The 288,358-nt window shown below is 40.7% G+C and overlaps 7 protein-coding genes and 1 pseudogene across 11 annotated transcripts in view; 5 read left to right on the top strand and 3 right to left on the bottom strand.

Moving 5' to 3' along the window:
• Positions 1 to 28,939: 28,939 nt before the first annotated feature.
• MROH2B (maestro heat like repeat family member 2B) lies at positions 28,940 to 95,095 on the top strand (the record flags this gene model as incomplete). Its single annotated transcript, XM_080933634.1, has 42 exons — positions 28,940 to 28,955; positions 30,205 to 30,266; positions 32,690 to 32,800; positions 33,811 to 33,970; positions 34,631 to 34,729; positions 35,152 to 35,306; positions 41,359 to 41,499; positions 41,813 to 41,905; positions 41,998 to 42,067; positions 49,626 to 49,739; positions 50,553 to 50,626; positions 51,878 to 52,000; positions 53,531 to 53,644; positions 54,746 to 54,902; positions 55,057 to 55,097; positions 55,960 to 56,101; positions 56,983 to 57,026; positions 59,039 to 59,146; positions 61,202 to 61,318; positions 63,742 to 63,849; positions 64,319 to 64,471; positions 70,645 to 70,671; positions 71,520 to 71,639; positions 71,750 to 71,829; positions 74,669 to 74,804; positions 74,893 to 74,988; positions 75,255 to 75,344; positions 75,613 to 75,733; positions 78,504 to 78,601; positions 80,344 to 80,496; positions 82,146 to 82,303; positions 82,818 to 82,944; positions 83,503 to 83,690; positions 85,219 to 85,359; positions 86,148 to 86,262; positions 86,885 to 87,031; positions 87,233 to 87,415; positions 90,584 to 90,739; positions 91,109 to 91,240; positions 91,712 to 91,814; positions 94,331 to 94,396; positions 94,989 to 95,095. 42 exons carry the CDS (start codon positions 28,940 to 28,942, stop codon positions 95,093 to 95,095), a joined length of 4,746 nt encoding a protein of 1,581 aa, XP_080789760.1.
• Positions 95,096 to 107,642: 12,547 nt separating this feature from the next.
• LOC308433549 (short coiled-coil protein-like) lies at positions 107,643 to 107,891 on the bottom strand (the record flags this gene model as incomplete). Its single annotated transcript, XM_080933643.1, has 1 exon — positions 107,643 to 107,891. The coding sequence occupies one exon, from the start codon at positions 107,889 to 107,891 to the stop codon at positions 107,643 to 107,645; it is 249 nt and encodes an 82-aa protein (XP_080789769.1).
• A 1,523-nt stretch (positions 107,892 to 109,414) lies between these two features.
• C7 (complement C7) lies at positions 109,415 to 173,318 on the bottom strand. The gene is made up of 18 exons (XM_080933916.1): positions 173,221 to 173,318; positions 169,834 to 169,889; positions 167,490 to 167,565; positions 162,436 to 162,577; positions 160,008 to 160,155; positions 158,651 to 158,789; positions 149,844 to 150,014; positions 147,545 to 147,788; positions 145,043 to 145,156; positions 138,673 to 138,839; positions 135,537 to 135,765; positions 134,470 to 134,641; positions 130,382 to 130,469; positions 128,099 to 128,231; positions 124,942 to 125,133; positions 116,232 to 116,325; positions 113,020 to 113,204; positions 109,415 to 111,682 (listed from the first exon to the last, which is right to left on the bottom strand). The coding sequence occupies exons 1-18, from the start codon at positions 173,236 to 173,238 to the stop codon at positions 111,501 to 111,503; spliced, it is 2,550 nt and encodes an 849-aa protein (XP_080790042.1). The 5' UTR covers positions 173,239 to 173,318; the 3' UTR covers positions 109,415 to 111,500.
• LOC308433828 (small ribosomal subunit protein eS7-like) lies at positions 119,231 to 119,799 on the top strand (annotated as a pseudogene). Its single transcript has one exon. The product of its transcript is annotated as a small ribosomal subunit protein eS7-like (transcript).
• A 26,885-nt stretch (positions 173,319 to 200,203) lies between the features above and the next one.
• On the bottom strand, positions 200,204 to 209,085 carry CARD6 (caspase recruitment domain family member 6; the record flags this gene model as incomplete). The annotated part of the gene is made up of 3 exons (XM_080933743.1): positions 200,204 to 202,506; positions 205,137 to 205,655; positions 208,803 to 209,085. The coding sequence occupies 3 exons, from the start codon at positions 209,083 to 209,085 to the stop codon at positions 200,204 to 200,206; spliced, it is 3,105 nt and encodes a 1,034-aa protein (XP_080789869.1).
• A 10,275-nt stretch (positions 209,086 to 219,360) lies between these two features.
• RPL37 (ribosomal protein L37) lies at positions 219,361 to 221,286 on the top strand. Its single transcript, XM_080933547.1, has 4 exons — positions 219,361 to 219,386; positions 219,955 to 220,090; positions 220,282 to 220,366; positions 221,176 to 221,286. The coding sequence occupies exons 1-4, from the start codon at positions 219,384 to 219,386 to the stop codon at positions 221,243 to 221,245; spliced, it is 294 nt and encodes a 97-aa protein (XP_080789673.1). The 5' UTR covers positions 219,361 to 219,383; the 3' UTR covers positions 221,246 to 221,286.
• Positions 221,287 to 245,618: 24,332 nt separating this feature from the next.
• PRKAA1 (protein kinase AMP-activated catalytic subunit alpha 1) lies at positions 245,619 to 280,928 on the top strand (the record flags this gene model as incomplete). Of its 2 annotated transcripts, XM_080933650.1 has the most annotated exons (9): positions 245,619 to 245,745; positions 261,976 to 262,117; positions 263,777 to 263,870; positions 267,239 to 267,383; positions 268,314 to 268,401; positions 272,897 to 273,121; positions 275,612 to 276,098; positions 276,201 to 276,327; positions 277,753 to 280,928. In XM_080933650.1, the coding sequence occupies 9 exons, from the start codon at positions 245,619 to 245,621 to the stop codon at positions 277,995 to 277,997; spliced, it is 1,680 nt and encodes a 559-aa protein (XP_080789776.1). In that variant the 3' UTR covers positions 277,998 to 280,928. The 2 variants fall into 2 exon arrangements, with proteins under 2 accessions (XP_080789776.1, XP_080789777.1); XM_080933651.1 differs by lacking the exons at positions 245,619 to 245,745; positions 263,777 to 263,870 and having other exon boundaries at positions 261,980 to 262,117.
• Positions 280,929 to 283,794: 2,866 nt separating this feature from the next.
• TTC33 (tetratricopeptide repeat domain 33) overlaps positions 283,795 to 288,358 on the top strand; it is a 35,093-nt gene continuing 30,529 nt past the window's right edge. The window contains exon 1 of one of the 3 annotated variants that reach the window (XM_080933607.1): positions 283,795 to 283,822. The gene's annotated coding sequence lies outside the window, so the exon portion shown is untranslated. Of the gene's footprint in view, positions 283,823 to 283,888; positions 284,028 to 284,623; positions 284,735 to 288,358 lie in introns of those variants that run through there. The other 2 variants (XM_080933606.1, XM_080933608.1) reach the window with 2 other exon arrangements.

Here is a 288,358-nt window from a genome sequence, read left to right on the forward strand (position 1 = left end):
CCAGTTGTGCCTCCCAGTACTCCCTCCCTTAATTCCTCCCCTTCCTCCATTCCTCCTGCTTCAATCCCCTACTCACCCCAGTACACCAGCAAAATCTATTCTAGTCCCCTTCCCGGGGAGATCCATACATCTCTCTTTGAGCCCTCCTTGTTACTTAGCCTCTCTGGGTCCGTGGATTTTAGGATAATTATCCTTTACTTAACGACTAATGTCAACTTATAAGTGACGACACCACCAAACCTTTCACCTACAATCTGTCTGCCTGCAAGATGTGCTGGGATAATGGCTTAGAGAACTAAAATAGAACCAAACATAACTGGGGGGAAAGTCAACAAAATGATTCTTAATGATGCTGTACTATTATACTCTCAGATCGATGCCTAACCCAATTGTCATCAGAGGGACCTCATCCAGCAACTGATAGGAGCAGATGCAGAAATCCACAGCCAAACAGTAGGTGGAGGCAGGAGAATCTTGTGAAGAGGGGGAACAAAGACTGTAGAACCCAGACGGCTCAAGCATAACACAAGAACACGACACACATAATCGACTAAGCAGAGCTCACGGATCCTGCATGGGTCTGAGCTAGGCCCCTTTCGTGCATATACATTATGCTCCTGTAGTTTAGTGTTCTTGTATAGTGGGAATGGAATTGTCTCTGACCATTTTGCCTGACTTTCAAACGCTTTTTCTCTTACTGAGTTGCCTTACTCATCCTTCATATTATGATTTGTTCCTAGTCTTATTGTAACTTGTTAGGCCATGTTTGGTTGATATCCCTGGGAGAACTGCTTATTTCTTTAAGGGAAATGGAGAAGTGGATCTGGGGAAGAGGGAAGGTGTAGGAGGAACTTGGAGAAATGACAGGAGGGGAAACTATGGTCAGGATGGAATCTATAAAAGAAGAATAAAAAAAGAAAAAGAGATCACCTTTTCCTTCAGTAGATGAATGGATACCAAAATTGTGGTATATTTACACAATGGAGTACTACTCAGCTATCAGAAACAACGACTTTATGAAATTCTTAAGAAAATGGCTGCATCTAGAGAATATCATCCTGAGTGAGATAACCCAGTCACAAAAGAACAGACATAATATGCAGTCACTGATAATTGGATACTAACCCCAGAAAGCTCTGAACACCCCAGAAACAACTCACAGAGTATATAAAGTTCAAGTAAAAAAAAAACCATTATGCTTAATCTTTACACACCAAGAAAACTTTGACTAATTCCAGGTTACATCTTGTTTTACATGTACTTTATGCTCATTGTAACTAGTAAGATCTTAATGCACACTATCAAACCTTTAAAAAACCAAGTACTGACAAAAATGTATTTGTATACTTTTATGCAAAAATGCTTAAAATCTGTACATTTATCTTTGTTTTTTAAAATAAAGTTGTTCAATTTTAAAAAAAGAGAGATCACCCTTTTTACCCAATTTAAACACCGAGAGAAATATATTACAATGGTAATGCGTTGTCTAGCCATATATATACTGCTGGTAGAAATCTAAAAATGGTCAAAAAACATTCTGACAGCTTCTGAAAAGTTAAAAGAATGCTTATTATATACCATCCATAACTCAGGGGAGAAGTATATGTTCACCATATGTTTACAGACACAGTTGTACATGAATGTTTATAGCAGAAAAATTAGAAATACCTAAAATACTCACTAATAGAAAAATAGACAATCGTAGAAATATTTACTCAGCAGGAAATTATATAAGAAATTATTTTTATAATCTATGATCTGCTAATATACATGACTAAATCTAAACATAATTTTGCTGAAATTGAGATGTAAACAAACATATTTCATTCCTCATCAATAAATTTGCATAAGATTCTATAAATCATAGTTTTCTTGTGACAAGGTTCCAAGCGAACAGAAACAAGACATTGGCTTACAAATTAGAATAGCAATCCCCTCCCCTGAGCTCTATGTCCTGGCCCACAACTTGGCAAAAGGTTCCCACTTTACTGGAAGCCAAGCCAATATGAGGAAACCCGGGTAAGACACTACCCTAAACCTCCTAATACCCCTTAATCTCTTCCCATTAGTACCCCCCTCTCCTGGACTCCATATTGCAGGCCACAGTCCCAGAAGAGGACTGCTTCTCTACCAGAGACCAAACCAGTAAGAAGATCCATAGACGCCACACTGAGTGGAGGATCCTCCTTCTGCTGTGCACAACAAGCAGACCTCCAGGTCAAAAACGGACATTACCTCAAAGTCAAAACCCGGCAAAAGATGTTCTAAGAAAAGGGACACAAGAAGCAAGCTGGAGTAGTGATTCTAATAACTAACAAAATAGACTACCAACCAAAATTAATCAAAAGAGAGAGGAAAAGACACTTACTACTCATTAAAAGAAAAAAAAAAAAAAAGAACCAGGAAGATGTATTAATTCTGGATATTTATGCCCCAAATACAAAAGCACCCACACTTTTTATAAGAAGCATTACTAAAGCTTTAAAAATGGGAGACTTCAACACCCCAATGGACAGGTCATCCAGAGAAAAACTTATTGCAATAATTATTTTTGATGGGAGGTTGCTATACCCCCTTTTGCTTCTTAGTTCTATTGGGATTTTCTTTCCCACTTGTGCCTGTTTTCCTTTCAAGAAAATGACACAGAAACACTGTAAATTATTAATAAGTTAACATTATTCTGGGCAGGTTCTAAGCTATATTAATCCTTCCACACTGTTAAAACCCACATGAATGCCTCATTACTTGCCAAATTGGTGTCTCTTGGGCAACTTCTGATATAGTTGTCTGTCCTCAGCGAAACTTCTCTGAGCCATATATGTGCTCCTCGTCCATTCCACCTAATGGTGACTTTTGTCTCTTCTCATTTCCTCCCCCTCCTTGTTGTGCCTATCTGAGACCCCCTACTCAATCTCAAGTCTTAACTTCTTCTTTTGTCTGCCCAGTCAAAGGCTCAAACCTTTTATTAACAAAACAGAGATTACTGCAGAGCATTCTTTACAGCATGCTCAATACAATGCAGATGTCTACACTGCAACCTGATCTTGGGGCAGAGAACTCAGCATCTGAATTACACATGCACAATACCAACCCCAACAAAAAACTAAACAGATGATAGAACTAACAGATGCTATGACCCAAATAGACCTAATAGACATATGTATACATAGATACCTACACATACGCATACATATGTGATTTTCTCAGCACTTCATGGAATTGTCTCCAAAATTGACCTTAAACTTGGTCACAAAGAAAATTGAAATAATCCCCTGTCTTCTAAAAACACCACTGATTAAAGATGAATTTTTAACATCAATTGAAAAAAACAGAAAGTCTACAAACTCATGAAAACTGAATACCTCTTTACTGAATGGCCACTGAGTCAAGGAAGTAATTTTTAAAACAATCCTGAACAAAAAAAGAACTTCCAGATGTATCACCATCCCTGATTTCAAATTGTCCTAGAGAACAATAATAATAAAATGCACATGATATTGGCATAAAAAAGACAGGTAGATCAAGAGAATCAAATTGAAGACACAAACCTAAATTCACACTCCTATAAACACCTGATTTGTTGTTGTTGTTGTTGCTGCTGCTGCTGCTGCTGCTGTCATCAGAGAATTTATTCTGCATTTATGATAACATTAATGGAGAAAAAATTCAATAAAGTCAGCATAGGGTCACCATAATTGTTCCTGTCTGAAAGAACTGCAGGGTCAAAAATGGAGATGAGCCTGAGGAAAATATAGAGTCAGGCCCAAAGTAGGATCCAGCTCAAGATAATGTCCCAAGGCTTGACACCATTAATGAGGCTATGGAGTACTCACCAAGAAAGGGACCTATCATGACTGCCCATTGAAAAACCCACCAAGCAGCTGAAAAAGTCAGATGCAGACATTTACACCTAACTAATGGACAGAAGCTGCTGACCCCTGTGGTTGAATTAGGGAAAAGCTGGAAGAAGCTGAGGAGGAGGGCAACCCTGTAGGAGGACCAGCAGTCTCAATAAGATCTCTGACACTGAACCATCAACCAAGCAGCATATACCAGCTGATATGAGGCTCCCAACACATATAGAGCAGAGAACAACGGGTTCTAGGTTCAGTCAGAGAAGACGCACCTAACCCTCAACAGACTGGAGGCCCCAGGGAGGGGGAAAATCTGCTGGGGTGTGGGTGTGGGGACCTCCTCTGTGGAGACAGGAGGGGGGCCAAGGGGGGAGAGAAGTACTGGATGTGGACCAGTCAGAGTAGACCTGGAAGGGGATAAAATCTGGAGTGGAAAAAAAATAATAATGATGAATTTTTTTTAAAATAAAGGAAAAATTTTAATTGTAGAAATTTCTTTTTTAATTTTTTATTGGTTATTTTGTTTATTTACATTTCAAATGTTCTTCCCCTTCCTGTTTTCCCCCTTCAAAAACCCCCAGTCCCATCCCCCTCTGAGAGGATGCTCCCCACCCACTCACCTACTTCTACCTCACCACCCTAGCATTCCCCTACACTGGAGCATCAAGCCCTCAGGATACCAAGGGCCTCCCCTCCCATTGATGCCTGATAAGGCCATCCTCTGCTACATATGCAGCTGGAGCCACGGGTCTTTCCATGTGTATTATTACGTTTAGTCCCTGGGATCTCTGATGAGTCTGCTTGGTTGATATTGTTGTTCTTTCTATGTATGGGGTTGAAAACCCCTTCGGCTCCTTCAGTCCTTCCCCTAACTCCTCCACTGAGGTCCCAGTGCTCAGTCCGAAGGTTGGCTGCAAGCATCCACATCTGTATTTGTCAGGCTCTGGCAGAGTCTCTCAAGAGATATCCCCATCAGGCTCCTGTCATCAAGCACTTCTTGGCATCAGCAATAGTGTCTGGGTTTGGTTGCTGCATATAGGATGGATCCCTAGGTGGGGCAGTCTCTGGATGATCTTTCCTTCAGTCTCTGCTCTACTCATTGTTCCTGTATTTCTTTTAGACAGGAGCAATTTTGGGTTAAAATTTTGAGAAAGGTGGGTGGCCCCATCCCTTAACCAGGGGCCTTTCCTAATATCTGGACATGGTCTCTACAGGTTCATCCTCCCCGTTCTTGGGTATTTAAGCTAATGTCACCGCATTGGGTCCTGGAAGCCTCTTACTTTCCTGAAATCTGGGACATTGTTAACTACCCCAAGTTCATTCTCCCCCACTGCTACACACTTTTGTTCAATTTCCTGACCCTTTATAGGTCTCCACTGTCTCCTCCCATACGTGATTCTGCCCCCACTTTTTTCCCTCCCCCTACTCTCTTCCTCCCAAGTCCCTTCTACCCTCTAAAAATGCAAAAATTATACAATGAAAAAAGAAAGCATCTTTAACAAATTGTGCTGGTCGAACTGGATGTCAGCATGAAGAAGAATGCAAATAGATACATATCTATCACCTTATATAAAACTCAAGTCCAAATGACCCCAACATAAATCCAGATATACTGAAATTGATGAAAAAGAAAATGGGTATAGCCTTGAATGCACTGAAACAGGAGACAACTTCCTGAACATAACACGATAAGATAACAGGCATTAACATAAACAATTAATAAATGGGACTTCATGAAACTGAAAAGCTCCTGTAAGTCAAAGGACACCATCAAAGGTCAAAATATCAGTCTATAGAATAAAAAAATATCTTCACCGACCCCACAACTAAACACAGGAAAACATAAATGATCTAATTTTTAAAATGGGGTACAGATCTAAACAGAAATCTCAACAGAGGATTCTCAAATAGACAAGAAACACTTAATGTTCCAATGATGTCCTTAGACATCAGGGAAATGCACATCAAGATGACTCTGAGATATCTTTTTTCTGTCTGAATGGCTAGGATCAAAAACACAAGAGACACATCATGCTGGTGAGAATGTAGAGCAAAAAAAAATACTTCTCCATTGCTGGTAAAACTGGAAACTTGTGCAACCACTATGGATTAATATCAATATTTTAATTTTTTAGAAAATTGGGAATCAATTTATGTCAAGACCCAGATATAGTACCCCTGGGTATATACCAAAGGACACTCCATCAAACCACAATGACATTTTCATAGCAGTTTTATTTGTAATAGCCAGAAACTGAAAACAACCTAGATATCCATCAACCAAAAAATTTTAATAAAGAAATTCAGTATTTTAATATTACAGTATTACTCAGCCATTAAAAACATAACATCGTGAAGTCTGTAGGCAAATGGGTGAAAATACAAAAAAAGAAAAATCATCCTCAATAAAGTAACCAGAGACAAAAAGGCAAACATGGTATGTATTCACTTATTAGCTATTAAGCTATTAGCTATAATGTACAGGATAATTGTTGTACAACCCAAAGACCCAGAGAAGCTAAATAACAGGAAAGGATCAGAGAGGAGGGAAAGGCACATAAATCTTACTGTGAAGGGGAAATTAAATATGAGTCTCCCTGGTATAGGAAAATAGAATAGATTCCATGGATGGGTAGGTGAGGGGCTTGAATGGAGGGAGAGAATACTAGGAGAGACAAAGAAACTGGGAGACATCTCTATGATGAGCTAGAAACAGTAAAACAGAAATTCCTAGGAATCAATGATGGTGGCCCTAAGACTCTTAGCAATGGGGGATACTGAACCTGAACCTGCTATCTCCTGCAACCAGGCAAGACTTCCAATGGGGGAATTGGGACACCAATCCAGCCACAAAACTTTTGACCCACAATTTGTCCTGCCTATAAATGTGCTATGGTAAAGGTGGCACAGAAATTGTGAGAGTGGATACCCAATGACTGCTCTAGCCTAAGACCCATGCCACTCTCTGGAGGGCCAGGACCCAGAAGGGGGATAGCCCAGAAACATAACATAGAACAAAACAGCACTGGCTTAAAAAGTCAATAAAATGATGCCTAGTGATGTTCTGCAATACTCATAGATTGGTGCCTAATCCAATTGTCACTGGAGAGGTTTCATCCACATGTAAACATATAGACTTTGGGGAGAAAGAATTCTTCTCAGAGTACTTACAGTTTAAGCAGATTCGTCCCAAGGGAATGCACTTAACCTCTCTACACATATCCTGTTGCTTCACAGATTTGGATCACTCACCTCTTGAGGCCTCCCTGTTGTGAGCCTTTTGACCAATATCACCTAACTACAGATGCCTTTGATAACAGAGAACACTTGAAGGGTTATTTGCCCTGAAGTTTAAGATCTTCAATAAACCAGATGTTTAGGGGAATCTGTGGTCTCTTTAGTCAGGTTTTGCATTGTTTCTGGATTATTTTGTTTTGTTTTTGGTTGTTAGAAGGACAACAGAAACAATGGCAAACAACAATAATTAACCACTAAGTATAACCAACACAATGTCTTTGTGTTGCTGCTGATGCTTCATTGATTTCTGCTTTACCAGTTTTGTGATGGTCTAGATGTTCTGAGTAACTTCTCTGGAGACCCGTCTAATTCCTACTAGTTGGCATGTCTGCCCTCCTTCAGCATAAACATAATACAGACTTCAGCCCTGCTTTTTTCAATGTCTGCACATCTGTACAAATATTTAAAAAGAGCCAGCCGTGGAAATTGGTTGTTTTTCAATCCTTAATCCATCCTAGGGTTTTTCTCCAACAAAATCCTTATAGATATTTGAATTTCATTAGTAGCCACACTTAAGGCTGAGTGTTCCGGACCTTCATTCTCTGCCTAGATGATGCCTGGCTGTGGTCTCTGTATATGTCTTCATCTGCAGCAGAAGGAAACTTCTCTGGTGATAACTGAACAGGACGCTGATCTATGAGTATAGCAGAATAGCATTGGGAGTCATTTATTGCCATGTTGGCTTTGTGTTTTTGGGTTTGTTTGATTGTGTTGTTTTGTTTTGTCTGGTGCTTTAGAACAGTAGAACTTGGTTTATACCCTAGGTATCTGGGATGTATAGTCTCAGATTTTCGGTCACCAAAGCAGCATGAAAACTTGTGCAGCCACTACGGAAACCAGTGTAGTGATTCTGCAAAAAGATGAGAGTTCATCTACCTCACGGACCAGACAGATTCCCATCTTCCTAAGGAACCACTAGCCATGGAAGAGTGGTCCCGTTATTTCACATTCTCACCAGCATGAGCTGTTATTTGTTTTATTGATCTTAGCCATTCTGGCAAGTTTGAAAAATCTTAAAGTAATATTGATCAACAGATTATATGAAGGGATCCATTTAGTTGGCTTCAAGACTGTCTTATTCAGTGGTCTTATTGTTCTAGCTAAGACCTCAAATAGTATATTGACTAAGTATGGACAGAGTATGCAACCTTGTCTTGTTCCTGATTGTAATGGAATTGCTTTGACTTTCTATTTAAGTTGACGTTGACTATGGAATCACCATAAACTGCCTTTACCATACACACGGTCTACAAGGGTCTGCACCAGAGGCCATCCTAGAGCTGAAAGGAGAAGTAGATATGTTCCTCTATCCCTAAGCCAGAAATTATTTCCAATTCACATCCATTTGCAAATGAAAATTTAGAAAGTGTCGCCAGGAAAAAAACTATTTTAAAGGTAGCCTGAACACCAAGCATTAATGGCCAAGGAAAAATTTCAATCTCAAAATTTCATGCTCAAAATTCTGGTTAAGGTCCAGCCAGTGAACCCCAGAAAACAGTAGCCTGCTTCCAAACACACTAGGATAATAGATGAAAATCTAATGATGTAAAAAAAAACTAAGACCAAGACCTTCTGTTATCTCAATTTGCTAGAGAAGACTGAGTTCCTCTCTCCAAACCTGTCATTGACAAAGATATACCTACTATATGAGACTCTAAGTAGCAATTATTCCAGTAAGCTGCTTCTGAGCAGCAGGGGTTTAAATGTTCTGTGGCTTAGGATTTCTGTTGCTGCAACAAAGCTCAAAAAGCAAGTTAAGAACAGACAAAAAAATCTGCATACAAAAGATCATTTACATACATTTTATACCAGCTTGTATTCTTATTGGTCAAGAACAACTTTTGAAGGGAAATGTTTAATTGAAAAAATAAATTCATCAAGTTTTTATTTCATGGATCATGCTTTTGATGTTATACCTGAAAACTCATTATTAGACCAAATTTTATTCTAAGTGCTTTAGAAGTTTGAATCCTTTTCCTTTAGATCTATGATCTATTTTAAATTGAGGTGATAGGGCTATGTTGAGGATCTGTTTCAAATACTTTGGTATCTTATAAAAGTATTAATGAGATAACAAAAAAAAAAGCAAGTTAAGGAGAAAAGGGTTTATTCACCTTCATTGGTGAATCCTACGTTGTTATTCATCACCAATGGAAGTCAGGAAAGGAACTCAGACAGGACAGGAAAGTAAAGCCAGGAGTTGATGTAGAGGCCTTGGAGGGGAGCTGTTTACTGGCTTACATTCCATAGCTTGTTCAGCCTGCTTTCTTAGAGAACCCAGAACCACAAGTGCATGGATAATACCAACCACAATGTGATGGACTCTTCCACATCAATAAAAAAGCTTAAAAATGTCCTATAGCCAGATCATATAGAGACATTTTTTTCAGTTAAGGCTCATTCCTCTCTAATGACTCTACCTTGTGTCAAGGTGACATAAAACCAGCAAGTAAATCTACAAACAAAAAAATGAAGCCATTGTATAAAAAGAACTGAAGAGATTTGGTACTGACACTTTCCAAATCCCTAAACTGATGCCTTTAAAACCATGCTTTTTGTGTACTCAATGGTTCCCATGCTTAGTAGAAGGATCTTTTTAGAAGCAAGAGAAAGGGGAGGGAGAAAGGGGATAACAATTGAAAAGTAAATACACAAAATATCCAATAAAAAAAAGTAAAAAATAAAACTATGCTTTTTATTTCAAAATGTAATTATTTCAATGATAATGAAAAATATAACTGCTTTTAAGAAGCTAAAAGTTTTTTAACTTTATTTTTTAAAAAAACTAAGATAAAAGAACAAATTTTAAGCATTTTTGCATAAATGTATACGAATACATTTTGTCAGTGCTTGGCTTTTTTTTTTTTTTAAAGGTTTGATATTCTGCATTAAGGTCTTACTAGTTACAATGAGCGAAAAGTACATGTAAAACAGGATGTAACCCAGAATTAGTCAAAGTGTTCTTGGTGTGTAAAAATTGATTATAATGTTTTTTTTTTTTGTTTGTTTGTTTCTATTTCTTGAACTTAACACAATCTGTGACTTGTTTCTGGGGTAGGCCGAGCTTTCTGGGGTTAGTATCCCATTATCAGTGACTGCATATTATGTCTCTTCTTTTGTGACTGGGTTATCTCACTCAGGATGATATTCTCTAGATGCAGCCATTTTATTAAGAATTTGGTTGTCATTGTTTCTGATAGCTGAGTAGTACTCCATTGTGTAAATGTACCACAATTTTTGTATTCATTCATCTACTGAAGGACATCTGGGTTCTTCCCAGCTTCTGGCTATTATAAATAGAGCTGCTATGAACATTGTGGTGCATGCATCTTTGTTGTATATTGGAGTGTCTTTGGGGTATATGCCCAGAAGTGGAATAGCTGGGTCTTCATGTAGTACTATGTCCAATTTTCTGAGGAATTGCCAAACTGATTTCCAGAGTGGTTGTACCTGTTTACAACCCCACCAACAGTGGAGAAGTGTTCCTCTTTCTCCACAGCCTTGCCAGCATCTGCTGTCATCTGAGATTTGGATCTTGGCCAATCTGACTGGTGTGAGGTGGAATCTCAGGGTTGTTTTGATTTGTATTTCCCTGATGGCTAAGGATGTAGAGCACTTCCTTAGATGTTTCTCAGCCATTTGATATTCCTCAATTGAGAACGTTTTGTTTAGCTCTGTACACCATTTTTTAATAGGGTTGTTTGATTCTCTGGTGTCTAGCTTTTTGAGTTCTTTGTATACCTTGGATATTAGACCTCTATCTGATGTGGAGTTGGTAAAGATCTTTTCCCATTCTGTTGGCTGCTGTTTTGTTTCTTGACAGTGTCCTTAGCCTTACAGCTAAATGTTTTTTAATTGAACAAATTTATTTTAAAAATCAGAGATAAATGTACATATTTTGAAAGCATTTTTGCATAAAAGTTTATGAATACATTTTTGTCAATATTTGATTTTATTTTAAAGTTTTGAAGTATAGATTGAAATCTTATTACTTACACTGAGCATAAAGTACACGTAAAACAAGATGTAATCTGGAAATAGTCAAAGGTTTTCTTAGTGTGTAAAGATAATGATTTTTCTTTTTGGGGGGGGCTTGGTTTTTCTTGAATTTTATACAGTCTAAGTTGTTTCTGGGGTGTTCAGAGCTTTCTGGGGTTAGTATCCAATTATTAGTGACTGAATATTATGTCTGTTCTTTGTGACTGGGTTACCTAACTCAGGATGATATTCTCTAGATGCATCCGTTTACTTAAGAATTTCATAAAGTCATTGTTTCTGTTTGCTGAGTAGTACTCCATTGTATAAATATACAACAATTTTTGTATCCATTCATCTACTGAAGGACATCTGGGTTCTTTCCAGCTTCTGGCTATTATAAATAGAGCTGCTATGAACATTGTGGTGCATGCGTCTTTGTTGTATATTGGAGTGTCTCTGGGGTATATGCCCAGAAGTGGAATAGCTGGGTCTTCAGGTAGTACTATGTCCAATTTTCTAAGGAATCACCAGACTGATTTCCAGAGTGGTTGTATCAGTTTACAACCTCACCAACAGTGGATTTCTCTGCATCTTCACCAGCATCTGCTGTCATCTGAATTTTTTATCTTAGGCATTCTGACTGGTGTGAGGTAGAATCTCAGGGTTGCTTTGATTTGCATTTCCCTGATGACTAAGGATGTAGAGCACTTCCTTAGATGTTTCTCAGCCATTCGATATCCCTCAATTGAGAACTTTATGTTTAGCTCTGTACCCTATTTTTTAATAGGATTGTTTGATTCTCTGGTGTCTTTTTGAGTTCTTGTGTACTTTGGATATTAGTCCTCTATCAGATGGGGGGTTGGTAAACATGTTTTCCTAATCTGTTGGTTTCCGTTTTGTTTTCTTGACAGTGTCCTTAGCCTTACAGAAACTTTGCAATCTCATTAAGTCCCATGTGTCAATATTTGACCTTAGAGCACTAGCCATTGATGTTCTGTTTAGGAAATTTTCTCCTGGGCCTATGTGTTCTAAAGTTTTCCTCACTTTCTCTTCTAATAGTTTCAGTGTATCTGGTTTAATGTGGAGATCTTTGATCCACTTGCACTTGAGCTTTGTACAAGGAGATAAGAAAGGGTCTATTTTCATTCTTCTGCATGCTGAGTGCCAGTTGGACCAACACCATTTGTTGAATAGGCTGTCCTTTTCCCATTGAACGTTTACAACTCCTTTGAGAAAAATCAAGTGACCATATATGTGAAGACTCATTTCTGGAACTTTTATTCTATTCCATTGATCCATGTGCCTATTTCGGTACCAGTACCATGCAGTTTTCAGCACAATTGCCTTGTAATATAGCTTGAAGTCAGGGATGGTGATTCCCATAGATGTTTTCTTGTTGTTGAGGATGGATTTCACTATTCTAGGTCTTTTGTTATTCCAGATGAAATTGCACATTGATCTTTCCAACTCAATGAAGAACTGGGTTGTAATTTTGATGGGGATTGCATTGAATCTGTAGATTGCTTTTGGAAGGATGGCCATTTTTAAAATGTCGATCCTTCCAATCCATGAGCATGGGAGATCTTTCCATTTTCTGAGATCTTCCTCGATTTCCTTCTTTAGAGGTTTGAAGTTCTTGTCATGCAGGTCCTTCATTTGCTTACTTAGATTCACACCAACGTATTTCATAGTTCTGTGACTATTGTGAAGGGTACCTTTTCCCTAATTTCTTTCTCCACATGTTTGTCCTTTGAGTAAAGAAAGGCTACTGATTTGTTTGAGTTAATTTTATATCCAGCCACTTTGCTGAACTTGTTTATCAGCTGTAGGAGTTCTCTGGTGGAATTTTTGGGGTCATTTACATACACTATCATGTCATCTGCCAACAGTGATGGTTTTAGTTCCTTTTTTCTGATTTTTATCCCTTTGATCTCCTTTTGCTGTCTAGTTGCCCTGGCCAGGACTTCCAGTGCTATGTTGAGTATGTAGGGGGAGAGTGGGCAGCCTTGGCCAGTGCCTGATTTTAGTGGGATAGCTTCAAGTTTTTCACAGTTAAGTTTGATGTTGGCTGTTGGTTTGCTGTGTATTGCTTTTATTATGTTTAGGTATGGGCCTTGGATTCCTGTTCTTTCCAAGATGTTTAACATGTAGGGGTGCTGAATTTTATCAAATATTTTCTCAGCATCTAGTGAGATAACCGTGTGGTGTTTTCTTTGAGTTTGTTTATATTGTTGATTCCATTGATGGATTTCTGTATATTAAACCATCCCTGCATCCCAAGGATGAAGCCTACTTGATTATGGTGAATAATCATTTTAATGTGTCTTGGAGTCGGTTTGCAAGGATTTTGTTGAGTATTTTTGTATCAATGTTCATAAGTGAGATTGGTCTAAGTTCTCTTTCCTTGTAGAGTCTTTTTTCTATAGTTTAAGTTGTTATGTCCCTACTTTTCTTTCTGATTCTGTTAATTGGGATACTCTTTCTTTGCCTCCTAGTTAGTCTGTCTAAGGGTTTATCAATCATGTTAATTTTCTTAAAGAACCAGCTCTTGGTTCTGTTGATTCTTTGAATGGTTCTTTTTGTTTCTGTTTGGTCAATTTCTGCTCTGAGTTTCATTATTTGTTGCCATCTACTCCTCTTGGGTGTATCTGCTTCCTTTTGTTCTAGAGCTTTCAACTGTGCTGCCAAGTTGCTAGTGTATGCTCTGTCCAGTTTCCTTTTGGATGCACTCAGAGCTATAAGTTTTCCTCTCAGTACTGCTTTCATTGCGTCCCATAGGTTTGGATATGTTGTGTTTTCATTTTCATTAAATTCTAGAAAATTCTTACTTTCTTTCTTTATTTTTTTTTTGACCATACTATTGTTTAATAGAGCATTGTTTAGTTTCCATGTGTATATGGGCTTTTTATTGTCTTTGTTGTTATTAAAGACCAGCCTTAGACCATGGTGATTTGATGGGATGCATGGGAGTATTTCAATTGTATGGTCAATTTTGAGAAGGTGCCGTCAGGTGCTGAGAAAAAGGTGTGTTCTTTTGTTTTGGGATGAAATGTTCTGTAGATGTCTCTTAATTCCAATCAGTTCATAACCTCTTCTAGTTTCACTGTGTCCTTCTTCAGTTTCTGTTTCCATGACCTGTCCATTGATGAGAGTGGGGTATTGAGGTCTCCCAATATCATTGTGTGGGGTGCAATGTATTTTTGAGCTTTTATAAGGTTTCTTTTATGAATATGGGTGCTCTTGTATTTGGAGCATATATGTTAAGGATTAAGAGTTCCTCTTGACAAATTTTCCCTGTAATGAGTAAAAAGTGTCCTTTCTTATCTTTTTTGATAACGTTTGGTTGAAAATCAACTTATTCTATATTAGAATGGATACTCTTCCTTTTTTCTTGGGACAGTTTGCTCGAAAGATTTTTTTTCCCAACCTTTTACTCTGAGATAGAGTCTGTCTTTATCTCTGAGATGAGTTTCCTGTATGCAGCTAAATGCTGTGTTCTGTTTATGTATCCAGTGATAGCCTATGTCTTTTTATTGGGAAATTGAGTCCATTTATGTTAACAGATATCAAGAAATAGATGTCACATAATCCTATTTTTTAACTCTAAGTGTTACTTATTGAGCTGTGGAGGCCTTTTCAGAGCATCCCTACCTTTCTCTATTGAACAGTTCCCTGTATGCTTTCTCTGACCACTCTCAGAGTTGCAGGCCTTCCTTATCTTAAGGTCTTTGTTATTTTTTGAACAGGTCTTGCTAACCATCCATATAGTAGATGCATTAGTCTCAATTTTCCAAGTCAGCATCACATTTCTGAACATGTCATCCACAGCAACTTGTTCCAAGATGCATCTGGTGCTCTTATTTAAAATGTAAGTTCCAGAGCCTACTTTGGACCTGGTAAACTTAAAATGAGGTAGCAAGAATCTATGTTAGAGTGAGTACTGATAAGAATCACTAATGTCTAAGAACCATTTGGCAGGATTCTTCCCTCAATAACCCAGTAGTAAATATGCAAAGATTTCACTGTATTTTTTAGGACACTCATTGTGATTGGAAAGGATAATAGCTGTTTTTCTCCAGCATTCTGGTTCCTTCACACCATTAACAGAACAGGGAGTCTGAGTGTTACTGTTGTCATTAGTTGTATCCTGAAAGTCAACCCTGTTCTAAAAGCATATACATGTAAGTAATATTATTTGAACCGAACAGGTTGTGTGTGTGTGTGCATGTATACATATGCATATATTTCTAAATCTATATATCTATTCTTATATGTGCATATAATATATGTATATTTAGAAATATGTGCACACACATACACACATACACATACCAGCAATTAAAGAAAAAGAGGCCATGACTTTTAGTGAGAGTGGGGGGAATGATATATTAGATAAGTTGGAGGCAGAAAAGGGAAGAAGTAAATGATATAATTTTATTATAAGCCTCCCAAATTAAAAAATTATACAAATAAAAAAGAGATAAGAAATAACATGCTTTTGGAAAGATAAAGAACAATGTGCAATAATGTTAATAAAATCTAGCTATTTAGGAATTGTCATAATTTTTTCTGTGAAAGGCAACAATTGATTTTTATGCATTTCCATGAATAAAGATTTTGTTGATTCCATAGAAAATTCGGGAGGCTAGGAGATTATTGATTTATATTAACTTTGTCATTTATTCATCAGGGTAATCAAAATAAATTTTCTTGACTGATGTCTTTTTAGACAAATCACATTTAAACAGATTAGGAATCCTCGTATTCTCAGAACAGCTAATTTTCTCTAATTTTTCCCTTTGGGGAGGAGAGCCTTCTTCTTGCCTATTTTCATCAATGCCTCTTCTTTGCAAACTAGACAAACACAATGTAGGTTTGATTTATCTGAGGCTAAAGAGGCATGTTAAACAGCAATTCCCAACGCTGGTAAGATTGTGTGTACTGAGGAATTCAGTACTATTTCTCAGTGTGTGTTTATGAAGGAGTCTGAACCCAGTTTTCTTATGAACTAGGTGCCTCTTTGTGTATGTAGTGACTCTCTGCTTTCAATGTAATTTGTCTGCTTCACGCTTCTTGTATTACTGTGGGAAAACAAACCAAGGCCCCAGACCAAATCTAATTACTCAACTATAAAAACATGAAGGTATCCTTTTAGTTGGCTTCATGACCATCTCCTATTGCAAGTCACCCTCCCCCATTTTCATAGTAATTCCCAAACTATTTATAGGAGCCTTATTTCCAAAGCAATAAAACTATAAATCCATCTTTGTGTAAAACCATTGATGTATAGGGAGTTTCTTATTCTTTTATTTATGGACACAACAGGAAACCTCCCATCTTAAGGAGAAGCTCCCCTCTTGGATTGACAGAAGTCTGTGATACAGGGACTGGGGAATCTAGCAGAGATTGATCCCAAGGCAGTCTCCTTGTGGATTTTGAACTAACAAAAATGAATTTTTGTCAGAACCTATTTCACTGACATAACTTCAGTTAATGTTCCTTGATTAAAAATCCTCAAGAGATATCACTTGTGAATTACTACTGTAAAAGATATCTTAAAAGCAGTTATTGGAGACCTAGGGACGCAGGCCTAGTGAGACTGCACTGCAAGAAGCCAGGGGGAGGGGGAGGGCAGAGAGGTCTGGGCCGAGTGGGCAAAAAGTGTGCCCCCCATTGGTTCAGAGGAGTAGGAAATGGACTGTAAGGACTTGGTTTCCACCTGGAAACCCTTTGCGTGCGGACCAAACACTCAGGCCTTTGCCACCGAGAACAGCGAAGATCCAGGGACACAGGCAAAATACACAGGAGAGACAGGAAACAATCATTGACAACAAGACCACATAATCACAGACAACAAGATGGCAAGAGGAAAGCAAAAGAACTTACCCAATGGAAACCAAGACAACCTGGCTACACCAGAACCCAGCTCTCCCATCACAGCAAACAGCAGAATGCTAAACTCTCTAGAAAAAGAAGACTCAGACCTGAATTCATACCTTAAGATGATGATGGAGATCTTTAAACAAAAACGGGAGGAAAAGCATAAAGAAATAGAAGCTTTTAAAGAGGAAACACAAAAAAAAAAAAAAAAACAAAGAAATAGAGGAAAACAGAACCAAAGAGATGAAGGAATTGAAGAAGGAATTGAAACTGGAAATGGAAACAATAAAGAAACACTGAAAGGGACAACACTGAAGGTAGAAAACCTAAAAAAGAAATCAGTAGTCACAGATGCAAGCATCTCGAACAGACCACAAGAGATGGAAGAGAGAATCTCGGGGACCAAAGACAACATTAAAAACATAGACAAAACAGTCATAGAAGATGCAAAAGATAAAAATCTCCTAACCCAAAATGTCCAGGAGATCCAGGACACAATGCAAAGACCAAACCTAAGGATAATAGGAATAGAATTGGGAGAAGAATATCAACTAAGAGACACAGTAAATATCTTCAACAAAATCGTAGAAGAAAACTTCCCTACCCTTAAGAATGAGATGACCATGAGCATAAAAGAAGCCTACAGAACTCCAAATAGAGTGGACCAGAAAAGAAATTCCTCCCAACGCATAATAGTCAAAATGCCAAGTGCACAAAGCAAAGAAAGAATACTAAAAGCAGTAAGGGAAAAAGGAATAAAGGCACCCCAATCAGAATCACACCCGACTTCTCAACAGTGACTATGAAAGCTAGAAGATCCTGGACAGACATCATGCAGACCCTAAGACAACACAAGGATCAGGTCAAGCTGCTATACCCAACAAAACTCAATCACCATAGATGGAGAGACCAAGATATTCCAGGGCAAAACTAAATTTACACAATATCTGGAAACAAACCTGGTACTACAACGAATTATAGGTGGAAAACCCAATATATAGAGGGAAATTACATCCTAGTAAAAACAAGAAAATACCTAAGCAAGAAAACCAAAAGAAGGAAGACACACAGGCACAATTCTACCTCTAAAAGCAAAAACAGCAGGAAACAGCCACCATTATTCCTTAATATCTGTTAACATAAATGGACTCAATTCCCCAATAAAAAGACATAGGCTATCAGACTGGATGCATAAACAGAATCCAGCATTTTGCTGCATACAGGAAACTTATCTCAGAGACAAAGACAGACACTATCTCATAGTAAAAGGTTGGGAAAAAAACTTCCAAGCAAACGGCCCAAAGAAGCAAGCTGGAGTGGCCATTCTAAAATCGGATAAAGTAGATTTTCAACCAAAAGTTATCAAAAAAAGATAAGGAAGAACACTTTTTACTCATTACAGGGAAATTTTGTCAGGAGGAACTCTCAGGCCTTAACATATATGCTCCAAACACAGGAGCACCCATATTCATAAATGAAGCCCTACTAAAGCTGAAAAAATACATCGTACCCCACACAATGATAGTGGGAGACCTCAATACTCCACTCTCATCAATGGACAGATCATGGAAACAGAAACTGAACAAGGACACAGTGAAATTAGCAGAGGTTATAAACCAATTGGAGTTAATAGACATCTACAGAACATATCGTCCTAAAACAAACCAACATACCTTCTCAGCACCACATGACACCTTCTCCAAAATTGACCCTACAATAAGTCACAAAACAAGCCTCAATAGATATAAGAAGATTAAAATACTCCCATGAATCCTATCAGATTACCATGGTCTATGCCTGGTCTTTAATAACGACAAAGACAAGAAAAATCCCATATGCACATGGAAGCTAAACAATTTAAACGATAGTAGGGTCAAAGACGAAATAAAGAAAGAAATTAAGAATTTTCTAGAATTTAATGAAAATTAAAACACAACATACCCAAACCTATGGGATGCAATGAAAGCAGCACTGAGAGGAAAACTCATAGCTCTGAGTGCTTCCATTAAGAAACTGGAGAGAGCATACTCTAGCAACCTGACAGCACAGTTGAAAGCTCTAGAACAAAAGGAAGCAGATACACACAAGAGGAGTAGATGGCAACAAATAATCAAACTCCGAGCAGAAATAGACCAAATAGAAACAAAAAGAACCATTCAAAGAATCAACAGAACCAAGATCTGGTTCTTTGAGAAAATTAACAAAATTGATAAACCCTTAGCCAGACTAACTAGAGGGCAAAAAGAGAGTATCACAGACTATAGAAAGTCAAGAAAAACAAAAGTTAAAAAAACGAAAAATCATTATTCTTAATGTTTACAGACCTAGAAAACTTGAACTATTTCAAGGTTACATCTTATTTTACATGTACTTTATGCTCATTGTAACTAGTAAGATTTTAATGCATACTATCAAACCTTTACAAAAATCAGGTACTGACAAAACTGTATTCATATACTTTTATGCCAAATGCTTTAAAATCTGTACATTTATCTCTGTTTTTTTTTAAATAAAGTTGTTCAATTAAAGAAACAAAAAAAAAGGATTACATGACATTAGGACGTTTGCGCACATCAAAGGAAATAACCATGTGAAATGACAGGCTATATAGAATGGAAGAAAATGACCCACCTGACATGGATTGATCTAGAACAAATTATAAACTAAAGTCTAATTAAACACTTGAAGGCAAGACCACCCCGTCAATTGGTATCATAATACAGAGGGTAAAAAATGCTGGTAAGGCTAAAATTTTCATACACTGCTGCTAGGAGTGTGATTACTGAAGGCACTATAGGGTGGAGAGTGGACATTTCTCACAAAACTAAGGCTAGAACTACCATAGGAGGCAGCTCTGGCCCTCCTGTGTGAATATCCATACACATGTCCGACCACAGAGATGCTAGCACATCTGACTTCGATGCCACCCTGTCCTCATTAGTGAAGCAGTGGAACCAGCTGTCTGCCAAGAGGAGTGTGAGTAAAAGAAATATGGTGTGTGTGTGTGTGTGTGTGTGTGTGTGTGTGTGTGTGTGTGTGTGTCTGTGTGTGTGCAATCTAGTTTTATTCAGCTACAAATCAACATGAATTATTTTTTGCTAGAAAATGGGTGGCACTGGATACTGCAATATTAAGAAAAATAACCCTGGCTCAGAAGACAAATATCTGTTTCTTCTCATTTGTGAAGCCTAGACTTTTTTTCACTTATTGATTTATTTACATCCCAATTAGTGCCCTCTTCCCAGTCGTCCTTTCCCAGAGCACGTCCCCCATCCCGTTCTCCTCTGAGATGGTGCCCCATCCCCTAGGTGTCCCCCAGACCTTGGTGCATCAAGTCTCTGCAGGATTAGGTGCATCCTCTCCCACCGAGGCCAGACAAGGCAGCCCTGTTGGGGAATAGAAACCACAGTCAGGCTACAGCTTTAGGGAGAGCCTCTACTCAAGTTGATGGGCGACACCCATGAAAACCAAGCTGCACACCTGCTAAATGTGCCAGGGGCCACATTCCAGCCTGTGTATGTTCTCTGATTTGGGGCTTAGTCTCTGGGGGCTCCCAAGGGTCTAAGTTATGTGACTCTGTTGGTCTTCTTGTGGAGTTTCTAGACTCTTCTGGGCCTTCAATCATTCCCACAACTCTTTCCTTAAGAGTTCCCATCCTCGGGCTCGTACAGGCTGAGCAACTGTACCGGGAACAGATCTTAGGAACTTCTGTTCTCACCCGGAGACGACTTCAGGACACAGAGCAGAGCCTGGCCCAACTGCCAGGCGGAAAGGTGGCTCGTACAGGCTGAGCAACTGGTGAGTGGGAGACCTAGGCTGCTGGGGAGCAGAGGGATCTCTGCGGAGTGCACACGGAAAGGGCACCCCCTGCCCTGACCTGCCCTGTCCTCCCCGATCCAGTGACCGGGAACAGATCTTAGGAACTTCTGTTCCCACCCGGAGACGACTTCAGGACGCAGAACAGAGCCTGGCCCACCTGCCAGCCGGAAAGGTGGCTCTGAGAGGCTGAGCATCTGTGACCAGGAACAGATCTTAGGAACGTCTGTTCCCACCCGGAAGCGACTTCAGGACAGAGAGCGGAGCCTGGCCCAGCTGCCACCCGGAACCTGGGCTGCCGGGGAGTAGAGAGATCTCTGCGGAGTGCACACAGAAAGTGTACCAGGGACACAGACCAGATACAAGGAAAAGGCAAGAACACATCACTGACAACAAAATGGCAAGAGGAAAGAGAAAGAGTATATCCCAAGGAAACCAAGACAATCTAGCAACACCAGAACCCAGCTCTCCGATAGTAGCAAACATCGGAATTCCAAACACTCCAGAGAAAGAAGACACAGACCTGAAATCATGCCTCAAGACACTGATAGAGTTACTTAAACAAGAAAGGGAGGAAAAGCAAAAAGATTCAGAAGCTTTTAAGGAAGAAACAAGAAAAGCACTCAAAGAACTCAAAGAACGAGACGAAAACAGAACCAAAGAAATAAAAGAATGGAAGAGGGAAATTAAAACAGAAATTGACACAATAAAGAAAGCGCTACAAGAGATAACCCTAGAGTCAGAACACCAAAAAAAGAAATCAGGAGTCACAGAAGCAAGCATTTCCAACAGATTACAAGAGAACGAAGAGAGAATCTCGGGAGCAGAAGACAACATTGCAAACATAGACAAAACGGCCAGAGAAGATGCAAAAAACAAAAAGCCCTAACCCAAAATGTCCAGGAAATACAAGACACAATGAGAAGACCGAACCTAAGCATAATAGGAATAGAAGAGGGAGAAGAGTATCAACTAAGAGGCACAGTAAATATCTTCAACAAAATCATAGAAGAAAACTTTCCTACCCTCAAGAATGAGATGATCACGAGCATAAAAGAAGCCTTCAGAACTCCAAATAGGTTGGACAAGAAAAGAAATACCTCCCGACACATAATAGTAAAAACATCAAGTGCCCAAAGTAAAGAAAGAATACTAAAAGCAGTAAGGGAAAAAGGTCAGGTAACATATAAAGGCAGACCAATCAGACTCACACCCGATTTCTCAACAGAGACTATGAAAGCTAGAAGAGCCTGGACAGACATCATGCACTCCTTAAGAGAGCACAAGTGCCAGCCCAAGCTGCTATACCCAGCAAAACTATCAATCACCATCGATGGAGAGACAAAGATATTTCAAGACAAATCAAAATTCACACAATATCTGACCACAAACCCAGCACTACAACGAATTATAGGTGGAAAACCCAATACAAGGAGGGAAAATACAGCCTAGTAAAAACAAGAAAACTCCTAAACAAGAAAACTAAAAGAAGAAAAAAACACAGACACAACTCAACCCAAAAAAGCAAAAATGGCAGGAAACAGAAACAATTATTCCTTGATATCTATTAACATAAATAATCTCAACTCCCCAATAAAGAGACATAGACTATCAGACTGGATACATAAACAAAATCCAGCCTTTTGCTGCATACAGGAAACTCATCTCAGAGACAGAGACAGACACTATCTCAGAGTAAAAGGGTGGGAAGAAAACTTCCAAGCAAACAGCTCCAAGAAGCAAGCTGGAGTGGCTATTCTAATATCGAATAAAGTAAATTTCCAACCAAAAGTTATCAAAAAAGATAAAGAAGGACACTTTTTACTCATTACCGGGAAAATCTGTCAGGAGGAACTCTCAATCCTTAACATATAGGCTCCAAATAAAAAATCACTCACATTCATAAAAGAAATTCTACTAAAGCTCAAAAAATACATTTCACCCCACACAATAATAGTGGGAGACTTTAATACCCCACTCTCACCAATGGACAGATCAGGGAAACAGAAACTGAACAAGGACACTGCAAAACTAGCAGAGACTTTGAACCAACTAGAATTAATAGATATATACAGAACATACTATCCTAAAGTAAAAGAATACACCTTCTTCTCACCACCCCATGGCACCTTCTCGAAAATTGACCACATAATTGGACACAGAACGAGCCTTCATCGATATAAGAAGATTGAAATACTCCCATGCATCCTCTCAGATCACCATGGTCTACGGCTGGTCTTTAACAACAACAAAGACAACAAAATGCCCACATACACATGGAAACTAAACAACGCTCTGTTAAAGGATAGCAGGGTCAAAGAAGAAATAAAGAAAGAAATTAAGGACTTTCTAGAATTCAACGAAAATGATAACACAACATACCCAAACCTATGGGATGCAATGAAAGCAGTATTGAGAGGAAAACTCATAGCCCTAAGTGCTTCCAAGAAGAAACTAGAGAGAGCTCACATCAGCAACCTGACAGCACAGCTAAAAGCCCTAGTACAAAAGGAAGCAGATTTACCCAAAAAGAGTAGACGGCAAGAAATAATCAAAATTAGGGCAGAAATAGACCAAATAGAAACAAAAAAAACCATTGAAAAAATCAACAAAACAAAGAGTTGGTTCTTTGAGAAAATCAACAAGATTGATAAACCCCTAGCCAGACTAACTAAAGGGCAAAGAGAGAGTATCCAAATTAACAAAATCAGAAAGGAAAGTGGTGACATAACAACTGAAACTAAGGAAATTCAAGAAATCATCAGATCCTACTACAAAAACTTATACTCCACAAAGTTGGAAAATCTGGAGAAAATGGACGAATTCCTAGACAGATACAAGGTCCCAAAGTTTAACCAGGACCAAGTAAACCATCTAAATAACCCTATAACACCTAAAGAAATAGAAGAAGTCATCAAAAGCCTCCAACCAAAAAAAGCCCAGATCCAGACGGGTTCAGTGCAGAATTTTATCATACATTTATTGGGAATATAACACCAATATTCGCCAAACTATTTCAAAAGATAGAATCAGATGGAATATTACCCAACTCATTTTTTGAGGCTACAATAACCCTCGTACCTAAGCCACACAAAGACCCTACAAGGAAAGAGAACTTCAGACCAATCTCACTTATGAACATTGATGCAAAAATACTCAACAAAATCCTTGCAAACCAAATCCAAGAACACATCAAAACCATCATTCATCATGACCAAGTAGGCTTCATCCCTGGGATGCAGGGATGGTTTAACATAAGGAAATCCATCAATGTAATCCACCATATAAACAAACATAAAGACCAAAATCACATGGTCATCTCACTAGACGCTGAGAAAGCATTCGACAAAATCCAACACCCCTTCATGTTAAAAGTTCTGGAAAGAACAGGAATCCAAGGCCCATATTTAAACATAATAAAAGCAATATACAGCAAACCAACAGCCAACATCAAACTTAATGGCGAGAAACTTGAAGCAATCCCACCAAAATCAGGGACTCGACAAGGCTGCCCACTCTCTCCCTACCTATTCAACATAGTACTGGAAGTCCTGGCTGGAGCAATTAGACAGCAAAAGGAGATCAAGGGGATACAAATCGGAAAGGAAGAGATAAAAACATCACTCTTTGCCGATGACATGATAGTGTACTTGAGTGACCCCAAAAATTCCACCAGAGAACTCCTACAGCTGATAAACAAGTTCAGCAAAGTGGCCGGATACAAAATTAACTAAAACAAATCAGTAGCCTTCCTATACTCAAAGGACAAACATGTGGAGAAAGAAATTAGGGAAAAGGTACCCTTCACAATCGTTACAAAAACTATGAAATACCTTGGTGTGACTCTAACTAAGAAAGTGAAGGACCTGTATGACAGGAACTTCAAACCTCTAAAGAAAGAAATTGAGGAGGATCTCAGAAAATGGAAAGATCTCCCATGCTCATGGATTGGAAAGATCAACATCTTAAAAATGGCCATCCTACCAAAAGCAATCTACAGATTCAATGCAATCCCCATCAAAATTACAACCCAGTTCTTCATGGAATTGGAAAGATCAATGTGCAATTTCATATGGAATAACAAAAGACCTAGAATATCGAAATCCATCCTCAACAACAAAAAAACATCTGCGGAAATCACTATCCCTGACCTTAAGCTATATTACAAGGCAATTGTGCTGAAAACTGCATGGTACTGGTACAGAAATAGGCAAGTGGATCAATGGAATAGAATAGAAGATCCAGAAATGAGCCCTCATGTATATGGTCACCTGATTTTTGACAAAGGAGCAGTAAACATTCAATGGAAAAAGGACAGCCTATTCAACAAATGGTGCTGGTCCAACTGGCACTCAACATGCAAAAGAATGAAAATAGACCCGTTCTTATCTCCTTGTACAAAGCTCAAGTGTAAGTGGATTAAAGATCTCCACATTAAACCAGATACACTGGAACTATTAGATGAGAAAGTAGGGAAAACCTTAGAACACATAGGCACAGGAGAAAATTTCCTGAACAAAACACCAATGGCTCAAGCTCTAAGGTCAAAGATTAACAAATGGGACTTAATGAGATTGCAACGTTTCTGTAAGGCTAAGGACATCGTCAAGAAAACAAAACGGCAACCAACAGAATGGGAAAAGATCTTTACCAACACCACATCAGATAGAGGCCTAATATCCAAGGTGTACAAGGAACTCAAAAAGCTAGACACCAGAGAATCAAATAACCCTATTAAAAAATGGGGTACAGAGCTAAACAAATCATTTTCAGTTGAGGAACACCGAATGGCCGAGAAACATCTGAGGAAGTGCTCAACATCCTTAGCCATCAGGGAAATGCAAACCAAAACAACCCTAAGATTCCACCTCACACCAGTCAGATTGGCCAAGATCCAAAACTCAGATGACAGCAGATGCTGGCGAGGCTGCGGAGAAAGAGGAACACTTCTCCACTGTTGGTGGGGTCGCAAGCTAATACAACCACTCTGGAAATCTGTCTGGCGATACCTCAGAAAATTGGATATAGTACTACCTGAAGACCCAGCTATTCCACTTCTGGGCATATACCCCAGAGACACTTTAATACACAACAAAGATATGTGCACCACAATGTTCATAGCGGCTCTATTTATAATAGCCAGAAGCTAGAAGGAACCCAGATGTTTTTCAGAAGACGAATGGATACAAAAATTGTGGTACATATACACAATGGAATACTACTCAGCCACCAGAAACAATGACTTAACCAAATTCTTAAGAAAATGGCTGCATCTAGAGAAGATCATCCTGAGTGAGATAACCCAGTCACAAAAGAACAGACATAATATGCAGTCACTTATAGTGGGATGCTAACCCCAGAGGCTTGTACTCCCCCAGAAACAACTCACAGACTGTATGAAGTCCAAGAAATAAAGAAAACAAAAAATATACATATATTCACAAAACAAGAAGACTTTGACGATTTCCATGTTGCGTTTTGTTTTGCATGTACTTTACGCTTATTGCAACTAGTAGGTTTTCAATGCATACTGTCAAGCCCTTGAAAAAAATCAAGTACTGACTAAAAAACATATTCACATGGTTTTATGTAAAATTTATTTTAATGTCTGAAAAAACAGTACTGACAAAAATGTATAATTTTAAGCAAAAAAAGTTTAAAATCTTTACATTTATCTTTGTTTTGCAAAATAAAGTCGTTTAAAAAAAAACAAACAAATCATATAATGCTGGTATAAAACAAAAAAAAGAATAAAACTCAAAAAAAAAGAAAACTAAAAGGAGAATTTTGAAGAGACAATTTTCTTTTTGAAATTCTAATTTTATAAGAAAGACAAGCATACTCTAGAGCAATGGTCCTCAACCTTCCTAACGCTGCACCTTTTAGTACACTTCCTTATGTTGTGATGACCTCCAACTATAAAGTTATTCTTGTTGCTACTTCTTTGTTATTTTTATTATCTTTATTTATTAAAGGCAGGTTAATTGGGAAAAAAAAAGAGTTCCCATCCTCTGCCTCAGTCTTTCTTAGGAGGAAGAGCAAAACATGGGAGGAAATAAAGAGACAACTGGAGGAGCACGGATTGGAGAAAAGATCATCCAGAGACTGCCTCACCTGTGGATATACCCCATATGTGCCCAGTAAACCCACGCACTATCGCTGATGCCAAGTAGTACTTACTGGAAAGAACATGATATAGATGCCTCCTCAGAGGCTCTACCAGAGCCATACTGATACAGAGGAGGATGCTTGCAGCTAACCATCAGACTGAACACAAGGACCCCAATGAAGAAGCTAGAGAAGGGACTGGAGGAGCTGAAAGGGTTTGAAACCCCATGGGAAGAACAAAATTATCAACTAACCAAACCCACCACAGCTCCCAGGGACTAAAACACCAACCAATGAGCTTGCATGGAAAGACCTATGGCCTGAGGTACATGTGCAGCAGAAGATAGCATTTTCTGGCATCAATGGGAGGAGAGACCTTTGGACCAGCTCGCTTTCCCAGTGTAGGGGAATGCCAAGGTGCCAAGCTGGGAAAGGGTGATTGGAAGAGGGAGCACCTTCATAGAGGCAATGGGAGGGAGAGGGAGGATGGAATTGTAGGAAATTGATAACATCTGAAATGTAAATGCAGAAAATTTCCAATAAAAAATTGGGGGGACAATAACCTTACAATAGTATAACTAATAAAATAAAAGAATCCTCATCCTCCATCCAATGTTTGGTTGCATCAGTTTCAGTCAGCGGTTGGGTAGAGTCTCTCAGAGGACAATTATGCTAGATTTTATAGATAGATAGATAGATAGATAGATAGATAGATAGATAGATAGATAGATAGATAGATAGATATAGATAGGTAGATATAGATATATAGATAGATATGTTTGTGTGTGTGTGTGTGTGTGTGTATGTGTGTGTGTGTGTGTGTGTGTAACACGATATCTCATAACAGCACATGACAGGAGAAGGGGGACTAGGAGAAGAAAATAGATAGGAAAAGGAAGATGAAAAAAAGAACATGGGGTGGTATGGTAAAATACGTGATATACTTGATATACTTGATAACATCATTATGAAATCTATCACCATTTACAAAGAACATGTGCCAATAAAAGTTCTCCACTGAAGAATTAACCAATAGCTTAGTTTCAATCCCTTGATCTTTGAATCAAACAAATGTCTTTAATAATAATAATAATAGCCTGAGAAGCAACCATCCGACTTGCAACAAGCATCTTCCCTCTACACCCAGCCCTATATATTGTCCCAGAGGTCATCATCCTTCCTGTATGAGACCTCAGTCACACAGACATAGGTTAGGAAACATTTAGACAAGATTCAGGGCCACCCTATGAAAAGATCATAGCCAAAATATCCATGCAACAAATAATTTGAAACCAAAGAGACAGGAAATAAATGAAATAAATAGGAAAGTTCTGAGCCTGTGAGAAGCTTAGGGTTCTGATAAGTTGGTGAGGAATGGTGAGAAGGGGAGTGATGGGGAAGGGTGTGGTGGGCAGTGGAGCAGTGGGAGGGGTCCAGAGTGGCTTGGCTGCTGTGTCAGTTGGTCATTCCTTGCAACTGCCCCTGACAGGCATTCCGGTCCACTGAGCATGCCCTGTTGTGTGACTGGCCTTACCAAATAGAACTATCAAAACCACCTAAAAGCTTGACCAGCATCAGGCCAAGCAGAGTGGGCCACCAATACACACCATTCTTTAAGCTTATGGTCAATAGACACAAGAATGGAGAAAGTGGCTCCTTTTGTCTGTAACAGTAGTTTGAGCCCCACCTTCTAATCTCTTCCTCCTCAGACATACTGATCTCCTGCGAAGAGACAATATTCGGTGAGATGCAGCCATCTTGGTTAGCAGGACCTCAGAGGCAGAAAAAATGTGATGGTGGTAGAATCCAGCATCATCCATTTCAACAGCAAACCCATCACAAGAAGCTCCTAGGTCACCCTGCCAATCAAGTACAGAAGAATTTTCGTTTAAGGAACCTTATGTGAGAAAATTGCCAACTTGCTTCACTGACTTTTTAGCTGAACTGCTTCTGATACTTAGGTGCTGCCTCTTATAAAGCCTTTAACAGCCAAGACGACTCCCAGAATGGAAGAATACTCAGGTGAGCATGTCTGGGTCATGAGGAGGAAGAACTCTAAAACATGCTGACATGTGGGGGTTTCACATGATTATACACATCAAAGTTTGTCTGAAATGGTTTTAATGAGGTCAGATTGTTTCCCTCTATTCATCTTTATGAAAAAACAAATAAAAGTAAAATGTTGATTTTGAAGGGCCAGTGACAGACTGGAAGCCTGAGATAATTGTTCTTTTATCTACTTTAAAGAAATGGTAGCCATATACCAGACTGGTTGGTTCTTACTTACTTTTGAATATTTTTAAATCTTTTGACAATGTTCTCTCCCAATTTTAAATGGCTCTATCATTTTCTTTGCCAAAAGTTTTACACTAACAGGGTTTGTCTTTGGCTCAGAGCCTCACGGGAAGTCTTTACCTGGTCCTTCTGCCAACCTACTATCAGCTTTAATTGCAGTCTTTTGATATCAACTTTGTTGTTGTTGTTTCTGTTGTTGTCATTGATGGTGGTGGTGGTGGTGGTGGTGGTGGTGGTGGTGGTGATGGTGTGGTGATGCTGGTGTGATGGTAGTGATATGGTGAGGATGGTTATGGTGGTGGTAGTGGTGTGGTGGTAATTATGGTGGTAGTAATGGTGTGGTGCGATGTAATATAGTGGGGATGGTAATGGCAGTAGCAGTAGTGGTGGGGACAGTTGTAGCATTTAATTACATTCCAGAGTATTTTATCCAAAAAAAAAAAGACATATTTATACAAAAATACAAAACCAATACTTGGGTCTTTGTCGGGAATAAAACAAGGTATCATCAACCTGGAACCAAAAGAAGGTCCTTGAAAGTGCAGAAAAGCAGATAAAGAAGAAGAAAATGTGAGGTGGAAACACAGAGGCTCATTAAGGGAGGTGAAATGAAAAATTGAGGACTTCCACTGTTTCTTCTAGTGCTCAATAAGATATGAAGGGTTAATCTCATTGAATCTGGGAGTCAGATCTTGCTAGAGGAGATGTAGAGGGTGGTGCACACTTGTTCAAAGCCATCCAAGGAAATCCAGCATACTCTCTCTGCACATTTACACTGAATAATCACTATGTACCTGTTAGTTTCTAATACCTTAGGGATAGAAAGTATAAGTACAGTACATCCCTATCATCAAGGACTAGCTACAAAATAGAGATTTTTTTTTTAAAGGAGTGTAGAATCATACAAGATTCTGTGACTACTGCTGCTGGGGTGGGTTGCAGTTTGAAACCTATTTTTACTCTTTGTGTAATTTAGAGATGTTTGGAGATATTAACCTCACTATTGGGATGCTGAGTAAGGAGGACAACATTAGCAAGGTATGCAAAGTTCTCTTTCTTATTTGCCTATTATAATCCAGCTGTTGAAACATTTTATACATGGTCCCCTTTGCTTTAACTTCCTCCCCTTCGTCCTCCTCCTTCCTTCCCCTCCTCCTCCTCCTTCTTTTTTCCTGGCTTCTCTTATGTCACTAAATCTTTTAGAAAATGCATTTACAAGTGCTGAAATAAAGAATGTCAAGACTCATAGAGGTTACTCAAGAATACTCTCTTTCATAACTATATGTAGATAGATGCAGAAAGCGAATAATACCAGATTTCTAACCCTGTGAGTTAGATCCTCCTCCCTGTAATGTGAGGATTGCTTTGAAAATGTGCAAAGACTTCCCATGCTCATCTTTCATCCTTTCCCACAACCTGAAAATTACTCTGAAAATTGAAGGCTTTCCAGGCATCAACAGCCAAATAAGTTACTGCCTTTCGCTGAACACTTGTCTGTGAAGTACAGTGCTTCATGCTCTCCACATAGCATGTGTTATATAACATTCATTTTTCACAACTGAATGCTTTGTATTTCTACTTTCATTTACCAACTGAGAAAAATGAAACACTAATACATTGTGTAACTTACCGGGAAAAAAAAAAAAAAAAAAAAAAGACAGCTGCAGCATATCCATGCAGAAGCCCAACAAATGCCAAAAAGTCACCCTAATAATTGTTCAACATTGGATCGTTGCCTCTTGTGAAAGGCAGTGTCTTTGCTGATCTCATAACTGAGTGATATTCAAACCTGATTGCCTGTCATTAGCTTGAAGAAAATGCCAAATGCCTCATTAACAGGGATTCGAATTATGACAAGTTGAGGCACAGGAAGTTCATAGAGATGAGCCTAACATTGGGTATCATTAACAACCATTTCATGAATCTCACAGTAGATGTTAGCATTCCCATGGAGCACTTCTTTAAAACAATTTTAGACACCTTGGAAATAATTTCTGAACTGTTTAAGTACCATGATTGAGTTTCTAGAAAAGAAACTAAAAATTGAAATTTTGGTAACTACTTCTAAGTTGCTTTCATGCTGGAAAAACTGATCAATAAAAATGATTTAAGGGTCTAGACTGACAGCTCAGCCATTAAGAACACATGCTGCTCTTGCAAAGGACTTGGATTGGTTCTCACCATCTATACATAATAGCTGATAAGTGCCTATAGTCCCAGTTCCTCTAGATCCTAGTTCCAGTTGGTCCGAGTTCCTCTTCTGGCCTCTGTAATCATTATACTCACGTGTACATAGATACACATAGAAACAAGCTATAGACAGAAACAAATACCATTTTTAAAAGAAATAGAAATGGGGTCATGCATGGTTGATCATACCTTTAATCCCAACACACAAGAGGTGGAAGCAGGCAGACCCATATGAGTTTGAGATAGCATGGTCTACATAGCAAGTTCCAAGCAGGCCATGTCTACCTGGGAGATGTCTTTATTTTTAATTGAAAATGGACCCAGGCATGGTATCAAAATGAACTTATCTAGTACTGCAGTTGGTGCAAGGAGCTAAGATTGAAGCACTCACAGCATCCACAGTCAACAAATGAAGTTCTTTATGACTCTTTCCTGAGTCATGAGTCTATTCGTGCTACCAAACATAAAGAATTCTGAACATTAGTGAAATGTTCTAAGTAAACAGCATGTCCCAGCTCCAAAACATGATAATGTCTCTATAAGATGACTCTTGCAAAGAGAACATGGCCTTCAGAAATCAGAAAATACTTGTGGAGCAAGGCAAGACCTTACAGGTGCTTCAATAGGCCCAGAAAACACAAGGAAGAAAGATAAACTGTACCTTTTCTAGCATTTCCAAGGGCAAGTCTTATAGACTAATATAAGCTCAATAAACACTGATACCATTTTTGGAAGTATGTGTTTGATTGAGGCAATTGGAGATCTGAGAACTCCAGTCTTCCTTTCATCCTTCACAGTACATCTTCAGCATCTACAAGATGTGTAAAAGCCACAACAGGAGCATTGATTCAAATCACATGTCTCCTAGAGATGCACTGCCATCCAAAAAAGTCCCCCATATTGTCTCAGAAAAGGCATGGATGAAACAAAAAACTAATACTCCTTGGTACACAGCTTTACAGTACAGCAATGTCCTTGATGATACAGGGTACCATAACAATAGGCTCAGCCTACAACAAGGATGGTCAGACACTTTAAAATACTGAATACTCTGCCTCTGGTTCAATTAGATATTGTCTTAGAAATGTAGCAAAATAAAATACGTTTCAGAATTAATGTTGTTCCATATGTTTTTGACTCCTAAATATGCACATTATGCTGACAAAGTCTACATGACTGTACACCAAACATATCTTGCTTAGTTTCATGGTGTTCTTATTTAGGCTTTATTTTTGCAACTCAAATACTTTTGTCCCCTTTTGTGTTCACAGGAAGAAATTTATGGTCATCTTGCTTCTTTTATTCAGAATACTGAAATCTTGGATGATGCAATAGTCCAAAGGTTGATTTACTATACTTCTAAGGACATGAAGGATGAGGAAGTAAGTTTGAGTCTTCGTGATGAATGTGCACCAGGGCTGGTATAGGTAGATGCACAAAAGCCTGTCTGTCATGGCTGCCACATTTGTTCTTTGTGGTAGCTTACATAGAACTGTAGAGTATCTTGGTCATCACTACACACATTAGGAAAATGAGATCAATGTAAGGAAGACTTAAGAGGTAGTATCATCCATCCATCTTTTTAGATGAGGAAGTTTGTACTTCTGAGAGTCAACCTGCCGACAGAAAGAGTACCTAGACCCCTGTTCTGTTGGCTCCTATATCACTTCCCATTTCTGTATCTGGATCCATTATCTTGAAAATTTGATTGATTCAGATCTCAATACAGGAGCTGCTTATACTCTCTGCTTTAAGCTCTCTTGTACTTTCATGAGTACATGTTTGTTGTTCTTGTTGTTCTTGTTGTTGTTATGGCTTCATTTTTCTTGGTGGTAGGGTTGATTAAATTTACCTAGCTCACCATCATCAAGAATAGAAGTATCTATCTCCCAATATGTCTAAATTGGAAACTAAGTTCATCAGAATGACACCAAAATTAAAGCCCTGGACACCTAGTTCAATTCCTTTCACCTTTACTTCCTCAACCACAATGATTCATGTTTCTTAAACAGAAAACATAAAATCTGCATCAAAGTACTTTAATTAAATAGCAAGAAAATAATGAGCTAAGATTTGGTAGTTGGTGCCTGTAACACTAGTTCTCAGGAAGCAGGGGAAAGGGTGTCATGAGTTCAATGTCTGCCTGAACTACATAAGTAAAACTGTCTGAAGAAAAGAAAGGTCCATTGGCACCCATTCTATAAGAACTGTTTCAAAATTGTCTCAGCTTTGTTGGTTACTGACACCTACCTGAGAGATATGCACTATGACATGGTGACAGTCCATTCTCCCTTTCTTTCAAATTGAAATGCACTTAGAATACTACATAGACTATCCTATTGTACCCCTTTAGACTCACTCTTCTACTTATTCTTTCCACCTCCCTTCTCAGATTCCCAGAGAAATCAGAATGCTGGCTGGAGAGGTGCTGGTGTCTCTTGCTGCTCATGATTTCAACTCTGTGATGTATGAAGTGCAAAGTAACTTTAGGATACTAGAGCTGCCGAATGAATTTGTTGTGCTTGCCCTGGCTGAACTTGCAACCAGCTATGGTATGAAAGGAGCATTCTACATCTTCTCTAGGAAATAGCTAACCCTGACTAATTGGCTAAAGTCCCAGAAAGTTAAGCAAAAGCAAGATGGCCTCTCTATGTTCTACTGCAGTAAAATCCATTGGTAGAAAGACATGGGAGGTGTTATGAGCATAGATGAGCCCAATGACCAGCCATTGATTCAAGGTACACTACTAAATATAACAGGCCCTCTTCCACACTCATCTTTCCTTCCTGTCATCACATTTACAGTAGCACATTCTCCATGAAGGTGCCAATGACATGACACTTATATGAAAAAGGATTTCCACCATTTGTTTCTATAGTATTTTATTGAACAGATACTATTTAGCACCTGTTTATTTGCTATACCTTGAGGACATGGGCAAATGGAAGATATGCATATTAATGAAGTAATAGTCCAAAATTACTTACTAATATTCAGCAGGCATAGGTGGCTACCTAGCTAGTGGCTTCCTTCAGACCACAACATCTTGATTAAAGATATTCAGGCTTTCAGCTGGGGGAAGAAGAGCAAGAACACAATCTTCGTACTGCCCTTCACTTGTCCTGGCATACTTTTTAAGGATGAAAGAAAGAGTCAGGACTCCAGAATTGAAAGATAAATGATACCTGTTCCTCTTGTGTCCTTCACTGCAGTGTCCCAGAGCATTCCCTTCATGATGATGACCCTGCTCACCATGCAGACCATGCTCAGGCTGGTAGAGGATGAAAGTATGAGGCAAACCTTCTGTATAGGTGAGTGATTCACTATTTTGCTCAGGGATAGCCATGCTTCCAGGACATGTCTTACATGGTGCAGGTAGACCACAAAGAGTTTTCCAAAGAGTTTATTTATATCAACTTTTCTCTGCCATTAATGTATAAGAATATAACCTATAACTTAATCTAGCTGACATGTGGCATTGACTATGTTAAATATTTTTCATTCAGAACAGACTATCTCCTAGTAATAGTATATAATAACAATCTTAATTTATGCTCCATTAAATAGTAATTAAAATTGGCTAAACAGTTTTTTTGTTTTCATGTTTGTATGATGAAACTTTAATATGATTTAGAAATCTTTGCTAATTGTCTATGCTCTCTTTTAGAAAATTTTGATGTTTCAGTTTTCATGTTTGTTTCAGTTTGTGGTTGTATTTTTTTTTATAATGCAGCCCTTGAAAAATTCAGCAAGTCCATTTACAAGTATGTCAACCACTGGAAGGATTTCCCATATCCCAAATTAGATGCTAATCGGCTCTCTGACAAGATCTTCATGCTGTTCCGGCACATAATGGAGAAGTGGGCCCCCCAGGCCTCACCTATGCATGTGAGTAGGGCTTTAGATAGGGTCAAGCTGCAAACCCCCATGCTGCTCATACATATTTAGAGTTTGGTTGTATCTTATATATGTGTATCATATTTATATGTGTGTGTGCATGCATATATATTCTAAAAAATATATATGTATATATACATATATATGTGGCTTAAAATTTAGTGAACTTCTTTGGTTTTTTTAATCTATTAAAATAGTTTTTAAAAGAATATTTCATGGTTAAATCATCAAATGTGGAACTTCTTGTGGGTATCAATAGTTATGTTTAGAAGGTACATTAAATCTACTAGTTTTCAATCTACTTCAAGTCATGGTATATCTATTGTCCCATTTAAAGTTTTTTTTTTTAAATAACAATATGTCTGATCCTGTTTCAGATAACGGAGATATATCAAAGATTGAACAGACCAGAATCTTACTCTGGTATTTCAACATGTTGGGTGAATAAATGAATAAATGACTGTCAATTCTTTTATGTTTTGTATGTCATAAACAACATCTGAACTGAATTGTTAACTTGACAAAAAAACAACAAGTTCAAAAAAAGAAAATAATTCTGGTGTCTACTAGTAACACAAATAAATAATATCAAAATAATCCACTCAGCTCTGAAAAAATATTGCAATTTTATGGTAGCTTAAATGCCTATGATATATTTATTAGTAGACTTGGATACTTTGGCTCATAATTAAGATGAAAATCAAAAGCTAGTTACATGAGTTTGAAACAACTGAATGATTTTGGATAGTGTCATCCAAGAACAGCATGAAAAGCTGATTGTGGTAAAGACTGAGTTCTTGGAAAATGCCAAGGAATAACTCATGACATGATAAAGAATAAAGAATTTTCTAAAGAAAGAGGGAGAGGAGAATGAAACTCTAGAAACTCAAAAAGGAGTTTTAAAATATCAAGTAACGATGTACCGAACATTACTACAGAGGTCAAGAGAAACATTGAAAAGTATGCAGTGCACAGTGAGGTACAGTAGAAGACCCATCACAGCTGACAGGCTCAAATAGAATAAACAGTGGTATAAATGAGCCACTGAGTTTTAATATGGCTTGATGTAAATTAAAACTTTGCAGACCACCACATATATTAGCTTCAGAGCGTAAGCTATCAAATTATACACAGAGGGTTTGTTTTCAAAAATTGCTTTTTTGACAAAAGGATAGTGAGACTCTAGATTTTTATTATCAATAGTTATAGCGGACTTTGGGGGGCTGTGGTTTGGTTGTAAGAAGTGAAAGTAGGAAATTCAGAACAAGGCATCTTAACAAATTTACCCTGAGACAAGAAGGAAAGTAAGGAGACTAATGTAGGGGAGCTAGCATGAGGGGAAAGCAACAGTAGCACACAATGTTGTGTGACACTCTTTTTAGGAAGACATGATTGAACATCTACTCATCTCAGACAGGGAACAATAAACTCAGATACCACCGAAATCCAACTTGGTGAACCAATAGGTTTTACTGGATTTACTTACAGGCATTTTGGTGAGGGATTGTGTACAGGAACAGAAATTACTCCAAGACAGCCACATCACCAGAGTCCATCCAAACCTGGGTAACAGCCCAAGGAAGCTGGAAACTTATAGTGTTTCCTATACTGAAGGCTACACAACCTTCAGATGGTTCTACCAAGTTGAAGTGTGTTCTTTCCAGGTATCTCAGTTGTCCTGAGCCTTTTCTAGGCAGCTCAGATGGTTTCTGCTTCTTTCAGGCAGTTTGGCTTGTCTGAGTGAGTCTCCCAGCCATTCTTACTCCTCATGTATGCCTGGGCAAAAACGACCTAGTGAACCTTGTCTGTTTCAGGAACTTCCTGAAGACATTACATTTTTGAAATTTCCTGAGCTTATTAATAAACTTCCAAGAAAGAAGCACTGTTTTACTTCCTCATACAGCAACCTACTCTTTCATCTTTATATAAACAACTTGTCTGTCAGTTGCCTTCCCTGTGAAGTGAAAGGTTTCCATCTTAGATGGTGAGGTGTTTCATCACTAAAAACAGACTTCCCTTCTGGGAAAAAATGTTTCATCTTTCTCTGAAAATGCCCTATTGTTTTAATTCCCATGGTGTGTTATTACAAGCTTCCCTCCAAATGGAAGCTTTTAATCAGGAAGAAATACAAAGTCACAAAATATTTTATATTCAGTAACATGCTAAAAGAAAGTGACTATGAGAGATACTGGTAAAGCACTTGTTGCACAAGTCTGATAACCTTTCATTTGGATCTCCAGAACTCAAACAGAAGCCAGGTGTGGCAAGGCAAGCATGGAAATTCTCAGCACACTCCTACCAGGAGCTGAGAGACAAAGCCATGAGATGTAGGCTGCCGAGCCTCACTAACACAGAAACAAACAAAAACAACCTGTCTCCCGAGATGGAAGATTAAGACTGACTGACACCTGAACACCTGAGGTTGTCCTCTGCCTACTGTATGCAAGTCTCAGTCATGCACATATCTGCACATGTGCACAAACACAGACAGAGGGATGCAGGGTCATACACTGAAGCAATGAACAAATAGTGAAATGAACATCCTCATAGACATAACTGTGGATGAAAATACATGTTGTTGCTCCCACAGATCTCTTTACCTCTGCATTTTCTTTTTTTTTTTTTTCTTTTTTCTCATTCTTTTATTGGGTCTTCTCTGCATTTGCATTTCAGATGTTATCCCTTTCCCCCATTCCAATCCTCCCCCTCCCACTGCCTCCATGAAGGAGCTCCTTCTCCCAACCACACTCACCCACCTCAGTAATGTGGCATTCCTGTACACTGGGAAAATGAGCCTTTGCTGGACCAAAAGCCTTTCCTACCATTGATGCTAGAGAATTCTATCCTCTGCTACATATGTACCTGAGGCCATGGGTCTCTTCATGTGAACCCATTAGTTGGTGTTTTAATCTATGGGAGCTGTGGTGAGTTTGGTTAGTTAATAATTTGTTTCTTCCCATAGGGTTGCAGAACCTTTCAGCTCCTTCAGTCCTTTCTCTAGCTCCTTCATTGGGGTCCCAGTGTTTAATCTGATAGTTCCCTGCAAGCATCCTCCTCTGTATCAGTATAGTTCTAGCAGATACTAGATGTACAGTATCTAGTATCTGAGGAGGCATCCATATCATGTTCCTGCCAATAGGCACTACTTGGCATCAGCAATAGTACTTAAGTATAGTGGCTGCATATGGGGTGGATCCTCCGGTGAGGCAGTCTCTGGATGATCTTTTCTCCAATCCCTACTTCTCTATTTGTCCCTTAATTTCTTCCCTCGAGCATTTTATTCTCCCTTCTAAGAAGGGCTGGGACATCCACCTTCTGGCATTCCTTCTCTTTGAGCTTCACAAGTAGTGTGAGTTGTTTCATGGGTATTCACAGTTTTGGGTTAGTATCCACTTATAAGTGAGTACATACCATGTGTGTTCTTTGTGATTGGGCTGTGTCACTCAGGATGATAGCTTCAAGTTCCATCCATTTGCCTAGGAATTTCATGAACTCATTGTTTTTAATAGTTAAGTAGTACTTCATTGCGTATATATACCACAATTTCTGTGTCCATTCCTCTGTTGAAGAACATCTGGGTTCTTTGCAGCTTCTGGCTATTATAAATAAGACTGCTATGAACATGATAGAATATGTGTTCTTATTATTTGTTGGAGCTTCTTTTGGATATATTCCCAGAAGTGGTATAGCTGGGTCCTCAGGTAGTACTATGTTCAATTTTCTGAGGAATGGCCAGACTGATTTCCAGAGTGGTTGTGCCAGTTTATAATCCCGCCAACAGTGGAGAAGTGTTTCTCTTTCTCCTCATCTTTGCCAGCATCTGCAGTCACCTGAGTTTTTTTATCTTAGCCATTCTGACTGGTGTGAGGTAGAATCTTAGGGTGGTTTTGATTTGCATTTCCCTAATGACTAGAGATGTTGAGCATTTTAGGTGTTTCTCAACCATTTGATATTCCTCAGTTGACAATTTTTTGTTTAGATCTATACCCCATTTTTAATAGGATTATTTGATTCTCTAGAGTTTAACTTCTTGAGTTCTTTGTATATATTAAATACTAGCTCTCTGTCAGATATAGGATTGGTAAAGATCCTTAACCAATCTGTCGGTTGCCAGTTTGTCCTTTAGACAGTATCCTTTGCCTTACAGAAGCTTCACAATTTCATGAGGTCCCATTTATTGATTCATGATCTTAGAGCATAAACCACTGGTGTTTTGTTCAGGAAAATTTCCTGTGTGCCTTTGTGCTCTAAGCTCTGCCCCACTTTCTTTTTTTGTTTTTTTTGGGTTTTTTTTTTTTTTTTTTGAGGCAGGGTCTCAAGTAGTCCAGGCTAGCCTCAAACTTTTTATCCTTTTGTCCCTACCTCCTAAGTGCTAGAATTAGAGGCATAGGATCCCACAACTGCCTGTGAAGGTTGTTTTTAAAACAGAAACAGTATAGTTCCTGGGAAAGGCTAAAGCAGGAAGACAGAAAGTCAAGTTGTCTTCAGGTGTAATGCCAACATGGGTGACATTGTGAGCTTCAGGTCAGCCTGGACTGCATTGTGAGACATTTCCAAGAAAGGAGGAATGAAGGAGAAAGGAAGAAAAGAAAGAGTGAAGAATGGAAGGAAAATAAATCCGCAAACAAGGACAATAGAACAGGTATAAGATGATAATTTTAGATCTGAGAGTATAGTTCAGTGATAGAATCCTTGCCCAGCTGATGTTAGTCTGGCCCACTTTCTGTTCTATTAGTTTCTGTTCTATTAGTTTATGTGAAGATCTTTGATTCTCTTAGACTTGAGCTTTGTACAAGGAGATAAGAAAGGATTGATTTGCATGTTTCTGAATGCTGACTGCCAGTTGAACCAGGACCATTTGTTGAAGAGGCTGTCCTTCTTCCATTGAATGTTTTTAGCTCCTTTGTCAAAGAACAAGTGACCATAGGTGTGTGGGTTCATTTTTGGGTCTTCGATTCTATTCCATTGATCTTCCTGCCTGTCTCGGTTCTTATCCCAATTGGTCTATAATCCACTATATAATCAAACTCAAAAAAAAATAATAATCATCTCTTTAGATGATGAGAAACTATTTGTCGAAATTCAACATCCCTTTGTGTTAAAAGTCTTGGAAAGATCAGGAATTCAAGGCTCATACTTAAAACATAGTAAAAGCAATAAACAGCAAACCAGTAGCCAACATCAAACTAAATGGTCAGAAACTTGAAGCAATCCCACTAAAATCAGGGACTAGACAAGGCTGCCCACTCTCCCCCTACCTATTCAATATAATAATGGAAGTACTAGCCAGAGCAATCTGACAGCAAAAAGAAGTCAAATTGGAAAAGGAGTCAAAATGTCACTATTTGCAGATGATAAGATAGTATACTTAAGTGTCCCCAAATATTGCACCAGAGAACTTTTACAGCTGATAAATAACTTCAGGAAAGTGGCTGGATATAAAATTAACTTAAATCAGTAACCTTTCTATACTCAAAGGATAAACAGGTTAAGAAAAAAATTAGAGAATTGACACCCTTCACAATAGTCACAAAGATTATAAAATACCTTGTGGTGACCCTAACCAAGCAAGTAAAAAATCTGTGTGACAAGAACTTCAAGTCTCTGAAGAAGGAAACTGAAGAAGACCTCAGAAAGTAGAAAGATCGGAAGGATCAACATAGTAAAAATTGCCATCTTGCCTAAGGCACACTACAGATTAAATGCAATCCCCATTAAAATTCCAACTTCATAGAGTTAGAAAGAGCAATTTGCAAGTTCATTTGGAATAATAAGAAACCCAGGATAGCAAAAACTATTCTCAACAATAAAATACTTCCAGGGGAATCACCATCCCCTACCTCAAACAGTATTACAGATTAAATGTGTATTATGTATTTTGAAACAAACAAACAAAACAAACTATAACAGCTTTGTTTCTAGAGGTGTTTTTTTCGAAAGGAGATTTTTGTGTATATTGAGTCCCCAAAGCACCCATCCACTGAAAACTATTCACAAAGCAAAACACAGTGTCATTAATGAGCTTTGTTTATTACCTCTATAGACTTTGGCCATAATCAAGGCCCATGGTCCCACCGTGAGCCTGCTGCTGCATCAGGAAGCTTTTTGTGAATTTGCACTGAGCCAAGTATCCTGGCTCCTCACCCAGTACCGAGACAAGGAGAGTGATTTCTACATCACGCAGGTGAGAAGAGGGACTCCATTTGAAACCTTCCTGAGGACACCAAGTCTCATAAAGCTTAGGGAACTCAGCTGTACAGTAGCTCCCTATAACCACGTGCCTGGGCATAGCAGACAGAAAGAGCTCACCACAACCGTTGACAGAAACTGCAAAGAGGAGCAAAGAACTGTCATTCCAAGCTGGTGACATCAGAGTCACTGTGAAAACTCTTGTAAATGAAGCTCGGTTGGGTTCATAAGATGTACTCATTGGCCGTTGTCCTCTGTGTGGCTGCATCTTGGGCAGCGTCCACTAACCCACGCGTGCTTTCTTCTAGAGTCTAAAGCAGATACTCACTGCCACAGTCCTCTACGACACTGTCGTTCCCAAGAACCTGAGAAGATCAGTCCTCACCTGTTTGCTACACCAGGTAGGAAGCCCACGCTCTGTATTAATCCCACACTATTTCTCCAATTTTGACTTCCGCTTACACCCCGATTACTGTCCTTCCTCCCTATTCAGATCTGCAAAGTTCCAGAGCCGCCAATAAAGGAAAACAAACTTGAAGCTTCAAGCTGTTTCCTCATTCTAGGTAGGACCCGGCATCCAGAGTGCTGCTAGGGATAGCTCAAAGTGACAGAGATGGGAGCGTGTGCTGTCGCTGGAACTGCTTCCACACATACAGAATGTTCCTTAAACTCACAGCAGCCTCTGCCTGCCCTGCTCCCCCAGAGGATCCGAGGAGGAATGGCGTGGGTAAGGTGGTAAGGCATGCCAGGCTACCCAGGGCAAAGCAATTCCAGGTAGAGAGTTTTACCCGCTACCAACGAGATTTTCCTGGAAAACCAGCATGAATTTCTCACCCTAAAGATAGAAGATTGCTTTTCCTCTGGGTATAGCAGATGCTGTGATACTGTCACGTCCAAAATCAGGGCTTGGTTCTTTGGTTCATTCTTGGTCATTCCTTTGACCCCAAGGACTTTAATTAAAAAGACAAAAACAAAAACAAAAAAAACTCTCCTCCTTATTATATCTCTCCCTTGCCCTGTTCCCCTCTCCCCTCTCTCTCCCTCTCCCTTTACCCCCTCCACCTCTCCTCCCTCTCCCTCATTCTCTCCTCTTCCATTACCACACTTTGTTTTTTCTATCGTCTTTTAAACACCTAAAACAGATTACAAAGGAGATGCCTAAATCCCTGCATCAGCATATTTGAAAACAGTCCTTGGATTCCTCTGAGAGATCACCTCCTCCAGATCTTTCTTACTTCATTGCATATTTGTTATGGGGTTATACACACACACACACACACACACACACACACACACACACACACACACACATATATATATATATTGGTTATTTTAACTATTTATATATCAAATGTTATCCCCTTCCCAATTTTCACTCCTTAAGTCCACTATCCTTTCTTCCCTCCCCCTGCCCATGAGAGTGCTCCTCCCCTCCCCACATCTCCCACCTCTCCCACCCCACCCCATTCCCACTCCTGTCTCAGTGACCTAGCATTCCCCTACTCTGGGTCATCAAGCCTCCACAGAACCAAGGTGCTTCCCTTCCAATGGTACCACATAAGACAATCCTCTACTACATATGCAGCTAAAGTCATGGATACCTCCTGTGTATTCTTTGGCTAGTGGTTTAGTCCTTGGGAGCACTGGGGGCTCTGGTTAGTTGATATTGCTGCTCTTCCTATGAGATTGCAAACCCCTTCAGCTCCTACAATCCTTTCCCTAACTTCAGTCCAATGTTTGGCAATGTATACGTATATCCACATCTGTAGTGATCTGACTCTGGCAGAGTCTGTCAGGATACAGCTATACTGGGTTCCTGTCAGTAAGTACTTCTTGGCATCACCAATGGTATCTGGGTTTGGTGGTTGCATACAAGATGAATTGCTGGGTGGGGCAGTCTCTAGACAGTCTTCTTTCAGGTTCTGCTAGACTCTTTGTCCCTATGTTTTCTTTTAACAGGAGAAATTTTGGATTGATGTTTTTGAGGTGGGTGGGTGGCCCCATCCCTCAACTGGGGGCTGTGCCTAACCACTAGATACGGTCTCTACAGGATCTGTCTCCCCTTTGCTGGGTATTTTGGCTAATGTCTTCCCTGTTGGGTACTGGAAACTCTTGAGTAACTGGCATCTGGGATATTCTAGTGATTAACCTCAGAACCTAACACCACCCCCAACTAAACACCTACTTTCAAATTCCTAACCCTTGTACTTCTCCCCCATCTCCTCTCATATCTGAACTGCTCCTCACCCCCCTTTTTTTTACTTCTAGCTGCCAGATTGCTATCTCCCTCTACTTTCCAAAAATTATCCTCTTCTCCCTAATGAGAAGAACTGTAGCATCCTCACTTTGGCATGATCTTTTTTCTTCTTGGGTTTCATGTGATCTGTGAGTTATGTCATGAGTATTCTGAGCTACTTTTTGGCTAATATCCACTTACCGGTGAGTGCATGCCCTGAGTGTTCCTTTGTGTCTTGGTTATTTTCCTGTGAATTTTATGAAGTCATTGTTTCTAATACCTGAGTAGTACTCCATTGTGTAAATGTACCACAATTTTTGTATCAATTGCTCTACTGAAGGACATCTGGGCTCTTTCCAGCTTCTGGCTATTATAAATAAGGCTGCTATGAACATAGTGGAGCATGTGTCCTTGTTATATGTTGGAGCATCTTTTGGGTATATGCCTAGGAGTAAATTAGCTGGGTCCTCAGGTAGTACTATGTCCAATTTTCTGAAGAACCACCAGACTGGTTTCCAAAGCTGTTGTACCAACTTGCAATCCCACCCACAATGGAGGAGTGTTCCTCATTCTCTTCATCCCCACAAGTATCTGCTGTCGCCTGAGTTTTTGATTTTAGCCATTCTGACTGGTGTGAGGTATAATCTTAGGATTGTTTTGATTTGCATTTCCCTGATGACTATGGATATTGAACTTTCATTAAGTGCTTCCCAGACATTTAAGATTCCTTAGTTGAGAATTCTCTGTTTAGCTCTGTAGTATCCATTTTTTAAATAGGGTTACTTGGTTCTTTGGAATCTGACTTCTTGAGTGCTTTATATATTTTGGATATTAACCCTCTATCACAGGTAGAATTGGTAAAGATATTTTCCCCATCTGTGGATTGCCCTTTTGTCCTATTAACAGTGCCCTTCACCTTACAGAGCTTTTCAATTGTATAAGGTCTCATTTGTCAATTTTTGATCTTAGAGCATAAGCTATTGGTGTCCTATTCGGGAAATTGTCCCCTGTGCCAATGTGTTCAAGAGATAGTGAGTCCCCGGACTTTTTTTTCGTTTGTTTGTTTGTTTGTTTTTTAATTCTTGAGAAAGATTTTTGATATCCTGTGTATTTTTTTATTCCAGATAAATTTGAGAATTGTTCTTTTCTATCTGTGTGAAGAATTAAATTGAAATTCTAATAAGGATTTTATTGAATTTGTAGGTTGCTTTAGGTAAGATGGCCATTTTTACTGTTAATCCTACTAATTTCTCAGCATGGGAGAATTTTTCCATCTTCTGAGGTCTTCAATTTCTTTCTTCAGAAACTTGAAGTTTTAGTCATACAGATCTTTCACTTGCTTGGTTGGCATCATACCAAGATGTTTCATACTATTTATGACTATTGTAAAGGATGTCATTTCTTTCTCAGCCAGTTAATTCTATGAGTAGAGAAAAAGCTACTGATGTATTTGAGTTAATTTTGTATTCAGCCACTTTGCTGAAGTTGTTAATCAGTTATAGGGGTTTTCTCATGGATTTTTGGAAGGTCACTTATGTAAACTATCATATCATCTGCAAGTAGTGATGTCTTGACTTTCTCCTTTCCAGTTTGTCTCCCTTTGATCTCCTTTGTTGCCTAATTGATCTGGTTAGAACTTTGGGTACTATATTAAGTAGGTAGGGAGAGAGTGGGCAGCTTTGTCTTTTCCTTGATTGTAGTGGTTATGTTTCAGGTTTATTCCCTCGATATAGTTTAATGCTGGCTATAAGCTTGCTGAATATTGCTTTTATTGTATTTAGGCATGGACCTTGAATTCTTATTCTTTTTAATACTTTTAGTATGCAGGGTTGTTGTATTTTACCAGCTGTTTTCTCAGCATCTAAGGAGATTATTATGTGGTTTTATTTGTTTGTTTGAGTTTGTTTATATAGTGGATTACATTGATGGATTTCTGTATATTGAAGTATCCTTGCATTCCTTAGATGAAGCCTACTTGATCATGGTGAATGATCATTTTGGTGTGTTTTGTATTGGGTTAGCAAAATTTTCATTGAGTATTTTTTGCATCCATATTCACAATAAAAATTGGTCTGAAGCTCTCTTTCTTTGTTGAGTCTTTCTGTGGTTTAGGTATCAACTTAACTGTGGCTTCATAGAAAGAATTAGGTAATGTCCTTCAGTTTGTATTTTATTAAATTCTTTGAGAAGTATTGGTATTAGGTCTTCTTTAAAGGTCTGATAGAATTCCGCACTAAAATAATCTGGGTTCTGGGCTATTTTTGGTTAGGAGACTTGATGACTGATTCTATTTCCTTGGGGATTATGGAACTGTTTATCTGGTTTATTTGATCTTGATTTAACTTTGGTATTGGTATCAGTCTAGAAAACCAACCGTTTCATCTAGATTTTCCAATTTTGTTGAATATAGACTTTTGTAGTAGGATCTGATAATATTTTTTAATTTCTTCAGTTTCTGTTGTTATGTCTTTATTTTCATTTCTGATTTAGTTAATTTGGATATTGTCTCTGTACCCTCTGGTTAGCTGGGCTAAGGATCTATCTATCATGTTTATTTTCTCAAAGAACCAGCTCCTGTTTTTTTTTTTTTTTTTTTTTTTTTTTTTTGATTCTTTGTATAGTTTTCTACATTTCTACTTGGTTGATTTCAGCCCTGAGTTTGATTATTGCCTACAGTCTACTCCTTTGGGGTGTATTTGTTTCTTTTTGTTCTAGAGCTTTCAAATGTACTGTTAAGCTGCTAGTGTATGCTTTCTCCAATTTCTTTATGGAAGCACTTAGAGGTATTTTTTTTTTCTTTATAGCAGTTCTTTCATTGTGTTCTATAAGTTTGGGTATGTTGTGCCTTCATTTTCACTAAATTCTAAAAAGTCATTAATTTCTTTCTTTATTTCTTCTTTGACCAAGTTATCATTGAGTAGAGTAGGTTTCAGCTTCCATGTATATGTGGGCTTTCTGATGTTTTGGTTGTTGTTGAAGACCAGCCCTACTCCATGGTTATCCAATAGGATACAAAGGATTATTTCAATCTTCTTGTATCTGTTGATGCTTGTTTTGTGTCGAATTATATGATCAGTTTAGTAGAAGGTACCATGAGGTGCTTAGAAGGTATATTCTTTTGTTTTAGGATGAAATGTTCTGTTAAGTCCATTTGGTTCATAACTTCTGTGAGTTTCATGTGCCTCTGTTTAGTTTCTTTCCATGATCTATCCATTGGTGAGAATGAGGTGATGAAATTTTCTACTATTATTGGAATGTGTGCTTTGAGACTCATTAATGTTTCTTTTACATATATGGGTGCCCTTGTATTTGGGGCATAGATGATCAGAATTGAGGTTTTTTTTTTCCCCCTTGGGGATATTTTCTTTGATGAATATGTAGTGTCCTTCCCTGTCTTTTTTGGTAACTCTTGTTTCAAAGTCTATTTTATTCCATATTACAATTGCTACTCCAGCTTATTGCTTGGAATCATTTGCCTGAAAAATTTATTTCCAGCCTTTTGTTTGAGGTAATGTCTGTCTTTGTCAGTGAGATCTGTTTCCTGTATGCAGCAAAATGCTGGGTCCTGTTTTCATATCCAGGCTGCTTGTCTATATTTTGTTTTGGGTTTTTTTTTTGTTGTTGTTGTTGTTTGTTTTTTGTTTGTTTGTTTGTTTTTGGGGTGGGAGATTAAGTCTATTGATGGTCAGAGATATTAAAGACCAATGATTAATTGCTTCCAGTTATTTTTGTTATTAGAGATGGAATTATGCTTGTGTGGTTCTCTTCTTTTGGGTTTGTTGTGAATTAGCTTGTTGCTTTTTCTTGGGTGTAGTTTTCTTCCTTGTATTGGAGTTTTCCTTCTGTTATCTTCTCTAGGCCTGGATTGGTTGAAAGATATTGTTTAAATTCTGTTTTGTCATGAAATATCTTGGTTTCTTTTCCTGTGGTAATTGAGAGTTTTGTTAGAAATAATAACCTGAGCTGGCATTTTTGTTCTCTCAGAGTCTCTGTGACAACTTCCCAAGATCTTCTGGCTTTTAGAGTCTCTTTTGGGAAGTCTGGTATAATTCTGATGGGTCTCCCTTAATATGTTACTTGACCTTTTCACTTACTGCTTAAATATTCTTTTTTTGTTCTGTACATTTAGGGTTTTAATTTTTATGTGACTGGAGGAATTTCTTTTCTGGTTCCATTTATTTGGTGTTCTGTAGGCTTCTTGTATGCTTATGGGCATATATTTCTATAGGTTAGAAAAGTTTTCTTCTATAATTTTGCTGCTGATGTTAGCTTGTTCTTTGATTTTGGGGATCTTCACTCTCTTTTATACCTATTATTCTCAGGTTCAGTCTTTTCATTGTGTCCTGTATTTCTTGAATGTTTTGGGTTAGAAGCTTTTTGCTTTTTGTATTTTACTTGACTGTTATGTCTATGTCTTCTAGAGTATCTGTTATGCCTGAGATTTTCTCTTCTATTTCTTGTATTCTGTTAATGATGCTTGCATTTAACTCCTAGTCTCTTTGCTAGGTTTTTTATCTCCAGAGCCATTACCCTTTGTATTTTCTTTACTGTTTCTTTTTTCATTTTTAGATCCTGGATAAATTTGTTCAATTCCTTTACCTGTTTGGTTGTGATTTCCTGTGTTTCTTTAAGAGATTTATTTGTTTCCTCTTTAAGGGCTTCTACTTGTTTATCTTGTTCTCCTGTATTTCTTTAAGTGAGATATTTATGTTCTTAAATTTCTCTGTCATATTCATGAGATGGGATTTTAGGCCTAAGTCTTGCTTTTCAGGTGTTTTACGGTATCCACGGCTTGTTGGGGTGAGGGAACTGGGTTCTGATGTTGTCAAGTAGCATTGGTTTCTGTTGCTTGTGTTCTTACACTTGCCTCTTGCTATCTGGTTATCTCTAGTGCTAACTGCCCTTGCTGTCTCTGACTGTAACCTGTCCTTCCTCTGATTGTGGTTGTGCCAGAACTCCTCAGAGTCCAGCTGTTTCTGTGATCCTGTGACTGTGATCCTATGATTCTGTGATCCTGTGATCCTGAGATCTATGATTTTTTTAAGTATGTTTAACGTGTTTTTACACTTGCAGGTGTTTTGCTTGTGTGTATGCCTGTGCACACTATTCATGCAATGCCTTTGGAAATCAGAATAGGGTGTGGTTACCTATAACTGGAGTAAAAGATTATTATGAAGCAATGTGTGGGTGCTAAGAATCAAGCCATGGCCCTTTAGATGGGCAATCAGTGCTGCTGACTGCCAGGCAATCTCTCCCACCCTCCCTGTTCTCTCCCAACTCCTCTGACGATACACATTATTCTTCCCTGTATCTCTAACTCACTGGTTCACTTTACTATGATCACTTCCAAATCCAAGTATCCTCCCTCGATCCGGGCAGTTTATTGTTCTGCCCAGTAGCCCTCTAGCTCTCTTGGTCCAGTCTCTACCCCTATCTTCATTGATCTTGCCACGCCCCTTCATGTACCTCTTCTCTTCTTATAGGGACACTAATTCCTTTGAATTAGTGTCACTTCTACTAGCCTTCTCTAGATTGTCTTTGCAACATCCCTAACTTTCACGTGAGGCTAAGAACGCAGGTTGGAGGAAAGTAACCAAAATCCTGCAAGCATCTTAGAAAGCAAACTGCTCAACTACTTCTTTATTACTACTTCCAGAAGAACTATGGATGCCTGGAAGTCAAACACGCAACCACAAAGTGGTCTTGACAGTCCTCAAGAGGAAATTTCTGTCCTCTCATTCACAAGTACCTTACCTAAGAAAAAAAAAAATGAGTCCATCCGTACGTTGCATGCACATATTAAAATAATGTAATGTGTAATTAGCATGAACTAATACAAATCTTTTGAAGGTGTTGTCATGAGCTTGATATTTCTAAACCTGCAGCTCATGCCAACCCTGCAGACCTGCTGGATTTTTTTGACGAACAAATAAGAAGTACCAATGAGGTTGTTCGAACAGGAATCTTAACTCTGTTGAGATCAACTATCAACGCTGAGGGTAAGCATTTAAGACGAAGCCAGGATAGTTCATCACTGGCAGTGGCCTATGGTTCCCAAATCCTCTGCTCCATCTTCTGTGTGACATCACATGCAGAAAACTGTCCACCTGGTCTTCTGTAACCTCCCCTGTATAAGCAGGCATTTTCAGTTATTTTCCTTCTTTTGTGAAGTGTACAAATACATTTCACTGAGAAAGATAAAGAAATTTGAAGAGTTAAATTTTTTAAATTAAAAGATTCAGCAGTTTGGAGGAAGGGTATAAAATTCTCTTCATTTAGAATAGACTAGAATGTAATGAATCACTGTATCACATTACTTCCCAAAAACATCACATTTTCATAATAGTGAACATGTTTTTCATTAATATCTTTAGTACTAATTGTCCACTGTATTTTTTAGTGCAGTAAAAAATAATAATGTACTATAAAATGATTGGTATCCTGAATTCAGTAAAATGTGAGAATCAATTTTTTCCTAATAACATGGTAGGTTTAAAAATCTAGTTGTTGAAGAATCTGCTGGCAGCAATACAAAATAGTCTTGAATTTTGCTATCAGTCTGGCCAAGGTATATTCAATGAATGCTGTAGTTTAACCTGTGGTGGAAGAAGCAGATGTAGCAGAAAACTAAAAGGGTAGTTGGCATGGTTAATGATTAGAAGATAAAGGAGACAGGAGAGGAAGGAGCATCGTATAATGTTAACAAGCAGAGCCTTCAAATTGTGGGCTTTAATTCTATGGGTCCTCACCAATTCTAGATCATACACTATTTCTGTTGTGTCTGACCCCTGTTTCTCCTTTTGATTTTTCAGAACCCAAGTTTAGGAATCATACGACTTCAATCGAAAGGACAGTCAAACTTGTCATGAGTGACCTCAGTGTAAAAGTAAGAAAATTAGCTGGCACTTCTATTTGGTTAGTGATGACTTTAGCAATAGCTCAAACTATTCTGGTTCTTTGAGGATCTACTGTAAAACTTCTTTAAAAAGTGCTCAGTGGTCATTGTCATTTTTTAAAAGAACTCAACCCCAAAAGATAAATTACATTCTAATTTACATACAGTTCTAAGACTTCCTAATGAAATAAAAGACTTTTCTCACCCCAACTCTGTGCTGTTCTTCAAATAGATTTTTTTAATCATAATATGTGACAAAAAGATTGCTCTGTGAGAAAATGCACCTGCTGCTAAGCATGGTAATCTGGGGATTAATCCTGAATATCCACATCCTGGAAGAAAGGACTCATTCCAGGATTGTCTTTTTATCTCCACACGTGTACTGAATATGCATGCACATGCACACACAAAATAAATAGAAATTTTCTTTTAAAAGATGACTACCAAAATGTGAGCTGAGCACACAACAAGAAACATGCTGACCATGAGCAGAGAAAAAAAGACTGTAGCAACTAAGGAACACTGAGAGTGGAAGAAAGAATCTTCCCAAGGAAGAGCGCTGATTATCCAATTTACCAAATGGTCAGACTTAAAAACATACACATACAAGAAGCACTATGCAGACTGTTGTGCATATATATTTACTAAATCTATTATATATACATGCGTGTATATGTGAGTGTGTGAGTGTGTGTGAGTGTGTGTCTGTGTATCTGTGTGTGTCTGTGTGTGGTAACAATGAAAAGGGAGCCCATACGTATGAAGCAAAGCATGGAGAGATGTATGAGAGGGTTCGAGGGAATAGGGGAATGATGTGATTGTACTATAATTTCAAAAATAAATATTTATTTAAAAATAACGCATATTTTTCCAAAACTAAGCCATGGGTCTTTTTCTCGGCATACATATCTTATTTTTCAACCTGAGGCCATCAAGAATAAGTGTTATAATTAGGAGATTGCCTGACATTTCCTGCATCCTGTTATTCAAGTTTTTCATTTTATAAAAGTTATAATAAAAAAAATAAATGATTATTTTAATTTTCATTTAGAACAATAGTTTGGAACTCATGAAAAGAACAAATTTCTCCCTACGAGATTCTGGAATAAATTACAATTGAGTAAAAATGTATAGTTTTTAAGTTCCCACCTTTGAATGGTTATGAAGTTGACAGGTATGTGGAAGGGTCACCCTCTCCTCTGTGAAGCATAAGTCATTTTAAATAAATTACTCTTCCTTCAGGTGAGGAAGTCCACCCTTCTCCTCATCCAAACCATGTGTGAAAAGGGATACGTAGAAGCTCGGGAAGGATGGCCCTTGATTGATTATATCTTCTCCCAGTATGCCATATCCAACAAGAACCTGGTATGAGCAAGCTACAGTTTTGATTGTAATAGTCTTTCAAGTTGCAGTTGACTCAATGGGCCTCAAAAAAAAAAAAATGATTGCATACCACAAATCAAGTGACAATTCTAGGTTTTCATTAGGTGATATTGTTCTATGTTTTATTAAAGAACCTTCCATTAATACTATTACTATATATTCAGCTAATGAATTTCAGATTTTAAAATATTTCTCTGATTATATCCAAAACCATATACCATAACAATACTGGAAAAAAGAATGACAAAGGATTCCTTAAGGTGAGGAAAATATATTATTTACTTCTGTATTCTCAATGCCTGATAAGTATTTAAGAAATTTATGCTCAATAAACAATTATGCAAATTAATGTTAATGTCAATCAGCCAGCTAATTTGGAAGGAGCAATCTTGTAGACCCCACCTCTGGATGAAGAGCTACACACAATAAATGCTAGATGGGAAGAGAATTAGTCTTCCCCAGTGCTAATCATCCTAATTGGTTATCCAATACAAAAGTCAGCTCTTAAGTTATATAAATTCAGCAAAAATGTGCAATATTATATTTATATTCAGTATGTATATATGTATGTAATGTATGTATGTAACAAGAATAATTTTTTTAAAAAACACAATTTGAGGGAAAGTTTTTTTTTTCTACAAAAAAAAAAAAAAAATGATTGCACCCAAGTACCACCTCTGTCTTACAATTTTATTATTTCTCTAACCCCCTGGTTCTCTCCGGTCCCTTTCCTTATTGTTAATGTCATTTTTCACTTCAAACAAATGCACACCAGGATAAGTCAGTTTTCTCTGAGGAAGCAACATAGCCTCCAAGGCTTCAGATAAGGGAAGCTAGAAAATTTTCAATGGCTTTAGACATAAATTCAGACTACAGTGGTGACTTAGTTTATTTGAGTCACAGATGCAAAAATACCTTGAGCTGGGCATCTCCTAAACAATATTTAAGATTCTGTGTCTAATGAGATGTACTTCCTCCCACACAGTGCCTTCATTTCCAGTCTTGGTACAGGGACTGGCTGAAGGAAGGGACTTCCACAAAACTCCCATTCAAGCACTTGCCTACAACCTAACCACCATCAGAGTACCACCATTATTGACATTGTCACTTTGAGGTTTAAGATTTCAACATTTAAATCTGTAAGAAAAAAAGCATTCAAGCTGTAGCCACTAAGACTAGCTTTTCATCAAGGAGTGTGTGCGAGATCTCAGGCATTTTAGAAAGACAGTCACAACTGAAATTGTAATCCATTCCACTGGCAAACAGTGATTTGCATTTTCTTCCCTAGAGAAAATGGCAAAAGACTAGAGGACAGAGAAATGGACAGCATCCAAGAGATCCTCAGAACCCTTCTTTTGGTGTTTTATCCAATCATGTATCTTCTAGTCCATTTCTCCAATGATTGCTATTAGAAATTCACATGAGCCCTTAGGTTAATATTAATGTCTTCTGTCCAGAGTCTGAAAACACACCAAAGTAAGGTTAAAGGAAACTGTTTAACATTTCTTAAAGGAGAAACCAACTAAATCTAACTCCCAAGAAAATGAAAATGGGGAAAAGTCTGTTCAAGAGACAAGCCTTGAGGTCTTAAAATCCTTGGACCCACTGGTGATTGGGATGCCCCAGGTAAGGGACTTTCTTTTCTTGTTGTTTATTTTTTTTCCAATAATTTACTTTTTTAAAATTTCACTTTACATCCTGATTGCAGCCCCACCTCCTTCCTTTCTTTCCAGTCTCACCCTTAAAACTTTCTTCCCCTATGACTCTCCCTCTTCACCTCAGAGAAGGGGGAGCCACCTGTGGGAACCACCACACCCTGAGACATCTAATCCCAGTAGGACTAAGAACATCCTCTACCACTTCAGGTAGGGGAAGGGGATCCAATGGCTGGGAACCGAGCCTGAGAAAGCCCCTACTCAGTAAGGGACTTTCATTGCCACTTAAGTTTACTGTGATCACCTGTCTGGGGACCACTTGGGGTTAAAGGCATGAGTTCCCATAGGTATAGCCTTAGCTTTTTTGATACTCTGTAAGAATTTCAGTTTGATGCTCAGTACACAGCTGAGAGAGGTTTCTCAAAGCCAGATAAACTCTATATTTAAGGCAATGGGTATGGCTTATGTGTAGAGAGTACATTTCAGTTCATAGGGATTCTAACATATAACTTCTGTTCTTATCTTAACCTACCTAGAAATATTGCAAAACAGAAAAGAGCAGTGTTAGTGTGCCCAGGCTCAGGGATCATTAAAGACAAAGTTAATCTAAACTTCGAGGCAAGGATTCTAAAAAACTATTTTTCTTGAGCAAAATAGCCTGAAAGCAAATTTTGATGACTCAAAGGCATTGTTATAACCAGGATACAATCAGTAGAACCTCCCCCTCCAATTGCAGTGAATCTGGGGCTTCATCTAGGCTGGTGTATAGTTCTTGAGTTATTTAGAATATTTGTTTCAAAAGTATATTTCAAAGCTGTAAACTTAATAAATCAGCATATCAGAGTTTGCAACTGAAAAAATTGCCAGTATTTCATGTGCACACTAACGTTTGAAACCTTCTGATTTCAAACTCTCCAACACGAGTGCATAGACATGTTTACTTCTCTTTGACATGACCAGAAAACTGAAATAATGACACACAATGGGGAAGACTCTAAAACAAAGGAGGCAACAAAAGAGGATGCCAGGAAGTATGGAAAATGAGAAGTGACACTTTCCATGTTTTCCACAGGTGCTGTGGCCTCGAATCCTGACGTTCGTGGTACCAGAGGAATACACAGGGACACTGGACTACCTGTTTAACATCATCCGAATTCTGATCATGGCCGAAGAGAAAAAGAAACGTGATATACAGGAGTCGACAGCGCTTGTCATCTCTACAGGAGCTGGTTCGTACATCCACAAACAAAGCAAAGCTTTTCTGTCCTGAGAGAGTCATTCCAGAATGGCTACCAACCACACTCTGAGCTCACACCCAAGCCCAATATAAATTTCTCTGCCCCACCCCCCGCAGGGATGATGAGAATTGCTTTCTCTTTCCAGTGAAACTTCCTTCACCTCAGCAGCTGCTGGCACGACTTCTGGTGAGTGACAAAGAACCAAGACAGGATCAATTTAAGCTGATAACATGGACAGTTCAGGTGCAAATAAAATTCCGAGGAAAAGATGCCTAAAGACACACTGAGAGGAAATATGATTCTCTACTACTGCTGATGGCATTATGAAAACCTAATTCTAATCTTCTGAAACTCTTACCAAACGTAGTTGAAAATAAACATGGGATGCAGGTTCAGATCCAAGATGAAGCCCCCAAAATTAAAATTAAAATAATCATGTACTGATATGCATGAGAATCTCATGCCTAAGTACCGTCAATCAAATCCCATCAAACAATGTGGACTTCTTCATATCTGCCCATGTACATATCTCTCATTCAAACAACAGTTTACATGTCCTTGTTTAATTTACAAGCATATCCAAATGTTGATTCTTTCCATTAATTTTCCTGTTCCTGTTTCATATATTTTTTCACCTTTATTCTCAGGCACAAAAGAGAGAAAGAGAAAGAGGGAGGGAGGGAGGGAAGGAGGGAAGGAGGGATAGGAGAGGGAGAGAGAAAAGGGGGAGGGAGGGAGGGACAGAGGGAAGAAGGGAGAGAGAGGGAGGGAGGGAGGAAGGGAGAGGAAGAGAGGGAGAGAGGGAGGAAGGGAGGAAGGGAGAGGGAGAGAGGGAGAGAGGGAGGAAGGGAGAGGGAGAAAGAGAGAGAGAGAGGGAGGGGGAGAGATGAAAGAATTGTCTATATATTAACTTTGTCCTTGAATAAGAAGAGACTTAGGATATTTGCTAAAAGACCATCTAATTTAATGAGAGAAGACCATAATAACAAAGCAAAGGTGGGCCTGTCACACACATTCTCACTTGATTATTCCCTGCTCTGCCTTGTAGGTAATATCTATGCTGGCCAGTTTAGGGCAGTTGTGTGGGGCCGGCGCAATAGGTCTTCTGAAAATAATGCCTGAGATAATCCATCCTAAACTGGTAGAGATGTGGAAAACACGCTTGCCTGCTCTCCTGCAGCCTCTGGAAGGTATGAGAGAGTGCAACTGTATCTTTATGCTAGGAGGCAAGACCACAGAGAAATGATGCCCCATTTGTCCATAACCCCACAAGGCAAGACTGCTCATTTTAGGCAGTTAAGGCAATGAACCTGACAGGTGAGGTTCCCTACCATCTGGCTCTCAACAGCTTATGGTCATGGGTCAGGGTGGCAGCTTCACGGGAACTTTTCCTTTTGCTCTGATTTTTTCCCCTCATATAGAAGCATTTTTCTTAGCTGTTATCTAAGAGCTTGCTGCTGCATGCGTCTAATCCTAATCATTGAGATGGGGAAACAATCTTATTCAACGTCATTCTCAGATACATAATGAAGGTTGAGGCCAGGTTGGACCATTGATTTTAAAGGGGCAGGGGAGGGGAGAGACTGGGTGATGTCTTGGTAGGTAAACGCATTTGTCACCAAACCTGACAGCCTGTGTTGGGTCTCCAGGGCCTTGTATGGTATAAGATAAACAGTCCCTGAAAGTTGTCCTCTGACCTCCATATGTGTGTGGTAGTATGTGTGCATTAGGGGCTTGTGGAGGGTGTGCACATACTAGTGCACACATACGTTAAAGCTTTCCAAAGCAAACTGAAAAAAAAAAAAAACATTATTCATGTGAAAATATGCATTACAAAATGTGTTCATTTCAGTCATTAATTCTAAAAATAGCAAAACAATAACAGATGTTATTATAGATAAAGACTGTTTGACAAGAAATTTAAAGTTGCCAAAACAGTAAATTTCATCTCAAACCACTCATCCTGAACTAAGAAAAAGCTTGAGTTAAAATGCCCTTATCCTCTGGATGTTGAGTCAGAGAGAACTGAAGCTGGCTGATTTGCAGTTACTACATCCATTTCCTTCTCTAGGAAAGAATGCCAGCGTTGTGCTATGGGAAACCATGTTGTTACAGGTAAGAGTGGGAAATATTCTACTGTTGAGTAGCAAGCAGGTAAGGGGGAATCCTCAAGAACTACTGATGATGGAGGGTAAATGAGTTCATTATCCCTCTCCTTATTAACAGCAAAAGAATGCATCGCAAAGAGAGTGAAGTGTGTTGTCTGGGAAAATGACTAGCGAGTTAAAATCATCTTTTAAATCTTCCTTAAGACGCGTAATGGGAACAGTCGTTGTTCTTCAGTATGACTGTGTTAACGAAAGTTGTGATGGCTGTACTTAGTATCTTTCTCTTTTATAAATCTTGACTTTTCAAGGATTTTTATCCCCTTCATTCCTTTGTAATTCACAAAACACAGATTAATGTGCATCCCATGTCTGTGCTCCAAAATGAAACACTTTCTGCCTGTTTCTAGTTTTCCTCGCCCACCCCTGGTTTCTAAAACCCAAAGGGCCCCTGCTGAATTCTTTCTCCAGAAAACAGTCTCTTCTGTAGCCACGAAGCTCCTCAGACTTTGATTACAGGCAGCAGTGAACAAGTGTCTGCCATTTCAGGAAGCCACGGGCAGGGGAGAAGCTCAGAGGTGGGAGGGGTTTGTTTGTTTGTTTGTTTGTCTGTTTGTCTGTTTGTTTGTCTGTTTGTGTTTTTTTTATTCTGTGTGGCAGTTTTCCCACCATAATCTGCCTACATAAGAATTTCCTGTGGCTTCTTGAGATTGCCACTTCCCGGGCTAGCAGAATAGCTCAGCCAATCAGAGAGCTTGTTCCCAGGGCTGGAGTTCCATCCCCGTTTCTCTATGGGGGAAGAAGACAAGCAACTCCCACAAACTGCCCGTACACCTCCACACATGCACCAATAAGTAAATAAATAAATGTTTGGATTATTTTTTTGTTGCAAACGTGTTTGTTTTCAGAGGGTCCCCCGCTTTACTTCCTCTGCCTCTTTTCAACGCATCTTCCAAAATCAGCATTTGTTTCTTTTAGATAAAAAGTTTGCACTAGAAGATCTGAAAGTGATAGCCCTGCTCAGCTGGTCCTCGGTTCTTATATTCCTGCTTTGCTTAGATCATCCTTCCTGTCTCAAAATCCCCACCGTGCATTTACCAGCTACTGTTTTTAAAATAGCTTTTTTTATTAAAAAGAAAATGGGAAAATTCTTTTTTTTTCTAGAAGGAAGCATTCAGAGCAGTTCCTTTCCTTCTTCCAGTCTTGAGTATGCAGCTAATCTTTTTTCAAAGTGGAGTAACATATGTTCTCTCCTCAAAGTTTCAAGAGTATTTTGTTTCTTTTCTTTAAGAGGCCCACTAGCTGAGCTCTGGTTTGAAAAGTGCGTACCATCTTTTCATGGGCCTTTGACATTAAGTGTTCTTTTCTAAGCTTAAAGAAGAGGGAATGTAAGAGAAATAATACATTTTAGAAATTCTAAAAGTGTTTTGTCCCCCAATGAGACAAAAAATTCCTTTTAAGACACCATCCCAGGAAGCAATACAAAGATTCAGGAGTCTCCCCTATGATTCTCTTTGGGAACATCTGGTAAGATCAGAAGATCTACTTAGAAAAGGAAAGTTTGCAGAAATGCACCTGTGCCTCTGTTTGGTTCTTAAAGACATTTTTATTCCCTCTTTGAAAGCTCTTTCTCTCTCTCTATCTCTTGCTCTCATATTTCATAAGCAATAAGGTACACAAACATTGACTAATGGAGTTTCCAACTCTATCAAAACTTGGAAAATGTTAACCAAAATTTGTTCCTGGTTGTATTCTATTTTAATCTTTGTGTAAGTTTTGTTTAAGAGAAGAAAGGAAGGTACTTATGTAATCTGTACATCTGTATATTTTAGTCTTAATAGGAACTTAGAACACATCGGTAGTTTAAAAATTAACAAAGGGGAAGGTTTCAAAATAACAAGTTATTTAATGAGAAAACAATAATCCCAGTTATATATACATTTATACTTTAGAAAGTGAGGAAAATGCAGGAAAGTCCCCAAAATAGTCAAATGCACATCTACTTTCTACTTCCTGCAACAGTTGCTTAAGGAATCTTTATGGAAAATCAGTGATGTGGCCTGGACCAGCCAATTGAGTCGGGATTTCAGCCTACAAATGGACAGTTACTCCAACAGCTCGATGGAAAAGGTTGGTTTTCCAACAAAGGGAATTTGGCATTCACCTTATGATTTAAAATGGCTGCTCAACCTCTTTCTTGTCTTCAGTACATCCCAAACAAGAAAAGAATGATTAGAGAACTCTCAGGTCCCTTGCTGAGTGTTGAGTACTTCCTTCTCTTCATCAAAAATGTAGACAAACATGCCTACAGGTGCTCATCCATCTTTAAAGACAATTGGCATACAATAGGTATGCCATGGTCAAAATCCGGAAATCTCCTCTAAAAAAGAAAGAATAGACACAGAAAGGCAAATCTCAGCACCGGTTAAATGCCAGTGTGTGCTTTGATTTTCATTATGTTGTTAGGAGCTGGGCAGGGAGACACAACAGTAAAATTCAGCAAGGTTAGAGGCAAGAGGTTTTTCAAAATCTAATTCTTGAGTTCAGTTGTGTCCTGTCCATAGCCCTCAGCCATGTAAGGGTTTCATTCTAAGTGGAATTTTAATCCAGGGTCTGCAGTGTACTCCTAATGTATCCTGGAAAAAAACTATTTAAATCTCTGACTCTCAGAGTATTCATGGTTTAATATATGTCAGGGGTTTCAACAGATGCAGAAGCAGGGCCTTAAGCAAAGCAACCAGTGCAACATGTGTGCTGGGTATAAAAGCAGCTTTGATCATGGTCATCACTGGCTTAAAATCTTTTATAAATTCTAGTTTTCTGTAAAAGTATTTCTTAAGTTTTGCAATTTCTAATACCATATTCAATAATTAATTATTATTCATTATTAAACATCAATTCTTCTATAAAATTGCCCAAATTCTTTGCCCTGATTCACTCTGATTTGGTTCTGGGACAGCCAGGGCTGATACACAGAGTAGCCATGTCTTGGGGGGGGGAAGATGGGGGGCTTTGTGAGCAGTGCCCTGTGCTCTCGATGTCATATCACTGATCCAGGACTTTCCAAACCTACAATACTGCTCCAAGAGAATAACCTTCTGAAGAGGCAGACAAGTTTTGAAGGGTTGTTAAAAAATATCTATGGCTTTACTCTGTAGCTCAAGCTAACTCAGAACTTCATATCTCAGGTTCTCAGGGTCTCAGTTAGGAGGCATGAGCTGCCATGTCTGGAGAGACAACAATTTAAGCGGTGAAATCTCACAGTTGTTTAATCCTTACACTGAAAACAAGTAAAGTTAAAGTGTACCAGTTCATTTTTACTCTATAACAAGCAACCATGTGGTCTTAAATAATAGCCACTCAACTCCTTCTACAGTCCTGTACTTTCACAGTTGTCTCAGAACTGAGCTAGGCTTGGCTTTCAGTTTTTGCAATCAGGCTTGTAGCATGGAGTTTGATCCACACATCATAATCTTAGTTAGGACAGCTTATGTCTACTCCATGTGGCCTCAGACTCATTTCTAATTGGTTAGCTTATGCTTGACCTTATATGGTAATAACATTCAAGGTCTTCCTTGGCCATGGCAGGGAAAGATAGTTAAAAATTTCAGGATGGAGGAGGGAGGTATCCAGAAGCTCCACCCCTAGCTGGAAGCTACTATCAGATATCTACTGAGGAAGGGAGATAGACTTTTCTTTGGTTGGGGTTGGAGGAAGCCATTGATAGATTACTCACACCCCAGTGAAGGACCCCCATACACAAGCTCATATGGTCACTTATTTAAAGGAATTTAAAGCACTAGATTTAAAGGAATGGGAAGTAAGTAGATGGGAGAGATGTTAGAGGAACTAAGGAGAGTTGGAAAGGGGGAGTGGGGAATGGATACGACCAAGATGCCTTGTGTACATGTATAAGTTTTCTAAAAGAAGATATAGAGAATGAAGTTATTAGGAAAGTACTCAGAAGGTGTGCAGGGAGCTCCAGTGAAGAGAGAGCATGAAGGAAATGCTCTCGAGGAGAAAGTGTTTGGGGTATACAGATATTAGGCAATTATAAGTTAAGGCCTCTGGGAGTTTTGTTTGGTTTTTTTTTTTTTCATTTTTTATGACTACTTCAACTCCTCCCCTTTTCATTAATCTTTCTTTCCTAACTTTTGAATCCTCCTGCTCATCTTTGTCTTCCAGAAATTTCTTTGGAAAGCCTTGGGAACTACCTTAGCGTCCTGCCAAGACAGAGACTTTGTGAGCTCACAAATCAATGAGTTCCTGGTTACTCCCAGCCAGCTGGGGGACCAAAGACAGGTGGGATCCCTTGCAAGTTCTCTCTTCTGGTGCTAGCTTTCAATCCTATCCACAAAACCTTGGAACAGTCCTGGTATGTCTTACTAACCAAAATTATTCACTAGTAGAAAAGTCCAAAAATTTTCTTACCAGAAAAAAAAAATTTCCCTGTTCAAATGTCAGTGCCTCACTTCTTTTTGCCAAGTGTGTAAAAATACTGAAGAATTCATTTCAAATATTGTTGCTCTGTGATGGATCTTGCCAGTGGTTTCTTGGAATCCAAGGATGACCACCAAGATCATTAAATTTTCAAACTGAGAGTGACCTCAATGGTCATCTATTGTGAATATGAGCATGAACCTAAGAGATTCGGGGGAGTATTTTTATTCACTCCCTACTTAGCCTAGGATGTGCCACTATGGCAGAAGGGAGAGGGTTATATTTAAAAATGGAGTTGGGGAAGCTTCCTGTTAGGAACTGCTAATAGAAAAACCTTGTAGTATCTTGGTAACATCTTTCCCCAGAAGTTCTGGGATGCTTAACGCTTCTTTCTCTCACAGTAAATAGGAGAAACCACTAAACTTCATTGAGTGTATGAGACTGCTTCTGGGCCACAGTTCTCCCTTGTCAGCTTGTGTGCTCAGCAATCTCTCTGGGGGATGTTTCTAATACCACTTCCCCATCATACTGTCCCTTTCCATTCAGCTACAGACTAGGTAGCAACATAACTCTGTATCCAGTTTAAGCATCCACTAAGGCTCTCATTCAAGCTCTTGGGGTTTCACAAACTATGAGAAAGCATGGCATGCCTCTGAGCTTTTCAGGGACCTTGTTTACTTTTCCTGAAGTTAGTGAGTGTTCCGTTCATTCCAGCCAGTTAGGGACACCGTGTAGGTGAATCATGCGCAAACACATGACATGGTGAGACCAAGTCCTTCCATCTTTGCACTTCCCAAGCATGATTAGTGACCAAGCAATGCTAGACTGCCAACCTCGGTGCTATGTAGTTTAGGTTCCTCCAAAGTCAAACTGAGGAGAAAGGAACACACAACACGCAGAGTCCACAGTTGATCATAGACTTTACTGAGCCTTTCTAGATGGGAGGAACTTGAGAGAAATGGAGAAAGAATACTAAACAAAAGCTTTGAGACATCTCTTTCGATTTGAGGGAGCCCCACCAAGGCCAAACCATAGGTGTGCCCTTCTCCTGGTTTCCTCCCTTGTTCTGGAGTGTTTCAGCACTGAATAAACTGAGAGTCCATTTGTCCAGGAACCAGCTTTTGGCGGGCTGAAATGGAGGGTGAATTGGATGAGAAAAGGCACAGTGTCACGGGGCAAGTGTCACAAATAGTCTATAAGAGCCAAAGAAATGTGTATCGTGGGGTGGTGACTGAAACCACAAGCTGTCAAAGGAGTATGCCAACTGCCTACCACTCTATTAACCCGTGTCTCCAAACTAAAAACAGTTCCCTAGTTAGAAATGAAATGTGACAGCAACCATGAAACAAACTGCCATCAATGAGCTGTGACAAGATTCTTGTAAGAATCATAAGGAAAGTCCTATGGCGACATCTACAGTGGGCAAGCAAGTTAGGAGGACCTGTGTCATTAGAATAAGATACCATCATCTCTCAAGAACCAGCCCTCAAGAATTAAACCACCTCGGATATCAGATATGAGGCCATTTCAATAGAGTATTGGCTACTCAATTTTTTTCAATAAACATGTGAGTTTTAGGTGTTTTACACACACACACACACACACACACACACACACACACACACACACATACAGAGGAATGCAACTGTAGGTATTTAGGACAACAAAACTTCAGTAATGGTTGCAACATCCCACAGTGTAGAATATGGATCAGAGCTTCACGCCGTACCGTTTAAATACATGTGTTTCTTATCTGTCGATTAGGAATAAAAGTAAAAGAAAAATTGGTGGTGCTTCCAAATTCTTGAGGATCACCTATAGACTTTGAGGTGCGCTGACATTTTTGCTCACTCCCTCGGCTCTCCTTGGAGGATATAGGCCTTTGCAGTTACTTTGTGTTTGAAGCTCTCTTTTATAGGAATCCCAGAAACTCACATTTTCACTGTTCAGGGCTCTGCTTCTGCTTAACTTTACTGTGTTTTCACAAGAATGTCTACATACCCTACTCATATTAGATTTTTCCAAGTATTCACCAGCCACTGCCTCCTCCTTCTCCTGATCTCTGTAGCATTAGCCATGCCCTGGTACACAGTAGTGTTCCCCTGTTGCCTCAGAGCACTCTAACTGCCTGTGAACGCCATAGGAATAGGGATATCAGGGTGCCCCGTTCAACCCTGTATCCCCAGTAACCAGGAAAGTGTCTGGCACACAGTGGTAAGTATTCAGAAAGTATTTACTGAAAACATGATTACACTCAAAAAAAAATCTGTTCCTTCTGATTTTAGGGAACAACATCTATTTTAGGATTCTGTGCCGAGAACCACTTGGATGTTGTTTTAAATGTTCTTAAGACATTCCAAGATAAGGAGAAATTTTTTGTCAATCGATGTAAGGTAAAGGAATAATTTTCTCTGAAGTCCATAATTTCCTCAGAGGCAAACAATACTTATTTCTTCGATGAATATCTGTCCTCTACTCTATTCTTACCCCTTGTCCTCAAGCCTTCGCCTTAACCTTGCAGGACTGCCAGCTGTGTAGCTGAGGAGTCTACTCCATTTTCCTTGGCACTAGTACTAACCAAGAAAGCCGAAGCATGCCTGTATTTGTCCTACCACAGCTTCAGTGATGTATACACCACTTCCCTGAGGGAGGGGTGGGATATATACTCATTTTAAAAAGCTTCATGTCCCCTAACACAGTCTTTCCTGGTGGCATTTGTACAAGCAAGAGCATTTGTTTTAGAATCACTGTAATCTTGGAAATCCAGTTATCTAACCCTTGTGGTGGTCTACCGGGATTAAGACAAAATATGAGGAAAAAGACTCCTTCGCATGATTCATATCTCTCTTCTATTGTCTTCAGGGTATTTTTTCTGGGAAAAAGAGCCTGACCAAGACTGACCTCATCTTGATCTACGGAGCTGTGGCCCTCCATGCCCCCAAGCAGCAACTTCTAGCCAGGCTTGATCAAGACATCGTGGGTCAAATCCTGCTTCTCTATGGGCAATGTTGCCAGGTAACCCCCGTCACAGGACTGCCTCTATTTGCAGATTGGGGCTGTCATATCTCACAAAGGCTCAACTCTTAGGACCACCATCCAGGCCAGAGGAATACAAACCAAATAAATAAGATGTAGCATGTTAGAGGACACATATGAACAGAGACATCATTTTGCGGAATAAGGCTAAATGTTTTATTTTATTTTCTGAGTCTTTGAGCACAACATGTCCTTTGTCTCTCCAAATGCCTTCCCATGCCAGATGTACCCATGGTTAAATCAACCTTCTTTGCATATAAACAACTGCCCCACACCACTATATGTCCACTGGCTTATCACTTCCCTGGTGTATTAATCTTCCAAGTATAACTCAGTGTCAACTATTTAACCTCTCGTTGGTCACCCATGACATTAAATAATGAGCACTATACATCTACTTTTAAGGTGACCAAAATATGCCATTTGTCAAGCTACTCAACCTGCCTCATCTTGTACCATTGCTTCCTCCGCACTCAGTCCAGGCATCATGACCTCCTTGACCCTTTTCCATGCCATGACAGCCATCAGACTGAGTCCCAATACATCTGATCCTTCCCCCACAGCACTTTCTTTGTTTCAACTATGAACTGCTTTGTACCTGTTACCACTTCAAAGCCTCTTTGCAAGCCGTGGTCAAGCTGCCCCAGCCCCGAAGAGTCAGTCTCCAAGGGGTTGAACTCAAAGTTGAGCTTTGCAATGTGGGTCTCTAGAAAGGTTGGTTAAGTAGGTCACAAAAGGAGTCTGCAAACCTGCAGACTTACAAGGTTTGTGAGTGACCCTTATCTGAAAGCAGGTGCGAGGGCATCTCCCTGATTGTTCTCACATTTGCTTCTGCCTTCCACTGCAGGTCCTCTTGCTCTTAGGATCTGACAGAATTTTGCATTGCTGTGAACAAAATACTTCACAGTAAAGTAACATAAGGGAGTGAAATTTTAAGCTGGCTCGTGGATTCAGAAAGCTCTCTCCGTGGTTGCTTGGCCCCCATATGCTTGGGTTGACTATTATGGTAGCAGAAGGTTCCCCATGGCACACAAAAAGGATGGGGAAGGATAAGAAAAAGCTGAAAACAAGATATACCCTGTCTCTTGAGCTCAGCCTCACCTTTTGATGTTTCCAGAACTTCTCGAAATGGTATCATTATCTGAGACCAACCTCAAAACTTGAGCCTGTGGGTGACACTCTATATAGACCACAACAGTGCCCTGGGCTCATATTTCTATATACATGTGATAAGAATAGGTTCACAGTGAATTCATAAAATTTTAGATATCAGCACATGCCAGGAGAAGGGTGCAGGGCAGTGGTCCCACACCTTAGGACCCAGAGAATTGTCTGACAATCAGTTATTTCAATAAGTCAATTTTTAGGAATAGATGACAAAATCTGGATTTTAACAAGTCCCTCATAATTCTAGAGAAGTGTGTCCACGTTAGAAAGGACAGAGAGAGTGGCACTCTCTGATCTCAGACCTGTCTTCCAGGAGCTCACAGAAAGTGAGATGTTACCAGGCAGGGAATCAAAGAAAATGGTCAGGGCATGACAGAGCAGATAATCTAGGTTACATAAGTGGTCTGATTGATCATTGTCTCAGCTCTGGTTCTGCAAAAGGTCCTGAGAAAATTGTTAGCACTGCCATCACTTAAGGGGAGCAATCTCACTCCTGTGAGGACAGACCAGGAGGTGCAGCCGCACTTTCCTTGATAATCACACTCATTGCGTGGACAATCTCTCTGGCAAGCTCACTGTCACTCAGAGATGACGTCAGTCTCCTACTATAAAATGTTGGCCAATCGGTCATGTGATTTCTAATAGCTAATGTAGCTTAAAAAGAGAATGAATCAGGAAGTGGAAGCAAGTCCCAAAATAGAGCCAGAGAGAGTCAACCTCCAATCAGCTGTGCCAGGGACTGGGGCTGTCATTCATCAGGCCCTCGAGTCTAATAAGGAACAGTAGGGATATCTCTTTAATCATAAAATTTCTTGTGATACATTCATTTTTAGTCATTTATTGAGGCAACACTACAAAAATAAAAGAAAATTAGAGATAATTGAAATGGATATGAATGTATTTTCAGAGTAAGAAATTTTGATAAAATAAGTATATGTGAAAATGAAACAAAGAAAAGACAAGAAGACCTGTAGGGAAATGTGGCTAGGATATTATCTTAAAAATAACTATTGTAGATACTTTTAAAAGCAAAGCTAGAAACCTAATCTTTTATAGAAAAATAAAGCCTGGTATGTTACTGTTTGCTTATAATCATACTGCTTGAAAAGACAAGGGATGGGAGAGATAAAGAGTTTGAACATGTAAGAAAAATCAATAAAATATCAGCAAAGAGAATTTAAGGCTACATTAAAAATACCACATACCATAACAAAGTTTACTTCATTCCTGAAAGGGGATGGTTCAGCATTCATAAATAACTGCAGTACAGCATAGTGTTAGACTCAAGGACAGAAATCACACTGGTGCCTCAATAGATAAAACTTTGAAAAAATTCAATCTCATTTTATGATAAAATCTTAAAGAAATCAGGAATTGAAATAATACATCTCAACATAATAAAGGCTATACCTGATAAAGTCATAGCCAACACTATACTAAATGAGAAAAACCTAAAAGCATCCCCTCTAAAATCAAGAATAAGAAAAGGATGTTCGCTTTGCTCCTAATATAGTACACTCAGTCTTAGCTATAGCAGTAAGACAGGAGAGAGAAATAAAAAAGATGAAGAGAGGAAAAGAAAAAAACCAAACTATTCACAGACAACATGATCTAATACGTTAAAGGCCCTGAAGTTCCACCAGAAAATTCTTAGGTCTGATAAACAATTTCAACGAAGTAGCAGAACACAAAATCAGCATACTATAATCATTAGCTTTTCTATATATCAATAACAAACTTGTCAAGAAAAAATCCCCAGTGCTATCTCTTCAGAAGGAAAAAATAATCAAAAATAGTCGTAATTAAGGGTGTAAATAACTTCTAAAGTGAAAGTTTTAAGAAACCGCAGGATGAGAGCAGATGCTGGCGAGGAACACTTCTCCACTCCTGGTGAGGTTGTAAACTGGCACAACCACTCTGGAAATCAGTCTAGCGGTTCCTCAGAAAATTGGACATAGTACTACCTGAAGACCCAGTTATTCCATTTCTGGGCATATATTCCAGAGACGCTCCAACATACAACAAAGACACATGCACCACAATGTTCATAGCAACCCTATTTATAATAGCCAGAAGCTGGAAAGAACTCAGATGTCCTTCAGTAGATGAATGGATACAAAAATTGTGGTATATTTACACAATGGAGTACTACTCAGCCATCATAAACAATGACTTTATGAAATTCCTAGGAAAATGGATGCATCTAGAGAATATCATCCTGAGTGAAGTAACTCAGTCACAAAAGAACAGACATAATATGCAGTCACTGATAATTGGATACTAACCCTAGAAAGCTCTGAACACCCCCAGAAACAACTCACAGACTATATGAAGTTCAAGAAAAACAAAGGCCAAAAAAATGAAAAATCATCATGTTTAATCTTTACACACCAAGAAAACTTTGACTATTTCCATGTTACATCTTGTTTTACATGAACTTTATGCTCATTGTAACTAGTAAGATTTTAACGTATACTATCAAACCTTTAAAAAAAATCAAGTACTGACAAAAATGTATTCATATACTTTTATGCAAAAATGCTTTTAAAATCTGTACATTTATCTCTGTTGTTTAAAATAAAGTTGTTCAATTAAAAAAGACACTGCAGGATTTTCAGAAGACATAGAAAATAGAAACATAAAGCGTGCTCATGGATTGGCAGAATTCATATTGTGAAAATGTCTATGTTATGGGAATTTACCCATAGATTTGAAAAGCATCTCCGCTCAAAATTCGATCTTATTTTTGATAACAATAGAAAATCCACCTGTGATGGATTGAATGAAAATGGCCCCCATATTAGGCTCATAGGAATTGTTGGTATTAGGACCCGTGGCCTTGTTGAAGGAGATGTTTCACTGGGTGGTGGGATTTGAGATCTCAAATGTTCATGTCAGCCCAGTGTCGCTCTCTTTTCCTGCTGCCTGAGGGTCCGGATACAGAACTCTCAGCTACGCTGCAGCACCATGTCTCCCTTCCTGCTTTCATGTTCCCCTCCATGGTGGCATTGTACTAAACCTCTGATCTGTAAGTTAGCCTGAGTTCAATGTTTCTCTTTATAAGAGTTGCCTTGGTCATGCTGTCTCTTCACAGCACTAGAACCTTGACTAAGACACCATCCTAAAATTAATAGACAACCAAGAGAAGCCCAAATACCCAGAAGTCTCCAAAGTGCCACAGTAGGTGGTCTTAAATTATACTAAAGATCCATGGTGACACAAACTGTATGGTGCTGGCTGAAATAGACCAATGGGAAGAAAAGAGAACTGGGGGAAAGTTCTCATAGTAACAGCCACCTAGTCCTTGACAAATGGGTCAAAAGCAGTAACTGGGGAGGGAGAAGTCTCTTCCATAAACAGTGTTTATACTGTTATAGTATAAACTGTTTGCCAACTATACATCTGATAGGGACTTAGTACATAGACTTTACAGAGCACCCAAAAGCCAAATCCTAATGCTACAAGTCATCAAAATCAATGCATTGGCTAATGATTTGAACAGGCAGTTCTCACACAGATGGCTAATAAATATGTTTCAGCTTCTTAGTCACAGGGAAAACATTCATGTTAAAACCACTTTATGATTTGATTTCACACATACATCCCCAATTGCTCTTGTCAAGAAAACCAATAAGAGCAAATGATGGTGAGGATGTGGAGAAAGAGAAAGACCTAGAAACTTCTGGTGGACATGTCTCCTGGTGTAGCCACTGTGGAAAAACAATACAGAGGCACACTTGGGGATACTATAGGACCCAGCTCCAGAACCCCTGATTATATACTAAAGGGGCTTTTAAGTGTAGCACAGAGATCTGTGCATCCGTGTTTATTGCAGCACTAGTCATAATAAACAAAATGTGGAATCAGTACGCATGTCCATCACCAGACTAAAGGGAAATGTGATGTATGTATGCAATGGAATTTTGTTCAACCAAAACCAAACCAAAAAAAAAAAAAAAAAAAAATGCTACATTTAACAGGAAAAGGAATGAAACTAGAAATTGCTAAGCAAAATAAGCCAGAAAAACAAATGTTGAATTTTCTAGCATAATATATGTATACACACACACACACACACACACACACACACACACACACACACACACACACATATATATGAGTTTGTGTGTATACATATAGTCATAAACGTAATAAAAAGAAACATGTTTAAAGGCAGAGTGAAGAGTGTTCAGCAACACGTAATGAAATATATGCATCATGAGAGCAAGAAGGAGAACCAGTTAGAGGCAAGGAGAAAAGGTGGGGAGGCCCTGGGGAAAGACGATAAAAGAAAGTATAATGATTTATGTACATGGAAATAAAATATCACAATCAAACCCATTTCTTCTGTGCTAGAGAAAAAAACCCAGAAGAAAGGAGAAATTGAGATCACCCTGGACTACATAACAAGACCATTTTTCAAATAAATAAATAATAAAATTTAAAACACAAAAATATTAGTTAATTAAAATTAGAGAATACATTTTAATGACATTTTACCTTGAAATATCTGAAATTAGTAGTAATGCTAGTTATGAGATGACATAGGGGTGGTTGTTTGATGGCCCATCGGCAGTTGCACCACAAGATTCAGACGGTGGCTCAAAGCACACTGTGAATGAACTCACAGGCAGCTGTGTACATGTTTGCACCCTCCATATTCTGATAGGGCCTGGATCCGCTGCACACCTTTCCAAACGCTCACATAAAGCTGCAGACAATGGCACATGCTCAGAGTATCCCTAATGCACACTTTTTACTCCAGGAACATTATTAGCTTTCTTCCAGTCAAATTTGGAGCCCTTTTTCTCCAGAAAAACCCATCTTTACCCATCTTGCTGTTGCTGTTCTTACTGTGCCTGCCAGTGAGACAAGACTCCTCTTTGGGCTGTGCTTCAGCATAAGGGCTGTGTCTTTGGGGGTTGGAAGTGCCTGTGATTGTTGCTAACTCTATATATGCTAACTCTATATCTTTAATTTTTCAGGTTCTGGGCGTGTCTGTCATAAATAAGGTAGGAGATGACAGATAGATAGATAGATAGATAGATAGATAGATAGATAGATAGATAGATAGATAGATAGATAACACACATAGATGAGACAGAAAGAAAGAAAAAAGAGAAAGAGGGAGGGAGGGAGGGAGGGAAGGAGGGAGAGACAAAGAGAGAGAGACAGACAGAGAGACAGACAGAGGAATGCACTGAGCACACTTCTCCCTTCTCCCTGGGAAGCAATTAAGCAAGCATATCAAGTGTAGATGACCTCTTGATGTGATTCTTCAGCGATCTGAACATGCAACTCACTAACCCAATTTGAAGCCACATCTCCTAATCCTAACTTAAGAACAAAAGGCTGTATTAAGGCTCCAGATGGTTTAGAAGTAGAAACCACTGCAGCACTTTCAAACTGCAGGTCCAGAATACCTTCCTACAAGGGATCATGATATCAAGTTTACTGTCATAAACAGCAAGGGATCATGATATCAAGTTTACTGTCATAAACAGCAAAATGCCTAATGAAACGAAGTAAGAGGATAAAACAATAGAGTGCACATAACAATAGTATTATTAAGTAATGAATTTCATTGTCTTCTAGACTTTGTTTGTGAAAGTACGTCTTAATTATTTTATTTCCTTCTACGGTTTATGGTTAGAAAAAAGTTTGGACAGCACCCCTCTGGAGAAACTCCAATGTATGTGGGAAGAGACTAACCTTTGTATCCTAACTTTCTTGCGATTCAGACCCTAGATGAAGAGTGGAGATGGAAAAGGGAGCAAACATGTCACCCGTGGGTCACATGTTTGTAGACCCAGGCCTGGTGCCTAAGACCTTGACTTTTACTGGGGCTCATTTACTTCAGGACATGGATCTGCAAATGAGTTTCACCAGAAGCATCACCGAGGTTGGCATAGCCGTCCAAGACACTGAGGACCAGAAGTTCCAGTTCACCTACAAGGAGATGTTGATCGGTTTCATGCTGGTGCGTGCACAAGAAGGAAGTAGGGGTCCCCAAGTGTTCCATCCAAGGCAAAGGCTCAAGCCTTTTTTAAATGTTTTGCCTCATTTTGTGTGTGTGTGTATGTGTTACAGGACTTGATAAAGGATGAACCCCTGAACACCTTAGCCAGTCCTGTTCGGTGGAAAGTCTTAATTGCCATCAGATACCTAAGGTAGAATAAATCTTTGGTGTTCTTAGTGTGAATATGCATGTGTCTTATGTGCACACATGCCTATGTATGTGCCTGTGCCAGAGGTGGACATGGAGGGGCTTCTTCAGTTACACCCCATCCCCTTTTTAAACCACATCTCTCGATGAACCTGGACTTGGCAGATTCTGCTAGACCAGCTGTTCAGGGACACCCTTTCTCTGCTCACTAGAACTCTAGTCTATCTCTGCCTACCCCAGCACTTGTGCGTGTTTTTAGAGTCATATTCCCCACTGTAGTTAAAGATCTACACTATTTACTGTTCAAATGTGAAGAGCAGAGAAAAGTTAAAATAACAGCAATCACCCATAATGCCCTTGCTGATGTATTTGACAGCATCACTTGGACCCTTATCTCTGGTCCTCACTTTGTTCAGAGACCTGAGATCCTGCCCGCATAAGACCTTTTATGCTGGTTTTCCCACTTCCTGTTACAAATTCTCGTGTTATTATTGATCCACCAAAGATGACATTTTAATTCATTCGTATTTATTTATTTGTCTAGCAGTTGTATATAAAAATATTTAATATCTGTAATCACCAGGGAAATGAAAATCAAAACCTGTTAGATCATTGTTTCCTCGGAAGAAACCAGTGTTGGTGGGGAGGGGAGAAGAGAGAATCCTGAACAATGTCTTTGGGCATGGGTGTTTAACAACACCCATTGTGTTGAAATTGTTCCATTGTGGGAGACAGAATGGAGGTTTTTATAGAAATGAAAAACAGAATTACCATGCAACCCCCTCAGTCCCTATTGTATGTGGATATACAAGGAACATGAAACATCTGTAAAACATCTAAGGCCAGTGTTCATTGTGGGGACTCTCATAAAAGCCATAGTAAGAAAGTATAGAAACCTACGTATCCATAAATAGACAAGGATCTAAAAGATTGTAGGGAACACATACATGACAGAATAATATTTGGCCTGAAAAGTTAGAATACCTTGTCCTTTATCACAACAATGGTTCACCTAGAGACATTATGCCAAATAATCTAATCCAGACCCGGAAAGAAAAAAAAATTGCTATTGGTTCTCCCTTATATGGAAAATCTAAATTAAAAAGTCCAATACAAAAGAAATGGACAATTAAGCAATGGGTACTAACTGTAGGGCCATGGAGAATAAGAAAATGACAATCAAAGAATAGAGAGTAGCATTCTGTCATATGAATAAGTCTGAAGACATTGTGCAGCATAGCAGCCGTGCTCCCAAACGGCGTACTAATTCAAGATTTCAGCCACAAGAGTAAGTTACATCAGATCTTCCCGCAGTGGGATGGGAGGATGCTATATGACCTACTACATAAGTTAATTTGTTTCTCTATGGTAGACATATATAATAAAATTAATACAATTATAATGTTATGTAACCATAAATGAACAACATAATTAACATATCACATTATGCTTCTAAAAATGCACACCGTAAATATATCGGAAGAAAATAAAAGATTATCCTTTTTCCTCCATGCTGAATGGTCTTGGCATCCTCATCAAAAGTCAAGCACTGTATCATTTGAGGGTATATTTCTAGACTCTCTATTCTGTCCCAAGCTTTCCTGAGTGGGTCCACTGCACTACTTTGATTACTGCAACACTGCAACAAGATTTCAAATTGGTAGGTACATTGTCTACATTGACAGAGTGCTTACTGAGTGTGGACAAAGCCTTTGCTTAGGTTACCCAGCACTTTAAAAAAATATATCTTAATAGCATGTGTGCATGTTTTGTTTTAATCTATCCAATATATGCAATACATTATCATTTCATCTTGCATTCAGTATTTTTTTAATCTATATTATCTCTCATCCAAAATTCTTAAAATTCAGTATGTGCCACACTTACCTGACATCTCAATCCACATGGACAACTGCACCAGCCAATGGCCACCCTCTGTCTGTATAAAATTATACTATGCTCTGAGCACACAGAAAAAAAAGGGGGGTATTGGTTGTATGGGGCAGAAGCTGAGGAAAAAAATAGCCTTAAACGTGGGAGAAAGAAAATAGGGGATGCTAGAAATTTTATGTGTCTGCCATGGCCTCGATTCTGCTTGTGCGTGCACACGAGGAAGTCCGTCATACACGCGCTTTAAACTGGCGTGCTTATTTTAAGAAAACAGACAATGGCAATACGACGGTAGTCGTTCCAGCGCAGCGTGGTACACGACTCTCTCCGAGCACCTTGCTCCCATTGTTATGACAGAGTCTTCATTTTTAATTTATGCCCCTAGTTTAGACGCTCTAAAGTGTACCTTATTGTGCTGATTTACATTTTTCAAAATATTAACCAATGGGCTTTTTGTGTTCAGCTAACACTTGCATTCTCCCAAATCATGTTAAGTTTTGTTCTGATAGCTAGGTGGTAAGTGTCTGGATGGGAGGGGGGAGGGAATTTGGGAGGAAGGAAGGGAAGCTTTGCTTTTGTTTTTTGGGGTTTTTTTTGTTTGTTTGTTTGTTTGTTTGTTTGTTTTTAACCAGAAATGATCTTTGCTTTTTTCTGGCAATGCCAACTATAAGAATTTATCAATCGTGATTTTAACAGATACTCATAGTGTTTTAATGGCGCTTAATATCTTCCCAATATCCCAAAGATCAATGGATCCCCTTTATCTGCCCTACTATCGCCACCTCCTTCCATATTTTAAACATGTTTCAGAAAGTGTGAATCTTTTTTTTTTTTTTTTTTTTTTTTTTTTTTTTTTTTGGTTATCTGCTCGGTTGCTATAGGCAAATCTTTGGCACTCTCCTGGCTGGTTTGTTTGTAATTTTATCCTTTGCTCCACGTGGTTCTCATTTCAGCAAACTGAAACCTCGGCTCTCACTAAACGACCACCTGAATATTCTTGAAGAGAATATTCGGAAGCTGTTGCCGCTTCCACCTCTGGAAAAACTCAAAAGTGAGGGCGAAACAGACAAGGACAAGGAACGCATCAACGTACGTGACTGGGGCCAGAGAAGAAAAAAAGGGCTCCCGTGGGAATTTTCCACTGCAGCCTGAGACTAACAGTCACACTTGATTTCAGTTCCTCTACGAACGATCTATGGATGCTCTAGGGAAGCTTCTGAGATCCATGATATGGGACGACACTGACGCTCAGAACTGTGAAGAAATGTTTAACGTGAGTGGGGGCACCACTCACACTGGCTGCCCAACTCCCCGACCTGTCTGCAGGTTAGACACAGTAACAAGCCGCACCCATCCAGCAGATCCATTTACCCCACCACGTAGAGCCAAAAAAAAAAAAAAAAAAAAATTAAGTTTACATGCAGGTGTACACCCAGTTATAGAAGAAGCAGAGAAAGGGTGGGAATTGAGGGAGAAGGGAAGAAAAATCTAATGCAAATGAAGGATACTAAGCAAAGACATTTCTTCTTTGCCCAACAGCTTCTCCGTATGTGGCTTGTTTCCCAGAAAGAGTGGGAGAGAGAAAGAGCGTTCCAAGTCACCTCGAAAGTCCTAACGAAAGATGTTGAGGCAAGTACGCCTTTAAGCAGAGAGGGCATTATCCGTGGGGATATCTGAGACTGTTTGCTGGGTCTCAGGTTCCAAACGAAGGGGTACAGCTTGGCAAAGCCGTGGGTCTCACAGCTCCAGAGCTGATCACGCATTGTGGCTACGTTGTGCAAATGCACACTCAGTCTTCCACGGTCCATAAGAAATCAGGCCTGCAGAGGGAAAAGAATGGGCTTAAACCTGTTGTACCACCAAACCACCCCCTTACATGGATACCTCTATTCTCCAGGCACCACATAACTTCAGAATCGGGTCACTCCTTGGGCTCCTGGCTCCACATTCCTGCGATACCCTGGCCACCATCCGTCAGGCGGCTACTAGTTCCATCATTGGTCTGCTCTGTGCAAAAGGTGAGGGAAAGGGAGAGAACACGGGAGTAAAGAAAACACATTGTTTTCCTTTCTTGAACGAATCTTCTTTTCAACAGTCATCTCCAGCTCTCAGTATTAATGCCTTAACATTGCCTTACTTACATCATGGAATTCGTTGTCTTTTGGATTTGCAACAAGTCAAAGCAGAGATCCACCTGCCTCTGCCTCCCAAGTGCTGGGTCTAAAGGTGTGCACCACCACGCTAGGCTTTTTTTTAAGTCTCCCTATGCTGCCCCGGCTGGCCTGGAACTATGTAAACCAGGTTGACCTGGAACTCACAGAGATCAACCTGCCTGCCTCTACCTCCTGAGTGCTGGAACTAAAGATGTGTGTCGCAACACTCAACCTTCTTTAAAAATGTGAAAATAAATTTTAAAAAACATCACAATGTAATTTTTAAATACAGATAAACAGCTTCCATGGCAGTTTTATTTTCTCCCATACATTACATCTTTGCTCCAATTTCCACTTCCTCCATCCCTCCCACCCATGCCCACCCCAATGTGGGACCCCTGTCCTCCTCCTGGGCTACTCATCCAGTCTTGATGTGAGTAGGTCAAAACGTTTTGAATGTCTCTGGTTTAAATCACGGAGAAGTTGAAAATATTAGCAGTGTCTCTACATCACATATTTTTCTCCAAGAGAAAATTACCCATTTGTTATGATGCTGAATAATGTTTTCAGAGTTCCCCCAAGAAAGCATTCTGTGGATGTTTCGTTTTGTTTCCAGACTAGAGAGAGTTCCCCACACTCAGCGTTTCAGTTTTGTGTGAATAAACTGTACTTTAAAAGAAGAATTTGGAGCTCCGTTGTGAAGAGCATTTGCTGCTCTTCCAGATGACCTGAGTTCAATTCCCAGAATTCATGTGATAGTTCAAAACCATCTGTAATTCCAGTTCCAGGGGATCCCGTGTCGTCTTATGTCCATGGGACCAGGCACACATGTGGGGCATTGGCATCATACAGGAAAAACAACCATATACATAAAAATAACAAGAATTATTTTTAAAGGAATGTTATGGCTTTGTTCTCAACTGTGACCTCTAGTTAAGGTTAACTGAGTGAAGGCATCACCAACTCTGTATTGTAGGCTATCACTCCACAGAGGTCCAGCGTAGCCTCGGGCACTGTGTGGAAGGCCTGGGAACTGGCTCAGGGGGTAAAATCACTTACTGAACAAATATAGTTCAAATCCCCAATGCTCACAGAAAAAGCTGAGCAGGGTCACATACATACACCTGAAACCCAGCAGTGTGTAGGGGAAGACAGGAGGGTCTCTGGAGCTTGTGGGCTGTCATGTCCAGCTCGAAGTTCAGAGGGAGAAAGAAAGCAATAAGTGTGAGAGGAGAACACCTGGCATTGTGTTATGTATACACTCACAGACACACACAGACACACATTCACAGACACACACTCACAGACACACATTCACAGACACTCATAGACATACAGACATACACATATAGATAGACACTCATACACACATAGATAAACACACACTCATACACATAAAGAAACATACACACACACACTCATAAACACACAGATACAGACACCTCATACACACACACACACACACACACACACACAGATACACACCAATACACATGCACAAAAGGAAAGAAAAATAGGAAGGAAGGAAGGAAGAGAGTAAGACAGTCATGTCAGACAGGCCCGGGTTCAAATTCATACAACCCTAGTATTTGTTATCACCATTTTGCTTTATCTAGCAACACAGAGGCAGGAAAAAGCATGTGTACTATTAAACATCAGCCAGGTACAAGTAACTAGTGTGACACTTAACTAAGTACCCATGAATAGCCAAATACATTTTAAGACAGAGAATTAGATACTAAGAAATGGATCAATACTCCTACCAATAAAATTAATGAAGTAGGATTTTGTAGCTAGGTATATCTGATTCTCTGTGTTGTTTTTTTTTTTAATTAAAAAAAGAAAGAAAAAAAAAAACAAAATAAAAAATGAATGGCATCTCACCACAGTGTAGCCTTGCCTGGTTTGTAACTTATCCACTTTGTCAATCAGAGTGGCCTAGAACACACAGTGTTTCATGTGCCTATGCCTCGTGGGTGATAGGATTAAGGGTGTGTGCCAACATGGCTGTGATACACCTGATTCTAAATCCTTGTCTGCACCATTGGGCTAGGCTGCCTCCCATAAAACTGCCCAACGTTCAGTTTCTATAGTTAATATGCATTCTCATGACAAGAAAGAAGTCATTACTGTTCAAGTCTATTAATAAAATCTTACCAATAATGAATTATACAGCTGCTGATGAATTTCATATTAAAATTGTTTCTCTTTAATTTTCTTCAAGGTAGTTCGCCACAGAAAGGAACTTCAAAGGGCACAGTACTGAGAGCCCTGGTACACTAAGGTTCAAATTCAGACAGCCCTATCTTTAGTAACTGTCTGACCTCGGGCAAATGACTTCATTCCTCTCTGACAGAGCCGTGAAACAACACAAAACCTGCAAAAACAGAAACAGGAGACAAAAACATACAGATAACCTCTATGGATAGCGATTGGAATCATGGAGTGCAGAGTATTTAGCACAGAGCTACCCGTGGAGACGGTTTTTTATGGTCACAGGCTCATGGGGCAGCCTTTTCCATGTGTAGTAAAAAAGCATCCAAGAGTTAAATTACTGTCATCCCAAAAGATAGCCAGACGTTTCAACCCCATTTGGATTTTTGAAACTCTATCTTTCTCCCATTGCTAACTATAGGCATTTGCCAGGAGGCAGACAGACTACAAGGCTTGCAGGAAGGGCTGGACTCTGAGGATGAACAGGTCCAGATCAAGATATCCTCCAAAATAGCTAAGGTAAAGATTGGGAAAGGCTGGCCCCATAAACAGCAGAAAGAAGCTATTTCTGGCTTAATTTCCAAGTGAGTAAGCTGATGCCTCCCCATTATGAAGACGGCAAGGCAATGGTCTAGATGCTCAAACAAGCCTTTCAGAGAGACCTTCTGTTCCGTCCGTTGCTAAGTTTACTAACATTGAGGACATGTTCCCAGTCCTTGGCTGTGATTAACGAGGCCGTATGGGAAACATTCTGAAGCAAGTGACCCTCAAAGGGGGAAGCCTTAGAGTAGAATGAAAAGAGAAAGTGTTTTCCAGCCAATCAGATGCACCCTCTGTACATTGCCTGAAGCACTTCTGTCTTCTTCAGGCAATGAAAGATTACAACTTATCTCTTAGTTACTGTGAGGATTGATGGATCAACTCTGTCTTTTATTTGCCCTTGTCTCAGTTCACTTGGTATCCCCTGAACACACAGCATATGTCAAGATCAACTCTAGGCTCTAGTAAAAGAGAAATCAAAGTCACGTTGCATCTTAGTCCTAGTGAAGGAAGTCTGAAAAATAAATAAGACATCAACTAATAATAACTGAACCGAAGAAAACCAAGTAAGGGACTAAGAAATAGATCAGAGATTATTGTCTAGAGGGAAAGAGACTCCAGTAAAGTCAACAGGGCACGAGAGGATGTTCACAGAGCAGATTGAAGTATCCTGACAGCACGCATTTATTGTGGTGACTTTAAAAGATCTGAAAGGTCAGTGGGTGCTATCCAGAGAGTGGGCTATGGGGTAAGAGCAAAATTGCCAAAGTCACTCTGAAGCAAACTGCAAGAATTTAGCTGTTAGGGGAGATAACTTGAATCAAAGTGGTGGCGGCGGCGGTGGCAGAGAGGAGAAATTCTTGAAGATCGGGAAGAGGTGTTAGCTAGTGGCATATCACAGAAGCCTGAGCAGTTTCTTTTAGAACTGTACAACTCACAAACTGGCCTTTTTGAACAACTATTTATGAAAAATAAATAGTTCATTATCTCCTCAACAAAACATCATTAGACCACTTAACACCAAGGGGAGATGGTCCCACGTAGGGATGTTGTCATGTCAATGAAGTACAGCCAACTCAAGGTAGTTAAAAGCCCAAGATGATGTCTCTGGGAACTCATTTAACCTGCCAACTTCTAACTGACTGCCCACCCTCAGTCATTAGCTTTATATTCAGACATAGGCAATCACATCCACACACTGCTATCAATCAAACATTCTGGACTTCTCATACCTACAGTCCAAAATTGCCGTTTTTATTTCCTTGACCTTATTGACTGATCTTAATATAATAAATAATAGATCACTGCCAGCCTCTTGGTTAGTCATCATGGTTCACAGTATATGTGACAACTTCTCCTGTACTTGAAACCTATTTTTATAGTATATAACATGTGTGTGAAGATGTGTGTGTGTGTGTGTTCCACTGTTTTTCATTCTGCAATATGCTACAACTTTGGATTTGGAGAATAAATTGCCACAGCAGGTTTGAGAGTCAATAAATATAAGATGATAAGAGAGGCCACCCCAGGTAGAGTTGGCTTAGAGATAAAAAGTCAGATGAAGTCTTATTTCTCTGGTCTCTGTGGTTTCAGACATTTGCTAACCATTTGGAAAGCACAGTGGTTTTCGGTTCTCCTAAAATATACCCCAGATACAGGAGGTTTAGGTATCTAGACCTGAGGTAGGGCACATGATAATGCATTTGTGGCTGTATCCTCAGATTGTCTGCAAATTCATCCCCAATGACGAAATTCAGGTGTTCTTGGAGGAAACCTTGGATGGCCTGGAAACTCTCAACCCCATGTGCACCAAGGCTTGTGGCATATGGATGATAGCTGCCCTGAAGGAGCATGGGGCATTGCTGGAAGACCAGGTGAGCTGACAACCAGTCATGCAACAGAGCAGAGTTGCAGCACCTCTGAAATGCCAAGTTGGATTTCCATTCTGTTGCTCCTCGAATCATTAGAGTCTAATGGGAAGCAGGCAGGAGCTTCGGGGGCCTCAGCAGAGCTCCAACCTATGTGTTAACAAGGTTGGATGGTCTAGCTAACTCTTTGATCACAACAACTTGCAAAACACAATGGTACTTGGGGGATGAAGGAAGAAGATTCAGAAGTTCAAGGCCATCATTAGCTGCATATGAACTATGCACACACACACACACACACACACACACACACACACACACACTCAAAATGGCCCCTATGCTGTCTGGAAAAATGAAACAGCTCTAGCCTTTGGAAATTAGATTAGTGGATTCACAGGGTTGAGAATGGGTAGGTGGATGTTTCTAAGATGGCTGCCAAGCCCTGAGAGGGTCTCCATTTACTGCTGTTCTTCATATTGCTCTTTCAGAGCCCATAAAAGTGTGTTATCTGGTAAGGAGGTGACAGAGAGTTGGGGAAAGTGCTCAGTCCCATCTGACAGCTGGGAACTTTAAACAGAAAGAACAGAATGTAAATTCAGGAATCACTGTTAAGTGCTCCAAATGGAAACACTCTATCCTGACTCCTCAAGTCGAAGACAGAACACACATTACTCCAAGATTAACAAGCAAGCAAAAAAGAGCTGAATGGAAAAATCTCAGAAGGAAAAGGGTTCTTATTCCCATGTCCTTTTGTCAAAATTCTCAACCACACAGCTCTGCATAAGGTTATTAGAAATTATTCTTGTCCTACTTACCTTCTAGTACGTTCCTTTTAAAAACATGGCAAACTATGTGTTAGACATAAGGCTAAATGTGGAAAAATTGTGGTTGATAATTATAAGATAGTTGTGTGTTTGTGTGTGATCTGCATAAGGTGATTGGTTCACAGAATGTGGTTAATATTTTTAAAAGAATATTAAACCTGGGCTGGAGAGATGGCTTATAGGTTAAGAACACTGACTGCTCTTCCAGAGGTCCTGAGTTCAAATCCCAGCAACCACATAATGGCTCACAACCATTTATAGTGAGATCTGATGCCCCCTTCTTGTGTGTGTGAAAACAACTACAGTGTAGTCTTATATAATAACTACATTTAAAAAATTTAAAAAAAAACATTAAACCCTCCTCAATTACCATTGAACTAGAACTTTGAAATAATCATTGTAAGAGATACTTGTAATACTTTATGAATAATTGAAAAAAACATCATGGTTATGATAAAAAATGCTTATAATAAAATTTAAATATCTGTACAAAGCAAGAAAAGGAAATGTCTAGGAGGGACAAAACATCTTTGCATAGTTACAAGCCCTTTCACAAGAAAAGGGCTGCATCTTTTTCTTTGTCAATATATTCCAACAGGATATTACCATGCCCAACATAGTGGACCCTTTCTCTGGTGTTCACAAGGATGCCAGTTCACCAGCAATACTGAGTGAGAAATGAGTTGTGTGAATGAACAATCACCGCCTTGAAAGTTACTGGTTATTCATCTACTACACACCACAGTGTGAATGGTGCCTTCCTTGTGCCATTCACGTGGAGAGAGAAAGTGACAGCTTGATGTTTTTTGGGTTTTTTTTTTTTTTTCTTAGCTTCTGGAGATCTTGAGCACCATTTACCATCACATGCCTGTTCTCAGACAGAAGGAGGAAAGTTTTCAGTTTATGCTAGAAGCTGTCTCTCAGATCGCCAGCTTCCACATGGATGCGGTTGTTAACAACCTACTACAGAAACCTCTGCCCTTTGACAGGTAGAATCTGAACGCACCTGGTCCCTTCTCCCAGAAAAGACCATCAAACAAGGCACCAAGAAGGATGCATTATTTGAAAGATGACAAAGGTTAAGAACAACCTTTTTTAAATAGTCTCACCTGAACAACAATTTTAAAATTAATATTTGAGACACAAGTGATATTTTCCCAAGCATTTTTATTGAATACAAACGGGCTCTCATCTTAAAATAGAAACAGATGTGTCATGTTTACAATAAGAACGAGTAAATGTTGAAAGTGAATATCCCTACTTGTTCTGGTCGTGTAGAATGTACCAGTGTGAGAGGTTGTCATCAGTTTGGACACATACATGCCTGTCCGAGGCCAAGATGCTGGGCTGTTAACCAAACCATCATTACTACCTCATGACCTATCTACCCGCCTTTGCAGACATGATTATCATCATAACGTAGTCTTAAAGTAAGTCGGATAGAACAGCTCACCATCCAGAGACTTGTGCCTTACCTGTCGACCTCCTGGCCTGTCACCCTAGGGACACAAAGATATTGTGGAAGGCATTGGCTGAAAACCCAGCCTCCAGCGGCAAACTCATGAGAGCCCTGATCAAGAAACTGGAAGCCCGGCTAGAGGATGACATTGCCGGCACAGATGCCATCTCAGTAAGTTGGACATCTGATCACTTGCCTCTGCCTCTGTGACCTGCTCCCACCTGCTCCCAGTTAATGGAGCATTAACCCCACTTCTACAGCGCCCTAATTTTAACTATGGTCTAGTTCATACTGAACACGCATGGCGGCAGTGTTTGTCTGTGGTTGATCATTTTGGGAAGCAAATTTCTCACCAGCCACAAAGAAACTGTATTTTCCAAATTAGTCCACAGGACCATTGTTGCTAATTTTGTTTGTTTGCTTGTTTGTTTGTTTGTTGAAAATCCCCTAAGCTGGAAAACATGTCATACTCTATGGTGTGTCTACCCTAAGTCATCACACTCATGTGATAGTTCTAAGAAACTCGGCCTGTTGAGTAGTCAGTTTATGCTCTCTTGTGTGTGTGTGTGTGTGTGTGTGTGTGTGTGTGTGTGTTTTACTGTGGGCATGCTTAAATTAGAAAATTGTCCCTTAGAGAAAGTCTGTATCATTCTGTACAAGCTTCTGAAGCAATCTAGTAAAGAAAAAAAACTGGCCTTGAAGGAAATTAAAGGTCCTTTGTTCCTTCAGGTGGCCTGTGCTATGTACGAAGTGATCGTAACAGGAGCTCATATCACTCACTTGTATCCAGAGCTATTCACCCTCCTCCTGAAGCTGGTCAGCTGCTCCCTGGGCCAGAAAATGCCATCTTCTACCCTTAGCCAAAGGCGACGCGTGATGCAGCTTGGAGAACGGCAGCAGTTCCCAGACCCCTGCAGGTAAATGGTCCATCAGGAAAAGAGCACAGTTCTGGTCCCATCCTCCCAAAGAGGGGCTGTGGAACTCAGACTTCATGCCATCTGCCCTGGTATCAAACCCGAACCGAACAAACAAAACAAACAAACAAGGCTTTGGCGTCCTTTAACCATGATTCCAGGCCAGCAGCTCATTTTTCTGAGCCAATCAATATCCAAGGTATCTGCCCAGCGTGGTCACATTAGAAGCCAGAGCTGTGCTTTCTTTCTTAAAAGGCTAACACTGTTACCCTTGTGGGATCTTTCTAGGAAAGCTGCGATTCTGTGGTATTGAAGGCTACAAAGAAAGAAAATAATATTCCGTCTAAGACTTTAGCAACTGAAAAAGCAAAATCCATTCGTATAAAGTAAAACTTTCCATTAGACCATAAATTTGTGCTTTCTTTTCTTTCATTTAACAATCATTTTATTTAAAATTTTTTAATACATTTTTACTATGATTTTCTTCCTCCAACTCCTCCCAGACTCTCTCTCTCTCTCTCTCTCTCTCTCTCTCTCTCTCTCTCTCTCTCTCTCTCACACACACACACACACACACACACACACACACACACACACAAACTGACCAAAAATGAAAGTGAAAATAAAAATTTTAAAAATCCTCAACAACAGTGGAGTTCATTATTTTAGGGTTTTGAGCCAGGGTTTTTCTGTGTAGCTCTGGCCGTCCTGAAACTTACTCTCTAGACCAGGCTGGCCTCGAACTCACAAATCCACATGCGTCTGCCTCCTGAATGATGGGATTAAAGCCATGCATGGGCCACTACTGCCCAACTTATAATTGCTGTATTTTTAAATGTCTGTTTTATGATCATCAAGAGTATAAATTGTATTGAATTCAAATATAAATAATTTGAATATAAATAATTTAACTTGAATGTGAATAAATTGAACTGAATGACGATTGTAGGGTACAGATTCTTACTTTCTATCAAGTCATTATGTTTCCCTGACCTTCTGCACAGCTTTTCTTTCCACTGTCTAATCATAATACAACCTTTTAATAGACATTTAAAACAGCACTTAGACTCCACACATGCTGTGATACATGTAACTTCACCAGAATGGCAGCAGTCTAGTGGATTTAAATGCAGATGTAAATGCTGTACCTGAATGCAAGCATGTGTGTGTGGATGTGAATGCACGGACAACAGCAGCCACAGCATGGCAACTGACGGGTTCAGAGTTCAAATCCAGTAAACTAGACAATTTTTCACTTTGCACTTATATGGCTTATTTTATAATTAGTTTGATTTTCCTTATGGAGTGTTGACTGGGTTTTATGTCATTATCTACTGGCTCACATGCCCTGTTGTCTCTTCAACTCCAAGACTGAAGTGTCAGAATAGGGCTGTCTCATTCTTGTCTTTAACGACATCCACTAATCTACAGCTGGGGCGAGGCTCACAAGAGGTAGGAAGAGTCAACTTGAGAATTCACAACTTCTCCTGTAGGTTTGATTTAGTTCTGTGGCTTCCTCTGTCTCTTCTAGACTCTCGACTGCAACTCTGAAATGCCTGCAAGCCCAAGCCATGAAAGAAGGCCTGGCGAAGGAATCGGATGAGGGAGACAATTTATGGACCCTCCTTAGCAATCCTGACACCCATCACATAGGCGTGTGTGCACTGGCCAGGTAATGTGCGGGTCACCTAGAACGGATGCAAGACAGAACATGTCCCAGCCCACGGGGAATCAGTGTGGACCTGAGGTGGCCTGAGGCGGGGACAGAGGAATGGAGGGACAAGAGATCCAAAGAAGGAGAGCAAGTCTAAAGTGCTGATCAAGCTCTCGTTTATTATGTGCCAAAACCATTTCTTTTCAAGACAAACAGGGAGAATTACATGGGGTTGGGGACTTCCCAGGTGCAACAGAATGTCTTGCCAAGAAGGGTATGTTGCCTGGGCGACCGTTCTATTCCGCTTACTACCTGACCTCAGAGAGCTCACGTGATTTCTGGGAAAGGGCCTCTTTGGTGGGAAACAGAAACCTAGGCCCAGATCTTATACAAAATGGTGTTACTCAGGCTAAGGGAGATTTCTATTTCCGTCGGCTCCCGGCATGTCCTCCCTTTTGATTTGTCTATGACCTGTGTGGATGTAGGCGAGTGGACATCTATTTGTCTGGGAATGGTGGCCTTTAACCAGAGAGGGGAAGCATTGATCTGATCCTCAAAGTGCAGAATGAAGACACAGCACACCAACGGCAATCAAGCATTGCGGCCACTCTTTAATACGGTGCCTCATGTCATGGTGACCCCTGACCATAAAGTTATCTTTGTCGCTTCTTCATAACTGTAATTCTGACAGTGTTATGAATCCAAATGTAAATATTTTCTGAGATAAAGGTTTGTCAAAGGAATTGCAATTCACAGGTTAAGATATAGTGGACAATTAAGTCCCTCTTAACATTTGCCTTTTTCAGAAGCATGGCAGTCTGGCGACATGGTGTCATACTGAATATCATGGACCACCTACTCTCGTCCCTCACCTCCTCCTCTGAGAACTACCGGATAACAGGCATGGCATTCTTCTCTGAGGCAAGAGAAAATACTCAACAGAGCGTGTTCACTAGTCCCTTTCTACATTTCCCAAGAAGGGCATGTAGCTTAGTGATATGTGGAGCCACGGAAGGGGCCCTTTAAAGGGAGTTTTAGTAGTGAAGGGACCCATTTCAAAGGTGCACAAGCAGGCAGTGAAAGAGAAAGGAAATCTCTCTCATGATCTGTCTCTGGCCTCTTCTGTGGAAAACCACCTTCCAGGTCAGAGGAGGGACGATGAGAAATCTGAGGGGGACAAAATAAAAAGTCAGCGTGTTATTAATCTTTTCCCTGGCATAAGGGCTAGCCGACCTAGGGAAGGAACGGGATTGGCGACTTCTGTCTTTGCTACTTCTTGAGGAAATCCTCCTATTTAGATAGTCTTTGCCTTCATCACCTTGTCCTCCTGTGGGTAGCTCACATCCGGAGCTCAGCCACTACAAGATTTGCTGGTTCAGTCAAGGACTCTCTTCCTCCGCTCCACGGCACTAAGAAGCCAGCTTTAACTGTACCTAAGATGCCTTTAGCCAGCCCCACCCCCTTGAAAGGGAAGGGACTCCCTTAAATAAAGGGGAGGGTTTTTTTTTGTTTTTTTTTTTTTTTTTTTTTTTTTTGGTTTCAGCTTATGAAGGAGCCAATCCTTTGGAAGCACGGAAATCTTCGAGATGTACTGATTTTCATGGATCAGAATGCCCAGGACTCCAACGCAATTCTGAGGCAAATGGCTATCCGAGGACTGGGCAACACAGCCTGCGGGGCTCCTCACAAGGTAAGAGGCGTTCTTGGGGGAAAGGTTTTAAGTGGAGTTTCAAGGTAATAATCTAGCAGCACCCATCTGGTAGCCTCATGGAAATTAAGTGAATTAATTAACAGCTTTGGGGTTGAAGTACCTGTGCTCATAACCCAAATTTTAGCCGCTGTCCCTACCTGGGAGTTCCTGCCCTATCCGAGAGACCCTGTTCCACCCCAGGTGAGGAAGCACAAGCAGATCATGTTAGAATGTATCATCCGAGGCCTGTACCACCTGGCTCGCACCGAAGTCGTCTGTGAAAGCTTGAAAGCTCTGAAAAAGATCCTGGAGCTGCTCACAGAAAGAGACGTCAGCTTCTACTTCAAGGAAATCGTGCTGCAAACAAGAACCTTCTTTGAAGACGTAAGTGAGCCTATTCCTATCCGGAGTCCTCCTTCCCTGGAAGAAATGAGTGACCGGTGGCCCGTTCGGGAAGTGATTGGAGAAGATTGTGGGTGTCCCACCAGCACTGTGTGGCCACTCCAGAGAGCCTCCACAAACGGTTCCCACACAGGCTGCTGACTCCCAGTGCCCCTCCACCCAGGCATGCTCCCTGGCCCAGACAACACAACTGATTGAAGGGTGTGATAGAGTTATTGCAGAGGAGGCTAGCCCTGGGAAGAAACTTGAACACATTTCTCTGGGTCCTCACTACACAGAAGGTTCACGTACCGCTTGCCTATGAGGGCAGCACACCTAGAAATGCTTCCAATCTGATTCTCATTCCCCGGGTTTGTTTCCTGGGTGCAACCCCAAATAAATTGCTCACAACTCGTTTGCTTTAGGGACTACAGAAATCAGGCCAACTCCTAGTTCCTCCAACATGATCTGGTTCACTTCCCAAATTCAATGACTCTTCAACTCATGAACCAAATTCAGCACACACTTGGCATTTGTCAATAAAGTTTTATTGGAATACACGCTTACTGACGACATATTGCACACGGCGTCTTTCAGTCTACCTGCAGGGCTGACAACTGATCTTCAGCAGGGGCCACGAGGCTTATACATTGTAATTTATTTGACTGATCACCAAAGATCTCTAAGCAACCTACGGTGAAGGGGACTCGTTTCTGTATTCTGTAAACTGTATCTTAGTATTCTTTTTTTTCTTTATTCATTGTTGGGAATACAAAAAAAAAAAAAAATATGTTTCACAACAACTTCTACCTAAGGTTTTTATCATCTATAAAACTTCCCTGAGGAGCTGGAGAACGCTGCCTTCCCTCTAGTGCTTCCCTCATAAACATTAAGCCTCATTAAATTGCTTCTTTATCTTCTGGTCTCCAAGCCAAAAACAGATATTTTCTCCACTGTTGATCACAAACCCAATTTTATATATATATTGAATTAAGTCTCCTATTGAGGCCTGAGAAGTATCAAATAGAATTTAAAGAAAAACTACCTTTCAAGTACATTTCCCTATTTCTTTACTCCAGAATCTTAATATTTCTCTTCTTTTCTGAATCTTTGGTGACTCGTTAGCTTTGGGTTTTAATTACATATAATTTTACTTTATTATTTTAATTTTAATGTGTAATGTATGCCCACAGCCAGTAATTCCTACCTGCTGGCATTTGTGCATCCTGTTATTTATGTTCTAGTGGGACCTGACATGTGAAAACAGCTCTCTGCCTCTTTTTTCCCAACCCTTTTTCTTAATTTACTGACATCAGTTATTTCTCAAGTTATCCTCAAAAATGCTTACTGAGCTCCCACCCAATGTAGAATTTTCTGGAGAGAAAAACAAAAACAAAAACAGTTTCCTTCTTCACTCCAGAGATAATTGATGTAGATCTTTAGCAAGGAGATAAATGGTCTGACTTTCAGGCCCAATCTGTTAGGTTTCCTGGGTTCTTGTTGAAATAATGCTATTTCCCTTGGATCTGAGCCCCAAGACTTAACAATTTCAGAGCAATGTTAAACCGTACTATTATAAAAGAAAAAACATGCAAACACTTTCTAGTTATTAGATTAGGCATTTTTCACTCCCAGTAAGGATTAATTCCACCACATGTGAATAAAAATTTCACAGAACCTAGAAGTTAGGATAGGCATGAAAATTTCCCTTCAGCAGTGTCGCTTCCTGCAATATGCGTAACTCGGTAGTATTTGCATTTTGCTCTAGGTTAAGCACATAATTCTGTCATCCGTCAGCTTTCCTCTCTTTCCCCTCAGTGTGCAAGTGTTTTCCTGTAATTGTCAGAACACTGATGCTTCAGTGAAGGGCAGAAGTGAACCTTGTGGCTGTGCCACGCCCCCGAGGCTTGCCACGCCCCCGCGGCTGTGTCGTACCCCACCCCCACCCCCACCCGAAGCTGTTACAAGCAACCCCTCTCCCCGCGGCTGTGCCACGCCCCGTGGCTATGCTATGTCCCTTCTGTCCCCTTCTAGCTACCCTGCCACCAAGAGCAATCAGTTCACTCAGTGTTGATTCATTTTCCTCAACTGAAAATTGAGAACATTGAACTTGACAGATATTCTCTCATTTTTAGGCTAGTTTTGGTGTCCTGCACAGAAAACTCACCTGTGCATCTTTCTCTTATTATAACTTTGAACCCCATCAGCAAAGTCAGCATGTGAGTTAACAGAGGCTTTCCTTCCTGTCATTTCACATGCTGCTCCTTGAATCATTTCCAACTATGCTGGATCAAAAAAAAATTTTTTTTCCATGACTCATGTTCACAGGGAGAGGGCCAGGCAGTGTAGAGGTTAAGTCTGGTTCTTCATCCCAACCCCATACTCCAAGAAATAAGACTCATTCTCAAAATATATTTACAAATACCTTGGCCATATGGCTAGGCTCTCCTCTGACTCTATCAGAACGAAAAATACCGCATTTATTCGAATCTACATTTTGCCACATGGCTGGTACCATATGTCTGTCTCCTCACATCCTCCCCGGTCAATCTCCTGTGTCTCATACTATCCCAATATCCTTTCTGCCTCCTGGATGTCCTACCTTCTATTTCCGCACGAAGCCATAAGCCAGCAGATTTATTATGAAACGGGTGCCATATACAAACAGACATAAGATAGTCTTTCTACAAGTCAAGTTTTTGTTTGACCTGAGACTCAATGCCAGGATTCCTGAGCAGCTTTTCATCCCCTTACAAAACCTCAGGCATCTTAAAGAAGAGTACTGAGCCTCTTAGAGCAGCTTAGATAAGGTAGCCACAGCTTTAGGTCTAATGATGCAACCGGCACATTTTAGAGAAGTATAAAACAAATGGAATCACCCCTGGCTTCCTGCTGCCAACTCTCCTGTTTGTCATCCTACAACCATATCTCCCCACCAAGGTAGCAATCACTCCTTCAGTTCTATAACAAAACTCAGTTTAGAGGATTTCTCTTTTGAAGCTGTGTAGGTTTTTATGAAGAGTCTTTGGAGTGCACAGCGACAGTGACAAGAATAGACCAGTGCTCAGATACCAGCCTTCCTCCCTTTGCTTGAAGTGTGGGAAGGTGGGGTTGGGTACCAAAGGGGGCCAGCAGGAACTAGCCTGCAAGAAGATCTATTTTTCACCACAGGAGCAAGATGATGTGAGACTGACAGCCATCTTCTTATTTGAGGACTTAGCATCACTAACAGGAAGAAGATGGAAAATATTTTTTGCTGAGGAAGTGAAAAAGAGCATGATCTCATTCCTCCTCCACCTCTGGGACCCTAACCCCAAGATTGGAGCTGTAAGTAGGCCTGCAGACTCTCTGTCTCTCTGTCTCTCTGTCTCTCTCTCTCTCTCTCTCTCTCTCTCTCTCTCTCTCTCTCTCTCTCTCTCTCTCTCTCTCTCTCTCTCCCTCTCTCTCCACGGCTGAGACGCAAGAATAAGCCTTCTTCTCTCTGAACCAGACATGAGGCCAGAATTCAGCCTTCAAAACTGAACCCAAAAGCCATCCTCCCATTTAGAATTCCATCTGGCCATCTCTTTCCACCGTTTTCTTCCTTTCAAGCTACAGGCTTCTAGTGTTGCTTTCACTGTATCGGTGAGCAATTTCTCCCTTATGACAGGAGATCCCGATGTCACAGACCGCAAAAGCAAAAGCTCTGTTTTCTAGGCTTGCCGTGACGTCTTGGTCATCTGTATCCCTTTCCTGGGCCTCCAGGAGCTCTATGGCTTATTAGACCACCTCCTTGAACAGGACCTGCCACGAGCCAGGGACTTCTATAGGCAATTCTGCATGAAACTGGTAAGTGTACAGTAGATGGTACTGCCGAACTAGCAAGACAGGAGTCTAGACAAACCTCCGAAGGATGCATGTAATTGGTACCAGTCTCTAGCAAGAAGCTGGCTGAAGTCTCCCCTTCGTATAACATCTGTTATATTTCCTGTGTGTTGTTGAAATATTAACAACAGCCTTGCTGGGATGACCTCAATCCCTAGTATTGTCATACATTGTCCTCTCCCTCAAGTCCAGTAAGCACCGGTTTTCCCGTGGTCCTGGAACTAAGTCCGTTAACTGAATCTGTCATCTCCAGTGCCTTCCTGATTGAATCTCTGTTGAAATGGTCATCAGACAACTTTCAGTCAATCAGTGTTGTGGCTACGGATATTAACTAGCCTTTGGTGTTTCATTCTCTTCTGGGACACCTGGAATGGAAAATGCTATCAAGGGTCACTTCCCAGTGGCTGTCTTTGAAATCATCCCCATTTCTTCCAGGCCAAGAAGAACCAGGAAATTCTGTGGATCCTCCACACACATTCATTCACCTTCTTCACCAGCAGCTGGGAGATGATCAGGAGTGCAGCTGTCAAACTCACGGGTGAATTTTTCTCCCTGGTCCCAACCCACACATGTCTATCCTTTCTCGTTTAAGTTGTCACTCTGACTGAACTCTCCCTGAAACGGTATGAAATGGGAATGGCAGAAAAAGATGGGAGTCAGGGAAATGAGAAGAAATGCACTGTCTGTGTTGTGGTGTCGTCTTTTATTTCACAAATGAAAATGTACAGCCTCTTCCAACTCAACAGCTCCTGACCCATGACTTGACTGCTCTCGTCCTAAGTCTTAGACCCACTGCCCCAAGTCTTTGGTCTTTATTTTCCCAGTCTTGTTTCCTAGCCTGGTACCACAGAAAAAATGCTTTGCCTCTTTCTTTTCTTTCTCCCTCTCTTTCCTTCATTCTTTCTTGTGAACCACATTCTGTGTTCTCAAGATGAACACATGATTAGCAAGATGATCTAAGTGGGCAGCACGTTGATATGGGGACCCTTGGTCCTGCTGTGTGACATGGGACGTTTCGATTCCCTGTGTCACCTCTATGCCAAGTCTATGACACAGGAAATAAATGAGTCCCTAAAGACTCTACTATAAAATTTTAAGTGTTTTCTGCAAGCCTGTTCTAACTAACCTATCCCAGAGTGAGCACGTCCAGGCCATTGGTGTGGTCATGTTCAATCCACTTTTTATTGGATCATGCATGCCGTTGTCTTAATTACATTATAAACCTCACAAATTCAGAAACCCTATCTGATGCAGGTTTGAAACCTGACAATACTGTCTCCCCACTTGAAGAAGGCCAGATTGTGGATTTTCTAGATTAACTGGACATGCCAACACTTTCCACACACATTGCTCAAGACCCAATAGAAGCACTTCTCACGTCAGCCTCAGAGGGACATGGGGACTTATATAATTTGTCAAGTCACCAATCAGTCACTTACCTTTTGACTATCTACAATCAGGTCCACTTTTCCCTGATAGTGAAATCAGTAACCTTTTCCTTTTTTCTTTTTTTATTGTATATATTTTACTTACATTTCATATGTTATTCCATTTCCCAGATTCCCCTCCATATCTCCTATCCCATACCCCATCCCCCTGATTCTATGACAGTGTTCACACACCCATCCCCTCCTGCCTTCTGTCCCTGACATTCCCCTACACTGGAGCCTTGAGCCTTGGCAGGACCAAGGACTTCTCCTCCCATTGGTGCCAAACAAGGCCATCCTCTGCTACATGTGCAGCTGAAACCATGGGTCCATCCATGTGTGCTCTCTGAATAGTAGTTTAGTCCCTGGGAGCTCTGGTTGGTTGGTATTGTTGTTCTTATGGAGTTGCAAACCCCTTCAACCACTGAACTAAGAACAATGTCCTTAATGGAGCAGTTAGAGAAAGAATTGAAGGAGTTGAAGGGGTTTGCGACCTGTTTATCCTTGGAGTAGAGGAAAGATACTGATTTGTTTGAGTTAATTTTATATCCAGCCACTTTGCTGAAGTTCTTTATCAGCAATAGAAGTTCTCCAGTAAAATTTTTGGGGTCACTTAGGTATATTATCATATCATCTGCAAATAGTGATATTTTGACTTCTTCCTTTCCAATTGGTATCCCTTTTACCTCTTTTTGCTGTCTGATTGCTCTGGCTAGGATTTTAAGTACTATATTGAATAGGTAGGGGGAGAGTTAGCAGCCTTGTCTAGACCCTGATTTTAGTGGGATTGCTTCAAGTTTCTCACCCTTTAGTTTGATGTTGGCTACTGGTTTGCTGTAAATTACTTTTACTATGTTTAGGTATGGGCCTTCAATTTCTGATCTTTCCAAGACCTTTAACATGAAGGGGTGTTGAATTTCGTCAAATGCTTTCTCAGCATCTAAAGAGAGAATCATGTGGTTTTTTTTTCATTGAGTTTGTTTATATAGTGGATTACATTGATGGATTTCTATATATTCCCTGGATCCCTGGGATGAAGCCTACTTGATCATGATGGATGATTGTTTGGATGTGTTCTTGGATTCGGTTTGCAAGAATTTTATTGAGTATTTTTGCATTGATATTCATAGGGGACATTGGTCTGAAGTTTTTTTCTTTGTTGGGTCCTTTTGTGGTTTACATATAAGCATAATTGTGTCTTCATAGAAGGAGTTGGATAATTCTCCTTCTGTTTCTATTTTGTTTGGAGACTGTTTTGGATGGAGAGTATTGGTATTAGGTCTTCTTTGCAGGACTGATAAAATTCTGCACTGAACTCATCTGGTCCTGGGCTTTTGGGGGGAGGGGTTGATGACTGCTTCTTCTATTTCTTTAGGGGTTATGGAACTGTTTAGATGGTTTATCTGGTCCTGATTTAACTTTGGTACCTGGTATCTGTCTAGAAAATTGTCCATTTCATCAAGATTTTCCAGTTTTGCTAAGTATAGGCTTTTGTAGTAGAATCTGATGATTTTTTGAATTTCCTTAGTTTCTGTTATTATGTCTGCCTTTTCATTTCTGATTTTGTTGAATTGAATACTGTCTCTGTGCCCTCTAGTTTAGTAACCTTTTCTTCTGCTGACTTTAGATGCCATTATTCTCCATTTGACCAATCGATATGTGGAGTTATTAGACAGAGAACAACTCACCATGCGTAAGTATTACCCCTACTATGTGCACAAACTTTTGTTTAATTCTTAGAGAAAGAGAGATTGATTGTTCCAAGCTCCAGATCAGCCCATAAACAGAGAACTTTGGCATCCAGTTATTTTCCTGAAGCTGCCTAGGTCCTAGAACTTCTATGAATTGATCGCAGCCTCCTGCTTCATCCTTTTGCTGGCATTATTCCCAATGATGTCCTGTTATCGAAACCTGTTGATCACAGTCATGACCTCTTTCCTTCTCCCTCTCCCTCATCCTCTCCCTCTTTTTTCTCTGCCTCTTTATCCACTTTTTCCTGCTGTTTTCCCTCCTCTTCCTTTTCTTCCTCCTCCTCTTCTTCCTTTTCCTCTCCCTAATCCCTAGAGATTGAAGCTTGTAATTTCACACTACACACTTCACCCCCTAGGTTCATCTCCAGACATTCATCATTTTTTATCTCTTAGAGTAGAAGATGGATGCTGACCAGCAACCACACAGGATTGACCTATGCAGCACTGCCGGGCTGTATACACCGGGCCTTGGCTTGGGTTGTTTTTCCTACTAGGCACTGACGCTCCCTGTTCATCTCTCTGTTTCCCTCTCAGGACTCCAGGCACTTCGGCAGGACCCCTGTATCAGTGTCCAGAGAGCTGCTGAGGCTACCTTACAGACCCTCCTGAGAAGGTGTAAAGAGATCAGCATCCCACTGTAAACCATCAAGAAATAAACTGTTAGGCTTTTTCTAAGACTAACTCCTGTCTTTGTCCTGTGAACTCACAAACTTACATCTCCTTGAAGCCATAGCTGGCACCTAGGATAAGAATACTCAAGCATGTTTCTAACACTCCATAATCTTCCAGGTGGTTTCCACTGGAAGGAAACTTATAAATTCCCTTTAGAGGTGGCCTGTGATTTGATTAGTGACAGCCACGTGGCACTGATTAGCCCTTTCTCTTGAGAAATATACACCCAAGCACATGCAGATACCAAACACTGGCATAGCCTGCACAATTACACTCCAGGTAAGAAGAGGGATAACGTTATCTCTTACACATAGGCCTTCAACATTGCTGTCAGACTTTGAATCACTACCCACAACCAAACATCATCATATGATGAACTTTAACCTGTCTCTTGTCTCCAAGGTTAAAATTTGTGCATCAAAATTACATTGAGTGTTATTCTACAAAAGACCATTTTTGACATAAAAATCAAAGTTTCTATTTTTAAGCTATTGCAATGAAATGTGCATGTTTGATGCACACTCATTGTATGTGCATATGTATGTAGACATTCTTCACATATATATATATGAATATACATATATTCTTCATTATATACAATATATATATATATATATAATCATTTAACACAAACACCACAAAACATATTTATATATTAGCAATGGTATTGATCTATTCCTCTAAATAGACTATCCTTGAAGATTCCTACTAGTTACATTCTTTTGTCCTCAAAATCTCAAAATCTCAAAAAAAAAAAAAAAAGTCTTTTATTTATTGCTACAAAACTAGAAACTGAAGTAGTCTTTTGAGTTGAAGAGTATGGGCCTACAGCCCTTTATTCATTCACTTAAACATTCATTATGGATCTATAATTTTTACATCATTGTTACAGTCATTTGGAACATGACAATGAGAAAAAATAATCTGTCCTCATGAAGCTAATGTCTATGGAATCTTTGTATACGTTCTAATTGATGGAGCCGATCTCCAGTATGGTTTCCAAAGTTCCTGGATCCTAGTGTAGTTTCCTCCCCATGTAGTTTCCTCCACCAGTAGACAGGTCTGACTGAAGTGCAATCAATAGAATGTTTCAGAAACAATGGCTTTATTTTGTTTAAAGACAAAGTCTCCTACGGGCCAGGCTGACCTCGGATGTGATGGGAACTTATAGAAGACCTTGACTACTTGATCCTCTTGTCTCTGCCTACTGAGTGCTGGCACTGAAGGCACCTCTCACCATTCCCAGCTCAAGCCAAGTTCTATTATGGCTTTCAGTAAACATTCTCAAGTTACTCGGCACAATGTTAAAATGGACAAACTCTACTTAGAAACCCAAGACAAGGGCTTTTTTATTTAGTCAATACTTTATTTAGTCAATACCATGTATTTAGTCTTGGCTGCATACCAGGCGCCATGCCCTTTTCTGGAGGAAAAATTTCATACAAAGCATTTTAATCACAGTCACACACAGTCATACACATTCATCCTATATCTACTCCCACATCCCTGCCCCTCCCAGCTTCATGTCCTTTTTTAAATAACATTGAGTCTAATTTGTGCTGCCCATATACTCCCAGGTATATGACACTCTACTGGAGTGGGAATAACCTACAGGAACCATATCTTTTAAGAAAACTGACTCCGTCCCTCATGCTGAAGCCACCAACTGTCCAGAAAACTTCAGAAGTGGGATTTCATGAACCCCTTCTCCCTCTATATAAGAATGATAATTGGCTTGATATTGCGCAGATCTTGTGCAGGTGACCATAGCTACTGTGAATTCATGTGTGTAGTGGCCAAGACAGGTACACCATGTGCTACTCACTCCACAGAAGCAGTACACTCTGATGAGATCTCTAAGCCGGAATCAAGCTCAGCTATTCCCAAACTCCTGAGCCACAAAACTGAGACCATAAATCTTTGCATTTTAAACCACTCAGTTTTGAAGGTAATTCATTATGCAGCTATAGGTAACCATTGCCCAGAAAGTCCACAATCCCACCAAAATTATTTGCAAACTTCTATGTCCAATCAAATAGATGCATTATCTGGGTAATGGCCTTCATTAAATTTCTAATAGAATAAAAAACTATTCCCAATCATAACATATATGAAACAGAGCAATAAAAATAATAGAAGAATGTGGGTTTAATTGATCTCCGTTGGCAGGTTATTTTAAATCAAACAACTTTTCAAAACAGCAATATCAATAACTTTCCTCACTGATTAAATAATTTCATCTTTCTACACTAACCAGTGTGATAGCCATTAGCCATGGGAACCTTGAGAAATTGTTTATACATCTGAAAATTTAAATTTTTAATTTTATTTAGTCTCGACTAATTTTAAGTATGTATCCAAGTATAGTTTTCCATTTTAGCACTGCTGAGTAACTTGAGAATGTGTACTGAAATCCATAATAGAACTTGGCTTGAGCTGGGAATGGTGAGAGGTGCCTTTAGTCCCAGCACTCAGCAGGTAGAGACAAGAGGATCAAGTAGTCAAGGTCTTCTATAAGTTCCCATCACATTCAAGGTCAGCCTGGACCACAGAAGATGCTATCTTTAAACAAAATAAAGCAAAAAATATATAAATTGGTTTGAGACACACTGGAATCCTAGATAATCTTCAACAGTAGTACAAATTTTGACTTAGCATTTTTTCTAATAGTTCTTTATATCTATATAGCATCTGGATTGACTGGCTCACAGAATAAACCAAGTAAATAGTCTAGTGGCAGAAGAAACTTAGATATTTTCCTCATAATAGGCTTTTTTATTCATCTCTCCCACTCACTATAATTATCTCACAGTCAGCAAAAACATTCCCGCTCAATCCTCAGAGAGCTCTTTGTGCTTCTTCCCAAGAGTTTAGCATGAGAGAAAGGGTCCTTGTGACTCTTAGGGAATTAGCTGCACAGAAGAAATATGTGTTGACTTTCTATGGGAGACACTACAGAACCCTGTTAGTGGGGCTCCTGTTGATGGCCTCACTGTTACGCTGAGTGCAACCACTTTTCCATTGGTGTTTTCTGGAAGGTAGATTGTGCAGTGTTCACAGGCTGCCCAAAAGATGCAGCAACTGGTGCAGAAGGCTAGGCTCATATTTCTTTTGCAATTCTGTGTACTTCCCTTGAACCCAATGATGAGAGCCAATGTTTTGCTGGCAAATTGGGGATGTTTTGTTCTGCTGACCCTTAGGACAGTTTTACTGGAATAGAGAACAAAGATCACAGACAGGAAGAAACAAATAGGATTCCAAAAGAATCATTTAGGAGAAACTGTCCCTGTGCTGCCAGAGTTTAAAAGGATAAAATTCTGAATGAAGCATTTCATCTGGAGCCCTCAATAGATTCTAAAATTAATCAAATACCTCCAAATAGTAGTTGTATTACTTGGTTCTAAGCAGTTATCTTTTAAATCACCTTTGTACAGAAATTAGATATTGCACAGTTGATCAGATATGCTAGTAACCTGGGAACTAGCCAGAAACTGCTGGCAGAGCCCAGCTTTCTGAGTTCAAGTATACAGAGTTTTAGCTTCTTGATAATTCTCTTTCTCACTCATCTTCATGCAGATGTCTCTTATACTAGGACACTAGGTAACATGCTATCTAGAGAAAGAACTAGGAAGGGACAGTGGGATTCTTTACCAAAGTAAAACTATGGGTGTGTGTGTGTGTGTGTGTGTGTGTGTGTGTGTGTGTGTGTGTATGATCTGTGTGCCTATATGCATAGAAAGCCACCCTAAACCGTCATGACCTAAAATAATGGTGTTTATTTCAGCCTCTACTTGTCAAACTTTATTTATGCAATGAAAATTCTTACTTATGTGCATTCACCCTGGATAAAGTGTCCTAGATTTTATTTATTAAATGATGTAGTTATTCTAAAGGCATGATATATTTGGAGGTTATGATTTTCCAAATACATGTAACACTCTTCTTTTTCAATTTGAGAGCCATTGGAAGACACAAGATAAGAAATCTTTCCCTGTGTATTTCTTTCCACTTCCTCCAAATATTCTCAAAGGCAAAAACCTAGGGATGAATCAGTTCCCTAGATCCATTCTTAACTGCAAAGAGATCAAATTTTACATTAGAAACAAAGAGTTTGGGAGAAGTACTTTGCCTGCAGGACAAGTTTAGCAGGTTTTTTTTTTTTTTTTTTTTTTTTTTTTTTTTTTTTTTTTTTTTGGTTCTGCAAAGAAGTAGGGAGAAGTTTGAGTTGGTCTTTTCCTGCTTCCAACAGAAGCATGAGCTACAGGTTCACATGATTTTCAGAGACCGTAACTGGGGTTAGGAGAGTGTTCCACACCTACATATAGAGTATATTGCCCTGTGGGAAGGACTAGTCTATTATTTTCCAGTCTGTTACTTCTTAGATTGAAGTCCCATTTGGACAGCAAAAAGGTTTCACTAAGGGATAAGGATGATTCGGGAGAAAAGCACTTCAAAACCACAGTGAGCTATTACCTCAAGAGCAATGGCTATTAGGAAAAAAACTAACAATGACAGTGCTGGTGTGGATATGGCAAAAAGAGTCCACTTTGATAGAGATGTAAATGAAAATGGCACGGAGACAGCTCAACAGACATATTTTAAGTCTCCTATACAGCTAGCAATCTAGCCACTGACTACGTATTCAAAGGACAGGAAATCAGCATGCTAAAGAGACACTTGGACTCCTACGTTTACTTCAGCACCACACACAATAGCCAAAAAATGGGAATAAATACTTATTGACAGATGAACACATAATGAAAATGTGGTTCATATACACCAGAATATCTTTCCAACCATAAAAAGAAAGATGAGATTCTGCCACGGGTGACAAAATAAAGGGAATGGGCAGCCATCATGCTAACTGAAGTAAACCTGACACAGAAAGGCAAGTTTCACTTGCTCCCACCCACGTGTACACTCTAAAACACAATCCACAATCGTATAGAAGCTGAGAAAGGAATGGTCACTACCAGGATCCAGCAGGAGCAGAGACTATGGAGGGAAGAATGACCAATGGGTAATATTTAAAGTCACATGGGAGCAAGAAAAGTTTAGGAGTTTCTGCACAGTAGAGTAGGTACACATAATGATAATGCACTCTACACCCCCCCCCAAAGCTAAGGTTTTCTTCAAAGTGTCATCAAAATAGTGAGAAATATTTAAGCAGATAAAATATATTTGGTGTCAGTTTCAGAATTTTATACAAATTAGTATGCATGACTTGAGTTAGTATGTACAATTTTAACATTTTCTTATATAACAGAGAAAAAGCAAGTGAGTGAAAATAGATAAGGAAAATTAATGCTTCTTTTTATAAAAATAGGAAAGTTGCCATTGCGTCTCTCAGTGAGCAATAATGCCTTTAACAGAACTCTTGAAGTACTAGGACATAGAAAATATAAACAACTGTCTTTTAACCCAAACAGGGGATTATTCCAGAAACTGCAAAGACTTTGTAATGGTTTCTGTTGACTCTAGATGAATCTATAAAAAGAGCCTCAAGATGTGCCTGCGAGAGGCTGTGTAGATGTTTTAGCCTCAGCATGCCTGTGAATAGTTTTACTGATAGGTCAACTGAGGTAGGAAGACACCCTACACGTGAGATGCACCATTTCCAGGGCAGGGTCTTTGAGTGAATACAAAGAAGACCAAGAATGAGGCAGCATCCATCTAACACTCTCTTCTTGCTGCTCTCGGGTGCCATTGGTCAATTACTTCAAGCTCCTACCATCTCAACCTCCCCACTATGATACATTATGCCTCGACCTGTAAGGCAAAATAAACCTTTGCTCTCTTTAGTTGCTATAAAGGTATTTTGTGACATCACCAATACAAGAAGCCAGACTCCCTTCTTTGAGGCAGTTGCTATACAAGGACATGCTGATTCTCCTTTGGACAGACCCCTAGACCATCCTTTGCTTCTAAAACTGTACCTAAATTCAAGACCAAATATGTTATCTTAAAGGTGGAGTACAAATTACAGTCCAGAAGAAGGTAAGTTACACTTCATAGGAGCAAGCTGAGCAGTTCCATTTACAGAGACTGGGGTGTGAGAATGGAAACCGTATGTTTTCGTATGGATTCGGATGCTAATGAAATAAGGTTTGGTCTGACCAATTTGTTTATATGGATTTACTTAGCAGGGGATAATGCTCAAGGGATAAGAAAGAGTTCAACATTTCAACTGGTTAACTAAACATAGTTTACTCAACCTTCCTAATGCTGCAACCCTTTAATACAGTTCCTCATGTTGTAGTGACCCCCAACTGTAAAAATTATTTTTGTTACTACTTCATAACTGTAGTTTTGCTGGTGTTGTAAATCATAATGTAAATATCTGTGTTTTCCAATGGCCTTGGGTGACCCCTTGAAAAGGTTGTTTGACCTCCAAAAGGGGTTGCTACTAACAAGTTGAGAATTTCTGTGCCATACCAATGAGAGGTGCTATTTATTACAATCATACTCCACTACCTAGTCTGTATTCCTTTGTGGAATTAAAATGTGGACCATAGTGGATGAATTGGAAATGCCTGGTTCACCTTGGTTTAATGTAGAAGTGAAAAGTTTAGAAAGATTGGAATGTAATAGTAGATTTGTTGTAACAGATCTATTCACCTAGACTGGTAGGCCCCTGCATCACTGAAAAGAGCCATGGTCACTTGTCTTTGCAAAGATCTTCCATTAGAAAGAGAAGCCATTAAATTAAGACCATAATGTAATAGACATTATCAGACTCCGAGAAAGCAGATGTCAGACATGGACAGCACTGAAGGTGTATGTGATTACCATGCTTTGCAGCAGGGTCAAAGCAACCTTTTCTGGCTGATCAGTGTTCCTAATGAAAGAGATAAAATTGATCGGATGCTTGTTTGACTCTTGACTTGTATGAGCAGAAAAGTTCTAGGTCAATTGACTAAAACTCCAACCTGAGAAATAAAAGCAGAGTCCCAGCTCCTTCTTCAATTCCCAAACTTAGTTTACAGACCTACACTCTCTAATGAAAGAGAGGTTAGATCCCTAATTCACTACTGAATGTTGAAATTGACTCTTCCCTGGCTTCTTGTATCCTTTTACCAGGGAGACAATGATTTTTGGAAAGAAAATGAGAGGGCATTTCTGAGACTGCTACATTCTGTCTGTACACTGACACCAAGTACAGGAGACACAAAACATCACTTAGGCCCTCTAGGCCAGGCAGTTGTGAAGAACAAGCAATCAATGGAATTTTGACCTGCATCCATTTAGGGTGAGTCTGAATGTACCCTGTGTTTATATCGCCAGTCCAGAATGTGTAACACAGTACGTACCATCATCAGCTGGCAGAAGCCCTATATTGCTTCTCAAATTTGGAGAGTCAAATCTATGATAGTTGGAAAATTCAAGAAGAAAAATGATAGAACTGCTTCAATCTAGTAAAATATTAATCCCAAACAGCATTGCTTTTCTGGGGGATGGCTGAAATTAAGGACTTCAATGAGGGGTTAATGAGGGGTTCTGACTAACTCCAAGTCTCCATTTAATTCATCTATTTTGCCCATAGAGAAGGAAGATGGATCTTAAAGAACAGCAGTAGAGCACCAAGAGCTCAACCAACTGAAGATTCCAATCGCAGCTGGCTGCTGCACCAGATGTTAATTTCGTGGCTTGAACAAATTAACAAACCCTCTGGCATCTAGCGTGCAGCTGTTGATTTAACAAATGCTTTTCTCTCCAGACCTATTAGTAAAGACCATCCAAAGCAATTTCCCTTCATCTAAAAAGAGCAGCAAAAACACTTTCACTACGATACCTCTGAGGATAAATCAGACTGCAGAGGTCTAGAAAAGATTGTTGTAATATAGGACATTGTGATTGATTCTGATTACCCATGGCCAAACAGACTGTTATACATAGCCCAGGGTGGTCTGCCAAGAACATGTCTGGAATATGGAAAGTATCATAGGATGTCTCTCAATATTAACACACCCTGTGATTAAGATCAATTCGAGGTTTTAACCTAATATGGAAATGATTACTAATGGCCAAATTTCTTCAATAAATGAAGTCTTTTTCATCCTCAGACTATAAAGAAAGAACCACTACCATTTTACATGTTTGCTGAAGACAAAGGTATACAGAATAGGTGTGGAGGGGGGGTGGTCACAAATGTCTCCTCTCATTGGTACAGCACAGAAATTCTCAACCTCTTGGGGGTTGAACAACCATTTTACAGGGATCACAAGAGAACATCAGAAAACACTGATATTTACCTTACGATTCATAGCAGTAGAAAAACTGTTTGTGAAGTTTTATAGTTGGGAGGTTACCACAACATGAGGCACTCTATTAAAGGGTCATTAGGAAGGCTGAGAACCACTGCTCCAGCTCCTTCAGGCCTCTTGAGTAGAACCCAGTATTCAAGCTAAGACCTGGCTACTGAAATGAAACAGTACATTTAGGTGAAGACATGAAAATGGGCCCTTATGATAGAATAAGTGCCCATGAAAAAGAGAATTCGGAACTCTCTCTGTGTGTGAGGGTACCAGTAAGAAGACAGCCATGTGCAAAGTACAAAATAGTCTTCCACAGACACCAGATCTTCTTGATCTTAATTTTCTAGCTTTCTGAACAGGGATAGATGATGTTTGGTTGTTGAAACTACAGAATCTTATGAGCTCCATTTGGTCTTGTGAAGCTAAATGTGTCAGTCATGAAAAAATCTGGCAACAATAAAATGCATAATGGCCAAAAATCAAACATGTAACAAATCCAGGGTGTTCCTGGCAGCTCTTAGTTCTGACATCCAGGATCCATATGATGTAGTTCACATGACAGCAATGCTGGCTAAAACACCTCAGTTCAGATTCAAGACTCTACTTTGTGTTATTTATTGCACTGTTTTTATTATCCATACAAAGTCTCTGCTCTTATAGAAACATGATGGTTTAATTACAGAAAGCAACACGTGCATTATTTTCCTACTATTATTTGGCATCTTGTATCAAATTAGTATATCTTCAGAGTAAATTGTGTTAGAATATTTGATTCTGTTTTAGTTGCTTCTTGAGTTGTTGACTTGAGTTTTATCTTGTACATCAGCCAAATCTCGGTGCTCAAAGGGGGCAAGGCCAAGTGCTCACTCTTCCGCACGACAGCCATGGATGGTAACGTGAGCATCTGGGATGTGAAGAGCTTGGTGTCAGCCTAGAAGGACCTGAAGATCAAAGGAGCTGTGTGGAGTGCTGCTGCCCTGATACCAATGACTGGAGAGGAGGGAAAGGGACTTAGGGAGGCTAAAGGCTGCTTTGCTGAATGCTTCTAGGGTTCAGTACAGATCTGCAAAGGGGATGCTCTCTCTCTCCAAACAGGGGAAGAGGCAGATACTTATTCAATAAAAACGTGCCTTTTAAAGAAATGTTTTTATTTATTGCAAACCAAAAAAAGACAAAAAAAAAAAAAAAAAACCCCAAAGCACAATTATGAACTGCTTCAAAATGCTAATAGACATATCAAATGTGGGGGAAAAAACTTTAGTGACTTTGAGTTCAAGATAAAGGGAAAATTTTAAATAATTTTTGAAATAGTAAACACACTTCTCCCATTTTGTACTATATGTGAGGCAACAGCTGGATATGTAGCAGAGGATGGCCTTATTGGCCATCACTAGGAGGGGTGCCCCTTGGTCTTGTGGAGGCTCAGTGACCCAGGGTAGGGAAATTCTAGGGTGCACAGGCAGGAGTGGGTGAGTAGGTAGGGGAGCACCTTCATAAAGGCAGGGGGGAGAGGAGGAATTGCAGGCTTGTGGAGGGGGAACTGGGATGTGGGACAACATTTGAAATATAAATAAATAAAATAACCAATAAAAATGAAAAAAAACTAGGACAGTTTTGCAAAGTAGATATTTTATTGAACATATGCCTTTGGTGTGCTCAGCACTGAACACACCTTAGCCAGGCTGAAGGGGACTGAGGCCTACACCTCCTCAAAGGTGCGTTTCTCTGCTGCTTCAGTGAATCTGTGTACCACATCCATTGAGTCAGTAAGGTCTTTGGGGTGTTTTTGAAGGATCATTATCATCCTGTCTATGCCATTAAACTTATGCATCCACAAAAGTCAGGTCAGTGGACCTGGGCATGGACCTATATTGCTCCTGGCAGGAGTTATTTTTGGTGCCATCTACGTAGGGAAGACACAGAGCTCTAGTGAGTGGGCTCAGGAGTGGCCACCTATTAAACACTGTCACAGTGCACTCTGGTTGTAATTGGTATCACAGCACTAATTCTGAGCCTTTTGTGTCAGTCACTTTCTCATGAGATTCTCAGGCCAAATTTTTCATCCATGGAAAAATTCTGTTTTACCATTAACAGTAATGTGCCATTCTTCTTTGCCTTCCCAGCTTCCAGGGCTAACTTGGTACTAGGTATGGACCTACAAATTTATATTACAACATGTATATTTTTGCAAGTAATTCTCTTTCTTGATAATCATGACCTGTCCTGTGCCTAAGGCCCTTCCTCTCGAATTCATCCCAAGTGTCCTTTCACCAAGAAGCACTGACATCACAGTGATGACAGAGCAAAGCAAGGGACCATCCTCCACCCATGGGACCGTCTGTTCTCCAGCCCACCCCCTCGGAAACAGCAGCAGCCTCTCTATCTGGCCTCCTCAATCCTAGGCTAAAGAAACAAGTGTTTCAATGGAACTGCTGTTTTGAGTGTAAAATCTGGAGCTCTGCCTTCACAGCCTGACAGGAACAAATAAAAAGACAAATTGTAGGTCTGTGGCTGTCACAGCAGGGACTCCTGTCATACCATCAGCCTTCATGTTCCCAAATGTGCAAACTGCCTGAAAGACCAGGGTAATTGAAAGGCAGACATAAACCTCTCTGGTTTCTCGGTATTAACCAGAAATTGCCTCCTACTGAAGTTGCTTTCTGCTTTAGTACTCTGAAAGAAACACAGGCCGTTCTGTTTCCAACGCAAATATCAAATACTTCTAACCAGCCCATCATGAAGAAAGGTCTCTGAGGACGGGTAGGTGACAGGGCTAACCGAGTGCCATAGTCCTTCTAATCCTGTTCTTTTTTTTTTTTTTCTGAAACAGCAAATAAAAAGCTTTTTATTGAACAGCAAAGCAGAACTTGAACACAACTTTAAATATTGTAACAAGGTCAAAAAAGGGTTGCAAAATATCTGCAGTGTGAGGATTACATATCCTTATAACTAAGTCACCCATTCAGGCTTACGTTAGTACATTAGATGATTCCACAAGTCAGCAGCCCATCTAAGGGCAGCTGCTGCATTAGTGGACCTTTCTTATTATAAGAACTTACTATTATTTCAGGTATCAGCTCCTTATCAAATGAAAGCTACAAACTAAATTTTTTAAATTTGTTAAAAGAATGACTAAAATTCTGCAACTAAGTTGAGTTTACAGAAATTCTGGGAAAACAACTGAGATAAAACACTAAGGTTAAAACACTACGGTTAATAATTATCACATATACAAAACTCTTATATTTATGATTCTGATACTAAAATACTCTCAATTAATTTTTCAAAAGTTCATCTCCTGGTACAAATAAACCTTGAGACCAAACTTTTCACTGGTTTCTTAATCCACTCACATTAGACTCAATCCACTTTCATTCATGTCCCAAAAGTGCAGCTGTGGGCCAGAGGTAACACACATCTAGAGGGAAAACACTGGGAGTTGGTTATTTCCTTTTATCCAATTTTCATTCCTATTTCTATCTTTCCTCAAGTCTTATTTCTTCTTTTTCTTTTTTTTTCTTTTTTTTTTTTACTTCTCACACACCAGCATCCCTATCTTTTCAACACCAAATGGACTATTTTATGCAATAAGAACTTTTTAGCTTCTCAATGTGACAGTTTACATTTCAAAGAAAACCCTTCATTCTTTATAGCTTCAATCTATTTTCAGTTGTTTAAAGAGAAACCAGCAATCCTATCTTATTACTAAATATCACAAATGGCAAACCTTAGATAAGAAAATATGGTATTTTGGTTAAGTGTCAGCACTCACAGTCAGGTTACTCTGTAGGAGATAACTCTGAAGTTCCTGGGGAGGGAGATGGGAAGGAGGAGGCAGATGGAGGAGAGGCACAAGTCGGTATACAAGGTACAGAAGCTGTGCATTCAGTACATGGGTTTGGTAACTTTTTCACAACATGGTTATTTTCTTGTATATTTTAATAGTTAGGCTTATGATAAAAGACAGTGCTAAACATTATGTGTATATATATATAAGCAAATTGGCAAAGCATTCATCTTCAAGTTTCATAAATATCTGTAATTCTAATATAAAGTCTCTACATGTGCATATTTTCATAGACTAACATATACATAGAATGTTAATTCTGAGATGCTCCTGTTAAACATTAGTATTACCTAGATCTGACATTCTCTTTATAAATACTCAGGGAGGCAAAGATACTCTAACTTTTGGACCATATCCAAGCTTGAGGGGGAAGAACAAAAGCAGTAATCCCTAGAAGAGAGGAAGGTGAACCCTTTACTTCCTTTTGCATTTTGTATAAGTTGTTTGAAAAACACTAGAAGCAGACATGAGGTTTTCTATATATTGTCCAAGAACTTGATTTTCCGATTTTAGCTTCAGATTTTCTTCCTTAACTGCATCTACTCTTGCAGACAGATCTTCAAGTGTGTGTTGGAGTCCCAACACCTGATTAATAAGTCGAGTCTTTTTTTCCAGTTCCACCTGATTTTCAGCATCAACTGCGTCCATGTCTGCGTTCATCATCTTGGGGAACAGACGTTGAGCTCTTGAACACAAACTCTTTAATGAACGGTCTTGCGTCTGAGGCTCAGGGAGGAGGCGGTGGTATAGGTAGGACGCCGGGGGCGTGGCTCTCGGACCAACTGACAGGGTCAGCTCCTCTAATCCTGTTCTTAAACCGTGCTCTCTCTTTCTCCCTCTTTTCCTTCCTCTCTCCCTTCTCCTCCCTCTCTCCCTTTTGTTATCCCTCTTTCCCCTCCTCTCTCCCCTACTCTTGTGTCTTCTTTTCGTCCCCTCTTTATTTCTTCTGGTCCATTTAGTCTTATATCAGAAGAGAATGGAATAGTGATCACGCCTGGAGTAAGCACTTCCCCATTCATGAGAGGTTGTAGTGTTTCATCTCACCTTCAGGTTTATCATGCCCTTGGCTAGCTCTGATATTTCCCTTGCAAATACAAATGTCTGGGTGGATGTTATGGCTTTGCTGTTTCCATGAAGTGGTGCTATTAGTCATTGGAACCTGATATAAGGTCAATGAAGATATATCCTCTCAGAAAAAATGAAAGGCTATGCTTTCTTCTTTTCTTTTTGCATTGTGACTCCTGGTTTTGCTCTCCTATGTGCTCCTGCAGTAATAGGACAGCTTCACCTGAAGCTCAAATCCATGGAGTCAGTCCATTTGGGATTGGAACCTCCATAACCATCAAACATTTTTTTTCCAATAAATTAATCGAACCGAGTATTTTGTTATAATAATAGAAAGATGACTAATACAGAAAGCTGACATATGTGACTATAATAATGTTGAGTTGAAATAAAAAATAGAGAGTGATAAGCAATAGAATCTAAAGACGTGAACCTGGTGGGAAAGTAGTAATGGTTTCTACACAGACATATCTAATGACATTTCAGGGAGTACTGGGGAAAGCAGGTGTCCAGTACCGACAACTCTGAGCATATTCTCCACAATTTGATAAGTTCACATTTTATATGAAGGTGAGATCAGCCATCAGCTGCTCAGGTAAAAGGAGAGTTTGTTATTTGATGCAAAAGAAACCCAGAGTTGTCGAGTCTTCAGCAGACACACTCGCCATTCTCTACCCTACCACACCCCATGTGACAAGTTATGCTTTTCCCTCAGTCTAGAAGAACTGCAAGACTCTTGGAGAGATGTGGGATATAGAGGTTACACATGGAGAAGTTTCCATGGGAATGGGAAAAACCTAAGACACGATAGCAGCACTTCTGCTGATCAGTTAACAGGAACCATGTGAGATCGCAGGAATGCAGCACCCAACACTCTGACGACACCTTCCAAGGCTGTCCTCTATCAGTAACTTGCGAAGTCTGTGCAAATGGTGAGTGAAGTTCTGTTTCCCACATGGCTTCCTGGACATAGCAAGAGTAAAGGGCCCATTTCCCCTTCTCACTAGATTCAAACAACCTTGATTTCATCCTTTTAGGTAATACCACACCCTTGATCATGTAATTTTCCATTTGTCTGGGGCAAGGAAAAGACAAGAAGGATTTGTTATCTTTGCCATTTATTTGCTTAAGACACAAACAATTATTCCTTGCTTTTCTCACAGACTTCTGCTTACACAGCTAATTTTTACATTTTCGAAACATCTTCAATGAGTCGTTATCAAAAATAAGTTTCTTCTGGAAGACCTGTTACAACAATTCTGGTTCTTTGTAGGTAACTGTGAATATCTTTCTATGACTAGAGGAAAGGTCAATAGGCATAAAAATGTTTTAGGGGGTAGGTATAGGGTAGGAAACAGAGTATCTCAAAAAAACTATCAGGAGTCCCCTTCGCTCCTCCCAACCATCATGTGATTTGTCCACACTTTGTGTCTTCTCCAGGCATACTGTTGAAGTTTCTATCTCAAATACCTTGGCTATTAAATGTGCTCATCCAAAATGTTTTGACAAGAAGAGTTTGCAACCTCAGAAATTTTGGGGCCTTAGAATATTTGTACATACACGGTAAGATATTTAGGAGAATGGGAATCCAAATCTAGAGACTGAATTAATTTATATGTCACATAAACCTGGAAGCCATTTCACATGACTTGGATTGTGGCCTGTCATGATGAGATCAGAGGTGGAGATTTCTTAATTTGTGGAAGTTGTCTATCATGTCATCAATGGGCTTTAAATCTTAGAAGCATTGGGGAAATTGAATTTTCAAATTAGAAGAGCTCATAAGTAGTGGAAACTTAACTCCAGCCCAAACAAGTAAGTAAGAAAAAGACTGGAGACTGTTAAGATCAGTTCTCCCAAGTTATTCCTTACCTGCTTCCTCTAATGAGAATCAACAGCCAACCCTGGCATTTTCAGATCAATCCCTACGCCCAGGGAAGATGTCAAATCCATAGTATCCTCCAAGTCAGTGAAGTTAATGTGTCTAAGCATGAATGTTTTCAACAAATGGAACCCACAACTGTGCAACTTCTATATCAACGGCTGCATCAAACCTCAAGGGAAACTATTACGAAAAGCTAAATCTGGAGTAGTCATACAAGACACTATACACTTTGAAAACATCTTTAAAAAGGATCTGAAATTCACTTTCTACTCCTTATCTACTTAAAGTTTGTTTGAAATATATCTAACAGCCTCAAAATAATATAAAGATAGTTTTTGTACATATTTTAAGCTCTATTTAAACCCACGCGCTTCACCTTCCACAGCTGGATTTTTTGTTGTTGTTATGTTTAACGAAAGATGAATAAAAAATAAACCAAATACCAATGTCTTAAATTGTGTGCTTCTGGAAAAAATCTAGGGGTGTAACCACATTAGGGAAGATTATTCTCAAATATGCATCACTCCATAGCTCCAGCATAAACTGATGCTTCTCTCAAAAGCAGAGCGATTTTTAGGTTTGTATTTGACACATACCGAAGAAAACTCCCAAGAGACTGAATCATATTTGTTCTCAGACAAGAAGGCAGATGGTGCCCTGTGACCATAGCATGATGAATTCTGCTCTGACATTTAAATGGTTTGATCTTCTGACAAGAAGAAGGATCCTACATGTAGGGATGCCTTAGTACTGTGGAGCATGACATTACCTCTAGAGATGGAAATAATTACATCTGTCTGCTTCTCCCAGTGTGTGTGCATGTGTGCATCTGATTTCACCGAGAAAAGTCAACCTCCCTAATCAGAAAGGTATGTTCTATCTGTTTTCCTAATCAACTCAGAGGAGTAACACAGTCCCATGGACTGGGTCAGTCATACTCAACAGAATCATAGTGATAGATGAATGGATATAACATGTGTCTCTAGTCTCATTCTGTAAGTTTACAGACAAAAAAAAACAGGTAAAGCCCAATGTAAGTTTCCAAAACCTCACAAATAGCTCAGTGTGCCATGGTTCTTCAGTGTCCTTCATACCACCACTTGTAAAGGAAGGAAATCTGCACTGGGATTTGAGAAAACAAAAGGTTTGTGTGCACAGGTGGCTGAACACAGAAGGAAGCAGTAAATATTGGAAAGAAAGGGGGAGAAGTTAAGCCTTCCTGATGGGAAAATGCTCTAAGGACCCGTTATAGATGTTTTAACCCAGCATTCATTGCCCACTAGATTCTGATGAAGAGGATCAAGCCGCACCGCCGCCAGGTCCTACTGGGCTTCTTCAGCACAGGGCTTTATGGCTGTGATGGAGATGCTCTCCCCCCTGCACCTTAAGATGCCAGCCTCACACTCCGACATCGTCTCCTCTTTGCCATTCACTCGCACGCAGATTCTGTACCCTGCTTCCTGGCACTCTGATGCTTCTCTGCAGACACATTTGCTGTTCTGAGCTGGAAAGAACAAGTGAGGAAGACGTAATGGCACACTGTGGAGGTGACAGAGTCAAGGCACATCACGTCCAAAGTAATGGCCTCGTCATTAGAGAGCTCCTTCCCTGAGCAATACAATAAACTATCCGCTGGAAGAGCAGTGAGGCGGAAATGGGGCCACTTTTCTTCCCTCGGAATAAAATGGGCTTGGAAAATTCATGCCAGGCTTTCTGCTGGCTGGTCACACATGAGGTAGGTCTATCTAAGTCAGAGCACTCCATTTCTTTTCTTGAAGAGACTGTCATCTTTGTGAGCCAGAAATCAAGTATTATTCTTTGCTCCCCATACCAACTAATTAGGTTTCAGGAGAGACTAGAGTGTCAAAGCTCAGAGACACAGAAAGAAAAGAAAAAGAAGTTATTCAAAAGAGGAAGTATGACATTCAGAAGGTGCTTGTCTAAACCTAATCAGCAACAAGGAGAAAACATAGGAAATGATACTTTGGGAATTCATCTCCCAGGTCCTTCAGGGGAGAGTAGCAAAGTCAACCAGAGAACACTAAAGCAAAAACAAGCCAGATGGGGCCAGAGCTACATACATCTCCATCCTACTGCAATTGATGAGGGACTGGGGGAGCAGTCCCCAGGGGCTACACAGGACAGAGAAGGAAAGATTTGGAAGGTGTATGTACCACATAGTTCAGCTTCCACATTTGCTAGTAAAGAAACACAGGGCAGAAGTTTGGTTCCTGCAGAGGCTTAGCCATTTTCCCATTCACCATAGGCTCCAAAGCATTGGCAATGTCGAAGATCATTGCTAAGTTCTGTTCAGTTGCATCCTAGTTGATACTAGATCACAATCACAAAAGGTAAATCCCTTGTCTATCCCCTTCAGAGTCTTTGGATTATTTCAATAAGTGTCAGTTTGGCACTCATATTTGTAATGCCTCTCTGATATGTTTTTTAACTCCCTTAGAGCAAAAGGTTGTCCTTAATCTCAGAGTAGTATCTGACTCAAATCCTCAAGTTTATTCTGTTCCATCATTTGTGAATGAGTGTGTGCATGCACACGCATATGTGAGTGCACATATCTTTATATTAACTTATTTTTTCTTTTAACTTTTATATTTTAATTTTATCTGCATGGGTGGTTTTGCCTGCATGCATGCCTGTGTGCCACAAAGATGGAATGAGAGTCTGTAAGGCTTGGAAGGAACTAAGGGGCAGTTTGCTGTCAAGCCAGTCTGATCCATTTGACATCTCAATATATCTACTGATAAACTAGAAACTACATTACTTAAAACTGTTGGCACCACTGCCTTAGCATTCTGACAGCTACCGATATGGAAGGCTACTTACCGTCACATTTGCTCCATATTGGGCATGCACCACAGGCTTTCTCAGCCGAGGCAGGCAGAGTACAGCTGTCTGAGCCAACCAGAGCATAATTCCTTCCCTGACACTGGAGAACGTGCATCTTGCAAATGGTCAGAGACAGTACCCTGTTCCTTCTCTCATCTCGGGCACATACATCCAAGGATGATCTGAAAAGGGTATTTTAATTACGTTATTTACAAGATTTATTTTTTTAAAGCTAAGAAAGAAAAGTAAAAGCAAGACTTTTGTGCTTACAACCCTACACGTAGTCAATCCAACAACAACCACAAAAACTATGTCTGCTCTTTCTGGTGTTGGAAGTTTTTATAAGACCAGATACCTAGCACTTGTTTATTTTCCTCTTAGACAGACCAAATGCAGCAAATTGGATGAGAAGGTGAATTCTGCTGTCAACTGCAGATGGACTGATACCAAAGGAAACAGAAAAGCAGCAAAGACCAAACACCAAGAGATCATGTGAAATCACTGACCTCCCAACTCGACAGCCCTCAGAGTCTGTAACTCGGCACTCTCACTAAAATCCTTAAGGAAGCAAGAGACTAGGAAAGTTTCTCAATGCTATTGTTATTGTATTATGTCTAACTCTGTGTGCACACACACAGGAATGCAGGTGCCTGCAGAGGCTTGAGAAGATCCCCTGGGGCTGGAGGTACCAACAGTTTTGAAATGCCTGATATGGGTGTTGAGAGCCAAACTCAGTTCCTCTGGAAGAGCAAGAGCTCTTAACTACTGAGTTATCCCTCCAGCCCCTTCAGTATTATTTTTAAACAATATGTGTGTGGCCAATGAGATGATTCAATGAATGAAGGCTCTTGCCACCAAATCAATTGATATGAGTTTGATCCTCAGAATCAACATGGTGGAAAAAGAGAGCCAACGCCAGCAAGTTGACCTCAAATGTCCCCACTTGTGCCTTATGGTACCCTCCCCCCACAAACAACATGAAAAATGTCTGTGCTTACAAAGGATTTAGAAATATTTTCATTAAATATCTTATTGTTTTTTTTTTCTTAACTACTGTTGCTAAAAATGACACAATATCACCATTTGGAAATACAATTTTAAAAATTAGTATTTCCTAAATTGTGCCCATGCCCACAGTGGCACACGTAATCTCAGAACTTGAGACATGAAAGTAGAAGATGTTTACTGCCCATCTCAGCCACACAGTGAGTTCAAGGCCAGCCAGGGTACCCGAGACCTGTCTCAGACTCCTCCATAACTCCCATACTCATCCCCCAAAAAATTCCATTTCTGAATACTGATGGATATAAAAATATTGTTATAGGTAAGTATAGAAGTACGGGTAAAGATCTTAGGTAGCAGAGCTTTCTGTTTGTTTGTTTGTTTGTTTTCATTTCTTTTTTCCAGCGGGTTTCTCTGTGTACCTGTGGCTGTCCTGGAAATTACTCTGTAGACCAGGCTGGCCTTGAATTCAGAGAGCCATTCTGCCTTTCCCTCCTGAGTGTTAGGATTAAAGGTGTGCACCACCACTGTTGGAATCAAAGCATATTTTTATGTACTGGACAGAAAGATTTTACATTCACATACTTTATTTAATTTTTTTCCTCTTTTACCTAGACCTAAATAGAATGTGTGTGTGTGTGTGTGTGTGTGTGTGTGTGTGTGTGTGATAATTTTTCTCTGTTTATTTAAATTTTAGTTGGCTAGAAATACTTAGAGTAGTTTAAAAGGCAGAAATTTAACAAAGCTATGTTGATATTGGCATCCAATACTGTGAAATTATATTAAACGTCATGCTATGCCTACACATGACAGAATGGGGGTCTGACTGGGGCAGGGCGCACATTGTGGGGAGTTAGAAAGAGAAAGAAGGGCTGGAGAGATGGCTCAGCGTTTAGGAGCACTGACTGTTCTTCCAGAGGTCCTCAGTTCAATTTCGAGCAACCACATGGTGGCTCACAGTCATCTCTAATGGAATCCAATGCCCTCTTCTGGTGTGTCTGAAGACAGCGACAGTGTATTTATATCCATAAAGTAAATATATGTTTTTAAAATTAAAAAAAACATATTTATAAAACAAAAAGAAAGAAAGGGAAAGAATTTTATTCAAATAAATAATGGCTATACGGCAGTGAGTAACCACAGAGTTGAGATACTTGAAGAAGGATGTATCTGGACCAATCACAGTTGTCAGTTGAACAGTTCACAGATTTCCTGCACACTCAAAGTCATGAGACATAGTCACCATCATCCCCTATTCACTTGGGAAGTAGATATGGCTTTTAATGAGCATGGCAGCTACCAAGGACTCAGTAGATTGCGATTTTGACTCTTAAAGATGAACCAACTTACTTCCTTAATCTTAAAAGTGAAACTACTCCAGAGACTGAATGTCTTCTACGTCCTCCCAAACCCCTCCCCATGCCTCCACATCTTCTTGGAAGTCTGTCAGAGAAAACTCTCTGACTTCATGTAGGTTCCAAGTGAAGAGATTTCAGTATGGAAGAGGGTGGCAGGAAGTGTTTATAACTCTGAATTATACCTGTGGTATCTCTCAAGTCCCTAAAGGGAGTCTGCTCTTCCTGAGAAGTTGTCTCCTCGGGACCCTTTGTCTTCATGTTTCATAAATGTCTTTCTCCCTCCTTCGGGTCTGGGTGTGGATAAATACATGAACTTTATTCCGCCCACATCACATTTTTGTAGGCATGCTGATCAACCTCCCCTACTCCTGACCTAACCGTACTACCTGCATCTTGCTAGGACTCCAACACAGGCTTCCGGGAGTTTCTTGGCAAATCCTTCTAAAAGCGGTGACTAGAAATCGGTAGCATTCTTGGAATGCAGATCTAGAAGGGAAGCTTATAGCATCAGAAAAGTAGCTGCTCTATTATCTGTTGGTACTGCTTTTTAAAAGTCTATGTCCCTAGGGAATTTCAGCCTAATCCTCTAAGGCTCTAAATCCTCGGTTCATATACAGAACGAGCGGTGTTCAGAAGGACCTTTGGTGTCTCGCTCCTCCCGATTATCATCCCGCTTCATTCGGTAGCTCTCAGCCTATGACCTAGAACAGGCAGCAATGGGTCAGATTAAGAGGCTAAGACACTTAGCTCTCCGGAAGCCATGCCTTCAATTTGATAAGCTCTGCGGAGCCATCCCATTTATCCTGGATGGAAGCAAATAGAAAAGGGAGCGGCGAGGCCTGAACTTACCCGCACTCATAGGGCATTTTACAGACGCATTTCGAGTTCTGCAGCTTCTCCCAGGGCTGACACGCCGGAACTGCTGGTGGTATGGTGCTGGGGACTAAAAAACATTTAACAGTGATCACTGGGGTGTAAGCCTTGCTTTACGGGAGAATTGCCGATTCAAAATCTGTGGGATGTTTGACTATAAAGGTTTCTTATAGTCAAAAGAAAGGATGTGTACATTTACACAATGGAGTACTACTCAGCCACCAGAAACAATGACTTAACCAAATTCTTAAGAAAATGGATCCATCTAGAGAATATCATCCTGAGTGAGATAACCCAGTCACAAAAGAACAGACATAATATGCAGTCACTGATAGTGGGATACTAACCCCAGAAAGCTCTGGACATCCCAGAAACAACTCACAGACTGTGTGAAGTTCAAGAAAAAAAAAAAAGTAGGTCAGCTTTTCACCCATGAGCTCACCTACTCTGCTTTGTGGGATTGTGTTGCTTTGTCTGTGATCTGAGAACGGTGCCTTTATTTCATGTTTGTGGACCAAGATCTTACTTTCAAGACAACAACTATGTTTTTCATACTGTTTCATCTTTTAACAGTGTTTTTATATTTTAAAGGCCCTGTGCTCTGATTAGCTTTTAATTTTCATCAAACTCTCCTAATTTCGCACCTGTTTTTGTTCAAAGGGGTTTCTGACAAAGAACAGCTAAGAACACAGACATAGAGAAACAAATTATGCATTGGAACTATTTGTCTGAACCTCCCAGATGTGAATTAAATAAATAAAGGAAAAAATATATATACTCAAAAAAGAAAAAGAAAGGATGTGGATTTGGGTGAATGAGATGGTGGGGAGATCTAGGAGGGACTGGAGGAGAACCATAATCATATGGGAAAAAAAATCTGCTTTCAGTTTGAAAATTAAAGAAAAAAAGTTCCTATCCCAAAACAAAGAGTGGGCTTCATGCCCAGCAGAGGAAGAACAAGGCAAAATGAGCTCAATAGTATTTTGGTAGATTCTTGTCTCCTATTGTTTGCTAGAGCTTTTTATTCTTTACTAGTCCTTTACTTATTATACATTATATTCTCCAGCTGAGGGTTTTTATAGTATGTGTGTGGTTGTATTGTGTTTCTTATATTTTTTTTCTTTTTTATATAATTCTGATTTGTCTGGTTTTGTCGTTTATGGGTCTGTTTTCTAAAGACAAAGAGAAAGGGCACAGAGTTACGGATTAGGAGTACGCAGGATCTCAGAGGAGTTGGAGGAGGAGAAACCGTGATCAGAGTATAGTAATGTAAGAAACTGTGGGAACTGAACACGTTTTTACACATTTGGGGGGGGGAGAACAATTAAAGAAATAAGTGCCATGCATTTGAGGAAAGGAAAAGGGGTGCACAGGAAAGGGTAGAATACGGGGAAAAAAAAGGAAGAAAGTTTTAATTTCAGAAAATAAATTTTTAAAATATGTTTTATAGCTTGGCAATGCTGGTGCATACCTTTAATCCCAGCATGTGGGAGGCAGAGGCAGGTGGATTTCTGCGAATTCAAGGCCAGCCTCTGTCTACAGAGTAAGTTCCAGGACAACCAGGGCTACACAATAAAACTCTATCCCAAAAAGAAAAGAAACAAATACACGCACACACATATATACTATATAAAACAGTATATATATAGTCTACATATTATATATGATATAATAATATATATAACACTTAACTTATAGTATAAAACTTTGTAAAAGAACAACATAAATATATATACTATATATATTTACATACAATAAATCTCTAAACCATTCCGTAGAGACACTCTATAAAAAGCTGGAGTGATAACATACCATTTCCTAGGCATGTTTACTGGATCAGACAGTGTTACACATTTTGTCATTTGATCCCTGATGACAAGTGCCTATGTAAGAGATGAAAACCCAAAGGGTCACCCTTTCTGGAGTCTGGCTCTTTATCTGTTAAGTGGGGCTAGTCGTAGTGTCTACATCCTTAGATTGCAAGAGGACACTGCCAAGCCTGGACACCTACTGAGGAAGAGGGGGAGATGCCATGCCTGAAATACAAGCAAGCTGTGGGCCCCAGACTATTGTGGCTCTTTCCTGATAGAGGAAGAGGTGGATTATTCAACGGGAAGAACTAGGTGTTCAAACTGTTTTTTCTCACAGAAGCTTAGTGTCCTAGGCGACCACAGAGTCACCTGCTCACGTCCAAGTAGTACTTCCATGTAGTCCACAGGGCACAAAGGTTTTCAGAGCAATCCTTGCCTGGATGTTTTGATGGCTGTCTTGATCTCCAAGCCCCAACCTGCACGTGGAGCCAGCTCATCTTCTTTCGTTCCACTCCAGCCAGAGTCTCAGGATTTCCCCAGCCTCTTGACGGTTCACCCTCACAGACAGTCATGCACCATGCTGCAGACGACTCCCTTCTCTCATCTGCAAGCTGCTTCTCCCACCCAGTGCTCTGCCCATCCTGAATCCGTGTCTCCTGGGACATTACCATGCCTTAGAAGTTTTCAGGACATACATCTCCTCTTGCCACTCCCCCATTCACGGACCTCTAATGGCTTCCCATCACTCACAGGAACAAGCACAAGACAGCACAGGATCCAGGGCAGATAGAGTTCATGCCTATGGCTTTCTCCTTGTTGCAGGCGTAGGAACCAGAAGACCCACCCCCTCTTTCTACACCCACCCCTTTGCCTGACTTCATCTTACTCAGCTGTCGGAGTGGATGACCCTCTTTTAGGAAAGTGTTAGTACTGCCCAAGGAGTTCAGAATCAGCATACATGTAAAATTGACATACATGTTGCATTTTGTATGCCTTTTCTGTAGCTCAGCGTGGCCTCAAACTTGCTGCCACTATTCCTGCCTCGGTATTCAGGGTGCTTAGTGACGGAATACAGAGGAGGTCCGCCAAGTACAGCTGAGAACCTTAGGATTTAAAAACTAGGTGCTGGCTCTTTCTAAGCCAGCACTCTGTAAGGACGAAGCCATGTTCAGCTCGAGCACCAAGATCGTGCAGCCCAATGCCGAGAAGCTGGATGAGTTCGAGTCTGGCATCTCTCAGGCGCTGCTCGAGCTGGAGATGAGCTCAAATCTCAAGGCGCAGCTGCGGGAACTCAATGTCCCCGCGGCCAAGCAAATCGAGGGTCGCGGTGGTCGCAAGGCTATCATAATTTTTATACCAGTTTCTCAGCTGAAATCTTTCCAGAAAATCCAAGTCCGGCTAGTTTGGGAATTGGAGAAAAAGTCCAGTGGGAAGCATTGCTCAGAGGAGGATTCTGCCCCAGCCATCCCAGAAAAGCCGTACAAAAAATAAGCAAAAGCACCGCAGAAGCCGCAACCTTACGGCAGTGCACGGCGCCATCCTTGAGGACTTGGTCTTCGCAAGTGAATTGTAAGAGAATCCATGAGAAACTAGAGGGCAGACGGTTCATAAAAGTTCGTATAGACAAAGCACTGCAGAACAACGTGGAACTCAAGGTCGGAACTTTTTCTGGTGTGTACAAGAGGTTCACAGGAGAGGATGTTAATTTTGAAATCCCAGAGGTTCCGTTGTAAAGAAAATGACTAAATAAAATGTCATTCATAGTAAAAAGAAGAAGAGGAGGAGGAGGAGGAGGAGGAGGAGAAAGAGGAGGAGGAAGACGTAGAAGAAAGAGGAGGAAGAGGAAGAAGAAAGAAAGAAAGAAAGAAAGAAAGAAAGAAAGAAAGAAAGAAAGAAAGAAAGAAAGAAAGGGAAAGAAAAAGGACATAAAAAAAGAAAAGAAAAAGAAAAGAAAGAACAGAAAAGAAAAGAAAACCCTAAAGGTCAAAAAGTTTATAAACTGATGCTTTCTCAATCAGCCAGGTTAAGCTCACGTTTGTCTGAACCCACAGCTAGTGAAGCAGGCTCCCTTTCACGGAGCCTGTCCTTGACAATGTCGTTTGGTTGTTTTGGACTGCACTTTGCCATGAACCCACCATAGGTCATAGGGCCACAAAAGAACTTAGAGCACTGGAGAGGTGGCTCAGTGGTTTAGAGTGCTTGCTGCTTTTTCAGACAATCCAGGTTTGATTCCTAGCACTACACGGCAGCTCACAACTGCCTGAAACTGCCATTCCATGGAATCTGATGTCCTCTTCCAGCTTTTGTAGATACCAACTGTCCTTACGATGCTCATACAGACAAACAAAACAGCCATATACATTAAATAAATAAACTCTCTTTTAACAATAACTTATATAGGAATAATTTGTGGTGCCCAAGGAGAGCTATAGCCTCTCACATGCAAATGTCCAGATTGTCTCCCCTCAACAGGTCTGGAGCTGCTTGCATTAAAAATATTATATCTAGTGCTGGAGAGATGGCTCAATAGTTGAGAGCACTGACTGATCTACCAGAGGTCCTGAGTTCAATTTCAAGCAACCACACGGCGGTTCACAACCATCTGTAATGGGATTTGATGCCCTCTACTGGTGTGTCTGAAGACAGCTACAATGTACTCACATATATAAAATAAATAAATCTTAAATATATATATATATATATATATATATATATATATATATATATATATATATGTGTAATGTAAATTGAAAGCCTCCACATTGGCTCTAGCAGATGGCAATGTGAAGTCTAAAACACTCATTTTTCCCCACTTTCTGCTAGCTTCATTTTAATGAAAATCATCAGCATCAAACTTTTGGGCATAAAATTAGATAGTCATTTAGTATATCATAAAGATGATCTCATTAGAAAATCATGGGGTGATTTTTTTTTCATTTTGAGCTAAACTTATTTATTTAGTGTGTTTATGGATGTGGCACACACATAGAGATCAGAAAATAACTTCCACCCGGTGGGCACTGGGGGATCAAACTTAGGTCATCAAGCTTGGCATCAAGTACCTTAACACACTAAGCCCTCGTGATACCTAAAGGCATAATTTTATAAGGAAAAAAAATTATAGGATACATATGTCCCTTGCTGTGAAAAAAACATAAGCAAGTCACACAAGATAATAAAATCCCATGAAAATCTGAAAAAGTTGGAAGAATGATAGCAAGAAACAGCATTGTCTTCCCAGCTAGGAATCTCAGTCACGGGCCCATCCTCTAAACACGTGCTACAGTGGAACTCCCAATGCAAGACAGAAGCTGGAACCAGGTATTAGAATTAAAATGACATGAGGGAGAAACATGGTATCTGAAGAACGCGTTGGTCCGTAGTGTTTTAACATTTCCTTCTCCATCTGTTTTGTTGTGTTATTTCCTTTGCTTTGGTGTCAGGGTCTTATAGCATAGCTCAGGTTGGCCTCTGTTTGGGAAATGGGTAGCCTCTCAGAGGCTGCATACCTGAAGAAAACAGACCCCACATAGCAGTTCCCCAATAGGTGACCCCATTACCTAGCTTCTCAGCTAGCAGTGGAAGCCCATGACTTTCTCCCCAGTGCATGCTAGAACTTTTTTTTCCTGGTTTAATCTTGTGCATGATATATCACATTGTCTTCATTTGCTTATCTGTTGGTAGAAATCTATTACAGGTGCTATACTAAATACGGATGTGCAGGTTTATGATGACTTATGTGCAGTCTATGATGACTTAGATTCCATCAGATGTGTGATGTCATTGGATTGTATGGTAGATCTGGTTTTGGTTGTTTGAGGCATCTCTGAATTGGTTTCCATGGAGTTTGAACTAATACACATTACTGTCAGTAGTCTATAAGGGTTCTTTACACCACCAAAATTTGTTGTTGTTTGGTAAAATGTTTTTTAAATTATTTGCTGGATCAAAGCATATTTATCATCAAAACTGTGGCAGTGGGTAGAGGTGATGACTGTTCAACAGAGAGAGAGGGCGTAATATTCATTATCTGTGTATTTGAAATGATTAAAATAGTAAATCTTATGATATGTATAGCTTGGCAACATTTAAAATGGCTAAACATTTAAAGGTCCAGCACTTCATTCACTTATTAACTGATGATTTTGTGTTTTTATATATGTGTGTGCTTAGCACAACTTTTAAAGAATTAAATATTCAAAGGGCTAGTACTTTATTCACATACTACTTAGTGTGTGTGTGTGTGTGTGTGTTAGAGGTGTGTGTGTGTGTGTGTGTGTTGGAGGTGTGTGTGTGTGTGTGTATGTGTGTGTGTGTGTTGGAAGTGTGTGTGTGTGTGTTAGAGGTGTGTGTGTGTGTGTGTGTTGGAGGTTGGAGGTGTGTGTGTGTGTGTGTGTGTTAGAGGTGTGTGTGTGTGTGTGTGTGTGTGTGTGTGTGTGTGTGTTGGAAGTGTGTGTGCAAGGGTATGCATACAGGCATATGTGGAAGCAAGAGATCAGTCTCAGGATATCCTCTTCTATCTCTTTTCATCTTATTTTTTGAGACAGGTGACTCTTTGAACCCAGTATTTACCATTTTGATTAGAGCAGCCAGCCAGCTGCCAATAAGCACCCGTCTCCATGTCCCCGATGATGGAACTAAAGAACACACCAGAATACCCGGCTTTTATACAGAAGCTAGAGATCCGGACTAGAGTCTTCGTGTATATGCAGCAAATCCTCCCACTGAGCCATCTCCCCATTCCCATATTTAACAGATTTTTTTTTAATACCAATCTTGAAAGTTGACAAACAAAGGAATTTTCTTTTGCCGTAGGTTTATATTAAGTGTGGTAATTATTGTTATCTACATAGTCAGAAAAATACATGGATCCATACAATATCCTTAATACAGTTTTCTCCTGAGTGGGGAAAAATTCAGACTAATCTGTGCTATAAAACAACAGAAGCAAACATTGCAGGAAATTTATCTAATTTCCTTTGAAACAGAATTATATTCACAGTAAATATATATTGTTCTCTTCCATTTTCAAACCATGGGTACAGGTACATGTCCTTACACAGCTCAAGTAAACTCATATCTGTGTGACGGGACGAAGAAATGAGAGCAGTTGTTTGCCGGTGTGCTCAGAAAAAAGTACATCCGAGCTGAGGTCTGCTCTCTTCCTCTCTACTGTCATGGACCACCGTGGTCCACGCCTACATTCAGTGGAACAGGGCCCTAAGAAGCCTGCTGCTTTCAGCCGAGAACATCTAATTCACTTAACAGTGTTCATCTTAGAATTGAGTACTTTTGCCTCATAAGAATAGACAGATTTCATTAAAGGAAATATTATGGAAGGTTGCGTGTACATGAGCTTTCCTTCTTTCTCCATAACTGTTAAAAGCCTCTTTCCAAGCTGGAGACACGGCTCAACAGTTAAGAGTATTTGCTGCTTTTGCAATAGACCTGGGTTCTGGCACCCACATAGCTCACAACTGTCTTTAACTACAACTCTAGGGTATCCAATGCCCTCTTTTGGCCTCTGCAAACACTAAACTCACACACAGTGCACTTCAATACATATAGTTAAAACATGTATACACATATAATAAAAACAAATTTATCTTTTTAAATTATTAAACTATATATTTACATTTATTAATATTCAATGAAACAATAAATGTGTTTTTAATCAACAAATTTAGCTCATTTAAAGGTTTCTGAAAATACATAATTTATAAATTATTTTTTCTGCCTAAGATATTTCTTTGTTTTTTGAAATGGGGTCTCTCTAAATACCTCCAGCTGTTGTGGAACTTACGATGTAGACCAGACCGGCCTAAAGCTCACAGAGATCCACCTACCTTTGCTTCTGAGTGTTGAGATTAAAGATGTAGACCAACACACCTAGTTTATTTTAGGTTGTTAAAAGAATGTTTAAATGTGACTGGGATTTAGAATACTAGATTCCTGGACTTCCACTACCAGGAGAAGAGAACGACCCACGCCTTTACCTCCCACCAAAAGCCAAGGACCTGAAACTGAGTTCAGAGTCCCAGGAAGAAACAGCTATTGGATATTTTAGAAGAAAGGCTGCTCACTTAAGCTCAGAAACCACTGGTCGTAGAAAGAGACAACACATTCTGCAACCATGGGGCTTCTCTAAGGAAAACAGAGAAGCTACCTCCCTATTTTTCTTCTAAGTCCCTCATGCCCCTCCCCCACATTGTTACCTACAAAACTGTCAGCCTAAAACCTGGATCCCTCATTCTCTTGACCTTCTTGACCCTTAATCATGGTCATCTCTAGAGACACCACCTCTTTGGTATGAAAGAAACCATGTTCCAGCTATTGAGCTCATCCAAGTTCACAACCTTTATTTCTCCCTGAAAACTTAATGCTCACCCTTTTGAAGGTTTTACAAACCTCCAGACTTCCTTGAAAGATGTCTACTTTGCAGTATTAAATATAAATGTGTATTTATATTTTTAATAATTTTTTTATAAATTTTCACTTTAATATCAACAATTGAGAGTCCAGGAATAATGTATTCAATTTTTAAATACATTATCACTTTAACTCTGAATTTAGAAAACCAGAAGGAAAACAAATACAGTTTTCAAAAAGTCTTCGTTTCTTCACACGCTAACCAATATAAAGCTCTTCATTCATGTGGAGGAGTGAAGTTTGTTGCACCATCCTTCCTATCCCTACATTCCGTGAGTCTATTGCTCTGCATGAATGGCTATTACACGGTCTACACATTGACCTCATTCTCCTAGGAAGCCAGATGGAGAGAATGCTGGACACTGACGCAAAGCCATAATGGTCCCCAAAATAACTCTTGCCTAGTTAAGCACAGGTGGCATTGAAGAGAGACAGAAGCTACTCACCTTTTTGCACACACTGGGCACTCTTCAGCTCAGGACTCCATTTAAGGCTGGAGCCACAGAGGAAGGTTGAAGGACCTTGGAAGGACATACCACCCGTACAGGAAAGGGTCACCTTCTCACCAACCATATAAAAAGATTTCTGGGGGTGACTCTGCATGCCATTCATCACTCCGGGTAGAAAACAGGCAATTTCTAAAGATAAAGGAGAACAAAATGGATCACTGCTTTCGTATCCTTGGGAAACTTTTTAAAAACAGCTTGAAGTTGTGCTAATATACTTGTTCTGCCTTTTTGTATCACAGGACAAGCAGGGGGAAAAGGGAGTCTACTTATACGGTGTTCCAAAAGGCACTCTCCACTGTGTCTGACATGTAATTGACCAATGAATGACTAAAGACAAAACAGCTGTCATCTCCTTCCCCTGTCCTCAAAGCAATTTGACAACCTCAAATGAACAAGCCTACAAATAGAGCCCCAAAGCTCAGCCTGCTGCTAAAATCAGACTTCACAGCTGCCATTTACCTCTGTCGTGAGATGATGTCCCACCAGACTTCTCCCAAGAGCTTTACTCATTTGCATATCATTAGCTCTAATTAGATATGTCACCATCTAAAGACTTAAAGCAGCACCTTTCACCTTGCAGCCTGAAAGTATCCAGTGTTCAGTATTTTCCCAGCCCAATCTTTCCCTTAATGACATTCATTAGTTCAAATCTACTTAAAAATAAAGCATCTGGAAATATATATATGAAGAACAGGTTGGAAATCATGATTGAAGACAAAAATCTTTGCAATGCCCCTCGTGGATTTTGGACAATACTATACAACATTGCTATGTTCAACAACACTGTCTTTATCATAAGACCCATCCATTCATTTATCCAATCACAGTGTTTATCATTTACTGAGAGCCTAAATTTTGCCAAATATATTGTGTAATAATGGAGAAAAGCTAAGTACAGGTCACATGCTGTGCCTTCAAAATCTGGATTTGAGTTTCTTTCTGGCATGATATGTCTGCCAAATGTATCACAAGAATGTTCTACAGCTGCTCTCCTACCAAGACAGATAGGAAAATTGCACAAGACTAAAAGAAAAATGTTTCTGAGACTCACAGAATTGCCAAAAAGAGTACAGTTTTGAAGATCCAAGATTCTAGACAGAAGAGAAGTCTAAGGCAGTAGCCACAGACTTGGTAATGCTTTTCCCCATGGGGTATTTGATTATTTGAAAAACTAAGGTAAAATAAAAATAAAAACATAATGAAGAACAGACAAACTGAAGAGAGAACAGCTCAGAGGTTGAATTGTTTATGAAGCTTGAAGGAGAGACACAGGGTAGGGAATCAAATCCAAGGTTCCAGTTCTGCATAAAAGGAAATACCTCGGTAGCAAGTCTATTTTGTTCACTTGGATCACTTCATGGTGAGGCAACATTGGAATAAAGGTTAACCAGACATAAAGTGCCTTCATTGCTCACCAGATAGAAAACTCATCTTCTCTAAAGTTGTCATCAAAGCTTTAAATTGTTCTTGTAGTTCTTCATGCATAGAGTAGCATTAATCTAACTTTCAAAAACATAAGAATGTTAAATGGAAATTTCTCGTTTCTTTGGAGACTCGGTGGTGTCATATGATGCTTTTCTAGAAGATGTCTTATGAGAGGATGATCTGCTGAAGCAGATACATGGAAGGATATGTGATGTTTGGAAAGAGTATAAGTAGAACCCAACAGAGAGTGAACGATGCTCTTGTATTGATTGGCTCGCCTTGCAATGATGCTTCACTGGTCTTTGCTGATGACACTGTTTCATTGGTTCACCTTGCAACACTTTTCTTCACTGATCTTCACTTGTTGTGAGTTTTTAGAGTTAAAAGCTATAGAGAACTTTTGGTTGTGTTCTGTATGCTTCTTGCTACTTCTGCAGACTTGTGCTGATTTGGCAGAGCCTCGTGGCTTCTGCTGGACTGAGCCATTACTGATTCTTGCTTGGTGTTTGCTCTTGGACTCGACTGTTCATATCCTTATAACAAAGATTAGGATTGTCCTCACAGAACTACTTCTAATCGGGTCCAGAATCTCCTTATCCTATTATTCATCTTTCTCCTCTACCTTTAGTCAGTAGGCTACAAGGAAGATTGAAGCATTTTTAAAGACCCTTATTAAAATAGGTTTTGAAAAATCTAAGCCTACAGGAAATACAACAGAAACAAACTCTTAAGAGATACAGATAATAAAATTAACAATTATGGACCTTGAAAAAGATACAGTGCCTCATGCCTGTAATCTTAGCACTTGGAAGGCTGTGGCAAGAGGATTGCCATTAGTTGGGGGTCAGGTGAATTGCATGCCTGCCTGAACTACTGAGAAAGATTTTGTTTCAAAAAAATCTAAATGACAAGATAAAATTTTCTACAAAACATTGGAAAATATAAATAGCAGAAAAATATATTAACAGTTCAAATAAAAGTCTTAAAAGACTATTTCACAATTATACAGAAATTCATGCATGAAATATAAAACAATAGAAATATTTAATACAAAAAACAATGCAAATAATATAAAGTATTATATGTCGTGCCTTAAGCACCAGTTTCCATCTCTCTCCGATTTCTGACTATGGACTCTATGTGAGCAGCTGCCTGATCTCCCTCGACCAAGGTTTCCTTCCCGTGATGGACTCTACTTCCCTGTGATGACTCTACTTCCCTGTGATGACTCTACTTCCCTGTGATAGACTCTACTTCCTATGAGGGACTCTACTTCCCTGTGATGAACTCTTACTTCCTGTGATGGACTCTACTTCCCTGTGATAGACTCTACTTCCCGTGATGGACTCTACTTCCTATGATGAACTCTACTTCCCTGAGATAGACTCTACTTCCTATGATAAACTCTATTTCTCATGATGGACTTTACTTCCATGTGAACTGGGAACCAACAAGAAAGTCTTTCTTTCTTTAATCTATTTTGTCATGGTGGTAAGAAAAATTACTAATACAGGCTCCTAACAGCTTTTCAGGAACAGAAAACAAAGAATGAAGCTTATGATGATTTTCTCCTTCATGTTGGGGTTAACACAGGTGATTATTTAGCCTCATTTTTCTTCTCTACTATTCTGCTATTTTAAGATTAAATACTACAACCAAGATGACTCACTTTGACAATGCATTTCTCCAACAAGCCACTGTAAATCTTCTTGACACCTGGCAACAGGATCTCCGATAAGAGAGTGCCCTTCATTACAAGCATATACTATGGTTTTCCCAATAGGAAACGTGGTACCTTCACTCTAAAAAAAAAAAAAAAAAAAAAAAAAAAAAGTGGAGAAAGGTTGAGTTGTCTTGTTTCTCATTAACAAAATGCTTTCTTAGTTTTTATTTGGCCTGCAAATCATAATTAACTTTAATTATCAGTCAACCTACATTCAAACAATTGATTTAAAAACTCAATATAAAACATTTTCCCTTGTTTGGGTCTATTCAACAACACTAATAACCACATTGATTGAAGTAAAGCTGTAATGACAACATATAATAATGTATTGATTGGCTCCAAAATACCAAGTGCTACACTAAGCATGTTATTAAAACCACTTTAGTGGGCACTGTTCTGGTAATTTCCTTCCCTTCCTCATGTAGTAAAATGCAATCTGCAATAAGATTTGGAAATAGTTTTGTCCAGCAGTTCTTTGTGTGAAGGATCTATATTATCTTCACTGAAAACAGTACCTAGGAAGTGACAGCATATCAGAAATGTTTGCATCTTCTCAATGTCTTCATGAAAGTGTCATTTTGAACATTATACCATCTGGTTGTTTGTTTTGCTTTCTGAGATAGGGTCTTCCTCTGCATCTCAGGTCAACCTGAAAATTTCTATGAAGCTCTAGCTATTCTCAAACTCAAAATCCTCACACCTCCAACTCAGTGCTTGGATTATAGGCATGTGTCTCCTGTCCAACCAACAACTTCTAAACAACATGATGTGGACCTTCTTCCACTCTTCACTATAGTTATGGAAATGCTGCTATGGGTAGATTACCTATTTTATTAGCCTATATTGGTATGTGAGTTGTCATAATGAAGTGAGGAATTTCAAATCCAAGCCTGCAAGAGAATAGTCACCTTCACTGGGACTCTTGCTTCTTTTCCTTACTTTCTGGTTCTCTGCCTCCTGCAGAGAAATACTGGTGAAATGCAGGCCTATGGGGACAGTTTGGAGATACTCTAGCAAACAAAACCCAATTTTCTGATGCCAAATGATCACTGCCAGACATTCTAACCTAAGCTTAGTCTACCTCCCTTGTAGAAGCTTATAGGAAACAATGGGGATGGTACATGTCAGTTTTTGACTGCAGCTCCTAGGTCTTCTACTTTGCAAGAGGGACTTCACAGTGAGGACATTTGACTCAACACCATCCAACTATTTCTATACAAAAACCACTTATAGCAATTAAAAAAGACTTGCAGACTCCACCCCCAACCTACTGAATCAGAAAAGATTAGAGGACAGGAATCAAGCACCAATCTCTATTTTCAAGTTGAATATGTGACGTATGTAGGCTATTCTGAAACATTGTTTTAAAATGTTGACTCCTAAAAGAACAGGAGAGCTTCATGGGTTGCAAGGCATGTGCATTTACATTATATTGCTCTCAAAATGTGTTTCATTCAGGAACCCTATAAATCATGGTGAGTATGTAGAACATTCCACCACCATGTACTTTATGTTCTTCTTCCTCTGCCTCAGTGTCTCCTCAGCAGTGTCTTCATTGTGAACACTTTCGTAAACCCTCATTATTGTAAAATTACGGGCCTACAATTTAAGAATCAAAATGTCTTGTTTAGCAGTTGAACAGCCAGCATTGAGAGCATCCTTACAAAGGCACGTTTCTTGTGTGAGCCACAAAGAGGTGTCACTGAATTTTGGGGTCAGAGCACAATAGTAAGAGAGACTGGGAACAGAACTAATTAAGATAATCACAATGCCAGTGAAGTCACTAACACAACCAGACATGGAAACTGGTAAAAGTATGATAACACACATCTCATCAGACAGTGGTTAAAACTAAATTTTGGGGTAAATTAAATGTTTGATTTCATGATGAGATTTTTTTTTTAAAAAAAAGCTTTTTCGGTAAAAAGAATAAAAAACAATATTTAGACTTAAGAAATTGAGTGTGCATTCACAATTAACCATAACATTGGCAGTGTTCAATGGGCATGATGGTATCTCTGATTCATCAGGTGGCAGTATTGACTTCCCTTCTCGTGCCACAGAAGGGAAAACGCCATGAATGAAATTCCCCCGACTATTGAAATTAAAATGCACATATAAAATATATTAGTACTATTTGACCATGGAGAAGGATGTAGGTTATACCCCAGTAAAGAGACAGAGTTAGAATATTCATAAAGTAAAATATATCTTTTCATAACCAACTTGAACAAATCCATCTTTTAAGGCAGGAGGTGGTGGGCAGAATCCTTTTGGAACCAAAGACAAATGAAAGCAATGTGGTTCAAGCAATCTGTAAAAGAAACAGAATCAAATAAAAACTAATGTGATTGGTTTTCATAGTTTAGTTGAATATATATTATGTCTTATTATATTTTTCCTTTACATCTGAAGTCATTTAAATAGACAATACAAAAGTACAAATATATGTTTTGTCATTCACAGGACCAAATATGTAATCATATTATATTTGTAAATTTGAGCATAAATTCAATCTATCAGAAGATGGTGATTTATACCTTCATGGAAACAAGTTAAGGGGGAGGAGGGAGGGGAGTGGGGGAACAAAAATCCTTAAGGCCACATCACCAATGTTATTCCTGAAAATTTCCCATCATCATGATCATCAACAGGAGCTGATAATGGATAGTGAAAACATCCATTATTAAACAGTGGTTGTCCACAGTGCCTTCATGTTAAGCATACCACCAATCCACTCCAGGGAGTGAAATCTGAGCAGGAAGAACACCTGAAGGCTGTGACACTTCCTTCTCAGCTAAATTCCTCATCTTTTATAACAAACACCCCAAAGAACCTAGAAATGTGGAATATCAAAAGTTTCTTATTGGTGCTGATCAGGAGAGATTCCCTCCTTTGAGAAAACAACAAAAAAAGAAAGAAAGAAAGAAAGAAAGAAAGAAAGAAAGAAAGAAAGAAAGAAAGAAAGAAAGAAAGAAAAAGGAGAAGGAGGAAGAGAGTGAGAATGAGGTCCCTTTGATGTTTCCCTTAGAATATTCCCCTCTCTCATTAAACGGGCTTAATTTGGGGTAAAAGTGATTTCACAAGCCTGGGGACATGGGTTCCCTCAGAGACCTGCTCCCACACTCTCGCCCTCTTAGAGGTACATGCGCAATCTTTCCTCCACTATAACGAGTGTGTCCTTTTGCTTCCTCACTGAAAAGATATGGGTTACTGTTGTGTTGCCAGGCATGAAAGACCTAGGACCAAGGCAGCCTGTGTCCTTAACCATGCAGGGCACCTAGTATATATATATATATATATATATATATATATATATATATATATATATATATATATATATATATATATATCTTTATACCCAAGGACTTGTTTCTCTTTTTTTTTTCTTTTCATTTTTACTGACTAGTTTATTTATTTACATTTCAAATGTTATCCCCCTTCCCAGTTTCCCCTCCAAAAGCCCCCATCCCCTCCTACCTTCCCGCTGCCACTATGAGGGTGCTCCCCCACCCACGCACCCATTCCTGACTCAGTGCCCTAGCATTCCCCTATCCCAGGTCACCAAGCTTCCACAGAACTAAGGGGTTCCCCTTGCAGTGATTCCAGATAAGGCAGTCCTCTGCTACATATTCAGCTGAAGGCAAAGGACACTGTCAATAGCACAAAATGACAATCTACTGATTGGGAAAAGATCTTTGCCAAACCTACATATCTGATAGAGGGCTGAAAACCAAAACATACAAAGGACTCAAGAAGTTAGACTTCAGAGAACCAAATATCCCTATTAAAAATGGGGTGCAGAGCGAAACAAAATTCTTAACTGAGGAATCTCAAATGGCTGAGAAGCACTTGAAGAAATGTTCAATACCCTTAGTCATGAGGAAAACGCAAATCAAAACAACCCTGAGATTCCACCTCACACCTTGTTTCTCTCTTTAACTCACAGACCTTCAAATTATCTTATGAGAATTTTTGTTCTAGTTGCTAACCTTTGAAATATGGAACAACTGGACCAATACATGCACTTTTTGAGTCTTTTAGATGGGTCTACTGGAAAAGCACCTCCAAATGCCACACACAATGCTCATTGGCTAGAAGCCAGATTCATCATTATCCTAATACCAAGAAGGAGACTAGAAGAGGAGGTAAAACTGGCTCAGGAGACCTGAAAGAACAGTAGCCTGTTTCTTTTGTGGCTAAAACTCAAAAATGAACTTGTGCCTTTTTGGCAGTCTCATCTTTACCAGAATTTGGGAAGCATTTGGAGGCTGAAATTCATGGTCTGGTTCTTAAATGATTTTAGGACCTCCTCTTTAGAGGGTGTGAATGTTAGAGCAACAATGGAGTCCCTATAAGAAAAACTCCTCTGGGACAGAGGAGATGGTTCTGTAGCCCGAGAGTTCTGACTGCTCTTACAGAGGACCAGAGTTCTGTTCATAGCAGCCAAGTCAGATGCCTTATTACTGCCTAAAATTCTAGCTCCAGGAAAATCCTTAGCCTCTAACCTTCTTGGGCATGGACACTCACATAGATGGTAGATTATTAAAAATAAGAAATTAAATTTTAAGAGAATAAAAAACCTCTTTCTGGCCAATAGAACAGAATCTTTGTGGAGAATTAAAATTTTAGTTAAGCCAGATCAATCTCTTGGCCAAAGGGCTTGCCCTAAGCAGGCAGGCTCACTTTAAGAGATTCTCCTGCCCTGGTGTGCACTCACTGGTAAGTGGATATTGGCCCAAAAGCTCTGAATACCCAAGATACAATCCACAGACCACACAAACTCAAGAAGGAAGATCAAAGTGCAGATGCTTCAGTCCTTCTTAGACAGGGGAACAAAAATATTCTCAGGAGGAAATATGGCGGCAAAGCTTGGAACAGAAACTGAAGGAAAGGCCATCCAGAGGCTGCCCCACCTGTGGATCCAATCCATATTCAGCCACCAAACCCATACAATATTGCTGATGCCAAGAAGTGCATACTGACAGGAACCCGATATAGCTGTCTCCTGAGAGGCTCTGGCAGATGCTCACAACCAACCATAGAACTGAGAATGGGGTCCTTAATGGAGGAGTTAGAAAAGAAATTGAAGGAGTTGAAGGGGTTTTCAATCCCTTAAGAACAACAATACCAACCAACCAGAGCTCACAGAGATTAAACCACTATCCAAAGAGTAAACACGGCTGGACCCATAGCTCCATGCACATGTAGCAGAGGATGGCCTTGTTGGGCATTAATGGGAAGAGAAGCCCTTGGTTCTGCCAACACCTGATGCTGCAGTGTAGAGGAATGTGGGGGGGGGAACGTCCTCACAGAAGCAGGGGGAGGGGTGATGGGATAGGGGATATGGAGGGGAATCCGGGAAAGGGGATAACATTTGAAATGTAAATAAAATATGTCCAATAAAATCAGGGGGAAGAAAAGAGAGATTCTTCTGCCCCTGTTATTCTTCCATTACCTCTCCTCTGGGAAGCTGACAAGATTTAGAGCTCACTTACCCTAGGAATATCTTTTGAACTCAAATAAAATTGCTTTCCTGCTTAGAGAAATAAAATATTTCTGCAACAGAAGGAAAAAAAAAAAAAAAACATGGCACAGAGACACAAGCTTGTAGCCCCAGCACTTTGGAATTAAAAGACAAAAGATCGGGAGTCCAAGGTCATCCTCTATCACAGAGTGAGTGAGGATAACACCAGGCTACAAGTATGAATAATAAATATTTTATATATCTGATACAGGAGTACAGCTGAGTCGACAAAGTGAGAGTGCTTTAGCATGCTCGTTCCCAATGTAACATTATTGGCAGATTTCCACCAGACCAGCTAGACAAAATACCATCCAGCTAAAGCGTCTGCCTTTATGCTTAACCCAGAGACCAAGAAGTCAGAGGCACTGGTGTTTCTGAAAATTAACACACTTATTAATGCTTTCCATGTGCCCGGACCAGTCACTTTTACATGATTTAGCTCTTACATTTTATTATCAGCTTACCTAGAGCTACTGTTCTGATTTTAAAGCTACATCTAGTGAGTTGCTCAAGGCTACACAGTAAGTCAGGAGCAAACCCACTGGCCTCCTACTGCCAGTAACTAGCCATTTGTATCCTGGTGTCTGGAAAACCCGAAGTCACAGTCAGTGTTATTAGCCATGACAGGCCTCCCACCCTCATTGACTCTAGTTCTAAGGAGCAAAGCAAACACTGACAAAAACCACCGCTTAACTTCTAATCATCTCAGCGCAGCGATCCTCAACCTCACACTGACAAAACAGTATATGTTCTCTTGGTAAGTGCCAAAAGGTCCGGTTTCCATTACCGCAAGTTCTCCAAGTCCTGGTCTTCACACTGCCTGCTTTCCACTGCTTCTCCAATACAGGCCTTTCCACCCGCTCTGGGAGGGGGATTATTGCATTCTCGGCTCCTTGATTTCTTCCCTTGAATACAGGGGCTCCAAGAGGACCAACAGCTCCAACCTCCATCAACCCCTCCTGTAATAGAAGAAAGAGGCATCGTGACTACTAGAGAGCAAGACTTCAGAGCTCAGTGCTGTGCTTCCTGCCAGTGTGTTCACTGGGGATGGGGGTGTGGATAACGGCCTTGTGAGATTTAGGAAGGGTGTATTGTAGGCTCTGCAGTGGCTGCATGTGAGTGAAACCAGCTGTATTTTATTAGTACACAACCTTCAACCAGGCATTCAAACTTCTTTTTCCTTTGTTATTCTGGGGTTTTCTGGGGGTTTTCACAGCAGCCAGGATGGATCTACTCAGTCACTTGAAGTATCCATGTTCAGCCTGTTGTAGAAAAATTCTTGCAATATCTTAAGTGTGCTGATTATTTTATTAATGTCAAAGTGCTTTCACATACATTGTATCAGCTTCACCAGACAATGACCAAAGTGAAGGGGAAAACACATTACCATTCCTATTGTACATTCCAGTACTTGCTAGCAAAAGGCGCTTCCATTTGAACAGATGACAAAAATCTACACGTCTGTTGAAAAAATATTGACTAATGGTACCCAATACAAAATATTAGAGATGTTCCAAAGAGCTCATTGTCACAGAGGCTAGCTCCCACAGAGATGTGTTAAAACAAAACCTTATTGAGATGATTATGAAAGGATTGAAGATGTTTTAAGCACCATTCTATTCTACTAGAAAATAGAGTCAAAACCAGAATGATGTCTTTAAGTCAGCTGAGTAAGAAGAGAAACAGTAAAAGACCTTTAGCCTTAATGTGGAGGTGGAAAAGGGAGGGAGATTCTGAGTTCAAACACAACTTCACTTCTTCAAACACAAAGCATTGAATGTCAAGGGCCAAGGAGATCTCCCTTTTCAATGTATCTTTCACAATGAGCAGCAAACAAAAACCTATTATGCTGACCTGCTTGGTTGCCAACAAGTTCTCCTTGTTCACACGCCATACCAAATGTGTATGGTTTGCAGTGACACCGGCACTTTGTCCCCTCGACAGTAGCGAGGCCACCGTTCTGGCAAGGCCGGCAATGGCAGGGGTCAAATTCATCCAAGTACTCCTCAAGAGCCCGCTTCAGGTACAGTCTTTTCACAGATGCACAGGGCACTTCCTTGACCAGCTCATACAATGGTGTCAGCTACAAAGAAAAGATGTTGGTCAGTACTTTGAGCTTTAGGAGAAAGTATGCTTCTTACTATATGTACACCCAACTCCATAGCAACCAAAGCAAAAGCCGTTCATTCATTACAGTTGCCCCTATACTATGTGTCTCAAGACCCCTAAGACTGTCCCCAAAGCAAGAACAGAACCAAATCCTACATAGGCTGTTTCTTTCTATTCATATGGACCTATGATAAAGCTGTGTATCCTGTGTATCCTCTGTCTTTCTCTCTCTCTCTCTCTCTCTCTCTCTCTCTCTCTCTCTCTCTCTCTCTCTCTCTGTGTGTGTGTGTGTGTGTGTGTGTGTGTGTGTGTGTGTGTGTCCCTGTGAATGAATGCCCACAGAATCGAAAAGAAGATGCCAGATCCCATGGAGCTACAATTAGGCAATCATAAGCCTCCCAACATGAGTAGCAGGAACCAAAGTGAGGCCCTCCAGATGAGCAGCAAGTGTTCTTAACTGATGAGCCTTCTCTGTGGCTCCCTATGAGAGAGTGTAGTTTGTGAACCAGGCTCAGCATGAAATTAGCATAATAATTAATAATAAAATAAAACTCATGAATTGCCTATTTCTGAAATTTTCTATTTAATGTATTCAAACTCTGAAACTAAGGAAGGAGAAGCTGCTACAAGTATGTGCTACTATAAAATTATTTCTTGCTTAAATTGGGGGGGGACAAAATTCACACTCCCTACAACAAAATCTACACAAAACTAGGAAAATTTAGAACCAGATAGAGGACAAATATTGTTTACATCTTGGACATGCATTAATTAAAAAAAAAACAAAAGGCAAAGAATTATTTGTCTAGTTAATGGAAGATTGTTTCAAAGACAATGAGTTTTCACCTCTATAGCAGACAGAAAAAAAAGGGGAATTGTGCTTAAATTATAGTAAGAAAGGAAATACAATTACACTTAGAACTAAATTTTCTGACTCAGATTTAATACCTCTTTCCCACAGACCAAGGATCTCTCCTGAAGAAATTTAAAGCAAGGAGACAGTATCCCTTTGTGTTTGGTTTTTCAGAAGAAAATTAACTTTGAAGTCAAAAGGGTCTGAGGGCTAAATTTTAATAGCTTATGTAGAAACATGCTTTCTCCCCACGTTAAGAAAAAAGAGTCTCCATAACAGATTCTAAATTCTCCTGCACAGTGTTACGATGGCTATATTCAGATTACCACAGTGACATCTCCAAGGGCGGGACAGGAAGGATACATGACAGCCAGGCTCTTCTGAGCCATGGCCTTGAACTGTCATAAGCTGGGTGCTGTCTTTTCTTTCGTTGTGCCTTTCCTGCCCAACCAGGTAGCTGGCACATCTGCAACAGTTTACAGTCCCTTGTGGGAAGAGGACATGGTGGAGACACTGAAAGCATGTCTTCTTTCCTCCATTGCTAAAGAAGTTATGGATGGGTTGGGAAAAATGGCTTTTCTGGAAATGCTGAAAATCTGCCTGCCTTATTTGAGGTAAACAGTGTATTATGGCTCGTGAAGAGCTACTGCAGGTGTTTTTTGTTTGGTTTATCCTTGCTGGGATACTGACTTAGTATAAAGAGGCCATATAATCAGTTCCATCAAAATATTTCTTAAGAAAATGTGGATTTGCTCTATTGAGGTTGACAAGTTAGAGCACAGCATCTCTGTCTTACATATTTTTGCGTTCTCTCATATGCAGTGGTACCCAAAGGATGCACAGTGTGAGAGAATAGATGACCTCACTGCTCAGGAGGACTTGCAACATAGATGCACACAGAGCTCAGACCTCTGTGTTTGTTAACCTACTGCACCAGGAGCCACACCCACTCATCTGGTAAACTGGCCTCTAGATTTCTGATTGTTCTACATTATGTGATCTAAAACACTGTAACACTTCTAGCACCCAAAGAGCATCAGGCTTTTTTTAGGCAATGTGCCTCATTTATGGTGGCATAGATGCATCTCCTAATTTAATGTATATAAAGCTTTTCTCCCATTGTTATCAATGCTACCTTTCTTAAGTCTAGATCACAGCAGATTTTGAGTGTTGTGGCCCTCACTCCAATTCACAGTATGATCTTTGGTCTTCATTGTAAGAGTTTGCATAGCTCAGTAGGGTTGGGTTTTTTTGAGAGTGGAGGTCTTTACTTTTATTTTGTTATTGTTGTTTGAAATACATATAGTGTGCTAAAATACATATAGTGGGATTAAAAACACCCAAGGCTCTACCTGTCCTTTGGTGCTAATGTAGTTTCAGAGCCCATAAACTATAGCACAGGAGAAGTGACTGGACTGAAAGATATAACAGCAATTGAGTCTATTTGCATTCCTCTTGGGAAATACGTAACCCCCACCCCGGGTTACAAAGCAAAGAAAATATCAAGGAACTGGCAAGATGACTTGGCAGATACTGGTGCTTGCTCCACACGCCTGGCAACCTGAGTTCGCTCTTCAAGACCCAAACAAAGGTTGAAGGGGAGAACGGATTCCACAAAATGGTCTGTGAGTCTCCATACGATAGCATGTGTGAGCAAACAAACGTATACCTCGTGCACACACACACACACACACACACACACACACACACACACACACACACTGATAATAAACCAAAGAAGGTAAAGTTTTCAAAGAAAACATAATCCTATTTAGGGCCAAAGTTAAAATACAAATACAAATGTCCTCATTTTTGTCTTGGGATTTACAGGATGTGTAAGCTTTACTATGGATCTACAAATAAACCACATCTGTTTCTTATTATCATGTATATATTCATCTCACTATGTAAGGCGTAATTGGGACATGCTAATTGCAGCCAATTCTGTCTAATCACCTTGGTGTAATCTTATTTTGCAACACAAGTAAACATGACTGCTCCCACTGGTTCATGTACTGTTTCACATACCCTTTGTTTTATGACTTGGGGAAGATTGGTTACTGAGTTGGCCCAGGAGGAGTACCGCTGTTTGTTCCCAGCAGGATTATCCAAGTCCAGGAAACTAAGGTCAGCTACAAAGCCGGAGCCTCCACCTCTGACAAATGGCTCTCCTCGAAGCACTCTGCCCTGGTTTCCTACAAATGGGGAAAACAAATGAAATGAATCAAGGTAAGTCAGCACTCACATATAAAATAAAATTATCAAAGTAAAGTCCAAAGTCTGTCAAGTGTTTTCTAAAAAAGATCCATCAAACTGTGGCATCTTGAGAAAAGCAAATGGTATGAGGGAAGTCTGGGCTTTTAGAGAATTTTAACCATTCTATACAACACTACAGTGGTTATTATACATTTGATATCCTTAGAAGACCCATAAAAAATACAACACCAAGAGCAAACACTAATTTCAATATGTATCTTATAGATTTTATATCTATAATATGAAAAGCTATTTCTGTGGAGATCCATCAGTCTTTGCAATTGGTCCACTGCCTTCGGAGGTGTCGCTAGAGTGTGAGGCTTGGGGGCAGGAAGGGTACGGCATATCTCTACACTTTTTTCATGAGTGTGCTGTGACTCTCCGTGCACATAAAAGTAAGACTGAAAGAAAAGTAAGTGGCTGGGGACATTGTTTAGTCGGTCAAGCATTTGCTTACCCTGCGCTCATACCAGTGCTGCACAAGATTAGTTGTGGGGATACAAGCCTATAATCTCAGCACTCACTCAGCAAGTAAAGAGAATCAGAGGTTCAAGGTCATCCTCTACTACATAACAAGTTGAAGGACTGACTGGGATACATTAGACCCTGTTTAAAAAATAATGGTAATGGTGGTCATGGTGGAGGAAGAGGGTGGGGAAGGAGGAGGAGAAAGAAAAAGGGGGAGAAGGAGAAGAAGAAAAAGAAGAAGGAGAAGGAGGAGGAAGAGAAGGAGAAAAAGAAGGAGGAGGAGGAAGAAAAAGAAGAAGAGGAGGAAGAGGAGGAAGAGGAGGTGGTAGAGGAAAAAGAAGAAGGAGAAGAAAGAGAAGGAGAAGAATAAAGTATCTCTAGACTGATATAGAGGATATAATAAAATTACTGTTAGTCTTAAATCCTTTGGTTAGTAAGAATATGATGCATGCTTTGCAGAAGAATATCATTAGAAGAAGCATACACATATTAAAGTATAAATTATCATAAAGATGAATCTCAATTTCAAATAATTCCATAAATAACATAAGCATGTGAAACACATGTTCAGTGATGTTGCTAAATAATCAGTAAACATTATAAATATTTTATGTGTATATGTGACAAAGTGTCAGAATAATAATTGTCATGTATAAGTAATAGATATGTAAACAACTACTGTGTTCCTTATATATTTTTAATATTTAAAATTTTTGTGATAAAATACTGAAGAAAAAAACAGTATATAGTCTAGCACATTAACAAAATTTTTAAAGCAGTTAATTAACAGGAATATATTACCTAAAACATGAAAAGTGTTCTGAAATTTCTGAATGCTAATTGAATTCCTGTTTTTCATTTATGTGTCTCATAATTTTAGATGTATTTTTATCTCCACTAAAAATTGGTTTTTACAAAGGTCATGACTAGACATTTCTAATCTTACAGATCACGTTTTGAGTGACTTCCACTTCCTTTTTTATAACTGTCCAAATTTTGCAATTTTGTCAAATGAACACACTGTACTTTTATAACGAGAAATTATAAAATCCTTGTATTTTAATAAATTACCTGAGTTCCTCATTTCTCTTGTTAATTCTGGTTTAATATGCAAATGGTAGCCTTTTAAATGCAGTATCTCGCAAGTCCAAGCTTTGAGCTACTGATTCACCAGGAGCTGGGGTGCCTGCAGGTTTCTGAGCTCAAGTAAGATCTAGAAGAGAATATCTAAAGGAACCTCAGAATCTACATCTGTCACCCTATTTTCCCCAGTGATCCTCGTGAGAATGAAAGACTGGGGATTACTGCCTTACAGACACTGAACCTGATCAGGAGGTTCTACAAAATACATGACATTTCTTCATCTTTTATGATCAGTCTCCAGACTCTATGAATTCTGTTCTGGCTAAAGCATTCCCCTAAGAATGGAGGGCAAGTAAAACAAGGAAGAACCCTATTCTGTGTGTCTGGTTCTTGCTAACTGTGATGTATTGGTGACCTTTTTGTGTTTCCGTGCACCTATGTGTCAAATGAGAATATAAATTCTAAGCACTTCGTAGAAGGAGCGCACTGGTTTACTTTTGTAAATAATTTATAATTGTTCCGGTAGAAAATAAATGCTACATGTTTAGTAAATGCAAACTAAAATCAGCTCTCTGTTGACAGTATCATGGATACCCAATATCATCATCTTCCTAGACCTTCTCTCTCAACCTCAGCATCGAGAAAGCTACTTTTCCACGTCATTGGAACTAATGGGGACAGTGAGAAGAGCTGGACAGGAGTAATATGGGAAGAATTGGAAGGAGGAAAGGGAAGGGAAGGGGAGATAATTTAATTATATTTTAATTGATTTTTTTTTATGAAAAGAAAGAACTGTTCTTCTTTGGCCACATCAATTCCCTTGAATGAAATGCTATCCCTTGCCTTGTCTATGCCATGTTATTGATACCTAGGACCTCTGCCAAAGGTCCCTGATTCCTCACTGAGAGCCACAGCAGCTGAGGTCAGCTTTCGTTCCTACTTCTAACCTCATCCCCAAGAATATTTAAGCTCTAGTGTTGCCAAGTCTGTCACCTTACAGAAGGCATGTGACACAACCCATTCCTTTTATGGAAATAAGATAAATCGTCTCTGCCCCCAATAGATGCTTTCATCTGCTCTTGGCTAACCTGATGCTTTATAGCACTTCCCTGTTGGCCTTTAACTTTTACTCTCCAACTCTTGGCTTCTCACATTAAAGGGTCTTTTGTACTCCTCTCTTCCTCCCTCTCTACAATTACACTTCTTTACTCCTGCATTCGACCTTTTAGTGGTGTCTAACAACCACTAGAACCAAATTTAAATTCCTTAACACCATGCCTATTGTCTTAGCCAGGGTTTCTATTCCTGTACAAACATCATGACCAAGGATTGACTTGGGGAGGAAAGGGTTTATTCAGCTTACACTTCCAAAATGCTGTTTATCATCAAAGAAAGTCAGGACTAGAACTCAAGCATGTCAGGAAGCAGGAGCTGATGCAGAGGCCATGGAGGGATGTCACTTACTGGCTTGCTCAGCCTGCTTTCTTATAGAACCCAAGTCTACCAGCCCAGGGATGGCACCACCCACAATGGGCTGAACCCTCCCCCCTTGATCACTAGTTGAGAAAATGCCTTACAGCTGGATCTCATGGAGGTATTTCCTCAACTGAGGCTCCTTTCCCTGTGATAACTCCAGGTTGTGTCAAGTTGACTCAAAACCAGCCAGTACACGTATGTAACCTATACCAGCTGATCTGAATAGCACTATCAGTAAAGTAGCAGAATACAAAAAATAAATAAATCAGTAGCTCTCCTGAATAGAAAAGACTAATAGACTGACAAAACATTCAGGGAAGCATCATCGTCTATAAGATAAAATTTAAAAATAAACCATTTTGGGAGATCTCTAAGCAAGCAAGTGAAAGACTCATTTGATGGAAACCTTAAGATGCTGAAGAAAGATATTGGAGAAAGTCACCAGAAGATATGAAGAATGTTCATGTTCATAGATTGGTAGAGATAAATTTGTGAAAATAGGCATTCTACCAGAAGCAATCCATAGATTTTAAGACAATACCCATTAAATTCCAACAGTCTTCCACTTCACATGAAAACATACACACATACACACACACACACACACACACACACACACACACACACATACACACACACACATAGACACACACAAATCCTGAACAGAATTGCAGGAGGAATAGCCATTTCAGATTTCAACTTGTATTACAGAGCTTTAATCATAAAAATAGCATAATATTGCATGAAAACTAACTCTTTGATAAATGTAACCAAGCTGAAGACCAGACATAATTCTACACCTCTACAGACACACAACTTTTTTCACAAAGAAATCAAAAAAATATACACTAGAGAAAAGACAACATCTTCAATAAATGATGTCAATTAAACTAGATGGCTGCATATAGAAGAATGTAAATAGATCTGTACTTAACACCCCACACAAAACTCAACTCAAATGGATCACAGACCTCGACAGAGGGCCAGATACCCTGAATCTGACATAAAAGAAAAATGGGAAATAGCCTTCAAGTAATTGTTACAGGCAAAGACTTTTTGAACAGAGCGCTGTTAACATTGGTACGAAGATCAACAACTAATAAATGAGCCTCATGAAACTGAAAAGCTTCTGTTCAGTGAAGGACAACATCATTCAGACAAAGTGGCAGGCTACAGAATGGGGAAGATATTTATCAATTATACACATAATAGAGGGTTCATATCCAAAATATATAAGAACTTTTTAATGAGCATCGGAAAACAACTTTAAAATAGTATACAGAATTAAGCAAAGAATTCTCAGAAGATGAAACAAGTGTCTGAAAAACAAAGAAATGTTCTACATCCTTAGCTATCAGGGAAATGGAAATTAAAACTACTTTGAAACTTCAGCCTAACCCAATCCAAAATGGCCAAGATCAATAATTTAGAAAACAAAAAACAAAATGACAGCTCTGGCTGGTGATCCATTGTTGGAGAAGAACAATATGTACAGCCACTATGGAAATCAGTGTGAGGGTTCCTCAGGATGCTGGGGATAAATCTGCTTCAAGATCCAGCTATACCACTTTTGAGCATATAGCCAAAGGACTTTACACCTTACTATAGTGACACTTGTTCATCCATGTTCACTGCTGCTCTATTTGTAATAGTCAGAAATTAGACACAGTCTAGATGTTCATCAACAGATGAATGGATAATGGAAATGTAATCCATTTACATAATAAAATATTATTCAGCTGTTAAGAAAAATTAAATTTACAGGTAAATGCATCAAGCTAGAAAAATCATCCTTAGTGAGGTAACCCAAACTCCCAGAAGACAAATACTGCATGTCTTCTCTTACATGTAGATGTTAGCTTTTCAGATTTTGATGTGTGTGCTACAATCTGAATAATCACAGATGTTAGGTGCCTAGTTAGCAACAAGAAGAAGGAAGAAGCTCTCCCAAAGAAAAGGAAATGAAATGTAGTATTTTGAAGAGATAAAGGGTAAACTAGAATAAAAGTATTAAACAGGGAGTGGTTGAGAGAGAAGAGTAAGGGAGGGAATCTGGGAATGGAGAACTAAGACCAAAGGCCAACTGAAAAAAAAAAGGGGGGGGATATTTTATTGAAGCTTCCTAAACTACACACGTATGAAAGGAATATAAATGGAATCTCTAAATAACTGGGAAGAAAATGACCCAACTAGACATCTTATATTGCAAAGTAACACCTCCAGTTCTAGGAATGAGTTAAATCTTATTGAGTTGTTAGTCAAAAGATTACCATGACACAGGCTATTGGCAAGGTTATGGGTTGTTCTCCACAACAGAATTAATTCAGCTGGACCTGTCATTCACTTGACCAAGAGACCATCCCTCAAGAATGCTAATTCCCTTTAAGGCATGCTAAAGAGTTAATGGGAAAAATAATTATTCAAGTGAGATAGTGACTTTTTGCTTCATGGAAACTTGGTCTTTGGTGCAGCCTCTTACAGAGCCTCTCCCATACAGCTCTGCTATGTCTGCCTGCTTCCCTTAATCCTAACTCTAAAGAGAATGACTGTTCTTTTGTCTATCATTTTCTTTCTAATCCTGGCTAAAGCCTGAGCATGTTTCTTCAGGCATTTTGGTCCTTTTCACTGTTTCTCTAAGACTATCCAACCACACACGTTCTAACATGTAGCTCCATTGCAGAACATGCTCAAAAGTCATAGCCTTCTCTCTTTCTTTTCTTCATAAGCTCTCCTGTGATAGCTGATGATTTACAGACTGTCTTCCCTATTGTTTTCTTTTTTAAACTCTAATAATATTGTTCAAAAGCCTCTAAAGAGGCTCTAATTTTCCTGCTACCATATAGTGCATAACATGGGGGTCCCCTAAGTTTCCGGTAACAAACAGGTCACTTGAGCCTACAGTATAGACTAGTAAAAATAGTAAGAATCTATGTAGTAATAAAGTAAAATAGTACAATAATTAAAAAAATAAACCAAAACATAAAAATAACCAAATAGATCTTTTTTAAGCAGAATGCCTGCTAAAGATTTAAAAGCTCTGGAGACCAAAACTGAATTAGTTATAAAAATGATCAAAGCTAAGCTAGTAATGCAAATTGGACTCTTTATCATTTACCTGAAGTTGACTTGATTATATTTTCCAGTTCCTTACATTTATGACCTGCTGATGATGCAAAAAATAAGTGGAAGTCTGCAGACGAACATGCCTTCTCTTGGGTTGACCCAAAACCTGGGAAGAAAGGCAAAAGCCAAGTGTTTAGTTTCTATGTTCATTAAAGACCTTCTTTGGTGTCTACAGCCAGGTGTAGTTTCTAGCTGCTGTGTGGCCTTTTGCTAAAAAAAAGTAACAAAATGCACAGTTTCAAGAGCTCTCTAAGGACAATGGTTCAGAAAACAGGATAGTTGGATTTGTTATTTTCCTCCTATTAGCTCTGGCTGAATAGGGGTAGGGTCAGGGAATCCCAAGTAAGTTCCATATAAATGAGTAGCAGAAACTGAATACTTCAAAGAGAGGCATCTTTTACCTACCACTTGTGGTCAGTTTCTTAGAAATAAAACAAATAGCTGAACATAGGAGATTCTAAACGCTGAACTATACAAATTAATTCCTAAACTCTAGTCCCGACTAACTTAACCCCTCCACCAATATCTGTGGTTCCTAATGATAAGAACTGGGAGCAAGATAGCCTTCCTTTGTAGGCAGTTTGGTTGGGGGTACAATCCTAAAGAAAATAAAAATGTCTTTATGCCCTGGTGGAACAGGTCAAGAGTCAGCTCCAAGAGAACTGAGGATTAACAATGGACTCTTCCTGAGCACTGAACTCAGGAACTAAAAGCAGATAACCCTGGTGCATCAAGAGTGTATCCATGTGTTGATGGATATGTAGGCTGTTTTCATATTTTGCTATTGTAAAGGCTAAGTATATAGTACAACAGAAGAGAGACTAGCGAAACAAAAAAGATTATCAATAAATTCTTCAATTGACTTTCCTTAAGAAATATTGTCTGGTCTTGACAACAAATTCTGGAGGGCAAAAAGAAGAACGCCACTCATAACTGTTGAGAATGTAACCTGGTATAGCCATAGAGGAAATCAGTATGGAGCTATTATCTGTGACTTCACCACTCCTGGTACTCCTATATCCTAGGACTGACTCTAAGTCAATACACTGAGAGATACACGCATATCCATGTTTACTGTGGCATGAATGACAGCATGATAGAAGGATACCAAACCATCTCAGGTATTTATCAACAGATGACTAGATAAAGAAAATGTACATAAACACAAAGGAAATCTTTTTTCTGCTGGAAAAGAAAAAGTAATGACATTTACAGGAAAATTGAAGAAACTAGAAAACATTGTGTCAAGTGAAATAAACCCAAATTAATGGGTACTAATAGTTTACCTTTGTATGGGAAACCTAGATTTAAAGGTGGATAAAGAAAACAGGACCAGGGGCCTGTCCCTGACTCTGTTGCCTCCCTGTGGATCATCTTCCTCTAAATGGGCAGCCATGTCTGGCCTCAGTGGGAATGGACACACCTAGTCCTGCAATGACTTGATGTACCAGGGTGGGTTGGTACCCAGAGCCCCTCTCCTTTCTCAAAGGAGAAGAGGGGTACTGGAGAAAGGGACTGGGGGGCTGAGGGTACTGGCAGAAAAAAATGGGCTGCAATCAGAATATAAAGTGAATTAATTAATATAAAAATTAATATGAGGAGATATGGTGGTTTGAATATGTTTGGCCCAGGGAACGGCATTATTAGGAGTTGTGGTCTTGTTGGAGTAGGTGTGGCCTTGTTGGAGAAAGTGTGTTATTGTGAGGGTGAGCAGTGAGCCCCTCCTTCTAACCATGTGAGAGCGAGTCTTCTCCTAGCAACCTTCAAATGAAGATGTAGAACTCTCAGCTCCTCTTGCATCATGCCTGCCTGGATGCTGCCATGTTTCCACCTTGGTGATAATAAACCATTATTATCTGAACCATTAATCCAGTCTCAACTAAATGTTGTCCTTTATAAGAATTACCCTGGTCATTGTGTCTTTTCATAGCATTGGAAACCCAAACTAAGACAGGGTGTAAGAAAAATAAGGGGGAGAACCAGAAGAGGGTCTATTAAAGTAAAAGAAGTATTAGGGATAGGAACTGATGAAGTAAATGTGACAAAAAAGTAAAGGGGACAAGAGGAGGTGAAAAGAGCTAAGCAAGAGGAACACTGAGTATAAAAAAAAAGAAAATGGACAAGTGGGATAAATTAAAAACAAGATGTATATGAAGATGTATAACCATTGCTTGTAAGACAACTTAAACATGTACTTTAAAAAGAAGTACTTTTTTAATCCGAGAAATGGGAAAGATTGTAACATGAAATCTAACACTCTCTAGAGACAGGTGATAATGGTAATGCTTTAGCTCCACATTATTCAAAAGAGTAGGCAGACATTGCTTAAATCATGTGAGAATTTGAGTACAGTATAAAAAAATTCCTGCAATTTTGGACTCCTCTGCAATTTAAATCTGTATCAAATTTTAAAGCTTAAAAGTTTAAGTTATCCACATATATTCTCCCATTAAAGCTCTTCAAGTGCTTTTAGATAACATTTTTAATACCATACCACTGTGTTTTACATTTCCTGAATCCACATAAAATAGAACTCTATATTCTCCTCCAAGGGACCCAGACTGCAGGTAATGTGTCCCATACTGGTCGATTAACCGCCGGTAGGCACTGTAGTCATACAGAGTGGGAAGGTGGGAGAGTTCCTTCCAGAATGGCTCCGCAAGTTGTAAAAATTCAGGATTATTATTAATGAACTGGGCTACTTCGACAGTGTTCTGAACAACCAGCAATTTATAACTCTGCGGGAAAGAGAAAAAGTAAACTAAGTTTTAGGTGGATGAAAAAGTTATTTAAAAAATAGGTCCCTAGTCATCATCTTTATCAACTGCCAATTCCAGTCTGATTTTTTTGAGAGGTCAGGAGCTCCAATGGAAGAGTTAGGGCGAGGATTGAAGGAACTGGAAGAGATGTAACCCCATAGGAAGGCCAACAGTGTTAACTAACCTAGACCCCTGAAAGCTCCCAGAGACAAAGCCACCAACCAAAACACATGCATGGACTGATGCAATTCCCCTTCTTCCCTCCACATATTTGCAGCAGAGAGCTGCCTGGTTTGGCCTCAGTGGGAAAGGATGAGTCTAACCATGTAGAGACTTGATGCCCCAAGGTTGGAGGACATGGGGTGGGGGGGAAACATCTCAAAGGAGAAGGAGAGGGAAGATGTGTGGAAGAACTCTGTGAGGGGTTAGGAAATAAAATGAAAATATATATTTATATAAATGAATAAAATAATTAATTAATTAATTAAATAACTTTAAAATGACAATCATAATTGATGGCTTCTGTCAGTAGGGGGCAGGGGACATGGGCTCAGTTTTCTTTAAAAGGCTGGCCACTGGAGTCTGACCACACTGCGTGGGTATAAGTGCATTACAAAGTGGAACTGGTGGGACAATGGCGGGGGAGTGCAAGCATGGGAGAGCAGATCTTCAATAAATGAGGAAAACATGCTATCAGGGTCCTTTGTACAAAATTCTTTTAAAAATTAATAAAAAAAAAATACTGTGTTGGGGGAAACAATTCTTAGCCTCACATAATATTCAATTGCTTTAAGAGCAATCATCACCAACAGGACTGGGAAGATGTCAGAAAAGAAAATGTATAATATTTTTACAAAAACATAATGAGGCCTCTGGAGAACTCTGGAGCCCAAATAAGGTGATTTCTGAGCAAAGCTCATCTCAACGAGGGAAAGAGAACCAACATCATGACACCTGCTAGGCTGGGTTTGAAATAAGTGTTTACAGTAATATACTTTAGAGTCTAGCTTTGACCATAACTCATAGGTAAGGAGACTGTGTTGCCTATCTCCCCTACTGGCTATGTTCGGTTAAGCTGTTTATTTAATAGGGTCTTTTGAACATTTCCCAAACCCTACAATTTGAACAGTACAATACAGAGATGATAAACAACATGACTTACATTCCTTCAGCTTCTTAGGTATAAAGCAGATGAGATCACCTTTACTTAGGCCACCCTTTCACGGTTAAGAAAACTAATGCTGGGAATTCATCAGGCATGATGGTGTATGCCTGTAAGCCCAGAACTCTAGAGGTAGAAGGATCTGCAGTTCAAGGCCATAATGAACTACATGAGACACTGCCAAAAAAAAAAAAAAAAAAAAAAAAAAGCAAGGAAGGAAAGAAGGAAGGAAGGAAGGAAGAAAGGACTGAAGGAAGGAAAGAAGGAAGGAAAGAAGGAAGGAAGGGATAAAAAGAATGAAACAAACCAGACATTATGATATACAACTCTAATCCCAGCACTTGGAGGGGGATAGCAAGGTGATGAGTACTTCAAAGCTAGCCTCAGCTGCATAACAAGTTCAAGGCCAGAATGGAACTGCATAGGACCTGTCTCAAATAGTAATTGATGATGATGATGATGCAATGATAATAGAAACAAATACTTCAATGAGAAAAAGATAAATATATTGTCAAAAATAAACAGAAAAGGACCATTAAAGATTTTATTGTCTCTTGAAGTTATTTTTGCCTTAATGCAAATCAAAAACTTAGTACTTTTTTTTAAGATTTATTTTATGGATGTGAGCACACAGTTGCTCTCTTCAGATATACCAGAAGAGGTCATCAGATTCCATTACAGATAAGACATCATGTGGTTTCTGGGAATTGAACTCAGGACCTCAGGAAGAATAGTCAGTGTGCCTAACTGCTGAGCCAACTCTCCAGCCCAACCTAGTACTTTTCATTAATACACTTTCATTAATGATAATAACAATCAAAACTAGTTTAAAAAAGGAAAAATATAAAAAATATAAAATGTTTTATACTAACCTTTTTCATGTAGATTTCCTTGGTACTTGAACTGTGACTGCGTTTACTCGATGAGGAAGAGAAAAATAAGATCCTGCTTGAACCAGATGATGAATAGTCTGTGGATGTTTGTTTTAAGTAAGACCAACTGCTGTTGTAAAATTCATAGTTAAAATCATTATCTACTTTGACCTATAAGGAAAAGATAAAATTTTGCTATAGGAACTTGCTATATATTCAAGATGCTGTTGTTGTATCTTTTAAGATGCATACTTTCTTCACACATTTTCACACAAACACAAATCTCTGCATTAACATAAGAGTTCTGACTCATGTCTAAGCCAGACCTGACTATAGACAGCGTTTTAAGAGGCCAATGCTACAGCGGAGCAGGACCTGTGGTATCAATAACAGTAACTCCAAACAATTCAAAATACACTTGTGTGCAAATTCATTTCATTCCTTCTTCATTTTCTTTACTAAGAATATAGCCTCAAAGTGAGCAAATCCACACAGCTCTACCAACAGAAAGCTTGAAGAGCTAGAAAGAGCAATTTGCAAATTCACTTGGAATAATAAAAAACCAGAATATCAAAAACTATTCTCAACAATCAAAACAATAAAGAAAACACAAAAAGAGAAAACCCTAGAGATAGAAAGCCTAAAAAGAAATTAGGTGTCACAGAGGCAAGCATCACCAACAGACAACAAGATGTGGAAGAGAGAATATCAGGGGCCATAGAAAACATAGACAAAGCAGGCAGAGAAGATGCAAAAACCAAAAAGCTCCTAACCCAAAATGTCCAGGAGATTCAGGACACAATGATTAGACCAAACGAGAGGATAATAGGTGTACATGATCAAGTAGGCTTCATCCCTGGGATACAGGGTTGGTTTCATATATGGAAATCCATCAATGTAATCAACCATATAGACAAACTCAAAGAAAAAAAACTACATGATCATCTCACTAGATTCCAAGAAAGCATTTGACAAAATTCAACACCCCTTCATGATAAAAGTCTTGGAAAGAACAGTATTCCAAGACCCACACCTAAACATAGTAAAAGCAATATACAGCAAACCAATAGCCAACATCAAACTAAATGGAGAGAAACTTGAAACAATCCCATTAAAATCGGGGACTAGACAAGGCTGCCCACTCTCCCCCTACATATTCAATATAGTACTGGAATTCCAAGCCAGAGCAATTAGACAACAAAAAGAAATAAAAGGGATTCACATTGGAAAGGTAGAAATCAAAAATCACTGTTTGCAGATGATATAATAGTATAATTAAGTGACCCCAAAAATTTCACCAGAAAACTTTTACCACAGATAAACAGCTTCAGCAAAGTGGCTGGTTATAAAATTAAGTCAAACAAATCAACCAACTTCCTCTACTCAATGGATAAACAAGATGAGAAAGAAATTAGGGAATTGACACCCTTCACAATAGTTACAAAGACTAAAAAATACTTGGGGTGACCCTAACCAAGCAAGTGAAGGATCCATATGACAAGAACTTCAAGACTCTGAAGAAAAAATTGAAGGAGATCTCAGAAGATGGGAAGATCTCCCATGCTCACGGATCAGCAGGATCAACATTGTAAAAATGGCCATCTTGTCAAAAGTAATCTACAGATTCAATGTAATCCCCATCAAAATTCCAACTCAATTATTCATACAGTTGGAAAGAGCAATTTGCAGATCCATCTGGAATAACAAAAAAACCTAGAATATCGAAATCGATTCTCAAGAATAAAAACACTTCTGGGGAAATCACCATTCTTGAACTCAAGCTATATTACAAAGCAGTTGTGATTAAAACTGCATGGTATTGGTACAGAGATAGGCAGGTAGACCAATGAAACAGAACTGAAGACTCATAAATGAACCCACACACCTATGGTCACTTGATCTTTGACAAAGGAGCTAAAAACATTAGGTGAAAAAAGGACAGCCTCTTCAAATAATGGTGTTGGTTCAACTGGCAGTCAGCATGCAAAAGAATAAAAAGATTCTTTCCTATCTCCTTGTACAAAACTCAAGTCTAAGTGGATCAAAGACCTCTACATAAAACCAGGTACAATGAAACTATTAGAAGAGAAAGTGGGGAATATATTAGAACACATAATTACTGGGGAAAGTTTCCTGAACAGGACACCAATGGCTTATGCTCTAAGATCAAGAATCGACAAATGGGACCTCATGAAATTGCAAAGCTTCTGTAAGGCAAAGGACACTGTTAAAAAGACAAAACGGCAGCCTACAGATTGGGAAAAGATCTTTACCAATTCTACATCTGATGGAGGTCTAGTGTCCAATATATACAAAGAACTCAGAAATCTAGACTATAGAGAATTAAATAATCCTATTAAAAAATGTGGTACAGAGCTAAACAAAGAATTCTCAACTGAGGAACATCAAATAGCTGAGAAGCACCTAAAGAAATGCTCAACATCCCTAATCATCAGGGAAATACAAATCAAAACAACCCTAGATTCCACCTTGCACCAGTCGGAATGGCTAAAATCAAAAACTCAGGTGACAGAAGATGCTTGCAAGGATGTGGAGAAAGAGAAACACTCCTCCACTGTTGGCGGGGTTGTAAGCTGGTACAACCACTCTGGACATCAATCTGGCAGTTCCTCAGAAAACTGAACATGGTACTACCTGAAAACCCAGTCACTCCACTCCTGGACATATACCCCAAAGATGCTCCAACACATAACAAGGACACATGATCCACCATGTTTATAGCAGCCTTATTTATAATAGCCAGAAGCTGGGAAGAACCCAGATGTCCATCAACAGAGGAATGGATACAGAAATTGAGTTACATATACACAATGGAATACTACTCGGGTTTGAAAACAATGAGTTCATGAAATTCCTAGGCAAATGGATGGAACTAGAAGGTATCATCCTGAATGAGTCATAAAAGAACACACATGGTATGCACTCACTGATAAGCAGATACTAGCTCCAGAAAGCTTGGATACCCAATACCCAAAACAATTCACAGACATTATAAAGCTCAAAAAAAAAAAAAAAAAAAAAAAAAGGAAGGCGAAAATGCCTCAGTCCTTCTTAGAAAAGAGAACAAAACCATCATGATAGGAAATGCAAGGTCGAATAGTGAGTGGAACAGGAATTGAATAAACGATCACTCAGAAACTGTCTCACCTTGGGATCTATCACATGTGCAGTCACCAAATTCAAGCACTTTAGCTGATCCCAAAAAGTACTTACTGGCAGAAACCAGACAGAGATGCCTCCTCAGGGACTATACTAGAGTCATATAGATAAAGCTGAGTATGCTTGCAGCTAAACATCAGTCTGAACTCGGGGACTCCAATGAGGTTGCTATAAAAAGGACCTAAGGAGCTGAAGGGAATTGCAAACTCATGGGAAGAACAACATTATCAACCAACCAAACCCTCCAAAACTCCCATGGAGTAAAACACCAACCTTTGTGCACACTTTGAGAGACCTATTGATCCAGTCGCATATGTAACTGAACATAGCAGTGTCTGGCATCAATGTAAGAAGAGGTTTTTGGCCCAGGAAGGGCATGTTTTCCCAATGTAGGAGAATGCCGAGGAAATGGGGTGGACAGGGTGATCAGGAGGGAGTGCACCTTTGTGAAGATAAATGGAAAGGGAGGGGGAATGGGAGCCAGCAGGGTAAATTTACATTCTCAAATGTAAATACAGAGAATCTAATAAAGAAAAAACACACAAAAAAATTATAGCCACTAAATCTGCTTAAAAATGTGAGTTCCCGTAGCACTCAAAGGCTTCTTTTATCAGTTTCTATTTTCTGTTTTAGTCAAATTGGAGCTCACCTTCCACAAGCATTTCTATTTCACACACATCTGGTTTTTTGTGATCAAAGCATTAACAAACACAGACAGAACAAAAGAGGTGAAAATGATGAATTCCCAACACAACACAGAAAAGAATAGGAAATTATGCAGCCATCCTAAATGATGTTTCTGAAGGGAAGTATTTATATTGTTGGATTCAGTGGTGGGGGTGGAGGTATGATTAACAGAATTTTATATCCCACACAATGGTACCCTTTTCCCACAGGGGAAATGAAAGACCAGAATTAAAACAGACCAAAGTACCAAAAAGTATTAGAATTTTAACTGATGTTGAAAATTAGGAATGCATTGAGATTTAAGGTTCTGTAGATCAAGGTAAATAATCAACAGAAAGAAAAGGCAGTCAATGAGAGGAAATTCTTCCCAGCTATAAAATGACAGGAATTAATATGTAAACTCTGTAAAAAACTCAAAATATTTAATACAAACACATACATTTTTTAAAAAAAAATAACATTCAATAAATAGATGAGACGAACTGAACCAGCTACTCTAAAAGGAAAGTGTAATATGTTTTGCATGATAACTTAAAATATTACTAAAACTCAAAGAACATTTGTACTGTGTACATCTTACATAATATTTTTTCAATAACATAATAATGTTTTGTCATTTGCAGAAAAAAATAGATGAAAGTGGACATCATTAGTGAAATAAGCTGAGCTCAGTAGTAAAATGCTGTGTGTTTTCTCTAATAGGTGGAATCTACAATTAAAGATGATAGTACATTAGATAGGTGGGTAGATTAGACAGACAGTCAGACAGACAGATAGATAGATGATAAATGACAGACAGATGGATGGATGGATGGATGGATGGATGGATGGATGGAAAGCAGGAGAAGAGGAGGGAACACAGAAGGTTAATGTAAGAGAATATGAGCAAAAAAGGATGACAGGCTCATATAAAAATGTCCTGATAGAAACACTGTAGATCACATGGGTGATTCCATCACTTCAAAGGCTGAGTGAGGATCATGACTTACTTAAGGCTGGGCTACTTTGTAATCTCCAGGCTAGAGTTACAGAGTAAGATTGTCTCAAAAGGAAGAAAATACTAAGGAGGAAAGGAATATCATGAAACATTGTTTCATATGCACACATACTAAATGTCTAAAACAAGACTTAATTTTATTCTAATATTATTGTCATTATGCACAACTGCACAAGTACACACAAACTGAAATAAATGCGACACTTTCCTCAATGACAACACTGTTTCTGGACCATTTAGTTTCAAATAAACAATATTTAAGTTATTTTTATTTAAATTTCTTTTGAAAAATAAGAATCTACTGCCAAAGTTTCTGCTTCTTTTTCTCACATCTTCACATCTACAACTCAAATCTCTGATTCCTGCTTATGCAAATGACACTCATAGCTGCTTTGGTGCAACTGGTTTCTCCTCACTCCTGTGTAGTATTCACATGGCTGGGGGTTTTTTCTTTATCAAAATAGTGTAATCTGGCTAATTTCCCCTCTTCTTTCACCTCAAATAGCACCTCCCAATCACTAATCAAAACATCTGACACACTAACATTTCAAGGTCTCTTGACTATAACTTAATTGCTGACACACTCATCACTCAAAATCATAGAGACCTGTTCTTCAACTTATCTCCTCTTGCTGTTAGTATTTCTCACTTTCTTTTCACTGCCTACCCATTTGGAGTTAGACTTCACAGTTCTTCCCCTTCTCTCTGAAAACTTCTTGTCCTCTCAGTCAATTGCATCTTTCTCCAACTATACCAGAAACCCCTTAATATCCAACCAAAACCTTCTTTCCTCTCTTGATTTCCCCTTCTTTTTCTGATCATTCACAACCTTCATTCTTTACTCCAGCTGGCTTTAACTCCATTCCATTACTGAGAGGCAAGCACCTCTCACCCAGCTACTCTTCCATTTGTTCCTTCTCTCCTCCTGTCTGTCATTCCCATTATAACCAAAGCTATTATTAAATCACAGATTAAATATTTATACTTTAAGCAACTATAAATACATAAATTATATATTATATAAGGCTACAAATACATAGATAGGAATCTATACATATATTTATGTCAATACCAGTATTGACAAAAACTCATAATGTTTGGAACTGAACTGTATTGGGTTTCAGATATTTTTATCTTAGTATACTTGCAAATATAATGAGATATGTAGGGATTAAGACATGTCTAAACACACTATGTATTTTCAGTTTGTATATAACTTGTACACACGTTCTAAAGCTAATTTTTTAGGATAGTTTTTACTATTTTGTCCATGAAACATAGTTTCAGGAGACTGGGTTTTCTACTCCATGTCACTATACTAGACGTTTTAGATTTTAAATAATTTTAAATTTGAGATATTCACAATAGTTATGATCAACTTTTATAAGAACAAGTATCCATGTGAAAAAATGTCCACATGAAATTCTTGTGACAGTGACTAGAATATGAAGACTCTCATATCAGAACTATTTTCTCACTGCCCCAATTATTCCAGATTAGAAGGTAGATCAAATAATCTTAGGTATCATCCTCATATAGATAGCATGAAAGTTGGCTTTTTCACTATTCTTATGTGTGTGGGGGGGTGGGTGGGGGGGTGGGTGTGTGCAAGGTCTCTCTTCAAGCAAACAATTAAATATGAAATACATTCATAACCAAAATCAGGAGAACCCATGGCCTGTACCTAGTGTGGTCTATTACTTATGCTCATGTACAACTTGTCATGTTCCAAGAATGAAGGAAGCCAAATGTCACCATTTCAAGCAACTTAAGAGGCCTAACATGTGCCTGGTTTTCAGTAGACTTGTGTGTGTGCAAACGATGAAGAAGTAGAGAATGTGTATAACGAGGGATGTGCCTTAGTCATGAAGAAACCAGGTTTTCCCTAAAAGACAACATTGTTAATAACCAACACACATCTTATAAGAGATCATACATGTTTTATGCTTATTAATTGTCCCAAGTAAGTCAAAAGCCATCCTCTACCCTGTGGAGAATTGACCTGTGAGCCCTTGGTTGGGTTATTTGAACTCTAAGGACTCTTGCTGCCCCGTCTCCACATCTGCACTCAGATGACTGGCTCACTGCCTGTTGCTTCCACCTCCTCCCCTCAGGCTGGATTTGCAAATCATTGCTATTCCACACTCAGTAACAGGCTATAATTTCCCTCCGCATCTGACAAACACCTTCACTCTCAGTGATGGGCAAGGCATTTCAGACGTCAATCCTCAAACCAAGCTGTGCTGAGAAAAAAAGAATGTCAGGATCATGCTGTGGTTAAATCACTCTCTTCAGAAGCCACAGACTTCTAGTATGTCTCCCTTCTAACTAACTCAGAATGTTCTTCCTTGTTATTTCCTTTCCTCTGTAACATTCTAAATTTGACCCTTCTGAAAATTTATATGCAATTTCTCTCCCTTATAATTATGAGAGAATTAGTAATATATCCTCTCAGGAATGGAAGTTGAACAATAATTACTGGGATCTGCATGCGAATGTCTCGTGTTCTGCCTCTTAGACAGAGGTTACATTAGAACACTTGTTATTCATTATATAGAATTCCGAATTGAAAAAGAAACTAAAGGCAAAAAATGGGGAAAACAAAATATGACAGAAAAATAAGGAGCTGCAGAATCTGAGTCTCTAGATCTAGGTTACACTGTTCTAATGCAGTAACGTGGAATAGACTGAAGTCCTCAAAGCCTCAATGTATACATGACAAAACAGAAAAATATTATAGCACTAAGCCATAGTTACCAAGGTTTAAATATTAATCTGTATGTGCTCTCTTTTAGGAAATTGGTATACATTAAATTCTTGTACCATTCTGTTTCTCGAACTGTTTTATGTCCCACTTGCTTGGCTCAATAACCTTTCTTTAGCATGTTGTAACTGCATGAATGTTAGAGATTGAGGGTTGCGAGCTCATGCACCCATGCCAGGCACTTGTATCATATTCACCCTCTTTATTATTCATTTTCATTTCTCCTTTTCTCACTGCCTTCCCTGGCACTCATTGACTTAATACTCCATGATTTAATGCGTGTTCACAAAACTAGCTCATTCTACTAGAAACCGGGGGTTGATGCTTACGATCCTTAATCAAAGCTGCTTCTATACAGGGCTAATCTGAGTGCACAGCAGGTTCGTCTGTCTCAACAGCAGCCATTTTTGTTTACAAATCTGAAAGTTAAGTGTAAGGATAACTCAACTGGCAATGCAGGAAATTCTGAGCTGAAAGAAGAGCAGGAAGGGGGCTGTTAGGAGATGAAGTCAACAATGAGGTTAAAACAGAATGAGACCAGAAACTCCACTCTGGCAAGGTTATGAAGAGAGATTTGAAGACCCAGGTATGAACTGCGATGGATGAAATATGTTCAGGGTATTGGACTGGAAAACTCTCTTCCGCTATCCAAATCCTCAGGAAAGTCTCCAAAACCCTTAAGTATTTTGTATGAGCAGATTGTGTGCTGGTACCAAAAAATGGGATGGGCACCAATAGGGGCATCCAAGGAGCAGAAGCTTGGAGCAAAAGGATACTCTGATCAAGAGCAAAAAGGAGTAGTCTGGTAGGGCCCATGTGGACCCATGACCATGCTCAAGTACAAACAGATGTAGCCATTTTGGAATCATAGCAAAGTTTCATTGTGCAGATCCTACAAGATGATGTTTTGAGTGGTAGGTTGTATAACCCCAAGAAACTCCAACCCATTTGTGTAAGATTCATACACACTGATGTTGAAAGCATTTTCACCAGAAAAAAAAATTGGAATATATATTTCAATATATTTATATAATATAACATTATATAAAATTTTAAAACAATACAATACTGAGCACATGTTAGGTCAACAAATTCTAAGCAAGTACCGAAATCTTGATGTGTACAATGATCGCTGACATGTCGCTGATTACAATTAACCACATCAGTATAATTAAGTACCTGAAATGTATAAGAAAGGATGTTTCCACTTAGTCTGTAGAAATCTTTTCCATCCCCGCTGAACACTTTTCTGCACTGACCACCGAAACTTTTGGTGTTGATGACTCTGTTCCTAACCTGGCCGGTAAGTGCATCATAACTGTGGGGTGGAGAGAAAGGAGGAGGCAGGGGTCAGGTAAGGAGATTAAAAAACAGAATTAGTACCTACTTGGGATGGGGTAAGTGATTAGAGGTTTCTAGAAGTCAGTCGTTAACATCTTGTACAGTTTAACACCTGGGAAGCTGTATAAAAAAGAACAAAGCCTGATGCCTCTATCCCTTAGCCAGTTCTTCCTGATGACAGAAGAGCTTACACTAACAGCAGAGGGAATCCAGCATCCTGTCAGCCTGAGAACACATTTGGGAAGCACAGGCCTTTTGTATCTATGGCAACGGCTGCTTTAGAATTGATTCTATAGATAAAACCAATACAACTAAGGTTACTGGAGAGAAGAGGTTGTTTCTACAATGAGTTTCTAGCTGATTCTCTTAGTATGCCAAAGAGGATTAGTTAAAGTAACTCTGCCTTGCTTTCTGTGAAAAACTTGAAGATGTTATACGAAAATACGCATTGATTTTTGTAAAATAATTTCAGAAAAATAGAAGCCTACAATTGACTTAATCCTGAATTTCTAAAAACATTCCTTGATAGCTTCACTTTCAGCTCTGTCCCTCTCCTGTCTCCTCCTTCCTCCTCCTCCTTCTTTCTCCTCCTTTTCCTCCCTCCTCCTCTTTCCTCCTCCTTCTTCCTCTTCCTCCTTTCTCCTCCTCCTTCCTCCTCCTTCTCCCTCTTCCTCCTTTCTCCTCCACCTTCCTCCTTCTCCTTCCTCCTTCTCTTCCTCTTCCTCCTCCTCCTCTTCCTCTTCTCCTTCTCCTCTTTCTCCTCCTCTCCTCTCTCTTCTCTCTTTCTCTCTTTCTCTCTCTCTCCTCTATTCTCTTTCTCTTCTCTCTCCTCTCTCTCTCTCTTCTCTCTTTTTCTCCGTGTCTTTCTGTCTCTGCTTCTCTCTCCTTCTCCTTTTCCTCCCTTTGGAGGTACCAGCTGTCAAGATTTCCCTGAGGATGAGAGGTTTCCCTTGATGTAAGACTTTCAGTGCTAAATCCAGGTATATCTGGAACTATAGCTCACTGTCTTACTACACACACCTATAGGTATTCAGCTGTGGATTTTTAATTGAAACAGGGTGTGGCAAAGATGTCTAAGCTAATGTACATGCTTAGCTATTGGATGACTTATTATTAGATTCATCAGACCATAAAACAGAATTAAAGTAAAAAATACAGCTTGTCAGTGTTCTTGGAAGGCCACTCTGCACCTTACCCATTGCCGGTAAGTTCTATGTTGGGAGGAGGTTTATCAATGTCGCAGGAAAGTCTGCTTTCTGCATCCTCACATCTGTCTTCATCAGCACCATCTTCCTCACAGTCAGAATCCCCATTGCAAACCAGTGATTTGCTGATGCACTGACCTGGATGGGAAAGAAACACCCAGAAAATATAAAAGAGGAAGGAGGTAGAAACACAGGCTGAGCTCACCCCAGCACTGTAATGGAAGACTAGTGTGGCTCTCAGATAAATCCTCAGATTGTCTAGAAAAAAAAAAAACTAATGGTGGTTTTGGTCTCCATTTTGAAGAATGCAGAACTGATTTTCACCTTCCCTGGGTGCAAACTGAAAATAGACCTGAACCCAAAAGTCCAAAGTCAAAGATTATCATTCAGCATTTTCATCTACATCCTCCAAGTTCCACAAAATACCTACTGATGAAACAGATTGTTGTCTATCCCTCAGCTTTACTTTTTCTGTAATGGTTGACACATATGGTAAACGTGTGCTTCTTTTCAGTGACTGGTGTGTAATTTTTAAAAGCAAAGAAACTAGATGTTAAAACTCAGCATTTTTCAGTATCCACTCTGTGGAAGACTACCTGGTGCTGAGAAACAAATGCATATTTTATAGTCATCACCAGACTTTCCATATACTGGATAATCTGCTAGCGAAGACCATGAATACAGGAACCATTGTGTGTTAGCATCCTTTCCTGATAGCTCAGAATACCAAGAGAGCACTCATGCAGTGGTGCTCAGCTTGTGGAACATGACCTCTTTGGATGGGGATGTTGAACAACAAGGTTCGCATATCAAATATTCTGCATATCAAATATTTACATTATGATTCATAACAGTAGAAAATTATAGATATAAAGTAGCAACAAAAATAATTTTATGGGTGGAAGTCACCACTCTATATGAAAGAGGTGCAGCCTTTAGAGAGGTTGAGAAACACTGCACTGATAAAAAATGATATTGGCCTTGTCTTCCTCCCCAGCATCATCCCAGCCTTTTTCTTATGCCCTCTGCATTTTGGACAATCTTGGACCATGTTCCTATGCTCTCTGAATATTGGACCATTTGCATGAATACAGCTCCAAACTTCCTGTCATCTCAGACATACACCACTCTATCTAGGATTTTTCTCTACTCCTCTCTGACATGTCTTTTAGATGTCAAATTAAATATTATTTCCTTTTGAAAACAATCTTTATCCCTGGGACTATGAAGGGCATTCTTCCTCTATTCAAGCGTCCTCTATTCAAAGAATGCTTTGTGCACAGAAATGTTTACAGTATAACGTGTAGCTCACTCTATGTATCACTCAAGGCAATGCAGCCAGCATCTGTTGAGAGTCTGCCTATGTTGCAGGCACTCTTTGTGAGAAAATAAACAAAATAAAGCTTATGTCTACAAAAAGTGCAGAGAGATATGAAGGTCACCAGTTTGTATTGCAGAGGGAGTAAGATACACGGTGAGAAGTCATTTGTTTATTTATTCTGTCACCCGAGGGATCAGCAAAAGCTTCTCAAAGCAGCTATTACTTGATTTGAGTTTCACAATAAAATAGGAGCTTTACAAGTATTATTTAAGAACAACTGTAGGCCTTGGTGTACTCAGTGCTGAGTGAGATGTCTTTTCCTCTCCTCAAGGCTCAGAGATCTATGCAGAAGAAGAGGTTAAAAAAAATTATAAGAACTAGATATGGTGAATGACTCCAGCAAAGGAAAAATTATTTTCTCCAGTGGAGAGATACTGGGTATAGCAAGTACACAGGTCTGGCCTCATTCTCAGGAGTAGTTTGGCCAATACGAAAGGCACTCCATGTTTTCTGGTGTGCTTTCTGTTCTTAGGGTTTTATAAGATTTGTCTTTTTGAGTTCTTTTATTCTTGACTTAAGAGTTTTTTGTTTTATTTTGAGAGAGGAAGAACATGAAATTCGGTGGGTGGGGAGATGGGGATGATCTAGAAAGATTTGGAGGAGGGAAGAATATGATCAAAATACATTGTATAAAATTCTTAAACTAGTTGTAAAAGAAAATTTCTAACACAGTGATTCTCTATCTACTAATCTGACCCTAAAACTCCAATACATTTCAGGGTGTGGTGGTACATACCATTAACCCAGAACTCAGAAGGATCCTGAGCATACACACATATTAACAGTTGAGACTCTTAATAGCTATAACTCTGTCAACATGCCAAAGAATACCCATGCTTTTATAACCAGGTTTCTCTCTCTTGCTTTTGAACAGATGCTATCTACTGCGTGGTTTATATGATCATGCATTAATCTATTAATAAAAATCCTGCCTATACTTGGGTTAAATTAATCTGGAAGCCAATATCAATCCAAACAAATGTATATCAAGCCAGTCAGCAAGTGACATTTGAATTTAAAGACTGAAAACAAATTACCTGAAAAACACCTAAACCGGTCCCCACAGCCCTCCTCGGTTGGACAGCCTCGCTCAGGGTTGCAGGACTGCGTTTCGAAAGCACTCCCTACACATGGATGGCCTCCATATTGCCCGTAAACAGCAACCAAACGCCTTCGAGTCTGAACAAAAAGCAGAAAACCTCAGTGCATTTTAAATTTTAGTTATATCAAGTTTTCTTGAGTAATAATACCTAAGAATTAATTTCATCTGAAAAAAACACTATCCAAGAACATGTCCTGATGTGGTCCAGGAATAAATGCCTCAAAACTCAATGAGCCTACAGGCTCATTGACAAGTGGGTTGCTGTTTATAAAGAAGTCCCGACTATATGCTTACTTTCACTGTTGAATGATGAAACATCTTTCTGGTGACTCCCTGGGAAAGGAAATACATTATAATACAGAATAGCATTTTGGGCAGAGGTTGATTGTGGGAGTTAAGTAGGAAAAAATGAAGTGGACTTTGTTGTAGGAAATGGAAGGGAATAGGTAAGAAGGTTAAGATACACTGAAGTTAAGGAAACCTTAATAATCACGATAGTGGTTGCCTTGAGCTGGGCCTTCTAGGAAAAAGAAAAGAAAGAAAGAAATGAGACAAGGGTAAACTAGAGAGAAATGTACTGATATAGAGGCCAAGTTTATGAAATGACCATGAACAATCCAAATGCTAAGGGTCGTTAACTCTCAGATTTGTTGAGCTCTGTGAGGAGAAATACGTTAAAAGCAGACCTCTCATAGAAAAAAAGAAAACAGAGTAAGTTACTGGACTGAGTGATAAACTCATAAGTCGCCCTAAAATTCGCTCGGTCCACATTCAGCGTGAAGCCATATATCTAATGCCGAAACAAACTGAAGATCGTCACCATCTTCCCTCTCTGCTGGCAGCCTCCTCCGGTTCTTCTCCCTTGTGTCTAGTGTTATGTCACCTTGCACAAGCTGGAGTTACCTGAAAGGGGGAACCTCCGTTGAGAAAATATCGCCATGGTTTCCAGCTGTGGAACATTTTGTTAATTAATGATTGACGGGGAAGAGCCCTGCTCATTTGTGCATCGTGCCAACCCTGGGCTTGTGGTCCTGAGTTCTCTAAGAAAACAGGCTGGGCTTGATTTGAGGAGCAAACCAGTGAGAAGCACTCCACCATGGCCTCTCAACATCAGCTCCTGCCTCCAGGTTCCTGCCCTGCTTGAGTTCCTGCCCTCACCACTTTTGATCATAACTGTTACGTGAAACTGTGAGTTAAATAAACCCTTCTCTTTCCAAGTTCCTTTTGGTGTTTTACAGCAATAGTAACCCAAGCTAAAATAACCCTTCTCTGTAAACAAAAAAACATCCATCTCATTGCCAGAGAGGTCAAAGCTTAAGTGACAATCCACAAGGAAGGGTAAGGATATAAGCCAGTTTATCAGTTACTCATCCATCTTACATTGGGTTGGCAGTGGGTTAGAAGTGGGTAGACCTGGGACAAGTGGCCACACTATGTAATTTGGACTCTAAGTGAGTCTTTATCATCCTCAGCCTGGGTCCTGGCACCTTGCATTGAAGTTAAGGTCAGAGCTGTAAGAAATGTGAAGTTTCTTGATGTGATTTAGTTTCTCTTTTTAACTGATGAAGAGTAGCCAGACATGTCGCTTCTCTGCATTCCCTTTTCGGACTGCGTGCTTTGCACAAGGATGGTTTTCCGTCACCATGTTGCCGGCCAGGCCCTTAAGAACCACCTGTTCTCCACGGCATCATTCTCAACTCGCTGACCCTCCTACCCTTTTTCATTTTCACCTGTCTCTTCCTGAATAAAACATGCATCTCATTGACAGGAGTTAAACCCAGCGCACAGTGACCTCCATCAAAGAGAGATCGCTTGCATGAAAACACACTCTCTCTGTGTCTAGAGTTCATTTTATTTTGGTTTTTTAAACTATAAAATTGACTTGTGCACTTGCTGTTTCTTTGGAAATTTTGCCTGGTTTTTCATGTGTTTCTCCCCTGAAAGCAGTCATCATCTATTATGTTTGCTAAACGCCGAGTTTTTCATTTGCATAACTTGTTTTGAAAATAGCACTTATATAGATAACGAAAGAACGCTTCATAAATAAGTGATGATCAAATGGCTTCCTGCCAATAATCTCAGCACTTGGGAAGCTGAAGCCGGATGCTAGCCATGAGTCCAAGGGCAGCCTGGGCTGCTGAGTAAGGCTTGGTTTAAAGAAATGAGGATGATGTTGACGACGACGAGGACAGTGCTTGGAGAAAGCTCAATGGTAGAGTGCATCTAGCATGCCCAATAATCTGCGTTTGACCACAAACAAGTACTACAAGAGGAATGGGTGGAGAAACTGATGCTGAAGAAGATTCAAGACAGAAGCCATCTTCTGTGATAGAGCAGTTATTCTACACCTGATCTTAGCAGTCAAAAGACAAAGACATGATAGGTCTGTTGTTTTAATACTTTAAGGGGTGACAAGATGTCTCAGTGTTTAAAACTGCTTGCTGCAAAGTCTAATGATCAGAGTTTCATTCTCAGGACCTGCATTTTTAAAGAAGAAAACTGACCACTACAAATTGTTCTCTGACCTCCACACATGTGCCATAGGTCAAACATGCCCATACATAAACATGCATACACATCATATATGCAGATATAATTTTAAATATAACAAGAGTTAAAAAATTAGTTTACTTTAAATGTATACTTTATCATATATATATATATATTATATAAACTGAACAAAATTAGTTTACTTTAAATGTATACTTTATCATATATATATATATATATATATATATATATATATATATATATATATATATTATAAACTGAACCATTCAAAATATTTAGCCATTCACATACTCAGAACCTTTAAAACAAACATTGTATCTGAAGAAGATTATGGGAACATATAACTGATGTCTTTGTATAAAACATTTGCATTAAAGTTTCACTTATAGCTTGAAAGATGGGTTGATTATTTAGGATGTACTAGATCATGAGTTTGAGACCAGCCTGGGCTACAGGATGAGATTTTATCCTAAACTAAAAAAGAAAATGGAAAAGGAAACAACCTAAATATCTAGTAATAGAAAGATGGGTAAACTGCATAAACTGTAGCTTCATATATGTCTTACAGATTCATGCTGATATTTTGTAAACTAACACAATATAAAACCATGGCCAGCCACAAAACCTTGAACATATAATTTCTCCTGCCTGTGATGTTCTAGGGTTAGGGTGGTATAGAACCTGTGGAAGTACCAGCCAATGTCTTGTTTAACTTGAGGTCGATGCTCCAGAAGGGAGCCAATGGCTGACACTGGATGACCAGGAACCATTCAGGAGACTGGATAGCCCAGAGATCTAGAGTAGAACCAAATATGGCTATCTAAAACAAACAAATAAAATTAAAAAAAAAACAAACAAACCAAAACAATGAAATTATTCCTAAATCAATGCATTGTCTAGTTACAATCAGACAGGCTTTCTCCAGCAGCTGATGGGGGCAGGTGTAGAAACTCAGAACCAGATGTTATGCAGAAAGTCTAAGTTGGAAATCCCCATCAGGTCCTTCCCTGGGCTCTCCAAAAAAGGGGGAGGAAAGACGGGATGTAGGACACCAGGAAAATATTGCCCATTGAGTCAACTCTGCGGGCTTGAATGGCTCACAGAGACCAAAGCTTGAGGTTTGCGTGGGTCTGCACCAGGCCCTCTGCATGAATGTGTAATGACTCTTAATTGTTGTGGGATACCTAACAGTGAGTGATGTGTCTCTGATTCTTTTGCCTGCACTTGAGACTCTTCTCCTCCTGTTGGGTTGCCTTGTCGGGCCTCAACATGAAGGTTTTTACCTTGTCTTATTGTGTCTTATTCTGTCATGATTGGTTGTTGTCTCTTGGAAGCCTGCTCGTTCCCGAAGGGGGAATGGGGGGGGGATGAGTCTGGGGAAGTGGAGGCATGGAGAGAGACTGAGAGGAGTGGAGGGACAGAAAACTCTGGTCAGGATGTACTGTATTTTCAATTTTTAAAATATTATTTAAAATGGTGATATTTACAAACTATAAGCAATGTTGAAAATACAGTCTCAAGAATGGGCATAAAAGTCTTTGATTATCAGTGCATGAGTGTAAATATATGATTTTGCTATAATAGTGTTTCTTTTATGAATTTGGGTGTCACTCTATTGGTATATAGATGAGCTGTTTAGAAATGCAATATCTTCTTGGTGAATTTTTTCCTTGATGAATATATAGTGTTTCTCTCCCTATCCCTTTGGACTAGTTTTAATATCAAGTTTATTTTATCAGATATTAAAATGGATACTCTGACTTAAAAAAAAAAGAAAATACAGTCTCATGAATGAAATTCTCAGAAAACAATAATAAAATTGATGTTAAAATAAATAAAATAAAGATTATAAGCACAAAGAGAAAAAGGAAGCTGGAAGAATAAATAGCAAAGCAGTGATTTTTTTTTTTTCAGTACAATTCTGAATGCTGCTTTCTCTCATTATACACTTCTGTATTCTCGTCAATGATCATTACGGAAAGAAAAAACACATTTTTAGAAGTATTGTACACTATCCAGGTCAAGTCTAGTGGTTTATTTTACATCATTGCTTAGTAAATAAATTAAAAACATTGAAGATGCTTGATTTTCTCATACTAGGTCTCTATTTGTGAAATAAAGTAGAGCACCCATTTGGTTGTTTGCTGGTGTTTGGAATGGAAAGAAAAGTTGAGATTGGTGAGCAAAACACAGATTCTGAGCACTCTTCTGCACTATTCCTGTCCATTTAATGAAGAGTTGCTGAGTTACGCTCAACTTTCAGCCTGTGTTAGTTAAAAGCAAGCTTTAAAACTTTTTAAGAAAAATATAAATATCACATTATGACACAGTATTGTAAACAAGTCCTGGTTTCTTCCTTGAAAATTACTAAAATGAGCATCAAAATACATGAACACTAGTGAATCAGCATTCAAAATTGATTTAGTTGTGGTCATACCTACACATAACAATTAAGTCAAAAGTTTCATAGAAGCCTACCTGAGTCTTGGTACAGCCGTTGCATTCTGACCAAGGGCCATAGGTGTCCCACTCACAGTTGACTGGAGAGGAGGCTCTGTCACAGCACCAGATTTTCATTACGAAGTAGGTTGGATGATGAGCAAGGGGCACAAAGGATAAATAAGAATTGTCAAAAGTCATCAAAAGCTCACCAAGGGTGATCACCTATAACCCAGCCTTCCCTGGTGGGTTAGAGGTAAGATCAGAAGTTCAAGGTTATGCTCAATGAGTTTGAAGACCACTTAGGCTGCATAAGATCCTGTCTCAAAAGAAATAGATAACAACAAAAATTTGCTTTAAGATACATTGTATACTTATATAAAAATGTCAACATGAAACACATTATTTTGTATAATTATTATATGTTGATTAAGAAAAAGAAACACTATCAAAATTTTCAAAGAGGTATCAAAAGTATACTAAAATATATGAAAATGGGAAGGGGGCGGCAGCTATTTTTACTACTTTACCATTATTTTTATTAAATATCTATTTCGTACAAACTACAGTTAACATACTAGGCTATAGAAATAATTAGGTAAGCTGTTTACTATTGATAAGAAGATAGAAACACCTAAGTTCATAATTATCATATACTGTATCTAATATGATAAATTTCCTAACCGTGTTGGTATTGGCTAGTTTAACATAAACTTGGCACAGCTGGAGTTATCAGAGATCGAGGGAGACACACCTGAGAAAATGCCTCCATAAATGGATTGGGCTATAGTCAAGCCTGAAGAGCATTTTCTTAATTAGTGATTGATGGGGGAGGGCCCAGCCTATGGTGAATGGTGCAATTCCTATACTTTTATCCTGGACTGGTGGTCCTGAGTTTTATAAGTTTGAACAAGTCATTAGGAGCAAGCCAGTCAGCAGTACCATCCATGATCTCTGCATCAGCTCCTGCCTCTGGGTTCCTGCCCTCCTTGAGTTTTTGTCCTGACTTCCTTTGATGATGAACTGTGATGGGGAACAGAAGCCAAAGAAACCCTTCCCTCTCCATGTTGCTTTGGTCATGGTATTTCATCACAGCAATAAAAACCCTAAGATACAGAATTCATTATGAGAATATAAATAAAGGGGTAGTCAGAATTAAGAGAATAGGTGACAATATTTAGGAGTAAAGAATTGTGCCTCCGAAAAAATTTACTAATGATTTGAAGAGTTATCCAGAAACTTGATTGACAAGTTCTATGACCCTGTGAGTGGTTAAAAAAACAAAAACAAAGCAAATCAAAACAAAACAATCAACCAATCTAGCAAAGGCTATATCACAGTAATTTGTATTTAAATGTCCTCCATATTCACTTGAGTCCCTGCTCAAGTGCACACACATGTGGGCAAATTGAGCTTAATCAATGCCACTCACATCAAGTATATGTGGGTGATAGAGCTGCTCTCATGTGAAGCCAAACCCTGGCTGTGAGGAAGACAGCTGGGCTAGTCCTCAAAGGTCAAGAATGACTTGTGAAAAAATCATGGAACCTGGATTCTTGATCTATGGATTCTTAGCACATTACTAGGTTGAGAGACTTCCCTAGTTCAGATAATTCTTGAATTCTAAAACTGAAAAATTGTCCTAAAAGTAATAAACCCCACTCTGTAGTGTGCATTAAAGGAAACATAGTAACCCGTTTGCACGTAGTAACAATGAACCAAATGTCTAAATGTGTTAAACCTTAGATAATGCTCTGAATTTACTGTTGCTTGCCCACCTGAGCCCCAGGGAGAAACAGAGGTCTTCCCCAAAAAACGAGGGCTTAGTATGAACACTCCATAACCTTCCCTCCTGTCTCCTTCATTACCCTGCACAGAAGGAGCCCTCAGACACTCCCATGTTGGCCTTGTTCCAATTTTGCCATCAAGGGAACTGGCCTGTTCCCATCAATCCAACAGTGAGAATGAAACAAGGGTGATTTCTTTTATTGGGTAAATGATGCTGACTTTTATCTAGCCTTCGGGAACCAATAAAAACTATTTTCTTTAACTTAAAAGTAAATACCTTTGACCTTTAAAACCCAGAAAATGTTTAGCAAGGAATAACTTTAAAGACAAATGCCACTCTGGGTCCTGCTGCAGCTCTCGAAATGAAGGTAAAATCCTGGAACCGGGACAAAAACCATGAGGTATTTTTGTCCTTGTTTCTTCTTTAAAGGAAGAAATTAAATAAGAATAAAGCATAATTATTATATTTTCTGAAAACTTAGAAAATGAGGTACACAAACACATCTAATCTAATTATAAAAGTTGAACCATTCTAAAGAGTTTACTACTTTTTTACATATTTTAAATTTCCATACAAAATCCAAAATAATTTTACCTTGAGAAGATTTGAAAATCTGCTATAAATCCCACTAAAATTAATAAGCTTGTTGCCTAGGAAAGAAGACAATGAAATATTACTTTAGTTTTCATTTCCTTAATGAGTTATAAACAAATCCATTCACTTAAGTGTGGATTTGTGGGTTGGGAGAAGATCCGTATAAGAGCCATAGAAAAGATACTTTTCTTTTTGAGATTCTGTTTTAAATAGAAGCTTGAAGTTTCTTCCGTAAGAAAAAAAAAAAAACAAATTTAAAATAGAGCTACCATATGATCCCGCCATTTCACTAATGGCTATATATCCCAATGAAATGAAATCAGTACGCCAGAAAAGGTATTTTCACACCCAAGTTTATTTATAGTCACAATAGCTAAGACAAGAAATCTAACAGTGTTCATCGCTAGATGAAAGATTTCATAAAAGGTGGTAAGAGGAGACAGGGAATGGAGCTCAGGGATACTTACCTAATTTACATAAGACTGTGTTTGACCCTCCCCCACTTTGGGGGGGGGGGTGAGGAGAAAACTCACACAACGAAATACCCTTGAGCCTTAAAAGATAAAAGCTTCCTGCTTGCAACAACACATTTGGACTTAGATGGTATTGTGCTAAATAAGATAAGCCAAGCAGAAAAAGAGAAATGCCACAGGATAAAGCCCATTTACAAATGTTATCTAACAGCTCTGAAAGTAAAAGGGAGCCAGTAAATCTACAGTGCAAGCCTACACCTGAGGCTCGGGAGCATGCTGGATGAGGTGGCAGAAAGACTGAAGAGGAACAAGATACCTGCTGTAAGATAGGACATTTCTACCCGAGTAATCTCAAAACTATGATTGCCTAAACAGGGTCAGCCCACTAACATGACTGGGGGAATCTCACAAGACCCTAACCCTAGACGAGGCACCATAGACAACCGATGGATTCTGAACAAAAGGAGAGGTGGATTCTATAAGAATATAACCTCATGAGTTAACCAATCCCGAGTGGGCAGCACTACAGACGCGTACATAAGAGAAACACTAAATAGACTCAGCCAAGTTTATTATTACATGTGTGTATGCATGTGAGAGAGAGGGAGAGGGAGCAGGGAGGAAGGGAGGGAGGGAGGGAGTGATGGAGGGAGGGAGAAAGATGGAGGGAAGAAGAGAGACAGAGAGAAACAAAGGGAGGGAGATGGAGGGAGGGAGAGAGACAGAGAAAGACAGAGGGAGGGAGAGAGGGAAGGAGAAAGAGACAGAGGAAGGGAGGGGGAAGGGAGAAAGGGAGGGAGAGAGACAGAGGGAGGGAGAGAGAGGCTATCCGCAGCAGACTTGTAGATGAATAAGGGACAGAGGCAAACAAGGAGGATTTTGTAAACTGAAAGGAAAATGTTTAGATATGAATATCTAGGAGGGCCAATAGAATATTCTGAATTAAATATATATTTATTATAAAGGCCATTCATGGGAATCCTGGATTGTATAAATGGGGAATGGGGACTAAGCACCAACATTTATTCACTGATTTCTTCTGAGCACAGATGTTATGTGACCAGCTGCAGCAGCCTTGACTTCCCTCACAAAGGACTGCATGGTGCTCAGGGAGCTAAAATAAACCCTTCCTTCCTTAAGTCACTTTTGTCAGGGTACTTTTAAACAGAAGCCAGAGTCCCTTAAAAGGGGAGCAATTTGTTTTCTTGCCCTTTAGAAAGAGAAGAATACACATGGAAAGTAGAACTGTCTTGTGCACAAGCTGACTATAAATAATCGGTTTAGAATCCACCACGTTGAAAAGTAGAGAATGAACTGTGTCTCTGACATTCAGCTGGACCTACAGCACTTTCAGTTCTTTTCTCTTGTGTTTCATTCCCAAATGAACATGAGCTCGCCTGGCTCTGCTAATATATTCCAAACTGATGTGCAGACTGAGACATTGCTCTGCCTGACGTGGGCCATCCCCTGGTCTCACTGATTCTAAACTAAACTCAGACCTAGGAGGCATCACTGTCCTGTAACTAGCTCAGAGAGAAGTTCCTTGACTCTGAGTCCTTCTTCAACAGCTTGGCCCCAAGTTGCCTCCTATTCAAGTGGTACTGAGAGAATCAAGGGGAGTTCTGGAGTGGTTCTGGGTTTAGCTAACATGGAATAGACAATAGATGGAGAAGGAGGTCAAAGATTCTCCTTAAGATACCAGAACATGGAGATCACTTCTGCTATTTGATAGCTCAGGGCTTCCCCATGTCTCCCTAGTTTGAAACATATCACAAAAGCATGCCTTCTGGGCTTGCTCTAAGAATGTAAACATCATGTGCTTTTAAAGACAAGCAGAAACTGCATACATCCTGGAATGGAACCATCGGGACACTTTTTCCAGATTGTGCTGTGCTTAATTAAATATGCCTAAAATAAACTACCTGGTATCAGACTTTCATTTAAACCAACATCAGCTACTGAGTTGTATTAAACTAAATTTCCTTCTTGCCTCCCTTGGATTGGCACTTGGATGGTTGTGGTGCTTGTTGAAACTGCCCCCCGACACCTGCATGCTCACACAAGCGTTCACATAAAATGCTGAGCACAGCTGTATATACCTATGATCCCAGTACTGGGGATGCAGAGGCAGGAGGATCTATCAAGCCAGTCTAGCCATACTGGTGAGTGCCAGCATCAGTGAGAAACCTTATCTCAAAAATAAAGGAAGAAGGGGAAGAAAAAAGAGAGGGGGGAACCAGCAACTGAGGAAGATTCACTCTGGCGTGCACACATACATATGAACACACAAATTATAATAGCAATTCCAACTTGTTTTTTCATCCTAAAATTCCATCCTGTCACAAAGATTTCTGTCTTTGGTTGTTCATCACATATTAACTTTTTTTTAACATTTTCATTCTATGATGGTTTGACATGTATGCAGAAAAACCTACAGCTTCAGTCCATGGACTTATATTGTCTGTCCTCACCATCCTGATCCTTTTACTCAAGATTCTAAACTCTAACCTTCCAAAGCTACAGATTCTCTTTTCTATAAAGCTCTTCTGCAATCTAATCAAGGACTACATGGCCCAAAATGAAAATTAACAAACTGGACTCAACTTATGCCTTCGATGTAACAATGGTTCTGTTGTATTCCTTTATTGCTTTCTCAATATCTCCATAAACATTGCCTTCAGATCCCTTTGCCCAACCCTCTCAGACTATAATTTAACTGCAAAACAAGAGAAACCATCTCACTTTGGCTGAACTATTACAATTTTACTTATTTAAGAATTCTTTTTAAGTCACTCCTAGACCTTTTTCCTCCATGTTTGCCACATCATTCTCTCCAGTTGATGTCTTTCAGTAACATGTGACCTTCCCCCTTTGAGATGCCTTTAAAAATATAAGCCACGTGCTATTATCTTACCTGCATGCTTGGGAACATTCAGGGCAGAAGAGAACAAGAAAATTTCATCTGTAAAGGCAGACGGGCTTTTGTCTCCCCCACAGCCTCTGCTGCTCCGTGTTCTTTTCCCACTCATTTATAAGGCCAGCTGGACTGAGTCTCAACCACATTCTCCAGGGACACAGAGCACCTGCCTCTGTACTTGATCCGTGCCTCGGAGCCAGATGCATTTTGTCAGTTACACAGACCCATGCTGCAGCCAGCTGGGACCATTTGGAAGTTACAGATGTGTTTCTGGGAAGTGTATCTGCTAATCAGAAAAGACAGTAAATGTCTTCAGTTCAGCATTTAAGTGATTTCCAAGCAAAGGAGACTCTGTTTAAAAAAAAAGATCTAAACCTCTTTACTATTTCAGTCTACTAAACTGAGTGCATGTTTTCAAGAATCTTTTAGAGGGTATTGTAAAGCAGATTTTGAGATTGCTTTGTGAAAAGAGAGTTCTTGGTCCATTTTCCGTTTTAATAACAAAATATTTGAGACTCAGACCTTTAAAATATAAAAGTATGTTTGTCTCATAGTTCTGAAAATTAGGAAGTACAAGAGCATGGTGTCAGCATCCGTGTACTATCCGTAAGAGTTTGTCCTTACAGCAGATGATGGCGAGGATGTGGAGAAAGAGGAACACTCCTCCATTGTTGGTGGCATTGCAACCTGGTACAACCTCTCTGCAAATCAGTCCAGGAGTTCCTCAGAAAATTGGACATAGCACAACTGAGGACCCAGCTACACCACTCCTGGGCATATACCCAAAAGAAGCTCCAACATCTAACAAGGACACATGTTCCACCATGTTCATAGCAGTCTTATTTATAATAGCCACAAGCTGTAAAGAACCCAGATGTCCTTCAACAGAGGAACGGATACAGAGTGTGGTACATTTACACAATAGGGTACTACACAGCTATCAAAAACAATGAGTTCATGAAATTCTTAGGTAAATGGATGGAACTAGAAGCTATCATCCTGAATGAGGTAACAAAAGAACACTCATGGTATGTACTCACTGGTAAGTAGATACTAATCCAAAAAGCTTGAATACCCAAGAAACAATTCACAGAACTAATGAAGCTCCAAGAGAAGGAAGGCCAGAAGGTGGATGCCTCAGTCCTTCTTAGAAGGGAGAACAAAACACTCATAGGAGAAAATAAAGGAACAAATAGAAGAGCAGGGATTGGAAAAAAGATCATCCAGCAACTGCCTCACCAGGGGATCCATCCCATATGCAACTTAAGCAGTATTGCTGATGCCAAGAAATGCTTACTGGCAGGAATCTGATATGAATGCCTCCTCAGAGGCTCTGTCAGATCCATACTGATACAGATGAGGATGCTTGCAGCTAACCATCAGACTGAACATGGGGACTCCAATGAAGGAGTTAGAGAAAGAACTGAAGGAGATGAAAGGGTCTGCAACCCCACGGAAAGAACAAAATTATCAACCAGCCAAACCCACCACAGCTCCCAGGGACTAAAACACCAACCAATGAGTTCTTATGGAGAGACCCATGGCTCCAGGTACATATGCAGCAGAGGATAGCAGTGTCTGGTATCAATGGGAGAAAAGGCCTTTGATCCAGTGGAGGCTTGTTTTCCCAGTGTAGGGGAATAACAAGATGCTGAGGTGGGAGAGGGTGGTTGGGAGAGGGAGCACCTTCATGGAAGCAATGGGAGGGGTGGGGGATGGGATTGGGGAAAGGGGATAACATCTGAAATGTAAATACAGAGAATATCCAATGGAAAAAAAAATTTTTAAAGAGTTTGTCTTAATCATGACACAAGGTATCGCATGGTGAGACATGGGAAGTGTGGTAGCACAAGTCTCTCCTCTGTGTCATATAAAATACACTAGTGCTTTTTATTATTATTTTATTAGATATTTTCTGTGTTTACATTTCAAATGTTATCTTCTTCCCTCCCCTCCTATCCCCTTCCCCCTCCTCTTGCTTCCATAAAGGTGCTCCCTCTCCCAATCACCCTCTCCACCTCAGTGCCTTGGCATTCCCCTACACTGGGAGAACGAGCCTTCACTGGACCAAAGGCCTCTTCTCCTATTGATGCCAGACACTGCTATTCTCTACTACATATGCAACTGGAGCCATGGGTCTCTCCATGTGTGCTCAGTGGTTGGTGTTTTAGTCCCTGGGAGTTCTGGAGGGACAATAATAAGTAATAGTAATAAATAATACAACAAAATGATTTTAAGAAGATAATACTGGGCTAGAGGGATGGCGTAGAGGTTAAGAGTACTGATTGTTCTTCCAGAGCACCTCAGTTCAATTCCTAGCACCCAAATGATGGCTTACAACTGTCTGTAACTCCAGTTACAAGGGATCTAAAATCTTCCTGTGGCCTTTAAGGACCAGACATGCAAACGGTGCACAGGCATACATACAGGCAAAACGCCTGTGCACATAAAATAATAATAAATAAATCTTTTTTTAAAATTTAAAGAGCAAAAATAAATATAAAAAGTAAATGTGATTTATTAAAAAGAAATGAAAAAAAAAAAACTAGTGCTAAAAGTAGAAACCCCATTCTCATGACCTTATCTAGTCTTTAGAGGTCCATCATTCCAATGCATGATGGGTACTAAATTTTGGAGGATGGACTTAAGCCGTAATAGATCTGGATTTAGTTCTGTCTATGTAAAATAAATTCTATGATTGAGAATGAATTCTTTTTCTGGAAACAAAATGGAGCATAACATTTATAATGCCACATTTATTTTTTATTTTTGTCTTTGACTTCCACAGATTAATCGAAAAAAGTGTTTGGCCACAGCTTGCATGTGAAGTCAAAGGACGGGGAATCTGTTCTCTCCCACCATGTGAGTTCTGAGACTCAAACTCAAGTTTTCAGCCTTGGTAGCAAGCACTTTTGCCCACTGAACCATCTTGAGGACCAGTTTTCAGTTTTCTTTTTTCTAAGAGTTATTTTATTTCATCTGTGTGAGTGTTTGTATGGGTACTGTCCCTGTGCATGCCAAAGGCCTGCTCAGGGGTCCTCAAAGGCCAAAAGAGGGCAGTGGGTTCCCTTCAACTGAAGTTATGAGTAGTTTTAAGTCACTACATGGACCCTCTGCAAGAGCAACAAGTGTTCTTAACTACTGAGCCATCTCTCCAGCTCTGATCCAGCTTTTTAAAGAAGCTGTGTGTCATAAAATGTGTCACCACAGTCTCAGCCATGATGTGGAACTCACTCCTTCCTTGTTAGGGTCCTGGAGGGAGCAGTAAGTATACTTAGTCTCTGGCAGTATCTGAGACAGAAGAGACAGGAAACATTACCTTTCTGAGTTAGGATTCCGAAGGGCAGACAGACCTAACAGAACCGTGACTATAGCCATCACACAGAAGGTAGAATTCTGGGAAGTGAAAAGGCACATTATCTCATTGAAGGGATAAATACTTCTCCCAGCTCTAAAGCCTGGTGTTAGGGGAACCTACCTTCCTCAGCCATGTGACTGATCAGCCAGGCTGGAATGGTAGGTCTCCACCCAGACCACAGATTCCATTCTCTCATCCAGAAGGAAATGACTTTCCCATGACAAACCTTGAATGATGCTGCAGCTACACCACATGGGTGTTTATCTGTTTGGAATTCCAACAGGGAAACCATTAGGATAAGAGCTTTCGATATGGATGCTGTCTGTACTGTTGGCAGTTCAGCTGCCGGCACTTTTTTTTTTTTTTTAAAGCTTTGTGGACTTTTTCAAATGGCAGTTGGGAACAAGTGCACAGAAAACTCTAAGGGAGAATAGAAGCTGTGGGTTGGAGTGAACCAAATGAGGTGATGTGTCCACACAGGAAGGAACTGGAAGCATAACTTGATATATATATAGATAGATAGATAGATAGATAGATAGATAGATATACATATATATATAGATAGATAGATAGATAGATAGATATACATATATATATAGATAGATAGATAGATAGATATACATATATAGATAGATAGATATAGATATATAGATAGGTAGATATAGATATATATAGATATACACACACACATATATATACATATATACATATATATACATATATATATGCAAAGCCTTTAAAAGATAGACAGAGAGTCTACAAAGATTCTCAGAACTTAATGATTAAGCAGGATTTCAAGTCTGACTCCGAGAAGTGAAAAAACAGACAGCAAGCTAATGAGGAAGGAAAGAGCAGTTCAGGAAGGACCTCTGAAGAGCCACATGTGTGCTCTGGGAAAGCACCCAGCACATTCCTGAAAGTGGGGGTGCCTTCAGGAAGGCCAAGGTCACCCCATTTATGTAGATGGAGTTATCGGTGTGAGAAAACACAGCTGGAGTTGGGGACATCTTCTGGCAAGTGGTATTAATGAAACATAAACCATAAGAAAAATCCCATTTGGGGAGCAAGAAATTTTTTTTTTAATTTTTTTTTCACAGAAAAAAAAACAAAAACAAAAAAAATCAAGAAAGATTCTAGAAATAAGTTAAAAACAGAAGGAAGCAATGTCGTTCAGGCAGCTCAGGAACTTCAAGGAAAAGAGGCCAATTGGTAATGAGAAATGGAGGTCAGAGGGAAGAGATACTAAGGAACACCACACCACCCAGGACAGCACACTTGTTGGTAAACTTAAAGAAGTATTTTCCAACTCTTTCCCCCCCACCACAGGCTCTAGTACTGCAAGATACTTCCAGGAAGAAAAGAGGAAGGGAAAAGAAAAAACACTTAATGTATGGCTTAATTAGAATGTAACTGTATAAAATAAAGTTGGGTTGGGAAGCTTCCAAGATCCCGAACTTAGAGGCCTGGTGATGTCGGACCTTGTTGTCTAAGGAGGACGCATGCTCATGTGAACGGAAAAGGGTCGGCAGCATCCTTGGCCTTGTAGGGATGCCAGCAGTTCCTGCACTGGTCATGACAGTCAAAATGCCCATCAGATCCCTGGATCGAGAGACACTGCTACACCATCTGTTCCCTGAGAGCAACCTGGTTCCTATCCTGGGTGCACTGTAAACTATGTGTTCTGAAGGTCTTGCAGGGAGCAATACTTGGATTGAATTTCTTTAGCTGAGACTTCCCAAGTTCATTCGACACCCCCACACACACACACACACACACACCTCACACACCTGTGTTTGTGCCTAAGCATTTTTGGTAAAAAAGCGTTTGAACCAAAATGATTCCGTGAAAGTGGAAAGGAGGTTTCTGATGACCAGGGAGGGGTCAGCAAGAGCGCAGACCCCATCATCTCTGTCACCCAGCAGCCCTTACACGTCTCGCCTCTCTTCCCTGGGATCTGATAACATCCAATACTAGTGGGAAACTTCTAAGCCACATGTGATATCAGGACACTGTTTTGTTCCACCACAAGTATCTACATGGACCCAGACCGTGCGTGTGTGCGTGGGTGTGTTCTATTTGAAGAATAATGCTTTAGAGCGCCTACTTAGTCTTATTGAATCTGGAACGATTGAAATCCAGTAGATCCAGCTGCCTTTGGGAGTTGGGGAAGAACAAACTTACTTGGGAAGAGTAAAGCCTCCTTTTTCTCTTTCGCAGACAGGTCAGAATTGAGCGCTCCAGGAAGTGGAGCGATGTGGCAATAGCATCCTCTAGTGGCGTGAGGCTCCAGTCACTACAGTAAAACAAAGGCATCTTGGCTCTGCCCTTAAACTGAGCCAGCGAATCTTCCTAAGCTCCTGGACAGGAGCTTGTTAAGCTAATAAGTACTCCGGGTGGTATCTCTTCTCCATTAAAGCGTCACCGTGTGAATAGTTGGAGAATGAAAAGTGGCTGCCGGGCAATGCTTTATCCAAAGGAAGGTTTCAGCAAAATGATGTTGCTAAGCGCTTTATCGTCGCGCCTAGTACGACGCTGTGCGTCCTTGGTGATAACGCTGCGTTAAACGTTAAGGAAGCTCACAAGATGAGTTCTCTTAACATCCTGTTTTGCATGAGAAGGTTGCTTAAAGTTTAGATATTCGAAAACTATTTAGACTTTTTGCTTCCCTTTGGACGGAAGTCCTCACTAGACAAGTCTTTGCCCTGGCTGCCCCAAAGGCTTCAGATGGCAAAGGTCAGATTAGAATCAGGAGATAGTATTTTGTCACTAAGGTCTCCAAGAGTGATTTTGGATACTGTTAGGAATTTCGTTGTTGCTGTTGCTGCATGCAGTGTACTGTGGCAGTTACCTGCAAGCCCATACGTTTCTTTTGGTTTAAATTGGAATGAAGTTAAACACCTCTGAAATGGAGGAGGTAAACTGCGCAGGTGCCCGGGGTTGTTGGTGGACACAGTATAAAGTCGGGCAGAGGTCACGTGCCAGAGGACAAGCTTTTTTATATTTCAAGTATACTTAAAATTATGGTGACTCCAACCAGACAGCATACCCTAGCTGGTCCGAGGCCTCCGACACATACATAGCAGAGGACTGCCTGGTCTGGCCTCAGAGAGAGGATACACCTAACCCTAGAGAGACTTGAGGTCCCAAGGAGTGGGGAGGCCTGGCTGGGGAAAGGGGAAATCCTCTTGGGGTGGTGGGAGGGGCAGGATGGGAGGAATGGGGTGTGGAACTGTGGGAAGGCAGACGACCAGGAGGGAGATAACGACTGGAATGTAAAACTATAAAAGAAATAAAAGAAAATGATGGTGACTAAGAAAAGGTGTGGGTTTAAAGAGTTCAGCATGAAAAGTTCCTTTTAAAATCAGTCACCTCCAGAAAAGGACAAGCTGTCTCATAATTTTAATCTCTATGTCCTCAAACTGCCTTTAAGTCCTTAATATAATATTCATCCATCAGCAGCATCACCATCATCAGCTTCACCATCATCAGCTTCAGCATCATACATTCTGCAGGCCAGAAAAGAAAGAAAAATAAAAGCCTCAGTTATAAAACCTCCTTTTAAAACTTCATTTATCTAGATATTTTATGCGTATGAATATTCTGCCTTATATACATACATGCTTTGTACACCATGTATGTGCGAGAAGAGGGTGCCCTGGAACTGAAGTTACATACAGCTGTGAGCTGACATCTGGGTTCTGGGAATCAGGTGCAGGTCCTCTGGAAGAACAGCCACTGAACCACCTCTCAAACCCCATACAACCTGTCTAAGTGCTGTGAAGATATCTTAGCCACAGGCGCATGCCAACAGCCCACTCCAGTACATGAAACTGGAGGAGGACATTGTGTTAGGTAAGAATAAGTCAGACACAGTAACTGAGTAAAATGTATATGCAGAAGCAAAAGACAAGCTCAAAGCAATGCAAAAAAAAAAACTGCTGAATCTGGGAAGGGAAGTGGTTGGGAGGAGGAAGGGCTTCTAGGAATGGGAGGCAGATGAGAAGGTTCAGTTGGAAAGTAACTAGAATACATTATGCAAATGTTTAAAATTGTCAACGAATAAACTTAGTTTTTAAAAGCACAACCTAAGTTAGCCACAACCACACACACCACGCTGTTTGGTTGTTTGTGGGAGGAATCATGTTGCCCAGGTTGACTTCATTTGTCCTTGCTGTGTAGCTCAGGCTGGCCATGAACTCCTGATGCTTCTGCCTCTACCTCTCAAGGGCTGAGGTCACAGAGATACACACATGGATATAAGCTTTTCATTTTCATGGAATTCGGTTCATCTAATTAGGCTGGGCCGGTGGCCCACAACTTCAATCCCTTGACACTTTGGCAGCAGAAGCCAGCAGGTGTGTGTTGAGTAGACCAGGGCAGTCTAGCCCAGTAGTAAGTTCCAGGACAGCCAGAGCTAAGAGTACAGAAGCTATTGTGTCAAACAACAATAAACAAACAAACAAACAATCATTTTTTAAAGAGGCCATAAAAGAGAGCAAAGAAAGGTTCACAAGATGCTCTGGAAGGAAAGGAAATGGAGAAATGATGTAAGTATATGATAATCTTAAAACAAAAATAAACCTTTTTAAAGCAACTGACCACAAATATAAGATTTTGTTCCTTCTCTGGGTGTCTAAATGTCTGTGGTTAAATCTGTGGCTAGGCCAGTTCCATGCTGCTTCAATTATTTCAGCTATATAATATGTTTTATATAATACGTTTTATATAATATGTTTTATGTAATTAATATGTTTTGAAATCAGAACAATCTCAGCTCTACAACTACTTTTTCTTTTTGAGATTATTTGCAACTTTATGAGAATTTTTACATGTGTCTGCTACTTCCTTTTTTATTTATTTTTTTTTTTTGAGATTGTAATACAATTTCAACATTTCTTCCTTCCCTTTCCGTCTTCCAAACCCTTCCAAGCACCCCTCCCCACTCTCCTTTGAATTCATGACCATTTATTTTTATTAATTGTTATTGCATGTACACGCATATGTATATATACATATGTACTCTCAAATATTACCTGATTATTCCAAATATTACTTATTCCGTATATTACTGGCTTGTATGTTTTCAAAGTTGACCATTTAGTAGTGAACAACCAATCAGTATGCTCTTCTCTGGGGAGGACCATCTCTCCTGCTCCTAGCTCTTCCCTCGGGAGGACCACCTCTCCCACTCCCTGTTTTCTTCAGTTGCCTGTTCTTTGTGTGAGCTTGAGGTCTCATGGGCTTTTCCTCATTGGCACTGGCATGTCCGTTGATGTCCTGTGAGTTTTAGGATGCACCTTCTCAGCTCTCCGACAAAGGTCATTGGGATTTGGGTGACGATTGCTGTGAGCCTCTTGACTGCAACGGGGAAGTATTGTCTTAACCAGATTTTCGTTTCAGCAACATTTTAAATATATTTGAACCTTTTTGGATAAATTTATTTCAGAAAATTTTATTCTTTTTATGTCATTATAGATACATTTTTCCCCTTTCAGAGGACTGGCAAGATATTTCAGTAGATAAAAGCAGTTGCTTAGAACTCATGGGGTAAGGAGAGACCCAACTCTTAAAAGGAAAAAAAAAAGATGTTAAAGCAATTTTGGGGCCCCATACCCAGTATAGTGACTGGTAGTTCCCCAGTAATGACTGGAAAAAAAAAGAGTTGTAAAATTATTAGAAAATGATACAATTACTACCCAAAACTCACTTACAGCAAAATATCATTACAGTGAAATATCATGGCATGGTATATAAGAAAATGTATGAGCAAAATAATTAAACATAGTAAATGCTGGAGGGAGTTGTTGTGTGGCATTTTAAACGTTTGGTTTAACAAGTTGAGTTTCTGGGACTCAGAGATGCTTTGCATGGGCACACAGTAGGAGAGCTGTGCGAATGACTCAGTTCTAGATGCAATCTCCAATCCAGAGTTCCTCACTTTTGCAGAGAAACAAACAAACTCCCTAATGCTTAATCTAATGCTGATGAATACCTCCAGCAAAGTACTATAAAGTATATTGAAGCAGCCTGCTTCAAGAAGGGAAAAAGTTATCTCCCCCAATCCAGTTGTTTCTGTATCATGAGCGACTGTCCTCTAGGTTAAGTGACCTCCATCTTGGAACACCACAGCTGGTTTTATTGATATAGAGAGGCAAAGAGGGCACACACTTCCCACCTGTTTATCCAGCTACTCTCTACTATCTTCGAATACAACTCTTCTTTAATTGAAGGCTAAGAGTGGTGTGACAGTCAACACATACACCTACACACATGTATATGCATGCCATGGAAGACTAGAAAGGGAGCTATGCAGCTAGGGGAAAACCCTCATGATGACTGGGAAGACTTTTCAGGAGCAGCTAGCTTGGGGTGCTCACATTCTTGTAGATAACTCACACCTATGCTCTGTAAGGAAGTCCAGATACATTCATTGATTCCACAGAAGGAACTTTGGCCAAATCTACCTGGGTTTGTTGTTTAGACTTTGGGAGGAGGGGTAGAAACTGCTTTACAACTCCCCCTGGAAAGAGATTTTTAGGAACATGTCCCCTTATTTTACGCTGGGGGAAAACTTCACTATGACAATAAGTAGGCCCTCTGCTGAGGAGTTGTCTATGTTCCCTCCTAAAACAACAACAACAGCAACACAATAATAAATTAGTTAATTAATTTAATTGCCCAGAATATAAAACAACAAGGCTGATCATGGCTAAAACTGGGCTTCTATAGTGTGTCAAAGTTCATCAGAGAGAATTCTTCAAAGGTATATGGCAAGGATGAGTTGAGTCCAGTCACAAAAAACTAAAAGGTGCTCTTCGCCTGAGTTGTTTAGGATGTGTTGGAGCTGGGCTTCCCTGAGTTAGTGGCAGTAACAATTCCTTGGGAAGAGCTTTGACTCTGCTTTTTATCTTCTGCTGCTTAATATTCTTCTCTTTTAAAACACCAAAAAAGTCTCCCATATTAATCTTCATGTCCTCTCAGACATATTTCCCAGACACTCCCAACCTGCCCAAGGCTTCCTTCTGTTGCTCTGATAAACACTGTGACTAGAAGCATCTTGATATCACAAGGGTTTATTGCATCTTACAGGTTATAGTCCACCACTGAGGGAAGCTAGGTGGAAACTCAAGGCAGGAGCTTGAAAGCAAAACGATTGATTAGTGCTGCTTACTGGCTTGCTTCCCATATGTGTCTAGGTTTATGTTAGGCTGCCAGCCAAAGCTAACTATGACATGACTCAACTCTTTCCCTTTCACGAGGCATGAGATTAAAGCCTGTACCATCTGCCCTTTGCTTCAAATTTTTATCTCCAAGCTATACAAGGCAAAAGTATTTCAAGAGTATTTACTATGTAAAGGAAAAGAGAGAAAAGAGGTAGGGGAAGGGTATGAGAAGGAAATTGGGTTGTACAGTGTGCTCCCAGTCTAGACTAGCAAGACGAAGCAAGAAAAGCCAACAACTCCTGCTTTCAAAGTTCTCATCCTGACTTCTCCTCTATTCTTACTCAGATGCCATTACTGAACAGGTCATTAGATTTTCAAAAGGCCTCTTGGCTGTAGCATCATCATTATCATATTAACAGCTTCAAAGGTCTGGTCAAGTTAAGCTGCTCTGTCAGGCAACAGGGTGTGAGCAAAGAGAATGGTGCTGGCTTCGTGTCCAGAGGCACAAACATGGTACAGTTATCTTCCTAAGAAGTAAGAAATATCCTCTGGTAGAACACTGACTTGTTTCAACTGCTGGCACTGGTTTGAATAAAAATGGCCCCTGTGGGAAATTTTCCTAAACAGAACACCAATGGCTTGTGCTCTAAGACCAAGGATCCAGAAATGGGACTTAATGAGATGGCAAAGTTTCTGTAAGGATAAAGACACTATCAAGAAAACAGAACGGCAGCCAACAGATTGGGGAAAGATCTTTACCAATCCCACATCTGATAGATGTCTAATATCCAATATATACAAAGAACTCAAGAAGTTAGATGCCAGAGAATCAGACAATCCTATTAAAAAATGGGATACAGAGCTAAACAAAAAAAAAAAATCTCAATTGAGGAATATTGAATGGTTGAGAAGCATCTAAGGAAATGCTCCACATCCTTAGTCATTGGGGAAATGCAAATTAAAACAACACTGAGATTCCACCTCACACCAGTCAGAATGCCTAAGATAAAAAACTCAGATGACAGCAGATGCTGGCGAGGTTGTGGAGAAAGAGGAACACTCCTCCTCTGCTGGTGGGATTGTAAGCTGGTACAACCACTCTGGACATCAGTCTGGCAGTTCCTCAGAAAATTGGACATAGTACTACCTGAAGACCCAGTTATTCCACTTCTGGGCATATACCACAGAGATGCTCCAACATACAGTAAGGACACATGCTCCACAATGCTCATAGCAGCCCTATTTATAATAGCCAGAAGCTGGAAGGAACCCAGATGTCCTTCAGTAGATGAATGGATACAAAAATTGTGGTATATTTACACAATGGAGTACTACTCAGCTATAAGAAACAATGACTTTATGAAATTCCTAGAAAAATAGATGCATCTAGAGAATATCATCCTGAGTTCTTTTGTGAACAGATATAATATGCAATCACTGATAATTGGATACTAACCCCAGAAAGCTCTGAATACCCCAGAAATAACTCACGGGCCGTATAAAGCTCAAAAAAATAAATAAATAAAATAAAATAAAAACAAGGCCAAAAAGTGAAAGCCTCAGTCCTTCTTGGAAAAAATGTAAGTGTATAGCACCCTCTCAGAGTGTGGTACACCTAAACCTTAAATCATTAATAATTCAAGAGCTAAGAATATAGCCTTGTGGCAATTTTTGGTATTCAAAAATCATTATGTTTAATCTATTCACACCAAGAAAACTCTGACTGTCTCCATGTTACATTCTGTTCTACATGTACTTTGTGCTTATGGTAAACCAGTAAGATTTCATTGCATACTATCAAACCTCTAAAAGAATCAAGTACTGACAAAAAAATATATTCATATAGTTTTATGCCAAAATGCTTTTAAAAATCTGTACTTGTATCTCTTTTTAAAAATAAATTTATAAAGAAAAAAAAAGAAGTTAAATAAAATCTTTAGCACATTTAAAAAAGAAGAAGAAGAAGAAGAATGGCCCTTGTGATGGTTTGAATATGCTTGGGCCAAGGAGTGGCACTATTAAGAGGTGTAGCCTTGTTAAAGTAGGTGTGACACTGTGGGTGTTGACTTTAATACGCTAACCCTAGCTGTCTGGAAAAGAGTCTTCCACTAGCAGCCTTCAAATAAAGATGAAGAACTCTCAACTCTGCCTGTCCTATGCCTGCCTGGATGCTGCCATATTCCTACCTTGATGATAATGAACTAAACCTCTGAACTGGTAAGCCAGTACCAATTAAATGTTATCCTTGTAGAAGTTGCCTTGGTCATGGTGTCTGTTTATAGCAGTAAAACCCTAAAACAGCCCCCCACGGGCTTATATATTTGAATATTTAATCATCAAGGAGTGGTACTATTTGAGAAGGATTTAAACAATTAGGAGTTATGACCTTGTTAGAATAGATGTGACCTTTTTGAAGGAAATGTGCCACTACAAGTGAGCTTTGAGGTTTCAAAAACTTATGCTGGGTGTTCTATCTACCTACCTACCTACCTACCTATCTATCTATCTATCTACCTATGTATCTATTTATCTATTTATCTACCTACCTACCTATCTATCTATCTATCTACCTATGTATCTATTTATCTACCTACCTACCTATCTATCTATCTATCTATCTACCTATGTATCTATTTATCTATTTATCTACCTACCTACCTACCTATCTATCTATCTAATCTATCTATCTATTTATCTACGTACCTGCCTGCGTGCCTGCCTACATCTACTTGAAGTTTAGGATGTAGCTCTCAGTTACTGATTCAGCACCATGCTTGCCCCCATGATCCCTGCCATAGTGGCAGTGAACAGACCCTCTGAAACCGTAAGCAAGCCCCTAATGAAATGCTTTCTTTTATAAGAGCTAGCAAGGCCATGGCGTCTCTTCACAGCAATAAAACAATGGGTAACGAAGACACCGCTATGCCCCGATTAAGACCTTAAAAATCAGCATATGTTTTTTTTACAAGGTCTAGGCAAGCACTCATAGTTCTATCTATAGTTGCCATCCAGTCTTGGGTGGAGCGGCTAGCTACAGCCACTTCTCTGTTCTTCATCTACCCATCAGATTTTCCGAGAGCACAGTAGGCAGCTGGTGCTGAGAAGACTTGTGGAGTAAGCAGAATGCAAAAGCCTAAAAGACTTGTAAGAAGTCAGCAGACCTTGCACTACTTAAAGTGCTGAAGAATGCTGAAGAGTGCTTGGCACCAAGCATGAGCCCTCTTGTTGAAAGAAACCTGGGCACAGTGGCATGCACCCCGGTATGAGAGAAGACACAAAGGATCCCGGGCCTTACTGGCTAGCCAGTTTAGCCTAATAGGTTAGCTCCATACTAGTGAGTGATCCTATTTCAAAGACAGGAGGTAGCTTTTTCAGAGAATGATACATAAAACTGTCCTCTAATCCCACGACTATGCACATTCATGTCCTTGCACACACACGTGAACACGCATGCATCTGCATGCAAAAATACGCAACACTTTAAAGGATTTTATAAGGTACTCTCTGTAAGCTATAACGCAACTAGAACGTTCTGAAGCTAAGATGTTCTGGATGACCTCCCACAAGAGGATGCTGTCACAATAGCCATGGAACTGGTAGGCACGTTCTGCTATATTCCAAGACTCAGAACCCGTGGTTGATATAGTGTGGGCACTATATCACATATGTCAAATATGCTGGGACTTCTGAATAGCAGAGAAATGGAAATATAAGTGGATGAATAGATAGATGGGAATCAGAGACACAGAGTCTCACTCTGTGTCCTGGCTGGCCAGGAATGAATATAAACCAGGCCGATCTTGAACTTACAAGATCTGCCTGCCTCTGCCGTGATCTCCTAAGGGCTGAAACTAAAATTGTATGTGACCATAGTTGACCTGGAAAAAATACTTTAAAGATTGTTTTAGTACATTTTCTGTTGTTATAATAGAACATCTGAGACTAGATATCTTATAAAGAAAAGAAGTTCTAGAGGGGACAGTGCTATTCTGAACAGGGCATAAATGCAAAACAAGGAAGAACACAGGGAAGTGGGGGGCATAGGGTGGAAATCTGCTGGATATCCTATGATAGCTCACCCGTTCTCATAAGAAAAGCATCAGTGAGCATCAGATCCCCGATGCCTACTTACCCTTCTATCACCATTCCATTGAGGAATTAAGCTTGAAGATGCATTTCAAAGGAACCAATTTACATCATACCACGGCAAAGATATGTAGCAAAACCCCTTTTTGAGGTACATGCTCCCAAGCCCTCAAAACTAAAGCAGAGCCTCTGTGCTTGTCCTGCAAGGAACAGAGAAGAAAATCATTTAAGGGTGGTCTGACCAGAAATGGAAAACAGGGAATTATGTGGGAAACCTCAATACTTAGTTGGAGAGCCATTGGACCTTGGGAAATCCCTGGTAACATTTTAGCCAAGGTGGGTTTTATTTATAGGATAAAGGAAAACATAAGAAGGCTTGTATCCTACCTGATCCTATGCGATTTGATTACTTCATGTTGGGCAGATGAACAATGACTTCAATCATGCGACCGGCCATGAAGTAGCTCACATAGAATTAATAATCTCACTCTAGGGCCAGTGAGATGTCTATGCAGGAGAAACGTACTGGCCAGACAAGCCGAACAACCTGAGTTCAACCCCTGAAACCCAAGATGGAAGACAGTAACTGACTCCTGGGAAATGTCTTCTGCCTGGTCCACTTGTGCTGCGGCGCATGCGTGCTGTGTTTACATACACACAACCTTATCACCACTGCCATAATAAATAAAGTCTCAAATTTTGTAAGATCCTAATTTATGTTAGTTTTTATTTTTCTTTCTCATTAAGCTTAACCTCCCTGGCCTACTTGGAATGCTACGGGATGTATTAAAGTGTGTGTGTTATAAAAATAGCAACTTTTGGAGGGCTGGAGAGATGGATCAGAGGTTAAGTGGTTAAATTCCTCGTAACCATTTATAATGAGATCTGGTTTCCTCTTCTGATGTAAAAGTCTATGTGAAGGCAGAACACTGGATACAAAGTGAGTAAATCTTCTTTTAAAAAGGAATATTTAAAAATAGCCAATTTTGGAACACTAAAAATTGAAAGGAAAACTACATACTAATAAATTGTGATAATCTGTTATACTAATCAGTGCCTCTTTAGTAACTGTATCAGAAATTGACGTGTATGTCTTACTGTTCATTTCCCCTCTTGCTATGTAGTAGAATTCCGAGAGTTAAACTGGATGTGGTAGTGCAGGCCTATATTCCTGTTACTGGAGAAGCAGAGAAGTTCAAGACCAGCCTACTCTACATAAAGAGTTCAAGTCAGCTGGGATGCCACCAGAACACCCTATCCCAAAAGTATGATAATAATTAAACACACACACACTCACACATTACATACATACACTCACACACACATACATATTACACACACACATTGCACACACACACTCACACTTACACACACTCACACACACTCACACACATTACATACACACACACATTACACACACTCACACATACATATTACACACACTCACACACATTATACACACACACACATTCACACTTACACACACACACACACACATATGCGCACATGATCTATACCACTGACTATACCAAAATTAATGTAGCATTCAGTCCTCACCAGAAACTATCCTTTATTTAGTGGGTGGCAGTTAATATAGAGACTCACAACTGTCCAGCCCTATGTGGGACATTTACATCACACTCCTTTATAGAATAGCTCAGGGGACATTGTAAAAAGAGGGGTCAGAAAGATCATAAGAACCCAGAGACTGTTGATGGAGGAAAGCCCTGTAAATCAGTGTTTTCTGGACCTGATAGAGGCTTTGTACTTATGAACTCACAGTGGCTATCATCTCCTGAACAAGATCAAGAAAGTCAACATTCCAAGTGGGTTAGGGAGGGACACAAGAGCCACACCTTTGACCTAGACTGCTGATAGTTGCTGCAGAAGGAAAAGTCAGTTTTCTTTAGGGGTGGGGTCTCAGTAGGCTGATTACGTTCTGTCAGGTGGCCCCACACCTGTACAGGCAACAGTAACTGGACTCAGTAAGCCATAAAAAAAATTAAAACAATTTTAACAGACATGAAGTTGGAAGGAAGAAGTGGAGTGGATCCACCTGAGTTTAGAGTGCTACAGAGAGCAGAGCTGGAGAAGTGACTCCAGCCTTTGGAGAAGCCCAGAAGGTCATGTGTGGATCCCAGACACTGAAACAAGAAGCTGTAACATTGGGGCTGGAGAGATGGCTCAGCGGTTAAAAGTACTGACTCTTCCAAAGGTCCTGAGTTTAAATCCCAGCAACCATATGGTGGTTGATGCCCTCTTCTGGTGTGTATCAAGATAGCTGCAGTGTATTTATATAAATAAAAATAAATAAATCTTTTCTTAAAAAGAAGAAGCTATAACATTGAAGTTGCCTTGGAAATCCCAAAAAGCTTCTAACAGGGAGTAGAACCAGCCTAAGAGAAAAAAGTTTTGTTGCAGTCAAAGGATAATGAAAAAGGAGTTGGAGTTGTGAAGACTGCTTGACATCAGACATTAGAACAAGGTAGGTATCAAAGAGGAGTTGCAGGGGGAAGTGGTGCTTCTGTCCCCAAAAGGAGTCAAAAGGGGTACATTTCAGCCAAAATGGTTTTCATGAACCCTCCCAGAAGCAGTCCCACCTCAGCCATGCCTTCAAACCACAGGCTGCCCCCCTTTTTACTCTCTCGAGCCATTGTTGCGCCCACTGGGCAGCTCTGTAGGGTGTGTTCCATCTCTACAGAGCTTCACAGAGTGTCTTCATAAACATGATATGTGTGTGCCCAAATTTTAGACGAAAGGCGGTACAAGGCAGCATTCCGTATATGGTCACTAACCCTCTCGGCACTACTGCTGATGCCAAGAAGTGCTTGCTGACAGGAGCCTGGAATAGCCATCTCCTGAGAGGCTCTGCCAGAGCCTGACAAATACAGTCAGATAGTCACAGACAACTATAGGACTGAGAACACGGTCCCCAATGGAGGAACTAAAGGACTGAAGAAGCTGAAGGAGTTTGCAACCCTGTAGGAAGAACAACAATATCAACCAACCAGAACCCTGCCCCCAGAGCTCTCAGGGACTAAACCACCAACCAAAGAGCACACATGGACAGACTCATGGCTCCAGCCACATGTGTAGCAGAGGATGGCCTTGTCAGACACCGGTGGGAAGAAAGGCTCCTGTCAAGGAGCGTTGGTCCTGTCAAGCTCGATGTCCCAGTGTAGGGGAATGCCAGGGCAGGGAGGCAGGAGGGAGTGGGTGGGTGAGTGGGTGAGTGGGAGGCAGGGGGAGAGGGATAGGATAGGGGGTTTGTGGAGAGGAAACTGGGAAAGGGGATAACATTTGAAATGTAAATAAAGATAATACCTAATAAATTTTTTAAAAAGAATAGAAAAAGCTTCCCACACTTCTGCCTTCTGGCTTCTACACATTTAATGGCTGCTCAGGTTGTGGTAAGGCCCTAGAACCAGAGTTACAAGAACTTTAAGATAAGATCATCTCGTAGACAGCTTGATGTTTTCTCCTCATATAATGTTTCCTTTTGGGAGTATAAATGGCACCGAACACCTTATACTGTGATTATCTTAGATCATTTTTTTAAAGATTCATTTTATGTATACAAGTACTCTGTAACTGTCTCCAGACATGCCAGAAGAGGGTATCAGATCCCATCACAGATGGTTGTGAACCACCATGTGATTGCTGGGAACTGACCTCAGGACCTCTGGAAGAATAGTCAATGCTCTTAGCTTCTCAGCTACCTCTCCAGCCCCTTAGGTCATTTCTTGTACCACAAAGTTAACATTATGTTTTCCTTAAATCTTCCTGTATGCTCTAGTTAAACTTTCTTTTGCTGTAGCAAATCACACTAACCAAAAGCAAACTTGAGGCAGAAAAGGTTTTTTTCATGTTACAAATTCTTACATCACAGTTCATCACTGAGGGAAGCCAAGGCAAGAAGTGAAGCCATTACTATGGAGAAATACTGCTTGCTGACTTGTCTCCATGGCTTGCTCAGGCTGATTCCTTCCATAACCTCAGACCATTTACCAAAGGTTGGCACCTCCCACAGTGGGCTGAGCCCTCCACATCTATCATTAATTAAGAAAATGTCCCACAAATTTGCCTACGGACCAATCTGATGAAAGCAATTCTCAAACTGGGTCCTCTATTCCTAAGTGATTTTAGCTGTTGACAAAAGCTATCCAACACAATGTATCATACTTCTAGTAGCTAGGAGAAACTCAGATGTAACTTTTGTTGCTTAAATGTCTGCCCATGGCTGAGCTAAAGGATGCCACGAGTTTGTGGGCAGCCTAATCTACATAAGAAATACCAAACCAACCAGAGCTACATAGAAAGACCCTCAGAAAACACCAAAAAAACAAAAGTAATAAACAAATAAATATCTGCACATAAAAATTAAGAAAGATGGGCCATGTAACTCAGTGGGATCACCTGCCTAGCTTGTAGGAGGTTTGAACCCCAGCATTATACATACATGCACACATGAACACATGCAGAGACACAGAGACAAAGAGGCAAATACACACACACACACAGGTACACAATTAAACAATGCTCATTCCTGAGATTGTTTCCCAATCCAAGCTCAAAATATCTAAAATATACCACAAAACCCTTAACAATTATTACTTACACATTTATATCATCTTTAATCAATTGTACAGAATTACTTGCATGAGTATCTTGGACTTTTTTTCTTAAGTTAAAATGTGCATGGTGAACGTGTGTGTTTGGTATACATATATATCAGTGGGAATATATGTAGAATTCATAAATTTCCTAGGCTATCTTACAATTTTTAGTTCTTATCAATGTAGCCAATTATTCGTATCAAAGGGCAATTAAATTTATATTCTCAACAGCACTAAGACTACATTTTATCCAACATGTGTGTAACTATTCTTCTTAGAGTAATCTGAAGAGGCTGGAATCTAAGCCAGCCGATGGCAGCTGGCTTACTTGTAGAGGTCAACTACACATTTATCTTCTTCCTGTGTGGATTAATATAGGTCAATGAATAAATTTATCTGTAACTAGTGTGTTTGGGTCTTTAAAAAGCATTGCCTCAATTAACCGAAGAGATATTTTTGCTATATTTCTTCTTTAAAGAAGAACAAACATCATGTGTCAGCCCACAGAAGAGTTCAGTGTACCAGGTTTGGAAAATCTTATTAGATGTTAATGTGTTAACATTGCGATCATCCAGCAGATGGCAGTATAACAACGCTTTTCAGAACGTTGGCTCCAAGGAAGGGGATTAATTGTCCCCTCTCTCTCTGTCTCTCTGTCTCTCTGTCTCTCTGTCTCTCTGTCTCTCTCTCTCTCTCTCTCTCTCTCTCTCTCTCTCTCTCTCTCTCTCTCTCTCTCTCTCTCTCTCTCTCTCTCTCATTTCAAACTCTAGATCTTCCCTCCTCTGACTCTCATTTTCTCAGATTTCAGCACCATATCCTTCTGTGTCTGGTAAGACTTAAACTGCTTTGAACCCAAATTCAAATATGAGATTTCAGGAGATGAAGTAAAAGCATGAACTGAAGGTGGGGTAGGACATAGACCTGTGTTGAAGTTTCTAAGTGACTGGCTGATTTAATTAGAACATGTATGGGTGTGTGTGGAGGGTTAGAATGTTAAGGTCTGAGTCCGGTTATCTGCCTTTATTCCCTTTATGTCTGTTATCCCTATCTGTCTTTCTGTCTGTCCATCTGTCTGCCTGTCTTCCTTTCCCAGCTGCCTACTTCCATGTTCCACCTAGCATCCATCTTTGTGACTATCGGGGTTTTTTTTAATATTAATTTACTTATTATATATAAGTACACCATAGCTGTTTTCAGACACACCAGAAAAGAGCATCAGATCCCATTACAGATGGTTGTGAGCCACCATGTGGATGCTGGGATTTGAACTCAGGACCTCTGGAAGAGCAGTCGGTGCTCTTAACCACTGAGCCACCTCTCCAGCCCCATGACTATTGTTTTGAAATGTTCAAACAAGACTGAGTACCTGTCAATCCAAAACCTAGTAACATGATCCGATGTGCCTGTAGTCTCTACAGAGACTTCTCTACTGCACCCACATACCTGATACTCCAACTAATGTATTTTAAGACTTATTTGTTTATTTATATGAGTGGTCTATTTGCATATATGCCTGCACACCAGAAGAGGGAATTAGAGCCCATTATAGATGGTTGTGAGCCACCATGTGGTTGCTGGGAATTGAACCCAGGACCTCTGGAAAAACAGCCAGTGCCCTTAAATGCTGAGCCAGCTCTCCAGACCCAAGCCAACATATTTTTGAAGTGCTTAATTTATTACTTTCTTTTCTTCTCTGACAAAATGTCACAAAACTGTTACTAAGTTAGACCATGCTATTAAGGGTAACTTAAATGTCTGCTCCAGGGTCATGATCACTGATGTTTAATTCCAGAACAAATTATCTCGTTTCCTTTAAGTTAAAAAAGCAACCAGCATAAGCACACTTTTAAAAAATAATTATCTTTTATCTCTTTTTACAGTCCAGTAGTTATCCCCCTTCTGGTCCACCTTTTGACAGTTTCTCATCCCATTCCTCCTTCCCCTTGTCTCCAAGAGGATGTTTCCACACCCCTACACCCCACTCCTACCCCAACCCACCCTGCCAGGCTTCCCTACTCTCTGGGGCCTCAAGTCTCGAAAGGGTTAGGTACATCTTCTCTCACTGAGGCCAAACCAGACACTCCTCTGCTGTATATGTGCTGGGGCTCTCGGACCAGCTAGTATATGCTGCCTGATTGGTGGCTCGGAGACCTCAAGGGTCCAGATTAGTTGAAACTGCAGGTCTTTTATGGGGTCGCCCTCCTCCTCAGCTTCTTCCAACCTTTCCCTAACTCTTCCATTGAGGGTCCCCGACTACAGTCCGTTGGTTGGGTGTAAGTATCTGCTTTTGTCTCAGTCAGCTGCTTGTTGGGCCTCTTGGAGGGCAGCCATGCTAGGCTCCTGTCTGTAAGCACACCATAGCATTGGTCATTTTTTAAAAAGCTAAGTGGTAGAGCATGGCCCACAGAATCAACTGATCAGCACTCGAGTGAGCTCACAGAGAGCAGGGAACAGGTATTAGCCAGACCTGGGTCCTCTGCTTACATGTGTGGTTATGTAGCCCTGTGTCCTTGTGAGATTCCTAACAGTGGGAGCAGGGTCTTCTGACGCTTTGCCTTCCCTTGTGCCGCCTTCATGTGGGAATATGCGCCTGCTCTCATGGTAGCCTCTTATTCCATTTTTTTGTTGATGTCCCTAGAAAGCCTGCTCTCTTCTGAGGGGAGGTGAAGCAGGGGTCGATTCAGGGGAAAGAGGAAGTGGGAGGAGAGAGAGAGTTGGGGTAGGGAAAACTGCCTTCGGGATATTATATCTGTGAGGAAAAATAAATAAAAGGGGGGAAAAGTCGAGTTGTGTGAAGATATCTGAGACGTCAGTGATGTTCCATTTGCAAGGGAAGCGTTTACCTCTGAATCCCACCCTGTTCTCGAAATGTTTGTAAGATCCGTAACTACGTGGATAAAGTGCATGAGTTATTTCACCAAGAATTGTCTGAAAGTGGCTGTTTTATTGCGCTGCAACACTCTGGGGAGGAGGTTTCTCTCCTGAAGCCTGGGCCTGGGATCCACCCCACTGGGGGCGCTGCTGAGGCTCCCAGCTGACTGCAGCTACTTGGTTATCTTTCTGTCAATCCTAGAACCTGCTGTGGTTGTCCGCTGCTTCCTGCAGTCTGCTGCAGCCCGCCACCATTGCAGACCCTGACTTTGGCACGGCGGGCTTCCTTCCCTTCCGAGAGCTGTAACACTTGGGCCGTGATGGCCAGACCAGAGATCCTCGGAGTTTATCGCTGCTAGTTCCTCAGAGAAGGACAGTTGGGGATCCCTATCCTGAACTGCCTGCATTCTGCCTTCCCTGCGCGGCTGCAACACCCCAAACAAAAGGCAGACAGGCAGCCCGACACCACCCACCAATTCCCCTCCACGAGACTTTGGATTTGCTCTAAAAAAAAGAAAAAATATGGGGACTGTAAAAATAGTTCCAAAGTTTACTAGCACTGGCTGCTTTTCCAGAGGACCTTAACCCTGCTACCCACATGTAGGCTCACAGTCTTTTGTAACTTCAGTCCCTGGGGACCTTCCTGAGTACCACATATACATGGTACACAGACACACATGCAAGCTAAAGAAATATATAAAAGTTTTACAAGGTTTTACCAAGAGAGACATCGTGGTGTGATTGTTTATGCTTGGCCCCAGGTGTAGCAATATTAGGAGGTGTCCTCCCTCCTGCCTAGTATCTCATACAGCTGCTGAGTGGGAAGGGCACGTTTCCCTCTTTCTGGAGACACGGGGGTGGGAGGGGAGAATAATGCTCTGCGTTTACTGGAGCTGCCGCTGTGCTCTCCCTTATACCTTTTAGTTTACTGTATTTTGTTGAACCCCTTATAAGAAGTCTTATAGTAAACTACCTTCCAACTGGCAATATTTAGCTACCAAATGTGCAGGTAATAACAGCCCAAAAAGAAGTAGTAGATGTTCCACTTCCTTCTCTTCCTCTCCCTCCTCCTCCACCACTTCCTCCTCCTCCAGCACCTCCTCCACCACTTCCTCCTCCTCCAGCACCTCCTCCACCACTTCCTCCTCCATCTCCTCCAGCACCTCCTCCACCACTTCCTCCTCCTCCAGCACCTCCTCCACCACTTCCTTCTCCACCTCCTCCTCCTCCCCCAAACTAGGATTAAAGGTGTGCACCACAAGGCCAGCTTTAGTCCAACCATTAACTCTGAGGAAGGATGCAGAGGTCTAACAATAATCATGACCATTCATTTCAAAAGTTTAAACAAAAGGAAGTATAGTCAAACAAGTAATTGTACCTTTACAGCAGATATTTATTTATTTAGGTGTGTGTGGTACATGTAGGAGGTGGTCTTCCCCTACTGCCTGCCACCTTATTTTTGGAGCTGAAAGCTCACTGATTCAGACAGAGTAGCTGGCCAGCAAGCCTGGGGGATCTTCCTGTCTCCTCTCTACCCTGCTGCACCAGTGAGAGGCAGGTGCACCACTGTATCCAGATTTGTACTTTGATCCTCATGTTTTGGCAGCAAACACTTACTGACTAAGCCTATCCTCAGGCCCAACACTAGGGTTTTCTAGTTTTGAACAATTTATTTATTTAGACAGTCTCACTAAGTATCCAGTACTATTTTAGGTCAGCTTGACAAAAGCCAAAGTCATTTGGGAAAAAGTTAACAGAACAAAAATTTCTCTATCTGTGTCAGCTGAGGCCATCTTTGGTTTCTACCTCCTGCCCCGAAAAGTACCATGGGAAATCACCCATCCCTCTTCTAGAAACTCAGAGTCAAAATGCCCCCAGCTAACCATATGTTCTTGGCTTCTGTTAAACTGCTTGCTTGCTTCCTTCCCCTACAGTTGCCAATCAGAACATAGTTTTTCTGTGTCCTTTGTCTTTAAAAACTTATATGCATTTGGGGCTGCTCTGTGAGAACTGTTTTTCTCCAGGCAGGTGCTAGCAGGCTCAATACAGACTCACAATTTGAATTTTGGTTGTGCTGAGTGGTATCTGGGTCTTTACCCCATTAACAAGAGGGATTTTCTACTGAGAAACTGCCTTCAGCAGATTATCTGTAGCCATATCTTGACTGATGGTTGATGTGGGAGGGCCCACCTCACTGTGTACAGTACCACCCTAGGGAAATATAAGAAAACAGGTTGAGCGAGCCACAAGGTCAGTTGAGCAAGCCACAAGCCAGTGAACAGTGTCCCTCCGAGCTTCTGTGTTACTTCCTTCACTGATGAACTGTGGTGTGGAAGTAAAAATAAAATAAACCCTTCCCTCCCCACGTTCCTTACTGCCTTGGTTTTTTGTCTCAGTGATAGAAACCTGAACAGCTCAAGCTGGCCTGGAACTCCTGTTCTCCTGCCTTTGCTTCCCTGATGCTGAGATCACACGTCTTTGCCAAAATGCCCAGCACAGAATATCCATTTTTATTTTTGTCTGTTTGTTTGTTTTATTGTAAGGTACGAAGAACTTCACTTCATAACAAAGAGCTCTGGAGACTCAGGAAAAGTAAAAGAGAGGCAGTTTATTTCACAATCTTGCAAAGTCAGACAAAGAGCAGGAGACAAATTGAGCACAAAAAAAAATTTTCTAGCCCAGAATGGAGGTGTTTTCAGGTCGTCTGCTACTGACATTTGTCTGTTTCTGGACCCACATGATGTATGGGTCAATTTACATGTTTTATATCCTGCTTATTTTAAGGCTTTTTAGGACCATAAATTTTATGTCCAAAAGTCATCAGGCAAGCTTGACTCAATCATTTTCTTTTCCAAACTTCTGTGTTTGGGTGGGGGTAGATAGATTAGCCAATGGCAGTAGGACCCAGACTTCAGTCAGCGGGCTTAGTTGTAACCGTTCTATTTTACTTCTTACATTTATCATTCTAAAAGACAGAATTCACAAGCAAAATTAAATACTCACATATATTGTCTGCTATTCCTTTTTTCATCTTACAATAGTCATGAGATTATTAATATTATTTAACACATGTACAAACACATTATTATATTAGACTACTCTCAGGTGTAAATGATTCCTTTCAAAAATTGAGTTGCTATCCATGGCTAATATAATTTCTTTCTTTGAGACTTCGACAACCATTTTTTTTTTCCTGATTGACTCCTTGGAACTATTTTGCTATTTAAAATTAGGTTTATAGAGATGGGTGATCTTGCTCAGTGGGTAAATCTTATAACACACAGAGGTGAGAGGAGAGAAAAGTCTCTATGACATTGTCTGACAGCCTCCAGAAACATGCTATGGCATGCATGTGCACACTTACCACACACACATACAATAATAAAATTAAATTTTAAGTCAAAAAAATTAAGCAGTCATAAGTTCAAAAATGGGACATTTAGACCAATTTATAAATCTTATTCTATTTCTAAGTGAGGCAAATTTTAAAATCTACTTGAGGTGGCTTGTTTTTGTTTTTGGGGACCTGGTCTCACTATGTGCTGCTGGCTTGAACCTTGATTCCTCAGTCTCTTAAGTGTAAGGTCACAGATCGGTACCGACAATGTTCAAATAATGTGTCCTTTTATTGATACTTGGTGACACTTAAAAACTTAGAGAAGCTCCGGTTAAATATGTGAATCAAATATATTATTTTTAACACTGCTAACTAGCAGAAGTTATCCAAATGTTCAGAACAATATAAGTCTACAAAAAAAAATATAACCCACTTAACCATAAGCTCTTACTTATTGCCTTTGTTAATTCATTTTAATCTTTTGAATTAACTCTAAAATTAAAAACTCACTAACACATTTCTGATTCCAAACCATTAAACTAGTATAATATCAGAACCTCTAATGAGCTAAATTTTCTTAGCTATTATAGAAAGAATGAAACATACACAAATGAGAACCAAGGTTAGCGTAAGACTATGTTTTGCTGAATGTTCATCATTTCCATGTGTTGTTGGGCATGAATATCAGGGCTGTTACCAGGATCAAGTTGATTTAACTGTACCAGTGGTACAGAGCATCTGCTCAGTGGCTGATCATAGACCCAAAGCCAAGGCACCTCTGAAGCAGCTTTTCTTCAACGCTGAGATAAGCTGAGCTCCTCATTCTCATCACTTTACAATTACACAGAAATCCATTCGTCACATATACAGCTATCGGACAGATGTGAACTCAGGCTTCATTCCCTGAGTTCAAACCCCACGTCGTCTAACAGTGACGGCTGGATTCCATGAGTTTATGTATCCTTAGATCCTATTTTTTTCTCATCTTGCATTTGTGATCTGACAGTTTCATACAGTGACCATATCCATCCTCAGCTCATCCCCAGTCCCGCTCAGCCTAACACCCACCCTCTCCTTCCTGCTCCTTTGGAGGGATGGTTGTTGGTTTGGTTTGGTTTTGATTACCCACTGAGTGTAATTAGTGATGCCTTCTGGAATACTGACCTTTGGTCTGATATTAGACTCAACCCTTTTGTCCCCAGACAGGGTCTCATTATGTACTCTGGCTGATCTAGAACTTGCTATGTCATTGTTATGTAGGACCAGACTGGCCTCAAACACTCAGAGATCTGCCTGCTTCTGCTGAGTTGGGATAGCACAGGCTTCCCGTGCTAAACCCTGTAGGTGTGTGCCACCTTTTCCAGCCAGATCATCCTTTGAACTGCTTTCATATTTCCCACACTTATTTTGCTATGCACTTAAGACTTTGCATAATTTCTTTTGTTCGGCTAATTTTATTAGCCTTTCACTAAAACTTTTCTTCACACTGTTATATAAGAAGAATAACTTCAGCAAAGAACTTACTTCATAGATCTCTAGAGCATGTTCTTTAACGTCTCCCTGCTCTTGGGTGGGAGGCCTTGGCCTGTGAAGGCTTGGTCTGGGATGATTTCGGTTGAGTGGGTCTTGGCTGAAAAGGCTTAGATTGGGACTGATGAGATTTGTGTGCCTTGAACTGAGTAGATTGGGATGGGGAAGGTTTAGTTTGGGAGGCCTGGGAGTGGGTGGGTTTAGCTTGGGAGGCCTGGGAGTGGGTGGGTTTAGCTTGGGAGGCCTGGGAGTGAGTGGGTTTAGCTTGAGAGGCCTGGGAGTGAGATGATTTTTTCTGAGAAGACACAGGTTGAAAGGTCTTAGGCTGGAAATCTTTGCTCTGGGATTTGGGTTGATGGGAACTGGACTGGGAGGCAGATGAAAGTTTACTCCCAGAGGTAGACTGAGGCCCTGGTTTGGAAGCTTGATCTGAAGGCCTCCCCTGTGTTGCTTGTTGGGCTCCTTGGTGAGGAGCTGGTGTTATTCGTTCTTGAGTGGCTCCTGCTGGCTGACAGGACTGAGGGTGAAGATATTTAATATGGGACGGTGTACTTATAGATTTTCCAACTGCTTTAGTCAGCTGCATCCCCCGGGCACAGGCTTTCTCGAGCTGTGGCTTCCCTGTGGCTTTCGTTGTTTGTGAGCCAGGAGCACATCCGTGACCAACACGAGAGACCGCTGTCCCAGACCTCTGACGAGTTCTTGATGTCTGCCTGCTTGTCTGTCTCTGCGATCTCCCAAATGGTCCATTCAAGTGATACTGCTGAGGGGCTGCTGAACATTTTGTAAATGTTCCCCTTGAGTAAAATCTCCAGGGTTGGAAACACTTAACACCAAAGTTCTGTCCTCTGCTGTGAACACTTGTGTTCTGATGGGGGAATGGAAAAAACCACTTAGCCCTCGGCTGTGACCCAAAGTGGGGGCTCGGAACCCAAGGGGCTTTCAAGGGGATGTGGTAAAAGTTACTTCCAGCTTTGATGGGCATGGGCCATGGGTGTGCTGGATAAGGCATGTATACTGGAGTCTGATGGAGAATAGGAGCATTTTGACTGTCCTCACATTGAGCCCCAGGCTCTCTGATTGGCTTCTGAGCTGGGCTTTCAGATGGGCTTTTTGTCTGACTATATACTTGTTGGTTTTCACCTTCAACTCTTCTGGGGGAAACCTGAATATCTTGAGTAACTTCAAAGTCTTGGTCTACCTGAATCCCCAGCTCTCTGGCCAGGGAGGCCATATCTTCCAGGGACACAAATCTGAGTGGAGAGGATATTACTTCCTGAAGGGCAGCTTGGAGGGCCTCCATAGTCTGCCTTCCCTCCCCAGCTTCCTCTACTTCCCAGAAGAGTAGCTGAGATGGCTTCAGTTTTAGGATCCTTTGGAAAATCTGGGCTTCTTCACTCTCCTTGGTCTGGGGGCTGAGGATAAAATAGCATCGTTCAATGGCGTCTTCGCCCAAAAACATTAACAAGTCCCATTCCTTCTCACCAAGGCAGTCTGTGAAAAAGAATACGGCAGAGGAAACCTCCACCAGAAAACCAAACTGCATCCAGAAGCTTTCCAAATCTCCACGAAGGTTGGCCACAGCAATAGGCTCCTGGAAAATGTGAGGGCTCTCCTTTACCAACCTGTCGGGAAAGCACCACGTTACTTCCACCAGGCCATCCGAAATCTGCCGAGGAAGCACAGGAGCAGACAGATCCCGATGGAGGAAAAACGTATGTGGTTTCTGTTGGGAGGGGCTGAGCAGTGTGTTGAGAATTCTGGACTTGGAGAAGCTGCAGTGTCCTAGTCGCACAAAAGAGAGGATGGGCGTCTTCATGAGACTCAGAGGTGTGCCTGTTTCCCCGAGGGGCCCTCCAGAGGACTGTGTTGAGTGCTGCTTTAAGTTCTTCATGGCCCCCATCATTAAGATGCTTTTGTTGTTTTCTGCGTCCGGCAGTAGCAGGGGAAGAGCGAACTGGCACCGGTGCATGTTTGACAGGACTTCCCGTTGCAAAGAGCTGTCTGCACAAAGCACGCAGGCGCAGAGGACATCCAGGGGATTGATGGTTTGTGTGTCTCCAATTCCCAACTTCTCTATCCCAGCCAGCAATTCTTCTTTGTTCTCTTCGTCCACCATCTTCCGTGGAAGGATAGAATCTCTGGCTGTCGAGTCTAAAGCCTGAACTTTCATCAGGAAATTCCAAGCTAAGTCTCCGGGGGCTTCAGGCGTCCACTCACATCCTCGGTCTATGGAGAACTGCTTCACAAAATCGGGGAGAAGCTTTCTGCTCCTGTCCATGTTCAAACAGGACAGGACATGTTGAAACGCTCTCTTTCTTTCTGTAAAGCAGAAAGTACTCATTATTCCTTCCCCTTAAAAGTCCATAATTGACGATTTCATTGACAAAAGTTGAACCAACACAACATGAAAGCTTCGCTTCATGCCCTCCCTGCCCTGTTTTCCTTCTAAGAGACGCACTGATTTGGTGTGGTAAGTGTCTTTGGTTGTTTTTTGGTTGCTGTGACAATGAACAAAAGCACCTTGGAAGTGAAGAGGTTACTTCGGCTTACATGTTCCAATCACAGTCTGTCATGAAAAGGACGTCGAGGCTGTGTAGGACATTGTCTACGGCTGTGACTATGGGCCTGGCCAAAAGCTCATAGCTGGGGGAACACACTATTGGGACCTGCTGAAGTGTTGGCAAACCGCCTCCTGATGTAGCTTCATACCCACACAGTAGGGCTACCATCAGCCTCGGTCAGAAAAGCCTCCCTCTGTAGCAACTACTTAATACAGAGACCCACAGCTGGCCAAGGCATTGGGAATGCGTGACTAGTAAGTGCTTAGCACTTAAAAGAACATCCCTCCAGTGTTTTCCAGGACTCGGAGAACATCATGGAAAAGGGGGCCGATGGAGACAAGGGCTTTGAAAACACTGTGTGCTGGCCTGGAACAGTCACTGCGTTCATCAGTCCTGAGCCGTCTGCACAGAAATGTGCCTGTTGGCACTGTCAGGAGTAGCTGAAGGAATCTATCAGCAGTTGGTGGCTACTAGGAGGTGAGTCTTTGGTATAGCGCCAGTGAGCTGCCCAAGTTCCAGTGTTTAATGCTGTTTGGTACCCTACTAAAGGAGGCCCTGGACAACTCAATGGGTACAAAGCAAGAGGCCTGAGAGGTGGGAGACTTGTTGGGTACAGGAGGGGATGGGGGTATGTAATAATAGAAGGTGGTAAATATGGACAGAATACATAATCTTATATACATAAATGAAATTGTAAATGAACAGATTAATTAAAAACAGAAAAAAAAAATGATGGGAAGGGACAACAGAAATCAATAAGCTGATAATCAGTATTTACTTATTTTCATCCCGACAGCCTCCGAGTGCAAGACTCGGGATCTGCAATTCAAGAGTCTGCAGATCAAAGATGTTTGGGGGAAAATATGTTTATGCTGGACAGGATGCCTAACTTTTTTCAGGGAAATAGCCATATTTCCCTGAAGAGTAACTAGTTACATAGTCTTTATTTTGTTAGTGTACATATTCTAGGAGCTTGGAGGAAGGAGGGGGGGAAGAGAGAAGATGGTTAATGGGTCCTGCAGGGCAATAGTTAGTTAGAAATAACTGCTAGGCCAGGGAGATGGCCCTGTGAGTAAAGGCACGTTCTTCCCAGCATGAGGACCTGACTTGCATTCTCGGACTCACATGGAAACAGGAAAAGAACAACTCCTGGGAACTGTCATCTCACCTCCATCCCCTCCCAACACACACACAAATAAATGACCGAAGCACAGTGGGAAAGCTGGGCATGCACATAAAGAAGAAGAAGAAGAAGAAGAAGAAGAAGAGGAGGAGGAGGAGGAGGAGGAGGAGGAGTAGCATCTAATAGTTTTATCGTAGTAAGACATCTTTGGTTGAGAACAATTTCTTTTTCTAGATCAGCTAGCATAGAGAGCTGTTTTAGTTTGTGTTTGCTTTAAGATGGAACTTCATTAGCCCAGGCTAACATCAAACTCCCCGTCTTCCTTTCCTGGTCTCCAGAGTGTTGGCAAAGCCTGTGTGCACCCCCACACCCAGTGGGAGGCTTCTGAATGTTCCCAAACAAATCATGTCTGGGGCGAGAGACATGCCAATTACTCTCAACTGCTATTGCACACTGTTCATAGTTATTGACTTGTTACACTGATACTGCATAAATGCATGGAGTTACTATATGTTAAAACCTAATAAGGGGGCTGGAGAGGTGACTCAGATGTTAAGAGCACTGGTTGCTCTTCCAGAGGTCCTGAGTTCAATTCCCAGCAACCACATGGTGGCTCACAACTATCTGTAATGAGACCCGATGTCCTCTTCTGGTGTGTCTGAAGACAGCTACAGTGTACTCACATACATTAAATAAATAAATCTTGAAAGAAAATTCACTTATTTTAAAAAATCTAATAAAAGATAAAAGAACATGTAGAGGTTGTATACAAATATCAAGTCTCTTTCTTTCAGCCTATCTTTTTTTTTTTTTTTTTTTTTTTTTTTTTTTTTTTTTTTGAGACAGGTTTTCAATCTGTAACCCTGACTAGCCTAGAACTTACCATGTGCCTCAGATTAGGCTTAAATGTTCAGTGGTTCTCCTGCCCCAGCCTCTGGTTGCTAGGATTTCAGGTATTAGCCACCAGGCCTAGTTCTCTATGCCATTTTTAATATGGGATTGGAGTATACACAGATTTTGGCAGCTAAAGGATGTCCTCATATCTGTTTCCCTCAGACACTAAATCTTTCTGCTGTACTGTCTCCCACTCCCCAGACCCGGGAACCCCCTCGTCCAATAACCTGCCCTGGAGAAAGTCAACGTTAGAGAAACACCAGGTTTCCGATTAGTTGATTTGCCCTATCATATCCCTTCTCCACTATGTCATGGCACCTTCTCGGTCCATTGATAAGTTGCCTAATTAATTACACACAGTGTCTCCATACCTTCAGCACTTTTCTCCTCCTCTTCCAATGAAACGGGGGTGTCTGAAGCATCCTCACAGCTACTGTCTTCACTGGAGAACCCCACGGTGTCTTCATTCTCACATCCCTCCTCACTATCATACACAAAGCACTGTGGGTCATCACCAGCCTCTTCCTCCAAAACAGACTCTTCAGGGTACCCAAGAGACTCTTGATCTTCCCCTTCTTCTAAGTACAGCGACTCATCTGGCTCATCGTATCTCTGCCCATCACTTAAGAAGGGGATACTTGCTGGAACTTCATATTCAACTCTTTTAGCTGACCGTCCAGCAGTGACTTGCAGTGAATCACACCCTTCCTCGTTCTCCCAGGAGGATACTGCCGGTTTCATGTGGTTACATTCCTTGTAGGTGAAGAACTCAGGAGCTCCCAGATCGATGCATTCTTTCTCTTCTGAGAGCTCTGCTATCTCCGGGGAAAGGGGATCTTCGGAATCCCTGCTCACCCCCACAGTCTCTTCAGTCCCCTGTCGTGGAACCTCTGAAAGGAAAGCATTTCATTATTGCCTCTGATTTTCAAACATAAGAATTTTAAATTACCTGACATCTCTTGTCCTCAAAGTATCACCCTTTCATTTTATTTCCCTTTCTTCCTTTCAGAGAAAAACTGTTGTCTGTGTTGACTGGACTGGCCCAGATTCAAATATCTAGTTTGCCATAGTTGCTCCCACTAGCTGGGGCTACAGGAATGCAATCAATCTCTCTTCTTTGTTTCACTGAACAATCAAATGCCTATTACATTTAATCAGTAGCAACAAATAGGTTATCAGAACTTTCTTCTTCCCGTGGAGGGAAAAGATCAGAACAAGTGCTGCCTCTCGTAGCAGCTTCACATGGTAAATAAGCAAAAAGAAATGTATTTGTCATGAACAGTTCTTAATCATACACTTGATTCGGCTCACAGTAAGAGTTCTTTGGGCCTTTGCTAAGGAAATCTGATCCCAGTAATTCCTAGCAAGTGAGACAATTACTCATTATTAATAGTAAAAGCTATTTTCTAGGATTATGATGCTTGTGAAGGTTAGTTTTAGCTGTCAGCACAACTTAGAATCACAAGGGAAAAGAGTCTCAGATGAGTTTTCTTCATTGACTTGGCCATTTGGCATGGCTTTGAGGGATTGCTTCAAATTAACTGTGGTGGGAAGACCCGCCCCCGCCCCACCCCCTATCCCTGCTAGCCACTGTGGGTGGTAGTAATCCCTAGGCAGGATGTCTGAACTGTATAAGGTACAGAACCCAAGCTGAGCTCAAGCAAGCAAGTATGCATGCATTCTTGTGCCTCTGCTCCTGACTGTAGAAATGACAAGCTGTCTCAAGCCTCTCTGCCTCTCTGCCTCTGTGACTTCTCCCATAGTGATGAATATAACCTATAATTAGAAACTAAAAATAAGTCACAAACACTGCTTGTTTGTCCAAATACAAAGACTGGAAAGGTAACTAGAACAAAACTTGCCCTACATTAGGGATCATGAGTACACACTGTTTTAATCTAAGCCCCTACCTTTCTATCATCCCTTGAAATCACCTTGGACCATCTTTTAGATTACTTTGTTTTTTTTAGGAGCTACACCTCCCTCTAGTGATCATTTCCTGAATTGCTAAACAATACAGTAGAATAGCCCCCCCCCCCATCAAGAGTTATCTTTTGCAACATGTCATTTTTTAAGATGCTATAAATTTTTATTAGTTCTTACTAATCATACAATCCATTGTGGCATTCTCTCTGTTTCTCTCTCTTTCTTACACACACACACACACACACACACACATACACACACACACACTTTCCTCTCTCCTCCAGTTAGTCCTTCTATTCCCAAAAGATGTTCTCTCCTACTTTCTTGTCATACATATTTAATATGCATATGTAGAAATGTAGGTTCCACATATGAAATTTAAAAACAAAACCAAGCCAAGATAATATTAGGTAACAAAGAAGGACAAAATGCAGGTAAAAGGGCATATGAGTCATGAAAAAAGATATAAAGCTATTTTTAACTTTAAAAATGTTTTAAGTAAATCCCACCTGGGTCCATCCCATATGCAGCAACAAAACACAGACACTATTGCTGATGCCAAGAAGTACTTGCTGACAGGTGCCTGATATGGATGTCCCCTGAGCAGCTCTACCAGAGCATGACAAATACAGATGCTCACAGCCAAGCACTTGACTGAGCATGGGGGCCCCAATGGAGGAGTTAGAAAAAGGACTAAAGAAGTTGAAGGGGTTGGTAACCCCATAGGAAGAACAACAACCCAGACACCCCCTCCCCCAGAGCTCCCAGGGACTAAACCACCAACCAAAGAGTATACATGGAGGGACCCATGGCTCCAGCTGCACATGTATCAGAGGATGGCCTTATCTGGCATCAAGGAGAGGGGAAGCCCTTGGTCATGTGAAGGCTTGATGCCCCAGAGTAGAGAAACGCTAGGGCAGTGAGATGGGAGTGGGTGGGTGGGTAGGGGAGCATCTTCAAAGAAGCAGCAGGGATGGAGAATGGGATAATGGGCTTGTGGAAGGAAAACCAGGAAAGGAGATAACATTTGAAATATAAATAGATAAAATAAACAATAAAAATTTTTCATACATTTTTTTCTGAGAGAGATTAGGATAGGAAAATGTATAGTCAAAATATATTAAAAATAAAAACCTACTTCCCATCTCTCAGTTTGATTGCCATCATAGTTTCATTCCCCTCTTTTTATTTTAATTAGACATGTAATTAGAAGCCAAAGAGTAGGGGGATGGAGAGATGGCTCAGTGGTTGGGAGCACTGACTTTTCTTCCAGAGGTCCTGAGTTCAAATCCCAGCAACCACATCGTGGCTTACAACTGTCTATAATGAGATCTGATGCCTTCTTCTGGTGTGTCTGAAGACAGTCTCAGTGTGCTTTCATATAATAAATGAATAAATCTTAAAAAAAAAAGAAGTCAAAAAATCGAAGACTAAAACCCTGAGTGAAGTTCTATAGTTCCATGGTCATTCTAGCTATACAGACATTCACAGCAATGGATCATTCAGGACAGGACAAGTTTTTGAACTGCTTCCTTAAACTAGCTCTGTTTTATTTGTGAACTGATTAGAATAAACAGATATATTTTTACAAAAGAAAAATAACCATATTTTACAAAGTATCAAGTTCAAGACCTTAAAACCTTCGTTATTAATCAAATGGAGAAACTACACTTCTAGAAACCACAGTTCTTATCTCAGAGATCAAGAAGCTGCTGATCTTCCAACTTGTTCTTTAAAATGATGTTCCCTGCACCTTCATTTTAGAGTGGTTATTGAAAGGCACTGCCTGAGGTGTCTGGGGATAAAAACATCTCCAAATCTACTCGCACAAACAGGAAAGCCCTAGATGGTGCCATTATCAACAGGTGTGCTCTTTCTAAGTCACTGCCAAAGCAACAGGCCTCGGTTAGTAGTGCAAAAGCTGCTGAACTGTGCAATCAGCCATTACCAGGCTCCTGACTCAGTGAGATCCACAGCTCCCGTCTTTAGAAACTACCCACTTTCAGTTTCACATTTCAGTCAAATCCAAACAGGCAACAATTCTTTTTCTCTTCTAGAGCATCTATCTGCCTCCTCCCCCCTTTGCTTCACATCTTAAAAATTCAGCTTACCGTGCTCTATGCCCAAGGTGGAAGCTGACTCTGGGAAGGCATTAGACAGATACTTGAGGAAACAGCAACAGCTGTCCTCTCCCTTCTTCTGGATCAAAATTAACAGCTTTCGGCTTTTTTTCAGGGGATCCGTAATTTCCTCTAGAGTCTCATACTCCTCCTCAGAAATCAGTCCCCGAGAGGTTAATGTGTCCAAGATAGAGTCAGGATCTTGTTGGATGATGCTGAGCAACTTGGTTCGTTGTTTCTCTATGATTTCTGAGGCAGCACCTTCTGTAGCCATTGCTTCCCTACAAACCAGGAAAGGGATCAAGTCACTCTGGCACATAAAGGAATCTGTGTTAACAAAGGAAGGCAGAAAGCCTACTTAGCAAAGATAAAATATGTCCAAATACCTTCTGTTGGAGAGTGCGGAGAGGAACAAACTCAGGAAAGGAAGTCAGCCTGGAGCACTCTGTTGGTGATTTCCTGTTGCTGGTCGTTTATCTGTTCAAACAGTGTGTGTGTGTGTGTGTGTGTGTGTGTGTGTGTGTGTGTTTAGGGATTTGCTGAGGACAGACTCCAAGGTCTCATGCTGTTCTGCTACTGATCTGTACCTTACTCTCTGCTCTTTTTGATGGCTAGACTAAATTTCACTAATACTGGGCAGTGGGAAACATGCCACAATGGTGGTAAACACCTATGATCACAGCATTCAGAAGGCAGAGGCAGAAAAACCAGGATCATTGCAATTTCACCGCTGGCTAATCTACACAGTATGCTCTAGGCCATTCAGAACCACACAGTTAGACCCTCTCTCAATAAAACAAAACAAGAAATGGAGTGATCCTGGGTACTTCCTCCAGGAAGTTTCCCTTGAACTTCAAATTAGGTCAGGTATTCTTGCTCTGGGTCCTATACTGTGATGTTATAAATGTACATCGAACTGATTTGTGGAGAGTAATCCTCAAAATGAAGCTTAAAAAAATAGAGCTAGATAAAAATTGTAAATTTATAACCTTCACTCTAGTAATCCAACCTTTGGAAATATAGGAGCTGAAGAGATGGCTTAGCAGAAAGAACACTTGTTGCTCTTACAGAAGTCCTGTGTTCTGTTCCCAGCACTCACAAGGTCATAACACTCCATAAATCTAGTATCAAGAGATCCAACTCCTTTTCTGACTTCCATGGGCACTGGACACACAAAAGGAACACATCTATCTATACGTACAAGCAAAATATTCATATATATATATATATATATATATATAACAAAAGAAAAATAAATCTAAAAATATTTAAAGAAGATATTAGATACATGCCAACAAATATACAAAAAAAATATTCCAAATGTATGATAACAGAAAAGCAAAATTAACCTAAATTTCCATAAATCAGAGATCTGTGAAATGAATAATAACTAAAATATCAAAAAACTGTTAAACTGTTCAAAGATTTTACTAATTTGTGAGACATCATTTGGGTGCTCAGAATTGACCTGATTCCCTGGAAGAGTTAGCCAGTGTTCTTAACTGCTAAGCCATTTCTCCAGCTTCCTGCTAGACTGTTTAAAAGGAGAAAGTAGAACCTAATAGTGATTATTATCTTATATTATTCTGGAACATAGCAAATTCCAGACCCCATTCTACAAAAGAAACTGGGCAAGATAATACACACCTTTAAGCTCTGGGAGGCAGAGGCAGGGGGATCTCTGGGAGGCAGAGGCAGGGGGATCTCTGGGAGGCAGAGGCAGGGGGATCTCTGGGAGGCAGAGGCAGGGGGATCTCTGGGAATTGGAGTGTGGTCTACATACCTAGGTTCAGGCTAGAGTAGCGTAGTGAGTCTCTGCCTCAGAAAAACAAAACAAAAACAGTGTGTTCACAGGATATGTCTATTGCACACATAGCAAATATTTTAATAAGACGATAGTCAAGACAGCCCAGATTTAAATACTGGCTACTTCAAGAGATCGGATTATGAATGGGTTTATATTTTATACTTTAAACACTAATCCATTTTAGTGCTGGAGAGAAGGCTTAGCAGTTAAGAGCACTGGCTGTTCCTGCAGAGGACCTTGGTTTGATTCCCAGCACCCTCATAATGGCTCACAACTAGTCATAACTCAACTGCTCTTCTGGCACCAGGAATACATGTGGTGCATATACATACATGCATGTGGTGCATATACATACATGGAGGCAAAACACTCACACAGAATAATTTTTTAATTTACATTAGTTTTTTTGAAACAGGATCTTTTTCATATAGCCCTGCTGTTCAGGAACTCATTATGTAGACCAGGTTAGCCTGAAACTTACAAAGACACACTTACCTCTGCCTCCCAAGTTTCTAAAATAAAAGGCATGTGCTACAACAGAGAGCAAGAATTTTAGTTGTTTTTATTAGCAGACATTTTTCTCATTTTTATTAAATTTATATAGTTGGTCTTTAATTGTAATTACGTAGTTCACAGAGCATGGAAACAGCCTAAATACCAGCATGAAAATAGATAACCTGTAGAATTCCATTAGAATATTTTTTTAGATTTTTATTAGAGCCAGGTGGTGGTGGCAAATGCCTTTAATCATATCACTTGGGAGGCAGAGGTAGACAAATCTCTGAGCTGAAGGCTAGCCTGACATATGAACTGAATTCCAGAAGAGCCAGGACTACACAGAAAAACACTGTCTCAAGAAGCAAAAATGAGGGCTGGAGAGATGGCTCAGTGGTTAAGAGCACTGACTGCTCTTCCAGAGGTCCTGAGTTCAATTCCCAGGAACCACATGGTGGCTCACAACCATCTGTAATGAGATCTGATGCCCTCTTCTGGTGTGTCTGAAGACAGTGCTGTGCTCAAGTACAGAAAATGAATAAACAAAATTTTTAAAGAAGAAGCAAAAACAAAACTAAACAACAACAAAATATTTATTTTTATTTACGTGTTCCTTTGTCATATGTGTGCTTGTACACCCAAGGCTAGAAGGAATTAGATTCCTGGAGTTTTACGTGGTTATAAGTTGCCTAATAACCACGGGTGGTTATTGGGAATCAAATAACCACCCGTAGTTATTAGATTAGGTGGTGGGTGTTGGGAATCAAACTTGAATCCTCTGGAAGAGCAGCAAGTGAACTTAATTGCTGAACTATCTCTCCACCTCTTTTATTTAATATATTATATAGCATTCAACAGGAAGAAAATGTCAATACCTACAATATAGAAAAAGTATTACAAAGTATCAAGGAAAAACTAAAGATCCCCAAAGGATCACATTCAGTATGACATCCTTTTAAAAGTTAAAATTAAATATATTTGTGTGTGTGTGTGTGTGTGTGTGTGTGTGTGTGTGTATCACATGCATGTGTGTGCAAGTGCATATGCACAAATACATACCTAGGAATATTCATGAAGTCATTAAGATATTATTAGATGAGCAAAGTAGGCAAGATACAGAGGAGTCTAGGACAGAAGGATGGACTACCTGATTGCAACAATTGCCTGCCAGCCTGGCCCACCTCAGAAAACCTCCCATTAACAAGGCATGGTGGCCCACACCTTTCATCCCAGCACTTGGGAGGCAAAGGCAGGCCAATTGCTATGTATTGAAGGCTACCCTAATCTACATAGCGACTTCCTAGTCAAAAAAGAATATACCTTCTACTCAGCACCTCATGGTACCTTCTCTAAAACTGTTACAAAAAAAAAAAGGCCTCAACAGATAGAAGGCTGAAATAATCCCATGCATCCTATTAGACCACCATGGAATAAGACTGGTCCATGGTCTTCAATAACAACAAAAATGACAGAAAGCCCACATATACATGGAAGCTGAACAATGCTCTACTCAGTGATAACTTGGTCAAGGAAGAAATAAAGAAAGAAATAAAAGACTTTTTAGAATTTAATAAAAATGAAGGCCCAACAAACCCAAACTTATGGGACACAGTGAAAACAGTGCTAAGAGGAAAACTCACAGCTCTGAGCACCTCCAAAAAGAAGCTAGGGAGAGTTACACTAGCAGCTTGACAGCACAGCTGAAAGCTCTAGAACAAAAAGAAGCAAATGCACCCAAGAGAGTAAATGGCAGAAAATAATCAAACTCAGGGCTGAAATCAACAAAGTACAAACAAAAAGAACTATACAAAGAGTCAACAAAACAGGAGCTGGTTCATGATTGATAAATCCTTAGCCAACTAACCAGAGGGCACAGAGACAGTATTCAAATTTACAAAATCAGAAATGAAAAGGGAAACGTAACAACAGAAACAGAAAATTCAGAAAATTATCAGATCCTACTACAAAAGCCTATACTCAACAAAACTCAAAAATGTGGGTGAAATGAAAATTTTCTAGACAGATACCAGGTACCAAAGTTAAATCAGCATCAGAAAAAAACTATCTAAACTGTCCCATAACCCCTAAAGAATTAGAAGTAGTCATCAAAAGTCTCCCAACCAAAAAAAGTCCAGGATCAGATGGGTTCAGTGCAGAATTCTATAAGACCTTCATAGAAGACCTAATACCTATACTCCCCAAACTATTCCACAAAATAGAAACATAAGAAACACTACCCAGTTCCCTTTATGAAGCCACAATTACACTTATAACTAAACCACACAAAGACCAAAGAAAAAAAGAAAACTTCAGACCTTCAGACCAATTTCCCTCATGAACATCGATGCAAAAAATACTCAATAAAATTCTTGCAAACTGAATCCAAGAACACATCAAAATGATCATCTATCACGATCAAGTAGGCTTTGTTCCAGGGATGTAGGGATGGTTCCATATATAGAAATTCATCAACATAATCTACTACATAAACAAACTCAAAGGAAAAAGAAAACATGACTATCTCATGAAATTCTTGGGCAAATCAATGGAACGAGAACCCAGTTACAAAAAAAACCCACGTTCACTGATAAGTGTATATTAGCCCAAAAGCTCGGATTACCCAAGATACAATTCACAGACCACATGAAGCTCAAGAAGAATGAAGAACAAAGTACAGGTGCTTAAAAGGGGGAACAAAATTATTCATAGGAGGAAATATGGAAACAAAGTTTAGAACAGAGACTGAATAAAGACCATCCAGAGACTGCCCTACCTGGAGATCCAGCCCATATACAGCCACCAAGCACAGATAATATTGCTGATGCTAAGAAGTGCATGCTGACAGGAGCCTGATATAGCTGTCTCCTGAGAGGTTCTGCCAGATCACAACAAATACAGAGGCAGATACTCACAGCCAACCATTGAACTGAGAATGGGGTCCTTAAGGGAGGAGTTAGAGAAAGAATTGAAGGATTTGAAGGAGTTTGCAACCCCATAAGAACAATACCAACCAACCAGAGCTCCCAGGGATTAAACCACCATCCAAATAGTACACGTGACAGACCCATGGCTCCAGCCGCATATGTCGCGGAAGATGGCCTTGTTGGACACCAATGGAAAGAGAAGCCCTTGGTCCTGCCAAGGTTCAATGCCCCAGTGTAGGGGAATGTCAGAAATGGGAGGCTGGTGGGGTTGGTTGGTTAGGGGGCTCCCCATAGAAACAGGGTGTGGGGGATGGGATAGGAGGTTATGGAGGAGAAATCCGGAAAGGGGATGACATTTGAAATATAAATAAAATATGTCAAATAATAAGAAAGAAAGGAAGAAAGTGTGTGGAGAGGAAGGACGGTTCTGCCATCACGAGGTGGTGACCGGAGAATCCACCATCAGCATTCACAAGCGCATCCATGGAGTGGCTTCAAGAAGCGTGCTCCTCGACACTCAAAGAAATTCCAAAATTTGCCATGAAGGAAATGGGGACTCCAGATGTGCGCACTGACACCAGGCTCAATAAAGCAGTGTGGTCCAAGGGAATAAGGAAAGTTCCATATCGCATTTGAGTACATTTGTTCAGAAAACGTAATGAGGATGAGGATTCACCAAACGAGCTCTACACATTGGTAACTTATGCTCCTGTTACCATATTTAAAAAAAAAAAAAAAAAAATCTACAGACGGTCAGTGTGGATGAGAACTAACCTGCTGAATGTCAAATAAAGTTGCAGAACTGCCAAAAATAAAGAAAAAGAAAAACAAAAGGAAGGGAAGGAGGGAGGGAAGGAAAGAAGACACTCCTCAGGTGACTCTTGAGCTTTCGAAGTTTAAGAACCAGTGGCCTGGATGGTTGTTTGTAGGTCGCTAGCATTAAGAACAAAGAACACGTTAAGAGCTGTGGGAACTAAAGTAATTTACCAGAACCCATCCTCAGGCTCAGGCCAGGGGTGGAGAATCAGTCCGTAAGTTCCTGCCTGCGCTGGCTGAGCTCTCCCCGGGAGGGCTTCCATTTTGCACAAAGGTCGCATGACTTTGCAGGGTCCAGATGCCATTGCCCAACTCAGGGGCAGTACTCATGCTGACAGGAGGAAGGGTTAGTACTGTCCTGGAACGTTAATGTTGTTTTTTTTTTTTCTCACTGCCCAAATACCACAGAGGCTCTGTATCCTTGTCTCAGAAGGGCAGAGGAGGAGCAGGCTGTTTGGCATGCACTTGGCCACCCCCTTTCCCCTGGGGCCTTCTATTGAGCTGATTTCACAGACTCTCCCAGAGTTCACTGGATATCTGGAAGGTAAAAAGGAGGCCAGGAAGGTAACCTGGAAGGGTTATGTCTTCACAAGTTTGAAAATCTCTTACAAAGCTTATTGAGATATAGGTTTATATAGTAAACCTCGACTTTTAAAAATATACAACTCCACAATTAAAAAAAAAAAAGAAAGAAAGAAATGGTATGTAAATAAAGGGAGACACACTGAATCAAGGTAATTAATGCATCTAACACCTTGCGTATTTACTTATTTTTCTTGTCTGGTTGCAAGGTTGGGTCCTCTAACTGCTCCCCAGTTTCTGATGCTCACAAGCTTAGTAAAGAGGTTTGGCTGCTCGTGTCTTAGTCGGAGTCTTATTGCTGTACAGAGATCAGGACCACAGTGTAGATTGCCCTGAAGCTGTTTGTATTTCAATGTTAATTCCACTTCCCCAAGAAGGGTTGCCTAGTCATATGACCCCAACTGAACCTTCCACATTTTAATTAGTAAAATAAAGGAAAGCCAGTGACTTGGCAGGGGTGAGGGAGGTAGAGAGGACTGAGAGGTCTGAGGAAGTCAGAGCAGGGGGAAGGGTGAAGGTTGTGGCAACATGGAGTTTCCCAAGGACCAACTAGACCCAGGTGATATTAATTGGTGTTAAATGTCTATGAACATTAAGGATTTTATAGATCTAGTATCTTATATAGAAGGGCAGTTTGTATCTTTTGTCTATTTGATACAATCTTGTTGTGTAGAGGGTTTGTGGACTGAGAGTTGAATATATAAACTGGTATGAAAAGCTATCAGACTGTAGAGTTGTATTTATGAGGGATTTGGGTGTAGAGAAACACCCCGGGACAGAGGCAGAGAATAGGCTGTAGAAAACCACCAGGGAAGGGAGTTTCGTGGACAGGCTTGGGCCGTGAGGGCAGCTCCGAATAGGCAACAGAGGTACGTGTGGCTCTGAATTAAAACTGGACCTGAGGAGTGAAACCTCAGGGCCGATAGAGAAATAAACTGTTTTTATTTTTTAATACTTACTGCAACACCACAGCAATTCTTATAAAAGAAAGCATTTAATTGGGACTGGCAGCTTCAGAAGTTTAGCCTCTTGTCAACATGGAAGGGAGCAAGGCAGCACATGGGCAGACACAGTGCTAAGGTAGCAGAAAGTTCTAGATCCAGATCTGCAAGTAGCAAAAGACACACTAGGGTCCACGTTGTGTTTTTGAAACCCTAAAAGCCTCCAAACCGCCAGGGACACATGTCCTCCATCAAAGGCCACACCTCCTAATCCCTCTTGAGCGGTGTCACTCCCTGAAGGCCAGGCATTCCAATACGATTGTGGGGCCTTATTACTGGAGACGAACAGTTACCAATGAAATTAAAGGTAAAGATGTAAAGCTGGTTCCCAACCAGAAGCTTCACTCTCACTTGCTCACTGTACTGGATGTGCTTTGCACACGAGCAGAGGTGAGAGGAAACAATCAGTACCACTAGGCTACATACCGTGAGCTACCCCACTAACTGGCTGGAGGATACAGTATGGGCTCAGGTTCTTAGGCTTAGGGGAAATCTACTGCTTTCATTCTGCTTATAGGAATATAATGGTTCCCAATGACATGTTGCTGTGCCCATAGATGAGTGCCTGGCTCAGCCCACATCAGAGAAACTTCCTGCTGGAGTTAGGAAGGAACGAGAGACCCACAGCTGCACAGTATGCAGAGAATGAGAGATTTTGGAGCACACCATCCTAAACAGGATGTCTTCATCACACCCTTCCTTCCTTTCAAGGCTCGGGGACCTATCTGGAAGGAGAGATGGAAACATTGCAAGTCCCAAAAGTGACTGATGACTCCGAGGAAAGTGTCTTTTAGATTCAATAGGACTGATGTATGTGTGAACTCAGAGGCTGGGGTATCACCTACAAGACTCGCACAGGTTCAAGCCAGACAGGGGTCCTGGCGCTGAGAGAGGAAAGCGGACATTGCTGGCAAAGGGAAAAATCGGTTTTCTCCAATAGTCTCACTGGGTATGTCAACATTTCAGGGCAGGCCCTGTGCCCAGGAAGTCTTCTGATCCTTCATTTGTAATTTTTGATTTTCATTTTTGTGTTTTTGTGGCAGGAGTGGGGGATGGGGGTAGATGAGGGTTTTGTGTCTTCTTTAGTTGTTCATTTGTTTGTTTTTAAAGGAGGAAGAAAACATAAACTTGGATGGTAGGAAGACCGTGAGAGAAATTGGAGGAGAAAAACAGGATCAATTATTTTTCTGTTAAAAAAATGTATTTCATCAAGAAAGGAGGAGGAAAATGAAAACCCCTATCTACTGCCTACTGTCATTGGTCAAAACTTGATGATTTTTCACCAGGTGGTAGTAATGGTGGTGCAGGCCTTTAATCCTAGCGGGGGGGGGGGGGGGGGCAGAGGCTGGTGGATTTTTGAGTTGGAGGCCAACCTGATTTACAGAGTGAGCTCCAGGACAGCCAGGGCTACAAGTAGAAACCCTGTCTCAAAAAGAAAAAGAAGAGAGACACCCCCCCCCCACACACACACACACACGTTTCTTATCAGGACCATACATGCAGGATTTAGGATTAACCTGGTCTCTACAGCTGCCAAAAAGAGAAAAATGGTAGAAGGTAAAGATCTAGGCTAAATCTTCATCTGACCCTGGGTGTGGTGGCTCACACCTTTAATCCCAGGACTTCAGAATCCAGCAGACAGATCTCTAGGAGCCCTGTCTTCATAGCTAGTTCCAGACCAGCCAATGACAGATACTGTCTCTAAAACACCGCTGCTGACCTACCTAAACTTAACTATTGGGTAGAGACCTGGAAACTTGAAGGGGCTTCCTAGGCCTCTGAAGCATGCATGAATTCTGGACAGATGTGGTTTCCTGCACATCAAAAAAGAACTATCTCACATTAGAGGGGAAATTTTTTTTCACTGTGTGATGTCTTCAGCTGAAGACATACATGTCTTTGGATAAAGACAATGACACCATGCCTTTCGGGGGTGGGCTCCTTGGTGGTTAACGCTCATCCTACCCTTTCTGCAATGATCTCATTGTTCATATACTTCATGCTGTAGATACGACCTCTGTCCCTAGAAGAAACTGGTACGATTTGCTAACATTAAAAAAAAAAAAAAAAAAACCTTAGTGTTTACTTTATTCTTTGTTTTAGAACGTATGTATATGATATGAGCAATATTATGTCCCCTATCATCAATGTTCCTATTATATTCCTCATGTTTCGTACTGGGACTGCAGACAGATGGTGCATTGGCGTTAATCAATGAAACCTGGAGTTACTAAGTTCAAAACGGCTTTACAGTACAGACTTCCAAGCTGTACTCAAGCCTAACAGGTCAGATTTCCTGATCGCAGAGCCCTGGAAACTGTTACTTAACAAGTTCCGGGTGTGATTCCTCGTACGGGATCAAACAATTGGCCTCTGAATTACTGCTGCATGAAAACAAGTCGACGTGAGTCAGAAGGCACTCAGTGACTCAGCATCCTCACAAACTCTGGAAAGGCTAAGCGAGCGGCTAAATCAAGAGGAACCGGGGAAGGCTGGTTTTCCCGGGTCGGGATCCCCCCAGTCCCAGCTGCTTGTTGCCCACACCGCCAGGCGCACCGCCACGCACTGGGTGTCCGACTCCCCTCGAGCTCCAAGTCGGGAATCCAGACAGAACTGCAAACACGCAGCGGACCGGGATGGCTAAGGTGACGGAAAGCACCGCAGAAACCCCGAGGGCGACAGAAAACCCAAAGAGCTGCGGACGCTCGAGAAGGTGGAGCCTCCGGCCCTCGGGAGGGTGGAGCCAAAGGTTCCTGTCACGCCCCCTTCCGGTGTTGCAGCCCAATTGGCTCCCGGGCTCTCTCGCTCCAACTACACCTCTACACCGGAGGCCTGATAGTGATGCACCGCGCCCACCGGAAGTAGTTGACCGGGCGGAAGCTTATTTACAGGAAGTGGCCTACGTACTTTCTCTTCCGGTCTCTTTGGCCTCGCCGGTAGAAGCAAGATGGTGAGTGTCGTATCTGGGCTCTGTAAATCTCTTTCCATCCTTCTTCCCTGGGTTCTCCAGACTGTTCCTGGTGCGTGGGTGGCAAGGTTCCGAGTAAGGGAAGCTGATGGGCAAGGAGACGGCGAGCTGTGACCCGCAGGAATTGGACGGATGGCTGCTCTGTGGCGAGCCGAGCCCCCTGCCCTAGCGCCGCTGGGGTTTGGAGGGAACGTATGCATTGCTGCCCCGGGTAGGTTCTTAGGACAGGTTTGGGAACATTTCGCCCCAACTGCTGAGAAACCGGGTACTTGTTGGCAGTACCTGGGACTAAGACGGGCAGAATGTGATCATTCTTAACGCTTAGAAAGCAAGGAGGCGTCAGAGCACCGACGTCCGTGCAGAGCAAAATATTAGATCGTGTGAATAACCGGTAGTGATTTTCACCTTGTGTGTGAAGAACTTAAATCTTCACCCCGTTCTGTCCCATGTAAATTTTGTTACTCCGCGTCAGTACTCGATTTCCAAGAAAGTGCCAGAGTACACTGAGAAGTCAGTTCATAGTTGCTTATATGTGCTTTTAAATGTGCAGACGAAAGGAACGTCATCCTTTGGAAAGCGTCGCAATAAGACGCACACGCTGTGCCGCCGCTGTGGCTCTAAGGCCTACCACCTTCAGAAGTCGACCTGTGGCAAATGTGGCTACCCTGCCAAGCGCAAGAGAAAGTGTAAGTGTAATGTTCAGCCTGGTTTTACCCTGACCTGAGATAGGAATGTAGAACAAAACACGTTTGGTGCTCAGCAGAACGTGGTGGTTGGTGTGTTGGTTGAGTGGTTTAAACACAGTAATGACACTACCAAGAAAACTGGCTGGTGGTGAATGCTTGGGAAAACCATTTGGAATCGTATTTTTTACTAGATAACTGGAGTGCCAAGGCTAAGAGACGAAACACTACCGGGACTGGTCGCATGAGGCACCTAAAGATTGTCTACCGCAGATTCAGGTACAGTTTTGCTTCAATGCTGTTGGTCCTTGGGTAGGATGAGAGTTCTGCTAGCTTTCCGCTCTTGGTGAATAGCACTGCAGTTGGTATTTGTCGAGACTGAATGGGATCTGGGAGGCAGCTTACTTGGTTCAGCCTTCACTTCATCAGATTTTGCTCAAGTCTGCTGCCCTGTTCTGGGTACTAGTCATCAGTCATAACAACATGAAGGTCTTTTTACTGGAAACTGGGCCTTGGTGTTCCTTAAAAATACAGAAATCTCGGCCCTCTCTTAGATTTTCCTGTGGAGTCTGTTTTGACAGTTGCTATTGTGTTTGTATTACACAGAATCCAATTCTGTGAGCTTGCTGTGTGATGGCTTGCTAGTGTCTGATAGGCTAATGGTGTGTTTTACGCCTGATGAACCTTTACATACTCAGCTTCCTAAATCGTTCTAGAGTAGAAGTGAGTGTTGCTTACCACTTAGATTTCTAAGTTAAGCAGCTCCAAAGGTTCTGTTAAAATTAGTGTTTTCTGATAACTAGAAAGGTGTCAGGACCTGTCTTCATAAATACAATACCTTAGTTCTTGTGGAAATTAGGAAAATGAGCCCCAAATTGTTGAAACGGTTAACTGTACTATAATGTGGGTATCTTGATTTGGGTGAGATAGAAGCTTATCGATGATGTCCTAAAAATAAATGTCTGAACATATGAATGCTCTACTGATTTCAGCATTTAACTGAGATAAGCTTATTAAGGTCTGTTTAGTCCATTTGGAAGCCATGTTTTGATGCTGCATTAACTTTTCTTGTCTTTAACATGGTACAGACATGGATTCCGTGAAGGAACAACACCTAAACCCAAGAGGGCAGCTGTTGCAGCATCCAGTTCATCTTGAGGATTTCAATCAGTCATAAAATAAATGTTCTGGTTTCAAAAACTCTGGTGTTCTAAGGTATTTTAATGTCGGTTCCGTGTTCGGTTATGTGATTGCTTTGGAATTCCATGCTCACAGTAGCATGCTGAGAACTGGTCCTGTATAAGGTTAGATCCTGGAGTTAGTATTGGCTGGATCCTAGAGTCTGGAGTTAGTATTGGCTGGATGAATTTTATTGGAAAAGAGCCTGACCCTGTCTCACTTTGCTTGGCCCTGGTGTAGAAGTAGATAACTGAATGAGCAGGCTTGCCAGGAAAGAGAACCGCTACTAATGTGGTTAATTTTAGTCACTACTTTGCCTGGGGTATCTCAGTGCTTGCCGTCCGTCCGTCTATGAAGGACTTGGACAAAAAAACCTCATGGATGCCTGCACATTTGAAAATGCTCTTCATCCTGAAGTTCTCAACTTAACATTTACTTGAATATGGCCAAACTTTTTAATGCTGTTTATTTGTATGTAAACTGCTGGTGTAAATGTTGAGTGGACTTTGTCCTGATATTTGAGACTACAATCCTTCAAAGGTGCTGAGTTTGAGGGCATGACATTGCTTTTGGCAACTTATAGTTCATCTTATTAGAACTCATGGTCTATAGACTTAAGATTAGTTTCAAGGGCTGGAGAGATGCCTCAGTGGGTAAGAGAACTGATGCTCTTCCAGAGGTCTTGAGTTCAATTCCCAGCAACCCCATGCTCACAATCATCTGTAATGGGATCAGATAGATGTCCTCTTCGGGCATATCTGAAGAGAGCTACAGTGTACCTATCAGATAAAGAATAAAATCTTCAATATCCTTTTTTTTTTTAAAGATTGGTTTCAACCTCTACTAAGGGGTTGAGTTGGGTAATTTCTAACAAAGGATAAGTTATTGAGGCAAGTGCTAATTGAACTCTGGGTAACTGGACTTGAACAAATACAGATGGAAAGGGTTAATAAAAGGTAAGTGGAGCTTGCAGAAAAGCTTGTGTTGGGTATGCAAGGTGACCTCAGTCCTGATGGTGCTGGCTCAGGCCTTTAATTCCAGTCAGATTGCCTCCCAATATCTTGAATTTGAGGTCAGTCTGGTTTACAGAGTTGTATGTCAGCCAGGCATGCAGAAAAATCGTGTCTCAAAGGAACCAAAAGAAGGTGAGTTTGTGTTAAGCTAATGCCTGTGGGAGAATTTGGGTGTTGTGGTGGTGGTTCTGGTATGTAATAGGGCTGAGGAAAATTGCAGCCACAAAGCTAGGCTGTAAGAACAAGGCTGCTAAATTATGAGTAGGGTGCAGATCTGTTTCAGAGCATTTGGGGTTCGTGAAATCTATGAGTCTCGGGTTGCACATACCTGGCACTAAATTTTGAACAAAGTAACTAGAGCTAACTTGGAACTCATGGCCATATTACTATCTCAAGTGCTAGGGTTTATATATTAGTATGAGTACACTAGCTGTTTTCATACACCAGAAAAGGACATTAGATCCCATTACAGATTACAGGTAAGCTACCATGTGATTGTTGGGGGTTGAACTTAGGACCTCTGGAAAAAAATGTTTTTAAACTGCTGAGCCATCTTCAGCGTGTGGCTTTAATTTTGCTTTTTCCAAGGCAAGGTCTAACTAGTCATAACTGGCCTAGATCTCAAAAATTGGCCTACCTTTCTGGAACTGGGATTCTAGGCATTAACACGCATGGCTATGCTTAGATACTTGAGCAGAGGGGCTCAAGAGATGGATCATAGGGCACTTACTATAGGGAACCCAGTTTCAATTCTTAGTATCCACAACTGTAACTAGTTTTAGGGAATCTAACACCCTCTTCTGACATCCCTGGCCCAAGCACACAAGTGGTATACATAGGCATGCCAGCAAAGAGCTTACACATAGAAACTTCAGCAGGAATCACATTTATTACTATTTTGGATAACCTTCAAAAGTGGTGTGACAGGCCTTTGGTCTCAGCATTTGGAATGATGGAGGCAAGAGGAACCAAGGAGTGGAGCCATTGTAGACCACACGAAAACATGCCTAAAAACTGAAGTCAAGTAGAATATCAAACTCATAGTGCATGCTAAGTGTCCAAGGTAAGTTGCCAGCTTTGCTGGAAGTGGTTGCCTCTAAAGATGTCTCTAGGCCCTGGGGCACTTTCTATTCCTGTGTACACGTGTAGACACATAAAGGCTAGTGAAAGGTTTAAGTGGGTTTATCTTGCCTCCTAATTCTCCCTTTTGCAGCCTCTGTCTTGGTCAAAAGTTGATCTGTGCCATCTGGGATGAAAAGGCCCACCGAGCCCTGGCACTTGATGCAGGGTCTAGGAGAAAGAACAGTTAACCTGAGGAAGTAACCTGGTAGCCAAGGTAGCGGAAAGCAGTTTATGATCTGCCTTCTGGGAATTGGGAAGGCATAATGAGAGCAGCAGCCCTCAGAGGACAGGCAGATCCCCAGGGGAGAAAAGGAAGTTGGAAGCCGCCTGAGTACTATTCTATTAGAGAACCCCTGAGACAAAGCAGCGTGACGCTGGTTTATGTAGTCTTGTAAGTGGCAAACTATAGCATGAAGAGTATTAAAAGTATGTTTTCCCCCTACTAATAAAGATGCTGTTAGCAGTGAGTGCTTTTGTACTTCAAATATTTGGTACCAAATCTGCCTTAAAGGGTGAAATCCATACTCAACTAGGCAGGATGTAGAACCAAAGTGCTAATCATACCACAAAACAGATACTGTTCACATGTAATTTTAGCATTGTGCTAACATTTTCTAAACAAGAGCAAAGCAGGCCATGGTGGTACGTGTTTATAGTCCCAAGTACTATGGATTAGAGGCAGAAAAACTAAAGCCATTCTGAACTACTCAAAAATATGTCATTTCAAAATAATTGTGGTCACAGCAAGCTGAACTATTTCTTGATCACGTTGGATAAAAAGGAAAACCTTTAAGTTCCTGAATACAGCCTTCATGGAGATGTAGTGTCAAGGTATGGTGCCCCGGAAGAAGAGACTGGGCCCTCGCCTGACAGCCTGCCAGGACTGCATGTGAAAATTAGAGTACAACAGGGCTCTGACAAAGTTAGTGTATGTGCTGCTGAAGAGAACAATCTGTCATTTAACCTGAGAAAAACTCAGTTGGCTTCACTCAGCTGTCTTGGAAGTACTGTAGACAAGCAGTGTCTAGTAGCAGTACAGCGTGAGGGCCAGGCAGATGGTGCAGCAAGTAGAAAAGAGGAGAGGCCTACCCCGCACAGTCCAATGACTGACCCAGTAGAAAAGAGAGGCCTACCTCACAGAGTCCAATGACTAACCCAGTAGAAGAGAGGGGAGGCCAACCCCACAGAGTCCAATGACTAACCCAGTAGAAAAGAGGAGAGGCCTACCCCGCACAGTCCAATGACTGACCCAGTAGAAAAGAGAGGCCTACCTCACAGAGTCCAATGACTAACCCAGTAGAAGAGAGGGGAGGCCAACCCCGCACAGTCCAATGACTAACCCAAGCCAGTGGCACAGCCTCGACCTTCCTACATGGAGACAAAGCTCAGGTGGAGTTGCCAGGAAGCTTTAGGCCTAGTTAGGCTTAAGTGTATCATGTGGAAGAAATGGCCTTGTTTCAACAGGAGGAAGGCAGCGACAGACCCCTCAAACTGCTCTAAGTATAAACGTGCCTTGTACATATCTGTATGTATACAGAAATGGCAAATATTAATGAAATTAATGAGTTACAAATGCAAATAAAGCTCAAGTATGTAGTTTTAAACTTCCTTGTAGACACATTTAAAATGTAAAACTAATTCTAATATTTTAATCTGACATAGCTAACATATGTCACCACATGTCTTAGGGTTTTATTGCTATAAACAGACACCATGACTAAGGCAAATCTTAAAAATGACAACATTGAGGCTGGCTTAGAGGTTCAGTGGTGCAGTCCATTATCATCAAAGTGAGAGCATGGCAGCATCCAGGCAGGCATGGTGCAGGCAGAGTTCTACATCTTTATCCAAAGGAAGCCTCAGGCAGCTAGGAGAGTCTCCAAGCCTACCTCCAGAGTGACACTTCCTCCTCGGACAGGACCATACCTAATAGTGCCACTCCCTTGGCCCAGCAAATGCAACCATCACACCACAATTGGCATAAGAATGGAGATATCTTAGATTTGTTTCTTACTACTAGATGACAAAAATACACCATCCGCACATCTAAGTTTTAACTAGCTAGATTTCGGTGCTCTCGGGGCTGCTTGCTACCTGAACAAGGAATGTGAACCTCAACGTTAAGTTAGAGCTTTGAGTTTGGTCGTTTGATAACACTTCCTTCAACAAGAGTAATGTTGGAGTAGATGTGCTGGCACGCCTGCCTGAATCCCAGCACACAGCAAGGACTAGAAAGACCCGCTTGGAAAGACAGAATACTGTATTAAGCACATAAGATTATAAATAAGTAAAGTTAAAATACAAAAATTACTAGCTTCTGAATCAAGTCGTGTAAGCCCAGGGGTCTTTGTACTTTTATTTTGTGGAGTGGTAGACTTTCGTCATACCTCATAAGCACCGTTTTTACAAAATGTTGCTGTAAGAATCAGGCATACTGACCGACTTACTGTAACAATTTATATATATCCACAAATTATTATATAGTTTTTTTCTGGAAAATGAGTATCATGTTGATGATAGCAGGAAGAGAGAATGCTGAAAGCTACCATTTTTTATTGTTTTAGTTTGTCAAGGCAGGTAGGAGAACCAGGAAGGATATTAAGACCAGTCTTAGCAACCTAGCAAGTTTGAGGCCAGCCTGAGATACACAAAACCCTCATAAAAACAAACAAAAACCTATATATTTGTATTTTATATATTTATATTGTATATTTGAATATAAATATATAAAACATTTATATTTTATGTATTTATATGTATAAATATATATTCATATCTAGAAAAATAATATACATATTTTCATTTGATGTGTTTTATATATTACAATATTAATATATGATACTGGTAATATAATACATATTGTAGTTATATGTATTATATAATAATATATAATATATCACATATTTTATAACATGTAACACATATATATTGTTTTTTGAGACAGGATCTATAAAGCCCTGAGTGTTCTAGAGCTCACTATGTAGACCAACCTGGCCTTCAACTCAGAGAGAGATGCACCTGCTTCAGCCTTCCTGATTACTGACATTAAAGGTATGCACCACCATACCTGGCTTAGTTACTTTCTATTCTAGTGCTGTGAAGAGATACCATGACCATGGCAACTTACAGAAGAGTGACTGGAGGCTGACAGTTTCAGAGGACGAGTCCTTGACCATCATAAATAGGAGCATGGCAGCAGCCAAGCATTATACAGGAAAACACACAGACTCTAGCTGTTCCTAACCCATCTACTCAAAAAAGGGTAATACTAAAGCCTGTATGTGGAAGTTTATTGCAGGCTGTTTTTGCTTCTCTCTGTTGTGTTACAAAACTTTTCTGAAGGAGGCACAACATATGTCTACTCACCCTAGATAGGAAACCCACAACAGACAAAAGTACAGGTATCAGCACAATCCAGCTTGGTGAACCCATGAGTTTTATTGGGGTTAGTTACAGGAGTAGTGGTGAGGGGTTGGCTACTCACAGGAGCAGAAATGACTCAAACAGCGACATCACCAAGGCACATTCCAGCATGGATGACAGCTCACAGAAGCTTTGGAGAAACCTGTACAGCCTGCAGGAAGGTTAAGAGCTTGGAGGGCATCCTTTCCAAGTGAGGGGAGTCTAAAGCTATTCTAGACAGCTCACATGGTTTCGGTCTGCAGTTTGCTTGGCTCTTCTGATAGGGACTCTCAGCTTTAATAGTTTACTCAGGCAGGAGTCTAGTGAATCTAGTCAGTTTTCGGGATTTCCTAAAGCTATTTTGAGCTGTTTACCTCTGTGCTTAAATAGCTTTTCTGCAGGTTGGATTATTTCATTCTGGAAAGAAACTGTCACACAAGACCACACCCCTTCCTCTGACTCTTACATTGTACTTGTGCTCTCTACCACATGATCCTGGAGCCTTGGAGGGGGTGACTACGTATGTCCACCTAAACCTAAGAATCAGGCCACTGCACCATAGGCATGAGTCACTTGTTCTCAAGAATGTGGGTGACTTTAGGTAGAGGTTGATATCAGCAGTGAAAAAATGACCATGGGAACTTTATAAAGGAAAGCATTTGATTCAGGACTTGATTACAGTTTCAGAGTCTTCGTCCATGATCCTCTACAGAGGGACCGTGGTGGCAGGCAGGTGTGGTGCTAGAGAAGGAACCGAGATCTACAACCTGATTTATAGTTTGAAAGAGACACTGGGCCTGGTGGGGCTTGTTACACCTCAAAACTTATCCCCAGTTGTAAAAGTATCTTTTATTCAACTGAAGTAATTTTCATCTCTGAGGTTTATTGCCTCCACCTGCTAACCCAGGACTAGTTCCGGAAGCTTTTACCCTCCTTACAATCTTACCTAGGCCTGGAATGTTTTCAGCCTTTGAGACATACTGCAGAATAAGCTTACCCTTTCTTGTTCTTTCTGAACTCGGGCTGGCCAGTTCAACTCAGCTGTTCTGGCTGAAACTCCCCTCCTGCCTGACTGATTCAATCTAGCTTCTCTCAGATTCTCTTGAATTTCTCTGCTTGGCCTCATATTAACTTTGGCAATATATTCTAATCTTCTGGTCCTTCTCATTCTCTGGCTCATTTTGTCTTCACCTGTGGCTAGCTTGTCTTTCTCTGTACAACTGTCCCAGAAAACTGCTCCCACCCTGCATTGCTTTATTAAGTAGCTTCCCTTTCCTCTCCTCATGGAAGTTGGGCAATTCCTATTCTATCAAATCTATCTCTGGTTCATTACTTTTTCTGCCACTCAATTAGACTTTCAAACATGGGTCCTTCCTTCTACACACTAACTTTACTTTCGTTGTTTGGGAAAGTTGTAAAGGTGTGTACCAAGGGTGTGTCTGTATTGCAGCCAGAGGAATTAAAGGTGTGTGCTAAGAACCGAGCCACACCTCAACTAGAAATAGTTCCCAGTAAACAACATAATCTCGGGGTTCACAGTGTGATAAAATATCCTACAATTCACCACTCTTCTTCCAACAAGCCCACACTACTCCACCAAAGCCACACCTAACCCTTCTCAAATAGTGCAGCTCTCTAATGACTAAGCATTTTAAAAATATGAGCTTATTGAGGCCATTCTTATTCAAACTGAAGAAGCCATTATTGGCTCTGGACACTCCAAAGCCAAATTTTCAGCACAAAGGAGACTTGTTTGCCTCAGAGGGAAAAGAGCAAGGGACAAGAGACAAAGACTGGGGGCTAGAGAAATGGCTCAGAGGTTAAGAGCAATGACTTCCAGAGGTTCTGAGTTCAATTCCCAGCAATCACATGGTGGCTCACAACTGTCTGTAATGGGATCAGATGCCTTCTTCTGGTGTGTCTGAAGACAGCTACAGTGTTCTCATATACACAGGATAAAATAAGTAAATCTTTTAAAAAAAATCTTTAAAAGAGAAAAGAAAAGAGACAAAGACTGGAGATGGAGAATGAGGGAGAAGGGAAAAGAGACAACAGAGACCAGGAAGGAGTATTTGTCCCAGTGGCCTGCTTCTGGATAGAGGAGACAGATGTGGCCCATAGGCAAATGGCAATTTATAAAGATAAAAGGGGAACCCCCTTCCAGGTAAAATGAGGTGATTCATTTTTATTGGGAATGTTAAATAAGGTAGCCACAAGGGGGTGTTTTGATTACTGGACTTCAACAGTTTGATAGCTAGACCTAATTAGCCTCGGGAAAGGGAAGTGGCCAAACAAGGAAATAGAGTTTGGAGGCTAGTTTTAGGAATGTATTCTAATGGTTTCTAGTGAAGAAGAGGCATTCCAGGAGAAGGGCAAGGCCTGCCAGAGCCATGTTTGCCATGCTGGGGCTGGATGGAGTCTCTTCACGAACTTCCACAAGCCCCCATCTGTACACTGGGTCACAGACTTTTTCTTCTTTTTCTATAAAAAATTAGACTTGAAGGGTCTACTGCCCCCCCCCCCCATTTATCTAATTTATGTTCCAACTCAGAGGAACCTGAGAACATGCTAGGCACATCTGCCTTTCTTAATGCACTTGCTCCTTTACCCATAGTTCCTACTTGGCCAGCATCTCAACCTCAGATTCACTTCTAACTCTGCACAGCTGTGACCAGGCTTCTTCTGCTAATCTCAAACTCTGCTGCTTCTTCGATAATCTCAAACATCAAACATTTTCTGTAAACCTTTAACTATGTTCAGGGTAACTCCATATTTACATGCTAGTCCTGGCTTATCAAGCAGGCACGTTAGTCCATACCACATAGACACAAACTGCCGTCCCATGATCTCTCCCACATACACCCCCCATTATGATAGCTCAGTCTTAGATGCATGTCACTACACAAAGCAAGAGCCATGCAATGGCTGCTACAGCACAAAGGCAGATCAGCACACAGGCAAAGATGGTTGTATCAGAATTACCTCCGTGTGGATGCTCCCCATTCCTCCCAGCCTCAGCTGCGAACCCAGGACCATGCGCTCACTTCTTCCCAACTCATCTTTGGTTCTGTCCTGGGCCTGTTCTTGCACCAAGTATGTTGTATAACAAAACTTGTCCTGGGGAGATGCTACACCCATGACTACTGTCCCCAAATAGAGAGCCCACTGCAGACCAAAGTCGGGAGTGACACCACCAAAGTTCAACTTTGTGAGCTTTATGTGGGTTACTTACAGGAGTATGGGTGAGGAGTTACTCACTGGAGCATAGGAGCAGAAATGATTCAAACGCGGTTGCATCACCCACTCCTGCATGGGAGACAGCTCACAGAAGCGGGGACTTGGAGCATACTGCATAGCACACAAGCAGCTCACTAGGATGGAGAGCTGTTGATTCCAAGTGACTTGGCTCTAGCCCTTTTCCAAGCCACTCAAATACTTTCTGCCTCTCCCAGGCAGCGGATAGAGTCTCAGAGTCTTTGTAGTTTGGCTTGTCTGAGAGAAGTCTTTGAAGCCTGCCTGAGGGATTCTCAGCTTTAAAGCTTACTCTGGCAGGGAAGGAGCAAGTGAATCTGGCCAGTTTCTTGGACTTCCTGAAGCTTTTTTCTTTCTTTTTTCTCTTTCCATTAATTAATTCACTTACGGTCCTATCAACCTCCCTCCTAGTTCTTCCTCACACAGACCTCCTCATCGCTCCTTCCCCTTCTCTTCTGAGAAGCCGGAAGCTATTTAATACTGTTTGCCTTTCTGGTTAAGGAGCATACCTATAGGATAGAATGTTTCAATTTCAGTAGAAACTGTTACACACTTTCTAAGCTTATGCTAAAAGAAAAGACATTTGAAAGCGGCAAGTCTGTAACAACAGAACTGTTTTGAAAAGAGGACTTGGCTGAGTGATGAAAGTACTCTCTAGTCACAGTGCTTTTAGTCAGACATCCAAATATGATTTTCTTAAACTCACCGAATCCTACAACTAAGAGGTGAATTTTGCTGCATGTCAATTTTACTTCAATATACTTGTCAAAAAATAAACAAACAAACAGGCAAGCAGAGAATAAGCCAGGTAGGGTGGCACACACTGAAAAATCTTAGAGACTGCTAATTTTGCTTCCTCCCAAATGTCTATAAACCTGAGATTGCATCCCTAGAGGGAAGTTGATGGACATCAGCTAACTCCTCTACTGGTACGGTAGATATTAAACTTACTGAGCAATCTCTAAAAGCATCCTAAATGTTGTTCCTCATATCCAGACAAGAGTTCTTTTCACACTATGTGAAGGAAACTTTTCTTTGCAACAGATGGGGACCATTATAAAATCATAATGCAGAGTTGTGGAGCCCAGTACCGGCTGATGTATCTACAACACAACTCCTGCACTTAAGGCTCAGGGATCATTGCAGAAAAGGGGCAGGAGGGTTGCAAGAACCAGAGGACCAGGGAGTTTACTGTGAGAGTGTGTCTCCTATTAATGTCAGAAGCTGTACAGGTAGAGTCTCACCAACATGACTGATTAAGCCTGAGCTGAATCTGGACAACAATAGACACTATAATTTGGAAGAAGAAAAGCCCAAAAGGCCTCAACCCTGCACAAAGGCAACAAAGGAATGCTCAGAGTGAGAAAAATAGTCTTCACCAGGAAAGAGCACACCAGTTGATCATCTAATACCAAATACAATGCAAACATACATACAAGTAACATTATACAGACTGAGCAGAGTATATTTATGTATTTCAGAATATACACACACATATGTAATATACATGCACAAATATATGTACATATACATTGTCTTAGGGTTTCCATTGCTAGAAGGAGACACCATGACCAAGGCAACTCTTACAAAGAACAACATTTAATTGGGACTGGATTATAGGTCCTGAGGTTCAGTTCCTTATGTTAGGAATCACAGCATGGTCCAGGAAGACATGGTGCTGGAGGAGCTAAGAGTTCTACATCTTCATCCAAGGAATTCAGTAGCAGAATGAATCTCTCTTCCCCACTGGGTGGAGTTTCAGCTTAGGAGCCTCAAAGCCCACCCCTACAGTGACACACTTCCTCTAACAAGGCTACACCTCCTCTAATAAGGCCACACCTTCTAATAGTGCCACTTTTCATTGGCAAAGTATATTCAAACCGCCACACACATATACATGTATATGCATAGTAAATATGTATATATGTGTATATACATATATGCATACATATGTGATTTACATATATTTATGTATGTACATATGTGTTTATATATACCTGTATATGAATATGCATGTAACAACAATTAATATTTTTCAAAGGCTATAAATTTTTTAAAAAGCAAGGAGGAGTATGTGGGAGAATTTTGAGGGAGAAGATAATATATATTTTAAGTATATAATTAAAACATACTACATTATATAATTATATGATAACTATAATATTTAAAAATAAATTAAATAAGTTTTAAAAATAAATAAACTCACCAAGGTTCTGAGTTTTGACATAGTTGGCAAGGGTCCATCAGAGCAAGTACATCCCATGTGACCCCAGCTTTTCTGGATGTATGTCAGTCCTTTGTTCATTCCCTTGTCACCTAAGAAGTCCATTCTTCATTTTGACCTAGCTCTCTCACTTCCTGTCTGTAGTTAAAGATGTGACCTCTCAGCTGCTCTTCAGCTGCATGTCCGTTTGCTGCTGCTGGCCACCTCTACTCTAATGTTAGGGACTAAAGCCCTCTGGAACCACAAGCCCCAAATAAACTCTTCTATAAACTACTTTCATTGTGGTGTTTTACTGCAGTAATTAAAAAGTTGATAATACAAGAAAATGTGAAAGTTAAGTTCATAATTCTGTCCACTGATTACAAATGTTTTTTTCCACTCACACCCCTGAAACCAAGTTTTGTCTGTGTGGGAGTTGGTCTTGTTGACTTGACAGGATTCAGAATCCCTTAGGAGCTGCACACAGAGCTTTGTGCTGGTCTAGGTGCTTCTAAGACACGGTTGAGTGGGACAGCACCCCTGTGCGGGAGGCCTAGTTATATGGGGGAAAAGCAGTGAGTGCCTGCCGCTTCCTCTGCTTTCTAAGCAAGTGCATCTATCAGTATCGCTGGCATCATCTGCTGAGACCAGACTTCAGGTTCCTTGACTTTCCTACATGGAATCAATACCAAAACTCTCCAGGCATCTCGAGGCCTTCAGTGACAGAGTAGAACTTCCTCACAGACTAGGAACTTCCCAGTTCTCTTACTCTCTGGAATGCAGACAGCCACTTCTGACTACCCAGCCCCATCCTCAAAAGCAGCCTAGTACTGTGGCCTTTTACAATATGTTCATGCACATTCTGTAGGTTCTGTTCCTCTCAAGAGTGCTGCCAAACACACAGTGCATTTTGCAGACAGGAGGAACGTATTGCTGGCATTGCACAGGCTGAAAAAGCCAAGAGCCGGGAAGCATGGTGCTGATAAGAGTTTACTACTTCAAAAAAAAAAAAAAGGCACCTTGTTGGTCTCACATAACAAAAGAAAAAAGTAGCTGTCTGGGGACTTGAGGCCTAATCACCACACAAAGGTATCATTGGGAGTTAGGTTTCTATGTGTGAATACTAAATGAGAAGAATGTTCCTGCTGGAAAATCAAATCTTTACCTATTTAGGAGGATTTTATTTTGTTTTTTATACAAACTGTGTGAGTTACAGATGAAATCAAAACTATGTGTAGAGGCTGGTTTTGTGTGTGTAAACTTGACACAAGTTGGAGTCATCAGAGAGGAAGGAGTCTCGATTGAGGAAATGCCTTCATGAGATCCAGCTGTAAGGCATTTTCTCAATTAGTGATTGATGGGGAAGACCTCAGCCCATTGTGGGTGGCTCCCTCGCTGGGCTGGTAATCTTGAGTTCTCCAAGGCAGGTTGGGCCACCCATGGGAAGCAAGCCAGTAAGCAGCACCCTCCATGGCTGCATCAGCTCCTGCCTCCAGGTTCCTGCCCTGCTTGAGTTCCTGTCCTGACTTTCTCCAGTGTTGGACTATGATCTGGAAGTGTAAACCAAATAAACCTTTTCCTAACTTGCTTTTTGATCATCGTGCTTTTGATGCAGCAAAAGAAACCCGAACTACAATACTATATATGTTAGTTAGAAACATATCTCATGCATTTTAATACCTGACCCACAGTTGGTGGCTTTCTGGGAGGGTTATGGAACCTTTAGGAGGTGGAGCATTGCTGGAGAAAGTCCATCACTGGGGCAGGATTTAAAGATGTATAATCTTGCCACCATTCCTTTCCCACCTGTTGCCATGCCTTCCCCATCAGGATGGTACTGTAATTCAAATCAAACCCTTTCTTCTTTAAGTTGATTTTGTCAGGGTATATTATTAAAACAACAGGAAAGTAAGAGTGGAGTGTTGATTGACGGAACTGACCATGTTATTTGTTGGGTGGTAGTGGTGGTGGTGGTGGTGGTGGTGGTGGTAGTGGTGGTGGTGGTAGTGGTGATTGTGGTGGTAGTGGTGATGGTGGTGGTAGTGGTGATGGTGGTGGTGATGGTGGTGGTGGTGGTGATGGTGGTGGTGATGGTGGTGGTGGTGGTAGTGGTGGTGGTGGTAGTGGTGGTGGTGGTAGTGGTGATTGTGGTGGTAGTGGTGATGGTGGTGGTAGTGGTGATGGTGGTGGTGATGGTGGTGGTGGTGGTGATGGTGGTGGTGATGGTGGTGGTGGTGGTCATGGTGGTGATGGTGGTGGTGATGGTGGTGGTGGTAGTCATGGTGGTGAGGATGGTGGTGGTGGTGGTAATGGTGGTGGTTGCAGTGGTGGTGATGGTGGTAATGGTGGTGGTGATGGTGGTGATGGTATAAAAACATTTAGAATCTTGACCTGGAAAAGCCATTGACTGCTCAGGGAGTAATGGGCTGTTTGTGAGGGAGCTTGGAAGATAAGAATGTTGAGGACCATATAGACAATGTACACTAGGCTTGTGAATTTCAGAGGAAAATGAAAACTCTTTCTGGACTTGCCAGTGGCTGCTTATAATGTATTTGTTGCAGTTTTCCCCTTAACCAGGCTAGCACCCACATCATTGAAACTGAGCTATTATACTCATTCAAGAAGCTTTAAGGACACAACAACTGAGCAATATCACCCCATTTTAATTCTCCAATCTGGCTACTTCATAGTCAAAGTCCTGTGATACTTGCATTTTAGGACTGATCTGGCTCTTTGGACTCCAGGTATCTCCTGGACTCTCTCTCCAGTGATGAATCCCCACCTAGTTTACTGTCCTTCATCCCTCCCACTGGCTGGGAGGAAGTCCAGCCCTATTCTCTCCAGCACCACCATTGGCCAGTCAGCTTTATTGTCCAGTCAGAGAATAATTGGGGAGTGATGTTTATACTCCGTAGAAACAGGAGATTCAAAGCATAAGGATTGCAACCAGATATGGGAGCAGAGAAATCAGCATTTGAATAAAACAAGGGTCGTCAGGGCTGGATGGTTTAGTGGTTAAGAGCATTGACTGCTCTTCCCAAGGTCCTGAGTCCAGTTCCCAGCAATCACATGGTGGCTCACAACCATCGGTAATAAGATCCAATGCCCTCTTCTGGTGTGTTTGAAGATAGTTTCCGTTTACTCATACATGAAATAAATCTAAAAACTAAAACTAAAACAAGGATAATCTTTACGCAGTGCACAATAACATGCGTACAGGGACTATTTGCTCAAAGGCTGCTAAGTAAAGAAGCAGCTACCAGTATCAGAGTTACGTACTTTACTTGGACAATGGATGCTGCGCAGGTGGAGCTGAAAAATCACCTCTTGTTAGTAAGAGATCAGCATCATTGAGGTAAAATCTTCTGTGAAGTATTTCCTCAGGGTCAGCACAGACACTACAGTCCAAGTGAGTCAAAGCTATGGGTCAAACTGGCAGCCAAACATGGAAATGTATAAGAATCTCTCATGAGGTGCTGTTTGTAGGGATGGAGTTGCTGGGGCGAGTCCAGGAGAGGCCAGTGATGAAAGTTCAGCCTCAGTTGCCTTGGAGACCATAGAAAATATGGGCTCTGCCAAGACTGTGGGGCACCTGCCAAGGAAAGCAGAACATGTGAACTTCAGCCAGGTTAGTGCACAGGACAAGCTGTGTGTGCCGCCATGGCAATGCTGGAGAAATGGGGTTGTCCAAGCTTCTTGGAGCCCACGGGTCATGGGGGAGTCTAAGATGGCAGACACTGACAGACAAGACTTGCATTGCACTTCTAGATTTGGGTTTCAATAAGGTGTGGTTGCTATTATTAGGCCCTGGTTCTTTCTTTTGGGAAGACAGAATATTTACCTCTTTATTTTTATAGGAGTCCACAGATAAGAGGCTTATCTAAACTTTAAACTGATGAGAAGTGTAAAGACTGTGGGACTTTAGAAACAGAACTGTGTTTCATATTATTATACTAACAAGATATCTTGGGTACAAACAAGAAAGGAAAGGTTCTGCCTTAAAGGGATGTGTTTGCATGTCAAGTTGATAAGGGGTGAACTGTCCGGGTTAGCAGGTAACTTTTATCGTTAACTTGGTACAACTTTAATTGAGGAACTACCCATATCAAGTCCGCCTGTGCATATGTATGTGGGGAGATTCTCTTGATTAGTAAATGATGCAAGAGGGCTCGGTCACAGGGGACAGTACCATCTCTGGATAGGTAGTCCTGGGCTGTGCCAAAACAAACAAAAACAAAAAACAAACAAACATAAGCTAGGTAAGCATAAGCCGTAAGCCATAGAATAAGCTAGAAAGTGAGACAATTGAGTATTCTTCGTGGGGTCTGCTTCAGTTCCTGACTGACTCTCTGTCCCGACTTCTCTCAATGATGGCTTGTGTCCCGGAAGTAGAAACTAAACAGACTCCTTCCGTCCCCAGTTGATCAAGGCGTTAATCACAACAGCAGGAAGCAAACTGTCGTTTTTCAGACCCTTAGAATATTTTTTTCTTGGAAGAGATATTTAATGTAACTTTTATCAAAGTTACGCCATTGGTAATAAGTCAGTTAGATTGCAATGGATAGGCGTCGTATTTGGGAGGCAAATGGAATATGATTTAAATATTCTGAAGTTAAGAACTAATGCTGGAAGTTAATATGGTGGTAGTTCCTTTTTCACCAGCGATTTCCCAAAGGAAAGGCACGGAGACCTTTAGAAGTATAACACGCTGTAAAGCACTGGGGCTGGGCAGATATCAACCCCTAAGCTATTTTTCTCTGCTTTCGTGCCTTCAGCCCCAACATATCACTTGCCATATATGTCGTTTGCACTGGTCCTGCTTCAGACTAGTCTTATAGTCATATTTCCAATGGTGAACTGAGTTTCTTTTCCTTCTCCTCTCTCTCTCCATGGTCCCTACCTGAGAGCCTAAGCCTGGGAACCTTTGCCCCAAGTACACCTACACCTAGTTTCTGTCTTGCTATAGGCTGTTGGCAACTTTTATTAACCAATCAGGGATAAGTGGGTGGCAAGGCTTACACAACATAGGCTAGTGTAGGAGAACCTGCTCATCTTGGGGCACCCAGATGTTGGGATACAGAATTTAGCATTTGAATCCATAGCAGCCGATCAAACCCAACAGATGACGGTGGTCTTTGAACGAGAAATGTCCCTCATAGGCTCCTACGTTCGAACACTTGATTCCCATTAGTGTCAGTTTTGGAAGGCTAGGAAAACATTAGGAGCTGGAACCTAGCTAGTGGAATTATATGATTTAGGGCGGACCTTGAGGTTTCTTTGTAGCCCGGCCCCACTTCCTATTCTGTTTTGCTTCTTATGTGCCAATGATGAAACACGGGAGTTTCCTGTTCCCTTCGCCATGACTTCCTTGCCTGTTGCTATGTTGTCTCTGCCGTAGAATACTCTCTTCCCCTGGAACCGTAGGCCAAAGAACTGTTCTTCCATAAGTTTCTTTTTGTTGGGGTATTTTGTTACAACAGAAGAAAAGTAATGGGGCTGGAGAGATAGCTTAGTGGTTAAGAGCACTGACTGCTCTTCCAGAGGTCCTGAGTTCAAATCCCAGCAACCACATGGTGGCCCACAACCATCTGTAATGAGACCTGATGCCCGCTTCTGGTGTGTCTGAAAGACAGCGACAGTGTATGGATATATAATCAATAAATAAACCTTTTTTAAAAAGTAAGTAAGCAATGATGTTGTATAGGCTGACTATTTGGGTCTCTCTAAAATTTACATGTTGAAGTCTCATGACCAGTGATGTGGAGATTTGGAGGGAGTGGCTGGGTCATTAGAATGACACCCTTAAGAATGGTATCCCCGCTCTGTAGAAGTCCAGAGAGCTCTTAGCAGTTCCACCATGTGACACAACAGCAGTAAGTCATCAACCAAGAGTCAGGAAATGGGCTCTTGCCACACAGTGAATGTGCTGGTGTTTTGATCCTGGACTTCAAATCCTGAACTGTGAACAATGAACTTTTGATGCTTGTAAGTTACCTAGTTTATAATAGTTTGGGAACAGCAAGCTGCCTTCATGTCTGAAGACAATGGTTCCCTGCATAGACTATTTTGAGATATGGATAGATTTATGAATTAATATGCCTATTATATGCCTATTTCCCTGTTCTTTTAGCTAAGAGGGTCTAGTGGCAATGATTATGCACCATACCAAATACCAGTCTGCAAAAGAAGAAGCTAAGGCTCTCCAAGAAATGGATGATTCTAAGCCATTTGCAAGAACTACAAGAAAAAAAAAAAAAGAAAAAAGAAAAAAAATGAGTTTGAAGCAACCTGGAACAGCAGAGAGCAAAGAAGTGTGAAACTATTAAAACTACATTGGTGAAGGATATAAAAAAATATAAAAGTCTCCAATGAAGTTGAAACAATTTGGGCAACAAAAATAATATTAGATTTAAATAGCCATTAATTCACACTGTTTTCAATAAATAACTAGGCAGGTATGGTAATGAATGAGTATCATACTGGGACTAGGAAGCAGAGGCAGGAGGATCACGGTCATATCAAGGCCAGCTTGGTTGTCTTAGTTACTTCTCCATTGCTGTGACCAAACATCATAACCAAACAACTTATAAAAGACAGCATTTACTTTGAGGAACCATGGCTCTGGAGGGCTAGAGTTTGTGGCCACCATGTTGGGGAGAATGGCAGCAGGCCAGCATGTGAGCTTTTGAAAGCCTGAAGCCCACGCTCAGTGACACACCTACTGCAACAAGGCCACACCTCCTATTCCTTCCCAAATAGTTCCACTATGCGCAGTAAGTATTCAAAAATATGAGCTTCTGAGGGCCATTCCCATTTAAACCACTACACTGGGGTACAAACTGGGTTCAAGGCCAGCCAAGGCCTCATAGTGGGACTGTGCTTGGATTACGGGTCAGTAGAGCGCTTGCTTGAGTAGGTGAGTAAATGGGAGGGAGGAGACGAAGAATTCCAAAACAGTTTATATAATGATGGGATGACAATCTACTCTTTCTGTAATCCAGCCTCCAAAATGCTTAGTGGACACTAAAAGAAAAAGTACACAGCTCCAATTTTAAAAACTTTATTTTAGTGTGTGTGTGTGTGTGTGTGTGTGTGTGTGTTTGTGCATGAACATACTCAGGTGCTCTCCAAGGTAGAAGAGGGCATCAAATTCCTTGAAACTGCAGTACAGGTACAGGTCTGAGCAACCTGGTGAAGGTGCTGAGTCCTGAATTCAAGTCTTCTGAAAGAGCATCAAATGCTCTTAATCACTGAGCATCCACCCTGCTATGAGTGTTGGATCCTGTGGAAGACCAATATGTCTTTCTTATCCAATTATTCAATGAACCATCTCTCCAGCCCTATGTTTTCAGTTTTTTATAGATTTATTTATTATATATAAGTATACTGTATATACTATAAATATATAAATCTTAAAAAAAAAAAAAAAACTGGAAACATAGGGCTGGAGAGATGCTGTCTTCAGACTCACCAGAAGAAGGCATCAGATCTCATTACGGATGATTGTGAGCCACCATGTGGTTGCTGGGATTTGAACCCATGACCTCTGTCTGGAGTCAGTCATGCTCAGTCAGTGCTCTTAACCACTGAGTCATCTCTCCAGCCCTATTTCCAGTTCTTAAGTATGGACTTTAATTAATGTTTTTCTTCTAGACATTGGAAAGAGGAAACAGTAATTTTGTAAGAGGGAAGCGTGACAAAGCCAGGTAACCAAGGTCAAGGTTAAAAGGATAAATCTGGTGACAGGATGTGACTTTAACGTGTGTGATGAAGCAAACACGTTCCTCCAAGATTTCCAGCAGATTAGCTATAGGGAAGCACCCGATGCATTTCAGTGAGATATTCTAAAACATACCAAGGTAGCGCAACACTGGCAAGAATGGCAGAACTGGGAAATGCCTGAGAAAGCACCCCAGCTGAGAGAAGACTAAGGAGGCGCAGCCAGCCCTGTGGTTTGGGCTGCTGCAATGGTGAACAGGAGGCATTTGCTATTTGTGCTTAGTTCCTGGCTCACAGCTTTTAACACCTCTCTATAAAAAGGCACCAGACAAATCTTTTGTCTGAAATTTGCATTTTCAATACTATTCCTGACAAAGCACCTGCCACCTCTGCAATCTCCCCTCCCCTTTTTTTGTTCTAATAAAGAGATTTTGGTAGAACCTAAAGATGGAGCATGCTGACCAAAGGAACCAGCCCTATAATCAGAAAACTGACACTATCCCTCTACTCCCAGCCTCTGTGGATCACAAAGAGAGGGCAGTTGAACCCATCACTCCTGCCTATGTAATAAAGACTCCACAAGAATGTAAAACCACATGGTTCGGATTGCTGAACATTTATGGTTTCCCCAGTGGCAGTATGCCAGGGGCAGGCTTGGGTATCTTTTCCTGAATTCTTTGCCTTATCTGTCTCTTGCATCTGAATGGCTCTTTGGTGATATGGTTTATAATTAACTGGTAAGTAAACTGTTTTCTTAGGTTAGCTGTAGAAAACTAACAACTAGAGAAAGGGGTTGTAGGCTGTGACCCTATGTACAGAAATACAAGTCATAACCCGAGTTGTATGATTGGCAACTGATCAGGGAGGGTCCAATGAAATTGATCTTTTAACTTATGAGATCTGATACCATTTTCAAAAATAAGTTGGGAAACATTGAATTAACTTATAACGCACCAGTTGGCATATGCTAAAGAATCTGGTCAAAGATGTTTGATGCAGGGAGAAAAATGAGTATTGCTTAAAAAAAAAACAAATACAAATACAAATAAACACCTTTATAAGCAAATACCACTAGATCAGGTTGCTTATGAACAGAAGTTTATCTTTTACTGTTCTGGAGGCTAGAGGTCTAAGATCCAAGTTCTGGTAAGGACCCACTGCTAAAAAGTAGCCGGTTAGACTGTGTAGTCACCCTACATGGAGGAATGAGGGCCCTCTGTGGGCTTTATAGGCATCTATCCTATTACTGTGGTATTTACCCTCATGACTTAATTGTCCCTCAAATTATAATCACACTAAAGGTAAAATTTCCACAGATAAACTTTGAGCATACACACCTTTAGTCAGTAATATCTAAACACAGTGAGACATCCTGTGGCTTATCTGACATCAAAACAAGAAAACAGCCTTAGTGATTTTTCTCATTGTCGAGACAAAATACCCAAGACAAGGCACTTAAGGAAGAGTTTATTTTGTCTCTCCTGTTGCAGGTACAGTCTACTATGCCTTGAAGGCAAGGAAGCTGGAGCACCAGGTAGCTGGTTACATTGTGTCCACAATTAGCAGAGAGGGATGGATGCTGGTGGTTAGCTGACTGTCTACTCTGACAGACAATAAGTACTTTTTAATAGGGATCCATCTCTCAGACAGACGCATCCTGCTTTTTATCAAACTTGTTTTATCAGGCTTGGGTCACTAATGCCCTTATCCAGGAAGCCATCTCCTGGTCCTTTTTCCTGTCTTACTATTCTGCCTCAGCTGCCACAGTCACGGACAGACACTGAGGTAATATAAAAAGCAACAGACTACAGAGTCTTAATATTTATTAAGTTATTAACTATAAGTTTATTAACTATAGAGTGCTTAAGACCAGGAAGAGACAGGATGTCTTAGAAGCACCAATGGGTTAGAGAGTTAGAGTAGAGTAAGCTGTCAGTCTGTGTTCCTCCACAGGTGGGTCATCCCTGTGTGTTTTCATCAGGACCCATGCCACCTGAGTTAATAAATGCCATAGTACTAAAGCAGGCTTACAATTTATAGCATCTTCTCTTAAAGTCCAGTAGACTCAAGCCACTTACTTCTACGTAATTCCTGCTTTTGTATACTGCAGTATGCTTTGCTGAAATGGGCTGGAGTTAAAATTTACAGGCTGAGTGTTAGCCACAGGCTACCTTATCTTTTCCTCCAAGCTGGAAGACTGTTGAACTATGTGGCACAATCCATCATGGCTGAAGGCAGGGAGATACGAAGACCTCCCTCAGTAGAATATTATACTGTTCACCTTCTTCAACTGTAGGGACCATGCCTTTTCATATCATTGAAAACTGCCAGTTTTCATAACGACTGAAATTGCAAAGCATTTAAAGAAAGTGAAGGTTTGGAGATGAATCGGCGAAAGAATGAATGGAAGGAAGGTAGATGAAGGTTCTAGCACGGTTTTTAAGACAGAAAGGAAAGAGGCAAGGAGTTATAGAAGGCTTATTTACTATTTCAGACACTTAGTTGGATGCAAGTTTTAACTCAAAATAAAACAACACACACACACAGAGAACCCCAGCAACAGCAAAGTCCCTCCAAACAAAACCTTCAAAACCCCGAGTTTCTAAAGCTTCTTAAGCCTGGTCTGTGGTCAGTAGATAAGACAATCTCCAAGTTCCTGCCCAACGGTTTGACTTACTATTTCAGGCTTCCTACACAATTAGAAAATGTAGGCTTTATTGAAGTCCTTTAAGAAGAACAGTAGGGTCTGGAGAGATGGCTCAGGGGTTAAGAGTACTGACCATTCTTCAATGTTCAATCACCAACATCTTCATGGCAGCTCACAACTGTCTATAGCTCCAGTTCCAGAGGATCTGGTACTCTCTTACAGACACACATGCAGGCAAAACGCCAATGCGTATAAAACAGAAATAAATATATCTTTCAAAAAGCCAAACTAAGAATGAACATAAAATTAGATTAAAATAAAAGATAAATGAAAATAAAAATGAAACATGAGACTGTGTTTCAGCAAAAAAAGCAATAATCTAAAAGTGAAAATAATGCCAGGATACATTTATCAATTTATTTTAAATTAAGTATCTTACTTAAACAGGCTTAACAACAAAATGTTATTGAATTACAAATTTTAAAATGTATGATTTTTTTGATTCATTTTCTAACTGAGACTATGGAAAGGCAAATCAAAGTGTCAAATTAACTTAAGATGCTTTGGAGGAAAGTGAAAGACGTGTGGCAAGCATTTGTTTTTATACTTTCTCAGAGTATTTTATTTTGATCCTAGGATTTTCGAGACTTTGCACTCTATGTGTTAAGTATAATTATATCTAATAATAACATTTTGCAAAAAAACCAAACAACAACAACAACAAAAACAAAACAAAAATTAAACCAAACCTAAAACCAAAACCTAAATCCAAAGTTCCTAGCAGACAGCTTTTCCTCTGAGACAGTGTCAGTCCTAATGGCCTGGAGCTCTCCATGTAGTCCCGGAACTCACAGAGATACATCTGCTTCTGTCCAGGAGTGTTGGAGTCAAACAAGCGTGCCTCCTTGCTTGATGGTGTAGTAGAGTCTCAAGGCTTCATGGGTTCAGGAAAAATTGGCAAGTGGTTTCACAAAACTCAGCTTCCTTTTGCTCCTTGGCACCATCCTGTTGATGTAACTGGACCATTTTGTGATCTCTCCCCCTTTTTAAGCCTTTACTTAATGTGTGCATGTGAATTGTAGGAGTCCATTGTCACCTTCAGCCTTGTGGGTTCTAGGGTTCAAATTCAGGTCTTTAGGTTTGACAGTGTGTGCCTGTGACTATTGAGCCATCTATCCTGCCTTAGTTTGTGTTATCCCATGCAGTTCAAACCTGCCCCAATGTCCTTAGGTAACAGAGGGTGACCTTGAACATCTGATCTCCCTGGCGATAATCTCCAGAGTGGTGATTGCAGGCGTGCGCTATCATGCATACTTTTACATGCTACTGGGGATCAAACCTAGGGCTTAGCCCATGCCAGGCCAGCAGTCCACCAAACGAGCTCCAGTCTGAGACTACTTATTTCTCGTAGATTAAAATAAACAGTAGAACCTTCCTGGGATAAATCTTATCCACGATGCAGGTGTGAAGTAATTTAAAATGCCAGCTCATGGGGTAAGAGAATTTAAAGGGTTTCCCCCTCCTTAAGAGAATCCAGAGCTATTCCTGCCTTATAGTAATCCTTGCAAAATACGGAGTTGATTATCCTTGACTACTCTCAGTTATCATTCTCTGATAAGAAATTCCTTCTCAACCTGTGGGTCTGATCAACCCTCTTAGATCACAGAAAATACAGGTATTTACATTGTGATTCATAAAAGTAGCAAAAAAAAGTTAGAAAGTAGCATTGAAAATAATTTTATGGTGGGAAAGGGTTCACCACAACAGAGAGACTGCACCAAAGGGTAGTATAGCATTAAGAAGGTTGAGAACCACTGTTCTAAGCTTAAAGTGGATTTCTTTCCCCCCAAGAGCTTTTTTTGGAACAAAGTGTTTAATGTTACATTGTTTTGATGTTATAAGCCAGAAGATGGGAAAACTAGTAGAGTTGGTAACTTTCGTCCCAAAGAAAAATGACATTTCTAGTCTCTTAAAAAAACCAAAACAAACAAACAAACAAATAAAAAACCCACCACCTTGAAGACTGACCTTTTTCTCCATTGACAATCATAGAAATTCAAACTGCAAAACCGAAAGATGGCATATTTTTATATATATTTATGATATATATGCACTTGATTTTGCCTATTGTTAGAACTGAGTGATAGATTCACTTCAAAATCCTATTACAAATAAACATGCCTTTTTGGTGATACGTTATGGCTCCATTTATACAAACAACATACTCTTTTTTAGTGCACTGAAAATGTGCATTTTATTGAAAATATAAAAATATTCATTTCTATACACCGTAAATTCGGAATAACACTTCTCTTTCCGGAATACACATAACACACACACATTCCACAGGGGAAATTTGAAGGTAGCACATTTCCTAGGAAGACCCTGTAGGCTGCTTGAGCTGTGGGGTGTCCAATGGTAATTTGCTGGCTCAGAGTTCTGGTTTTTTTTTGTTTGTTTGTTTGTTTGTTTGTTTGTTTTTTGTTTTTTAAAGCAGTGGGAAGTATTAAAAGTGCAAGTGAAAACACCCTTGTCTTCCAGGAGACACGGAGGTGAGATGAAAGTCAAGATTAGAAGACAAGGGGAGGGCGGTGTCCCCTGTCTTGTTTCAAAGCAAGCCGCGCAAAGAGTGCACACCCTCCTCCTGGGAATGACAGGGGCGCTGTCCCCTCCCATGCAGACCCTCGAGTGGCAACTCGGGGAGACGGCGTCCCGCCCTGCTGCAGGGGAAGCCCTCCCGCGCGCAGGTGGGCAGGCGCGCGCAGAGGGATGAGGGGCGCCGAGGCGGGTACCGGCGCCGCTCCCGCCGCCCCGCCGCCTAGCCCGCCAGGGGGAGCGAGTGCGCTCGGCGGCCGGCTGCGGGGACTGCGGGGCCTGCGCGGGCGGCGGCCGGCGACTGCGCCCCACCGCGGCGCGCCCGGGTCCCCACCCCCTCGGCGCCCGCCCGCCCCCGGCGCGGCCCTGCCCGCCCCCTCCGCCCCCTCCCGCGGCGCCATGCGCAGACTCAGTTCCTGGAGAAAGATGGCGACGGCCGAGAAGCAGAAGCACGACGGGCGGGTGAAGATCGGCCACTACATCCTCGGGGACACGCTGGGCGTCGGCACCTTCGGGAAAGTGAAGGGTGAGGACGCCCGGGCCAGCGCGGACCCCGCGAACGGCGGGCGGCCGCGCCTTTTCGCACTCTGCATCCTCCCCCTCGCCCGCCTTCCGGGTGTCTGGGCTCCGTATCCCCGGTCCGGGCGGCGCTGGGAACGGAGCCCGAGGCCGCCGCGGGCTGCGGAGCGGTGGGGTCCGCCGCGGTGGGGTGGGGGGCTGTCGCCATGGCGACGGCGCGGCGCCCGAGGGGCGGGGATGGCTGCGGGAGCAACTTTCCCAGGCGAGGGAGTTGGGCAGTGTGCGCGCGGGGGGCGCCCGGCGCGGACGAGGGGGGTCTCTTCTCTTCTCCTGATCCCCTGTGCGCCCTTGGCGAAAAGCCAGCCCATCGCGCCCTGGCGGTCCTCGGAGTTGTCGCTGCCGCCTCGCTTTTAGGAGGTTGTAGGCTTAAGCGCTTCTTCAGTTTCCTGAATGGAAACGTGTTCTTCCAAAAGTAATGTAGCTGTTGGTGATGCCTTTCAGAAATAATAATGCCCTTGTAAGGACTATTGATCTCCGTCAGGACTTTTGATGGATATGCATGCAAACTGGCGCTGTGTTTCCTATGCATGGTTTACAGTTGGATGCAGACGCTAAAGTGTTTCCGTTTTCGGAAGTTTTGCGGTTTCTGAGAGCCATACCTGGTAGGTAGGGCATATGTTGGCCCTAGGTGGTATTTATTAGCTTATAGATACAGTTTCCGTTTATTCTCAAATATATTTATATTTTAGTAATTCACTGCCCATCTTTTGGACTTTTTGTTTGTTTTGGTAGAATCCCCTGCCTTAGGAAAATCACAAGCATTCTGTGATTTGCCCTCGAGCCCACCATCTGTGGCGAGGAAATTTCTTATCACAACCTTTGTGAGGTAGACTTTTTTCCCCTTTAAAATATTTAAGCCTGCTATTAAGTATTTAGAGGAAGGAAGTTTGGAGTTGATAAGAAATAATTCACTCATTGGTTTGGGGGACATAATAGACCATGACTTGCGAATGGTAAGCTCTTTGTAGATCTTTGATTGAAATGAAAAGTTTGTCAGATTACACAGCAAGCTAACTGAGCTCTGTTCTCCCAGGAGGAGCAGAGAAACCCTTCCTTCTCTTGCCCTTTCCTAGTCCTAGAACTGAAAGTTGCTGTGCAACTCTCGGGGGAGCAAAAGCATAAACCTTCCTAAGAAAAATCAGTCAGCCAGACAGTGTGAGAGGGGAGCAGGTGTGGTCTAGGGCAGGAGCTCGGGTAGTGAGTAGGGTGTTTTCGAACACTTTCAGGGTTTTGCCTTGTCTCTTTTTATGCATGCATACACTTATTTTGAGAGAGTGTTACAATGCTGTCCAGGCTGGCTTTGAACTTGTCATTCTTTGTGTCTTCCTAAGTAGCTGGTGTAACAGGCCAGCGCTTTGTTTACCTTTCACTAGGCATGCTCCTTGTTTGTCATTATAGAGTGCTTTTCAGTTGACAAGTGCTGGTAAGAAATGCTGATTAAGGCTCTGGTTGAAGTGGTAAGGCAGGCTTGGACTCAGAAGGCGTCTTTGACACAGACCAGAGTGGATCAGCAGAAAGGACAGCCGGAAGAGCTTGTTTTCAGTTCTGGGCTACCTGTGAAGTAGCAGTGACTCGAATCTCCTTGCCAGTGACTCTGCTTTTCCCTAACCTTCACTTGTCTACCCACCCACACAGTCTGCTCTTGAAATACTATACTGTCAGTCAGAAACCTCCTCAAACACAGGGCCAGTATGAGTCAGAGGTTATATTCATGCTTATAAATAAACTTGTCCTTGACCTTGTTAGTTGATGTGGGTCTAAATATCCAGCCAGTTTATTCTAAAACTGTTAACCGGTTGGGATGCTCTCTCTCTCTCTCTTTTTTGACATTAGTAATAGAAACCATGATTTTTGCTATGATCCTCTCCTTACTAAGGGACGGCTGGGCTGCCATATGCCATTTAGTTTATTCATCAGGAAGGGATAGCATGACTGTCTTAGTCAGGGTTTTACTGCTGTGAACAGACTACAACCAACACACCTCTTCTAAGGACAACATTTAATTGGGGCTGGCTTACAGGTTCAGAGGTTCAGTCCATTATCATCAAGGTAGCAACATGGCAGCCTCCAGGCAGCAAAGTGCAGGAGTTGCTGAGAGTGCTAATCTTCAACTGAAGGCTGCTAGCAGATTACTGGCCTCCAGGCAGCTAGAATGAGGGTCTTAAAGCCACACCCACAGTGACACACCTACTCCAACAAGGCCACACGTTCTAATAGTGCCACTCCCTGGGTTGTGCATATACAAACCATCACAAATGATGGAATGTGGCCCAGGTTTGGATGTGTGTATGGGGAGGGGCATTTTCTTTTTTTTAGTACCTGGCCACAGTGCAGAGCAATGTGTGCTTGCTCTTTCTGTAGGGACACTATAAAGAATGAGTGCCGTTAGGTAGGGAAGTGGGAGGCAGGAGAGCACAGAGAGTGGGTAAAAATTACCACTGCATATGGTCACATTGGAAATTGACAAGAACTCTTTTTTTTTTTTTTTAAATTATTTTTACTTTATGTGCATTGGTGTTTGCCTGCATGTCTGTCTGTGTGAAGGTGCCAGATCCCCTGGAACTAGAGTCAAAGACAGTTGTGAGCTGCCACTTGGGTCCTGGGAATTGAACCTGGATCCTCTGGAAGAACAGCCCGTACTCTTAACCACTGAGCCACCTCTCTAGCCCCCTAAGAATTCCTAGAGATAATTGCATCAACCATAAATTTTATGCATATATCTATGTATCTGTGTATCTGTCTGTCTGTCTGTCCATCCATCCATCCATCCATCCATCCATTATTTTTTTGAATCAGGGTTTCTCTGTATAGCCCTGGCTATCCTGGAACTCACTCTGTAGACCAGGCTGCATTTGCACTCAAAGATCTACCTGCCTCTGCCTGGCTCTAATGGTATGTCCCACCATCACCCTAGCCTTAAATTCTAATTGAGAAAATGTAGATTACATTTTTCAAGTATTATGCATGTTGGTAAATTTAACATAAGAGAATCTAACAGAAAAGCTGATACTGCTTCCAAAGGATTTAAGTGTGGTTTTTGTTGTTGTTGTTGCTGTTGTTGTTGAGATAGGGTCTCATTTCTTCAGATTGTTTCAAACTCACTATGTAACTGAGAACAGCTCTGGACTTCTGATCCTTCCCAGTGCTGGGATTGCCAGACTATGTGCTACTATGCCTGGTTTTGTATAAAGTTAAGGACCAAACCCAGGGCTTCATTCTTGCTAGCCAAACGCTCTACCAACTGAACCACATCCCCAGTCCTAGGAATTTGATTTTGGGGCTAAGTGAATAGTGGTTGTCTTGTTAGGAAATGACTAGTAATGCAAATAGTTGAGTTACTTAATGATGGCATTTGGAGGGAAAGTTTGAGCAGAAAACTAGGGGTTGGGGTTGTGCTTGAATTATTATTCCCAAGATACCTTTTCCTTTGCTGGGTTTGTTAAGGTGTCACTCTCTACACCGTTGCCTGTTGTCTCCCACCTCCCAGCAATGGTTACGGAAGCATGGGGAACAGTCCTGTCACTGCAATAGTACAGCAACATGGCTGTCAAGTCACTTCTACATAGAACATGTTAAGTTGGTGAGCATTTCTACATTAAACCATTATTTCAGGCAAATAGATAATCTTCTCTTTGAATGAATCAGGAACACGTCCTTAAGTTAAAAAAGGGGTGGGGGAGCTGGAGAGGTGGCTCAGAGGTTAAGAGCACTGACAGCTCTTCCAGAGGTCCTGAGTTCAATTCCCAGCAACCACACAGTGGCTCACAATCATCTGTAATGGGATCTTATTCCCTTTTCTTGTGTTTTGTGAACAGACACACAAACACACACTACATCAATATAAAAACCCTACATCTAATATGTACATATACATATGTCACATATGTAGCATGAGTGATTCTTTAGGAAGTAAAGTTAGGCATTAAAGGTTGATTGTAGAGCAAGGGCATGGTAGGACATACTTGTAATTTCAGCACTTCAGGAGGCCAAGAGAGGAAGGTTGAAAATTTGAGGCCAACCTGGGCTACATTAGGAGTTCCTGGACAGCCTAAGCTATTTAGTGAGACTGTCTCAAAATACTAAAACCAGGAACAGGCATGGTAGTGCATGCTTGTAATCTTAACATTGGAGAGATATAGGCGTGAGGGTTAGAATGTAAGGCTATTCTTGATGAGATAGTGACTTAGTGTCTTGCTGGGGCTATGTGAGACTCTGTTTCTAAAAACAGAAATACAAGTTCACGTTGTAGAAGAATATGTACAGTCTGATATTTGTATGGATTACAAGACACATGTCTAATGTCAGTATAAAATAATATGACCTGTAGTGGGCATATGTACTAAAGTTACCCTAACAGTTGAATTTGTGGAAATTTATTCTGTACATATGCATGTGCTTGGAACATTGCATTATTCTGCACCATACATGTAACATAGAAGCTTAGAACTAATTGGGTGTGGTAGCACACACCTGTAAACTCAGTACTTTGGAGACAGGCAGGCAGGAAGAGTAGAAGTTGAACGTGGCCTCTGCTATATAACAAGTTCAAGATCAGCTTGGGCTGCATGAGATCTTGCCTCATAAAATGACAATAATTACAAAAAGTTTAGAAGTAACTTTATACACACATGTACACATGTGTGCACACACATACACACAGAAAGAGAGAGAGAGAGAGAGAGAGGAGGAGGGAGGGAGAGACAGACACAGAGAGAGGCAGACAGATACACAGAGAGATAGACAGATAGACAGACAGATAGCCACACACACACACACACACACACACACACACACACACACACACACACACAGAGTCAGAGGAAAACTTGGGAGTGAATCCTTTCTTTCTAGAGTTCTTTCTATCACATGGTCCCCAGGATCTGAGTCAGATCTTTAAGAGCCATTACATACTAATCCATCTCCCTGAAAGTAATTTCTCCAGTAGGCAAACAGTTAAATTATTTTCTCCATACAGTGAAATATTTTGTAAACATTTAGGAGGAGAAGTAAAGAATGTTATGTAATTTAGAGAAGAGTTTTTCATAAATACTTTTAAGAGCAACAGGTCATGTATAGCTACCTACAGTTTATGTATAAAAGGCAGAGGCAAATATATCTATTCTTACTACTCTTTATACAGTGTCTCTATGTAGATATACATGAAACTGCTGTGATCTTTGCTCCAGACTAGGTAGCCAAGGATGCTGTACTGTTGAGCATGCTTCGTTCTTTTGTGTGTGTGCCATAGCCATTAAAAAAAAGACTTTTTATTACTACCATTATCGTTATTATTATTATTATTATTTATGTGTGAATGCGAATCAGAGGAAGGCATCGGATCCCATTACAGATGGTTGTGATCTACCATGTGGTTGCTGGGAATTGAACTCAGGACCTCTGGAAGAGTATCTAGTGCTCCTGATCACTGAGCCATCTCTTCAACCTTCCATGGTCAATTTCAAGTACCTAAATTTTATGAAAAAGATGAGGTGTTGCTGTATTTTTTTTGGATTTATATGTACATAATAAAAATAAGTTAGTGTGTGGGAGAGGGACACTGTAATCAGTTAGTGGTCACCTCTAGGGAGAGATGAAGAAATGCTCTGGGAGGCATCATCTAAGACTTCACATATGTCTGTGCTGCTTAAACTGCTGGTATTTGAATATTTTGTATGATTTTTAATTAAAACAACTTTACCTTTTTATTGTGTGTGTTTCTTTGCTTCTACCATCTGGTTGTTGAGGCGTGAACTCAGGTTATCAGGCTTGGAGTCTGCTGCCTTACCGAGCAGCTCCGTGTTCTCTCACCAGCCCTTGTGTGTTTTGAAATCCTCTAAGCTGCCCCTCTCAATAGGATTAAGCTATTTCCTTACACTTTTATTAGTGGAATTTTCTTCTAATTTTAGAAAGGCAACGGAAATGGTTAGGCAGCTAGAATGCTTCCAGGGGCTATTTCTGTCTCTGTGGCATCTCTAGCCTGTTAAAATCCTTTCTTTAAAAATGGGATCTTGTTACACCTAGCATTATGTATATGATTAGATCATTTGTTGACAATGTTTTGTAGTTAAACAGAGTCCAAGGTAGAGAGAATGTGAGTTTGTAGTTGGCTCATCTTTAGTTGGATTAACCTGCTGCTCTTGGGAGGTGGACCTCGTAGATATGGCGAATGCCGGTGTTGCAATTTGGTTAAAAGCAACTGTTGAAAACATAGTAACAGTCTGAAAAATGCCACTTAAGCTTTGATAAAGGGCAGGCCCCTTAGGGAATATATACTCTTGGCAAAGTCCTTTTATTACACTCACCGACTGAAGGGAGCAGCAATTCTGGGGCACAGCAATTACTATGACTCCACCTAAGTTTGCTCAATAGGGAATCTTTAGCCCAGTTTTGAGAAAAACAGTTTTGATTCTGATACGATGCCATTCCCTTCCCCCTTCTCATTGCATGTGGTTGGTGGGAAAGAGTGGATAGGTTGAAAGACTTAGCAGTAGAAGCGCAGTAGAACTTGATCAGAATAGCTATCTATGCCTTGACAAAGTATTCACCCTAAGAGTACGCAATTTCTGCATCCTTAAAATAACAGACTTTGAAGACATGTCTTAAGGCCTGAGATACTATGTTTTAAAAGTGTTACACTGCTGAAAGGTTAATGTTGCCAATCATGTTCAAAGCAAACATTTCTGTTTCTATAGGTTAACAGTGGCAACATTGTAACCATAGCTTTAAATAACCAAACATTGTAACAAATGACCAACATAACTGGGAAGAAGGAAGAGGGAAGGATAGGTAAATGGAAGGAGATAATATGGAGACTTGTTTGTTTATTTGATTTTTTAAAAAGAGATTTATTTATATTATATATAAGTTCACTGTAGCTGTCTTTAGACACACCAGAAGAGGGTATCAGATCTCATTACAGATGGTTGTGAGCCACCATATGGTTGCTGGGATTTGAACTCAGGACCTCTGGAAGAGCAGTGAGTGCTCTTAATCACTGAGCCATCTCTCCAGCCCTGTTAATTTGATTTTTGCGACAGGGTTTCTCTGCGGTAGGGCTGGCTGTCCAGGAATTCTCTGCAGAAAAAGGTAACCTTGAACTCTGCACTACATCGATTTGCTTCTGAGTGCTGGGATTAATGACATGCCCAGCTGAGATAAGGCCTATGCTGAAAGAGAAAATAGTTTATGATCATCAGGGTTGAGACCTTGTTTTTATTATATCTGTCTGTCTGTCTGTCTGTCTGTCTACCTACCTACCTTATCTATCTATCTATCTATCTATCTATCTATCTATCTATTTATCTATCTATTTACCTACCTACCTACCTACCTATCGATCTATCTATCTATCTATCTATCTATCTATCTATCTATCTATCTATCTATCTATCTATCTATCTATCTATGTTTTCAGGGTCTCTTACCTTAAGTCAGAGCTCACACCTTTGGCTTGTGTAGCTAACCAGCCAGCTCTAGGGATCAAAGCCAGTCAAAGTAAGTGCAGAAGGACCTATGTCACACTTGGCTACCCAGTGTGCGAGTTGAAGTCTACTGAGGGGCAGAATAATCTGCTGCCATCCCTTTAGAGTTTTGTTCTCACTGATGAACCCTGAAGGGGTAAAATGAGAACAAACAGGAGGGAAAATGCTTCTTTTCTTCCTTCCAGGGGTGTGATGCTCACTCACGCCCAGAGCAAGTGCCTTAGTGGAAGGGATGGGGAAGTAGGAGTGGCTTAGTTACTGTCTAGTCACTGTCAGATACCAAGGCAACTAATAAAAGCAAGTCTTTTATTGAGCTTTAGAGGATGAGTCCACGGCCATCTTGGTGGGGTGTATGGCAGCAGGCAGGGAGGCAGGGCACTGGAGCAGTAGCTGAGAGCTTATATTTGATTTATAAGCAGGAGGTAAGGCAGGGGGTTGGGGAGTACAGAGACAGACAGACACACTGGGCCAGTTATGGGCTTTTGGAACCTTAAAGCCCACCCCAGTGACACACCTTCACCAACAAAACCATATCTACTAATCCTTCCCAAACTTTCCACCAAGAACCAAACATTCAAAACACCCAAAGAAATACTATGTTTTTTTTTTTTTTTTTAAATCAGAATTTTTCAGAGCCTTGTTGGTCTATAGAAGGGAGAATGTACATCTATTTCTAGGTTTGGGAAATCTCTCTGGAGGCTTCAGTCCTCCACATATTGTATAGATATATTATTGTACATAAAGTACAGTATGCCTTATGCTTGAACAATGTGACTTGAGAGTCTCAGTTCCAGTACGTTAACTGTATGAGTTTTCCAGACAATAGGAAGTACGTAGAACACCAGAAAAGGGGCTGTGGAAGGTGACTCCTGATAGGCCGTGAAGGATGCACCTTAACCTCAAAAGCAAAACAGGGTCATTCATTAGTTATAGGAAGACCTGTGAGCAAAACAGCTCCCAGTGAAGAATCGTAGGCAGGCATGTTGTATGTTTTTACTTAAGATGGACATTTGTGTCCCTGTCCTCGTGAATACTATATTTTTTGAAACCTTGGAATTATATAATCCAGTGTAGAAAGCCTTTTTAAACATGACCATTGTTATTAGTGCTATTTTAAAATCTTATTATTTCTTAAATTATGTTTGTGTATGTGTTTGTTGATATGCATTTGGCTGAAGGTGCCTGTGAAGGTCAAAGGTGTTGGATCCTGCTGGAGCTGGAGTAACATGGTTGTATGCTTACTATATAGAGGAGCATTTTGTGCTCTGAACTGCTGAGCTATCTATCTGTCCTCCTCGTGTCTTATAGCTTGGTTTGGCCTTGACCTCCCAATCTGGCTCTTCTAGAATACTGGCTTTTTAAATCAATAAGCACGCCACTACCTTGCTAGGGTTACAAGAGCAGCACTAAAGATTGGTGGCTTTAAACAAAAGAGAGTTCTTTTACAATCTGGAGGTCAGAGGAGGGAAAACTGGGGTCCCCCAAGGCTGTGTTCCTTCTGAATGTCAGTGCAGCTTGTGTCCCTTGCCCCTAGCCTCTGGTTATTCCTGGTTTTGCCTGACTTGTGGAAGCATAACTCCACTCTCTGCTGCTGCCGTATGGCTAGTCTCCTGTTTCCGTGCTCCTCATAAGACAGCAAGTCCTTAGATAATTGTACTCACCCTGAATCTGCCATCATACCATTTTGAGACTCTTTACTAATTCTGTTTTTAAAATTTTTTTATTTTGTGTATGAGTACACTGTAGCTGTCGTCAGACACACCAGAAGAGGGCACTGGATCCCATTACAGATGGTTGTGAGCCACCATGTGATTGCTGGAATTGAACGCAGGACCTCTGGAAGAGCAGTCAGTGTTCTTAACCACTAAGTTATCTCTCCAGTCCCTACTAATTCTATTTTTAAAGAACTGTTTATAAGTAAGATAACATTCTGAGGTTCCAGGTTGACATGGATTTCGGTTCGCCAGACTCTCACCGTTTCATGTTTTATTATTTATTTGTGACACAGACTTGAGTGTCAGATGTTTTCCTCTATTGCTCTCTGTTGGCCAAGGTCCCCTACTGAACCTGAAGCTTACTTACTATTTCAGCTAGGCTGGCTGGCAGGCATCCTGGCTCTGACTGCACCCTCTAGATGCCAAAGTTATAATGAAAGAGAAATTTCAGAGTGACTTTCTTTTTTTACGTATGGAAAAATTCAATCTATTATTTTCAAATTTGTTTCTGACATGTTCAACTTTTATAAGTTTTAGTAGAAGGATGTGTACCCATGCATTATACTACGAAACTTCTGTTCTGATTTATCTTTTTTTAAAGGTTAATTTTACTATCATCATCAGTCTTTGAGATAAGGTTTCATTCTGTGGACCAGGAGGCCTTGAACTCAGAGATCCACCTGCCTTGTCTTCTGAGTGCTGGGACTGAAGTGGGCATTACATGCCTGGCTATTTTATTACTTTTAATTCGTGTACACGTGTGTAGGTCTGTGTGTGGGTTTGTACTTGTGGGTGCTGTCGCCTGAAGTCTTGGGTCTCTCTGGGGCTGCAGTTACTGGTAGTCATGCAACCCAGCATAGGTGCTGGGAAAAACCTGTTGTGGGTGCTGGAAACTGGACTCAGATCCTTTGCAGAAGCATTATGAGCTCCTAACTCCCGAGTTATCTCTTCAGCTGTGCAGTGCAAGCTCACTGTTCCCGACTTCCATCCCTCTGGCCTTGATGGAAGCAACTTACTGACTCCTGAAGCTTAGCACTAGGGTCCCCACGCTCACACACAGAGACCGTGCACACAATAATAATGCAGAAAAGAAAGAATTCTAAATGTCCAAACAGTGTTGTTACCTTTTCTCTCCCGGAGGGAGCATCACGTTTTTTAACCCAGCCTGAGTTGAGCTTTTGGCTGTGCCACTCACTAGCCGTGTACTTGTGGATAAGTTGTGTCTTTGTGTGCCTCGGTGCCCTGTAGAATGGAGTTCATAATGCCCGTCTTCCCAGGTTGGTGAGAGTTTGAGTATGTCTGTGTGTAAGGTGGATGTGCCCTTGGCTTACGAGGTGGATGGATGGCTTCATTATATCACACAATACAAATCAGCTACATTCATAAACGGTATTTGTTTAAGAAGAACATACTCGATATAACTACAGTCAAATAAGACTGTCTTTTCCCAGCTGTGTTGGGAAACACAGAAATGGACCTTTCCCATCTGCAGCCATAGAAGTGGTCTTGAACATCTGAGATAGAAAGCAACCTGGTGCTGTGTGTATGAGTGACCTGTTGAATATTGACTGCTGAGGAAGTGGGCTGAACCTTGGAATCTGGAAAACGCTTGTACTCGGAGTGGTGGGTTGGGATGGTGGGATTCATGCAGACCAGAGGGTGGTGTCCAAGGCTCTTGGTAAGGGCAGGCTGTTGAATACATGTGAAGAGGAGTTCCAAAATGGCTCTTCTGGCGTCCAAATGGGTAGTTCATAGCTGATTAAATAGGGATGGGGGACTGGTTTGGGAAACATCCCTCAGTACTAATAGTTACATTTGTCTGGCCACTGACTATGAGCTGGCAGGAAGGAAGGTCTTTTACAAACACTGTTTCGTGTGTCATATGGACACCCTTATAAAGTAGGAGACTGAATTTACAGAGGGTTTTAAATTCGCAAGTCAGAAGTCTGCTAAGTACCTTCGGAGGGGAACAGCACCTCGGGCTACAGATGTACACACACTGCCTTCTGGAATGGAAGGATACCTGGGTGTTCAGTCTGTTCTGGTAAAAGGCTGGATCTGCAGTGCCCAGTATTGATGCCCTTCCCTTGGCTGGCTGGCTTTTTTCTCTCTCTCCCTCTCTCCCTCCCTCCCTCCCTCCCTCCCTTCCCTTTTTCAATTGAAAAAGAGTGTAAAACTACAATTTGAAAGACAGTGGCTATTGAATGCCTTTCTTGTTATTTTTTCTGTAGCTGGCAACTATGGAAGCCTGTGTAACTTTATTTTCCATGTTGATAGGAAAGAAAATTTCTCATAGTCTTCCTACAAGAGTCTGCTGTATTGGAACAATACAGTGGATTAAACTGTTTTCTGAAATTAGTCATTAGGAGATTTGCAGTCTTTTGTTCTTACATAATAAGCTGTAATAAACTGAGACACATTTATGCATGTTTTCGGTTTACTTTGTAGTTCAGTTTGGAGACGTGGGTTTTTTCTTTTTAAATACAGTGTCACCTTTAACTCTCAAGACTTTGTTTGTTTGTTTGTTCCCTAAAGTGTTCCATTGGTTCTTCCAGCTGTCCTGCTCACAAACAACAAAAAGAATTACCATGTTAATTTTCTGTTAAGCAGACAAGAAAACCAATCATATCCCTTTCTCTGTTGCTTCTTTACTGTCTAGTTATGTTTAGTTCTGTGTCCTGGGAGATTTGAATGTCGCCATGCTTTCTGATGTAGCTTCCTTCCACCCCCAGCTAGCTGCTACCCAGTTTTTGTTTGAACACGGTCGAACTTAATGTGATTTTTTTTGTTTTGCATTTAAATCAGCGGACCCACTCCATATCTTCATATATGTATGTGTGCATGTACCACAGAGCACATACCAAATTTACAGAATGACTTTGTGCACACTGCAGAAGTCTTTTCTCCCTGGTCATGTCTGTGAGAATAGGGGTTGCACGAAGGTCCTCATGCTTGGAGGCAAGCGATTTACCCACTGAAGGCTCCCTGGAGTTGTTTTGAAAGTGAGAACTTATATCTAAGCGGTCCTGGTTATTTGTAGTTTGGCGAAATACTCAAGTATGAGAACAAGCCCTGAAAAGATAGCTCAGTGGTTAAGAGCACTGACTCTTCTTCCAGAGGTCCTGAGTTCAAATCCCAGCAACCACATGGCGGCTCACAACCATCTGTAATGGAATCTGATGCCTTCTTCTGGTGTGTCTGAAGACAGAGACTCTGGTGTGTCTGAAGACAGTTACAGTGTACTTATATATAATAAATAAGTAAATATTTAATGAAAAAGAGAGAGAACAAGCTGTGGTTTGCTTGGTTGGATATTGGCCTCATTCAGTTTGCCTTTGTAACAGGGGACTTCCAGTGTTTACAGGTGAGATACCAAAATACTCCTTGCTGAAATTGTATACTTGATTCCAAGAATAAACAAGAATTTATTCTTGTGCAATTCTCATTATTTAGTATCCTATCATAAAATGTGCCACAGCATTGCTGAGTCATACTGCTGCTCAAGTGACTTGAACTGTTCTGTTGTAGAATTTTTATTGTGCCCTTTGTATCCCTGTATTCTTAAAAAATGTAGTGTATGTTTATGTGTGTGTGTGTGCATGTGTATGTGTGTGCACATGTGTGTGCATGTGTATGTGTATATATGGGTATGTGTACCATGCAGTTTCAGTGGAGGTTAGAGGACAACTTTGAGGAGTTGGTTTCCCTTCCACTTTGTTGGTCTCAGGAATTGAATTTAGACCATCAGGCTGAGTCAAACTAGACATTTTTTTTTTTTTTTTTTTTTGAGAAAGGGTCTTACCCACTAGCCTCAGTTGACCTTAAACTTACGGCAATCTTCCTGTCTCAGACTTCTAAGTGTTGGCATAACCACCATATCCGAGTTTTCTTTAAAATGTCAGTCTTACGTATTCCAGGCTGACTTTGAACTTGTGATCCTCCTGCCTCTGTCTCCTGTGGGCTGGTGCTTCAGGAGTGCACCGTCACACTCAGTTACACACTACCGGGGTTCAACCCAGTGCCTTTTGCTGTGCTATGCAAGTACTTTACCAACTGAGCTACATCTGAAACCCCACTTTGTTATTTTGAGACAGGGTCTTGCTCTGTAGCCCAGAGTAGCCTCCAATTCTTGGCAGCCTTCTTGCCTGTCCGCCAACACTCCGGTTGCTATTTTTCCCAATTACTTACTCACTTAATTAATTAATCTACATTACATCCTATCACAGCATTGCCTTCTTCTCTCAGCCCCCTCTCCCTTCCCTTTACCTCTGAGATGGGGGAAGTCCCTCCTGGGGAACCAACCCACCCTGGCACCTAAGTTGCTGCAGGACTAGGTATATCCTCTTCCATTGAGGCCAGACAAAGCAGCCTAGTTAGGGGAATGGGATCCACAGTCAGGCAACAAATTTAGGATAAGCTCCTGCCCCAGTTTTTCGGGGACATGCTTGAAGACCAAGCTGCACATCTGCTACGAATGTGCAGGGGCCCTAGGTTCAGCCGATGTTTGCTCTTTTATTAGTGGCTCAGTCTCTGATTCCCCATGGGTCCAGGTTAGTTGAGTCTGTTGGTCTTCCTGTGGAATCCCTATCCCCTCTGACTTCCTCAGTCCTTCCCCCAACTCTTCCACAAGACTCCCCAAGCTCCGTCTGTTTGGCTGTGGGACTCTGCATCTGTTTCTGTCAGCTGCTGGGTGGAGCCTCTCAGAGGACAGTCATGCAGGCTCACGGCTGTGAATCCAGGCTGAACACATACAAGCACAGCCTGGGGCTCCAAGGCAGTTGAAAAAGGAGGGCAGGCCAGCACCGTGTCTAGCCTGGGCCAGCCTTGAACTCAGATTGGCCTGCCTCTCTGTCTGTGAGTTGCTGGGATTAAAGGTGTTTAATTGTTTTTTGAGATAGGGGTTCTTACCGGACTGGAACTCATGGACTAGGCTAGATTGATTGGCTTATGTATATTGAATACTAATAAGTACGTGATCCTAAATGAGTCAGAGAGAATGTTCAGAGCCTCCTACCCTCATCTTTTACTTGATGAAAGAAACTATATCTACAGTTATGGACAAACCTCAAGTGTTTTTGAAAATCATTTATTAATGTGTGTGTGGGGTGGGGCACGTGTGCCACATTGTCTTGTGAGAGGAGGGCCTTAGGGAGTTATTTCCCTCCTCCCACTATGTGGACCCCATTCTTTCAAAGGCATACGATTATCTCTCTTCCCTCAAAATGACTGCATTGCCTCCTCCACACGCTGCCTCGCCTGCATTTGCTGCTCTCCAGAGCATCTGTCACCTTTTGGGAGGTTCCCTGAGAGTGTGCTCTGTGGGTGTCAGAGTGCACGTCACCAAAGCTGGTCTTGAGCTACCTTTGTAGCCAAACTGACCTTAACCTCCCTGCCCCTTCTTACATGCTGGTCATTCAGACACGCTGTACCACAGCTGGCTCTGTTTGCTTTTCCAGGCAGTGTTCCTGCCCCATGCTGTAGCCCTTGCTTGCCTGGAGCTGGCTAGCAGCCATCTTCCCAAGACCAGGTAAACCAGTCTGAGCCAGCACACTCAGCTTTTAGGCTCTTCTTCTCTAGACATCACGTCTTTTTGTTGATGATCTTGTTTCCATCCCGATTTTGATTGGATCTGTTTTTCCGTAGGTTTCTGAGAACCGGCACACAGACTTCTGGTGGCTTTGCCTCAGCAGCAGTATCTGGATTCTTCTGTGCCCATAAGTGATCTGGATAGGCATGGGCAAGATGGAATCCCTTTAAACATGATTTGTTTATTTTTTATGTGCATGGGTGCTTTGCCTACATATGTATCTGCACTGTGTACGTATAAGAAGGCTGGAAGACGTTCTTGTATCCCCTGGAACTGATTGTAGATGATAGAAGGCCACCGTGTGAGTGCAGGAGTCCAACCTGGGCCCTCTAGAAGCACAGCTGGTACCACTGAGCTGTCTCTTTAGCCTAAAATCACTTACCTTTAAAATTTCTGTTTGAAACTGAAAACTGCATGCCCTTGAGCTAAGACTGAAAACAGAACAAAGCAACAACAGCCCATCACAGGGGCTGGTGATGACAGGGAAGCATGTCAGTTTCACAGGGGAATTCATTTATGTCATTTTGTGCATGTGTGTGTTGTGTACATTACATACTTGTCAGGCCAGAGGACACGGCCTGCTTTACCATTCTCTGCCTTGTTTCTTTGAGAGATTTCTTATTGAAACTAGAGCTAGGTAGTTAGCCAGTAGGCACCAGTAATCCCCCTGTCTCTGCCCACCTGCCCTCTTCCTCCAAGTGTCTGGGTTATAGGCATGGTTCATACTAGGTTCTTTTTGTTTTTATTTTTTAAAGTGTGGGTTGTGGAAATGTGAGTTTAGGGCCACCACAGGTCTTACTTGGTGAGCCATCATTTCTCCAGCCCTGCGGGGCCATTTTCTGAGGGGAAGATGCAACTATTCTATGCTACATGGCTTTTCCTTGATTTTTCTTGTTTTGAGGCCCAGTGTTACCACGTAGCCCAGGCCTTCCCTTAGTTCTTAGTCCCCCTTCCTCTGCTTCTGACCGTTGTAGGCATAGGCTACCATGTCTGGACATTACCATGTGATTTTAATGGTGGTGTACTGGTTTCTCTGTGTGTGGACATCTATAGAGAGCTTTCAAACAGAAGACAGTCTGATTTTATATGTACAGTGGTTTCAAAGTGAATAGTAAGTTAAAAGGGTTTGAGTACCTGAAGGCATATAGGACGAGCAAAGAATCATTTTCTTTCTCTCTCATAACTGTTCCAAATTGCCTTTTCCCCAAAGCTACTTTTAGTGAGCAGTTGTTGTGTGTGTCTCCTCCTGACTTAAGGCTAAACTTTCAAGGATACAGCGGGGGAGGGGAGCAGCAGATGTGCCCCAGCACCGAGTGTTGGCTACTCTCATAATACACTAAAGTATGTTCTCAGTCAGAACCGGCACTGACATCTGAAAACTATTCCATCTGCAGTGGGCAAGCACGAATTGACTGGACATAAAGTTGCTGTGAAGATCCTCAACCGGCAGAAGATCCGGAGCCTGGACGTGGTCGGAAAGATCCGCAGAGAGATTCAGAACCTGAAGCTCTTCAGGCATCCTCATATAATCAAACTGTAAGCCCGGCTCATTAACCTGTTCCTGCCATCTGCTCATCCCCCAGTTAACCTGCCTGACCCGGCAAACCCGAGAGAGGCCTGGCCTTCTTCCTGTTTCCGAGGCTGGAGGTTTTTCTTCTGCTCCCGCATCTGACCAGGGCTCACTGCCAATGACAGAGCCTGCCTCACGTGTTAACATGGCTCACATCTCCCCTACTCCTGTTCTCCCTGGTGTCTGGAAAGAGGCCCTTCTGACAGTACTCTGTGCTGCTGGTTTCATGGATAGTACCAACGTCGGGTTTCTAATAAAAGTTTCTGTAGCAGGTGCCAGACCCTGTTTGGTTTCCAGTACCACCTGAAAGGGTGGCGGGTGGGGAGGTGAAACATTCTTGGGCCACAAATTTCAAGTTTATACATGCTGGGAATCAGGCTCATGAGGGACCGTCACTAGAAATGTTTTTCCCCCCACCCTCCTTGTACTTGACCATGCTCACACCAGACTTTGAGGAATCCAGTATTTTAGAAGGACAGTAATCCTAACGGTTGTTTTGAGGAAACCCCAGTAAGGCTTACGGGTAACACATTTCTTACCCTCCGTGTTACCATGTAAGCTCCAGTTGAAACCTGCTGGGACTTCGCTGTTGAACTGGCTGGCTCAAACATCGTTTTGCTTTTCTCTCTTGTTTATTAAGATGTTTTGGTCTATCATATGTACTGATGGCCCCTAACTAAATGCCCCTTGCTTTGAGACCCATTCTCTGAACGCCAGGCCCCGTGCCTGCACCTTATTCATTGGGATGGCCACAAGGTCTTTCAAAGAACCTGGTCAGGTCTCATGTCCCCACCGTCTCCTCAGCTCTGCTTGCTGCATTGTCCTCAGCATCGCAGTGAATTGTCACTAAACCCTGGGGGAACGTAGGAGTATTGTTAACAGTCCTGTTTGGCCCCTCGACCCACTGTCACGCCATCTCTTCCTCCAGAATGTGTCTCTGACCTTTTTCTCGGTCCTTTATCACCATCACACTGATGAGGCGATACCTCACCAGCATCCTGAACTACCTCACCTCTCACGGGAGTCTTCTGAGCGTTCACCCCGTGCTTCACATTGCCACCGCTTGTTCTTTGCCTATGCAGATGACATGACCGCTGGCGTGAAAACGTCCCCTAGCTTTCCATATCCCTTTAGATACAAGCCACAGGCTTCTTCCCAGCTTGTGGAGTTCTGCGTCTTTGGTCTCCAGCGACTAGCTTCACATCCTGTTTCTCTCCCAGTTTGTTTAGCTCTTGCCTTACCCTGAGTGTACCAAGCAGGCTCCCAGCTGGGCCCTGGCTCTTCGTTTCCTTTGCCCACTCTACCTTCTTCCCAGGAAAGGTAGTCTGCTCCTTTCTTCCTTCCTTTCTTGGGGCTCTGCTCTGGGGTACTGTGGCCTTCCTGGAAGGCTCTGAATAGAAGAAGAGGTTGCTTTCTCTGCTCCATCACATGCTCAGCCACTTACTGTCTGTCTGTCTCCTGGCACCTGGATCAAGACCATAACAAAACCAGGAGATTGGCTTTGCTCCCCACAGACTTCTAGCAGCTAGCACAGTACCTGGTATATCATAGGTGCTTAGTAAATCATTACTGAATGAATGAATCCACATGTTTTAATATTAGTAGATAATGTTTTCTCTCACCAGGTACCAGGTCATCAGTACACCATCTGATATTTTCATGGTGATGGAATATGTCTCAGGAGGAGAGCTATTTGATTATATCTGTAAAAATGGAAGGGTAAGCAGTTCTCGTTTAATCCTGTACATATTTTGCTAACTCCTCTGTACCCCTTATTGCGCTAAAATGTCAGCAAGCAGTTTTCAGAGGTCTGTTTAGCAAGCAGTTCCCTTAGCATGAACTTGTGTCGACTCACAGGCTCTGTAGAGGGAAAGGGCCTCAAAGATGATCCGAGTCATTTGCATAGATATGGATATCCAGCCCCTTGGTTAAGTATTTGTTCAAGGTCATGTGACTTATTAGTGCCATACAGAGTTCAATTAAGTCCCTAAAATTTATAATCCTTAGACTTATGTTTTTGGCTATGTAAACTTTTTATTTTTTTGAGACAGGGTCACACTGTGCCACTGTTACCATGTAGATGAGGCTAGTTCATAGAGATCTCCCTGTCCCTGCCTCCCAAGTGCTGGGATTAAAGAAGTGCCTGGCCTGTGTAAACTTTAATATGATTCCTGAGCTTTCCTGAAACGCTTTCCTAAGTGTTCCTTACTAACTATATCCTTGTTGTTCAACCCCGGCCACATTTAAGTTGCATTCATGTTTTGGTTTGTGAACTCTGATGGACTCGGATGGTTTTTGAGGGAGTCAGGATTTAGACGTGAAGAGTTTAGTGCTTGAAGGAACCAGAGACATTTAAGTTATAGATGAATAGTGAGCACTGTCCCCTGCCCATACTAACCCTCGGGGTACCTGACTGGCCCAAGGCCCTTCTGACAGACCCACACCTGTTAGAGAAAAGAGCTTCGCTCCATTTCTCATGATGTAGTGTGTCTCTTTAATCAGGATCACTCTCATTAAGCACATTAATCTTTGTTTCTCAACGTGGTTAATTTCTATTTAAAGTTTTCACTTCCCCATGCTCCCCGGCCCCATCCCTATGCACTGGAGGAATTCTTTCCTGAATGAGTCAGTGCCTTTGTTTTCCATCCTTCCTGCTCCCGTTGTCGTTTCTAGTCATTTTGCTGCCCATTGCGGGGATGTCCTTAGTGTTACCTTCTGGATGCTGAGCTTGTGGCTGTCACCTGTTTATATTTCAGATCTCTCTGCCTTAGTCTCTGAAATCCCTCTTTGGCTCCTTATCTGCTTGAGAACGACATTTTGGTTTTAAAAGCCTTTTGGCCCCTGTACTCTTCGTTCCCCCTGTTTCTGCTCACTTCACCTTTTCTTCTGCTCATTTAATTTTTCTGTCTCTCTTTCTCTTTTTCCCATGACTTTTCCTCATATATCTGGTGATTCTCAGCTGTCCACTTACATTTCAGAAATGCCAAGCTCATGTATGTGTGCTATTTATGGTTTTCCCATAGGTTGAGTTGTTGGAGACGTTAATTTTGGCAGGGTAAATTCTTTGCTAGCAAGCATAAGTATTTTTCTCCTTTGTTTAATTTGGCATCTGCGTTTGCCTATTTTCTTGGAGAGATACTGATTTAGGTGTTGGAATTGAGTTGGGCGGTGGGGTCAGGTCTCTTCTGTTAGTGTGCACAGAGTCTCCATCTTCTTTCCGGTGCCTTCTTTCTGCAGAGGCCTGCAGCCTTGTTTCCCACCTGTCCCTCACTCTGCCTCACACCTGCTCAGCGTCCCCAGGGCTCCGTGTGCAGATGTATTTCCTCCTCTAGGATTTGGCTTTGCTTTTCTGTTTCTGCTGAGTTTTCATCTGCTGCCCCCACACTGCTCTTGATGGCCACTGTCTCTCTATCCTTTTGTTTAATGGGCCCTGTGTGTTGCTGACACCACCCTAGTGTGGCTTCAGGGACTGACACAAATGACTCAGTGTGTGATGTTGGCCATCTGGGAGTCTGCTTTGACCTGGCTCACCTTCCTTTAGTCTTTGCTGTTCTTTGCACTATATTTTTGTAAATGAAATTCTTTTCACCTTTACAGCCTATGTTACTCCCTGTCCTTGGTTAAGTTTTCTCTTCCTCTTGCATAATTAAAAATACATAAACATCTACTAGAATAAATAAAGGCGTGAGATTGAAGAAGTATATTAATGTATTTTTCTTCCGGAAGGGTATCTTGGACTTGAGTGTAAGGGCATGCCTCAGTAGCAGTTTTAATTTTGTATTCAAAGCAACAACTGGTTTTTCTTTGTCCCTACATGACTCATGTGTTGAAGGTGTAGAATTCTGGATTTAGAATGTTCACTCGTGACCTACTGGAGGATCGCATGTGAGAGTCCTTGCCTAGGGGATCAGTAGCTTTCTTATTAAATACTCTGTCCTGGAGCATGCCTAGAACTGCTCATCCCTCGTTGAGCAAACATCAGAAGATGCAGAGATTTGAAGATTATTTTTAAAAGATTATACTTAAAAATTTTACTTGTAGTGTAAGATTTTTTTTTTTGTATTTTTAAGAAAACATGCAAAACGTAAATGTGCTTTTGTTTAAATGAAAACATCTTAGGCCTGAAGAGATGGCTCAGTAGTTAAGAGAGTGTCCACTATCTTTTTTTCCAGAGGGCTTGGGTTTGGTACCTGGCACCCATGTCTGGGGCTCACGACTGCCTCTGACCCTGGGTCTAGGGGATCCAACATTCTCAGTATCCTTGCCTGCTGTCACTTCACTGGGGCTCAGTGTCACTTGTTCATAGTCTGTGATCGTCCCCCACACCAGCCTCACTTTCTGTAGTCTCTTTTTCTTCCCCTTTCACCCATTAGCTTTGCTCTTTGGCCATTTCATCCGTGTATCCTGCGTTCTTTGTTTACTCTCCCTCCCTGCCCCCTCTTCTCTCCCACTCCTGCCTTCCCTCCTTCCCACAGACCCCCTCTACCTGCATGACTTCCTTTTGTTCTGTGACCCACTGAGTTTGACAAAGAACATCTGTTTGGCTGTGGATTTGGATCTGCCCATTGGGGCACTTTCTGTATTACTCTGTGACCTTTTCCTCCCAATGTTATGCTGATAGTTTTGTTGTTGTTTGGTTGGTTTTTCTGCTTTCAATTTTTTTGTTTTTTTTTTTTTTTTGGCCTTATTTTTGTCTACTAGATTAGGACCTTCCTTTCATTCATTTCTGTATGATGAGTGCCTAACCTGTATAGCATATTGAATGTGCTCAATAAATATTTATTGAAGGAGGGCAGGATTAAACATCACTTATTGGAAAACAAGCCCAGATTCAGGTAGAAGTTGAAAGTACTAGGAATAGTCCATGAGCCACAAAAGATGGGTTTCTAAGTGTAGTCTATGCACATAGGATCAGAAAGTTGAGTTGCCGATTTGATCCCCTAAGCCCTTGGCGTTTTAGTGTTGCATGCCTAATTCAAAAGTACCTCACGGGTGAAGTTCACCTGGAAGCTTTCATGGCTGGAGAATTGTGAGTAAGAACGTGTCCATTGAGAGCAGAGCTCAAAACACTTTCCTGCTTTTCCTAGCTGGATGAAAAGGAAAGTCGCCGACTGTTCCAGCAGATCCTTTCTGGTGTGGATTATTGCCACAGGCATATGGTGGTCCACAGAGATTTGAAACCTGAAAACGTCCTGCTTGACGCACACATGAATGCAAAGATAGCCGACTTTGGTAAGGATGCTGTGACTAGTTAACGGATATGAGGAACCGTCTTCTGATATCGTTTACGGTGTATACTAGAAACCCAAGCTGCAAATGAGCATTCGACAGGGAAAACAGTAAGCTGTGGACTTAATCTTAGGTTCAAGCTGGTCACAAAGAGATTTAATTATTTTGTGCTCACACACATACAAACACACACACACACACACACACACACACACACACACACTAGAGGACAGCTTTTGGGGGGATGTTCCTGTTCTTCCACCACATGGGTCTTAGGGGTGAATTCAAATTGGCAGACATGGCAATAAGCACCTTTGTTACCCGCTGAGCCTACCTGCCAGCCATGAAATTCAGTTTTGTGATCATAAATACTTCAACCTGTTAACATTAGAGGGATCATCTCTATTATTATTCTTTTTGGTCAGGAGCGGTGGGAATGGAAAGCAGATGGAATTACTGACATAAAATTGAAATCTAGAAAGATGAGTTGTATGAGGAAACTTATTTTAAAAAAAAACCTTAATATTTAAATGCTATAAAGTTGGTTTTCAGATGCAGTGGTACATGCCTTCAAATCTAAGAATTCCAGAGATGGAGGCTGGGAGAAATCTTCCTATTCATCTGAGTCTCTTTTGCCTAGTAATACCTATATTAAAATGTAAACACTTAAAGGTTATTCTAGTATTCAGAACCGCCACTAGTTTGATATATACACATTAAACTGTAGATATTGAAGTACATTGTACATTTTTGTATAAGATCAGACTATTTGGGAAATAAAGACTATAATCACCCTAAAGCTTTTTGTTTTTTTAAAACAAAATAAATGATGACTGATTTTGTGAATACAAACTTAGGTGTGTTGTTTAATGGACTTACTTTCTTTTTGTCTTTGGGAAATCCTGAGTGACCTTTTTTTTTTTGTCATTTCAGGTCTTTCAAACATGATGTCAGATGGTGAATTTTTAAGAACAAGCTGTGGCTCACCCAATTATGCCGCACCAGAAGTAATTTCGGGAAGGTAGTGTTTGGCCTTATGCCATGTTTGATGCATTTGTAGTTGCTTATTCCTCTCAGCTTTTGTTAGTCTGCACTGTCTTCTTGAGTACTAGGAGGATGCAAAAGTAACTTATTTGCCTGCAATAACTCATCTCCAAGGCTCACTGCCTCAGTCTGCTAACCGAGGCCTGGTCCTGGAAGCGTCTAGCCTCTGGACAACCTAATCTAGGCCTAGAGAGATTTCAGCTTCTGAGATTTACTGCTGAATAAGCTCACCCCTTCCTTATTCTTTTTGATCTATGGCTGGTTCAACTCAGCCGTTCCGGCTCAAACTCCTTTCCACGATAACTGATTGACTCTGGCTTCTCTTCACCTCAAACTATCTCTGTCCATCCGTCCCAATCTCATGGCTCCTTCTCAGTGCCTGGCTGGTTCTCCCTCTGTAACCTCTCTGTACAGCTGTCCTGGTAAAATGTCCTCCTCTCTCTGCACTGCCCCTTAAGTACTTCCTCTCGCTTCTTGTGAGAGTCAGGCATGTCCTATTCTATCAGATCCTTCTCTGATTTGTTATTTTGTCTGCCAATCAATTAGAAGTTACTTTCAAACATGGCTGCTTCCTTCTATAAACTAACTTTGCCTTTATTGTTTGGGATTAAAGGTGTGTATTAAGGGCCTGTTTGTGTTACAGTCACAGGAACAAAAGGTGTGTGCTAAGGCTGGGTCACGCCACAAGTAGAAGCAGCTTTTTTTTTTTTTTTTTTTTTTTTTTTTTTTTTTTTTTTAAAGTAAATAACACAGTCTCGGGGTTCACAATGTGACAAAATATCCTGCAACAGAAAGAAGGGAATATATTTTTGTGCTTGCAGATTTTAAGAATAATATATAAGGAGCTAGATCGATGTCTGAATGGTTAAAAGTATTTGCTACTCTTCTGCTCTTCTAGAGGACTGGAGTTTGGGACCCAGCAACAACATTTTGGGTGGCTCACAGTTATCTATGACTTTACCTCCAAGAGAACCAACACACTCTTAGTTTCTGCAGGCAGTTCCATACATGGGCGTATACATACCCCAACACACACACACACATACACACACACACAAACACATACATACACACACACACACACACACACACACACACTAATAGAAATAAAAAACAAGTGTATAAACTAACAAATCCATATATAGAGGAGAATATTGGTTTGTAAGTCCTAACACACACACACATACACACACGTACAATAATAGAAATAAAAATCCCAAGTGTAGACAGTGATTTTGTGCAATACGTTTAGCGAGAGGATGGCAGAGGCTGCTGGGAGGCCATGGTGAAGGCAGACTCTGGCTTAACGCTGGTGGGATAGGAAGCCATCTCTATCCTGGTGCTGCGGAGCTGTTTGGGGAGAGTATTGTAAAAAATCCCACTGCTGTGCTCAACAAAGAAAGAGGAAAACTGTTCAACAGAGAGATTTGGGTAGTGCAATAGAAGCTGTGGATGAATTTGCTTTTCTAGAAGGCACTTTGGATTGATGGAGGAGCTGGGTGATTTTTGTGGTCCCTTGCTGCACCTGCCATCTTTCCCCTCTGTAAGCCTCAGCTTTGGAGGATCTGTGCACGTATACGATCTTGTTCTACTTTTACCCAAGTTGGATGAAGCCGACAATCCTTGGATAGCATTCTCCACAAAGTCTTCTAGTACTTGCATCTGTCTTCCAGTTCAGGCCTGGATGTAGCTGATGCTCTTTGGGGCAGAAATGAAAGGACCATTCTGCATAGGTGGTTTAATGATCACAGGACTCGAATAAAGGTCTTTGGTCAGCTTCAAAAACAAAACAAAACTAAACAAAACAAACAAACAAAAAAACCCCAAGTTTATAAATTAACATATATAGAGGAGAATATTGGTTTACAGGACCTATTAGTTAGAATGAAGTACTTTGATTTTTTTCTTTGGTGGGAGAATTTAAAGCTAATCAGTTGTAAAGGTTGATAGGTAAGTCACCAAAAGCCTGACTATTGCAATACTTACTCATGAGAAACGGTGCACTTAGACAAAAAATAAAAAAAATGTAACGTGGTGGGCAATCCTTGCTGGCAATTCTAGACCTTGAGAGGTTGGGGTCACTCTGGGTTACCTATCAAGATACCATCTAAAAAAACCAAACCAAACCAAACCACACAGAAGGCAGAACAGAGTTACAAGTGTAACATCATGTGTAGTGTCCTAAGTGTTCAAGTAGATGGCATTTGTGTGGTAGCTTCATGGTTTATGAGAAAGGAAAGTGTCTTAGAACCTGAGCTAAAGAAGTGGTTCTCTACAAAAACACATGTGCTAAATGTCTTGCATGCGTATGGCCGAAGCATTGCACATGGAGGCTGAGGCAGAGCTATAGAGGTAGACCCGGATCAAGGAAAAGTGAGGTGGGGGAGGGGCAGGCGGGTTTTAAAAAGGGAGGAGGAAGGAGAGAGACTCATCTATGTTCAGTGTTGGTCTAGATCTGCTACAGACTGCAGTCTGAGACTGCTGAACTCTGGACTACCATCTGGCACTGAAATACGGATATATTTTTATTGAATACTGTGAAAACTATAGTTTTATTATAGTTTTATAGTTTTATTTTCTTGTTTTGTTGGCTCAAGTATGTTCTTTTTCTCTTTGACGTTTTTTATCAGTAGAAATAGAGACAGTTCACTAACAAAGAAAAAGGCATGCCCAAATTTTGAAATTGGGTATTGGTCTGGGAAAAGATATTTGCTCAGAAGTTGTAAGTTTTAATTAAAAAAACCAGATTTTATTTTAAATCATATATGTATGTGTGTTTGTGTGAGGATAGGCGTACATTAGTTGAGTTCACCCCTCAGAGGTAGTGCTACAGGCTGTTGTAAACTTCCCTATGTGGATAGTGAGAACTGAACCAAGGACCTCTGTAAGAGCAGCCCAGGGTCTCAATGGCTGGGACATCCCTCTAGCTCAAAGAATTTATTTTTAAAATCTATGCTTTGGCCAGGCATAGTGGTGCACCTCTGTAATCTGTTTACCCAGGAGGCTGGACACACTGCTGTGAGTTTGCTGAGACTACATAGTGAGGCAGGGCCAACTTGGCTATAAAGTAAAAATGCACTTGCAAAACAAATGAGCAAACAAAGAAATAACAAGCAAAAATTAAAGCAAGCAAGAAGACAGCGCTTCATCTTTACCACTGAAATGCTCATGAGGCAGGAAAAGCCTGTTGCTCACCGGTGTTCACAATCACATTTAATAGCTGTGCACCTGAACCATTTCCTTGTTTAAATGTTTCAAACGATGATGGGCCTGATATAAAATACCCCAGTGCTTCTATTTTCATGAGCTTATTCTTTTTTTTAGGCTGCTCAAAGAAAAGGTAATTTAAAAAAAAGGTAATTAGTTGAATTTTAAAATTCATTTGTATTTTCTGTCTTAATTCTTTTGGTATAAAAAAAAATTGAAGACCTAGATGCTATGTAACTAATGGAAAAAAATGTGCATCACGATCAAGCATGTGTAAAATGCGCCCTTGGGAAATGTAGTTGTTCAGTTTGGATGGGCGTTCATTGAGGTCTGTGTGAAGAGGGGCACTTGTTTTGAAAACTGTTTACTGCTGTCTATAGGACACACCTTTGTCACTTCTTAGGATGACTCAGCCTGTTTGCAGCAGTTCAGAAACTTGTCCAGAGTATTCTGTGAACCCCACTGTCCTTGGCCTGCTTCTGCACCTCAGGCTTCGTGAACTCTGATGTGACGGTTTTAGGGGAAATGGGTTCATAGCGTGTCATTACAGACTTGAATCTTGGGCCCAGCAAGTTGGCTCAGTTGGTAAAACATTTGCTGTCAAGTGTCCAGAGTCTGATCCCTGAAACTTGTGTAAAGGTTGGAGAGAACTGACTCCACAAAGCAGTCATGTCAGCTCCACACCCACTATGGCACAAGTACACACATGTACACACATGTACACACACACACACACACACAAACATTTACTTAAACAAATTACCTCTGTGGCTCAAATTCAACATTGATCATGATGGCTCAACGTTTGACCTTATTGGTAGGAACTTTGAGGGTCATAGTAAGGTAGTGCAACAATTTGATCCATGATCACAAGTACAAAATAGCTTTTTAAAATAAAGATTTATATATATTTAAAAGTATATATACACACACTTTTGCTGTCTTCAGACACACTGGTGAGAAGAGGGCATGTCGTTGCTGGGAATTGAACTCAGGACCTCTGAGAGAGCAGCCAGTGCTCTTAACCACTGAGTCGTATCTTCAGCCCAAACCAGCCTTTTTTTTTTTTTTTTTTTTTTTTTAACTAGCTTAATTTTAATAAGACTAGAATCTCTTATGTGCAGTAGTTGCTATAGGTACCATATTCTCACCACTGATTTTTTAAAAATGGTTTCCTTGTATTCCTCATGAAGCGTTTGTATTTGAAGACTGTTGACTAATGCTTCCTGAGATTGTGGTTAATACGGTTACCATCCTCTCTGCAGATTGTACGCAGGCCCTGAGGTGGACATCTGGAGCAGTGGGGTCATTCTCTATGCTCTGCTGTGTGGAACCCTCCCTTTTGATGATGACCATGTGCCAACTCTTTTTAAGAAGATATGTGATGGGATTTTTTATACCCCTCAGTATTTAAATCCCTCTGTAATAAGCCTTTTGAAGCATATGCTGCAGGTAGATCCCATGAAGAGGGCCACAATAAAAGATATCAGGTAACTCACTTTATCTACCCACCCACCTACCTGTCTGTCTATCTATCTATCATCTATCTATCATCTATCTATCATCTATCTATCTATCTATCTATCTATCTATCTATCTATCTATCTATCATCTATCAATCTATCTATCTACCTATCTATCTATCTATCTATCTATCTATCTATTATCTATCTATCTATCTATCTATCATCTATCTATCTATCATCTATCTATCTATCTATCTATCATCTATCTATCAATCTATCTATCTATCTATCTATCTATCTATCTATCTATCATCTATCTATCATCTATCTGTCTATCTATCTATCATCTATCTATCAATCTATCTACCTACCTATCTATCTATCTATCTATCTATCTATCTATCTATCTATATATATATATATCGGGACTATGTAGCCTTGGCTGTCCTGGAACTCACTATAGGCAAGGCTGCCTCTGCCTGCCTTTGCCTTCGGAGTGCTGGGATGAAAGGCATGTGCTATCACCACTGCCCAGCAGTATCAGGTAATTTTTCTACCTTTTCAAATCTCAAGACAGGAGAAAAATTTCATTTTATTAATTACATATTTTTTCTTGTAGCACTCTACATTGAGTCATAGGAAATCGAGCTTTACAGCTAATGCTGTACTATGTATGATGGTTTAACCTAATAGTTGAAATAAGGCAGGGCTCCTGAGCACTCAGTACTCCCTGGACACCTCATTGTGCCGTCAATGCACCTTTGTTTTCGTTTTCCTCGATTCTTTGATCTTCTGATGGCTGGACCACATGCTTTCCAGATACTGGGTAGGAGGAAGTAAAGACAGGGTGTGAATATATGAGTAATAAGTAGAAAGCATTAGGGCACATGGGGGCTTCCACCTGGAACTTAGTCCTGTTGAAGCTGGGTATGGTGGTGCACACCTTTAATCCCAGCTCTCGGGAGGTGGAGCCAGGGAGATCCCTGTGAGTTCACTGCTCACGTGGTCTGCATAGCGAGCCAGAGCTATGTAGTTTTGGGGAAATTTTAGAAGAGCACCATTCCAGCTAGCTGACTACTCTCTGGCCCCAGTGGTCTCGCTGCCTCCATGACTAGCCCCATGCAGTGACAGCCCATCTCACAGTTTTCTTGCTGCAGATTCTGCTCACATTTCCAGGCATCCATCCCCTGCGGTTAGCTGTCACAAATCCCCGTAACCAGGTAAAACCAAAACACAGGCTGTAATTTATCAGTCAGATTTGTATTGGTAAAGTCTCAACCCACAAAACTCCCACACAAGGAACTCAAAACTCAATTGATATAAACACACCTAGATGAGGCAAATGCACCCTACTTATTATTTAATTATTTAAGAAAACCCCAGTACTTATGGCTCCCAGGACTGTGTGGGTCTGGCTCCTCTTCCTCTCCTATAGGTTCTCTCTGTCTCCTCCCCGTCTCATCCTTTGTCTCCCTGTACTTGTCTCTAAAATCCTCAGCTCACCTTCCTTTTCCACTGCCCCGCCACAGTCTCACACCTTACATTGTGCCTGCCCTCACCTGCATATAGACAGCAACCCACAATGTAAAGAGAGACTCTGTCTCAAACACCAGAACCCAAAACCAAACACACAAAGAGCTGCTGAAAAGGAGGCCCCGAGCGGCAGGGCATGGCAGATGGGAAGGGAAACTCAGTCTATTAAATTGATATTAAAAAATATGTAAGTGAGAGGTATATTTGCATGTGTTTTAGGTATTTTTTATAACTAAAACATGATAAAAACTGCTGTACATGGTGGTGCACAACTACGATCCCAGCACTTGAGAAGCCGAAAGGGTATGACAGTGAGTTTGAGTCCAGCCTGGGGTACACAGTGAGGATTCTGTCTCAGCAGCCAGTCACCAGTTGGGAACAAACCACTGTTTTCTGTTTCCTTTGTGTTTTGTTTTTTTAAGTTCTAGTATAGTTCTTGCTGTGGTCCCACATCCTTTTATATATACAATTAATATAGTAAGAAATCATCCAGAGGATGGTCTTTCGACTCATACATAACTGATTGTAGGGATGAGGATAGATTTTATATGGATGAACAAACTGCTTATTGCAAGGTAAGCATGCAGTAAGAACCCGTAGGATATTGCACACTGATTTTGTTATTAAGTGCTTTTCGTGTAACATGAAACAGTGTAAGCAGTGAAGCGACACAACACAGTTTCTTTCTGGGCTGGAGAAAGACTTCAGGCTGTCATTGGCATTGGGTAGATACACATACCTTTCCATTTGGCTGCCTAGGTCCTTAAAAATTAGTGGCAGGGGCTGGAGGGATGGCTCAGCGATTAAGAGCACTGGCTGCTCTTCCAGAGGTCCTGAGTTCAATTCCTCATATCCACTGGTGGCTCACAACCATTTGTAATTGTAGTCTCATGGGATCCAATGAAAATACCCACACACATAAGAGGACATAATTCTTGGTTTTACTGAAGATCCTTCTTCCAACATTGCTATCTCTCTTAGGGAGCACGAATGGTTTAAACAGGACCTTCCGAAATATCTCTTTCCTGAGGACCCATCTTACAGTTCGACCATGATCGATGATGAAGCCTTAAAGGAAGTGTGTGAGAAGTTCGAGTGCTCAGAGGAGGAGGTCCTCAGCTGCCTGTACAACAGAAACCACCAGGACCCGCTGGCGGTGGCCTACCACCTCATAATAGACAACAGGAGAATAATGAATGAAGCCAAAGACTTCTACTTGGCCACCAGCCCACCCGATTCTTTCCTCGATGATCACCATTTAACTCGGCCTCACCCTGAAAGAGTACCATTCTTGGTTGCCGAAACACCAAGGGCCCGGCACACCCTGGACGAACTAAACCCACAGAAATCCAAACACCAAGGTGTACGGAAGGCAAAATGGCATTTGGGAATTCGAAGTCAAAGCCGGCCCAATGATATCATGGCAGAAGTATGTAGGGCAATCAAGCAGCTGGATTACGAATGGAAGGTAAGAGGGTACGCACTCTAACACGCTTGGCAAGCCTGTAGATAGCCCTTTGTAGAAGAGCTGATTTGACGTGCCTTTGTTTCTGTCCATATCAAATGCTAGGTTGTAAACCCCTATTATTTGCGCGTACGAAGGAAGAATCCTGTGACAAGCACATTTTCCAAAATGAGTCTACAGCTATACCAAGTGGACAGTAGAACTTACTTACTGGATTTCCGTAGTATTGACGGTATGTACACACAAAACTGGAGGTGATGCATTTTGCCTAGGTACCTAATTTGGTTTTTAGTTTTTTTTTTAAAATAAAAACTAAGTATGCAAAGTAGTAAGTTTCAATATGGCATCTTCTTCCCTCCCTCTATCTTTATCCCTCCCTCCTTCCCTCCCTCCCTCCCTCTGCATCTGCCTTGGAGGGGCTGCAGAGACCAGTGTCAGGTGCCTTCTTCACCGTCCATCTTACTTTGGAGACAAGGTCTCTTTGCAGACAGGAGGCTGCCCTTCAGGCTACATTTTCTGGCTGGCAAGCTCCAGGGATCCGTTCATTTCTGACGTCCAGTGTTGGCGTTATAGGCATGTCCCCTTGCTGACCTGGTTTTGACATGGGTCAGGGATCAGCAATCAGCATCAGGCAGGGTCCGTATGCTGTGCTGCAGTCTCTTTATCCACTCAGCCTTCTTCCCTGCCCCCAGTGTGAACTGTCATACACGTCCTCTGTCCTTATTGTCCTCACCGCCCTCCCCACCTCAGCTATGTCTTAGGAACCTTCCTGGCCCTTTCCCACAAATTCCGTAGGAAAGGTGACTTCCTGTGTCTGGTTATTCCTGCTCCATGTAGTATATGTGTTATAATCATCATCTTGGGGCTAGGGATTTAGTTCAGTATTGAAGTTCTTGCCTCACGAGCATCACAATTTCTTCCAAGGTAGAAAATGACTCTTGTTCTGTAAAATCTTTAAAAAGATACAGGTTTGTTTTGTTTTGTTTTTTTCATATGCTCTAAGTGACATTTGAGAAGCTGCGTGTAAGAGCATGGACCTGAGTGGGGAGGGGAGAAAGAGTGGCAGGCGGGACTCACTCTCCATGTGGTTCCTCAGACAAATCCCTTGACTTCTCTGGATGCTTTATATCAGTAAAACGATTCCAGGGTGAGATAAGTTAAGTTCCAAGATACCCTCCACATTGCAAGCGATCGATTCTGTATCTTTTGTTTTGTTTTTGAGACCAGTTTTATTTTGTTCTGTGTAGTCTTGGATGTCCTGGAACTTACTCTGTAGACCAGGCTGGCCTCCGACTCAGAGTTGCCTCTGCTTCCTGAACGATGGGATTAAAGGCATGTTTGCCAGCCAGTGAGTCGGTGATTTTAATTTCTATTATTGCTATGGGATATTTATTAAAATCCAGGTTATTGTTTACTGGTTCTTAGTCGGTGTCAAAGTCGAGAGTACTATATTAGGTACCCTATGTTGGTGGGCCATTGTGTGCACTGTTCTTGCTGTGTGAAAGTAGCAAGAGGCTTAACGCAGGCACATTTGCTCCATTTGAGAATGTGTAGAAAATCAATGTGCTTTGGAAAGCTGGTTAGAGGCTCACTTAGGTGCTGTTTAAACACTTGAGGGAGAAACAGATAATAAAACATTGAAATTCTTTTCACCCAGATGAAATTACAGAAGCCAAATCAGGGACTGCTACTCCACAGAGATCGGGATCCATCAGCAACTACCGATCTTGCCAAAGGAGTGACTCCGATGCTGAGGCTCAAGGCAAGCCCTCAGAAGTCTCTCTTACCTCATCTGTGACCTCCCTCGACTCCTCTCCTGTTGACGTAGCTCCAAGACCAGGAAGTCACACAATAGAATTTTTTGAAATGTGTGCAAATCTAATTAAAATTCTTGCACAGTAAACCTAAAACTTTGCTTATTTCTTTGATGCAATAAGCATGCATAATAAATAATAGCCAAATACTTCCATTTACCAAGTTATATATATGTGTGTATATATAACTAAGGATCGGCCTTTGGAATGCAGTTTGCACAGGGACTGGGAAATGATTGATTGTTAAAAGCCTAAAGTGCAGAAATGAATCCCATATTCAGTAGGTTCACAGAACATAAAGGACACACAGTGGATTGCAAGTCTCAGGCTTACTTGATTTTTGACCATTTGAATTTGCTGTAAAAGGTCTCTGTTGGCCATAAATTTACCATGAAGCCTTCACATATTAGACCATGCTGATGTGTCTTATGTTAGCTTCATGAATTTATTGGGTGAGTTTGCCTGGAATCCCCATAGACCTTATTAGATGATGCTGTTTTCTGGGTTCCTTAGCTTCAGAAATAGCTCCTTTTTCCCATTTTGGGTAACATTGTGAACTGTTTCCATATCCCTCTTAAAATGCTATTTTTGTGTCATAAGTCATATCAGATAACAGTCTAATTTTCTTTGACTTGTAAGCCCCAAGCCTTTAGAATTTATATGTGCAGACCCTCTGAGCCCTGAATTTACTTTTACAGTTTCCCCCTTACGTTTTGTATATGAAGTGCTGCTTCGGCTCCAGGAACTGAGTTGCTCTCCCTGTACTGAATCATGTTGCTTCTGTCAGTGCACAGACACACTGTCATGGCAGCCAGTATTGAATGTCATTTGTTGGTGTATTTTTTAAGTCAGCCCAGTGCATAGAACGGACATCGTTTCCAAGCTCTGAATGCTAGGATTGGATTTCAAACCCCCGATTTTATTCTGAACAGTATCTAAAGAAAGAAAAGTTGAAAGCATATAGTGACTGCATGTGTATCTACTACTTAGCTCCTACAACTACTGTTCGGACATAGTTGCTCTCTAGAGCCACACATGTATAAAATACAGATATGCACATATATTTGAGCATATGTTTGCTTTTATTCTGAACCATTGAGATGTTAAGATACATATCCCAGCCCTCAATACTTGAGCATCTCCTAAAAATAATGATAATGTCTTTTCAAAAACCTCCTGAATCCATTATAAAATGAATAATTTCTAGACAGTGCCTGGCCTTCAAGATTCAATGATAACTGTCCAGAATCCCATTTAAGTTATGGCCTGATTTCATTTGTAGTTTTTTGATCAGGTTAGTGACACTGCTTTGAGAAGATGGAGAAGAAACCCCTTCTTCAGAATGGCCAAGTTTATTTCAGGTTTTAATTACAAAAGAAAAAGGTAATAGTGAGGGGTTAAAGAGGTTGGATCTTTCTTCCATCTCTGATTTATGTGCCTCCTTGTTTAGTGGACTTAAAGTCACACAATATGAAGCTGGTACTGTATGAGCTAGTAATTAATTTTGTATTGGCCATATTTGGTTTCTTTTAAGTTTAAGAAATTGGCCAGAGGCTCTAGCTCAGTGGTAATGCTGAGTGATCTCCAGCAATGTGAAAATACATTTTCTTTAAACATTAATCATCCCCCCTTTGTAAGAGAGACTCCCCCCTCCCCACCGTATTCATTTAAAAATATTTTGCCCCATTCCCAAATCTGTTCAGCACTTAGGTAACCAGATGGGAAGGAATTTGGAGGACGTGGTAGTTTGCATAAAAGATTATGCTATAGTTTATGCACTGATTTCCGGACAAAAAAAATTGATACTTCTTTTTGTTCGGGGCTTGTTTTATTCAACTTTGATTTGAATGCTGTATGAAAGGGTGGAGACTCCTTTGACATGAGTTCCCAGCTGTGTTCATACCTGTGTGTGCCCTCTGCATGGGGCTCACGGACGTCACTTATGCTGTCTGAATGCAGCGCTGTGTTCCCAGTGTGTGGAACTGAAGGCTGCATTTGTAAAGTTACAGATTTGTAAATAGAACTAAGTAGTATCTGTGTAAACTGTTAGGGGGACGGGGCACAAAAGGAGGAGCCAATTAAATAGGACCTTCTAAAATTTGTTAATTTTGTAAACTTTGCTTCTTTTATAAGTTATTCTGTGATTCCTTTTAGTTACCGAGTTTTATTTTGAATATATTTAAATATTGCACTTGTATAAATGGTATTATAGAAGCAGACTATCGCAGTCAAAAAAAATTTTTTTAAAGCTAGGATATCTGAAATGACAATTTTCTGTTATGTATGTCAAGTTGGAACAGAATTTTCACAAATGTATTGTAGTTTGCAAATTCTTATCCTGAAAATGTAAGGGGAGTCAATGCAAATGATTTTTAATCTTTTTTTATTATCTTTTCAGCAATTTATATTTTTTTTTGTGATTTTATGCAACCATATTTTTACTTCGTCTTGACAACTGAAAGCTGTAAGCTGTTTTTGCCAGAAAAGTACTGTATACATAGTTTTAAATATAACGGATTTTGCTGATATGTAAAAATTTTGCCATTAAAGTTGATTTCTCATGAAAGGAACTTTTCTACCAAGTTGGAAGACGTGAGAGCTTAATATATCTAATTTAAAGTAATTTCACTGAAATAAACACCATTTCTTTTACTTTGGTTATATTTTTCTTAAGATGCTTTTGTAGTGTTTTGGAGTTTTAGATAATTTTATATAAATTCTCTCCCTACCTTGCACTATCCTTTGGATCTTTGATACCATTCACTAGTGAACTAATGTGGCTGGGTGTGTAAGATATGTATTCCAAGTGGCATCTTGGGAGAGAAAACCATATTGTCTAAATTCTTCTCAACCCCCCTCCTCCAGTTGTTCACTGTGGGCTTCATCTGACATGATGAATGAAATTCCACACACAGCCTAACTGTGCGTCGGTTGTTGGGAGGACCCAATCATTGTGGTTCATGTATGTTTTCCCAGAGTAACCTGATTTAGAACGATGGCATAATAAAAAAAAATCATTTTTCACCTGTTACACCGTCTTTCTTATTTAATCAGGGGTGGGGGTGGGCACTTGTTCATTGATAAGTATCTGGGCTCGCATGTGAACTGAGATAGAAAACAGTGCTTGGTTATATTTCCGTATTCAAAACATTAATTTCAGACAGTGGCAGCCGCGGTGGCCATCACAGACCAATCACAAACACAGGACCTGAAACCCATCATCACTGCGGTTCAGTTACTGTTAAATCTAGAGCTCAGTGTTCTAGAGGCGTTTGCTGGATTGCCGGCCTTCTGAACATTCAGTCAGAAAAGCTTCATTAAAGTTGTTATGAACAGCATGTAAAGTTCTTTTGGAGAGCTCATTTTTTTCTAGACATTCTCCATGGTTTTCACACGAAACTGGCACGTGAAAGCACCATCCATTAAACAAACTGTCCTCTTATGAATGACTAAGCTTCGGTTTGTTGTAGAGGCCAATCAATAGTGCCAAGCATTTAGAGGCTGCTCAGTGCCTTGGCAGACACTGTCAAGCCTTCACCAGAGTAGAGTGCACCATAGTTAAGCTACCATAAGAGACTGGGAAGAGGAACAGACCCTCAAGCACTCTGTATCCATTCACATGGCCACTGTGAACCATTCATGACATATATCACCAGGACAGCAAGATACAGGTCCTGCTCCACCCATCTTGTTAGGGATGGACGGAGACACACGTAGACACTGAAGTACAAAAATGGCTAAGTATGGAATGTGACCACATGAACCTCCATCCAGACTGAGGAACCTCGCCTCCACCAGAATGTCTATTACGATGAATGTGAGCGTGAGGTGCCGCAGACCAGCTCTGCCATGGGAAGGCCTTCAGAGGAGTGAACACCGAGGGCAGGAAACACTGAGGCCCACTTTAGCAGCTGGTTATTTTTAACATACTGACTTCCTCGTCCACTCTCACACACATTAATGAATGTAATCAATTTATTAATAAAAAGTGCATCTGAAGTCACCATTGATCTCAAACTCTAGATATACTGGGAAGCTGTTGAGATTATTATATAAGGAGTACAATTTTGTCATTGGTAACAGACCTTGTCAACTTTTTTTTTAAAATATGAGGTTCTTTTCTAATAAAAATTGTGCATGTGCGTGTGTGTGTGTGTGTGTATGTGTGTCTGTGTGTGTGTGATTGCATGCCATAGCACACTTACTGAGGCTAGGTGACTACTGTCTTTCCAACCAACAGGTTCTAGGAGTCATGTCATGAGGCTCAGCAGCAAGCATCCTTACCTGCTAAGCCATTTCACAAGCCCCTTGCTTTGTTCATTTCAAGAAAAGGTCCAAGACATAAATATGAATAATCATTTTGTCAGCAGTTCAAAAAAAAAAAAAAAACAAAAAACAAAAAACGTTGTGTTCCACAAAACCATGGAACTTTATAATAGCTTTAAAGAACTGATTTTATTGGAGCTGGCAAGATGGCACTGATTGCTCTTCCAGAGGTCCTGAGTTCAATTCCCAGTAAGCACTTGGTGGCTCATAACCATTTATAAAGGGATTCGATGCCCTCTTCTGGTGAGTCTGAAGACAGCTACAGTGTACTATATTTAAAAGAAAGAGTTGATTTTATTCTAAAGGATGTGTACGTGCAGGCACTTGCAGAGGCCAGAACGTGGTGTTGGGGACTCCAGAGTTGTAATTAAAGGAGGCTGTGAGCTGCCAGATAGTGGTTGTTGGGAACTGAACTTTGGTTCTTTGAAAGAGCAGAGTCAGTGCTCTTAACTGCTGAACTCTGTCAGCTCGTAATGGAATCTTTACTCACTGTTGAAAACACATAGCAGCAAAAGCACCCTGGCATCATAGAAAAATGAATGCTATTATTTAGAAATACCTTTGATGAAGCAGTGACATTTGGCTTATGAAAGTGAGCCTGGGAATCGAGAGTCTTGCCAGGTAACATAGCCAGGTCTCACTTCAGAGTTTCTCTGTAGAGTTGTGATACAGGAGCACATCGCTACCATTAGAGTTTGCTGTCATTATCTCAAAGTAGCGGTTCTCTCACTGGCGTTTTAACAGCCAGCACCAATGCTCACTTTTGTAAAAAATGGCAATATGTGTGAGTTTTGGGTCCGTGAATGCTCGAAGAGGGCAACCGTTCCCCTGCAACTGGAGTTACAGATAGTTTTGAGTCTTTACGGTGAGTGTAGGGAACTGAACCCATAAGAAGAACTCTATAAGAAGAACAACAATATCAACCAACCAGACCCCCAAAAACTAAACCACCAACCGAAGAGTACACATGGGTGGACCCAAGGCTCCAGCTTCACGTTTAGCAGAGGATGGCCTTGTTGGGCATCAAGGGAGGAGAGGCCCTTGGTCCTGTGAAGGCTTGTGCCCCAGTGTAAGGGAATGCCAGGGTGGGGAGGCAGGAGGGAGTGGGTTAGGGGTGGGGGAGCACCCTCACAGAAGCAGGGGGAGAAGGGATGAAATAGGGGGTTTCTGGAGGGGAAACCGGGAAATGGAATAACATTTGAAGTATAAATAAGAATATATACAATAAAAGGAAAGAAAAGAAAAGAAAAAGATTTCCTCTTCCATAGCTATGTCTATGTTTGTGTCAAGTTGACAAAAACATACTAGCACAGTCCCTCTTTACATGTATTTCAGCTTAGCCTTTTTCCTCGCCTGCATCTCACGGACCCTCAGCGGCTAGGCCTGTCTAGGCTAGGTTGGAAGCCACATGTCCCCGAGGACTGTGTGTATTGCAAAGCACAGCTGCAGGGCTCTGGCTTTCGAGCCCGCAGTCCACTCCTGGCTGCAGTTAGAGGGTGCTTCTGGTGTCCCTACTACAAATCCCATAGTTCCTAGGGTGCCGCAGTGACTTCTGGGATCAGTGGTTTGGTAGAAGGGCGCTGGCGGGTAAGAAAGTCTTCTTCTCTTCTGTCCGCTTGGCTGAGCTGTTAGAACGTCACGGGATGATTTCATGCATTTTTATAAAGAATTAGGAAGCACAGACAGGCAAGGCAGATTAGAATCCAGACAGCATAATTTCCGCTTCCGGTGCCAAAGGGCACGTGGAATGTAAACACGGACCACGAAGTGATTCTCTGGTAACTGGCTGCAGGTAGGAGAGAGGGAAGCAAGGGTAAGGGTACTGCGTGCAGGAAAGAGGGGCGAGGGTGACCCGGTAAGGTCCACAGAGCCCTCGGGCATACTTCTGTCCTTGGCACAGGGCGCTGTGGCAGGGTTTCATGTGCCGGCCCGGCGGCCTGAGGAGCTGCTATAGCGGGTGCTCATTTTTATTGCAGCCAATGCATGGGGCAGTTTTGAATCCTGGATTCTCCGTAGGTAGCATTTTGAGGTAATCCGTGTCTCTTAATTCTTCACGTCCGGATTCATCTCTCCCGTTCGGAGAGTTGTGATTCCAGCCGGTGTCGTTCCATCCTGCCGCGCATCCTCTCAGGCAGTCAGTACAAGAGGACATTTACTCTGTCGCAAGCCCACAGCTGTGACCTGGTAAAGTGTCAAGTCGAGCGAGTGCTGTGGAGACCATTGTATGGGATTTTAGAATACAGGTGTCATTGTTTAGAATTCTAATGCCGCTCATCAATTCTGTAGAGCACGTAGACTTTAACATCAAACCTGTACTGTTGTGATTTACACGCTTGGCATGTTGTCCCGGCAGAAAGTATTTAGAAGCTTGGCGCCTTACCCATCCAAGTACAGGTCAGTCAAAGCTCCTTCTGTAAGCTGTTTTAGTGACAGGTTTTTACAAACAGCCTGGAGGCACAAGAAGCTCACATCGTAGGATGAAAACAGTTTTGTTGAGATGTAAGTTGCGTGTTACACAATTTCCCCGTACAGATTGTATAACTCAGTAGCCCCTTATTGCTGTTCACAAAATTGTGCCATTATGCCAATTGATTCTAGGACGTTTTAATCACTGAGAAGAGGAGCCCAGACTCACTACTTGACAATTGTCTGTATTTTCTCCCTAGCAGCATTTAAGATTCGGGATCAAGTCAGAGCTTACATTTTCCTTGGGGAAGACGTTCACACCTGCCAGGATTCTTCCCTCCTTTCAGCCTGGTCAACTTCTTTTCTTTAAAGCTCACCTTTATGAAGGCCCTAGTGTGCCTTGTCTGACCAGGTCATTGGGTCACTCTGGGTAGCACTTACCTGTATTGTAATTGAATTCAGTCTCCTCGTCCACAGGCAGTTTGGGAGAAAATACAAACTTGGTATTGTCCTGGTAACACATTCTCGCCTTTTCACCTTAGTAGGCCCTTGATGCTGCTTGCTGTTTCCCCTAATCTCCACAAAGACTGTGTTAGATTTTTTTTTCCATCTTTCTCAGGTGCATACATATATTTATTTCTTTTTCCTTTATGTTCAGTAGATGGCTACAACTTACTTCTCTCAGTAGTGTAAAATTTGGGGACGTGAAATCCCTAACTTTGTGTTGGCTCTGCTCCTGAACTTTGGTAATGCCTTCATGTCCCCCTCCCTCCCCTTCAAGTTGGAACTTGTCAATTTCTGATGGTCTCTGTCTCCACACTCTTTAACAGTTTCATCTCTCTTTCCGTTTCTTTAGCCTTCCATTGCAAGGTGTCCAGGGGTGGGGGGGAGAAGGACACATGCCCGGGAGAGGCAGCAGGGGGTGTGGCAGAGAGCCACCTTCTGGGACTTAACCCTCATCTGTCCTCAGCACTTAGCGATAGTGGCTTAGCCTGGGAGGTACGGAGGGTGGTTGGAGGCTCCGAGGTTTGTTAACTCTGATTTTCTCATTGTTCTCTTCCTCAGACTTTCCCCCTTTCCCTCATTCATATGTATAAATATATGGAGAGAGAGAGAGAGAGAGAGAGAGAGAGAGAGAGAGAGAGAGAGAGAGAGAGAGAGAGAGAGAGAGAGAGAGAGAGAAGAGATTTCTCAGACAGGAAATGTATTTCCCCATGTTACGATGAAACCTAGGAGGAAGCTTCCATAGTCCTGATTCCCTAGTGCAGTTTATACTCCATTATGTCCCCAGGATTTCCCAGAGTTCACTGCTCGCTGGAGAGCACAGGGTTTGCCTACATCAGCCTATGTACTCTGTGATTGCTGTGATCTGTTACATTTTCTCTTGTTTAGTAACAGGCCTGTAACCTATAAGTTCCTCAGTTCTGGTAGAACCCTGGGGTTGTTTGTAGGAATGACTGATAGCCACCCTCACTTCATTGCTGTTCTCTTCCTGTTACTTATGTTCCGCTGCAGCCATGTACATCAGAGACTAATACCTTGGTATTGCCAGGTACTTACTGCTGTCTTCCCTCCTCCCTCCCTCTCATAATGCCAGTTGTTTGATCATTTCAAAGAGACCTGAGTTCATTGCTTTCTCCTTAGGACTACAGATTCCTCTAAGAAGGGATAAAATTGTACACACTCCCGAATGCACACAGCATCTAAGCTCTTTCTACCCAATTGTAGGCATTCCGTGTATCTTAAAGCCCAGCTGTGTATCTCGTGAATGACTGGGTTTCTTTGTCTTGCTGCTGAGTACTATTGAAGACTTCCAGTATCAGCCTTGTTCTATCAGCGCCTCTTCCTTTCCTTAAGACTCACATATCATGTTAGGCTTACAAAGCCATTTTATGTTGTTTTATTTTTATTTATTTATTTTTATTTTTGACTTTCCCAATAGTTTTGTTGAGCCATCCAATATTTAAACCTTCTAAGACTCTCCTGTAGTCAGGCCTAGTGGCACACACTTGAAATTTTAGCATACGAGAGACTGAGGTAGGGGGATAAGGATTATATTTGAGTCCATCCTGAGCTATAATTCTGAGTTTCAGGACAATTGTATATCCAGGGAATCCTGTTTCAAAAAGACCAAAACCACTCAAAGCATAAACTATTTGTATTAAGGAGAATTTCAGTATTTAAGGAAGGGGGAGGGGCAATGAGTTGGTCACGTTTGTCTCCCAACTTCATCAGGGACGTTCGAAGTGATCAATGTCACCAGCTCCTTGTCACTTCTCACCACTAGTGATTGTGAAAGACTTTCTAGGTATCACACAGTTTCATACGAGATACATAGCTGTTCTTAAAGGAAAAGGTCCTTTTGAAATTCACTCATACTGTTATTAAGACAACTAAATACAGGAGTGACTTATTCGTACTGTCATATGTCTAGTCTCCATTGTGATGTCTTTTTTTTTTCTTACAACTTTATTTTAAAAAGAGAGATACATGTACAGGTTTTAAAAAGCATTTTGGCATAAAATTATATGAATATATTTTTTTCAGTACTTGATTCTTTTAGAGGTTTGATAGTATGCATTGAAATCTTACTAGTTACCATAAGCATAAAGTACATGTGGAACAGAACGTAACATGGAAACAGTTTTCTTGGTGTGTATAGATTAAACATAATGATTTCTGAATACCAAAAATTGCCACAAGGCTATATTCTTAGCTCTTGAATTATTAATGATTTAAGGTCTAGGAGTACCACACTCTGAGAGGGTGCTATACACTTTTTTTTTTTCCTAAGAAGGAGTGAGGCTTTTACTTTTTGTCCTTTTTTTTTTTTTTCTTGAACTTCATATAGTCTGTGAGTTGTTTGTGGGGTGTTCAGAGCTTTCTGGGGCTAGTATACAATTATCAGTGACTGCATATTATGTCTGTTCTTTTGTGAGTGGGTTACCTTACTCAGGATGATATTCTCTAGATGCATCCATTTTCCTAGGAATTTTCATAAAGTCATTGTTTCTGATAGCTAGTAGTACTCCACGGTGTAAATGTACCACAATTTTTGTATCCATTCATCTACTGAAGGACATCTGGGTTCTTTCCAGCTTCTGGCTATTATAAATAGGGCTGCAGTGAACATCGTGGTGCATGTGTTTGTGTTGTATGTTAGAGCATCTCTGGGGTATATACCCAGAAGTGGCATAACTGGATCTTCAGGTAGTACTATGTCTATTTTCTGAGGAACCGCCAGACTAATTTCCAGAGTAGTTGTACCAGCTTACAACCCCACCAACAGTGGAGAAGTGTTCCTCTTTCTCCGCATCCTCGCCAGCATCTGCTGTCATCTGAGTTTTTTGGCCATTCTGACTGGTGTGAGGTGAAATCTCAGGGTTGTCTTGATTTGCATTTCCCTGATGACTAGTGATGTCGAGCATTTCCTTAGACGCTTCTCAATATTCCTCAATTGAGAATATTTTGTTTAGCTCTGTACCCCATTTTTAAATAGGATTGTTTGATTCTCTGGCATCTAACTTCTTGAGTTCTTTGTTTATATTGGATATTAGACCTCTATCAAATGCGGGATTGTTAAAGATCTTTCTCCAATCTGTTGGCTGCCATCTTGTTTTCTTGACAGTGTTCCTAGCCTTACAGAAACCTTGCCATCTCATTATGTCCCATTTCTTGATCTTTGGTCTTAGAGCACAAGCCATTGGTGTTCTGTTC

This window comes from Micromys minutus (genome assembly GCF_963924665.1).
Source record: "Micromys minutus genome assembly, chromosome: 20".
Taxonomy (NCBI): Eukaryota; Metazoa; Chordata; class Mammalia; order Rodentia; family Muridae; genus Micromys; species Micromys minutus.

Coding starts and splice junctions, on each gene's coding strand:
- C7 (XM_080933916.1), bottom strand. Junction 145,157..147,544: donor AGGAAATGTAAAACACAGTG/GTATGGTATTAA, acceptor CTTTCTTCCCAG/GTTTTGGGTCAACCCAAGAG. Junction 138,840..145,042: donor TATAATCAAGTCAACTTCAG/GTAAATGATAAA, acceptor CCCCATTTGTAG/GAAACCAGGGCAGAGTGCTT.
- RPL37 (XM_080933547.1), top strand. Junction 220,091..220,281: donor TGCCAAGCGCAAGAGAAAGT/GTAAGTGTAATG, acceptor ATTTTTTACTAG/ATAACTGGAGTGCCAAGGCT. Junction 220,367..221,175: donor ATTGTCTACCGCAGATTCAG/GTACAGTTTTGC, acceptor AACATGGTACAG/ACATGGATTCCGTGAAGGAA.